This window comes from Pholis gunnellus (assembly GCF_910591455.1).
Source record: "Pholis gunnellus genome assembly, chromosome: 8".
Taxonomy (NCBI): Eukaryota; Metazoa; Chordata; class Actinopteri; order Perciformes; family Pholidae; genus Pholis; species Pholis gunnellus.
In genome coordinates, this window is record NC_136534.1 from 2,916,906 (window position 1) to 3,205,263 (window position 288,358).

General features: G+C 41.2%; 2 protein-coding genes across 2 annotated transcripts; both read left to right on the forward strand.

Annotated features, from left to right (window-relative positions):
* Positions 1–19,720: 19,720 nt before the first annotated feature.
* Positions 19,721–125,460, forward strand: adgrb1a (adhesion G protein-coupled receptor B1a; the record flags this gene model as incomplete). Its single annotated transcript, XM_079164968.1, has 31 exons — positions 19,721–20,456; positions 50,012–50,173; positions 50,885–50,989; positions 52,900–53,067; positions 53,477–53,656; positions 54,308–54,472; positions 55,986–56,150; positions 56,294–56,395; positions 56,503–56,609; positions 56,809–57,003; positions 57,981–58,049; positions 61,320–61,428; positions 65,475–65,618; positions 73,882–73,957; positions 76,953–77,055; positions 77,174–77,217; positions 89,312–89,438; positions 101,081–101,184; positions 102,991–103,093; positions 103,235–103,385; positions 103,475–103,544; positions 103,855–103,921; positions 105,496–105,581; positions 113,107–113,205; positions 117,129–117,300; positions 117,773–117,868; positions 117,969–118,008; positions 119,314–119,975; positions 122,766–122,801; positions 123,037–123,195; positions 125,266–125,460. The coding sequence occupies 31 exons, from the start codon at positions 19,721–19,723 to the stop codon at positions 125,458–125,460; spliced, it is 4,797 nt and encodes a 1,598-aa protein (XP_079021094.1).
* Positions 125,461–190,866: 65,406 nt separating this feature from the next.
* On the forward strand, positions 190,867–192,415 carry LOC306700380 (general transcription factor II-I repeat domain-containing protein 2A-like; the record flags this gene model as incomplete). The annotated part of the gene is made up of 3 exons (XM_079165388.1): positions 190,867–191,316; positions 191,596–191,981; positions 192,070–192,415. The coding sequence occupies 3 exons, from the start codon at positions 190,867–190,869 to the stop codon at positions 192,413–192,415; spliced, it is 1,182 nt and encodes a 393-aa protein (XP_079021514.1).
* Positions 192,416–288,358: the final 95,943 nt, after the last annotated feature.

Below are 288,358 nucleotides of genomic sequence, written 5' to 3' on the forward strand. Positions count from 1 at the left end.
TCTACTTCATTTAGAACAATTCAGTACATTACAGTTTCTACGAGGAACATAGATTTTGGTTTCCATTTAAAATCACGGTATTTTTCTCTCTCGTCAATTGTGAAACACTTCATTTAAACTTGACAGAAACAAAATATAGCTCACCAAACTGTCCTGGTTAGTTCAGTCTTTCCACTTCCAACAATCACCCACTCTAGCATATTGAAATAAAGCCTTAATTCAGCAAGTTAGATGTTTAAACTGCTGTCTCTACCCCGCTGGCTCTCTCTGCCATTGTCGGCCTCAGGATTTTTAATAGCTCGCCTCGCAGCGAAAGTCAGAGCAATCTTATGAATCAGGCTTTGTAGATGTAATATGAGTGAAGATTAGGTAACTGGATTGCCATGTCTCGCCACAAATTTGCTCAGAAACACAATTTGCTGAGGTGAAATAACTGAACGTTTATTAGCATGTTCTCTGTTTCCAAATCAGGGGACAGGAAACGCATCATGCGCGAAAGGAAGAGGGTATTTTAGGAGTGCAGAGGATACATACACGCATCCTTGTAAATTCCCTGAACTTAGTACTGATTCCTCAGTAGAATTCGAGGGATCCTCAACATTGGAACAGTCGGCGGGATTCAATGACTGCATCCTTGAAATTCAGTGGTCAAAGCCTGTATCGTCGGCCTGATTCTGCGTAAATCCAGCATCAAACATGGAGAATTGTGTTGCACTGTAAATATACATGTTTACACACAACGTATGTACATGGTCAGGAGCCAGGAAGTTGCACTGGGACAGTTTTAGTATATAGTTACAGTCATTAAGTTGATGTTAAATTTGGGGTGCAGTAGTAAATGTTAAGGGAAAGGGTGAGGAAAAAAGTCTAGTGTGTGTGTGCACATGGCTACTGAACAAGTGCAGTCACAGAACCTGATTCCCAGCGTGTGACAGGCTTCCTCCATCGTGTACCAGTGAATTACAGTGATTCATCCCCCCAACCCCAAAATAGAGGAGCGTTCGAAAAAAAAAAACAGGAACACAACCTGTGAAATCAGATTTCCGTGCAGGAAACAGTCTGAGTGTCTGCTCGCTCAACACACAGTTTTGTTCTCACAAGCTCTTTCGTCCTGCTATGAGCGTTTCGACGCGTAACGGTATGAATCCCACACTCTCACTCAGTCGGCTGATTCCACTATTAGTTTCTTCTCTAACTCTCACTGGCTTTTCCTTCTGCTTTTCCTGGCAGAGATGCACAGTGAATGGGCCCTTTGAACGGCACACGCTTCTGGAATGACACTGCTAATATTCCAAAGGTTTAAGTTCATTCAAAATTCAGCTATAAGCACTAAAAAGACTTTTAACAATATTCATAGAGATTAAAATGTGTAATATTGACCATTTAAAACAAAGAAGGGTAACCTATTAAACAGAAACCTTATTAATTCATTCACTCATTTGCTCCCCCTGCATATTCATGGTTTGTATTTGTGGCGACTGTTGGAGTTCATTGGGCTGCGATCCCACAAGTTCTGTGGTGCTGAAGTCTAATTCACTACTTTACCTCAACTGCTCCTGTCAACTGACTTTCTAATAAGTGCCAATGGTTGAAAACGATTTATTCCAACAATATCTGAGCAGGGTAACTAGTGTTTGGCTAGAAGAAAAATGTTGCTTCATCCTAAGAAACTATAATTATAGATCTAGGTGATAATTATGGTTTAACACGACTAATGGCCCTCTTATAATTGCGCAGAGTCGCTGGTCTTAATACGTTAATAATAATGATAATAATAATAATAAACTCTGTTTACATAGCACTTTTCTGAACAATGTTACAAAGGTCTTGGGTTCAGGCACTGTGTGGGCGTCTCCCAGCACATCTGCTGTTTTGGTTCATACATGTGCAACAGCAAAAGCATAATGGCTGTGTGAAAGTAAATATAGATCAGACGGAGTGGTGATTGATAAATACACTCTCGTCTCATCTGAAACAGCTGAGCCAATCACAATGAAGTATGAAGACAACAGCATGCAGCCAGATGCAGATGGTGAGGTTGAATTAGTACAATGACAATCAAATCAAAATCAATATTTCAATAAAATTGTCATCAATATGCATTCATTTGATGCTACTTCAGTCATAATTCTCCTGTATTTCCTGTAAATGGTGACATCATATCTCAAAATGTCTCCCCTTAATGCTGACCCTGGTCTCCAGACCAGCAGCAGCCTGATGTTGTTAACATATGATTTAATGAACGTTATCACAGCGAATACAACAATCTCGAAAATTGTCACCATCAAATCGTCCACGATAACAATGATAAATGTATGAGATTTATTTTCGATTATGTTTTTTTGCTTTCATTAGTTTCCTCTATCCACAAAAACAGGATATGAACATCCAGTACAGCGTCGGCTCTGCCGTAGCCTAATGCAACGCGACTGTTGGGAGTGTAGAACAGGGAATAAATGGTTTGGAGTGTCACAACCTCGCAAAATGACTTGTTTCACCGTCAGAAATTGACAAACTTGGTCCGATAACATTTGTAAAGTCCAGAAAAGCTGCACCATTGAATTATTTTATCCTCATTTATGACAGCATAAACTGGAAGTTAGTCAGAAGTCTGCGCATGCTCAAAAATAGCATGCAACAGTGAGATATATAGTAATCAGTAAATACAATACAACTATAACCTGGTGGTTTCTTTAGGGGGCTGGCCTGAGGAGATACTCTTAAAACTGTTGATTACAAAAAAAATGTATTTCATCACATGTCACTATGTGAATGTCAATATAATATTTATGTATTCATTATTAATGAAGCTAGCGTAAATTCATGCAGGACACGGAAGTTATACGCCCCAGCTGTAACCAGCTGACAGCCGGCCGATTGAATCATAGCTTCCGATCGGCCACGCACCAATCACAGCCCACTCTCACTTCACGGAGGTTTATTTAAATATGGCTTCCTTCTCACTGATTCATTCTACATCTACGCTGCTACAGACCACACTGCTGGCGAAGCTTCGCCTCCTCCACCCCAGCCTCCACCTCTTTGTTAGTTCATCTTCTGGCAAATGTTTGAAATGTATTTAAAAAATGTACCTCTGTCCTGTAAACCCAGGGGGGTTATTGCTCGTGCTCCCGGTCTTAGCTCAGTAGCTGCTGGCTAATCCGGGGAGCATTCAAAGAGCGGAGCCATTATCACCAAGTTTAACTGTATTCCATTTGTTGCAATAAATGGTTAAAATCTATAACGAGAGTGTTCCTGACTGAATTATTATTATTAAATGATATCTATAAAGCTATAATAAATAGCTGTGGAGACATCAGAAACTGTTTGACATTTTTGGTTGAGGACTTAAAGGATGACTAATGGTTTACTCAACACACAGTTTCAGCACAACATAATACCTACAAGGAAAGACCGTTTAAAACGAGCAGACTACTGATGATGAAATGAAAATGCATTAGCTCCATAGAGCGGCAGCGTAGAGCTGAGGTGTGCAGGATTACAGACACTGTGCGAGTCTTTATCAGACTGTGAGGTCATGTGTGGATGAAGAGTTGCCACGTCATCCTCTAAAGTCGTTTTCACAAATGGCTGTTCCACTGAGTCATCGCTGCCCTTTGTGTGTGTGTGTGTGTGTGTGTGTGTGTGTCACACCCACGAACAGCATTGCTTTGGACAAATAAATATGTATTGTTTTGCACTCACTCACACATTGTTCATGAATGCATATGTGTGTGTGTGTGTGTGTGTGTGTGTGTGTGTGTATGTGTGTGATTGTGCATATGTCTGCACCGGGAAGCATTTAACAACATGCATTTGGCACAAACAGGTTTGTCTCCCAAACATGGTCAATGTCGGTGTAATGGACAGAATGGTTTTCGTGCTGCTTCTCCACTCAACACCACTTAAAATTCAGCTTACCAGGAATCAGCTCTATTGACGTGACAGAGACACATCACTATGGCAACGTCACAGGTGGCTGTAAAACTGAATGGCTTTACGATGGAATTAGAAACAATAAATAAATAAAGTGAATGTGGCAAAAATATCTTAAATAGAATTGAAAGTATTTCAGCTGAGGCTGAGTTATTTTTTAAGAAATTAGAAATCAAAGTGTCCCATATATCATTTTAGGTGACAGCCGATTGGAGCGTTTCCATCTATTTGATAAACATGACATTCTCCTGATTGAATCATCCATGCAAACAATGAGCAACTGTATCAAAAAATGTATTTAATTTAAACTCAAGTTTGGATTATAAATCAATTATGGTCCAATTTAGCCACTCTGGTGCAGTGTTTTGTTCCTCATTACCACACAGCTCCTTGTATGTTAGAACTTAGGCACAAAGTCAACTCATGGTCATGACGTGCAGATGGTCGACAAATACAACAAAAGAGAGTAAAGTATTTGATCAAGGTGGGGAGCCTTGTCTGAGATTCTCAGGTGGAAGTCAGATTGATTTGACATATTGACATTGTGTTCATCTAACATCCTCCCCTCCTGAATTAAATGTCAGTTTTGTCCTGACCAATCAATAGTGAGTGACAAAATTATTCCACTGATGTCACTTTCAGCTTCAGAAGCGGTTGATCTGTTTCTTTCTCGATCAAAGAAATTTGCTGGTTCTGTCCACCCTCCTAAAAGTTACATCTATATATTAAACTACAGATGTGCAACACATTTTAAAACAGATGTTAGGGCTCAACAATAATGTGCCTGACATGCCCGATTGCCAAGGGAAAGTAAAATGCCACATCGGACAAGTAAAGCTAGCGACCCATGTGTCCAGTCGGGCCGGTGTTAAAAAAGAACTGAACATATTGTTTCTTTTTTCCCGGAGCTGATGATTGAAGTTGCTAAGGAGTGAGCCATCTCGCTCCCTGCTCATCTCTGTTGAGACTTACACACGGGCTGTATAGAATCACTGAAATGCAAATAAAATGGAGTTGTAGGCATCAATTCAGACCTCTGGCCCCAGACTTAGCTCACATTCTGCAAAAAAAAAAAAATCCAGTGGGCAGTATGTTTTCCTGAAGTTAAGTTAAGTTAAGTATTTCCTGTTGCAATATGTAGTTGTAGATGACGAATAATATAGATGATCCTCTGTGGGCAGGAACCCTTTCAGAAGTCAGGTCAATAGTAGAATTAAGTTCACATGGTCCGTCTGCAAGCCTATCTTTAACTTGTAGCAGCCAGTATGATGCCTGTCCTTATCTCATTTTCTCTTTCGTTCTTGAGTCAAATTAAACAAATTTCATCACTTGTGTCGTCTTCCCTGCTCTGTTTACCCTTGAGCCAGACAAAGAATTCTAAGGGGACAGATTAGAGAATTAGAGATTCTTCCATTGGTGAAACTCTCCAAAAGGGATGAACGACATTCTTCTGAAATATATTCCCATATTTAGCGTTGAGATGATGACCGAGATCTGTTCAATCTGGGTGGACTACAGCATATAATTCACATGGTCAAGTGAACCCTGTCAGCTGGAAACACTCATTTCTGCCTGTAGTGTGTATATATATATATATATATATATATATATATATATATATATGTATCCCCATACAGTTGTATAGAACAAACCTCATAGAGATTTCTAATCAAGACTAATAAATCCTCGATGAGAACTGGCACTAGATGTAAATTGTGTGCTGTGGCAGGCAGAACATAATGGATTATGGGAACTGGGAGCCGGCTGGTTAAAAAAAAAAATCCGTGCAGAGCTCTAATACAAATCAATCGTAACAAATTCTTCAAAAAACATCCGGGCCTCCCTTGTGGATGCACATGTTTAGAATTGGACGAGGAACAAAGAAACCATCTCTGTACCGTCTGATGCAAGCACACTAAATGCACGTTTTGTAGACTGTCAGAGGTGTGCGTGAAATGTATTTTTACAGTCGGACGGGAAACAGCTTGAATGACATTTGAAAGCAGCCAGTTGGGTATGTCCTCTTTCAGTTGTAATCCCCTTCCCTTTGTGCAAACACATAGCTTTTCTGATTAACTCATTTTCATCTGAATGGGATCTGACTTGATTTGATTTGCTATCCAGAGCAATTGCCTTTCATATTAATGCGATTACGTCTTAGAACAAAGTGGCCATTATACAGAGACTTATGGCTCTAGTGGGAAAAAAAACAGGACCATCACATTGCCATCAGTAACATCCCTACTGAGAGATATGGGTATTAGGAGGGAAAGATAACACACACACACACGCACACACACATGCATCATGACTCTAATCTTGCTTTGCCTTTTCTTCTGGATGTGGGCTGAGCACCACTGTGACCGCGTCCATGAGACTTAGAAGTTAGAGTTTGTCATCATCAGCTCATTAATGTGTTTGTAAAACCACTTGTGCAGTTTTCTCCATATGTGGCAAGACTGTAATCTGAAATCACACATAATCATAAACCCTCATCTCGGTAAAAGCCAATTAAGGCTGTATTAAACTCTGGATCCACTTAAATGCAGCTGTCGCCTGTTGTGTGTTAAATACTCGTGGGGCAGCAGAAGCTAACTGATTAAATTGATTATTAAAAATAGTTGGCAAGGAATTTAGCCATTGATTAGTTGGGTCTATGTTATGATGCAGGACAGCATGGCAATGTCTCAGTGACCAGCCAATGGATGTCTCTCCTTTGTCTCTGGAGCAGGTGGCAACCTCTGAGAAATGAAGCCAATGTGGCAGTGCCTTAAACCTGCATTCTGTCTAATGTCCATTAGGGGGCGACTCCTCTGGTTGTATAGAAGTCTATTAGAAAATGACTCTACTTCTCTCTTGATTTATTACCTCAGTAAACATTGTAAACATGAGTTTATGGTCTCAATCTTTAGTTTCAAGTCTTCTTCAATACAGCATGATGTTCATTTAGTAAATTATGGTCCATTTAGAGTCAAACAGACCATAAAGCAGGGTATGCTTTAGGGCAGGGTTTACTGTGATTGACAGGTTGCTGCCATTAACAGAGCCCTATACGGCGTCTTCACGTCACTCCACAGCAGTCCTAATATGGTCACTTCCGAAGATGCAGAAGGCCAAAACGCCAAACTCAAGGCTTCAAAACGGCAGTCCACGAACAAATGGATCTTTTACACAGTCTATGCTCTGGAGTGAGCATTTGAAAAGTTTCAGAGGCAGAGACTAACGATAAAGCGTACTGCAATGCAAACTCATGATTACAGGTTCTAATCTGTTAACAAACTTAACAGACCTGCCGTCTGTTTTCTTTTCGTTTAGTGATGGATCAACGGAGCCGGTTATTCTAAAGCTAACGTTGAATAAAACCAATATCCGGCTACACTGATCCATCACAAATTGGAAAAAAAAACAGACGGGTGGTATTTCAGTCAGTAACGTTTTTTTTTATAACTCATCTTTAATCTTGCATTTGTCAGCCAAAACGGACACGAATTGGCCGGAGACAGCAGATTTAAGAAATAAGTTCAGAGAGATGCTGGAGTAATTCAACAATCACAATTGTTAACTTAACATTCCAAATATGTCCCAGCTGCAGTGTATGTGAGTGACATCAGCTGACAGGGAGTAAACATGGACATGCTTTTGCTTAGAAATGCAATTATGTAGAAACGGTCTATGACGTAACATGTTGGATTTTTTGGAATATTTCATGCCATCAGTCAGAGACAGTCTGAAGTGAATCCTCTCAATCTGATCAAATATAATAATGAAAATAGTAACGAGAAACTGTATTTATAGCACACTTTTCATAGCTCAAAATGCTTGGCAAAAATAGAGCAACACATTTGAATGCGGGCAAATATATAAGAAAAATGAAAAAAAATTGTTTTATCCGATTAATAATCAATTAATTGATGTAATTATCAACAGATTAACCCAATTAAATATAGTGGTTGGTTGCAGCCCTAAATAATTGCTCTCTGTGTGTCTGTCTGTTTTCATCTCACTCTGGAGGGCCGAGCAGCGTGCAGCTGGAGCTCTTCTCCTCCAGTCTACACACAGTCTGTACAGTAAACCTAATAATAGACATGTTCAATTACACTCATGGTGCTTTAGTGGCTCGAGTGTTACGGCGCTGTAAACAATGCCGACGTCTGTTTGCTGTCGGCACCCCTCACTGTGGGCTTTGACTGATACACACCAGCAGCAGAGCAGTGTTTCAGCTCCACTAGCGTTAGCATGACAGTGTCAGTCTGTCAGTGTCTCTGTCTGTCCAACACTTCAGTCTGAAGCGAGACGACAGGACGACAGACGACTCTCCAGACTGCCATGAAATCAACTGTGGAGATTCAAGGGTTCTGGATTTCATTCACTGAATGATGTCTTCGGGGATCGGTTTGGTTCGAGTTGCACCTTCATTAGGAAAACACAAGACTCATCTCAATTTATTGGGCATACGCCATGATATTGCTCACAAGGGAATGAATCTTTTCCATTTTGACTCCACCTTCAGGACCAAATGTCTACCTAATGGACAGGTTTTCATAAGATTTGCTGTGCTTATTCTTAGTTCCTGACCCTATGACTCTTTCTCTACCACCATTATTTACAATTGTATGTTTTGAAGCCTGCTTTTTCTCATGTTGGCCTAGACTCGCAGTCCTTTTAACTGCCTTTTAGTGGTACAGTGCCTTATTTCTTGACGTATTATCACCATCAGTGGAATAGCACAAAACTGAGGGATTTCATGTAGCCCATTCCTTTCTACATAGGCCTCCTCCACTTCTTCCAGTTAGCCGATTGACAGTTTTGGATTTAAAATATTATCATGGAATGGAATGGCAGTCTATGGGCAATACTTTGTAGGCAATTGAGTCCGGCAGGGATGATGTTTTTTTTCTTTTGTAAGAGCAACCAGGAAGTTACCATAGTATTGGTTACCTCGACAAAAAGCCAATGTGATTTTGTCATTGGAAGTTGTACAATTGCTCTGTGGTAAACGTTCCAGATAGTTACGTGTTTTGTTCAGCAAGGTAATCTTCACAAAATAACACCACTTTTGTGACTTTTGAACCAAGAATACAATCAGCAGTAGGAAAAAGCTAACGCTAGGCTATCAAGAAAGTAAACATGGACATGACTTGACATAAGTAAAGTAAATATCTTTATAAAGTGCTTTTCACAGACATAAAGGGAAAGGCAACGTTCTTTACAAGGGCGTTATAACACAAAATCAGGGAAGATGAAGTGAACAAGCCAAAGTAAAATACATAGTGATACAAAAACACAATATACAATAAAATGCACAATAGATACATACAATGCAGACCTGTTGCATACAGGTTACCCAAATGCCTGTCTAAACAGGGATGTGTTTAGACAACTTTTAAAAGAATCCACAGAATCAGTGGACCCCGATGTGTGCATTGAATTCTAGTTATATAGTAGTTAACTGAACTAAGGCTAAGCTAGTGTTCTCATTTAGCCACAATTCTAAATTCACAAGTGGGATATTTAGTGATACTTCATAGTCATTTGCAGATTTTAGGACTCATTCCTGCCGGACTCTATAGGGGACTAAACTAAATGTTTATTCATACTCATGTACATTTGAATTAAATACAGAAGGTTTGTTAGAAAAAAATAATAATAATAATTTACAGTTCGGCAAACACACATAAAACAAATATAAATCATGACATCATGTGTAATCAGATAGAGAGGAATGTAAAGAAACAGATGTTAGTTTTGCCCAAACGTGCCACTAAATGAGCACAGCAACTTATCACATAGGTAATCTGAAATAGGAAAATCACAGGAGCCCATTAGTTTAGCAATATGTCTGGCTTTACATGTTCGCTGTAATTTTGTCCACTGAGTCCACGCCCATGTCTTACCATTGATGTAGTGTGGGTGGCAGTAGTTAGAGCCAAAATAGAATTATCATTATATGCAGCCAGTAAGCTGTTCTCTTTTCTGTAGCGCCATCAGGCTTTTCTCCTGTCATATAATACATCAAGTCTAGTAGTAAATCAATGTTCAACTTGGCAGGTATTTCTGTATGAAACCTCTCCCGGTATAACTTCAATTTTGGACAGCCCCCCCAAAAACTGTGAGCTTGATCTCCAACCTGTTGACAATCCCTCCAGCACTGTTTTGCTTTACTCCTGTCATGTTTTGATGAAATGAGGTCATAAATATATCATTGTTAATATCCAGTTGAATGAATTCTTTTCACAGTGGGCTATGTGTTACTTCATGTCCCCCTTCACACACTTCTACCATTGTAGATCAATGACGGATTTCACTCTTTAATGGTGTTAAAATCCCCCTTCCTTTGATAAACATGGCCAGAGTTTTGCAGTTAATATATTCCTCCTCTGCATCTTGTTTCGTCTGGTCGTCTTCTTCTTCTCTTATTTTATGTGTTCCTGTTTGCATGCACCACCCATTGGCTTTATCCTCCTTTGCAGTTGGTAGGAATTTGCATCGCGTCAAGAAAAATGTTGCTCTGTAGTGTCAGCAGTGGTCAAAAATCCCTTCAGGATATGTTTGTCACTTTTACTCAGTCATCATGGGCAATAATAAACTTGGCATCTTTGGAGGCACTTTTAACACTCTGTCTACCGATAAGCTGTATTTTGTGCTGATGTTCAGTACAATTGCTGTAAATGAATTGTTTTCATTTAAAAATCTCTACCGGTGTTCCTCTGAAAGCTGCATTGCTGTAACGGTGGAAAGGCCTGTGAAAGAGCACATTAACCATCACTGGATGGTTGGAGGCCAGTTGAAAGTTGTTTATGGTGGCTTATTGCCTCCTTCAAGACATGTTGCATTGCAGAATTTTGCGCTGTAATGTAAATTCCTCCCACACATTGCTGGTATGACTTCTTTTCTCACACACTATGTAAAGCCTATGGGCTCTGTTTCCACAGAAGAAGCTTTGGCATGAATTAGAATGTGCATTTTGAATTGTGCATGGCTTCAAACCTTTTACAGTCCTTTACTGTTTATTACTGTATTCTGAGTCGGTTCTCATCAATTAAACATTCCCCACTTTCACTTTTCCCATTGAGCTCTGTGGGACGTGTAATGAAACTTGTATCCGTGTGTGTGTGTGTGTATTTTGTCTTTCCTCTGCCTATTAGAGAGGCTTTGACATTTACCGCGGTAAACACATTCATCAGCAGGGACAGATGATTATCTGTTTAATTTTGGAGCCTTGCAAGACATCGCACGTTTTGTTGTTGCAGCCATCAGGGTGCAGCTGTAGAGACCCAGCAGCAGTCTGTGGAGAGGAGACCCTGCTGTGTTTCCTCCAGTTTGTTTCTCCATTAACCCCCCCGCTCAGGTCAGTCCACCATTCCATTCGTGTTCTGGGTGGAAGACAATTGTCATGCAAGAGGAATAACACTTCATAATAACCATCATTAATGATACATTTTCCATTAATTAAAGTTAATAGTTGTTTTACTGTTAACAAATAACAAAATGATAATTAATAATGTTGACTTATTATCATTACTGGTATAATGTTCTTTTTTCATTAGCTTTTCTGAAAAAAATATTCGTAAACAATATAGCCAATAAGAGACGATAACAATTACATTCTGATGACATTAGAAAACTATCTATTAACAGTTTATTGTTGTATACATTATACAATTTGAAATACTATAATTAGTATTTGCTAATAATTACGAAATAATTTGTGAACTTTTAATTAATTCTTTGTAAAAGATCTATAAACATTACACAGATAGATGGACCAGAAACCAATTGACAACGTTTAAACTATCTAAACAGCTTCTTCTTTCAGTCCAATTCTCCTTCAGATCTTTCATTGACCTCATGACGTTTTTCCATCAAAGTCAAGGACACGTGGTTGAATGAGACATAGGACATGATTATTTTTTTACTATTGGACAGCAGCCTATATTTAACACTCTCTCCTCCTAATATGTTAGAGGCTTCTATTAAATGAACGTATTTAGTGTTCTATTGGCCGGGTAGATGTACTGAACCTACATTTTCAATATTGTTTGCTGCATCAGCTAATGTCCTTATTTGGCTTGAAAGGTGGCTGAAATGTTTGTAGGTTTCTCATTTATAGCATACTCATTTTATTTTTTATTATTTTTTTATAACAGTCATTACATTTTTAATACAAACCTTTCCACTCATCTAAAAGTGCATACATTTGTCAAGCTTTCATAGACACATTTTGACCCTTGATAACCTCTTTTTGTGAATATTACACGATTTATAGTCAAAATAAAATATAAATTGCATAAACTATATGATGATGCATTTGTGACTCTAACCAGGGACTATTGTGGCTTACCACATCTGAGCCCACGTTTTCTACATGCCTCTACATTGTTACTATTTAATAGAAGCAAAATACAGAACATACCTTTAAGAAATGCTTTGCTTTCTTTTAAACACCAACGTTACAAACAAATGTAAAAATATCCCATTGGTATTAGATGGACGTACTCATTGAGTTTTTGTGCTACATGTATAGTTTTTTGTTTAGTCGGTTTCCTGTTTTATTTTGAAGGTAACTCCTCATTTATCATGTTTGGTTTTACGACCTGTTGTGAGTTTCCCTGCCATTTTTGATTGTCTGCTCTGCCCTGATCAGTTTCACCTGTTCTGCACTCACCTCACCTCCTGCTCCACCAGTCAGTCACTATGTTTGCCACCTCAGCTCCTTTGTTCTTTGTCGGTTCATCCTTTGTTATCACATGGAGTTTAGTTCATTACCGGTCACCTGCCTGCTCTTTGCACTCTCAGATTGTAAGATCATTCTTCACGTGGTGCCTGCATGTTTCATCATATGCACCGACCGTGTAGCCTCCTCGATCAACACCGCAAACTGCTCTAACTGATGTCTCTGCCAAATGATTTTTGAAAGAATTTTGATGACGCAGAGGGGCAATTTTATGCAATTTGTACTTCAGAGAAGAGGGAATCCGTCAGCGTCTCACAGCCCTGTGGCTTTCTGCCTTATAGTTCAATACAGCAGAGTGTGGCAGCGGGTCCCTGTGTTGCTCTGCTAATCAGCCTGTAATCCCCACGCTGCCGATATAAGAAGTGATGCTCCGTGTGACTCTATCATTTTCTCATCAGTGCGTTCTTTGTCTCCGTCTCTATCTCTCGCTCCCTCTACATCTCTGTCTGAGAGCCTGTTGCTTCTCTGTGATTGGGCCATTGTTCTGACTCGCTCACAGAGCCAGCCTGTTGGCCGTGTTTACATGGATCCATGCTTCTAGGCTGCTGGCTAATGCAACACCTTTGTTCTTTTAATTGCTTGCTGTTCCTGCCACGGGCTAAAAGGAATGAATAATGCCAAAGCTACAGAATACTACAATTTCCACCCAGTGAAGAACTTCCTTACTCAGAATATGAATGTGCACATGCAGCCTGTTATATGCTGCAGCTCCATATACAGATATATGAAAACTACCTGTACATCTTATCAATTAATTATATACACAGGAATGTTTCTCTCAGAGAACTGAATTCAATAAGTGTATTGGTCAGCTTCGGTTGGAGTAACAGCCTGATGACAAAAAAAAAAGAGCATCGAAGATCCCTTAAAGCTGCATTAATTTTTACCACTTGGTGGCAAGCATAATATCACCTTATGCTGTTGTGGCTAACACCTTACCAAGCAATTGCCTAGATATACATACAGCACAGAGCAACATTTGCACTGAATTGGAGTTGTATTTCTGTCCACTTGGTAAATGAGGTGACTGAAGGTCCAAGATACAATCTCCTTTTAGCTCTGTTTGGGTCTCCACCAACCCTTGAAAAACTATCTAACACCAGCAGTAGATGCTAACTTTGTGACGGGCACTTAGTGTACACAGTGGCTTTGTCATAGCTTTTTTCACTGAGAACAGCTGCTGCTGCCAGAAACCAGGTTTGATTGTGAGAGCTTGTGTGCTGGAAAACCTCAAACAATGAACTACAAGAGGCTGAATATGCTCTGTAGAGAGTTTGATGGGATATCTCCGTGGGCTAACCACTTTGCTCATAGTCCTTTCATCCATTGTAATTACAGCGTTCTCTTAGATTGGGCCTGGTGACTGCAACTTTGTAACAGAAAGCCTGTATTACAAACTGGAATGTGGAGTTTTAAAGTAGTGGGTATTTATCAGACAGGAAAGGTCGAAGAGATGCTATCAGTATGGGAAGTGTAGGATCCAGTGGTTTTGGAATGCAACCAATAAGGACTTAAACGTATGGATTCAAATATATGATAATGTATTTAAGAACATGGATGCATGTATGCAATGCTCAGTGCAACACTTGCTGAAGTCTGTGCTCCATGTAGAAAAGCCTGGAATCACCAGTGTATGGTGTGATTTTGTGAGCTGAGATCCTGTAGCCCTCTGTACCTGATAGCCTTTTAAAAACCATAATAACACACATAACAGCTGAGATCCAAAGAGTTGGATTGATTAATTGACTGGGAACATCAAGTTGAATCTTCAGGTCGGATTTCATGCAGCAGACTGCCACTGTGCAGCTCTGACTCGAATCTCTTCTTTCACTGCCGTATCCTATTCTCTGCTGCAGAGTACGAAACAGTGTTAATAGCTGCTCTCCATCTGTTAGCATCTGAAACACGATAGATCAATGATGGATGATAGGGGTCTCTCTGTGTCCGTGTGTGTGTGTGTTACAGGATTGGAGGTGGGGGGCAGTGCTCGATGTTAGTAATGAGGGGAGGCTTGACACGAACAGGAAGCTCCAATAGAGTGCCACGTGTTGGGTGATTAGACTCCCTCTCGGCAGGTTAGGAGGAGGAGGAGGTCGGGGTGTGGCATGTCTGGAGATGAATGAGGCAGCGCTGTCAATAAAGAGCCTCTCTTTATTCTCTGTTAAAGCTCTATTCATTTCATTACTGTTGGACCTGTCTGGTGAAAGAGGCTGAGATAGTTTTCCCTTGACACTTTTTTGGTGCGGGGTGAAGTGAAGAGAGCTGACAGAATGAGCGAAGGTAAAACAGGACAAGGCAGAATGAGACGTGAGGCGGACTGAGATACAATGAAACAGGCTGTACTGTACCTAAAGAGAAGCCCTTTGGTCGTGATATTAGATACAGATTCTTTGCCATAGCTTGGGCCTTTGAGAATTCACACCCCAGACTTAAACTAGGGGTTATTTCAGCCTTATAAAGGAGGTGTTCCCAACATCTTTATTAAATTCCCCCTAGAGAAGACAGCAGAGCTGGATGCACTCTGGAGACAGGTCAGCTCCTATCAGAGGTAGACATGTTCAGCCATATAAATTCAAGAGCAGACATACATCATGGGCTTTATAAATTCAAAGTATTTCTGCAAGTATTCTAAAAAATCGTACATTTAAAGAAGTTTTTTGGAAGGCTGTAAAGATTTTGGGCATCGTGCCTAACCTCCCGGTCTGAAAAGTGACCCAATGAGGAAGTGTCCTTAAACTTGCATTCTTTCTAATGGCCATCAGGGGGCGACTCCTCTGATTGTATAGAAGTCTATTTTAAAATGACTACTTCTCTCCCTATTGACCTATTTGACTCTAAATGGACCATAATTTACTAAATGAACATCATGCTGTATTGACGGGAGTTGACCTAAAAATTATTCAGCATTTGGTTGTACTTAGCTCCATCCTCTTGCATCACTTCTGGTTTAAAAAAACAAGATAGCGACTGCCAAATTGTAGAACTCCAGACTTCAAAACTGTAGTCCACAAACCAATGGGTAATGACACAGTGAGGACGTCCACTTACAGTATGTCCATATACAGTATGTCCATATACAGTCTTTGATTGTGACACGTTTTCTTAGCCCAAATTATACTTTTCCTATGGCCTAGAACAGGGGTCGGCAACCTGCGGCTCCAGAGCCGCAGCGGCTCTTTGGCCCCTCTGTTGCAGCTCCCTGAGTCCTCCGTCCACACGGCGTTTAAGCATCGTTTTCGAGATGATCTCCGTCCAGACTTAAACGCCTGAAAACGAATATCACGTGACTATTCACGTACACTGGGCGTGCAGTGGGTGCCGGTCCTACTGGTTTTCAAACCTACTGGTTTCCTTCCGTGCGTGTGTTGTGTTCGCGTAACAGCAGCAGCTGTTTTCTGCCTCTGTTGCCAGATTCGTCAAACATTCACAAACATATTGCTGGAGATCTAAAAGCCACATCTCATATATATTGCAGGGATTACGATTGTATAAGTGAGCACTACATCACAGCCACGTATGAAGAAATACATTGAAGAAAATATATTTATGGAAAGATCGCATCAACCTGGATTCGAACTCTGTCGAGCAAAATAGTAAAATATTCAAAAACGGCCGCGCTGCGCAATCCGCCACTTGCATCTTACGTCGCTGTCAGCGGCTGTCCCTCAAGTTGCCTAATCATGATCTGCAGAGCCCCGCCCTCGGTAAACTATCAATGGATAAATCCAAAAACAGAAAAGTCACGGAGTACAATAGAGAGTTTAATTCTGCATGGACGTATTCATTTACTTTCACTGCCAACGATGCTGGCTTACCTGAATGATTGATATGTGACGAGAAATTTGCAAACAACAAACAATGTAATGTTGAAAGCTGCTTCCAGAACAAGCACACAGCATTAGCTGAAAGTATCACGCTGGAGATGAGAGAAAAAGAGCGATTCCTCAACTGCTGCAGCAAACTCTCCTCTTCACCAGAGTTTGATATTGTTATAACACGTAAAATAGCAACAAAATGTCAACAAATGTCTTTATTCTTGTTCTATAATTTCATAAATACAACAAACTATAGTTTTTGTATATATATATATATATATATATAATATAACTATATACAACACTTTATAAGCTGTGACATCAAATAGCTTTTGCGTCTCCAGACGAATTTTATTTGGTGGAAAATAGAACAAAATGGCTCTTTGGATAGTAAAGGTTGCCGACCCCTGGCCTAGAGGATCTGTAAAAGGTTACGTGATGTAATCTTCCAATGTCTGTGATGTCAGATTTTTGGGACAGTTCAGACTGAATGCACCGACAATCCGGGGGACACATCTCTAACAGAGAAAAATAACAAAATTAACACCCATAAGCCTACAAAGGCTTTAATTGTTGCCTAACCCGACGCGCCCGAATTCGGGGCTGGTGGAGAAAAGCTTAGCATATACCATCGAAAAAAATGCACTTATCGGGAATGCATATAATGAATGTCACACACATGCCGAAAGTCAAACACTTTTTTCTTTGACTGGGTATATAACATATCGGATTTTACGCTTCACGAGAGACAGTGCGTTTTTGATTCTGACTCGCTAAGAGTGCTGTCAATCTTTTCCTCGTGGTGTTGGCTCAATTCTATTGGCTCTAACGCATCAAAGGAGGGGTCATTCATTGAAATCGACCAATGGGTTCGTGAGATAAGAGCCCTGCGTACACACAGAGGACTGGAATTCGAAAAAATCTCCATGATGCAGAGACACACAGAGAGGGCTCAGAGAGGATTCTGGCTCTCAAAATAAAGCCAAACTGCTGTATTTGGATGTATTGAACACCATTAGCGATAAAACAAGTGAAATATATAGTTATATAGTATATAAAATTAAAATGAAACAGATGTTTCCAAAATGACCATTTTGGTGACCTCGCCTGACCTCTCTGTACTAAAACCTCTCTAATTCTGTTCTGCTTCACTTTATCAAAGTCAAACTTTGCAGAGAGGCTGTTCACATATTGTGCTATGATTTGGGAGAGGTTTTAGACTTGCAGCTCCATCATTCCAAAGAAATAATAACAATACTTTTTTATCAGCCAAACCTGAAACTTTTCAATTTACTCTTAACCAGTAACATATACACTGATATTTACATATCTGAACAAATCTCACAAGTTACCTTTATTATAACATCATAATTATTAAAGTAGAACTTGTAGTTGCAGATACACTCTCTTTAGTATGGGTATGCAATTTTTGAGCAGAGGCCTAAAAATAGGGCTAGGGCTCAAAGGGATTTATAAACGGTTTTGATTTGAGATATTAAAAGTTCTTGAGCTGTTTGAATTCACATCTTGAATGCACTTGTTATCAATAAACAAAAAAAGCTCTTGTTGACAAGGCCAGATGCACAGTTTGATTGAAGTTTGCTTGAGGAAACTTCATTTTCTAGAGGCGATGCAGTGCGGTTTCCCCTAAAGACCTGCTTTGAAAGGATTTTCTGTTACATGGTGTTTCACTGTTTGTGACGAATTATCTTTAAATCCATCCATACCCACAGAAGCATACTGTTTCTGTCAGTTCTCATTGGCGACAATGCACATTCCGGCCATCATGCTCACTCCATCAGGAATCTATATCAAGGAACTAGACAGGGATCCACTGGTGTCTGTTGTCAAAGGTTCTGCCACATTTGCCTTGTTGTCATTTTAATTTGAGTTCAGTTGGAACTAATCTTAGGAGTTGTTTCAGCCTGAAGAACTGGCTTAAAAACTGCTCATATTTTTGGAACAAAGAAGCTAAATGTCTTCAAGAAATTTACGTCATATATCCTTGGGCATTTTTTGTAGCTTTTTGAAATTATATTTCATTTAGTTTTGTCAATAACTGAATAATTGTTGTGTGATATATTGGTTATACGGGGCCACCACTCTGCCACGAGCAATCATATTTGACTATTATAGAGTGCTGTATGGTTGAAGTATTTTGTAGGATTCAGCCTCATGAGTGACCTCTTTCATTTGGAGTTATTGATTGATCAATGCAGCTTTTCATGAAATAAAAACATGGTATTTTGATATCAAAGTAAAGAGTATTTTCAAGTAATCTAACTCATTTGTATCACTTTCCGAAAACTTTAACTATCAATTTAGCTGTGGTGTATAATTACAACCTGTGTTTCATATTATTCTGTACCTTTTCATTTTAAACCTGCACAAACCTTCTGCTGACAGACGTAAGCACCTTTTGTTTTTCTAACAACAACCCACGACAATGTTCCTAAAAGCACTCATTCAAATCAATCAGCGCACTCGGCTGAAAACGGCTGAAAACTATTTTCCACGTCATATCTTTTCAACAAAGACACATTCATAATAACAACTTACTCACGGGGAAATAGCCCTGCATATAATGTAAAAGAAAAAAGAGATGTTTAGTTTTGGCTTTCATAAGCCAAAACTAAAAGGACTGTTGATCATGGCTTTCCTGTCTGGGTCTCATCCCTGATAAAGTGGAGTAATGAATGGCTGCAGGTGTTGCCTTTTGTAATTAATAGTCTTATAATTGGATAAATTAATGAGCTGGCAGATGAAATATGGGATCAGACATGTGAGGAACGCTGTTGTCTCTCAGTAAAAGACCAGTCTGAACTTGTGCAATGAAGAAAGACCCACTGGCACCCTCGCTCCATCGGATTCTGTCCGACTTGACTGCGTTCACTCAGTTTACAGAGCAAAAGATAACAGCCGATAGATTGATTTCTCAATGTGGAGATGAATAGAATCTGTATAATTCCATTCCGCTGTCTGATGCAATATGAAGTCTAATTCTATCTTGTCTCCATTCCACAGGTTCTTGTGAATCTCGGGGTCGACTGATGCAGCCATGGGCCGATCGCTGGATCTTTGAGAGCAACCTTCCTCCCCCACCACGTCCTTATCGTCTTCCCCCTACTCCTCCAGCTCCTCTTCCTTTGACCCACACTGCTGGAAGTTAAGTCCTCCAAAGCAAGAAACTAGCCTTCAACCTATGATACCTTCTCCTTCTCTTCATCTGTGCACCATGTCAAGCATTGTTCCTTGGAATCCTGGCCAATCACGGTGGCCTCTCTCAGTGCTGCTCTTGTATTTTGCCCCTCTGCTGCTGATGGAGGGCTGTTGCCACGCAGCCCCCTCAGGCCCAGAGTCTGACTCCTGCTCTACCTTAGTCCAGAGCCGCTTTTTCGGCTTCTTCCTGTCATCATCGGTGTTCCCCACCATGCCTTGCTCCTGGACCCTGCAGAACCCCGATCCACGGCGCTACACCATCTTCATCAAGATCACAAAACCCACCGAGGACTGCATGCCGTCCCAGCTCCGCACTTTCCAGTATGAGTCCTTCCTCGAGACCACGCGCACCTACCTGGGCATGGAGAGCTTCGATGAGGTGGTGAGGCTGTGTGACACCTCTGCCCCAGTGGCCTTCCTGGAGGCCGGGAAGCAGTTCCTCCAAATGAGGAAGGGACTTCCTCGGGCGGGAAAGGCCATCTCGGATGGCGACGGGGATTTTAAAACTGAGTACCTGGTGGTGGGGAAGCGCAATCCCAGCATGGCGGCCTGTCAGATGCTGTGCCAGTGGCTAGAGGATTGTCTGGCCTCCAGTACGTCCAACAGGCCGTGTGGCATTATGCAGACTCCATGTTTGTGCTGGGAGCCTCCGCCTCAGCTCAGCGAGGGGGATAGCTGTTATCACAATGGAGTTTACCTGGAAAACTGTTTACCCAGCGTGAAAGAGAGTGGAAAAAATGTTGAGATAAATGGTGAGTAGGAAAGCTTTTGCTGACATTTACCTCAAAATAGTATTTGCTAAGGCGATTACATACATAAACTGCACAGTTTCCAAAAGCATTCAAGTGCTGAGATTGACAATTATCTCTGCTTCTCTGTAAAACAATAAGGAAAGACGACAAGCCTTGCTTTAAAAATATAATTTCAGAAGGTCACCCTTGGCATTTAGCATGCTCTCAGCAAGATGACAAAGAAATGGCATCTTTAGTAGCAATCAAGCTGGTGAAAATGTGTATGATTTGTGAAAAGTGAGGATAATTGTGTGACATTGGCTTGAAAGCAAGTGGAGTGATTTGGCTGAAGTAGGGGAGAAAAGGGGGGACGGAGGGAGGCAAATGGAAGGTTTCGGGTTTCATCTGATGGAAGCGAGCTCAGTGACCTTGCGAGGTAGGCACCGTCTTCCATCCCTCCACGGTCCAGGGAGGGACACTCGATCGGCCTCCGGGAAGCCTGTGGAGAAAGAGGAGAATCGAGTGCAGATATTGGATAGCTCTGGGGATAATCAGAGTGGGGGTGGGAGGGTGTAAAGACAGACAAAACAGGAAGGGAGAAGGCGAGATGCAGAAATGCAATGGAAGAAGGGCCTGTGGCTTGAGGTCTAATTGTCTGCTGCTTGATCCTCGGCTCCCCTCCCCTCTCCTCGGCAGACAGGATGTGGCCTGACATCTCTATCCTGGCTTCGTCAGGACTGTGGCCAAAGGGGATTGAACATTTCTCGGCTCCCTTTTCCTCCCCCTAACCTTTCCACCATCTAACTCTCCCTCCTTCCTCTGCCTCTCTCAGTCGCTTCCCTCGATCAGCCTGTGGTCTCATACTCTCAGTCGTCCTCCTCTTCCGAGCCACCATCTCTGCCTCCCCATCTCTCCCTCCCCGGGCTCATAGTGGGCTGATACTGAGCCAGTCGTGGGAAGCCAACCAAGCAGAGGAGATGTTGCGGTGGGTATCTCCTGCCTTATCCTCCTCCAGTCTCCAGAGCGGCTAATATCCCCTCGCCATCCCAGCCTCCTCTCCGTTAGTTATGACGCTTATGTAATCCCACTTACGGTGCTCAACAGCGGGGTGTGGGCTGTTTGTGCCTTAAGGTGCGAGAAAAAAATTAAAGGAATATACCATCACTGTTGGCTTGTGTAGAGATGGAAAGAGAAGGACACGCTATAGATTTTCTTCTCCCTCTGTGTGCCTCAACCCACATGGGCAAAACGTCTCTCAGATGATAATCCTGCTTTCAGAGTGAACAAGCAACCCTGTGATGAGCTCAACTAGAAGAGGCAAGCCGCCAGTGAATATATGGCTGGATAGGTGATGGATGGGTGGATTGAATTGGTGGATGAAGATAAAAAAAAGAGGATGGGGAGACGTAATGTGGAAATAGGTCGGTGGCAGCCGGTCAGTTTTGGCCTGCAGTGCAGTAATGAGAGGAAAAGAGGGGTGATGGTTGTGAGGGATGAGTGGAGGGAAAACAATACAGAGACGAGGTAGACAGAATGGGGGAGTAGATTAAAGGACAGCCAAGAGGGGGAGTTGTGTCGGGTGAACCGGGTTTGATAAGGATAGATAGTTGTTGCATGGGTCAGGCAATGAGCAGCTGGACCCGTTTGGTCTCAGCACCTTCAGTGACCGAGGAGTTCATAGATTACAGTCTGTCTTACACTCCCTCTCTGCAGAGGGACTGAGGGTCCCGCCCAGTAGCAGATGGAGGGGCGAGACCTGCTGTCAGGACTCTAGCTCTGCTCGTGTCCAGCTGTTTGGGGCTAGACGTGGTCTTGTCCTCCTAATAGGCAGTATGGGAGCTTTGCGTTGTGCTCAATCTCATAGTCCTGTGCACCCAAAGCATAAAAGTTAAAGGAAATTAAATTTAAAAAAGGCAAATTTCTTCATCCAAGCAGCTTATCACTTATCAGATGGCATACAAAAAAGTTTTAAATAGGAACTTTTGATCAAAACCACTATGTGCAGAATTTGAAAGCTTTTTGCTGGTGCTCCTCAGAAGTAGCTCGATAATCAGAGTGAATTGGCACTTTGTTTTATGCTGTCTGACATCATTTTAGCCAATTTCCCGGCCCAACAATCCAAGTTATAAGTCTGTATTGGAGTATCCGCTCATCAAAATGTATATTCAGTGCCAATGTTCAGTGGCACTGCAGGAAGTATGGTGCTCTTTATTTGACGAGATGAATGGTTGAAAATGTTGAAGTCGGACGTGGAGGAACGTGTACTACTGAAAAGTCCAGATCCTGTCACAGACTTCCAATAACCATCATATTCATATCAACCATAATATCCTTAATCATACCATGCACATTATTTGACAAAAAAGGGATGCCCAGTTAACACAAGTACAAGAAAACATACTAACATTTGAGTACTTGCCTATACCAAGGACACATTTGAGTAATACATAATACCATTACTGGGTTAACAGTGATTTAGAATTTTCTTTTTTTATATGAATAACAAATTAAATATACAACACAATGCTTTTACTGATATATTAACATTTTATTTTGTATTTTCCTGGTACAAATGGAGCGTAGTTTGCAGTTAGGATATTATTCATTACCTGTTAAAAGACAATAATACTTTTGACCGATAAATGTCATGAGTTTAACAGTTAAAAAGACATTAAAAATGAAAAAAAAGATGAGCAAGACTCAGAGAAGCAGCTTGTCACTTAAAGGAGGACAGCTGGTCCGACTTAAAGGTCAGCCTGCTCTCAGTGAGCCTGGACCATTGTTCTTGCTAGCTTCGGGCTAACCTCCTTCACTTTAAATGAGCAGTGTGTAGGATTAAGTGACACCCCGTGGTGAGGTGGTAAATTGCCTCCAACTGAATACGCCTCCGTTCACCCCTCCCTTTCCGAGCATGGCAGAGAACTGCAGTGGTCTTAAGGTAAAACCTTAAAGTCTCTCTCTAGAGCCAGTGTTTGGTTTGTCCGTTCAGAGGTACTGTAGAAACATGGCTGTGGCAACATTGCAGACTCTGTGAAGAGGACCCGGTCCCTATGTAGATATGAAGGGCCAATACATCCCCCTAAAAACACACTGGTGCTTCAATCACCAGGCAGCAAGCAAGACACAACACTTGGCTTAGGTCTTGGGGAGTTGTAGCATGTATTCACCGGCAAATGAAACTGTTCTCTCACCCTGCACTGCTACGTTCACAGCTATGACGTTACTGCTGACTTCCTACTCATCGTCACACAGACACTCTCTCTTGACTGACCACTCACTAATGTTGCACCGGGCTGCCAATAGACTTAAACTCTGACAGAGAAAGCCAGACTGACACAAAGCTTACAACCGCACGGCTTAACTAATTGATAGTAGCTGCACGTGTCCATGACAATGCATGCAGTGGTGTCGGGTGCAGTTGTATCGGAGTAGTAATTACGAGTACATGAGCACAGTATTGTACCAATACCCAATACAGGTAATCGCTGCATCCTTGAAAATGTCTTTTGTTTTGTAACATATCCAGGGTTTTGTAGAATTGTCCAATGTTGCCGTACTTATCTTGCAATTGTTATGGGATATCCTTTTTTTTCTTCCCAACCAATCAGTAGTGATGTATCCGCCACACTTACGATATCTTCAGTCGACATGGAAGTAAAGTTGGTAAAGTTAGCAACGAGCTTTAATGTTTTCCATGATGATTTTTTTTTGTCAGTTCCTAGGAGGCATGGTGCTGATTAGTCAATCATTTTTTAAACAAAAATGATAAACCAACAATGTACGAAGATGAAATGGCAGTATTACAAATAAATTACACCCCCACAAGGGCAGGCCCTGTGTGCATATGGGGTAAATGGTTAGATTAATGTATTGACATTCAGATTGATGCGCTCAGTGTTAGCCTACTATGAGTAATACAACATCCGATGTTGCCGGGTGACCTCTGGTATGACAGATATGGTACAGCTTGATTAACTGTTCCCGTGTCAATCGGATGATCAATAGGACGCGCTTAACCTACACTGATTCTATGTGACCTTTGATCAAATTTAAAAGGGACACCAAGTGTTTTGTTGCGTTTTTTTATCAATAACACTCCGGTTTCAATTAAGAGTCTCAGTGTCCCTGAATAGCAAGGAGGAAATAAAATCAAATATCCTAGAAAATTAATTTTATTACAAAAGATTTGCAAAGAAAAGCTTCATTGAAATGTCATAAAAAAGAATAAAGAATTCTGGCTTCATATGGTGATTACAGTTGAGCAGGTCTGTGTTTTGTACCTCCATGGCTCACTGTGTGAACACAGGGAGAAATCTTTAACCTTTAAGATGAAGAGGACTGGTGATTTCAGGGCTATTTTTGGAATGTTCTGACATTCAAATGTTGAAAGTTAAAGGTTTTGGGAAAAAAAATATTGGCTGTTGGTAGCTTCAGTCCAGAGATATTGGCTATGGAAATCCATTTCGGTAGATCTCCGATGTGGGCTTGTGCATGTGTGTGGAAGGGTGTGATTGCTGTCATGAAATTTGGTGTGGCACGGAGCGGGAAAGGACTCATTCGTTAGCCGTCAGTGGACAGCAGGGGAGGCAGTGAGTGATTAAAGCATGGATGAGAGAGATGCTGGGAGATGAGAGAGCACATGACTCAATCTGAACAAAAGGGACATGTTTGCGATAGCTTTGAGAAAGCGCTGGAGATGACCAGCAAAGTGAAGTGTAGGTGAAGGGGACAGATACAACTTGCCCACAAAGCCGTGGGACCATCTGGGTGGGTGACCTTGTTTGCACATCATGCACTCTCAAGTTTGGCTTTGCAGTCATTTTCAAGTGTGAAATATTTAATAAAGCTTGGAGAATCACCACGCAAGGACACAGTGTCACAGTCTAAAAGCACTCTGCACACAGACAGAAAGGCTCAGATCGCAGCTTCACGCCAAAAAAACAACAACAACAAAAAGAAAACTCAGGTTTTAAAAAACACACGGTCTGGCCCATTTCAATAGCTCCTCCAAACGTGGTCAAGAAACACAGCTTCCCTCGGCCTGAGTTTATATACAGGTACACTGGTCCAGGTGTCCATCATGTGTTCAAGTCAAACTTGATTGTGAGGCTGAGGATAATTCCTGAAATTCAGCTTGTGCTTAAAATGCACATTGTGGCACTCTCTAGCATTTTGACCATGTGCTTATGCAACATGAAACATTCACCAAATATATATTCGTACTCTGTCAGCATTTTGGTAATACAATCTGATATATGTCACTTTTGTTGTCTTCTTTGGAGAGAAAGTACAAATTCAGTCTTTAAGGCTTTAAGATCCTCTAAATCAGGGGTGCCCACACTATTTATATATATATATATATTTGCTTTCAGTTTTCTCAAATCCTGATTCCTGGTAGAAACTGTAGTGTGGCACTCGTAGCGGTGACAGTGACGCAGCTGTCAACAAGATATGACTAGTTTCTGTGTGTGTGTGTGTGTGTTGTAAAGGTCTCTGTCATGGGGAGATGTGTGTCAGTTCCAGGCGAGAAGCACCGATAACAACTAGTATGTGTGTGTGTTTTGATTGTGTTTTCCCCATTGACACAATCAGTGAGTGCTAGTAACCAACATGTAGAGTGTGACAGTATATGTATATACAGTCAGGGCCATAGGTTTTTGGACTGTGGCACAATTTTACACGACTCCAAGGGATTTGAAATGAAGCAATCGATATGTGGTTGAAGTGTAGATTTTCAGCTTTAATTCAAAGGATAAAACTAAAATATCACATTAACCGTTTAGGAATTACAGCCATTTTTACACTTCCCCTCAGGAAATTAAAATATGGGCGAAACGGTTGTGGTCCTGGTAAACAGCTGATTTTGTGGCAAGCCGACGGGTAGTCCTCGTGTCATGTTTATTTCTACCCACAAAACAGATCTTTGAAATATATAATACAACACTTTCAGCTCTTTGTTCACATTCCAAGACAAACCGATATATGTATGATTACTTTTGCTCACTGTTACATTAACTGTCCAACGAATGAAATCCAAATAATCCAACCACTTATCTTTCCATTGATGAAATGAAATCACACACTATAGGATCCTCCTTACCGGTTTATTATATATGAACATTAAAGGTTTGTTAGGGTGACACTTAACAATGTAAAGGGAAGAAGTAATGATAACGCCTTTCGGCTTTTCTTTATTATACCCACCATTATAAATCCACTATTGTTCAACCTCTAACATGTACAGTTTATACATTGTTTTTGTCATTTTATATTTGGATTTTTATTTAGGGATAACTACATGGTCCAATCCCACATTCCCAAGGTTACTACCTTTATACATAGAAACACAACTTCTTTGTCACATAGTTCGTCCACCAGAGAGCACTGACAAGTTACATTTTTCACAGTCAAATGTCTTAAACATATTTTTAAAACTGCATACTCAGCTGATAGATAGATAGGTAGGTGTGTGTGTGTGTGTGTGTGTAATAAACAGACAGCAAGTGAAATGGGACTTGAAACTTGTTTTCCTTTTGTGCTTCAACTGCACTGCCTCCAGTCAGTTCTGTAAATGTCAAAACAGCGGTGAGATACATCATTTCACAACTTTGATCACAGCCTACTCAGAGCTGCTTGACACACTGCTTGTGATGGAGGGGTAAAGAAATGACAAAAGACCAGACGGTCCAAAAACAGTGACGGCGTATAGAAAGAAGGAGGAAATGCTCATAAACACCCCTGACTTGCACTTTTTCCTCCAGTTTGTTGGCAGCCGGTTGCGGTTTAGGAAGATGAATGTGAGCGCCGAGTCTCTCTGAGAGCCCGGCCGGACCACATTGGTGCTAAACTAAGGGATTTCCAACCCACCTCCATAAGGGAGCGCTGAGGAATCCTAAAGCAGGTTGAATACATTAGCTCCTCTCCACACACATACGCACTGTGCACAGCACCGGTGTACACACACATAGAGAAATATCCCACTAGAAACCTGCACAGACTCACCGGTGCAACCACGCACTGGTCCCTCGTGACCGAGTGTGGGTGGCTGACCGAGGGAGAGAATAAAGCTGATTTTGTGTGTGAGCATGAGGAGGGAGCGAGGCGTGGTGCTCGCCACATGGGGCGCCGTGTGGGCAGGAGTGAACCGCAGAGAGACGGCAGGAATGTGTAGCGGTTGCTCCGACTGCAGGGGGCCACTCAGCCTGTTTGAGAAGTTTTCATATGGAGCTTGTTCCTTCAGAACGGAGGCAGGGAAAACAATTATGAAACGCATGGACCTCTTTGTGGTGACGGGATGTCCAACCTACCAATGATCGGTGTGATTATTAGACATCGGTGGCTGTGATTAAAAGCATCGTAGTTATTTCTACCCAAGTCAAATCAACTGCATCGATGTATTTGAGTCAGAGCTGAACACATCATGGTAGAAGGATTGTGACATGTGCAATATACCGAGTCCAGCACTGCACCATGGGTAAACCTTTAAAAGGATGGAGCTGTGCTGAGCATTTGGCATCATTACTGTTGCTTTACTGCTGTGCTTCCTGTTAAAGGAACTGCTTGATGAGAATATGCTGCAGCTGTAGTTGTTGTACAGAAGAAGGGGGCCGGTTGTAAACATGAAAAGGTACAGCATCCAGCCTGTAGCCACAGATCTGGGGTCAGCCATCAGCAGTAGATACTGATAGGCCCAAAGACAACACCGCCTCTATACATTCTTAAGTCCTCATCAGGCAGTGGGGTGGCTTTTTGTCATCGTTTTCAACGAGCGTGAAGCGCTTCGCTCGCTGCTGCTGCGTTGATGAGCGCCTTGTGTTTTTGCAGGAGCGGCTTGAGTTGAAAAAACTGAAACTCAATAACGCACCCAACGTCATTCTCGTTTTTTTCTTCTCATTATTGGAACTGTTGCTTGATATGACTGTCAAAAAGTCATGACTGTATGACTTTCCCAACCGTAGTTACCATGATCTGATCAGTAAACAGCAGGACGCCAAGTAGTGCAGCACTTGAGATGTTTTTTAGCTTCTCATAGCTCATACAATTTGTTCTACTTTGATTTAAATGTTTCACCGTGTGTCTGTGTTTTTAAAGCCATGCTGCTTTACTGTTGCTCTCCTGCTGCTTGTTGGCTACTGCATACAACAGCTTACGGGGTTGAAGTAGCAATTTCCTGACTCTTGAGCCAATCAACAGCTTGTGAAAGTCACATGTTTAAATGGCTAACTTTATGGCGTTTTTTTCCTTGTCATTTCTCTCATAAGCTTTTTTAGTGTCTTATTATTATTATTATTATTAGGACAAATCTCTGTGTGTTTATTTGTTTATTTGGATCTGATCACAGCTCTGTGGCTCCTGGAATGATCTGCCGCCTTCATCTCTTCTAAGAAGAGACATCCTGAAGACATACGTAGAGTATAACTGTATATTCAGCAATGGGCTGTATTAGAAAGTGATTCATTATGTTTCATGATAATACGGTGATTTAGCTACAGCTATAAGTCTGTTTCAAGCACCACTTGAAAGTAGCACAATAGCTACGGTAACATAACCGCTAACAGACGGGGCTGCTTAGGCTGATAAGACAAGCACATAACTCAGCTCTGTCGCGTGACGTTGATATGCGCCGCAGAATAATGCACATTATTTTTCCTTGTGGTTTAACCACTTCAAATCTCTCCAGAGTATTGAGATATGTTCTCACTGTACTTTATTTGTGTGTTAATAATGCATTTTGAAGCATAAATTGCAACTCTGCTTGGCCCAATAGTAATATCCATCTTTCTGAAAAGAAGTTGTAGACCATTTCACAGTAATGGTAAACATTATGTGTATTTGAATGACATAACCTGACAGGAAGTAAACATTGACCCAAGTTGTTGCCGAGCAGTTCAGTTCAGTTGAAACAGTGGAAGCTAGCTCACTGGCTGTTTCTTTCTTTCAGTATTGATCAAAGGACGAGGGCATCAACATACCTCATGTTGCACTTAAACTTAACAGAATTGAGTATTCTTGAATGTTTTATTTTTATTTATTTTGTTTCAAATTGGACATCTTCAATATTTGTTTTTTTATGTAAGACTATAGCCCAACGTTCTTTGCTTTAACTGTTCTTGAAGTTCTTTAATTAATAAATGGAAAGCAAAGTTATATTTGGCTCCTCCCCTTTTCTTTTGCTGATCCGAAAAATGATCCGGACTGTGACTCAAGAACCGTGAGGTTTGTGATCCGTTGCACCCCTAGTTACAACTGTTAGCCTTGCAGAGATAGTAATGCTGGGTGGTAGGTCAGTCCACCACTTGGTCCTGATTGGATCAGAATTCTCACTCGGATGAGTGGAATGACTTTTTCTCTAGTGCCACCATCAGGTCACAGTGAACCTATCCAGTGAAATATCTCAACATCTTCCCAAATGGATTTCCATGTCATTTTGTACAGACGTGTGGTTTCCATACACTTAATCCTAAGGATGTTGGTGCTTTCTTGACCTTTAGCGCTAACATGACGTTGACATTTGTAGTTATGATCCAAATGCCTTCTCCATTGGATGGATTGTCATTCAATCAGGTGTTGTGATGTTCACCTCAGGATGAATCGTATTAACTTTTCCTCTAGCGCCATCATGAGGTCAAAATTACAATTTGTCAAAAACGTGAACATGGTGAACATTACACTGTTGATGTTTGAAGGTCATTTTTGGGTAGCCTACATGACAGAATATGGTGTGCCTAGTAGGGTTAGGCAAGGGGACAAATATATCGGCTGTCGATGATTGGCGTACATGGCTGGTTGTTTTTGTTTTGAGGGGGACAGTTTTTGTCATTTTGTTAAGCTATTTTAATAGCCTGTCTGTCTCTCTCTCTCTCTCAGTTAATATCAGAGGGTGTGTGGTTGTATTTTTTCCTGTTTAATGAAGGTAGGTGTAAGAACATTTCCTTTTTTTACATTTTGTTCCGTCGCACACACACCTGTGGAAATATATTTGCAGTCACTGGATGTTTGGCTGAAAGAGGCTGGTTGAAAAAAATGTAACATATCATCCAAACCCTAGCGCCTATAAGACATTTAGTGACCGAGTCTGTATATAAAAGCAATCAAGCAAAAGCAGCCCGGGGTTAAGGTTACTGCATCAGCTCAGGAGCTGACACTCCCAGCCACTACAGAAGAGAACAACTTAACATTTGAAAACAGTCGGTCGCTCATGAAGTCTCTGGCCTTTACCAGCTCCACCTGTTCTCTGTCAAAGGACTCACTTGAACTTAAGAGTCAGTGCGAAGAAGTCGAGGAATTGTCCGTCCCCTTCCTCGAGGCTGCCTTGTCAATGGACGGCCTATCTCAGGTCCCTCTCCACGCCGCCTGAGGGTTTATTAAACATTCATGCTTTAATTAAGCAATTTTACCGCCGCTACTTACAGCGGATGATAAAAAGCCCCGCTCCGGGATGAGCACGGCGAACAGACAAATGTGTGTGTGTGTGTGTGTGTGTGTGTGTGTGTGTGTGTGTGTGTGTGTGTGTGTGTGTGTGTGTGTGTGTGTGTGTGTGTGTGTAAAAGTGTCCTACGCAAGAGGCCATTCATTTCCTGTCATAAAGAAAAGTGTGAGGATTAGAGAAAAGACAAGTTAAACTTTTTTTACCTCCCTCATCAGTCATGTGTGACTGTAGGAGAATGGTCGGCGGATGATGTTACGGCACGATAAGGATCCCTGTGTCTTCTGACAGGCAGCCCGTCACCATTCGCCTGCTCGCTGCTACTCTCTCTCTCTTTCTCTATTTTACACTTCATCACACACTTTTTCTTTTCTTTTTTTGAAATCCAGAAGAGCCTAGGAGAATCTAATCCCTTTGCACCTCAGAAAAGTGCTCTATTATGAAAGACTGCGTTGTGTCTCGGAAGGGTGAAGGTGTGTGTGTGTGTGTGTGTGTCAGTGAGACAACAGTGTGTGTTCCTGTTGCCAGTCTACTTGGGTGACTGTCTCACTGTTGTTCTTCAGATTTGATGACTTGGACAATGAAGATGAATTACTTGGAGCACACTGGAATGTATGAGGTTATTGCTGCTGTGCATCAGAGCTGGATGGCAAAAAAACCCACTCTACATATACATGTGTGTGCGTGTATGTGTGTGTGTGTGTGTGTGTGTTGTTGCATCTGCGTGCCTCTGTGTCCTTGTTAAGAGCAGGCGGTAGCTCTGTGGGAAGGCTGTAAAGGCTGCTCTCCTTGGCGGTATCACCTGGAATGACACCCAGAGGTGACACACTGTCAGAACACACACCCACTCAAGACGTAGGACACACACACACACACACACACACACTCAAGACGTAGGACACACACACACACACAATAAGCTGAGCAGATCTTGGCCAAAACCCTGCCAGGTCCAAGAAAATAACTCATTATTGCAGACATGCTCTTGTAACAACACACACAAAATACACAGTCCAACACACACCCATCAGACCCTTCCTCCTGAACTGTCTGTCTAAATTTACTGTACAGGATGCATCTCGATTGTTGGGATAATTGTCCGACCACAGACAGTTGCTTCTATCTAGAACCTCGGCAGACGTTGGTTTGCAGAGTCAAACCTTGTAAACTGGAGCTTCTTGTGAGGGTCACCTCCTAATGTGTGTTCAGACCGAACGGATCGGACCGAAGCGGTGCAGATTTTTACCACCAGCTCCAAACAAGCAAGGTAATGACTGAGCAGACGTTGGCTCCACTTGATTTCCTGCATTCTGGTGAATCTTTCAGCATCAATTCATGGAGGAAATGTCCTTATTCATGTGTAGAAAAACACCAAATGCAGGCGCCAACGATTCAAAGTCTAATGTAATGTAATGCAGTAAGGATCTCAGGAGTTCAGAATCAGAAATACTCTATTGAGCTCTAGGGGGAAATTGTTACGTTATTTCTTTTCCATTTTATAACACACAAATATTTAAATATAGAGAAGTTATAAAATTAAGGTATCAAACACGCATTACTACTTTCCAGTTAAATATTTAACATTTATTGCAACACGAAAAAAAGCAGTAAATAACATCTTACTTGTGTCACCCTCACAGGCAATTCAGTATATATATATATATATATATATATATATATATATATATATATATATATATACATACACAGTATATATATATATATCATATATTAATATTCAGTATAATATAAAACACACACATACATATATATAGATATAAGCTATGATGAGTTTTCACTGTTCATTTACCATCTCAATTAAATGTTGATGCCTCCATGACCAAGTTGTCATGAAACTTATGTAGAAGAAAAGATGTTCACTTTGCTTAATATGTAGCTTGACAGAGTTCTCATGTGTGCCCCGGTGTTCTCATGTTTCCTTACCTCCTCATCCCTCACTCCCTAACTGTCCGTGCTGGATCTGTCCCCGGTGTTTTAAAAAGCTAAATAAGTTATTCGCATGACTGCATCCAGCTAGTCAAACCTGTCTGGTACAGCTAGTAGAGAAGCTTCATGTACTGCTTCCCTTTCCCGCTAGTCTGCTGTCTGATTGTGAGGTCAGGCTGATCTGGGATCAGCTCTTTCACTGTAGTTTCTCCTCAAACTTCTCCTCTCAAACGGGTCTCGGGTCTCGGAGGAGTAGTGCTCGTGCTCGCCTGTAGAGACTTCTCCTGACAAGAACGCGCAATACTGAATCTATTTGAGGACGCTGATTGGCTGTATGTCACTCATTTCTATCTTTAATCAGCGATTGGCTAAACTGCTTCATAGACCCGCCTCGGTGGGGCCAGATGCGTTTGGCCCCACTAGCTGCGCGTTCTGAGACGTGCACACAAGCGGAGATGACGAGCAGACAGGCTGCATACAAAATCCCCTTCAAAATAAAAGCACAGGATTTCTTTTTCTTCTTTTTTGGGGGGGGGAGCTCAAGGTGGGGCCAGGCCCCATGGCCCTCTATTGACCAGCCGCCACTGGTTATAATATATATTGTTATTATATTTTTTCTCTCTTGTGGATCAACTTCTCAAATGTAATGTTATCTTTGCTGAGTCGACACAGATGTGTTTATGCATGACTTACTCTCCCCTACTCTTTAGTGTCAGGTTTATGGGATGTGCATGTGGCACCTGATCAATGATACAATAATTCATTTTGATTTTTTCATAAACCCACTGGACTTCAAAGATCTCAAAAGTCATAGTATTTTGAGAAAAACGTAATAATCTAAGAACGACGTCGCAGTTTGAGAAGAATAAAAGTCGTAAAATGAAGGTTTCATGGTTTCACAGCCACAGGTTTCACCAACAAGCACCTGATCCTGTTATGTGAGAAAATTGAAACCATTTCCAGGATGAGGCAGCAGCTGGAGTCCAGCAGGGACCTGGTTTTGTCCAGACAGCTGAGACCAGAGCTCAGTCCTGATGACGTGAGAGCCAGCTGGAATCTAACAGAGCAGAGGTGTCTGCAAGAGGAAAGTCGAACCAACTGGAAGCTACAGTAGCTGGACCGTCAGGAAACGCTAAAACATGGACATATAACGGCCTATTCTATTATGACTTTTATTCTTGAAATGTCACGTTTTCTCTCTTTATATTGTGATTTAATTATCACAATCTCAGATTTTTTACAGAACCACTAATCCTCCTTTTTGTGAAAACTCTTTCTCAAATGTGTGTTCAACACAAATGTGTGTTCCACACTCCTCATATCTGTCCGAGAGGAACAACGCTTCTTCTTTTTCCTATTTAATAGCAACCATTGCTTTTGAGGTTGCACACTGCCCCCTACTGTACCGGAGGCATTGTTCATTTATGAGTCGTATTCTAGCAGTTCTTGAAAAATAAACGTACTCTGCTACTTTTGCGTTGTTATTTAGGGAGAAAGATGCACATAGTCCAATAATGAAGGGGGTGTGTCCACTGCATCCGACCAAACGCCTCTGTGTACCACAGGAGCTAACAGCGGGTCTGTGGTCAGCTTGTGACTGATTTCAAAATGCACCTGGGCCCCGTTCTTCTTACGTGGATCACCAAGTTATCCAGACTAGAATGTTGATGATTTTACATGGAGGTAAAGAATTAGAAGAGATGTTCACTTTGCCTAATATGTAGCTTGACAGAGTTCTCATGTGTGCCCTGGTGTTCTCATGTCTCCTTACCTCCTCATCCCTCACTCCCTAACTGTCCGTGCTGGATCTGTCCCCGTTGTGTTAAAAAGCGAAATAAGTTATTAGCATGACTGCATCCAGCTAGTCAAACCTGTCTGGTACAGCTAGTAGAGAAGCTTCATGTACTGCTTCCCTTTCCTGCTAGTCTGCTGTCTGATTGTGAGGTCAGGCTGATCTGGGATCAGCTCTTTAACTGCAGTTTCTCTGCCAAAGTTCTCCTCTCAAACGGGTCTTGGTGGAGAAGTGCTCGCGCTCAGAGACTAGTCCTGACGAGGACGCGCAGTTTAGGGCGATACAAATTTTGACACATGCTGATTGGCTAAATTGTATGTCATACATTCATATCTTTAATCAGCAATTGGCTAAACTGCTTCATAGACCCGCCTCCTGTGGGCCATTTCTCCAGCGCTGCTGAGACGTGCAGACAGGCGGAGAGGACGTGCAGGAAAAGCAGATATTTTGAGCAGATATCATATATTACACATATTACTGGGTGCGTGACTACTCAAGCTGCCACTATTTCAAATTAGGAGTGCATGTTTTCCAAGAAGTTTTCATCTAAGTTTCATAAATCAACCCAAAGTACCACGTTAGCTGGATGAGAATTAACAGGGTTAGTTTAGTCTGAAAGTAGCACGATAGCCTGAATTAAGGCCTTTTGAGTTTTTTGTTTAATTTGCACGTCAATGTGTATTTTTTAGAACTGATCCCGAATATTTTGCAGAAAAAAGGCAACATACTTTTTTCGGAACAATATTGATACTTCTTTGCAGCGTGAACAAAAGCATCAACCAATCACGTTGTGCGTTTATTTTTATAGAACAACAACAAGGAGGATCCGCAGTTCGAATCAAAACTTGATTTCTCCTTTCAACCTTGACAAAGAGCGTAGATCCACTCCTACTGTTCTTACCTTTCACAATAAAAGCTTCGTACATAAAATATTTGTAGCTGTGTTGTTTATTCGTCAAGGCCATTAGAGACTCATAATCATTATTTCTACATCAAACCGAACCGTGCCTCAGTCATACCAGTCAAACCTAATAACACATAACAGGAGAACAATGTTAGAAATGTTATCATCTCAACTCTCTGCAATGCAGTGAGTTTATAATCATCTTCCAGGAGCTGCTCCTCTTTCTTCAGTCTTAGTTTGGATTGATTTATTTACTCTCATTTATTTCTCATCAAAGCATCACAACGTGATTAGGTTGTGCCTTTTCACAGTTTCTCATTCATTTGCGTGATAGACTTCGTATCTTATCATTGCTTTCATATCCGCTAAAGATTATACTGCGCAATCTAATCTCAAATGAAAATTACAATTAATTCCAAAGAACACATTCTATTACTGCAGCTCAGACGCCCAGAGGCTCCACTGATGGTAAATCTTTTTCAGTCTGTTTCAGCTAAATCTAATTCTCCCTCCCCTCCAGATTGGAGCTCTTCTCTCAGCGTACTGTGGTAGAAAGATCACTGATGAATTATCTTTGTCGGAGGTGTTAGCGCTGCCGTGTTGTGCTAATGCTTCTGCTTTCAATTTAGGAGATAAAGTTGCTTTTAATGCCGTGATAGTTTGATTGTTGAAGGTTAAAAACTATCCTTGGGCTCTGCGGCTGCTGACATCAGCCAAATTCTGTCTGTTCTCTGTTCAACTCAGTGGAGGAGGTCTAGAAAAGGAAGGGGAGTTATAAGCTGATCACTTGACGCATCTTACTGTAAAAAGTAAAAATTGGTTATAGTTTGAGGAGAGCATAAATTATTCAATAAACATATGTCAGTTGTTAAAGTGGGATTTGGCAGGTGGGGGAACTCTACCAGCCAGTCCACACAGAAGTATGCAACCGTCACTCGCACGTCTCTGTTAACAGATTCATTTCCATTGTACACGCATCCCCCCAGTTAGGGGGGTCACCAAACACATCCCCAATTAATCAAATTACCAAAAACGTATTGTCACACAGACGACCTTGAGCCTTTATCAGACAATGCAAGTAAGGAAATAAACTGCTTTGTCAACATACAGTTAGTTAAAGCATCTTTTTATTGAAATATCATCACACCTAAATACTCATTTTCAACATTTCCCATCAGACAAAATCATATTTTGGTGTTTTGGATTCCCTTCATGGGTTTTCAAAACCCATTGTCACAAGAGTAAGTGCAGACGGTTCTGTTGACTTTCACCATCTGATGCCAAACATCTAGAGATGATTCCGTGCTTGCTCTTCATTTTCTTTTGGGTAACATTTTATTTCAGCCCCTGAAAAAAGATAAAGCTCTATTTGAAGAATGAAAACTGAAATAGAATACAAACACTCAAAGGGCCATCTAGGATGAGCTTAGTCTTCTGAGCTAATACACTGAAATGTATTTATTTTATTTATCTAATATTTCTGTATAATCACTCTTGATGCAGAAATGATATTGTTGCAGACCACCGTTGCCTCTAAAAGAAAACTTAAATGCAGACGCCCTGTTTTCTTTCAGCCTTCAGCGTGCTAAAAGTAGAAATGAATATCCATCCACTGTGGTGGGTCCCTATGTGGCACTAGAGCGTCTAGTACCAGAAGGCAGCGTAGCACTTCATCTGTTTTTAAATGCTCTTTAATAGCATGCAAAGGCCTGGCTGGTCCTGCTGCTGCTAGCAGAATTATACTTAATGACACAATGCAACAAAGAGACAGGAGGGGTTCATCCAGGTGCTTCTACATACAAGCAAAATGTCTCCAGATGCAAAACAGGTCAATCAGCATAAAGAACCAAGTGCGTTCCTGACTCCTCTAATAGCCCGCTCATTTCATACATTTTAAAGGCTTACGCTCTGTGCCATCACAGGTTTCGACTGTGGCACATTCTGGCAGGAGACTTGTGCAGATATTAAAATTCCGTAGCAATGAAAGGAAATGTTGCACATACAGAGGATACAAAGCTTTGCATGCCAGCCTCCATTTACAACTAAATAGATGCACATAAATATAGTTGGAGTGTTCCAAGCTTTTCGTTGCCACTTTGGGGTATAGCAGGCTGCTTTTTTTTGCTATTTTTATTGAACACTGGTGAATTTTTTAAAAAGCCTATTCTCACCTAATGAAGGTGCAAATGTTTCAAAACAGGTTTTAGTTCTTTAACGTTTCGAAATGTCATAGATCAGCTCAGCACTGAACTTGAAACGAAATGTTACTCAAGCAGGAGGTAATAGTGCATTTGTTGAGGACTATTTTCAGCTGCTGATCAATATGTATGGCACCAGGATGATGAGCATTATAGGAATTTATGATAGTTTAACGTCTTATACCATGAGCACTAATGTACTGTACAGCCTCCACGCATTTAGTCTCAGGCTTCCCACCAGCCATTTCCCATTTAAGCCACAAAAGCACTAGTGAGGTCTAGCACTGATGTTGGGTGATCAGGTCTTTCATAAAACACTCTGTGAAAAGGTTAAAGTTCTTAGATGATCATTCAGTGTGTAGCCCCGCCCTAAAGCAGAGTATGCGTTATGGTCTGTTTGACTCTAACTGGACCATCATTTACTAAATGAACATCATGCTGTACTGAAGAAGACTTGAAACTAGAGATTGAGACCATAAACTCATGTTTACAATGTTTACTGAAGTAATAAATCAAGAGAGAAGTAGAGTCATTTTCTCATAGACTTCTATACAACCAGAGGAGTCGCCCCCTAGTGGACATTAGAGAGAATGCAGCTTTAAGGTACTTCCTCATTGGCTTCACTTTTCAGAACCGAAGGTTGCCGTCTGTGTATGAGTCATGTAGAAATAGTATTTCTCCATGTAACAATTGCAATACCTTAATTTGGAGTGTAACCAAAATCAACCTAAAAAAACATGATGATAGAGAACTTGAATCCCAATAGCTGCCTGTGCAAATCACTGCCCAGTAAGTTATTCGTGGTCCTTTTTCTTTAGCAAGATATTTTTTTTGGTCCAAATCATTCTTTCTTTATTTCTCTCATGGCGTTAACACTAGTCATTATTTGTTTGAGTCTCCCACTGTACTACCACTACTGATACTGATAAATCGGTTTCATAATATAATCCTTTTTTTCTTACTCTTTAAAGGACAGTTAAAACTGTTAAAATACAGTTAAATTAATGATGCGCCACAAAGCGGAACCGGCAGCTGCATGTAGACATTTCGGAGGCTCAACTCTGCTCATGATCAAATATCATGATTCTCATCCTGATTAGGGGACATAAATCAGGTTGAAATGGACAATGTACAAGTTTGTGCAGTGAAGACAGTTGAAGGTTAATCCAATTTGGAATACTTGGAACCTAATGGAAAATACAGAAAGGTTTAGGAGTTCACTGCTTTGGAACTTAGAGATCTAGAACCCAAACCATGAAAAACACTCATATGGACAAAGGGGTTATATACCTTTGGCCATATGTATACTGGAATGTGTTCAGCACACATGGAGCTACATAAAACTCATTTTGTCAAGAGGGTATAGTTCATAGATGTGCCCACCAAAGTGGAGGTGGGGGCTGAGAACTTCCATCAACACATCTACGGCTGTATGTCCATCACCCACCGTGACCTGTGAGGCTCTTCCTGCGTAGCCCACCAGGATGAACCCCCAGCGCCCCCCTGCCACCTCCTCATCCATCTCTCATCTCTGTTTCACTCAGTCGCTGCCTCTGTCTCTGAGTCACAATGCAGTCCCATCCCACACTGTGTGGGGAGATGAGGGCTTCTGATGTATGAGAGTGTTCTAAAGCGTGGGAAGGGTAAACCGCATTGCTCAGAGATCTGTGTGTGTGTGTGTGCGTGCGTGCGTGTGTGTGTGTGTGTGAGCTTGCATCTGTTTGTGTGTGTGCGCAAGTGGATGCGAGGCTTACAGGTTAGCGATCCCTGGACGCCTCTGAATATCTTTCACATAGCATGCCGTATGGGTTTTAAATGGAGCAGTTAACTGTGTTTCCCAAAGTAACTTGGAGAAACACTGAAGAGAAAAAAACAATGACGCATTCATCAACTGTGGAGTGAATGAAAAAAAGCTGGAGAGAGTTAAGGACACACCAGAGCACAGCGGGGGCGATTTTCAGTCTTAATAGCCATGTGGGGCGAGGATGAGGGGGTGGGAATCCACTCAAGTCCATGGAGGAAATAGACACGGAGGTTCTAGCAGTTCCCATAGGAACACTGATGGCCAGTGCATCAGGGTTACTGGGCGCAAACAACATCAAGCTGCAGACAAAGTACTTCCCAGCAGCTCTCGGTTCTTAAACTGCTGCGGAAGTCAACATAGACTCAAAAAACGTTGCTGCCTGGCTAACAGAGGCTCCCAAAATAATCGCACTTGGAGGTGGCGGCCGCACGCCAAAGTGGAGTCCACGGAGGCTTTATCAGCAGTCGTCTCCTCCAAAGATGGATGTTGTTGAGAGAGACAAAATAACCAGTAAGACGCCTTATTTCTGTGAGCTGTCAGTCAGACTGGAGAAAAAGAAAGAAAAGCATCTGATCCCCATGGTGAGAGACCTTTTGAGCCTTTTTCTTATCGCTCCCTCTGAAATGGGGCATTCATCTTCGGAATTGAAATGTCTGGTTGGCTGACCTGCACCTGAAACCAAAGAGCGGACCCATGATATGTATTTATAGACAATGGGGTTTTGGGCAGAGCGTTGCAGAGGAAGGTGAGAGGTGTAATGGTTTGTGTCTCCTCGGCTGATCGGGCTAAAGAGGTGACACAGATTTACGCTGATTCAACAATCTCTCGAGTGTATGGAATTAATAGTTTGAATTTTACACCACAAGAATTTGACTGATCAATGGGTTTTAATAAAGCTCCTTCCTTACATATACTTAACATGTTGTATTTGAGTCAGTGTCTGAGTCACATCTCTGTAAAAAATGACCAAACAGCAATCGGACTCAGCCGGACCGTAAACACGTTCAACACCACTGAACTTTGAATTGAATGGCCTCATATAGGGAGGTCACGTTACCTGGAATTGAGTAAATACCAATACAAATACACGATGATTCAGCTTTTATTAATGAATTCCTGATGAACCGCCTCAAGTTTCTCACCAAAACCTAAATTCTACATGATTACATTTGAACCCAACATAACACATTATGATTTACCTTCACCCGATACACATTTTACAATAAATAGAACTTAAAAGCGACATCAAATAAATGAATGCAACCTCCGTACATTAGCTGTTAGCGCCGTTATTTTATCAACACTTATTTGTTGTTTACAATATAGCATTTTATATCTACGTCACGTTTTCATTATTTTGGCATCGACTTTGTACCAAAGCATGGGTTCTTGTGACCGTCGCTTCCTGAATATATTTTGAATATCCGAGGAACACATCGGTAGCCTCTTCAAGCAGATCTTGGCAAATGATGTCATCATGGATGTGGAAATGCCCAGAGCCTGAGGATGGCTGTACCACGTTCATATTACTTTGTCAAGCTTTACATAAAGCATGTAGAAATGCCATAAAAAATACCTCACAGACTCATCAATTTATATAATATAGTCAGCAGAAGTCTACATTCCATCTAATGCATGACATGACGAGCTGAGGGGGTCCATCCGTCACTGAAGCAGCTTGTATATCTGAGTACACGCTCCTGATATTTAGTCTTTGCTTTCCAAGTCATCACGGTGCCATTACTCCTTCTGTGTACCAGGTGCCAAATCATTTAATAAAACCATTGTGTCTCCAAAAGCCATTCGTTCTACAGCTTGATGTTGGGTATTCCATGTCTGAGAAGAGCTTATATGTGTTGATATTCAGTTATTGTTCCTCCCTGAGTTCAGCTCGTCACTTTGTTTTGATATTAATTGAATATGTCTGACCAGGGAAGTGTTTCCTGTGTGGTGGGAGGACACTGTGTAAAACCTACAATAAAAGCTGCCTCATCCTGCCTGAAGGAACTGTTAACTCGCCTAAAAGAATTTCAGCTTTCAATGGAAGGATTCCGTGTCCCATGATGCTCTAGCTGCTGCTTCACCAGCTCTTTCTTACTGATGAGAATACAATACTGGAGGAAACGGGATAAGAACTTGCCATATTTCTATGTTTTGTCATCTTTGATTTGAACAAAGGACACAGCATTTTATTGAAGGTGTAATATTCATAAATCTGGCCATCGTTCCTATTGGTAATAATAACATTGTGCTCAGCTAAAATAAGTCAAACAGGGCAGGGGACGCTGCAACATGAGTATTCTTGCTTTTCAACACGCTTAAGCATAGATACATTTTCACCATTATTAGTATTACAATTAGTATTATTATTTATTATTATTATAATGTACACTTTTGTTACATATAATTATTTTATACTGTAACCGGTAGTATATGGACCCAAATGCAACACACAAGATTCCAGGGAACTTTGGCTTTTTATTTCAAACTTCCAGGAACAGCAGGCAGAGTAAAACAGTGTCAGGATCAGAAGGCTGGTGGGTTTACCGGGAGTCAGGCAAGGCGGGCAGAACAGGGACAGGCAGGGTCGGCAACAGGAGATCAGTCCGGGAAAGAGTGCTGGAGAGTCTGGCATGGAAAAACCGAAGAACAATCTGGCAGTATGTGTCTGGGAGGCAGGAGTCTAAATAGTGGCTTGATTAATGATCAGCGGCAGGTGAGTGAACAGGTGAAGGGAGTCTAGCCTGATAAGGAGGGAGGGAGTGAAAGTAGAGGGTGTGAAGCTGAACTGTGACATATACATTTCTTATTTCCGGAACAAAACCCAATTTCCCCACATTTTCGTCTGAAGGGACGTCACGAGAACAGATTATTTGGTTCCAAGTGAATGCCAACATTTTGATACTTATTTTTCTCTGGCACAGTAGGCACAGTAGGTACAGTAGGCACAGTAGGCACAGTAGGTACAGTAGGTACAGTAGGCACAGTAGGTACAGTAGGCACAGTAGGCACAGTAGGCACAGTAGGCACAGTAGGCACAGTAGGTACAGTAGGTACAGTAGGCACAGTAGGTACAGTAGGCACAGTAGGCACAGTAGGTACAGTAGGCACAGTAGGCACAGTAGGCACAGTAGGTACAGTAGGTACAGTAGGTACAGTAGGCACAGTAGGTACAGTAGGCACAGTAGGCACAGTAGGCACAGTAGGTACAGTAGGCACAGTAGGCACAGTAGGCACAGTAGACACAGTAGGCACAGTAGGCACAGTAGGTACAGTAGGTACAGTAGGTACCAGGGATCAGGGCTTGAGATGAATGCGTCTCGTTGTCCTGGGGACGATAGAAAATGTCACAGATAAAGCAGGTGTAAAAGAAAATAAGTCATCGGAATTAGGAATTATTAAAAAATAAAGCAAAAGCAGTCTGAAAACAGTCATAAAATGTGTCCAAGTGCATGGGATTTATTGTTTTGTTTTTCTTGTTTACCATGGTGTCGACTAAGCCTGAGGTATGGAGGATTGTGGAGTTTCACATCCTTTTGGCCTCTGCATAGAGCAACTATCCATATTTCAGTATTGCTCATGTTAGGTTTGACCTCCACAGGAAGTGGTTTAGTTTGTTTCCCATACCTCTGCAATTATTTTGGTAACTGCAATTTATTAATATCCAAAATATGAAAGCTTCAATAAATAAATATATGTACTGGTTTACAAAAAAAAAGAAACAGAGGTTCCATCCAGAAGCAGAATGGTGGCGTGATGTGTTGGTGACTGCTTGCTGAATGTCAGCAATGGCCCGGCGGGGGAGCTGATTGGGTGCTGGGTGCTCTGTGGAGGGTTCACCCTCAGGTTAAGCTCCGCGCTCCACAGGAGACTGATCCATGCCGTTGTGTTGAGGTGCCCTCTTTTTGTATTTATCTATCTATTTATTTACCTGGAATATAGAGAAGAAACTGCAGGGAGCACATTAGACACAGTTGGCATGCAATAAAAATACAATTAGTATTTTATTAATATGATTTAACAGGTATCATCATTCAACAGGTTTGTGTGTTTTAATACTTATTTGTTATGCATTTCTCAGTCAGTCAGTGGTCTCAATCATTTTCCCCAAGAAATATCCCATTTTAGCTTTCACTGCTGGAAATAAAATAAAATAAATATTCTCTATTGAATGAGGACACTACATTGTGATTGATGTAGAATTCTAACACTCTGTTCACTTTGGCATAAGCCTCATTTCCCCCCCTCTTATCTGTCCTAACATTTCTTCCCTCTTTCTGTCCCTGTCTCCCTTCATCTCACCCCCCCCCCCCCCTCCTTTCAGTGCCTGTTATCTCCACCATGCAGTTGACTGCTTCTGTCCTCTGGGTGTCAGCACTCGCCTTATCCTTCATTCAGCCATACAGCTTTGTGCGGACTAATCACCCCATTTCTGCCTGCATTTCATGTTTTGATGATTATTTTCTTCAGTGCTCTTGTCTCCGTCTTTATTTCATTTCCCTCACCCTCCTCTGCTCCCTTCCCAGCTGCCTGCGCGTTTCCACATTGGTTGTCAACTCCAACATCATATTTCACCCATCCTTTCTTCCCATCACAGCTCTCTCTCACTCACATACACACACACACACACACACACACACACACACACACACGCTAAGGTCTTATATATAGGGTTACTGCAGATGTATTGATTGAGGTGTGTGTGTGTGTGTGTGTGTGTATGTGTTGTGGTGACATGAATGTTTTACACAGTGACATTGTGGGGACCTGCCTTCCTTTTGGGGACAAAATGTGAGTCCTCATAACATAAGTCATTACATTTTAAGGTAAGGATTTGATTTGTAAGGTTTAAGGTTAGATTTAGGTGAAAGTTGAAGTCAGGTTTAGGTTTAAGTTCAGGTTTAGGTTACAGTTGAGGCTAGGGTAAGGGTCAGGGTTAGGTTGGTAGCAGTTCTAGTTAGGGTTAGAGTAAGTCTCCAGGAAATGAATGTCCTCTAAAGTGATGGAAACACAACTGTGTGTGCTTGATTCAGTGTGTGTGTGTGTGTGTGTGTGTGTGTGTGTGTGTGTGTGTGTGTGTAAGAGGTGTTAGTGGCAGCTATTGATGATTTCGAAGCTGCAGAAACTGGAGCTGTAACAGGAGATGCCCATCCACTCTGCCCAGCGCTCCAAGGGAAGGTGACTTTCAGGAAGTTCATTACACACACACACACACACACACACACACACACACACAATATGTAATATACATGCATGCACTCAGTGAACTGCAAAGCCATGCAACGCACACACAGAGTAATTGAAGGGGAAATGTGTGTGTGTGTGTGGGTGTGTGCCTGCGTGCTTTGGAGGAGCTGAAGGTCAAGGTAAAGCAGCTATTTTGGCAGGTGAAGCAGGACGGATGCGTTTAAGGATTATGGAGGTAACTGTGGGTGGACTCTGGGTGCTACCAGCGGTGTTCTGACTAAAGACCCTCTCTGAATTATTGAGAACATAATGTAATGCCCTTGCAGAGAGAGAAATACAACACTACGTTATTCTCCTCCCCCCACCCCCCCCGAGTCTGATTATTGGGCATGAAAGAAAGAAAAAAAGTTCATAGTCCTGTCATTTTGTCTTTTTCTTTTTTTTCCAACAGAGGAATGAATCTTATCTCTAAATGGACCCCGCCCCTCTTTTCCTCTCGCCTTGCAAAAGCCTTCGTTTGACAGGAGTGTCTGTCCTTTGCTCCAAACTGCAGCTAATCTCCATCTATATCCATAAAGCACATTTGTTCACAATGAACCCAGAATGATCCCGGAGAGAAGCTGAAGGTTATTCGGCAGCGTCAGGCTCACTTTAGTCCCAGAAACAATGGAACTGGAGTACAAACAAGATGCACTTGGTTCACAATGGAATGACTGCTCTACGATGGTTGAAGGGGAAAGCAAATTGGAGGCTAAGGGGGTGATTCTATTGGTAATAGCTGTGTACAACATTTACTTGTCCACACTATCACAATTATTGAACTTTTTCAGAGAAAACAAGTAGTGGTCAGCAGGGTCAGAGTACAGTCAAGAACCACAAGATACAGAAGATACAGAAGAATGTAAATGTGTTTAAGGAGGTCCACTCAAAAGTTCATCAAAGGTCCATATCTGAATTATACATATGGTTAGAGGTCTGGAACAATGTGGGCTCAATGCAAAGACATGAATAAAGGTCAATAAGTTGTCCATGAACTATAGATTCAGCAGTCCATCATACAACTTAAGGTTAAGACTGGTATTTTTCTACACATTTTCTTATTGTCAACAAATAACACTTAAAAGACTCACATCACAATGCTTCTTCATACTTCCTGACTTCCCTACCCTTTCTGCAGTACCCAGCTCACAAATAAGGATTTTCATAAAAGAAAACGGCTCAGTAATGTCCTAGAACTGCTGGCAACTGTAATTATTAGAAAATCTTCCCTGAGTCTGGCTTATCAGGCGGTCCTTACCCTCTGATAGATTGGGGCTAGACCAGGCGGCATCCTCATGTTTTTAAGTGTCTTAAAACTTGCATTCTCTCTACTGACCAGCAGGGGTTAGAAAAATAAGTCAGATTGTATAGAAGTCTATGAGAAAATGACTCGTTGACTAGTTTCAAGTCTTCTTCAGTACAGCATGATGTTCATTTAGTAAATGATGGTCCATTTAGAGTCAAACAGACCATAAAGCAGAGGATGCTTTAGGGCGGGGCTACACTGTGATTGGAATAGACATTAAATATTAATGTCTTAATTAACTTCCATTCATTGTTTGTCAAAAATTCAACATGGCGACGGCGAAATCGCTGAACTAAAAACGGCAGTGCACAAACCAATGGGTGACGTAGCGATGACCACTTCCACGTTTTATTTACAGTCTATGGGCTGGACACATTCCGATGAGAAGCTTTGCTAACACCACTGAGGGCAAAAAAAACCTTCTCTCCCATCAGGAAATATGGAAATAAATTCATATTTTTTAAAAGGTTCCGTTGTCTCCTAAAGCAGCTGGTCATTTTCAGCTGTCGACCAATTCACAGTTGGAGCTCGAGTGAAATTTGAGCTGTCACTCTGTATGCAGGACTAACACTACTGTGTCATGGTCATGAAGGAACATGTAAAGCCAGTGTAACAGTGTGAAGATTTTTATATTTTTTGAACAATAATTGAGCTTTGTCAGATAAATAACATATCACAGCCATTGGATACACCAAAACTCCTGGTTTGTTGGGGTCCATTGATGGTTTTGGTCTGTCAATGAGATCTGTTGACACTTAATTAACTGAGACTACACACATTCAAAAAGACACACGTTGAGTCAGGTTTAATGTATCTCTCTGTGCTTTTTCTACTCCCTCCTCTCTTCATTAACTTTAAAAATGACTGTGCGTCACTGAATGACGATGACAACTCGTTGCCATGGTAATGGCATTATGCTTCTGGTGACTGGACTGGCATGAATGTGAACAAAGGCACCTCTCTGTAGTCTTGCAGTCTAAAATGCGAGTCACCTTCTTTAGACATGATTACACGAGAAAATATGTCCCCTCATAACGTAATAAATCACACATTGAACGGCACTTTGGTCCAGATCTTAAGTTTTTTACAATTCAACATATGGAAGTGTTTCACAGAACAGTCAATCACCAAGCACCAGTGATTGAGCGATCCCTGGAGCCTCAGCAGTACTAAATGTGTAACGTTTGTCCTGAAGGAAGCGTTGGTGGTCATTAAAATCTGAATGGTTTATCCCACGGGGGGCATGAATTTGCTCAAGAAATTTTATGGCAATCTGTCTATTGGACTATGAGACGTCAAGGTCAAGGTTACTTTTAATGTCCTCCATAAGGGAAGATGATCTTGGTTTCGAGAAATTGTTGCATGAAACACCAAAAATGTCCATAAAAACACACTTTATAAAAGTTCAATAAAAGCACACACACAAACAAATCAAACTATCAACAAAAAGCTGCCCACTGTACCTAAAATCTACATTAGGTACATCTACATTTCAAATAACTCAGCTTAAAATCTGTTAAAACCAGTTTCCAAATGTAACTGATAGCAGGATAATTCTGTCTGTGCTTACAGAGTGGGACCATGAACCAGAATTATTTCAATTAGAACGGTCAGATAAACTAATGTTCTGAAATTGGTTCCATGGAAACCTGGACATTTTATTTTTTATTCTATCTTTTGTATTTCCTCATCGGGGGAATCATTATATTACTAAATCAGTGTTTATCGATCTAGTAGTTGTGGTATTGGATGGACCGACCAACAGATTTAATGTCCATGAGACCAACAAGCTCAAACTTATGCCAAGTCGAAAGCGATTCTTATCAAGCATTCAGCCCTCGTAAAGACATGATCTGGGAAAAGTCTTAACCCAGGCCTAACATAGCATTGTACTTCTTCTGTCAATATGCTTTAATGTGCTTACGTGCAACAACAAACAGCAACATTTCAAACCATGTCACTGACTCTTCTGACTTAATTGGAGTCAACTTCTAAAATGGAACTTATGTGCAGAGGACAGTTATTAGCAAATACTGTACTTACAGCAGAAATCTTCCCCCACATCGGTCGACCTGGACATAGCCCAGCCTGATGTGCACATGTTGCTCGTGTTGGTGGTTGGGCGTCCAGTAGATAATGTTGTCCATTTCAGTGTGGTCACAGACACATGATCAAAAATCCCATTTCACAGCCAGAAGCAAACACTTGGGCCACGGTCTGCTGACAACAAAAAGATATCGACTGTGATTACTGGTGCCTGCTAATTTCATTTCTCTACAGAAATTAAATAATTCACGGACTGGGACTTTCTGTCCAAAAAGAATCTTTCAGTCCATAAAGTTTGACTCATCACACTGACATGGTGCGATTACACACAGCTGCAGAGGAATGGTGAATGTGTGTGAGTGCTTGCATATCTGACTCTTGACTGAATCAAGTGCCCTCAACCCCAAATTAAAATGACTTGCGAGTAATTCAAAATGTGTGTCTGGATGTCGGCCAACTTCATGTTCTATTCATGCAGATTAATACATATTTGTCGTTGTCCGTGGGGGCTGAAAGGCATCTGTATTTTCTATTAAATATTCATGAGCATGCGGGACGAAGAGAAAGAGAGCGGCTCTCTACCTGCTCCTCCTCATACCAGCACACATCTTAATGGAGCGCAGTAAATCAGAATGGCCAAACAGGGAATTTTACAAAGGCAATGTCATTCTCCACACCTCTGTTTTAAAAGGACCCCCCCACCCCACCCACTTGTGTAGCAGGTAAAGTCTGCTTGATTTTCTGCATTAGTTTGTGTTTTTGTCTTTTCTATTTATATAATACATGTTTTAGTCATTTCTGCATTATTATCATTTTTATTGCAATTGCCAAGTCACAAAAACTGGTTTTAGTGGCACAGTTATTGAAAGCACTAACTCATGCAGCCTCTCTATTGACCAGGTGTGTTGAACTATAAGCACATTGTTTCTAAAACACACTGCAAATAAATTCATACCATTATCTATATTTGACACATCAGTCAAAACTAGAAGCCTGTGTGTGTGGTTTGCTAAACAGTGCCATTGAAATAAGACACTCAATTATCAATCACCTGTACCCAGAATGCACCTGTGAAAACACTTATCACCAATTAGATTACTAATAAATCCGAACTTGAACAATATGAATAGGATTCAGGTTTGCTCTTTGGTGTGAACAACAATGGATGCCAAATTTGGAGAGAGTTGTACGACTGAAATTGCAATATACTTTGTTGACAATACAATGCAGTAGCTATGGTCATATGTATGCGTGTGTATATGTGTGTATGTAAAAATCAGAGGAAATTCTGAAGTATCTTTATGATGCTTTTTTTAAACTGTAATGGGAGTGCAATGGGAGATGGTCCAGGTGAAAATTGAGTCAGTTTGTAGTGAAAAAAAACACACTTCAACCTGCATTCTCTCTAATGTCCATCAGGGGGCGACTCCTCTGATTGTATAGAAGTCTATGAGAAAATGACTCTACTTCTCTCTTGATTTATTACCTCAGTAAACATTGTAAACATGATGTTCATTTCGTAAATGATGGTCCATTTAGAGTCAAACAGACCATAAAGCAGAGGATGCTTTAGGGCGGGGCTACACGGTGATTGACAGACTGGTCGCTACCACAGCGTTGTCCTGTCTGGAAGCTGTCCGCGTTTTCATCTTCGAACTTTAACTCTTTCAGTGTGTTTTCAGTTCATGAAATATGAATAACTTTTGGTGTCCTACACATTTTTCATTCAGTGGTCTGTCGTACTCAGCTCCACCCTCTCGGGTCACTTCTGGTTAAGATGATTCCAGGAAAAAGAAAGACAAATTATATTTCTGATCACACACATGCGTTTCTTTCACCTGACTATGACATTATAAACCTCTGATCAGCGGTTGACAATAACGCACTGCTTTATAAATGACCATATCCCATTTGTGTTTGTGTCTAGGAGGCTGGAGTGTGTGGGGTCAGTGGGCACAGTGCAGCAGCGAGTGTGGAGGCGGGATTCAAACCCGGACCCGGACGTGTCAGTCGCCTCCGGAGGAGTCGTACCTGTGTGAGGGTGTGTTGGAGGAGGGCCGGCCCTGCAACTCGCAGCCCTGCACCACCGGTGAGCTCCTCATTCTCTCTGTGTGTGGGCTGGTATTCACGTCTCCACACAGCCATGTCTGTCAGCGAGTTCCCTTTTACGCTTGTGGTTAAATATGAGCATCAGGTGTGTGCAAAGTGTTGTGTGTGTGTGTGTTTCCAGCTATTTTTTCAATATATATATTTTTTTACATGTTTTTCATCCACTTGTGTATCCATCCTCTATAAGTCAGTGTTTTGACTTAAGGAGTGCATGTTGGAAAGGGGACTTTGATCGATGACAAATAATAATAATGAAAAGGACACAGGAAATTAACTTCTGGGCAGTATTATGTAGAAGTTATTTACCAAGAAGCTGCATTGTTCTCCCACTCAAAGCTTTCTTCATTTGTACATAACTAGCAGTATTTCTCTGTCTGACAAATAACTCAAACAGTAGAGTGTCATTACTGCGGATGTGTTTGTGTTTTTTGTCAGTCATGCCATCAGAGGGCATGATTAACATCAAATAAAACATTATTATACAACAGCTGAACACATAAAACGAGCATTGCTCACATTCACAGCATACTAATACCGACAGCACCACAAAAGTCCCAAGTTTGGCTGATGCTGTTCTGGGTGACCAATCACGTCACGGTTGTGTCCCAAACATGAGCCATTCATGAAGGACCTCTGGTTGCTAACCCCCCCACCCTCCCTCCTCCCCCCGGCCTTGCCTCACCCCTTTTAGGCAACGGTCGCCATCTCTCCCGCAGCCAATCGCTTCGCTCGGTGGACAGCCGCAAGCGTGACGACGTAGACAAGCCCCGCAGCGGACAGCAGAGCCCTCAGACAGGTAAGACAACGGGACGCAGAGGGATCCCATGCATCAGTCAGTGTGGCAGCTTGGGTGACCACCACTACACACACGATGACAACAGCAAACAAGACAGTTGCACTCATTTTTTTTCATGCACACATCTATCAAAATCTCCCAAAGTAGTGCCTCGTCCACAAGGGACAAATTCCAACATGGACCCTGACTGAACATAGTGAAGTTGTATTTTTTATGTGAGGTCATAACAAGCCACTGTGCCCTGTCTGCAAACCACTAAGACAAATGGAGTCCTCCCTCTCTGTTAAAGTGATACTCCACCCAAAATCGTGAGTAGCAAGCAGTCAATCCTCTGTGGGCTGAAAGACGTAGTTCAACACCTTGAGACGTATGCTTATTCGCTACTTTATCTCTGCAACAGTTAGATAGTTTTATATCTCTGCGCTTAAGAAGGAGCTCAAATTCAGAGCCGGCTGTACAAAACACCTTGAGTTAAGATGTTTCTTAAAGTTTGAGTCAAGGTTTTACTGAGCATGAAATAATTCGCTCAAAACATTCTGAAGGCTTCTTCTTCCGGTTTTCTTCAAATATTCAATTAAGTGTCCTTATTTTGGTTTTTATACTTAACGAATCCCTTAGAATTAGTTAAACCGTTGCACAAAAGACCTTTGCAAGTGGACATCCACCGATAACTATACTGGTATCATACGTACAGCTCGGAATTGAAAATAACAACTCATTCAATTTATATCTATGTATTTATTTGTTACATTTAGTTTAACAAAGTTAGAAAAGCAATATTTTAGTCAAACCTGATGTTTCCTGACACATAGCGAGGCTAATTGTGTCTCAGCCCCAGTTTCGTACTTAACGAACAGACAAGACAGCGGTATCAATCCTATCTATTAACGCAGATCTGCATATTACCCAACATGTTGAACTATTACCGTATAAGGTGTCTGTATGAGGTAACTTCTTCCCAGAGACAAGAGGCTGTGATCAGCATGGATCTGTGTCAGTATTTAGCCATATTTAAGATAATATGCAAATGGTTGGACTGAGGAAACGTGGACGATGTTGCGAGAATTGCTATTATGGATATTTTGACATTTGTCCACCACAAGAACGTATCGAATCCATCGTGACTGATAAGCATCGAAGCTGACCACACCCAGTGCTCTTTGGAGAGAAGTCAAGTACCAACCTTTCAAGCCTACAGGATGTGTAGCTTTGATGCAAAGAGAAAGTTTTTGTGTGAAGCATCACTTTAATTTGCGAATCGATTCCCCACCTCCTGTTTAGTTCTCTTTTCCCTGCTTCCCCCGGCGTTGACTGCTCAATTTTCCCTTATGGGTCAAGTGATCCATCAAATCGGCAGTCATGGCCATTGAAGAGATGACTGACATATCCTAAGCCAGTGGCATTCACTTCCCCTGGAAGTGAATGCAAAGGATATGACATCAGAGCCCCACTCAGATGAAGGACAAGCAGACAGAAGCTGGGGTCCGTTTCAGGGGCCGCCTCCTTTTGAAGGACGCAGTGTATGAAGTTTGACAGAACATTAGATGGGCTGAACCAGCAGCTCTGTTCCAAATGAGATGGTCTGCAGGATTTTAAGTGAGCAGTGTGCAATGGTTTGGAATACTGAGGCCCATCAAGGACCACCAGCTATGTGTGTCTCATTTATCAGCCACATTTGGAGGAACCTGTGGAATGGGACAGCGTCATCCACCTGATTGGAAATATTAGAGGAGACGGCCCCTAAAATGTGCCACGGCTAGAATCTACCCTTTATCACACCACGACCCTTCCTCTTTTGGCCACAGAGGCTGCATCCTGCATGATAATTAGTTATGGCCCTCTCCTTTTCCCTTCTCCCTCTTTTTTCTCCCTCCTACCCTCCTGTCCTTTACCCACCCCACCCTCCTCAGTAGACTCAGCTTCAGGTGAGGAGTGGTCAGCGTGGAGTGTGTGTTCTGCCACGTGTGGGGAGGGCTGGCAGAGTCGCACTCGTTTCTGTGTGTCCTCCTCCTACAGCACCCAGTGTAGTGGGCCACTGCGCGAGCAGAGACCTTGCAACAACTCTGCCGTTTGTCCAGGTAAGCCCCACCCCCCGCCCCAGCCCCCTTCCCCTCCACCCCCATTGCCAACTTCCTGCGCTCGCCCAGCCCTCTCCTGGACCCTGCCTCACCCATACAAGACCCACCTGACTCCCCTCCTCAGGCACTTAGCAAACCCGTGAGCCCCCCACGTTGATTTCCACCTTCACTTTTGCCTGCAAAGGACTCCCACTATCATAAGAGAGATTCCACGGTGTTCCTAGGCTCTCCTACAGAGGGAGACTCCTCAACTTCAAAAGCGACAATGGATCGTCATATATGAACCCAGTAAAGCTAAACATCAGAGTTATTTATACCAGTCAGTCCAGTTCAGAGTCTCAGTTAACTTCTCTGGTGATATTTTGGCGTATTAAGGGCGCCCGCTGTCCGTCTTTGAATCATACCCTAGCTGCTCTGATTGCAGTGCACGGAGCTTGGGATGAGTGGTCGCCGTGGAGTTTGTGTTCATCGACCTGTGGCCGAGGTTACAGGTCCCGAACGCGAATCTGCGCCCCCCCACAGTTTGGGGGAGATCCCTGCGAGGGCCCAGAAAAACAGACCAAATTCTGCAACATAGCTGTCTGTCCAGGTAAGGAACACATTCATTACTTACTTTAAAAAACTATGAAAAAAGAATAATACAAATGTATTTAATGTTTCCATGTGGCAGCAAGTGTGCACATGACGTGAATCTCCCCGTGTCCATGAGTGTCTTGCTGTTGTGCAATCCCACATGTATGACTGTGGGAACACGCAGGACCGTATATGCTGACAATCTGACAGCTAATGTAGAATAAACTGTATCCAGCACTTAAGACATAGCCTGCATAGAAGACGTGGATGTAGTTACCGTGACGTGACCCACTGGTTTGGACCACGGTTTTGAAGCCATTAATTCGACATTTTGGCCGTCGCCATCTTGATTTTGGTTCTATCCAGAAGTGACACAAGAGGGTGGAGCTAAATCAACCGAACACTGGTGACCAACGTCTTTGAAAATGTTAAAATTCATGAAGTGAAAACACTGTGAAAAGATTAAAGTTCAAAGTCGAAGACAGATAACACCTGTCCATCACAAGGTTGCCTTCTATACAATCAGACTTTTGTCTTATGTGGACAGCAGTGAGCACCATGTGGATATGGAAAGATTGGTCATAAAATGTCTTTGAATTAGTACATAATGCACCGCGTGTACTGTCTATTGTGTTTGCCTGTTGTTGGTGACCCTGACCATTCTCAGTGGATGGAGTATGGAATGAGTGGTCCAGCTGGAGCTCCTGCTCCACCTCCTGCTCCAATGGGACCACGCAGAGAACCAGGGAGTGTAACGGCCCCTCGTACGGAGGCTCCGAGTGCAGGGGAGAATGGCTGGAGACGGTCGACTGCTTCCTTGGGGAGTGTCCGGGTATGAAAGAGGCAGAGCCGCAGCCAGATCACAAACATTTACTCTGGTCCAAGAATGTATTTCTTGCAGGTTTACATGACCGTATATAAACTAGGTATTTAATCATACAAAAACTGACTTCAATCTTTTAGAATGTATTTCATTGTAACTTACAGCAACAGTAACTTTCTGCTTCTATTGTGTGACATGGCCTGTCACAAAAGCACAACACAAACGATAGATACCGTGTAGGCCTACCTAAAGCGAATGCAAAGAAAACAACCTAAAACACGATATTTCTGAAGGTGGCTATAATGAATGTAGCTATGGAGCATTTGTAACATGTAAGAAGTTCAAATCAAATCAGTTGTTAGAATGCAACAAAACCGGGTCATTTATTCAGCTGCAGGATGACATTTAGTCATATGTCATATGTATGTTCTTAACAAGAAAACAGTTACATAGAGTATTGCAAAACTTATTAACTATAGTTTCAGTATTTCTTTTTTTACAACAATCAAATGTGTCCAAAGCCCAAAGAGTGGAAAGCTGACATTGACTGTGTATATACTATATATATATTCTTTGTTGTTTTCCAACAAACTCCACATTTACTACAAATTACATCGACTGTACAACACTAGTATTTTTCTTATTAGTGTTTCATAGTTACATGAATGTGTGTTCCAGCCTTTCCAGCTTTTCTTATATGCACATTTTTTTGCAGATTAGAGCCATGTGTAGCCTGGAGCACCAACTCCTTAAGCCGAGTTAATTCCCTCCAAACCAGTTGATAGAAACATGCCTTATTTGCATTTCCTTTCATGCAACATTTCTAAAGTTTGCTTAAAATTACTTTTACAATAGAATGGAAACATGAGTGCTGAATTGGATTAAGCAAGTTTCAAGTATGTGCTAGTTAATTTTAATACTGTAGGTTAAGTCTTCCATCTTCTATTTTACATTATTATCTGCAGTTTACCTCCGAGCCACATGGGGAGCCTGAATGTTCGTTATGATCTGATAATTGTAGCTAATTACAACATTGAATATAATCAGGAAGGCTAGCGGACATTCAGGTTATTTAACTGTTGAGAGGAAATAAAACAAATGAGCCAGCTTGTGAATTCCTCCTAAAAAAAGTGTGTAATATGTGTATGTATGTTTGACAGGAAGTTATGATCAATAAAACATGCATAACAGGAAGTTATGATTCATCAAATGTGTATCTCTTGTAAATGGCTGGGTCACCTCTTCAAGATCATTTAAGGTGATGTGGAAATGATCAGGGATGTTCATTCACACACACATTTGCTCTTCTCACAATTTATAGAGGCCTGTTGTGAAGTGGGTTGCCATGGTTTGTCATTTTTAAAAAGTAGGAACACAGAAAACAAGTTTGGGACACACTGGAGTAGAACATGTAGAAACACTGATATGATCTGCATGTATCACTGCTGTGTGCGTGTGTTTCATTGTGCTTGACTTTTAATGAGTCCCGTCTAACACTCTATTACTGTATGCATTCTGTCAGTGGATGGCAAGTGGCAGCCGTGGTCTTTGTGGTCGGGCTGCTCTAAAACCTGTGGAGGGGGGAGCCAGCAGAGAAGCAGGATTTGTTATGGGCCCTTTTTTGGAGGGCAGGCCTGTCCTGGAGAGCAAGAAGAGGTCCGGGGCTGTAATGAAAAGAGATGCCCAGGTGAGTGGATGGGAACATAGTTGGCTTTGTCAGCAGGATTTTCATCAGGGATGGAGTCACTTAGACCTGTTTGACCCCTACCATGACAAATTGTACATGATTATACATTACATGACACTCATTTACTCTCCTTCTGTGAACAGAACCTCATGAAATATGTGGCGAGGACAACTTCTCCAATGTCGTATGGAAGATGACTCCAGCTGGGGATACAGCAGCAGTACGCTGTCCTCCCAACGCCATGGGTGAGCTCACACCTCAGTGCCCGTAAGACGGGAAGGTCCACTGGTAGTTTTAGGAGTTGGATTAGAGACACACTTTGGTGATATGGATCCTATTTGTCCTCACACAGGGCTTATCCTGCGCCGCTGCACCCTGGACGAAGAGGGCGCCGCCTACTGGGAGAATCCCACCTATATGAAGTGCATTTCCAATGACTATCGCAGTATACAAACTTTGGTGAGCATCAAAATGTTTTTCTTTTTACACTCCTGGTATCAAAATAACCATACAAAGACACTAATGATGGCTTTTCAAATGTACCTGTGAGGACACAAAGGTGTGACATTGCAACTGATTTTTATTTCATTTCAGGATATTGTGTCGAAAGCGTTGATCGCATACTGTGAAAACTAACAGAATCCGCTTTCTCCGCTAGACTCGGGAACACTTGTCCAAAGCACAGCGTGGCCTTGTGGGAGATGGTGTTTCGGAGGTGATGACCAAGCTGAAGGTGACATCCAGTGACGGGACCAGCTACAGCGGGGACCTGCTGGCCATCGTGGACGTGCTGAAGAACATGACAGAGATCTTCAGGAGGGCATACTACAGTCCCAGCAGTGCAGACATGAGGGTGAATTGATGTATTGGTTTACTGGTAGTGTGCTGTTGTTTGTAATGCAGTTTGAGGTGGTTAAAGCCTAGAATGGGTTATCGGTGAGTGCGTAAGTCGATGCACCGATCCGATCACGTTCTCATTTAACTTATCAGCTCATTTATAGCTCAATCGCTGTTCGATCCTTACATTCTGCCATCTTGCTTCTTTCTAATCTCTTTTGAGAGACAGTGCCAATCAGGCAATTTAAAATGTAAAATCTATCAAACTAGATCATCAAAAAAAAGTTATTTGGCATCCATTGTTTTTATTAGGCACATGAACACACTTCCCATAGTGCAATTCCATACTGTCTTTGGTTGCCTTGAATGGTAAACACCCACGTCTTAAGCCCCTTAACTGGACACAAAAAAACCAACTCCGGCTAACATCAGACTTTTGTCCCCAGTGGGAAAGTTTAGGATCAGCATGCATTCCCACGGCAGTGATGGAACATGACAACCAGGTGGAAATGCTCATTTCTGCCCCTTTTCTGGCGCAAAGCTGTGTGGCGCTTTGACGTGAAGTGAATATATAATATATTAAATCGTCAGGAATTTGGACATTTATTAAGGTATAAAAAATGCAATTAATATGCTCTCCTCAAAGCCACCAGACACAAAAAGGCATTTTATCTCGCTGATTGTCTCGACGCACTTCGTTCAACCTCAACAGAAACAAAATGAAATAACTCTGACTGAATAAGTCAGAAAAAAGAGGAATAACCACCGTAACTTTTCCACTCTTTACTAACTGTACACGTTTTAAACAATAATGGAGCTCTATGGCAGAGAGGAAGAAGACACACAGACAATAGAGACAGTCATCGTTGGCCGGGGTCTTTTCATGAGATTTGATTTTGATGAGAAGAAATATACAGACTATCATCCTGTAACTACTTCCTCCACTCCTAACAGTGTGACGTCATGTCAAACATCTTCTCTTTGTCTTTCCAGAACTTTGTGCAGTCAGTCAGCAATCTGTTGATGGAAGAGAACAGGGAGAGATGGGAGGAAGCACAACTGGTTAGTACCGCCCTCTCTTTGTACGATAAAACGGGATTTACATAGTCACCTCGTCTGTAATTACATCTCGAGTAGAACAGTAATAATAACAACCCTGGAGCTGCAGAATTGACGAGTTGGACACTGTGACAAAGACACAGGTGGACCAACAGCCCACCTGTACCTCTTCAGGCTGACAGAGGTAGAGGAGGAGGAGAGCTGCTGAAGGACAGAAATATCTATAGCTAATGAGTAACCGAGTCAAAGCACACACCCACTCATCCATCTGCTGCACTCGTCTATGCTTCCATTCAGCCGTCCAGCTGTCCGTGCTTTTCTCGGCATGCGGCGCCAGAACAACGACAAACAAACCAACCTGGGCTCCTCAGAACAAGCGCGACGTCTTCAAATGCAAACAACAGGCTTTGTGTACAAGAAGTAGTTCCTTCACCATGAAAGGATTATATGTAGGATATTATTATTATCAACTTCAACTGTGGCAAGCCAAGAGCTTTTTACTTTCAGGAAGAGCTTCTCTTATTTACAGTCACATGACTAAAACACAAAAGATCATGGTTGACCATTTTTTAGCGTGGCTGTTATATTTCTCTAACGTGTCGCAGCCAGAGGTTTCCATGTTAGTGTCTTCAGTAAAATCATTAATAACTTGCAGTGACTTGAAAGTTGGGACAGGTTCTCCCCAGTGGGCACCATGTCTGCTTTTAATGTTGGATTTGAAAAAAAAAGTGATTTATCAAAAAAGCCAAGCGCTCAGTCTTCAGACCTTTATCGGGGCCAGAAGATGGATTACCAACCAGGTATATCTGCCTTCTGGGACCCAGAACCACAAGGGGGGTCAGAATTACAGTCGGTAAGTTTCAGATTGATTTCTTACTTTTACACAACTAAAGCAGATGTTTAATCTTAAAGGGGAACACCACCTACATGAAGAGTGAAGAGTTATTTCTAGGCACGAGGCAAGTTCAATCAATGTCTGTGAGATCTCTCTCTCTCTCTCGCTCTCTCTCACAGACAATGAATGACTGAATGTGTTTGTTGTCTGTATTACACCCTAATGAGCATTATTCTATTGTAGTGACACGTATACTCAACACACGAGGTGCTCTCAGTGTTGTTATTAACATGGTCTATAGAGCAGTTCTTCACTTTATACTTGGTGACATCACAAGTTTTAGTTTTATCACTCTACATTTTGGATTAGGGAGAGTTGTTAATGTTGACTAACTGTCTTAGACCATAGGAAGAACATGGATGGATTTTGAAAATGAGCGTAGTTCCATAGTTTCAAGGCCATTCTTTTTTTGTAGTTGTTGTAAGGATTACAGATACTTGAACCCAAAAGCACAACTCGGAGACAAGAAATACAAGTTAGCTTTTTACTTGTTTTCAGGCAGGGTCAAAACCAGGAGGTCAGTCCGAACAGGCAAACAAATCCGATAAGGGGCAGGCAAAAAGGCAGACAGGGTCGGAACAGGCAGAACAAGAACAATATAAAGATACGCTGGAGAACTTGGCACTAACACACAAGACAATCTGGCAGGGAACAAGTGCAAGTGAGGGGACCTAAATAGAGAGGGCTAATGAGGGAATGGGCTGCAGGTGAGATGGGTGTGGAGGACCAGGTGAGGGGAATCAGAGGTGAATGGTAGGATCTGAAATGACAGGAGAGTTACTAAAACAAGCAGACAGGATGAAAACAAACTAATATGAAGGGGAATTCGTGACAGTTGTAGTTGTATTGTGCTTATCGTTTTCCATTTCATTAGATAGAATTGTGCCGATACACACACACAGTGTACAGAGTGTGGGAGAAAGTGACTAATCCGCCCAGAACAGGGTCAATCTTGTAAAGTGGAATGTGAAAGCTTATAATCACATGAAACACTACAAATAGAGAATGTAGTAAGAGTTACATTCTCATTTTGTGGTAATATTGAAAATCAATAAAGCATTACGAAAAAAATAAGGCAACTTGAAGCAGACATAATGGGATGGTTTGGCTATCTTAATCAAATTTGAGTTCTGTGCAACTTGATTTTTATAAGTTACTAAATGGAAATAAGTGCAACAGCAGCGGCAGCCTGGACGTCAGGAAAACACGCTCAATAATCTAAAAACACAAGAGATGGAGATCATAAAAAAACGACCTGAAACAACCTTGATTGTGTTTTATGCAGTTGAGCAGGAGTTGATTTCTTTTTTTATTTGTGTTGACCAGATTAGAGAAGTCACAATATCAGACATCAATGACCAGTGAAATTCCACAATTCTCGATCCTTAATCCAATACCTGAGTGAAAACCACAGCAATGAGTCCCATGGACATCAGTACACACTCCTTTATTAGCATTTACAGACTGTTTTATTGAATGTATCATTAATCCCTGTTGATCCGGACTCAAGTCTCTTGCCAAAAACAATTACATTTGAATATCTGACGATGAAGTTGTAATTTATCTTTGACCAATACTCATTTTAATGAATAGAGCTTGAACACATCACAATGTAACTCGATGCAGCCATGGTAAGTCTAGCCGAGCTGTGCTGCCCGCCGGCTGCTAACAGCTAACGCTAACTCTTCCCTTGTTTCAAAACTGATTTGAAATGTTTACATTTGTGTTGTAATATCTTAATGGGCCCTGAGGCCATGTTCAGAACTAAACTCAACACAGATCTTCTTACAGTGTAACTGGTAGAAAACTAGACATTTACTACTGTTTGGCCTGTGACTTCTCATATATTCTGTATATGGCTTACAATTGATAAAGTTTGGCCAGCCCTGCTTTAAAGCAAACAATTCTTGTTTTAACTGAACCTACACTTGAACTTGCTTCACTCTGCGAATGCAGCTCATCAGTTTGAGGTGTCCTCGCTATTGTGGAATAATCCTGTCATGGAGGAGGACAACAGTCTTCACATTATTCAGGTCCACAGCGCTCGTTATGTGTTGCTCACTCCTCTCAGAGTTTCAGAGTGCCTCCCCAGAGTTTTAAAACAGAGACAGAGTTAATTGCATATACTGTCGGCATCCAAATGAAGAGTTGACTGTGATGCACCAAATGTAATATTAATGTTGGTCGTAGCTGTGCAGAACAGGAGAAATGGTTGCACTGAACTGGTATGACAATGTTTGCCACAAATACAGATTGTCTATGAAAAGCCTTAATTTTGTGTGTGGTATATAAATATATATACACACACAGTATTATATTCACCTGGCATCCATAATCCTTTTTGTTCATTCTACTTTCATGTGTCTCTGTTTTCTCAGCTGGGGCCAAACATCAAAGAGCTGTTCCGTCTGTTGGAGGACTTTGTGGATGTCATTGGCCTGAGGATGAAAGACTTTCAAGACATGTATGAAGTCACCGATAACCTAGGTCAGCCTTATCTCCCTCCAGGGGATCTCCACCGCTATCTCTGCTTATCAAAACAAATACTCTTATCACAGCTTTGTATTTCTCTGAAGATTAATCTTCATATCTCCAATAGCGACACAAAGAAGAGAGGACCGGGTAGGGTGACCCGACGGTGACTCTCAGGTTTAGCCAGTGTTGCATCCAGCTAGGGCTCTATGTCCTCATTCATATTATTGGCTCATTTGATCTTGTCACAAATATATCAATATCGGTGTATATTGTAATCAAATTAAATAAATACCAAAGATGTTTGCGGTTCTGTAGAAATACTATCACCATTGCATAGTTTTACCACTAGAGGATTAAAGACGGCATCTTTTGATCAGGTTCTTTGATTGTACTTTCCTCTGGCTTACGTCACAGTATTGCACAGTTTACGTGAGACTTTTTTTTAAATTGACAAAGTCAAAGCAGAAAATGTTAACTTTTACCCTCCATCAGTCAAGCTCCAATAACTCTGAATCCTGCACCCATAATGCAGCTCAGTCAATGAGCAAACACGCAGACACGCAGTCAGTCTCCAAGCTGAGCCATGATGAGGCAGTGTACCGCCCATGACCAGTACACAGAGCTGCCTGTGTGAAAGCAGTGCTCCTTTAACAAAGTACAATACCGACAAAGGGAATCATTAGTGATTGTTTGCTACATAGGCTCACCTTTCTTATCCCAATTTGATATATTTTAATTGTATTTGTGTTGTTTTATTTCCAGATATATTTCTTTCAACTGCCTTGGTATATTTGCTGGTGGAGTCACATTAACTGTAAAATATCTTCCTTTATTTGGTCTTGAATGACAACACGAGGGTAACAAATCTTCAGAAGTTGAAACATAATTTCAGTGTGTTTGACAGCCTCAACTTTAATTCATATTGTGTCTAGAAATACAATAGATGCCCAACTTTACAGAAATACATGAAATGACCATAACTTGCTACCAGTGCACTACGTCATGTTGGCACGGAATGTGTTCAAATTGAGTGCAAGCACCACAGAAAAACTGCTAACGGGAAGTCAATTATTTTCATGATGGACACACAAATTCCCAGGTTCAAAAGTAATATGTTTGAATCAAACTCCACATAGGGAGGTCCGGGTGGATGGATGTGTCAAACACGAGACTTTCACCTTGGAGACCGATGTCTGTGTCCTGTATAATGTCCACATGGAGTCATTTTAACGTCTGTAGGCTACATACGGAGTTATGTAACAAATGCAAATATTTTAACCCTGAACATGATGTTTACTAACCTCAACCTAACAACAGAGTTCTGTTTCCTAAACCTAACGTTAAATTGTTTAACCTGACAACATAGTTTTATTGACTAAATCTATCATAAAATTGTTAACATAGTTTTGTTACTTATCTCTAACGTTAAATTGTTTAACCTATCAAGGTAGTTTTGTTAAATGTTATCTAAATGTTAGGAAGCTAGTCTTTAGTCACTGGAGGCTCTGTGTTGACTGTCTGGACCTGGATTGGTCGGACTGCGTCCTACTTTGGGTCCTCCCTCTGTTAGGGATTTGCCCATCGTCCTTTGTTATGAATTCAACTAATTTAATATTATTGTATTGAGGCATGGCACAATCTCTAAAGCATTCTATTTCTGTGTCCGCACCAAGAGAACAAACCCATGGTAAATGGAAGCACTCTCCAGGGCAGCAGGTCCAGCAAATCCACATTCATAACCTGCTGTCTCCTTCCAATTCCCAGTGACTATAAACGCTCTACTTTCTCTCAAATAGGGGGAAAAAAATGTAGTGTAGTCATCACAGAGACTCTGCTGCTCTCTGTGACCTCCAGATAAAAACGAGGCAGAGCTTGAGTTTAGTCAAGGGAGAGTATGTGGGAATTGGGGCCAGATGAGAGGTCCTGTTTATAGCGGTGCCACCTCGCTGTCTAGAGCCAAATAGCCGCCCACACCAGCAGCGTACCTCCCCCGGGGCGGCTGACCTCCTCTTCCCTCCCACACCTCTAACATGAGCAAGGCTGCACACATCATCTGCCAACATATAGTTAGATCAGATCTGCTTTCTCCAAACTTATCAAAGTAGTCTGTTGTATAGGATGAGGGAATTCATCTGACTCAAACTTCATCACACTAAGTAGGTCTTTTTTATTTTTGTTATTCTATTTTAACTATTTAGCTTTTCTTTAAATTAAACATTTAGATTTTTTAGGAAATGAAATCGATAATAAATAATAAAATAATCTTTTCAGATGTGTTACTTCTCTTTGAAGGTGAACTACTTGGTGGGCATAGAATAGAAAAGAACCTATAACAACGCACACATTGGCAGCGGATCACGTGCATTAAAACACCTGCATCCATCGTCATCTTTGTCAGCTCACATGCATGTTATTTGCACAGACTGTCAACAATCACTGAACACTAAAACAAATGTAACATTTCTTGGTAGCGATATCTGACATTCAAGGCTGGAATACCAACTGGGTGACAGGGCAACGGTCCTGGGGCCCCAGAACTCCATGTTCCCCACATGTTCCCCACATGTTCCCCACATGTTCCCCACATGTTCCCCACAGCTCCAGGCCTAAACTCATTTTCAATTAAATCAGCATAGACCAGCTGACAGGTTTATGCTGATTTAATTGAAAATTAGTTTTGGCGTATGAACTGTTATGCACAATATCTACTGATATGATTAGGGCTTTAAGACGGGTCCTGTTTCATTGTCTGACGTGGAGGCCTCGTCTTCAGGAGGGTAACAATCCCGTTTTAACACCCTCATTATTTCAGTTCTCTGCTTACATTTTGTGCATTCTTTAATGTCTTTTAATTACACTACCACACAGCTGACCTGGGGCCAGGTATAACGCTAGTGTCGAAGAACAGAACCCTGGATAGAGAGCCGCTGGAAAAAGTTGTCTTATAGCGGCCCAGCAGCTAATCTTTACCCTGGGGCCCTTTAGCAGCTTAATCTGGCCATGCTGACATTACAACATTTTTCTCTTTGGAGAATTTTTAAATGAATTATCAAATACGTTATCTTCCATATGAATGTGAAAGCAGGACTTGTGTTTTTTCAGTTCAAAAGGAGGAGCCAGGCAGGTGAATGAACAAAAGACGGCTTTAGTAACAAATAGCCAATCCCAAAAGACAAAAGCAGGCAGGACACAGAAACCAATAGGAATTAAACTAAACTGGTAACATACCGAGGAAGACATGCAGGAAGACTGACAACGGACACAAGCAACCAACGCAAGAAAGAGGGAAAAGACAGAATAATACACAAGAGACCAATTAACTAATGAAACACAAGTATGATAGGAAACATACTACCAAGGTAGGCAGTAAAACAAAACAATGCACATGAGGAGAGGGAACTTTCAAAATAAAACAGGAAACAAAATCCCAGGACCGTGACACAGGACCACTGGTCAGGTCAGGTTGATTTAATCTATACAATCTTTACAGCATATGGCTTATGCCTGAAATAAGATCTATGTAACAAAAGTTTAAGAGATTTTAGGGTTTTGGTCTACGCCAAGTGGGCCTGTAGATTCCCCACTGAATGTTGAAGCTTCCAAAGGAAAATACCATCGTCTTGTAGAGTCGAGGGAACCAGTGCGATGCTAATCATCTCTGCAGCACGCTAACCCCAGGACTGCTATCAGATTCTGATTCAAATGTTGTTAAACTGTGATTGGTGCACACACACTCGTTTCCAGATGATCTCCACCCACTTTAGACCAGAGGAAAACACATCTCTCATGTGAAATCACTAACTAACTTTGGCAGAACATTTTGTGTTCACCTGATGCCCATGAATTATAGTAAGAAGCTGATTGAGGAAAAATGTCTTCAGGGCTTTTGGTAGGTCGGTAAAATATAGAGCAAAGATCCCGTAAGAGACAGACAGACATGCAGTAGTTGCAGTGTAGACAGCAGTAGAATATTGCAAATATGGAGAAAGATAATGTAAATATTGATTAAAGTAGGCGTATTTAGTGAGAGTTTCAGTCGTTCTTTTTCTATGTTACAGTTTTGAGCGTCCACAAGCGTCCGGTGGTGGGTCACGCAGACATCAGCTTCCCCATGAAGGGCTGGAGGGGCATGGTGGACTGGGCCCGCAGCTCTGAGGACAGAGTCACCATCCCCAAGAACATCCTGTCTACTGGCAAGCCAGGTGAGAGCTGTGACACACCTCTGAAACACATCTCACCTATTCATCCCACTGAGACACGACACACAGGAGAGAGACAACATCTCATCCTGTGGACACTCATGTAACATTTGACAAAAACAATGAGTCTCTTGGATTGTTTATAATTGTGTCCTTTGGGAGCAAAACATGTTCCCAGGAATACTGATAACAGCCGGCCTGTCAGCCTTCTGGTTCTGGATTCAAAATGTGTGTGTGTGTGTGTGTGTGTGTGTGTGTGTGTGTATGTGTGTGTGTGAGTGTGAGAGAGAGGGGGCAGTCGAGACAGAAAAAAGCAGAAATAGTGAACAGGAGTTGATTCATAAAACAGTGTTTACTGACATAAATACTGACGAATTCTACAACGCTGTGGTCCTACAGCAGGGACGAACCGAGGAGAACAAGAATGTGTGTCTGAAAATGTTTCAAGTATAAGGATTTACTGCTCACTCCCATTCCGTGTCATTGTAAATTGAATATATAGGATTGTTTTTAATCACACTCTGGAAACCAGTGTGCGTAATTGACACTTGAGAGCTCCTTCAAAACCTCAACAACAGTCTCTGGAAATATCTTTGATGATTTATCACTTGGAATTATCACTAAAAAGCTTACGATATCCAGCCGTATTCATAATTACAACTGAAAGACATTTATTCATAAATATGAATACAGAAATAAACAAATACTGTTGTGGTGTTTCCCCTTATATTCCGCGGTTGTTTATGGTATGGCCTTCTTTTATTGATGGCACTGTTGCAAATGTTCCATATCGTGCAAATGCACTCAGCAGCAAAGCTTTTTGTGCGTGTTTGCGCTGTAATATCTTCAGCAACGGTTTCGCAAGACAGAGCAGGTAGCGGTTCACGCTAGCGCAATTCACGGCGCCCTTATCCATTCTTTGTGAATTTGCCTATCAGTGTTCTCTTTATTAGGTACACCGAGCAGTCTAATGCGATCCAATACAGTGCTTCTGTCATAAAGATGACTTTTATGATGCTTGAAACATTCAGTTTTTATTCACCCTGTTATAAAGGTTAATCAAATTGTATGTTCCAGCACATAGTTAGTGATGCTCTTGCAGTGGACTGCATTAGACTCAGAGGTGTTGTATGTATATATACTGTATGTGTGTAAATGGGAAGGACAACCTCTCAGCATAATGCAGTCCAGTACCGCATCACCTCTGACTATGACCTCAATAATAAACATCATTGAACTGACACATGTCCCCAGACGCTGAGCATTATAAACTTTATAAAGGTAGAACAGCTGACTGATTGTATGTGTGTAAAAAAAAGAATAGAGAATACTGAAAGAACAATAGTACATTTAAATAAATGTATATTGTATTTGCACAGGCCAGATACTTTATCTATAGAGAGGATATAAGCCTGTGTGTCTAAGCATTGGTACACCTTTACAACATTTGTTCTTCCTCATGTTTAGCTCTATGTAGCCACGTAGCTTCCTTTTAATGGCAAGGTTTTGAGATATCAGTCTGTTTTCACCCTTCCAGTACAATGGAGGTACATGCAGTTTAGTTTCTGGAGCGCAAATAACCAACATACCACATTTGAGCCAGATAACATGGACAGCTTTCATTGGACCACTTCCTACCAAAGAAAATTCCCTATGAAATCTGTGGCATGCTGCAGTTTATCCAGGTACGTGCAGTGGCAGCAGGTTAGGCAACGTAGCTTTTCCTGGGAAATCCCTAGACGTTCCACAGGCCAGATGGAATACACAGTGTAATCTCGCCATAGTGCTCCGGGTCTGCCCTAAGGTCTTCTCCCAGGTGGACGTGCCCAGAACAGCTCCGAAGGCAGGAGGGGGGGGCATGACGCATTCTTATCAGATGGCCAGAGAGTCTCTCAGGGTGAGCTGAGCCGCCCTGAAAATGAAACTCATTTCAGCCACTTGTATCCGAAGACGTATTTCGATCACTCTCTCAAGCTTGTGGCCATTGGTGAGGGCAGGAATGTAGATTAACGGCTACATCCAGAGCTTTACCTTCAGGCTCAGCTCCTTCTTCATCACAACACTCTGGTACAAACGCCTGGATTACAGCTGCCTATATGTTACAGTTAGTTCTTAAATGGTATTTATCCCAATTCTTCTTAAATCATACTTCCATTCACATTCACATACATGAGTGGAGTGAAGTCCAAGGAGGATGGTCGTGTAATGCCCTCAGATTCAATGCTGGAAGAAAGAGTTCATGGCATGAAGTTATATTTAAAATATCTTTTATCTAACTTAATTTCTGATCATAACTACAGAACAGGCATTCATTTACAGAATTCCAACCCTTTAAATGCTCATTTCTTTGCAAAAAGCAACTTCCACAAATCAAAATATGTAGCTATTATATTTAGAGATAGAATAGAGTAATGTCCCTCTGTGTGTGTTGTAATCACAACTTCCTTTTTCTTTGTTGTCATAGCTGGGCCAGCTGCAATGGCTTTTGGTGCACGTTAGTGCACGTGAGCATGCCCCACTGGTCAACTCACTCCCACTGCTCTTTACTGTTCTCATTCGGGGGTTGCAGTTCCCAACCTGTCATGGAAGCGTAGCCTCCGATTCCACCTCAGGTTAACACTGTTAGCGCTGTTAGCGCTGTTAGTACCTTTAGCTGCAAGCCGCCGGCTCAGCCATCACCATGTTGAGAGCAGTTGAGATGCAATAGAAATGCTCCCAATCTCATGTATAGCACCTACAGGAATCGGAGGGTCTGTATTTTGGCTCTGCAGTTTAGTATAAAAGCTGATTTTGAACTTCCAAAATAACAAAAAGAAGAAGAAAAGAAAAGAAAAAAGCCAAAAATGTCCCCAGTGAGGCACAAGAATTACAAATTATTACACACTATCGGTGGTAAACACACAAAAACATTGTCATTGACTATAATCTGGATTTTCTCCATCAAGTGCATGAAGATGTGTTAAGAGCTAGTCTCCTGTCTGCATGGCAGGTGTTAGGTACACAGTCTTCAGTAGCAGTAGCTGGGTTATTTGTCAGTCGGGATGTTTTCGACCATTAAAGACAGCCCTGTACCGCTAGCATGCTAATGAGGCCGTCACTCCTAATCAGGAGTCAACAGGAGCCAATCAGGAGCAATTAGAGGCAATTTCCCCCCCAGCTGGAAGATGTGTCTCTACGGTGGCAATGTCACACCAGCAGCCAGCCCTCTTTATGCGTACAGTTTGGACCCGCTTACATGGATTAAAGCAGCTCTCTGATGCCTTGTTCACACTGATTGATTGGTCCCCTTCTCATATCTACAGACATGTTATGAAATACGCATTTTTCTCAAAATAAAACAGAAACAAATGGCACGCTTTGTGGGCTACAAGAGAACAGAGATGATTGTGTTTTCTCTAATGCTTCTGAAATGTTAATGAAACAGTTACCCAGACCAAATACAATTTGCCTCCTCTTTGCAGTGTGCAAACATGCAACCGAACAACAATCACCTTCAATTCAATTTAGTGAAAGAAAGAAAATGAATTAAACGGGTTCAGCTGAAATAGCAGCTTGATATTTATTGAAAGTCCCGGTGAAACGTACGCTGACTGCTGGAACGAAATATTTCAAGGATTTAAATCAAATCCTTTGCTTTTGACTGCGGCAATAAAAAGGAGGTGCTTAGAATGTAGAACCTGGCGGAGCTGCAGAGGAGCAGGGTTCAAGCTGCAGATTGATTGACGGATGGATGTCATGATATTATAGCACTAGCTTACGTGAGTTAACATCATCTTTTGTTTTAGGAAGAAAAGATCATTTTTATATAAAATTAGGAAGAAATATAATTTTCTTTTACATATATTTGTATGTGTGCACAGTATTACGGGAGATGTGATCTAAAAAGGTTAAAAAGGCTTTTTAGATCTCGACTTTAAAGTACAAAAATACAACTGTGACTGTGAAAAAAAAGAAAGTTTTTTCTAGTAGGCCCCTAATGAACGTTTCATTGCAATGAGGCACAAACACCCTCACCTTAACTTAAAGGACCGTACTGATGTGTTTGCAGTGTTTTAGCCCCGTAAACCACACGCAGGACACAACAAACACGTCTCCTGGTGAGGCTTTCATTTCTTATTCTACATTCATCCGTAACAGACCAGTCAAGGAATTACTACATTTTCATTTTTGCTGTTGGTATCCTTATTGTAACCTACACGTTGTGTAGACGTTAGAAAAAACTCAAAACTTCTATTTTCTCTGTTATTTTCCTCCGGTGTCTCTCCACATGGAGTCACACTCACACCGGTGGAGAACTCTCGGTATTAAAGGTGCCCTGTGGAGGTCCTTGCAAATAATCACAAGTTATATTTGCATGCAGTGTTACTCACCAAAATGCATTGTGGGTATCTTTGAGGTCTGACATTTGTGGAGGACGTGTCCTTTCTCGTAAATCAAACATTGCTTAAAGTTAAATCCACGTTTACCAGCGAGCAGTCTTCACAACCTTTGCTGGTGCATTGCAGCATGACTTGGCGTGTTACTGTCACCTGTTGATCAGTAGCCTTCCCGTGCAAGTGCACTAGATAAACAAGACGGGGACCCACTCATAGAAAACACACTGAGGAGAGAAGGCTCCTCATTAAACAGGAAGCAGGACACAGCAAGGAGGCCAACAGACACCTCGTCTCCTCGGATGCCGTTCCCCTGCAATAATAAAGCAAACATGTAATGATACAAGCCAAATGGATTTAGAGACAAAGTGTTTTATCTTCCCCTCCACGTTCTATTTTTGGTTAAAGCCTCCATTAAGAGGCAAGATACCGCAAACGCTGATGATCAAAATAATACCTGACGGGGTGGCAAGAAGCAAGTTAAATTTGCATGATGTTTACCCCGTTCTCTGCACGCGCGTAGCTGTTAGTGCAGTATATAAGGCGGGCACGACTGCACGCTCGCTTTTTAAATGAGTTTTTCTAGTCCACATCCTCTCACTGCTAACTGGTCAAGAGGAGACGCCGCCGCTGCGAACTCAAGCGTGTTGAAGCAGGAATTAGACCGAGCCACGTCATGTGTTTCTGACTTCCCGCTGGTGTCATGAAATGTAGCTTTGCCCGTCGCGTTACACGGGAGATGATGTCATGTGAGTGCACACTCACGCACAACAAATGCAAACAGACAGTCAGCTCATACACTGAACAATCAAATGTATATGGATAGATTGTTGGCGCTGAACCGTCTCTCACAGACACATAACGTATCGAATCGCTAGTTAAAGTCCCTGCAGGCTTGCTCTTGTTGGGCACAGACAATCTGGCTGAGCATATTGGATGAGCCAGCCAAAGAGTGGATGAGCAGGACACATAATACTCCATCCTCCCACACACACACACTCACACACATCTTACCCGGTTCCCCCCTGATGCTCATGGGAGCTCAGCTGTTGCCCTGGAGCTAGGCCTCTGCATGCTGCCTGGCACACTGCTTCCGTGCTCTTGGGCTGCTGATGTTGTGTTGCTGGAGCAGAAGAGCTGGATGTCTTCAGATGGCTCGGCAGATGGAGTTGTGTTTTTTTTCGACTTTGACACTGCAGCCGGAAAGAGAGAGAGGCTTCTCGTCGCCCCGGGACTTTCTGCAGCCTTAATGTAGTCCAGCAATCTGAGTTTTGACAAATGTTTTCTTCTGATGTTGGCATCCCCTGCTTCAAGACTGCAGCAGGGGGAGCTCACCCACACAGAGCTGTAGAGAGTCACAGATCAATATTATCGGATAGATGTCCCACTGTAAGTACGTATGACGTCGGATGACCTGAGGGCAAAATGATGCAGACCCATCACTCTAACTTATTTCAACTTTGCTCCGGCCAGGAGACGAGCTTCTCATTGCTGCTCTGGTGAACGGAAACACGACCACTTTTGTTTACAGGCACCGCCAAAAAATCAACAGGAAATGAACTTTAACTAAATGCAGACCATATGCCATGCAGACCACACTGCAATGCGGATCATGGTCACGTCGCCATGGTGGGCCAATGAAGCGCCACGCTCCGATCAGAGGCTTCATATCCTTTTCACCGTCCTTCGGCAGGGTTGTGGATGTGATGTCGACTCAGTCAGTCCATCTCTTTGTCCAGCACTCCCGTCCACATCAAGATGCTTTCATTCAGTGAAATGTCCGTCTTCTACTCACACCACAAACCAGCGGGTCCAGCAGAGTTTAAAGTCAAACTCAATCGTGTCCTACTTCTCGTACTGTGGCTGACTTTTAGCCATTTGTTGCATTTGCATTCTGTAATTGCCTCTCTACATTATACTATACGTTGTTACTGGTGACTTTATCACAAAGGATTTAAATTGGGCACCTTTGTACAAGGGATTCACAGGACAAGATGCATGCACATACAGAAGACAGCAGTTGTATGTGTATTTGGATCATGAGTTCAGTACTACCATGTGGCATGTTGACTGCCCTCTTCAGTCTTCATTAAAACAAACATGATGCCAGAATCCTCAAGGGCCACCGTTTGTTTGGCTGTGCTGTAAACCGTTACTCAGGTGGATTCTTTCTGTTGTATTTCTGACAGAGTACTTGTTCAAACTGTGTTTGGCGCCCCTAGCAGTTGATGCATGTGTGATTTTAGCCCAGCACTAAACAAAGTGCCCTTTGTTAAGACAGAGAAAAAAGACCAGAGACTCACAAACAGAGGAGGTTTATAGAAGGCAAGCCAAGGTCATTGTGTTTATAGAGCACTATTGAGGCACAAGGCTATTTGAAGTGCTTTACAATGGAATAGAAATACATTCAACATATTAAACTTGATGTTAAAAAAACATTAAAACTGCATTAAAAGTGCAAATAATTATAATTAACAATTAAGACCAAATTAATTTTTGAAAAGCAATAAAGAAGTGTCTGTATAAAAGTGAGTATTAAGTAAATGAATATGGTCCACGTTTACTGTCCAAACACATGCACAGCCCTGTTGGGCTGCACACCTACAGACCTCTCGTACATGGGCACATGATGAAACTAACCACTTGTTTTTTATTACATCTACAATCATTCCTAAAGTTGCTTCAAGCTTAAACATGCATTCATCTTAGTTTTTAGTTGCATATAACTGTGCAATAAATATATATATATTTTTTGCTATAACCATAATGTTTCTCTGACTTTTAACTATACATAGTTGAAAAAATAATGAACAACATGTTGGCACTGAAAGTTACAGATGCAAATTAGCTTAAGCTACAATCTGGTACAGTGCATCGAATGGAGACATTTATGTTTAAACTGTACATGGTCCCTTTTAAATAAATTTGATTAAAAAAAAAAAAAAAAACGTAGAACTGTGTATAATCCAATGTTTAAGATGTAACTTTGTTAAAATGACGGTGTCACTACATGCATCTACCAAATCTATTTTCTCCCGGATTATGGTGACAGTTTTAAACAAGGACATAAACTAAACCAAACAAAACATGCAGACTGTTTCGATGCAGACTTTCCGGGAATACAGAAAGATATTTGTAAAACGGAATGAAAGCACAATTTGGGATACATTTTTGGGAGACCTGGCTACAAGCACACAACAGTGATTCTCAAAGGTTGTCATCAATCAACGAGCAAAAACACTTACAACCAATCCTTACTTCCATTAAGTTCCATTGGCTCATATAATACGATTTAAAAATAGTAGTTGTCATTGTTTGTGAACCTATCCTATCACTGCAATTGTACAGAGCACACAATATGATGTGATGATATAGGATGTCACTGTGACATCATCCCACTTCCTTCAACACAATACCTCAGGAATGCTTTGTGACCTCAGGAAACACGTTGTTGGCAATAACTCAAGCACACAAATGAAATAAAATGTAAATGATGACTTTTTGCACAGACATGGATGTAAACTAAAACTTGACTGTTTGGTTGAGGCATACAACCACAAGGCGTTTATTCTGGGGGGGGGGGGTTTAGGGAGAGGACAGTGTCAGGCTGTGGCGCTGTCTGTCACTATGTGTGTGTGACTATAAAGCAGTGTGAGAGAGTCAGCGTTTATAGCTGACTAGTCATGTAGGCCAGCTCCAGTGTAAAGAGCTCTCGGGGGCTGGAGGAGTGAAGGCAGCATGGCTGACCTGCATTCTCTTCTACAGGCCACCGCACTAACAGAGACCCAACCATTCAGTCTCTCCAAACACTCCTCTAAAACACTGCTGTCTTACTTTGACTTTGACCTCCCTGCTCTGTGTGTGTGTGTGTGTCTGTTTCTTCTCCAACACAGACGCAGACGAGTCCTCGACGTTTGTAACCGGCATCGTCTTGTACAGAAACCTGGGCAGCATCCTGACTCTGCAGAGGTACGACTGCTCTACAACTGCAACTGGAAGATTCTAGAGGCTTTGTTGATTTGTGCCCACGTTCCCCTCTGGTCATGAAAAAATCCATTACAGTCAACGGAACATAGAAAGGTGTATTCAGATATGAAAGTCAGTGAATGAAAATGAATGCAACAGAATGTAGTTAAACGTTTTTTTTATCTAGGGTATTTGGCCATTAGTGGTACAATAAATGTTCCAAGAAAAACTTAAAAGTAATATTGATTAAAAAAAACACAACAACATGCAATATGCAGTTTGTTTGGTTATCGTGGTGAATGACACGATAACTAGCAGACCATGACGGAGATGGAAATATCTCAGTTAGAGAAGCACAGAAATGCACACTCAGGATTCAATTCAATTCAATTTATTTTTGTATAGCCCAAAATCCCAATTACAAGTACATGCACAGATTTACAAGCTGTGCATGTACGGCATCCTCTGTCCTGGAACCCGGACATCGGAACAGGAAAAACAGGATGAATTTGAGTCGCTTTAATGACTTCTACTTTGGTTTATGAACAAATACCTGCGAAACATCCCCATCAACCTCAGCAGTTCTTCTGCATACTGCTGATTAAAATGCTGACTGATTAGACTCAGATGGACATGCTAAACATCATCATGGTAGTATCATTAGCATCATTAGCATGTTCACAGCAGCAGTGTGCCCGAGGACATGCCTCACAGACCGGACAGCATGGCTGCAGACGCGCTGCTTGTTCTGTTCTCGCTACCTTTTATTGAAGAAAAGCATAAATCATAAACACAATAAAAGTCCCCCGTTATTTTGTTATTTAAAAGCTTTAATTTTGAAGCAGCAAAATCACAAAATGTTGGGTTTTCATCAGGCATTGGCATGTTAAGGTCAGGTCTGAACAGGGCCTTTGTCTTCCAGGAATTTCTCCAGTCAAGGATGATACTTGAGACTTAACTGAGAGGCAGCATTCTTAAACCATAGAGTATAAAATCACTTCAACCAATGCAAAGGAGCCACTTTGGTGATCATTGCAATGAAAACACATCCAATTAGTTTAGAGTATTCTAGTCACTTGACTACAGTACTTGACACCAATGGTTACCCAATAATATTGGGCCAATACTGGATTGTGTGCATCGCCTTTAGTAAACCAGCTACACATTGAAATAGTCACTGATACTGTGAAACCATGTTCCTGGTTCTACTAGAAGACTGTGCTGAGTTTTGCGGATTGTTGCAGCAGAGTCGGGAGCATTTTACATCAGTGCTGCAGCTAATGTTCCCAGTGAAATAAAAACAAGGATCATATGCCGATACAGCGGCACACTAGTGGGTAGCCTTGTGCATGTCTTTTTATCTATGAGTGAAGGGATTTCTTGAAAGGAAGTCACTGCTGATGATTAACATACATTTGAACACAGCAGTGTGCGTGTAGCTCTGAGTAATTCTGTGTATGTGTGTGTGCATACTTAATGCATGCTTCTGTGAGCAATATCTATGACCGCGGTTGTTTTGGTAAGGAGCTCCTCATTATGATAATGTGTTAAAGCACTTAATGAACTGGCAACATATGGAAACAAGGACATGAAGCAGACCCTCACCCCACCAGTCCTCCCACTGATTCTTTGGGTTGCTGCTGCTTTCCATATTTCTCAGCTCCACTTCACTTTCTTTTCTTTTCCTTTTCATCCTCAAGAAAAAAAGAGATGAGTTTGAAGCTTGAGACTAGACGACACAAACATTTTAGTTGACTGATTGTGTTTTGGAATGGTGAGAGGGCGATTGTGCGTATAGGATACAGTGAGGATGTGAGGAGCCGGAGAACAGAGCATGGGCTGTTGAACATGTTTGGCCGACTGGAAGCTTTCGGTGTCAGTACCTCCAGTAGCAATTCACTTTTTCCCCGATTGTCTCCTTCCGCATGATTGATAGCACCTAAAAAGCAGAAATTGCAATGCATACTAAACAGGCAGGGAGAATGTAAAAATAGAACACCCACAAAATGTTGAAAGATAAGCTATTGAAAGACAATGTGGACTGCTTCAGATGCTGGAGAAATCCATAAACTCGGCAGGTAGGATTATATGTCTGCTCTGGAGCTGAGCACGGCGATTATGGTGAGCTCATGAGTCAGTAATCTGTTCCATATTTTATTTTCTTATTCAGCAATTGAGGTGATATTGATGCTAATTTATAAGCAGACCGGACACAATGCCATGTTTTTTGCGCCCTCAAATACAATGTTGCCAAAGCGGGGGGCGTGCTCCACAGCGAGACTGACGCAGCTGTTGGTGCTCAATTGTTCACAAGCGGCTATTTTAGGGGCAGTTCACATATTGCGTCTAATAAACTGCGTGGAAAAGGCCAGCCACTCTCATCCTTTCATCCAAGGGGCTTGGAGGGTTTGCACTTCTATCGCGCCTGCCGTTACTAAGCAATTAAAACCTGCTCACTGCGATGACGATGAAGTTGCGGTCGTTTTGCAGTCAGCCTCACTTACTAAACTGACTAAAGTCAAAAACAAAGATAAATGTATTTCCAGGAACTGTAAATTCCTTGATTTGTCCGTGTCAGTTTGACTTTAACACCAGATTACCAGCAGATCAATGTTACGCGTTCAGTGAAACGTCTACTGGAACGATCAGCAGTTTGGAACAGATATTCATTCAAGACAATACATCTTAATGACTTGGGTGATCCTCTGACCTTTTATCGAGCACCATCATCATGTCAACATTTTGATTGATCCAGTTATTTTGTTTATTGTCAAATATCTGCAAAACTGATGTTTCCATCAAACCCATATACTTATATGTTAAGTGCTATTATTAACATGTTAATATACTTATAACTTGTATGTTAACTCACATGTTAAACATTGTACCTGCTAAACATCAGCAAGTTAGCATTATCAATGCGATGCCAATGCTAGCATTTAGCTTAAATAGACACTATGAGAATGTATCCCCTGATGATTTCTGTGTGTCCCTTTAGAAACAGCACAGTCCTGAACTCCAAGGTTTTGTCAGTGACCATCAAGCCCACCCCTGCTTCCCTCTCTGCACCAGTTGTAGTTGAGTTCTCACACCTGTACAACGTGAGTAACTTTCATCTTGAAGCAATTTCAGTTATTTAGCTATTATTATATGATGATGTATAATTGGCGCTCTTTGATGGTGATCATGTGTGATTTGTTTCTGCTCCCCATCCATTAGGGCACCACCAACCAGACCTGCTTATCCTGGGACGAGAGCGACAGGTGAGATCAACCATATTGTTGGTTTGTCATCTGACCATGATTACACCCTAACCTGCTTATGTGTGGACCTGCAATGACATGACCCTTTGTAAGCTGTTTAGTTTGCAATACAGTTGATTGTATGATCTCCATATTAGGGACTCAGTGTCAGGATATTTTAGCCCCTAGTGCACAATTTCAATCTATCTTTTGTGATCAATTAACCTAATTCAGTATTCTACAGTACTCGAATGCTGCCAGTAACTAATAGTTGGTTAAAATGACTAACTGCCATCCATCTGACCAATACTAAGGTCCTAAGCCAGATACTGGAGGAAACAAATTAAGCACATCCCAGAGGATGAACATCAACTCATTTGGTATCCTGATCATCATCCGTTTAGTTTCACTATTAAATCAAAGGTTTCCACAATATTAAAGTCAGATTAACATTAATTAGCTGTCAACATTTATGCTCCCCAGAAGACAAACCTCTTTGACTTCCGTGGCCCCGTGGCCCCATGGCCCCGTGGCCCTGTGGCCTATCTAGCCCAGATTTTGAGGACTTACAAACACATTTGATCCCTGATACAAAAAAAGAGAATAGCAACAAAAGTCAGTATGTATGTTTCCGCCCACATGTTTTCATGTGTATTCTCAATATGCGCATTAAGCAAAAACCTGGGTTGAAAATTCAAAAGAAAGAAAATATCACAGAAACTGTTGGACTATAGTGAAGAGTTAAACATCCACTGAGCTTCCTCTCCACTAAAAAGCCGAAAAATTGCAACAGAAAAAACCATCATATCTGTATGGATATTTCTTACATTAATACATGAAACAAACATAAAATCATATTTCCATCATGCTTTGTTACTTTGTTTTTCATCACAGTTTACTACAGTTTACTGGAGCTCTTTTAACTACATAATATTATTGCGTCCTCTTCTACAATAGTAGTAATGGTACCTGACTGAAGAATTAGGACCTCTAACTCTATTTCTCTGTACGCCAACGTCATTTTTACAAACGCAATAATCTGCAATTTTCTTTGATGATTTTGTGGAAATGTGGTTACATTTGGATGGGAAATGTTCTATTCAACGTTTTACATCATGTGATGTAGTGAACGTATAAACTTGTCAGGTTGTTCTCATCTAGCCTGTGTAGCTATACCTACGAGAATCAAATCAAATCATGTAATGTAATCCACGTAAAGATGAACCAGATCTCCAAAGTCCACACAGGGCGGGCTGGAGGAGCAGGGGAGGGGTCAAACATCAACCCATCTTTCACCCAGGAGACCGCTGTTCGTTCCCTGTGTGAGATGAGAAGTCAACATTGATTTATTTGTACTTGAGTAACGTCACTTCTGTAGTTATTTTAACCCAAACGAAGATCTATTCCTAAACCTAACTATTAGGTTTGTTGCCTAAACCTAACTAAGAATTTCAGGATCTTTTCCTAAACCTAACCAATCTAACTAGGTTGTTTCCTTTGAAGACAGAAGTTTAATTTGAAAAGACTGTATGCATGCTACGGGTGGAAATGAACACGTATTGCATGGTTTTCGTAGGAAAATTAGGAATACCTTTTCATAAGATATCATAGAAAGAATCGTTTTACTAGATATGTGAAACCTTTAAGAACAACTAGCTGAGCTTCAGACACACTTTAAACATTTGCTATCTTTGGTTTTCTTTGGTTGTCAGGGTTAATAAACAGTATCAGTTCAAATGATCTCTCATTAGGTTAACTTCCCCCACAGACAACCAGCCAAACGGCTTGATTCTAGCAAGCCGAGCTGACACTGGGTGGTCCACATTCCATTTCTAATTATTAAATAGAATACTAGCAAACACACATTTAGTCTACAAAACATCCTGGTATACCAAGTGGATGTTTTAGAGCCACCATGTTCCCTCTGGAAGTTTTACTTTGTATCTTGACAAAGCCAGTGCACTGCTCCCCAGTGAACGGTGCTGAGTGTGTTGGACTGCTCCGCAGCTCTTGTCTGGGAGAAAGCTAACCCTGCGCTATCACTGCTCCGACACTGATGCAGCATGTGGAAAATTAAAAGTGTCGCTCACAGCTTTCCTCCCCCTCTCAGCCCACGCACACACATCAACATGTACGACAGAGAGCAGTTCGGAGTCTACTGAGGGAAAGAGAGAGTGTGGCGAGCGTGACACAAAATAAATATTAAACCGTTTTACTGCTTCTGTGGCCACATTCAAAGCGCTGCTCGTTTGCTCCTTGCTCTTAAAGTGCCTTACTTGTTTAAGACAAGAAAATAGTGTGAGCATGTTAGATTGTGAGCGTTGACGAAGGGAAATAGCTATGGCAAAAGAAAGAGGCAAACATTTGGCCGCCTTATTGCAATGCAGGACATTTGCATTTAGATGGGTGCGCACACTTGTGTTGCAGAGACGAAACGCAGAACATTCCTGGCTGCCGTCACAGGATTAAAAGAAGTTTGGTTTGGCACATATAGACCTAGAGCAAGACAAAGAGTGAAACTCACATAGAGGCCATTTGGGGATAAAAAAAGGACAGAGTGAATATTGAGAAATGGAACAGATGTTAATATGGCAGCCTGACAACGAAAACGTATGCATGTAGCTTCAAAGTGACGGCTGAGACAACATGCACCTTTATTTGATTATACTAATTACGTTAGTTATATTTGCTCAAATCTTGAGTTGAGTTTAGCAATTATAGATTTAATGATGATAGATTTAAGTATTATATTATTTTACTTTATATCAATATTAAGGCCCATTCTCAATCACAGTAAAAGTCAGCATGTGCTCTGCAGATTTATAATTTATAATTTAAAATAAACAGTTTATACAATTAAATATGCTCATATGTTAAATTGTAATCTGGTAATGTGATCAAATACCCTTCTGCTGCTGTGAGATTATCTCTTAAACTCCAGTCCTTTCTACTTTGCCTTTTTTTTCAATTGGTGTTAAGCTTACATCAGTGAAACTCATTTCCTGCAGACAATACTCATTAAAGGCTTCACAGGGCCGGAGCTCAGTGGAGACAGTCCCTCCCTTTTCTGGTCGACTTTTATTTTGAAGCAGCTGCAGGAAGTGTTGACATTCATCCAGAGTAGATTAACACGTATGACAAAAGCAGTAGAGCGATTCAGAGCATTGGTGAGTAAGACAGTGTTGTAGGCCACTAGATAGTGTTGTAGAAACATACAGGATACAAAATCAACCATGTGAGCATTACTCCCTTTTTAAATTTCTTTCTGGCATATTATTGAAGTCTTGTCTCATTATTTGAATACTAGCTCTAATCAATTTATGGTATATATCTATTATTATTTGAAAACCGTGTAAAATGAGAATGTTGCCATGAAACGTATGTGTTTTTTGGGGTCGACCTCGGTCCCTTCTGGTATTTTATTTTATTTTATTTGCACACACATAAGATAGTGAAAAAACGTTTGTCAGCTGATAGCGCCGTCCCTACGGACAGCGTCTTCACTAAACCCACCCTCTGGTTACCCCACAAGTAAACACTGTTAGCTCTGTCAGCACTTTAAGTTTGCACAGCTAACTCTGTTAGCATCGTTAGCTGTGAGCCATCGGAAAAAAACTAAGCTAAAATAATCATTTTTAAAAAACACGCACACAAAACGGGCAGAAAAAAACAGCCAGTAGACAACCATCCGAAAATGCAAAGCTATAGTTCTTGATAGCGCGTACTTTCAATATCTGTCCACCACGATACCTGAGGCAGCACTGGCCATTTGCTTTGACAAAAAGGAAGGTGGAGATGATCAACATGTCTAGTATCATATGAATGAATTTGGGAATTTAATTTGAAGAAGTTGCTTAACAGTGATGGTAGAGGAAAAGGCAAGAAATATATCTATACATGAGCACAAATCTGATGAATATGTATTTCATATACTGAGAGAATATTCATTCAAAGTAAGAGAGGCCTTGTTATAGTTCTTTTAAAAAATATTTTTTGCAGCAAAAGAAGTTTCTGAAGATTGGAAGGGCATGCATTTTCCAAAACAATATTACCATAAATCAAATAAATAAATGGAGAAAAATAAAGTGAATAAACAAGGGACGTTTATAAAGCTTTGGAGTCTGCTGACCATCCTCAGTGACTTCGCTGTTTTGTTACAAATGAAATGAATATTTTTTTTCCCCAATTTAATTTTTCATCAACTAATATGCCTAAGATAAGAGAAATGCATTTTCCATGTAGTCACACTCTCATGAAGCACGCCTCCTTCCTCAATGTCATTGAGACAACACAGCAGCAGAGACAATGACAGAAACATAGCAAGGACAAAGAATGTAATCTCCTGGTGTTTGGGTGTGGGGTTGGGGGGTTGGGGGGTTGTGGATGGGAGGCATGTTCAATGCAAAATTAAAATCCACAGCAGCTATGATTAATGAGTTAATATTTGGGAGAGAAATTGGAATCTGTGGAGGCGTCCTTGTCATGTTGATAAGAGCTGTGAGGCAGCCAGGGCCTTCACTTGCTCCACACTTCAATCTTCTGAAATCAATAAGAAGAACATCTGCAGCGTCTTTCTGTCTTTGTCACTCTCACTCTCACGTCCACCGACATTATTACTTTGGTTTATTTATAGGACGTCTTACCTGATGCACTATAAATACATGAATACATACCAATCGTGCATGGTCAGGACCACTCGGTGTCAATTTCTAACACACTCGTTAGCCGAGCGTATTAAACTAACACATTGTGGATTCAAACAAAAACACTTGCTTAGGTTTAGGCATAGACTGTATATAATAAGTCACCCATTGGTTTGTGGACTGCCGTGTTGAAGCCGCTAGCTCAGCATTTTGGCTGTCGCCATCTTGGATTTTTGCAACCAGTGAACGGAAGAGACCATATTTGGAATGCAGAAGAGTGACGTAGAGACACCGTATACGGCTCTGGTAGTGGCCTGTCAATCACAGAAAGCCCGCCCTAAAGCATAATCTGCTCTGTTTGACTCTAAATGGACCATCATTTACTAAATGAGCATCATGCTGTATTGAAGAAGACTTAAAACTAGTGATTTAGAACAAAACACAAAGACAAACAACACGTTGATGGTTTCACACAGGCGAAGAACATTCATTCTGACTGTAATAATCACGTGGATGGCTTTACATTGTAGCTAGTTGAAAGCCCAATGCGTCTCATACAGGCGCTAAAGGGTGCTGTGTGTGTCGGTATCAGGCGCCGAGGGAGGTGACAAAGCGTCTGCCTTGACAGGAAATGAGGAACGAGAGAAACATGTAAATATACTATAAATATACTGTAAGTCCCCTTCCAGACACCGCAGACGTTTACAATTGGATTGCAATCAGGCTAGCCAGACTATATCTGTATTGGGATCAGATTTTAGGAAAGAAATATGTAGAGCCCATACAGCAGCATTGATTTGGGAGGCTACATGATGACCTCTATGATCAAGCACGGCTCTAGACAACATGGGGCCCAGTTTAATAGGACCATTGTGGGTAAAAAAAGAAAGAAGTATTACAGAGCCGGGGGAGGGAGGTAATATTCAGAGAAAAAACTCAAAGATTCAACGGCGCATTAGGGCCATTGTATATATAATAAAGATATATTACATTCACGGTTTTGCACTCTTTGTTTGTTTTTATATTTTTTATTGTATGTTTGAGTTTTATCTATCACATATTTATGACTTTAGAATCTCCCAAATTTGTGAGTTTTACAACATTGACTTATTTCTAGGAATATTACCCCCCTCCCCCAGGTACTTAATCAGTATTATACGCCGTCATACATTGATTTTCATAGTGAGAATCCAATCACAATGCAAGCACAGTCAAACAACAGGAAGGGTTATTAGTCAGTTGTAAATGCAATCACACAATATAGGTTTTGGGGCCAGTCTTCCAAAAATTTGCCAGACCCCATTAAAATGTCCTTAATTTCTAATCAGTGTTGAAATTGTTACAAAAGCCCATTGACTCTTTGTCATATCCTATTCTTTGTTGTTTCAAGCAAGACTTCTTCTCTGTGGCTGAAAACATTGTTGGATCACCTGTAGTACTATTCTAGCTGAGCCAGCATACTGATACAGAAATGGTTGTGTACTAAAGGGGGACATTTTGCAGGACAGCATGCACATGCAATTCCATTAATCCCTCTATCTTGTGGTTGGAGATGAGCTTTTGAATATTTTCACGCCTACATGCCGGCGACAGCCGTGGCCAGAGGCATTATGTTTTGAAGTTGGGCATCAGTCTGTACGTCCATTGGTTCGTCCGGGCCATCCTTGTGAACTTGATATCTCAGGAACACCTTAAAGGGAATTCTTATAAATTTGGGCACAAACATTCACTTGCACTCAAGTTTCAACTGATTAGAAGTTGGTGGTCAAAGGTCACTGTGACTTCACGAAACACATTTTTCACAAAAGTCAAGAATTGCTATGGTAATTATGACAAATTTACACAAAGGTCTTAAGAGGATAAAATGATAAAGTAATGACATTTTGTACAGATATGGATGTAAACTGGAACATGAATATACACAAAACCCCTAAGAAATTACATTATGTGCATTGCTACCCTGTTTTACAACTTCGCCTCGACATCCGCACAATGCTCAGTGCTGCTTGTAGACACGAGCCCTGCAACATAGCATACATTCTGTCAGCGGTGGAAACTTCTAATCCACATTTGGGTGGTTCTATGTAAAACCGAAAACAAACCAAACTTGAGTGACTCCAAACAGTCACCACCGGGCAGATCAAACCAGAGCGAGAGAGAGAGATATTTCTGCATAGGCCAGACATTGTTTACCAGACTGCAGTCACTAACCAGCCTCCCTTCTGATCATGCAAATCAATCTCGCTGTCTCAGTTAATTTACAGAGTCCGTGCTGATGTTGAGGAACTGCCTCAATTCATCAAAGATGTTGGAGCGGACGACTGTGGACTTGAATTTTCATCAATTGCTGTACAATTATAGAGGAGGAGGTGGAGTTCAGTGGGCAGGGGGCATGTTTGTTTACAAGTACTCCTGAATAGTAAGTGGCTGCATTACAGGCGACAGACTGCACACTTCCGTCTGTATTTATATTCAAAGCATGCTTAACCATTCTAACTCTTATGCCAGCCAACTCACCAGCTTTGTGAGAGCACAGGGCATTGATGAATGCCCTGTCATCTGACTGGCTTCAGCCTGTGGACAGTTTTCCAAGTATCTGGTCACAATCCAGCTAAATCCTCTTGTTAAATAAAAGAGTTATGCTCACCTATAGTAGGCCATGACATAACCGTATCGTGTTGTGGAATATTTTGGCTTTCTAAACAATTCAACCTATGACGATCTTGGTTCTCCTCTAGTGTCAGTTTTGGACTCGGGGGCGGCGTGCCAGTGTCCGCCGGTTACATGCATAGTCTCGTTATAAACTTCCAATGTAGGTTTATTTAGTGTTCAGGTTTAGGAAACAATACTACTTGGTTAGCCTTAGGAATCGATCGTGGTTTGTGTAAAACAAGAAATGTTTTTTAAGTAACTGGCGTTAGTTAAGTATGTAACGAAACTATCATAAGATAAGTTGATGTTGACATGGTTTCACACTGAACACGTACAAAGGTCTCCTGGGTGAAAGTCCTGCGTTTCTTTGACCCATCCATTCTCTCCTCACATCCGCCGCAATCCGCCTTTCTCACTCTTTTTACTACATCAGTAGTAAAAGTGACGTGGGTTGGTTTACACCCAAGTGTCGGTATTTGACGAGTTTTAATGAGAACGGGTTGAATAATTTGGTTCTTAAAGAGAAAACGTTTGTTTTCGCTGTACACACGATCTCAGAGATTCTTTTTGACATGTGCTGTTGATAGAAAAAAACACTTTTATTTTGCTCAGGATTATCTTGTGTGTCTGCTTGGATTTAAAAGTCTAACCGTGACCAAGTGGGTAAGACTGTGGTCCATTATATATGTTGACCCCCCCCCCCCCCTACTGTGGAAGCAGCTGCCACATCAAGTATAGCCCAAGTTTGTGCCACACACACATTTTTGCTGCTGGTTGCATCATTTGAAAGCTGTTTAGTGCTTTGCAGGTAATGTACAGGGGGTGAGACTGGATTAAAACTAACTGCTGCAAACCACAAAACCGTAAGAATGATCTTAAAGATGCTTAAATGCTCCATAGATCTGAGGGGAACTGCAGAGTTGATGATCATTTTCTGTGGGTTTGTTACTCCACATCACACATTCTCAATTTATCTCATTTTATAATAGAACATGTATTGTGCTGTAAATTGTTACTTTCTAATTAGGCACTAATAAAAGCTTAGATTCTAACAGTGAGTCAATATATTAATTTACATGTTTACAGTAAAGATGATAAGCAGTAGGCTGTATGTTCATATATGTTTTATGTTGAAAAGGTATATTTATAGGGCTACTCTAACATTCTGGTTTTACACTTCAATAAAGTTGGGGGACTTCCAAGAGAAAGATTTAAAAAAAAAACTGAACAGTTCAAATTCACTTTAAGTCCCTGGTATATGGGTCAAGTTTCAAAAACCCTGGATCCTACAACTCCCATAATTCAACGTGACATGTCCGTATAGTGCATGTTTTCTGTTATAGATGTGTAGTCTCCCAAGCTCAAGCCGAGAAAACCCCGTTGACTTCATCAGTCTTGTTTAGCTGTGTCGTGCTCCCCGTGACTGTTCAACTGATAAGTAAAATCAATGGACTGATTATATAGAGTGCTGCAGGAACGAGTCCTAAAACCAGGAAATGAGTCAGCATTCTTTGCACTTCCGGTCCCCTCGTCTCCAAGTCAATTTTGTGGAGGGAACCAGTGCGAGGCCAACTTGAGCTTTGTCCACAAAAAAAAGTCATCCATGCAGCACTCGAAATGGAACATTTTATTAAATATTAAGACTCATATTCAGGGTGCATACTAACATGGCAATCAATAAAGCTACAGCAATGTTAAAACATTATAAGAATTATAAGATAATCCTTGTACAAACATCAAGCAGGGCTCCTCCTCCTCGTGTCTTTTTACATATAAGCTTCCTATCATTTCCTCTGTGCTGGCAGACTGCTTTTCATCCATGTGGCCTGTTCTTGGCAGAGGACATTCTTCCATGCAGGGCTGCTGGACCAGCACCGTAATTATCCAATTAGACGGTGGGGCAAGACTGTCTGCGGGCCACTGTGAGGCTCACAGAGAGGCCTAATCACGTCAGCCGCACAGAGAAACTGCACTGAGTCCTAATATATTGGATTTCTGTTAGAGGTGATGTGCTAATGTCAGCACTGAGTCACCTCCCGGGGCTAACTCTCTCACACCCACACACCCACACACACACACAGATCCACACGCAACCAAACACAGTCTATGAAGTTGTGAGACCAGTGGATGTGTGAAGGCTGTGGCTGTGATATATCCTCGGTTATCACTCTTTTTTGTTGTCACTGAGGTTGTTGCTGTTGTTGGTGTGGTGCACAGACAGGTGACAAATGAAAGGAAAACGCCTATGGGAAATTGTGTTTTGTATTAGACGTCATTTAACACCAAATGAGGTGAAATATGCCGCTCATATCATCAGTTGAGCCCCACTCACTGGGAGAATCTCTGACTGAGGCTGTTCTGGAGGCTCCTGATGGAACTACATCTTATTAACTTGTACAGAATGTCCTCAAACAGGCTGGTATTGTGTGTGCGATCATGTCGATGGCGATCAAACGTGGGCCTGGAGACTCTTAATGTAGCAGCAACTACCACAGAAGAGGTTTTGGGGTGTTTATATGTCTGGACAGATTTTGTCACAGCGATAGCGCCGTGCAAGAGACTTCTTACAGGTGTGTAGTTGAGATCAACATTAAGTTTTGGAGATGGACGTGAACTGCCCTAAATAAGAGAAAATGATGATCACATACTGTACCAGCAAATGCTGTGTAAGAGATGTATCATCCTCTATGATATGACATAATTATATGATATGATCAAATCAAAGCAGACTTCCCCCAGAACTTTTTTCACAATAGAACATATTCCTATGAAGCCAAAGTTAGAATGAAATGGAATTCCCTGAGTCAGACCCCAACAACTGTGACATAAATGACCAACCCATTGCTTTATCTGTTATTTGATTTGTCTACATGAATGCCTGAATTGAGTCTGTAGATTCCTTTGAGCTTCTTGCGAAACACCATCATGACTACTTACACTCGAAGAGCTTTCTATTTGTCAGTGCCTGACATACTCATTTAGGACTCAGTGGCCGGAGTACAAGTTTGAGTCAGAAACCTTCGCTGCAGCTCAATCAAGTCAATGTAAATTCAAGTTGATCAAGTGGATGTCGATTTGCACAAGGAGAATTTAAATCTGTCGCCTGCTTCCGCCTGTCATTACAATTCACAACACTTGGCTGCTTTTTCATCAATTTGACTTATTTGCTTAATTTCTCTGTGCACTGAAGCAGAGCAGTGTGAGGCCAGTCTGTGTCAGGGGCCCAGTCAAATGGAGTCAAATGGAGTTTTTCTGCCTAATTGCGAGAGGTGTCAAATTACCAAACCCTGCAGCAACAGTGTGTCAAACCGCTGACTTTCAACATTTTTGCTTTATTGGGTGCTGAAAGAAAACTCTTTGTCTCTTTTCCATTTAACCCACTATACAATATAAGAACTGTGATAGGAAATGGTGTCACTTTAATGTGTAATATTGTTCACTAGAAATAATCCAAATGTCCATTTGTAATTTGGAAGCTACAGAAGCTCAGTCCACCAGGAGAACAAAATTATTATTTTGTTCTCCTGGTGGATATTTGGAATGAAAGCAACAAAAATATTAGCTCAGAATGATGACATCAGTAACAGTCATTAAGTCAAAATCCGGTTTGACACTTATTCCTCACCATCCCTAATGTTCCATCATCGCTTTTATTTGTTGTTGGTGTTAAGTAGCTTCCATTCTAAAACTACATTCTCAATTACATTTCAACTAGGGAAACATATTTTCTGACAAATATATTTTTTGACAAAACATAAATACGTTTCTTATCTTTAAGCGTAAGGAGGATGGATGGGTCATACAAACACAGGACTTTCAGCCAGGAAATGGTGAACTATTTCCAGCGACCTGAAGTTTCTAAAACACATTTCCTTCCTTTAATGCATCAAAACATTGTGAGCAAATCAGAAATAAAAAATTATCTTTAATAGACCTTTGTGTTGACTTACATGCGTCCATTCCATTTGAGTGTCTCAGTAAGACATGTCAGTGAACCAGCAAGCATAATACTGTAGGCCTATATTCTGAAACTGGTCATTATTAATGTTATTAATGACACCTGTGTTTTTGTTTTATATGATATGATCAGATATGGTCAGTTGCCAGCAGGTGTAATTGGTTGTTTCCATGGCAACACAGCTGTAATGGGGAACATTTTGTAAGTGTTCAGGTTAACTGCTCTACCTGACAATATAACAGTGATAACCATTGCAGGGACCGTGTTTGTAGCACCCACTCCCAGCATACACTGTAGTGTGCCACTCATTTTTTTGCAAATAGTGTTATTATTATTATTTGCTATATATATATATAGAAAATAATAATAATTGTATATATATATATATATGGGTATAAAAATAAAATGTATTCATAAATATATATAGTAGTAATTATTTTAGTAGCCCACTAGCCAACTTACTAATACTTATCACTACTACTATTTAATAATACCACTAATAATAATAATAAGAACAATACTAATACTAATAATGATACTAGATCGTTGGGGCTGTTGGCAGTGTGTTGGTAGCTCTAATGTATCCGGGCAGAGACCTGCAGCACGCCGCCTCGCAGCCTCCTCATCACCGCCTTCACTTCGCTCTCTGCGCCTTCACCCGCGACCGGCGGAGATGTAAAGTGGATTAAATAGCCGCAAATGCAACGCGGTGGGATTTGAACCGCTCTCTTTCATTCTTTTATTCCGGGACTGTCTCTTTATTCACCGCATCGCTTCTCTCCCTGTGTGTGTACGTGTTGTGTGTGTCCGTCCTTGTGTGTGTGTGTGTGTGCTTGTGCGTGTGTTTTTTTCTCCCGTGCAGCTCCTCTCTGCTGGGATCCTGGTCTGCCAGGGGCTGCAAAGCCGTGCTAGTCGACTCATTCAGAACCAAATGCGTGTGTGACAGACTGTCCACCTTCGCCATTTTAGCACGGCTAAATCCAGAAATGGTAAGTCCGACAACCTCCCTTCACTTCGTAGGCGTTAAAAGGTATCGGAGACGTGTGTTTTTTTTCTTTTTTGGGGTGGGTTTATACTGAATGCATCAGCTGTTTTTTTGGAGGGGATTTTTTTGCTCCAAAGGGCGTCATTGTCATTACATATCAACAGATCCTCCCTCTCTCCCCCTCCTTCCCTTTCTCTGTCTCGACATGCCAAAGCCATGCTGCAAGGTTATTAGGTTATTATTGCCTTGCCAAGGGTGAGGATTGTCTTTTCTTTTGTGTGTGTGTGGTGGTGGTGGTGGTAGGGGGGGGGGGGGGGGGGGGGGGCTTTTTATTCATGTTGCACCTAGAAGGAGATAAACTGCTTGTGTTCCAAGAAGAAATGCATGCAGGAAGGGCAGCGCTGTGCTGTCCTGTGCATTAAGATGGTGGTCATCACTGTCACATGCACTGACATGGCGAGTGGGATTTAACATCATGTTATAGCTGGTGCTGAGCATACCTGCATGCCCCCCCCCCCTCATCTCCACTCTTCCTATTCCATCTGAAACACCAACAATTGTTGTTCACATATTAGCATATTTTAACATATTACACTGTCAACACCGTCTCCATGGTTACCATGCACCCATGGAGAAGGTGCTGCATGACAATCCGGTGATCTGTATTAAAAGGTACATTTCAAAAAGGCTACTGTAGGCTACAGAATGGCTGCAGCTGGACACAGCGTGCCAGCACTGTGTGTGTGTGTGTGTGTGTGTGTGTGTGTGAGAATGGCACATGTCTGTTAAAAAACACAGCAGTGTCCCAGTGACTCAAACCTGCCCCCGTTTCTTTGGGGAAAGGGCAGTGTCTTTGTGGGGAATTTTCATTCAGCGCGATTAGTTATTATTAGACTGGAAATTGCCTCGGAAGCAGTTTGTTCGCCAGTTGCCCTGGTAACAGCATTGGCACCGAGGCTCTCTTAAAGACACAGGGGGCAAGGCCAGGATGAGACCGCTCGGGTTTACCACCTCGAGCCCGAGCATGTTTCATTATTTTTTGTTCGAGATGGTCGCAGGTTTTGCTTGAAGTGTGCGACCAAGAGGGAGGGATGTGAGTGAAGGTGTTGTATTCTTTGCTTGTGGAGGCTGCACCGGTGTGTTCCATTTGTGCTTTGTGCTCTCGGTGCTGAAATGATTGGTTTATCGATGAATTGGTCGACTGAGTTTAAAGGAATAGTTGAGCATTTTTGAAAGTACTGATTAACCTAGCAGACTGGAAACGGGGGGGGGGGGGGGGTAGAGTTGTTTGTTTAATGTGCACACAAACGGAAATGTAAACATGTCGATTTGTGGTTTTGGGTGAAGTCACATGCTGGAACTGAACAGTTTATCCATCTGTCTTTCTGTGCAACATCTCCAGCTATGGCGCGGTCGATTGTAAAAGCCGAGCATAGCATTTTACTACTGGTCCTGATGATACCACACATGGCAACGTCACCGTGACAAGACGACTGAAGCTGCACACTGTGCTCGGCTGTTGTTGGCCAAGAAATAGTTCCACATAGCAGCATCCCCTGAAACCACCAATGTGTAGGCTCTTTAGCCTGACTTGCTGTTTCTCCCTGCCTCCAGTCTTTATGCTAAGCTAGGTTAACCTGGCTTCAGCTTCATGTATACTCTACAGTCATGAGATCAGTATGGTCTTGTCATTAGGCTTTCTTTGAATTGTTACAGCTTATCAACGTACAGCGGTACATCTAATCATTTTGGTGTTTTAACGTTGGGCAGTCATAGTTACTGTAAACAGTGATTTTCAGACACTGCTGCATGTCTAATGTAGGATGTTTGATATCCTTTTCACATTTTGTGGGCTTAAAGCTACTATGAGGAACTTTCATTTTGTGTTGATTTTAACGGTCCTTGTGGACAAAAGTGTTAATGTTTCCAAGCACTTGGTTCCCTTCAGTAAACCACTCATTTTACTGCAGCAGGGTCTGGCATTCTGCCCCCCTCAGTCCTGGTTCGGATTCTTTCATGCCTCCCTTCCCTCCAGCAGGCCCAGCAATACGGCCTGGGTCTCCAACAGCTAGGTGTAGTTGTTGACTCCCAGCGGAGACCAGCGGAGCAGCCAGGCCGGAGGAGGAGTCGCTGCTGCTCCCGGACGCAGAGCTCGCCACATCCCGCTGGAGCTCCAGCTGCAGGTCCAGGGCGGCAGAGAAGCCGGACCTGGGTCTGTCCACTGCGAGCTGGTCGCCGCCAGAGGCCCTGCTGGAGTCTGAGCTGAAGACCTTTATAGTTAATCTGCATGTTTGTTATGTTAAGTTAAAAGTTCCTCATAGTAACTTTAATTATTAGTAAGATTATTTTGAAATGAAACAATAAATCATTGAATAATGAAGACAGACTTTGGTCACAGTCCCCTTGCCCTTCTCCATCCCATGGCTGATGTGCAGTTCAGTTATCCGAGCAGTGCCTTAGTTGAGGCTGAGTGGGAGGCAGGAGGTCACACCTTGACAAGCTGCAACCTGACACACTGGACCGCTTCAGCAGCATCACTGACAGCAGCATGAGCACCAAGCAAATGGGGTGAAGCATATGCGCGTAATGCAAAGACAATAGAACAACATGCAACCCCTGATAAGCACAAATAACAAGTACCAATAAGTTTCATTTTATAATTTAACTCTGGATGATATTTTAGATTCTACCGACATTTCACTGACCAAATAATGAATGAATTATTCAAGAAAGTAAGGCTAATAATTAATTAGTTAAACACTAATTTATTAGGAAAGGGGCCCATGCTAATTTTACCGTATAGAGATGAGATGTAATAATGCGGGAGCTGATCATGTCATTAGATCTTGTGCTTATTCCCAAATAAATAGGCCTTGGCTGCTATTGAGGATTATTTAAATTTTCCATTAATCTGTCTATTATATTTTTCTCAAATGTTTAGTCTTTAAAAATCCATTCATATCAATGATAATTATTTATTAACCTTCCAGTATTACTTGGTCTAAAAATGTGAGAGAATACTCACCAATGCCCAATACGATTTCTAATAGCCCAAGGTGACTTCAAGGTGTATATATATATATATATATATAAGTAGTTAATTATGACATTAAAAAAGCTGGGTACAGTGAATGTTTGACACAAAATGACTTTGACTATAAGTAAATAAAGTAAAATAGGTAAAATTGTTGGTAACACATTTTCTGTTGATCAGATTATGGGTTAACATGCTAACTATTTTAGCTCTAGTCAAACAAAATGGCCCCAAATGGATGAATTGGCATCGACTTTTCAATTGACATTCATGGTCCTAGGAGGATGTGCTTGTGGTGTTCCCTGGCTTTTCATTTAGGGCCACCAGCACATCAATGTCGTCACCTTTCTAAAAATATTTAAACACCTACTAAATGGATTGGCATTATATTTTTGAGCAGATGCAGATGGTTACCAGATGATGAAGCTGACTGACATTAGCGATGTTTGTGGTTTTAAATGAAAACAATTGCATGGATTGCCATGATGGTTGGCTCTTGGGTTATAAATGCAAAATTGCTTTTGCGGCGTGGCTACAGGTCGCTACCATGGCGTTGTCTGTGTATTTTCACTTACAACTTAAACCCTTTCACCATGTGTTTTTAGTTTATAACAGTTCATTTTAACCATTTTGGTCACCTAAAAATGCCTTAGCTCCACCCTTTTGTGTCCAAAAAACCAAGATGGCGACAGCCAAATGCTGAATTCTAGGCTTCAAGCCACAACGGTCCACAAACCAATGGGTGACATCACCGTGACTAAGTCCAATTCTTATGTGCAGTCTATGTGTTGAATATCATAAACATTATGCAAGCAGCATTAGCATTGTCGTTTTGAGCATGTTGCCATACTAGCATTAGCATTTAGCTTAAAGCACTGCTGTGCAGCTGAATAGAACCAATTGCATGGCTGCAGACTCTTAGTCTTGCTCCGATCCAGATACATCAGTGAAATATGAATACGAGCTAATAGTTATCAGTGGATAATGGGGCATCCACAGTTTGCTGTCTTCCCTGCAGCCTGCCTCCACCTGTGCAGACGACAGCCTGTTTCCAGCTCAGTTGCAGCCTGGAGGCTTTACAATGCCCCCGAGGAGAAGGCGACTCTTCTCCTTCCTCGTTGTGCTGTCCCCTTTTCCCCACGTCCCGCTATTTTGCGAGACAGCCTCGGATACCATGCTAATTATTCTAACTGCAACACATAGTAGCTTCTAAATGGCCCAGTCGCTCTGTCTGCAGCCCAGCCTCCTACAGCCCCAGCATGATAAACACCCCAACCTCTTTTTCTCCTCACCGCCCCCCTCGCTCCTCTCTCCGTTCTAGCCCTCTCTAATCTCTACCCCCTCAGTCATTTCACCACACCATTTTTCACCCTCAGTGGCTGCATTATATTTTAGCTCTCTCCCTCTGCTTAGTACTTCATTTACTCTCTCGCTACCACCCCTCGTGTCCATCTTGCTCAGTCCAACTATGCTGCAGGCTTTTAGAGGGGAAAACGGAGGGGGGAAATAATGCACTGCAGTCAAAGGCAAAAGCCCCAAAAACCTGAGCCCAGTTTACTGCCACTGCTAGATCTGTGGGTGTGTGTTGTGGGGGATGAGGATGAATGAACGTGCTTGTGCTTGTATCATTTTGGATGTTGTAAGCCTGGGTAAGCCTTTTTCTTCAGTTTGAATGTGCTGTCAGGATAGATGCAGTGACAAGCCTCCTGGGCTAATTAGCCCACATTCTAAGAGGAACAAGTAAGTAAACAGGCATGCCTGAGGTTTGCAGGGCGACTGGCCAATGGAGTGTCATCATCATGCTCGGATACCAGGATGTATTCATCTTTGGAGGGTACTCATATATATACAATATGGATTCATTTCAAAGTCAAAGCAGATGTTTTATAGAAGAGAAGTATTGGTTGTGGCCTGAATGCTGTATTCAGAGTTGCCGATTTTAGGCCAAGTTTAACATTTTGTGAAATACGTTCGTATGCTTTCTTGCTGAGAGTTAGACGAGAAGACTGATATCCCTCTTATGTCTGTGAAGTAAATATGTAGCTGGAACCAGCAGCCGGTTAATGTAGCTTAGCATAAGAACACAGAACACAGGGAAACAGAATCCACCTAACAGCACCTCTAAAGCTCAATGGTTATAATGCCTCCTTTGTTTAATCAATGCAAAAAAAACAAGTTGTAGTTTTATTGTGGGTTAGATGCAATACTATTTCTTCTTGGAGTCTCTTGGCAACCTCAAGATGACTGTGGAAGCTGCTGTTCCAGTAGTCCCAGCATGTAACTTCCCCTGAAACCACTGATGAAACAAACAAGAACATTTTTTCTAATCTCTATTCTAAGCTTGGCTAACCATGTCCTGACTGTAGCTCCATACTTAATGCTCAGCCATGATGTTGACCTGCTCTGAAGCTGCAGAAGGTGAAAATCGCCCTTTAAGGATAAGTTCACTATGGATCACAATATGTGAAATGTTTGTAGAAACTACTCCAGGTGAGGGTCCATCTCAGCTCTGAAAATGGCTCATTCTGTTTCATTTGTTAGCTTGTTGAATAGATACACATATTCACAACTAGAAAATATTTTAATTATTTAAAGTCTATTAGGCCAATGGTTTATCCTGTGAAGGAAAAAAGTTCTACAGTAAAAAAAAAACGCCCTTCCTTCACAGTCCTTTAGTGCCCAACGTGATGCCTGCAAATTGCTCATTTTGTTCTCTGAAACCCAGATATTCAGTTAACAATGACTTTTAACAGTATTGCAGCACTATTCATACTGTGTGTGAGAAAGTGGATTCAGTGCATATTTGGCATTTATGCTCAAGAAATTACAATCAATCAATTATCAATATAGTTGTCAGAGGCTGCACCTCACAGCAAGAGGGCCCGGGGTTCGATTCCCGAGCTGGAACGCCCTTCTGTGTGGGCTTTGCATTTTCCCCCGTGACAGCGTGGGTACTCTCTGGGTTCTTCCCACTGTCCAAAGACATGCAACTTAGGTTAATTGATGACTCTAAATTGCCCATAGGTGTGAATGTGAGTGTGAATGGTTGCCTGTCTTTAAGTGCCCTGCGATAGTCTGGTGACCTGTCCAGGGTGAACCCTGCCTTCGTCAGCTGGGATCGGCTCCAGTCCCCCCGTGGCTAATATAGTTCTTGGATGACTGGTCACTTAATCGACTAATTATTTCAGCCCTAATATCAGTTAGCCTTCAGAGTTTATCAATAAGCTGTTTGTCTTGGGTGACGATAGAGATTGAGTGTATTTTCTATTTTATTAGCGTCATTCTAAGATTGGATTGACAACTAGCCCCACTTAATAAGACACATGAATCACTTTAGTATTTGGATCAGTAGTTTTATCATCCAGCCTCTCCATTTACGTTTCTATTGTGTGTAATTTATACCAGCACAACTTTTTTAAGCAATCATATTTGTTTACTGCTAATATTGGCAGCAGCTTCATCTGATAGATTGCTGAAGGAAATTACATCCGGTGGACCTCCTCGGTGGTGGTAGTTGGAGCGTCCCTGTGTCTGCTCATGTGGAATAATGCAGTCTGGTCACTTTATTTTGGATTGGGAGTCACTCTCGTTTGGACGCTGCATGAGGCTTCCAGCCGAGCCCTGTCATTGGCTGAGTAGGAAGGTAAAGTTTGTCTGTCTCAGCAGACGCCTTTCCATTCCACTGCACTCGTAATCTTTTTCTCCCCCCCTTTTGCTTTTGGAGAAGGAACTCACTGCAGTGCAGATTAATCAGAGGGATTTAATTAACTTGGCCCCGGCACACACATCAAACCTGGAGACAAGACAGGCTATAAACTCAGCCAATTATCTTCTGCTAGAAGGGGAGTGGGGAGGGGGTGAAACCCCCTCATGTCCTGGTTCCTTCATGTTCACCCACCCTCCACCCCAACCACCAAACACAATGCTTATTTCATTAAACTGCCCCCTCACCTCACCTTGGCTGTTTTCACTTGCCCACAACGCCACACACCAGGATGAGGGGAGGTGTGTGGGGCTGATTTTGGTTTTGGACAGTTGGATGAAGGCACATGGAGTTTTGATGATTACCCCTGTAGCTAGCTTGAGTATTGTTGGCCTCGATTATTTCTTGCTTTCTTTTCAAGTCATTTTTAGCTACTCTATTGGAGCAAAGGATGGCAATGTCAGGTCTACAAATTCCGGACAAGGTCCGGACTGAAATATCTCACTAACTATTTGATGGATTGCCACACAATTGTTTACAGACATTCATGGTCCCCAAAGGATACATATAACTGACTGTGGTGAACCCCTGACATTTCCTCTAGCGCTACCAAGAGGTTGACATTTGTGATTCAGAGTGAAATGTCTTGATTGCTATTGGGTGGATTGTCATGAAATGTGCTACTAATATTCAGGGTTCCCAGAGGATATATTCCTATAACTTTGGTGATCTTCTGACTTTTCCTCTAACCTTTCCTCTAGAGCCATTGTCATTGTTTAGAGGTAATTAGCAAACTGTAGCATGCTAGCACGCTCAACTAAGTTGGGGAAAGTGGTAAACATTGGACCTGCTAAACATCAACATGTCAGTGGATTTGTGGACTGAAGTGAGCAATAAAATATGGTATGTGCCATACAAGTTAGTAACAACGAAGAGAAAGGACATCATTTAAAACCAAGCAGATGGAAGTCATTCCTTTAGAAAGATGGAAAAGACTAATGGTTGAGCTGGTGCAAAGTTTCTTTGAAGAAGAGCAGCATTCACATGAGATGAGAATTGTTTTTGGCAATATTTGGTTGTTTGATATAACAGTAACTTGTAGCTGTAAAAAATGTTGATTTTGGCAGAATATCCTCGAAGTTCTCCAGAGGCTTTTGATCATTTTGTTTTCAATAGTGTGAAGCTAACCAATAACAATATAGTGTTGAAACTCGAGCTCCTCACTTCACATTTAGAAAAACACATTTTATTAAACTAAAGCAGTCAAAGATGATTAGGTTTGATGGTGATCATTAAAGTAAAGAAAAGTAGAAATCTGAGCAGCCATTCGATGTCTAATTACAGTCATTTTTGCTCGGTCTCTAAAAATACATACACGTGTATGTGCGGTTGAATGAAATTGATTGGCCAATGATCATCCAGATGCTAGAAAACCCAGACCAAGTTTTTGGACACATTACAGTTTTTTTTGCAATTGCTAAAACACAATTTCTTCTCTTCTCTTCTCTACACAGAAAATATCTATCTCTTGCAAAAGCAAACACTTTATTTATAACTATATAAACTCCACATGTTAACTGCACACTGAAGTGATAAGTATAAAACACTGTTGTCAAGAGTCTGGCTTTTTATTTGTAGCATGCTGTAAATAAGGACTATGCACACTATACACACCTACAATGTGTTTATATACTCATAACAGTATCAGACACAATTACCATCCTCTAACTCTCTCTCCACAATCGTCACCACCAAAAACCAAACACAATTCTTATTCATTATTCAAAGTATTTTCAAAGGTGCATTCTGGGTACAGGTGATTGATTATTGAGTGTAGTATTTCAATAGCAGTGTTTAGCAAACAACATATAGGCTTTTAGTTTTGAATGATGTTTCTAATGTACACAACCATGTGTATTTATTTGCAAACTGTGCTTTAAAATGTCAAACAGTGTAACACAGACAATGTTAGTATACCTGGTCAATAGACAGACTACATCAGTCAGTGCCTTCAATAACTGTGTCATAAGTACCAGTACGAGTAGCAGTGGGGGGCGGGGCTTAGCAAAGGGTCAATTGAAAAAAACTGTAATATGCTGTGTTTTACTTTTCTTTTATACCAAAGGACAAATTGTGGCAGGATGCAATGCTGTTGTTGGTATCAAAGATCTTTAAGGCAAGGGATGCCACATCATTTTGCCAAGGTTACATCTTTCCATGCTCTGTGTGTACATTGATCGTTGGTTTGCTTCCCTGTGCTCTATATTTTTTTCATACTACAAAGCTTCATTGATTTTTAATTAGTTAGTGTTGGAGTTTTTCTCCTTCTTGCGAAGCTCTTAAAGAGTGTTGGGATAAAGAGATGTATGAATACATTGAACTAGAACTTTGATTGTTGTTTTAAATGTTGTAAGAAAGACAATTCATTTAAAAGTAGGGGAACATTTTTTAATTATTGTGCCTATTTTTAGAGCTCAATATTGGCAAACTCAAATATCACAAGCAGCACAGGCATGAACACACACAGCCTCACACCCTACTGCTGCAGCTGCCATGGCAACTAAGACAATGTCTGCTGTAGCATGCAGGGTATTTAGCTGTCAGTCTTAAGGCTAGTAAAGATTGTCAGTCCTATATCATGTGCATATTTGTTATGTGAAGACACGCATCACTGTGTGTGAGTGTGTGTGCGTGTGTGTGTGTTTTGGAAGGCAGCATGGTTTATTCATGAATCACCTTGAAGTCACCTTGCTCTGCAACCGGGGCTGCTGACTCCTCGCCAGCCTTGGATCGCAGACACCTGCATGTGCATCGTGTGTGTGTGTGTGTGTGTGTGTGTGCGCATTATTCCCCACATAATTGTATTCATGTCAGCGTGGCAAAGCATCTCACTGAAAGCTATAGCAGTGAAATTATTTTTGTTGAGTTCACAGCTTCCCTGAGGCAGTGCCGGGCTTCCTCTGGTGTGTGAAGTCATCCCGCTAACCTTTACAACTCCACTTACCACCATAAACACTCCACTGTACAGCCAGCCAGCTGGGGCCGGCCACTTAAACTCACTGACTCCAATCATCTATCTTTGAGTCTCCAGTCAAATCACAAGTCTTTCAAGTTGAATTATCAAATGGCCATTTTCTATCGTGTCCTCAGAGCCACACGTCATGAAATCCTCGGCTGACATTGCAGTATGCCAGCTGAGTGTTTATCACACCAAGTTGCTTTTACTTGCGGTGTCACTTCTGACCTCGCTGCTGTGATGAAACTTGCATCAGTAGGCCGTGACATCTCTGCTGCAGTGCAACAGGGTGCACCTGTCAGTGATGCTGGCTGGCTGTGGTCAGAGGTGCAACACATTTGAAACTGAGCCATGTCAGAGCAGTGAAACGCTGGGTTTCTATCATAATTTACAGTTATAAGCAGACCCAGCTTTACCCTTCAATGACACAAATTTGAATACATCTCCACCTGGTATGAACGTCGGGATATCTTATGTGGATAGTTGGGGCCTTTGCGTTTACACCTGGCATTAATAAGCATAGTTGCCCTTATTGGATTATGCTGCAAATGCTGCTGTGATTTTTTTTTTCCAGAAATCATTTTAATGCTTTTCATTTTACAATGACATGAATCCAGAAAAAAGGCAAGTAAATTCAGTACATGTCCAGAAGGAAAGGTAAGAAATAAGAAAAAAGAATAAATAAATAAAATAGAAATAAATAAAACAGTAGAAAAAAAGTCGTACATTGTGGCGTGCTTTAGATCTCGACCAAGGGCCATGAGAAATGTGCTAGTTTCCTCCTAGGTAAGAAAGAAATAAGTCAAGACAGTTGAAAATGTATTAATCGAGTCTTTCCATCTCTATTACTGAAATCATGTCACCCAATTATCCCCGGAAAGAAGAAGACAAGGGTGACTTCCACGACAATCATTCCCAGCATCAAGGACTTCAGCAACACAAGGTGGATTGTTAGCAGCGAGTCCAGCGTCTAAATGGAGGGTTCCATTATAGTCTTTTGAGTACCAGCTAACATTTTGGGCCAGTCAGTGAAGGGCTGAACCAGAACGTGTGCATATGTCAAACAGTGGTGAGACAGAAGGATGCAGTCTGAATTTACAATGGTGGAGATGGTGGACAAACTTGACCTGGATCAGCTGGTGTCTACTGGTGACACCAGCTGATAACTATACAGCTATAACTGTATTATATGTCGCTGGGATTTTAAATGAAGTTTTCTTCCTGGAAGTTTAACTGTCTGCAAAAATATTTGCATAAATGTGTGTTTTTCTTGATCTAATTAAGATATTTGGAGCACAGATTGCATGCCAGCACAAAATTGATATGGGGTATTGAACTTGTTGTCTTATTAACCTCGAATCCGTTTCAGCACGGAGAAGTCGATTTTGGGTGCAGCCCCGAAGTGAACAAAGTTACTTTGTTGATTTAAATTGTCCCACCGGTGCCAGGATGACTGGTACATATCAGCAGGAGTTAAGATTCTCTCAAAGATGGGTGAGATTAACAAGTAAACCTGAGCTTTTGAGTTACTTGTCTGAGAATGTTGGCCTCCCGAAACGCATCAGAGTCTGAAGTGGTGGTCGGGAAAATCCAGTCCACTGCATTTGAACCGCCAGTGACCCAGTTAGGAGGTGAGCTCTCAACAAATCGAGTCACCGGGGGAATTTTTCTGCGTTTGTATTCATCTGCTGACAGCTCCTGTCAAAGTCTTTACACATATTCTGCAGGACTCGGCCGAAGTTTCTCTCCCGCTTTGTTTTCAGCTCTGCTTTCGAGCCTTTTCACAACAGTATTTCTATTCATCCTGCAGTTGATAGGCAGCGATCATCTGATGATTCATGATTGCATTAAAGGCTTGGAAACATTCAGTTTTTCTCCTTTTTTATTTTTCAGAACATGGATAAGACACAGCTGCCATCCGTGACGCTGATCGTGGGCTGTGGAGTGTCTTCGCTGACATTGTTGCTGCTCATCATCATCTATGTGTCTGTCTGGAGGTGAGATGAAGCTGGAGATCACCCTTTTAGCATGTGCTTTCAAGAGAGGTTTCAGTTGGAGTTGTTCCGTTGCCAGTATCATTGTTAGCAGTTCATCCTGCCAGATCGGTACTGCACATGTGAAGCATTACACACCTATCTTTTGCCCTGACTATGCTACATTGTGAACAACAAATTAATATTGAAAGCAGCAGTGGGCAGCACAGCCCTACTTGGCTGAATAATGGAGCTAACAGCTAACGCTAAAGGAGGTTGCATTGACTGACATTATGATGCATTCAAGCCCTATTCAGTAAAAATTATACTATAGAATTATAACTTAACGCTATCATATGTTCAATTGTAATCTTGTAAAATGTAGTTTTTGGTGAGTAATCCAGTTGTTTGAAGCAGATGTTTTCACAGCAATATGAACTAGATATTAGAGAGGGAGCTATGACCCGTTTAACTCCGTAACACTAGTTCTCAGCAGCTTATAATACATCATTAAAACTGCTAATGACAAGATTTGTTTTAATCAAAGAACATTTATATTATATTAAGAAATGGTCTTGGAACATCTCTAATTTCAACATGGAAGATACAGATAATGTACCATCCTTTCATCTGTCATCGTATTTACCTTATCTGTGACTCTTCAAATTGAACTTGAGCATTCATGTGTGTGGCATGGGAAGTCAAGTACACAGTATGCTGCTGTTTAAGTAGCAGTTCAAAGCCATGCTTCACAAGAGAGGTTAACAAAGTTAATGACAGTTGCAAATGTTCCTACACTGGTTAATGCATATGGACCAGTAAACACCAATCTACTTGAAAGCACCATAGGGACATGTACAGTAATAGCTTCGCACCATGATTTATGCACGTGACTCCAGCTGCATGCCTACTAAGAGCCTTCTGAAGGTACAAGACAATATAGACTGCAGATATATGTCCTTAATTGGTGGTACTTGTTGTAGTACCAATTTAGTAGATAAAGGTCCAACTCATGTAGCCTGGTTCCAGACCTCAGCATCGCCACTCGTATCTCCTATTTATTCAGCTATTCCAATATCTGTGGTGTAGTTCTCATTGATATTGGTGGCCTATAATGAGGGTAAAAACACCCATTGTTTGCCATGTGTCCTGCACCCTGGCTGCATCTTTGACGCTTGCCATTGTGGGTTAACAGATGTGGCTACTGTAAGACACTTAACCCTAAATTACTCCCGTAGGCTGTGCCTGCGGTGTATGAATGGTTATGAATGATTACATAGTCAGATGGCCCCTTGCATGGTAGCCCCTGCCATCAGTGTATGAATGGGTGTGAATGAACATGTAGTGTTAAAGTGCTTTACAAGTACAACTTATTTACCATTTACCATGCAACTTCACTGTTACTTTGGTTGGTAGCTGTTGACACAGATAACAATATCTGCAATGCAGCGATGTGCGTTGGACATCATCTTCCTCGCTAATTCGCTACAACCATTAAATTACGAAGCAAAAATGGCCACATGGACAAGCATAGATGACATCTATGCAGATGTGCAGGTTGCTGAGATAATTTCCGTATTACTCCGATAGTTGTGATGAATCGTAACCTAACTGCTCCCCTGCAGCATCCTTTTGCACAGCGGAACGGATACATATTGCTGCTGATCTCAAGTGTCGCACTCCTATATGGGGACCCTCCTCTCTTCCTATTGATTGGGACCATCACAATCTTGTCTATTGGTCTGTTGCGTTAGAATCCCCAAAAGTAAGAATGATGTGAAAACCACAATCATTTTTTTTTTCTATCTCTGTCCTGTCGTTTTCCTGCAGATACATTCGGTCTGAGCGCTCAGTCATCCTCATTAACTTCTGCCTCTCCATCATCTCCTCCAATGCCCTTATTCTCATCGGACAGACTCAGACACGGAATAAGGTGAGAACCGATCCAAAGACCAACGTGCCGGTTTATCTATATTAGTATTTAACTGATAGCATACGATCACAGTGTTCGCCTGATTCATTTAGAATCTCACTCGTTATTTGTTTTTCTCCGCTTCTTTTCCTGTCGTTTCAGGTCTTGTGCACCCTGATCGCTGCATTCCTTCATTTCTTCTTCCTGTCCTCGTTCTGCTGGGTTCTGACAGAGGCATGGCAGTCGTACATGGCGGTGACGGGTCGCCTCAGGAACCGCATCATACGCAAGCGTTTCCTCTGTCTCGGCTGGGGTGGGCCCCTCCGTCCGGTGTTCTTCATGTCATTCCTCTGGTCTCTCCCATTCGGCCCGTGTTAATTTGCATTTTTACCTTCCTCCCAGGTCTCCCTGCACTAGTGGTGGCCATCTCAGTGGGATTCACCAAGGCAAAAGGATATGGAACACCAAGCTAGTAAGCATGCATTATTTCCTATACCTCCATAATGTATATACCCCCACCTCTTTAACTATTTATGCAGTTATATTACACATGGAATGGGGGTTTAGGTTTGCAGCATAATTAACCTCTCTCTTTCTCTGTCTCATTCATCTTTTACCATCCTCATTCTTATCATGTTCTCTGCCTTTCACCTCGTGTCTCACGTCCCTCCTCTTTACAACCCTTAATGTTTCCATCCCCCTTCCCTGCCTCACTCCTCCATCATCTCTCCTTCTTTTATCATGTCTCTCCACGTCTGTCTTGTCCTGCTCCTCTCTTGTAGCTGCTGGCTGTCTCTGGAAGGAGGTCTTCTCTATGCATTTGTTGGACCCGCTGCAGCTGTTGTCTTGGTATTTCTTCTTTCCTGTTCAGTCCGTCTTTGCCGGTTTGCTGTTTAAACCTCTGCCCTAATTCAAATTTAGACCAATATGTACGAACAATATGCAACAAGTAACAGTTTTAAGCCATTTAAAAAAAAAAATTAAAATGGGAAAAATAAATACATTAAAGCCAGACAGCAGTGATTGTAAATATAAATCTCAAACAGTAGACAAATGAGATCATTGCAAAGTTAATAACCCATGTCTCCTGCCTCCTCCTTTCCTTTTCAACATCGCCCTTTACTTTTCTGCCCCGTTTCCTTCTGCTCTTGCTCCTTTGCTTCTCTGCCTCCTCCTTCCCTTGTTAACTTCCTTGCCTCCTCCATCCCATGTCAATATCCTCCTTTACCTCCTTTCCCCCCTTTTCTTTACTTACTTTCATCTTTTGCTTATCGACCTCCTCCCCTAGTCAACTTCCCCCTTTACTTCCCTGCCTTCTCCTTTCCTTGTCAACTTCCCCCTTTACTTCCCTGCCTTCACCTTTCCTTTTTACTTCCCCTTTTCTTTTCTGGCTGCTCCTTTCCTCACTTACTACATAATTTCCTCTCCTGACTCATATTATCCTTATTTACCTGCCCTTTTCTTCACACTTAATTATTTATGATTCCTTATTAAGCATTTCTATTGTCAGGTTGCATTTTTGGGCTTTTGCTAAAAACATCTACAACAATAATGTAATAGTGGTTTTGGTAAATGTCCACGGTTTATTATTATTATTATTATTATTATTATATTAATTAAATAATGATTTAATCCTGAAAGCAGTAGAGAAGCTAATGGAGCTACATGATTGAATATCAGCACTGTTAGGTTTCCATTTTCTCCTTTCTTGCAGCTGCTGTTTAAAGTAGAACACGGCAGTGTTACATTAACCATACAAATAATACAGAGACAAATTTATACATAAACTGTCATCTCAACCCTTCTGGTATTCAACCAACATAATCACTGAAGCAACACAGTGTCCTTGTGTCACTAATCAAATCCATTAGCTTCAGTTTCCTTGATTCACTTCCCAGAGCTTCTCCCCCACCTACCAGTGAACAGCTTGTCTGGGGTGTCCTTTTAACACAAGCTGCTTCTCCAATAAAGAGCTACTGCTCCAACTGGCACCAGTAACTGGAGGACGGGCTGTGAATCCTCAAAGCAGAAACATTATAGCAAGCACTGCAGTCCAATACATTCCCTCCCCCAACCTTTGATTTCACACAGCTTATATTTAATGTATGACACTGTCTACATTGAAAAATGTGTTAATATGTTAGCTATCCATCCTTTTAATCATGTTTTCACTCTCATTCTTCATTGGGTGGCTGATAGTCTCTGTCACTAACATTTAAGATGCTACAGTCTAGTATTTACACTGCAAAGCCTAAAGTAAGTACAGATAGTGTGTGTTTGAAATTATATTAACTTGCATGCTGCCATCATCTTGTTGTGACAAACATCTCCATCATCATCATCATTACAGTAGATCTGCATGTTCTGAAGTGATAAAAAGTGTCTTTGTTCTGCTTTAATCATGTGCCTCTTCTCTTCGACAGGTTAACATGGTTATTGGGATTCTCGTTTTTAACAAACTGGTGTCCAAAGACGGCATTACAGATATGAAACTAAAGGAGAGGGCGGGGTATGCCTTATACCACACATCCATTTTACACAGTGACCTATAACCAGCCTGGTAGCTCAGCTAAGGGGTGGGACTAGCACAGTTATTGGCTATTTGCCTGAAACTATCCTCGGCCATCATTTCAGACTTTGGATTGAAGATGGTGCCAAATTTTTAACACCAGGGGAATGACGAGCACAAGAAAAAAAAAATGTATAAATGTGACTAATCAAAAATAAGAGACCAAAAGACAACTTTTTTTCTCATACGGCTAAGACTGCAATCAATGTTTCTGGAGGATAGAATCATGTTCGAAAGCAGAAGAGAGATGTGGGGAAGACTGTCTGGTTATTGGTCCTGCACAGACTGAGCAAGATGATGACTCATCTCATTGCTTTCTTTTAAGTTTCAAATGTGTCACATTTTTCTCAGCTGCTCTTTGTTTGCAGGTGTTGCTATTGATGTAAAGTTCTGTAGATCCATCCGTGTCTTTTTTCTCCTGTTTGGTTATTTCTAGTAGAGGGAAGCAGGGCTTTAAAACAGGCTTTAAAACACACAAAGAAAACACAGTTCATCACAACTTTAGTTTGGTTTTCGGAGCTTTGGCCATTGGTTTTGTTGGTTAGGATAACATTGTACTCAACAAAGTGACCGCTGAGGTTGCTTTTTTACACTGAACCAAAAAGAGCCTGCATAAAGCTACCCCAGTTAAGATTCTGAGTTCTAACAAGATGACTCAGCACTTACTTTGGTAAATACAATGTTATTATCACCAATGGTATTACCAACAGAGCCAATGGACAGTTACAGAAATAAAACTTAATCTTCTTTCTTGCAACCAAGCCAGTTTTTTTTTCACTTTTACCCATTTAATTGTTAAGTTGAGTTGAGATAAGGGGTAGAGTTACGCTGACAAACCACTTTGCTGCTTGAAGGTGTGGGGGCTATTATTAGCCTTTTGTAAAAAGAACACTCCAACATTTTGGAAAAAACACTATATTGCTTATGAAACACGAAGCAAACTTTTCATGTGCCACGATTACATTCAAAGTCGATGTAAGTAAAAGCGAATAAACTGTTGATCCGTGGGCACCCAGAGCCCTACAATAGCATATTATATTTGTACAGACACCAGACAAAACTATAAACTATAATAGATTGTCACTGTACAATGTTAGCATAGCCTAGCACTATCCATCCAAACTGCATTCAGAAAACAAGCCTTTTAAAGCTCTCTGCTTGTCATCTTGCAGACAGACATGACAAACATGACGTCAGAGTCTTTTTTTCAGTATCTTTCTGATCTGTTCACAGCGCTGCAGCACGCAGAAAACAGGTGAGATCAGCCAATGTGGGATTTGCTAGATAGAAATAATATAGTGAAATTCACCATGTGCGTGTCTGGATGATGTTATGAACGCAGACAGGCCGCCGTTTGGTTTTCTGACATATCTTGGACTTCCACAACATGTACAAAGCAGCAATAGTGGTAATCTCAGCCATAGTAGATGAACGTTTTATATCCATGGAGGTAAGCCCCCCCTCCTCTCTTGGCAGCAACAAGCATATTTTCCAAAATGTTTCCAAAGTGCTCCTTTAAATGTTATATATAAGAAATCTGGCAACAAAAACGTTTCTTTGCACATTGTAAAACTATTTTTTTGTAAACACGAATAGGTAAGGAATACATTAATTTTTTTAGCATGAACACTGTCACCAATTGGCGATTTGAGTCTAAAAATGCTATTGGGCTGTTGGTTTCAGTTTCCAAAAAGCCATTGGTCAAACCACAGAGCACACATGCGCCCTGCTCCACTTTACCCCGCAGGCTGTTCTGTCTCCATTGGCATTGTTGGTGCATTCAAATGTTTTTTTTTCTTCTTTCTCTCTCTGAAAATGTTTGCTTTCTTCAATGATCTCTCTGTTCAACTGTACTTGTTTTTGCTGTCTGATATGTCATGTTTGAGTTTGCACAGAATCCCCTCTCTCTCACTCAGGGCTCTCCAATCAGGAACACATCAGTCTCAGAAGCCCCCTTCTATGTCATCAGTGATTGGGTAAAAAATACCTGCCCACCCCCCCACCCCCTCTATTAAAAGTATGGCTACCAGCCCTGCCCATCACCAAATCTGCTGAATCCTCTAGCAAGCACCTCTGATTGGCTAACTATTACTTCCTGCCTATTTACCTCACTTTTCCACTATTGACCTTGCATTTGATGCTACTTCCTGTTAGCTGGATAGAACATAACTCATCACTGCCTCAGATTCAGACCATTTCTGGAATGCTTTTAGATAAGCTGTGACTGTTTCAACAATAACACTTGCTAGGTTTAATGCAGTAATATTAATATTTTCAACTGACTTAAATGGCGTGGGCAAGTGTGTGTGCAAGGTTAGTATGGCCATGACGTGATTGCATTTCTTGAGTGTGTGCTCTGCGTCTGATGAAGTAACTTGTAGAAGGGTAGATTGTCTGACAGTAAGGACTGGTCAAGTTTGAGCCTTTCTTCGGTCTCAATGTCACCTTAAACTTCGTCTCGCGATACAAGATAATTGGAGATCGCCGCCTACCGATCATTTGGGGATTTCTAAAAGCATGTAGTCGCGAAAACGGCCGCTTGCAAACGTAAGCTTGCAAAAGTAAGCTCACAAACGTAAGCTCACAAATGTAAGGCTGACTTTGCAATTCATTTTTGCCAGCAATATATATTGCAATATGAAAAAATACATGCCTACATTTTGTACAATTTTGAGTGAAATGTGAACTTTGAGAGCCAAGTTAAGAGGTTAGATCTATGAAGAACGTTGTGTTCTGGTTAATAATTGAATCATAAACACACTGGTTGCGTAGATATAAGTGACGACAGCAAAAGCTCACACCCACAAAGCATGGTAAACAAGACAGGCTCCGTGTTTCAAGAGGTGTCGAGCGGGCTTCTGACATCGCCGCAGATGCCTCGCACTGAGGACAGTCTGCCCCAGTTGACAGTCGTACCTTGAGTGTATCAAGCAGCAAAAAAGTTATAGCATGAGGTGTTTGAGTTAATTTGCCAACATTGGACGCCCTGTGATCTTACTATCGTGCATGCGAAATAAGCCACTTCTTCGATACATAGGGCACTGAATCACAATGCAAGTTAAAAACTATTAACAGTTAAAAAACTGTGATGGGTGTCGCCGGATAGGCTTACTAATATATTGTCGTATAGCCAGTACAGTCTAGCCCGGGGGACTCCTCGTAGTTGGACTTGCCTTAAGACCTTCTCAGGAAGACTTCCAGGAGACATAGAACTTAACCGGATAATATATTGACCTCCTTTCAATATACTGTATTTGATCTCCTCAACTTATGTCTAATGGTGAACCCCCCTTTATGAATTGGCACATTTGGGGAATTGCTTACTGGTTGGGTCCCCTAAGGACAAACAAAGGGGAATCGAAAAGCCTTTGTGATTCGACTTAAATAGGAAATATCTCACCTGGAATTAGGAAATGGGGTCACACCTGTGGGGGGATATGATGAGTGCATGGTGGCTTGACTTGCTCCAATGGGGTCCAGTCAGAATCAGCTAGAAATAACATGGGGCCACCTCCAGGTAGGTTCTTCCCATGTGGTCAGGCGCTATCCCCAGAAAAATGTGGGGTTCCTTTGCATTGCCATTGTGGTAATATATCAGTGTATATGTTGAGTACCCCAACGAAAAGGAAGGCGTTAGATTCCAATAATGTTAGACATATTAAAAAAGAAGGTATCAAAATCGATGCAGCAGAGCAATAGATACTGTCTTTTTCATTCCTCCCGTTCTTCTTCCTTGTCAAAACCGGGCACCTACCTGAGAGGTAGAGGGGTGTGTTTTGCTAGTAGTGGCTAATGTAGATTTCTTTCATTTTCAAACTTGCTGCATTTAAGCCAGTTTATCAGACTCCACACAGCTCCTTCGAGAGACAATGAAAGCTTTCCATGACATATTTCCCAAATGCACTAGTACTCCCCCTTCAATGTGTTCTCATTCCTACTTCTTTTGGGAAGAAGCTGGGGCAGCCTTCTGCGTAGTATCTTGTTGCTGATGGTTCGGGCTTGGTTAACGTTGATGGTCGGCTCAGTTGGTGAGCACAGTTGTGATGAACTATATTTTTGACTTTCTCCATCCGTATTCCTTTCTATCCTTGCGGAACTGCAACAACCGAATTCCCCTTTGGGGATCGATAAAGTCTTAAATGATCTTTTACATCAAGTCCATCTTTAGCAAATAGTGGCTGCTTTGATCAAATGACATCTCAAAACAAAACACACATTTTTTTAACAACTAATTTATCAATTAATTTGTACTTTCATCAACTTTGTACTTCAAATCATTTAATTTAGTGAGACCACCACTCACAGTGACCTTGGATCTTATCTTTTCCTCCACATACTATTCATGGTAAGCGATTACGGTCTTTTCAATGCGCCATGGGGAGATTTGAGAATGCAAATAGTAATGTTAAGGCAGCTCAGGCTTGTTGGTTAGTGGTTAAGCCATCTGAACGTGATTGGACTGGTTTGAAATGAAGCTATATCATTTGTAGTTTTTTCTGTCGGAGACAAAAGAAGGAAATGAAGAGGCTCTAATGCTTTGTTGTTGTTTCTTCTTTTGGTAACCTCCCACCACCTTTCACCCACTTGCCTCTCCTGCGGGTGGTTCTCAAGGTTCAAATGCAAAACATGTTTAAAGAAGCTAATTAATTTGTGCAGTATCCAATTAAGCGCGCAGCAGCATCTGCACCAGGCAGGTCTGCTCACACCTCAGAGACGAGTCTCCTTCCCCCCGAAAGTTAGAAGCTAATTCTCAAAGAAAATTAAAACAGACAGCAGAGGCACAATTCCAACCAGTTCTGGAGTTTGTTTTGGCCTTAATAACGAATGCTTAAATGGTTTCAATCATCAAGTCTGTATTTACAGATTGTAATAGAACATTAAGCTTTCAGATGAAAATGTTCCTTTGTATTTTTAACAAGTTCTTCCAATCCCTAATTTTCCATTTGATGCAAAGTCTACCCAAAGAAGGGTTATGTTTGACTCGAGGACTCGATCGCACCAGATCCATTTTGTGTTTTTCTATATTGGATATTTATATATTTGCCTCAATGCTTCTGTACCCACCTTACCAACCACCCAACTGTTGCCTCTCAATCCGTAAGTCCTCGGAAATGGTGTTGTATTTCAAAAAGTCTTGATTGCTTTTTAATATCACTGCCTACGGCGTACATTTAGCGGCTGTATTGCCCTTTTACTTTAAATTGAATTTCTTCCATTATGTGATTTTTAATCCAGGTGTCCAGGGGCTACAAAAATCGATTCCCTCGGCTCTTCAGCTTTAATTGTTGTTGTTTAGCAGGAGGCCATATGGTAACAGATTAGTTTGTTATTACTTGTCAATATCTCCAGTGTTGTAGTCTGTCTTTTTAAAGAACTACACTGGAGATACACAGAGTTCTAAATGGAATTCTGGTGGTTTCAGGAGCTTTTTTAGCTTTGGGTGTTGGAGGGAAAATGAAGTCATGTTCTCGGTGATCATACCTGGAAGTGATCTATTATTGGCTGTATACTGTTGGGAATAGGTATATAAAGTTAATACGAGGTCCTTCAGTAAGCTCATTTAAAGCAAAATGCACTCAAACAACAGCTTTCTGTGATCATCATTGGATCCATTTTTTTTAATTGACAGGGGCAGACAACTTGGCATCACACTCAGATATGTCTAGTACTGTAGCTATGATTGAATCTGTCGAATCATAAGGGCTTTGGAATTGCCTTCGCAATCTAGAAATCCAATAGTGAACATTAAGTTTTGGTGTCAATGTGTGAACAACAATGTCTTCAGAGTGACATTTAGGGGACTAGAGAGTGAATTAGGTAAAGACATGAGAATGATGCATGGTGACAAAAGAAATCTGGAAACACAGTTGTCTCCTGTATAATTCCGTGATGCTAGAGGTTTATGGTATGGACATTGTTGTTTTTTTATTTTTACATAGTTTTAGAGAAATCATGTGTTTGGTAAGACAAATGGCTGGAAACATTATTTTGCCCATGAGTGTCTGGCACTTATGCAAAATAGAAAATGCTAATCAGATACTTTGTCGTCGCAATTGGAAACAAAACATTGCACCATAGTTACCGAATTCAAAATGTACCCAAAAGCCAAAGGGCTATTATAAGAATATTAGGAGGAGCTTTCTATGAAGTGTAATCTTTCTCAGTGTTGGCAGCACTTGCAGTGATAGCTTGTTTTTTTTTGGTTTAAACTAACGCCTCTTCAGGTTTGTAGCTGAATTCTCTCTTAAAAGATAAAATAAACTACAGTTGATTACATATGTTTTATTTCTGTTGCTCTGACCATTGGTTCTTTCTGTTATTTTAACATTATTATGTTAACATTTACTCAGCAAAGTAATTGCTGAGATCTGGTGGTGACATTGTTCAGAACAGGTCAGATGGGACCAGCAACAAGAGTTAGTTCAGCTTATTTGGAGGAGAAAATAAAGAACTGTAAACTCTTTAGCTTCAATCTGACCATCTGAACACTCATGTCTCTTGCTCTGGTAAAACTATTTTCAGCGATATTCTCAGATCTCAACAATTACTTTCGTGAGTAATTTGACGTTTGACATTGAATCAAAGAGCCAGATCTTTTTTATAATAAATTGTATGCTGATGATTCAGTGCTGCAACTGTCAGTCACTTAAAGTTGTCTATATAGTAAACGTAAAATGAACATGACTTTATCTTCCAGGACCCTACCATCAGCTCCACTGGAGTGGGAATTGCTAGTTGAGGAAACACAGAGAATTTATTAGTAACCAAATTGCTTGTCAGAAATGAACACCTGTTATATACTGAATATATTGATGTTATGTAACTCTTTCATTACAACCTTTGGAAGGATGTTTCCTTTATGAACAGCAACTGAAAAGACTGACGGAGCCCGTAGCTTGTGCACGTGTGTTTGAAATGTGTCTGTGTGCGTAAAACCTTTTGCTTTAACTCTTAGCATTGCCCGTAAAAAGCAGTTAGCACAAATTGAGATGTCCATGGGTGAGGCACATCCGGCACATCATCATAATCAGAGCAGCAGAGGTGGAATTCCTCACCCAGCGTGCGGAATGCTCGAAATCAGGCGTGGAGATTAAGCCTTTCAGCAGATCAATGGTTGAGCAGGTTAAACGCAGAGAACGCAGAGAGGACTCTCGGTTCCTTCAGGCCAATCAAAGCAGTCATCAGAGAATCAGACATCATGTGTCTTGGCCCCACCTCCCCTATCGCCAGATTCACACACAGGTAATCCCCCCAAAATATACAACCAAAACAACAAACACACAGCACCGGTTGGACTGTAGCCCTGAGAGAGAGATTGTGCGAGGAAACACTGTGACTCACTGAATGCGTGACTGTTTGTGCGTGCCCGGCGTGGGTACGCACATCCGTGCGAGTCTGTGTGTGTGTGTAGGGTGCATTTGTATCTGTTTGTGTTATGTTACAGCGTGTTAATTTGACTTTGCAGTCAGATGACAGTGCCACTGTACAATATGACGCTCAAATGTGCCAAGTGCGGAGTTATCTCTTCGGCTGACGTTTCCACCACAGCTACCAGTAACGCCATGTTAGTCCCGCTAATTATTTTTCCTTAACTCACTCCTTGCCTCTGTTCTCTCCTCTACTGTACACCTCCCTTCTCCTACCTCACTTCCTCTTGTCATTTTTTCTTCTCCCTGACGCCCTGGCAGGCAGGGTCTCACTCAGAATGAAAGGCTCCTGAAGATTTTGGGCCAGTGTGTTCACTGTATATATGTATCTGATAATTATAATTATGTGATGGACAATTGAATAAGAGTGTGTGTGTGTGTTTGATCATCAAAGTCACAAAGCTGATTGGAACAAATGTTGTGGAGGCCATGGTCATGTTTGCATAGAGGCAATACATTTTATTTGTGTGTGTGTGTGTGTGTGTGTGTGTGTGTGTGTGTGTGTGTGTGTTACTGTGATCTATGAGTGCCTAGATGGATCATTTACATTACTATCAACCCAGGCCTTTTTGTGCTAATAGAATTATTGATGGTGGATCTGCCTATTTCTTTGTGTTTGTTTGTTGCAGGTAGTGCTGCTCTCTGCTACAATCCACAAAAACAGCCTCTGAATAGCTCCTCTATGTTTTAAACAGCTGTGACTGAACAATACTCACATTTCACGTCATAGTTTGTAATCTGACATTGCTCACACACTTCACACGTATTGTTTTTTCTGGCTGGTGGCTGTGACGACAAGATAGCAAGATAGGAAAGAGTTTAACGTGTTAACAGTGCAGCACATCTTTCACTCTAGAGTTGGTCAGTATATACATATACATATATATTTATTCTCACTTTTACTCAAAATCAATAAATGGTAGCTTTTAACCATTCTAATTATGTTTTTTTTCTGTCCCAATATTGGTTCTATGACCTTTGTTGTTGCCCGCTCATAACTTATTGCTTAATACTGATGCAAAAAACTGGATTTAGCGTTGGCACAGGTTGCTGATGTTGGCTACTTATTCATCTGTCAGAACATGACATTATGCCATATGACCGTCAACACCTAAATCCACCTCCAATCTAAACACAACAAGTGTTGTCATCACCTTTTTTGTTGGAACTTAATGTTTCCTGTCCAGTGGATTGTATCAGAGAACAGATCTCCCTGCAAATAGAGATGTTTGTTGGGCTACAGTCAAATCATTTTGGTCATAAACGATGAATATGGAAATTAATGTGCCGACCGAAAATAACTTGGATTATCCTTTAGGGAGGATTTTTTTTACGGCAGTACTGATACGTTGTACCTATTTTCAGCATTTTTAACACTAACCGATTTTATACCAAAACTTTGGCTGAGTATGTCCTTCAGAGTATTACTGTGGGCAGCGTGGCAAAGCCTCTGGAACAGGATTTACATAACAAGACAAAATAATGACCAACATCAGCATTTGTCTAGCCTATCTAATACCAGAGGTGGAAAGTAACTAAGTACGTTAACTAAGTAAGTTAATTAAGTTGTATACATATGGTTTTCCATTTGTTGTTTGTTCTTTTACTTAACTATATTTTGGAGGGACATATTTAAGTTTTTACATAAATACATTTGTCCAAATCCAATTTGACTTTCCAGAATATCTTATTAATTGCAAATGAGGATGAGTTATAGGAAATGTAATACATTGATAGACAATCTGAGAAATAGACTACAGCTGTATCCAAAATCATGTACTGCTCCCTCCTCACTATCCAGGGAGTTCCATGTCGAGGGTGATTTAGTGAGCTCATCTACAAAGTGAAAAAACAATGTTGGGCACTACTCGGGTTGTTTCACTGCGTATGTCATCGATGTCGTACAGTTACAACGTGCCAGATCAACGTCGACTGGTGAACCATCCATGATAAATACAGACATCAATTTTTTTTGATAAATACATAATGAGCTCTTTTGTTAAGTGGCCTTTTATCGAGATGATCTGAGTGAATTTAAGTTCCTCTGATAAACAGTGATGCAGCCTATATGTGTAGGGCTTTTATTGTGAAAGGAAAGAACAAAAGCAGTAAAGCAGTATATGCTGCCATTGTCACTGTGGGGTCAATAAGCATATTCATAAATACAAAGTACTTTGTGGCTGTTTGTGTTGTGCTGACACACATTAAATATATTATTTTTGCGCTACAGCTCATGATATGTCTTAGTCGCGTTGCTCTCTCGTCTCATCCGTCTGCCTTCCTTCCTTCAGTGCAATGCATGATGGTTTATAGGTATATCATTGTCCACTATTTTGCCCCGATGCATTGTGGGATACTTTTATAGGATATGATAATTCTCACGATACATCCAGACAGCACAAACAATAGGGAACTTACTACACAGTGCACTATATAGCACTGTGTAGCTGTGTAGTCAGTGATTTTGGACACGGCCGATTTCATTCTCATGACAATTACTGAAAAACTTTGAAAGTCTGAGTGGTTGGCTTCAATGGCTTTTTATATTTTATATTTTATATATAGTATTATATTTTGATGAAATACATTTTTCTGTCTCATCGGCAGCAACATTGTTAAAGTCTCCATTAGTGCCTGATTTGTAGTGATTGTATCATCATTGATTAGTAATGTCATGAAGGGAACATGTGCTCACCTGTCTCACATATTAGTCAGAGTCACTATTTGGATATTTTCATGAATAGTTTAGGTCAGAATGGACATTTGAATGTGACATGAATGCAGCATAAGAGCCGTGTGCCCTTTCAGTTCATTTATTCATTTTAAAGAGTAATTGTGCTCTTAGAGCAGCTATAACAATGACATTATTTACTTTTATACCCATTGATTACTTTGAGTCACTTCAGCTTTTCAGTTTTCTTGTTCGGTGCTAATCTGTTGTCAATGAAACTCAACGCGTCCTTCACACATAAACTTTAGAAAGCATTCTAGCAGCTGAAGGGCCACAACCTTCTCTTCTCCGGGCTTTTAATGTGAAACTGCTGCATGAGGTGTTATTGACAACAGCTAAACACTGATCGGAAAAAAAGAATCCTAGAAGTAAATGGAAAAAGTGATTGAGAAGAGTATTTGTGTTCCATAGAGCAAGTCAGAGCAGCAGATTGGTTGGTATGACGTGGCTCTTGTAATTAATGCTGTGGTAATGTATAATATGCTACATTTAAAGCAAACTTGTGAATGCATCACTTTTGCTTATGATAATAGTATTATTCCATTGTTGCATGTACTGTAGAATGTTACTTGAGGAAAGTACTTTTATTCCACTTCTGGAATATTATCCAACTTAAAATAAATGTGAGCACCCATTGAATAGGTTAGGTCAGGTGATCTGAGTGAGTCCGTTCCTGACGTGCACATTAGAACACATAGAATGACTCAGAGAAAGAAAAAACAAGAACAGCAAAGTGGGAGCAAAACTACGGACTCTTCCTCTTCTGTCTCTCTGTCCTCCTCTGCTCTGCCTCTGTTTGTCTTTGCATTCTGTTTCAGCCTCATCACACTTGTTTTTCCCCACTGCTCACCATCCCTCCTCCTTCTCTCTCCTGTGGCACTAGATCCTCTATGGTTTGACTGAACCATCTTAAACATACATGCATGTAATATATGTGAACTATGAACATATATATCTGCAGATAATGGATGTATGTTTTTGTTTGTGATAGCACAATTATTTGTTGTGACGTTATGTATTTATGCATGGTTAGAGCTGAAGGCTGCTACCAACATGGGCAGTTATCAGGTTATCAAGCAGATTGGTTTAAGATTATAGTAAGATTCTCTGCTGTGCTATTTTTTTAAGTTACAAAAGAACAGACATCCAGTTTATCTCCTGGAATTGTTGTGTATCAAAAGCCTGCTTTAGATGTTAAAAAATGTAACCGTCTTAGCTAATGACAAATATGAAATATCTGTTAGAAACATTGTATGCTTGACTTCTTTGTTATGTTGACCGAGGTTTACACACGCTGTCCTTGACTGCGGTTCCCCTCCCGTCCTGCAGGGCGTCACTGTGGAGCTCCTGTGTGGTTCTGCCCCTACTGGCTCTCACCTGGATGTCAGCCGTCCTCGCCATCACAGACCGGCGCTCTGCGCTCTTCCAGATCCTCTTTGCTGTCTTTGATTCGCTGGAAGGCTTCGTCATTGTCATGGTGCACTGCATCCTGCGCAGAGAGGTACCTCCCATCACCGCAGACTTTATTTATGTCGGCTACCGGTTCTTGGTTTTGTTTGAAGCTGTAAATCTCCCACCTCCCACTGAGATTCTTTGTACAGTGATGGAGAACTCCGTATATGAATGGTTATGTTGCTATGCAAGTTTCTTTGGCCAATCACTCAATCAACACTTTGTAGGGGGGGTGCAGTGGCCATGACATTCCAAAGGGGTGAGCCATTTGGATTTGAATGAACCCCCATGAACTTCAGCTTGTCGTTTCACCATCAGGACATCCCGACTACTTACAAGTGTAGACTAGCAAAATATGTTGTTCGCTTGATTTAATAGGTCTGTTTTTGTTATATCGTGAACATTACAGCTTTTTGGAGTCGCTTCAAGAGCTGTCCTCTCATTCACAGTAGTGTGTGTTGTGAATGGATGCATCACACCAGTGCCAAGATCATGATCTGTACACTCATGATCTGCTTCAGGTTCAGGAGGCGGTGAAGTGCCGGGTGGTGGACCGCCAGGAGGACACCAATGGAGATTCAGGAGGATCTTTCCAGAATGGCCACGCCCAGCTCATGGTATGAATATGCATATGCTATTTTTACCTCTCAGGATTTATTATTCAATATTGGCAGGGTGTGTACACTGACTGCAATATTTATTGTTTTCTGTCCTCAGACTGACTTTGAGAAAGACGTGGATATGGCCTGCAGATCAGGTAAGCTGCAGGTGGAGCGCGCTTGATTCCGTGCGTGCGAGTGTGCGAGTCTTTGGGGGCCGCTGCTCGAAAGCTACAGATGTCTGTCTGTGCCTCCTCTTTGTATTTTGACTGCTTATAATTCCTACACGTAGTCGGAACAGATGTGAGGCGTGTTCCCCCTCAGTTCTGCACTTATGTCTTACAATCAACATCACAGCAGCCTCCCTTTCGCCAAGGAGCCGATTTGACAAGAAATACAGCACATTACTGCTGCATAAGGTAGTTTACACCGGGCTGATGGGAGTGGGGCGAACGTGTGCAGAGCAGTTATATGCAGATAAATAGGGCTGTCGGAGTCTCTCCTACACTGCCGCTGTATAATTAAGTCCCGTCCCGACAGTGCCGCATCAGATACCGGCTCTGCTCTGATATCCGCTGGGAGTGGAAATCTGATTATCTCTCGAGACAGGATATCAAGGAAAGCATCTGGAGCAGAAAAGCTATTGAGACGCAGGCACGCCTGATCGAGAAAAGACAGAAGAGAACAGAGAGCGATAATTGTTTGTTGTTCTTTTTATATGTCAAGTAGCAAGAGATTGTGAGACATTCAGTGTTGCAGATAGAGCATTCGGCCAGCCTGGACATGGTATGGGATACGCATGCTGCCATAAGCCAGCAGTTGTTATAGTGAAATGAGGTTGGGTCACAGGGTCAAGACGAGCCGGATTCAGCCATGTTCTCCCTGTAGAGATGATTTAACAAACATTGTTTTTTTCTTGCTGTCTCATTTTTCCGAACACTCAGCAGGTTTTGACTGAGATGTGTTTGAAAGTTGACACTTTTGATTATTTTGGTCACAGTTGTAAAATCGACTTGTCAGCGCTCTCTGACAGAGTGACAGTGGCAATGGTGACTCTGGCACAGATTTATGTTGCCTCAAAACATTTGAACTACTAAAGCAGAATCCAGTACGTCTTTTCTTTCCATCCTCTTCAGGCGTCGGAATAGCTTAACTGCTGGAGGACCCCAGATCCCAGGGGCCCCAAAAGTCCCAGTTAACTGTGAAGATTTGCAGTAAATAACAGTATTAGCTAAGAGAATTTCTACATCCGTCATTACCTTGAGACGCTGTCTGGCTGAGAACACCTGCATCAAAATCTAGTTTTACACTGAGTCTTTTATTAAATCCATTTGTATTTAATGTGATTACTTGAAGACAACATGAGGCATGTGATATTAATGGATAACGGGCACAGGGGCCCCCAGGGACCCCAAGCGGGTAAATCCAGCCATGTTCCAACTGTGTCTTTCTTTTGCCTGCAGGCACTACGAAGCGTTCCTCTCTCCAGGGGGAGGAGAAGGCCTCCTCTGCTACCCTTACCCTTCAGAAGGGTTCAAACTTCAACACCATGCCGGCCAGCATGGCGAAGGTTCACCTCCAGAACGTGGCAGACTACACCAGCCACACTCTGACTCTGCGCAGGGAGAAGGGCCCCGCCAAGGGAATCAGCACGGAGCTGCCGGGCGCCAAATCCATCTATATCTGTGATGGCGAGCTCTTCAAGCAGCTAGACGGAGAGCTGCCTCGAGGAAACGGCGAGGGCAGCAGCTCCGAGGGCACCGGCAAAGGCCCGGGCTACGTCATCCTGCCGACCAACAACACAGGCACCCTGAAGCTGTCCAAGGGCAAAGAGGAGCAGACGGCCAAGTATAACATCGGCATTGAGCAGCTGCCTCAGACCAGGCTCATTCACCTGGCTAACCCTGCCAACGGGGAGCCAATGCCTGGCTTCGGGCTGAAGAGCCTGCCTGCCGACCAGATCAGTGTGTCGTGCTCTGACAGAGACTCACCTGCACACAATCTGCAGAACATGCCCAGAGACTCCCAGGTAGCCAACAACATGTGTGACGGGGGAGATTCCGGAAACTCCGGTGTGATGTCCAAGAGTGAGACCGTCTCCACGCTGTCCATGAGCTCACTGGAGGTAAGACCACCAAACTGATCAGCATATTCTTTTTTATCAGCCTCACACTTCATACTTAAAAAAAGACATGCATGTCAACGTTGTGTTATTACTGCTCACCAGACATTCTCAACAACCAGGCCTTTATTTTGAAACTGGTTTATATCAGAGATAATTCTTTCATTTGTAATTTCCCCTGTTTTATAAGAGTATTTCATTATTTTTAGAAAGAAGCCTCATTGTTCTCTGATCTGCTTGTTTTAATCTGCTTTTTGCTTTTTATGCAAACTCTCCTCTTGTTTACTTGTTGTCTTGATAAATTCACGATACTATTAAAAATAGCACCATTCCTATGACAACAACAGAATCACATCCTGATCCTTCTGCTGATCTCAGTTTCTCTTTTTCTAGTACTTCTAAACTTCTGTCAAGAAAACGTAACACTTCCTGCACAGATGTTGCGCCGCTTTCAGACGACACAGTATCAGCCCCATAATAGCTAAAACCTGATAGACGTGAAAAACGTGCCTCTACCATCACTTCAACAACTCGACTGTGAAATTAGCGGTCAAAAAAGTAAAAGACGAGTTTTCAGGGTCACCCCTTCTAACGTGTGGAATGACAAATTCCACGACCTGTTCTGTCGATCAATAGAAACTCTTCTGCTTTAAAATGGCAAAGCGACAGAGGAATGATGTTGTTGGTGCTGCGAGGTGGAACTGTGAAACAGAGGAAAAGTCACAGTTGTCCTTTCTTTCTTGTTTTAAGTTATGTAAGCCAGTATGATACACACCGCTTCAGATGCCATTGTTCGTTTACATTCTTGTTTCTAGAATCCGATCGCTAGCACTGCCTTCTCGATGACATCATGTAGGTCATGAAAGGCAACAAGCTATGATTGGTTGGGGACAAATGTGTACAACATGTTCTCACTCCCAACTTGTCAAATATGGCAGCTTGGTCAGTGTCCCTCAGCTTCAAACTAGCACACTCTAGGTGCCCTTCTAGTGTCGGTTTTGGACGTGTCAGAGACGGTGTGTAAGCTTACACTCCTTACATGCATAGTGTCTTTTTAAAATAAACTTCTGTTTTCACAGGAATACATAGAGTTTACGCTCGTTACATGTATACAGTCTGTTTGCATAAAAAACTTCCAGCATAGGTTTGCTTAGTTTTTACAGTTATTTACACAGCAAAACTACTTGGTTAGGTTTAGAAAAAGATTATAATTTGGGTTAAAATAAGTACTTCTAAGTAAGGTGCAAAAGGTATGTGACCAAACTAAGGTCAAATTAGTCAACAGTGACACAAACACACAGGACACAAACAGCAGTCTCCTTAGTGAGAGTCCTTTGTTTGTTTGACCCGCCCGTCCACCAAGACCTCCTTGTTACACAGACGTTGTGCTTGTGACTCTATAATTGCCTCCTAATCTTACACTGTGACCATATTAACAGACATGAATGTTGTGTAGTCTCAACCTGGCATTACACAATACATTAAAGGGCACAATCCTGTTCTTTCCTGGAAGGCTTTTAATGTGAAACATTTGCAGGAAGTGGTTGATTTCATTGACAGAATCGAAAAAGCATCAAGTAAAAGTGAGTGCAATAAATTAGTGAATAAAAACAGTGTTCATTTTGAAGGGTTGCTATACTGATTGAAGTAGTACTGTGGACTGGATTATCATTGTACATGAGATCCATTGTAGTTAGTAATTCCAGCCCTCTCTATGTTTACAACTTTAAAGCCATTAAAACATTTGAATACTGGCCTTTGTTTGAGAAATGGTGGCAGTATCATTATGGTGAACATTCCTTTCTTCTCATCTCATGTCCTCTTTATTATCACTCTCTCAACATCAGGACATTTGAACTGCTCTGCTTCTTTTGTTATCCATAAATCAATGTGAATGATCCCATATATCATGCCTGCTTATTCTTTGGTTCACCATCTAATATTTAGCATACTGTATACTGCATACATGTACTGCAGCCATTCATATAGAAACACTATAGTTACCATTGACATTTTTTTTCTCTAGAATCCTCTATTTGCCATGTAATGTGCCACAGGCTGTGTTTGACCAACACAGCTTTAACCCACTCTCTGTGTTGGAGGAAATGATTAACACGGATGATCGGCTAGGGAGCCACATGTTAATAAACTGGATATTAATTCACGAGAAACAAATAAAAGGAGCATTCAATTAATTAGGTATCCACAGGGCAGCACTGTGCTACATGTCTTGCATGCTTAGGTCATTCCCTCTCTGATGCTAAAAATAAGATAACAAGCCCTCTTATTTCATTCATTACAAACACTGCATAACAAGTACCCCAGCCGTTTTTTTCTGGCCCCAAGTACGGAACGCATCTTTAAAAAGGTTAGTTTTCACTCAGCTCCTAGTGCAAGATGAGACGACACAGTGGCATCTGCCTGCTGGTGTCTTTTTCACTTCGGGGCCAAAACACACTTCCATGATGCCGTGCGAGGCGGCAGCTGCCACGGCAACCAAGCAGCCTGAAGGTCAGCTTTTCCTTCACCCACTCCGTGATGGAGGGCTTAAAGGTCATTTGGTCGCAATCTGTTAACTGCAAACTTGTGCCAACAGGGTCAGAATGACCAGCAGCAAACCTTGTTTCCTCCCTCGTGACACTGCTCTCCTCTGCGTCCCAGAAACACCCGTTGTTGACTGGCCGACGTGGAGACACACAAAGAAACAGTTCAAAAACACTCGAGCATTTGCGTGCTCACAAGGCAAACGATATCAAGACACATCTTTAATCTCTCTGTCTCATCTCCCCCCAGAGACGAAAATCACGCTATGCAGAGCTTGACTTTGAGGTAATTTTAGTGTCTTTGATTCCTACAGAGCTTATTTTAGATTTAGACCAAAAAGCTGATGTCTCTTAGCTATTCAGACCTCTAGATGCTTGCATACATTCATCAGATTTATTTAAAGCTTGGGTGTGACTGTAGTGTTGGGATTCGAGACATCACATGTGAAAGGGGGTGAAGTAGGATTGATGGTAGCCTGTGCTGTTTACCTTGTACGTTAACGTGCAATGTCCCTGTGTAGAAGATTATGCACACCCGGAAACGCCACCAGGACATGTTTCAGGACCTGAACAGGAAGATTCACAGTGCAGACAAGGATAGAGAATCTCCACCTGTTGATGCCAAAGCTGCCAAAAGATGGAGTGTGTCCTCTGCCAGCAGCGACAAGACCAACATGAGTGTAAAGAGTTTAACTTTATTCTGTTTTGCCCCCCACCCCTTCCTCTCCTATATCTAATGCTGTTTTCCTTCCATCATTAGCACAAACCGCCACACTCGAGTGGAGTTTCCTGTTTAATTATTAGTGCAGCCATTTTAAAGATTGCATTATTCATCTGCTTACAATGTTAGTGCCAGGACAAATTAGCTGTGGGGACATCAAGGGGCGTAGTTGTGGGTGAGCATACAAACTACAACTACAAATGTTGCCAAGTACAAATGAAATAAACAGATATCTGTTTAATGAATACAGATTCTTTAGGCAACGGGATTTTGGTATCGGAAGTGTCTGGTTGCCGTTTGTAGTCAGTTAATAGTCCGATTAGAATGGACCAATAACATTTGAGCAGGCTTTTGTCGTATGCAGATAAACAGTACGTGTTGAGAGCAGAAGAGGCAGAACACATTGGCCGAATACCCTTCTGGGTCGAACAATAATTTAGCTTTTAAAAATTAAATCTTGTATAAACTGGCTACTTGTGAGACAACGTAAACGTCACCTCGCAATTATTATTAGTAGTAGTAGTCTCAAGTTGCTAATCGGAACACAAACAATGACCGGTGCTCTGAATAGGAAGCTTTGGCCTGGATATCCGCTGCTACACCACATCTAGAAACCTAGAATCAGTCAACAGACTGATAGCCGATGGGTTCTAAGATTGCTCCAAATGTGACAAATACTTGAGAGCTCTTCCAAATCATACCTTATCATAGCTTGTTCCATAACAAGGCCTCTCAAAAGACATAATCTAGCTCGGTGTTGGGCTGGCAGCGTAGGCTCTGGATAAGTACAGGATGAAGTTCTGATACCCGACACAAGGGCTAACTTGTTTAGGTTTCATTATTTTCAAAAGTAATATCTTAAGAAATGTCTATTCTTTTGACTATCTGCCAATTCTGCATCTATGTGTCATGTGTTTCAAGTAGATATGCAATATTAATTCATTTAGATTTACATTTAGTTACGCAACAAAACCGCTGAGTTAGGCTTCGTAAAGGATCGTGGCACATGGCATTAGTGAAGTCCAGAAGTTAAACAACAATACTAATATTGAATGAGTCCACTTTGACTTGGTTTCACATGGGACACAGACAGCAGTCTCCTGTGTCAAAGTCCAGGGTTTGTTTGATGCTTACGTCCTCATTACCCACCCTCCCTACGCAGACTTTCTAGCTCCATATACCACGTTAGGTGCTCTGAACGTCTGATAATGACATGGATGGGTTTACATTGGAGTTAGTTGAAAGCCTGGTGCGTCTCATACAGACGCTAAAGGGTGCCTTGTTGAGTCTGTATCAGACACTGAGGACCACTGACCAAGTGGTAGTACTTGGCGAATTGGGAATGAGAACCAGTTTAAATATTACCATACCCAATGAACTCAAGGAGTTTCTTTTTCTCCTATTAACTAGGAGAAACTAGGTTGGGATTGGATTGGCTGGAAACTTGTCCCTTAACAAAGTCACCAACAGCAGGTACAAGAGGGGGTTCCATGTTGGCTTTGTAGCTGCGGTCGTTCCATGGCAGCAGAAGATTTTTATTTCTTGTTGCTACAAATGCTCCATTTGTTTCACAGCTTTGGAGGCAGGTCTTCTCTGACATAGCGCCATGTCCAACTTCACAGATCAAGTGCAGCAATTTGACACAGATAGTGTCTGGACCCAATCAAATATGTGTGATAGCTCTGCAGAATCACACAACATTAGCTTCTACCCAAAGACAAAAAAGCCCAAACATTTTGATGTCAAGTGTAAGAGGCAGAGAGATTAACTTCTTCAAGATGTGATTTGAGAATGTGCCTCAGCTATGATCATATTTGCATCCCATTCCTTATTACTATATATAGCTTGCTTTTTATGCATATACCCAATAAGAAGTGTTGGAAATTACTAAGGAAGACAGATAAAAAAAATTCAGAGCAAGGTAAAGTAGGTCCATCAAAAGAACTTACAATATACTAATGTACTAAAATACGTGGCTGTATCATCCCTGAGAAAACAAGCCTTTTTCCCTCTGTCCTCTTCCCATCAGGACAAGCAGCAGACCCCCAGTAAGAGGGCGTGGGAGGGTATCAGGAAGACCCACTCCCCCCCTTCCTGGGTCAGGAAGGACCTGGAGACAGTGACAGCGTCCCCTCTGGAGCTGCAGACGGTGGAATGGGAGAAGACCAGTGCCACCATTCCTCTGGTGGGCCAGGAGATCATGGACCTTCAGACGGAGGTGTGACCAAGATCCTGACATCACACCCACAACAACTTCCTTCGTTTTCCAATCCTCTCAGACGAACATGCTGACACACCACACACACTGCCCTGCTCTGGATATCTATTCAAGCCCACTGCGACAACGTGAAAAGAGAAGGAGGGAAATTAACTCAACCAATTCTAGAGAGAACGGGAAAATAGCGTGTCTTTCTATGTTGTTTCATTTGATGTTTGGACGGTGTTTCTGTCTGCCAAATACTGGTCATCTTCTGGTATGTGGTGGCAGACACCACATTGGCTCACATGGTAGACAGATTGCCATGGTAGCAGATTCAGCGACTATATGTGCATCATATAGCCATGTAATAAGCCGCAAAGCATAGGTGATCATGCAATGTTTACCCCTGTATTAAATGAATACAATGTAATAATCATGATTATGTCTCTTTTTTTCCACTGTTGAGAGTATCGTTGTGTCACTTTTCCGCTCTCTCTTTTTCATGATGGACGCTGTTTTATACGGCTCGAGATGCCTCTGGACTTATTTTTTTTCTCCAACATCAATCTCGAAAGAGAAAAGGAAGGAATGGGGCAGACTACCAAGCATACACCCATGTGGCCCTCGATGCAGTACCCCCCTCCCCTACAACTCACACTAATTCTTTTGGCTCAACCGCTTTATCCCCCGAGATCCTGAAGGGGCCAGGTCGGTCCTGCAGTGACAAGTGAAGGGAACGGAGGGGGTACAAAAAATATAATCGAGACGTTTCCCTGAGCCAAAATGGCAAGTTGCCTTCTCATCGACGGACACGTCAACAGACGCCAGAGTCCGGGCCAGTGGGCTTTGCGCATTTATCGGCTCTCAATCTCAATGCCGCCCACAGAGGGACATGTGCACAGCGTCAGTGCATCCAGAAGGAGGCCACGTTCAACAAACACATGCTGTTTGAGTCCGTTTCTCCATGTACAAGCAGAATTGGTACGGTAAATGCAAAGTATGATGGCGTTTCAAAGATGAGAAGGAAAAACAAACGTGTGTGTTTGTGTGTGTTGATTAATGGAAGACGAGTAAATGAATAAATATATAAATATATATGGTATAATGATTAAAGGTGATGATAGAGACAAGGCCGAGTTCATCAGAGGACGGTGGTTGCACACAGAGAAAGCACAAGGCTCATTTGAGTCCTGATGTACAGCATTGTAATTATTTCAACAGAGTTCTACAGAATGGATTTTAGCCTATAAATATCTTTCTTACTGTGCTTGGGGATAGTTGTTATCATAATTATAAATATGACCATGATTATTCTGATACCGATCCTCCCATTTCCTCCTTGTCCTTTCAGGGTACTGGACTATACGAGTGTTCTGTATCGCAATGTAACAGTGTGTGTTTTGATATTAACGCCAGTCACTCCCTCAAATCTGTATTTGTTGAAACCCTGACCTCCGACCTATGACCCACTGATCTGCGCCCCACCCCGCCACACAAAAAACACTCCTCCCACTTCCCCTCACTCCCCTTTTTAATTTACTTGGGTCGCCTCTTTGTTAATGTACAGTTTTCAGAGCACAAAATGAATGTGTCTTATTTCTAATAAAAGCATATCTATATAATAAAAGAACAGGAGTCCTCTTGTTTACTCACATTTAATGACAGAGAACATACGATTCATCATGATACATGCAGCGTTATGTAATCACAGCAGCTCACTCAGTTATTTAAGTTACACAGCAGGACGTACCAGAAGTTGCCCCAAAGAAAGCTTAAATTAGCCTCAATAAGCTACCAGTCTAATGCCGTGTTCACACCAAACGCGGCGCGTCAGTGTTGATGGAGCTGCTACAATCTTAGCATAGAATTGCACCAATCGATCCGAGCTCCATTGAGAAAAGAAGTATTTTAAAACGTATTTGCTTGTCTTGCAGAGAGAACTAACAAAACATAAATTCAAACTTTTTACAAATCGGCATCATTACGTAGTTATTTCGGCATCCCTTTGTGTCCGTTTATTGCAGTAACATCACAACAAAATCAGTTTATGTTGTGTTCATACAGCTGTAGTAAACAGCCGACGTGTGGCTTGCTAGACACAGTGAATACAGTTCGATGAAATCCACGGAGCTCCTCCAGACTATGTTATGAACCCAGACAAGACGGCGTTTAGTTTCCCGGGATATCTGGGACTTCCACCACAAGTACTAAGCAGAAATAGTGGTTATTTCTACCATGTTTGATGGCGGAAATAAATGGCAAACGGCTTCCAGGGCGATGAGCCACGCCCCCTCTCCGGCGCATCTAGCACGAATGGCGCGAATGACCACAAATGGTCCCCCGCGAGTAAACATGGCGCGAATGACGCGATTGACATGTGAACGCACCATAACACATTCTCAATCCCAACTCGTCAAATATCGCATTGGTCCGTGCCCGTAAGTTTCAAACTATGATTCACTGATCTTTTCAAAGTAAACTTACATCTTCACAAGAAGTAAGTTTAGGCAATAAAATCACTTGATTACTATAGGTCGACGTCAACTGGACTAACAACTCACATGTCGAAGAAGTGCCTAACGACTCACGTGACTAATGAGTAACAAACGACTCAGGTGACCAGCGAGTGACTGACGACTCACATGACTAAGAAGTTACTAATGACTCACATGACTAAGAAGTTCCTAACGACTCAGGTGACCAGTGAGTGACTGACGACTCACATGACTAAGAAGTTACTAATGACTCACATGACTAAGAAGTTCCTAACGACTCACGTGACTAAGAAGTTACTAATGACTCACGTGACTAAGAAGTTCCTAACGACTCACGTGACTAAGAAGTTCCTAACGACTCACGTGACTAAGAAGTTACTAATGACTCACGTGACTAAGAAGTTCCTAACGACTCACGTGACGAAAAAGTTCCTCATGACTCACATGACTAAGAAGTTCCTAACGACTCAGGTGACCAGCGAGTGACTGATGACTCACATGACTAAGAAGTTACTAATGACTCACGTGACTAAGAAGTTCCTAACGACTCAGGTGACCAGCGAGTGACTGATGACTCACATGACTAAGAAGTTACTAATGACTCACGTGACTAGCGAGTGACTGACAACTCACATGACTAAGAAGTTACTAATGACTCACGTGACTAAGAAGTTCCTAACAACTCAGGTGACCAGCGAGTGACTGACAACTCACATGACTAAGAAGTTCCTAATGACTCACATGACTAAGAAGTTACTAATGACTCACGTGACTAGCGAGTGACAAGCGACTCACATGACTAACAAGTGCCTCTCTGTGCAGACTTACTCACGCTTTACACTACATCAGTTGCTCTGGGCATCTAGTAATGAAGTGGATGGGTTTACATTGGAGTTAGTTGAAAGCCTGGTGCGTCTCATACAGTGCGTCTGTATCAAAAGGTGAGACCAAGCGTCAGTGACGTGTTGTGGAGTGAGAACAAGTTGTTTTCTGCCTGCTTCTAGTCCTTATTCTAAGCTCAGCTAATCGTCTCTTGGCTCCAGCTCCAAAAGCTGGTCCAATGAAAAGACCACTGCATTACTAAAATGGCCAAATTAGAAGGCTATTCTACAAATAATTTGCAATGAGTCAAAAGCTGGTCGATAAATAACAAATTATCACTTTACATCAGTAATTTTGTTACCTTCGTAGTCATAAATTGTACGACTAACAAATTACATTGGGATGCACAATTACCCCCTCTCCCTCTCTCTCTCTCTCTCTATGATAAGAAATGGGTGTCTGTAAGTGTGTCCATAATTACTTACATCCCTCAACTGAAAACCAATCTGGACAACAAGATGGTGGGAGACGGCTAATACAGATTTAAGCAGCTATAACTTGTCAGGCCAATGCATGCCAGATTTAAATAATACATCACCGACAAAGTTTGCTGCATGCTTTACATCAGCAAAACTATATAAGCATTAATTGAGCAAATTACCTCGGGCACATTATCTACGTAGAATCATCCTTGTTTTAGTTGTTGCTGCTTAGATTGTTTTTGTAAGACGAGTAGAACACGGCCAATGCAAACTGTGACTACACATTCAGTTCTCCACAGAGATGTATTCTCATGATAAATAACTCACTCAGACATTCAGTCCTTTAATTTAAGGAGGTTTAAGGAGTTTAAGGAGTTCTTAAGAGTAAATTAGACTAGACATATATATACTGTAATAACTACAATGTGTCAATGCATCTTAAGAAGAAATGTTTTATCATGTTGCTATGATGCGAGTTAAACTATCTGACGATTTAGTTACAGTCTAACACTGAGTTATTTTCCAGATGTGGTGATGTCAATGGTTACTTTAACACAGAGGTTCTCAAACTTTTTCTGTCACGCCCCACTTTGGCCCCAATTTTTATTGAAATAACATTTTGAAACTCCTCCATCTGTGCTTTTTCAAATAATAGAATAAAGAAAATTGCAATCACTTTCAGGTAAAGCAGATTGCTCCATCAGACAAAAACAAATACAATGTGCAATTCCTTTGTTAGAACAATGCAAATAAAGTTCTATCTATGCAAAAAAGAACTCATATTTGGCAAAAAAATAGATTATTGTGGCTACAATTAACCTGTTTTGCACTGAATATCTTTTCAAGATAATAACAATAACGTGCAACCTGTGAAAAACAAAACAAAATGAGTGCAGATATGTGTGAGCCTTCAAGTTTTATCAGTAATGGCTGCGATGAGCTGCTTTCCACTACAAATCTTTTTAAAACGGGGTTGCAGACTTGATACGGCCACTCTTAATTCATGCTCAATGTTGAGCTCAGATCTGTATTTTGTTTTGAGAGAGGCAACAGCAGAAAAGCTGATCTCACAGAGGTAGGATGTGGTGAAGGGAAGCAGAATGCCCTCAGCCCTCTGTCTGATGAGTGGAGGCTCCCTCTTCACACAAGCCAGAACTCACTCAGTGTTTGAGCTGTAAACCTCAGCCTCCGGGTAGAGTCGGATGTCATCTCGATAATGTCTCTTCATTTTGCACACTAAGCTACACGTGTGAGTCGCAAAGGATCTTGGCTGTCACGCATGCGCAAGCATAACCTGTTAACAGCGTAACGTAAACATTTACACGAAAGTACAGGCATTTCGCCATGTATTTATTAATGACTTAGTTTTATGTCCCGTGTACTTTGTATTTTTGTAATATGTGAAGTTCTCAATAAAGTTCTTGAAATAAAAAAAATTAGCATTTCCCCCTGCGCCCCACCTATAATACCACTGCGCCCCACTAGAGGGGTGCGCCCCACAGTTTGAGAAATACTGCTTTAACACAACAATATGAATGTGGATACATTAAAGGTAACCGGTGGAGTTTTGTGTGTCCTTTGTGTGTTTGCTATTAGAGCACTAAATACAGACTGTGTCCCTGTGCCATACTTTGTACAACATTATTGCCAGACAAGGGTAGGTAACATTGGAAGAACCAGCAAAAGTATGCCAGATATTTATAAATGGTCCAACTGAAAAACCCAGCCCAGTGTTGACAACTATTTTCCAATGACATGAAATCCCTGACCTTCAAGTTTTCAGAAGTGCCTTAAACCTGCATTCTCTCTAATGTCCACTAGGGGGCGACTCCTCTGGTTGTATAAAAGTCTATGAGAAGATGACTCTACTTCTCTCTTGATTTATTACTTCAGTAAACATTGTAAACATGAGTTTATGGTCTCAATCTCTAGTTTCAAGTCTTCTTCAATACAGCATGATGTTCATTTAGTAAATTATGGTCCATTTAGAGTCAAACAGACCATAAAGCAGAGTATGCTTTAGTGCGGGGCTACTGTGATTGACAGGTCACAGTAAGTGACTAGTAAGGTTACTACCACGGCATTGTCCGGTCTAGTGTGTTTTCAGTTAACGAAAGTCTTAACGGATCCATTTCTTAGATACAGTCTGTACAATGTACAATGTGTTTACTCTTACAGTGTTAGGTCATGTTTTGGCATACATCAGAAACGAACACATTTCTATGGCAATCACTGTCATCAGGCTGGAACCAACCATAATCATTAAAACTCTCCTCACCCGAGAGGGGGGGGGGGGGGGGGGGGCTACGGAGAAAGTTTAGCGTACAGCGTGTCGTACAATGCACTTCTCAGAAACGAATATAATGAATGTTACACACATTTTATATATCCAGTAAAGAAGAGGTTCTGGGCAACATAATCATTGAAGCCATTTTACACACTCCAAACACAATTCTACACAAACTAATATAATTAACTAGAAGATGTACCACAATATCACGTATTTTTCGCCATTACTCGGCGAGCTACGCACTCCGCTCCGACCTGCCAACACAAAGCATGAGAATTCGACACAGAATCCAGAGATATCTCCAAAATGTCTCTCCGTGAAACCATTACAGAGATACAGTCAACAAGCACCACAACAACAAACCGCTTCACTGCAAAAAATCATAAATGCTTCTCACCGTGAGCTGATTTTCATGAAGAGAACAGATAAATTCCCGGTTATTCCAATTCAAATATGTGTTCGACGTATATCCTGTTTGTGTCTGAACTGTTTCCTGAAGAAAGGGGGTCAACCAAGCTTAGGGGACCAGGGGGGTAGGGATTTCACTTTCGGCGAATGGAATTTTAGGCTCCGGGAGGGACGGCGCGGTTTTGATTCTGACTGGCTAACGATTCTGTCAATCAATGCCACGGTACTCCCACTCAATTGTTGAGACTCTGACACGTCGAAGGAGGTGTCATTGACTGAAATCGACCAATGATAGGCTGAGATAGGTCCCCATACACACACAGCAACTGGAATACAGACGAGAAAATCCCATGGATGACAGACAAAAACAGAGAGGATTCTGGCTCTCAAAATGATGCCAAACTGCTGTATTTGGATCTATTGAACACTATTCATAATAAAAACAAGTGAAATATATAGTTATATAGTATAGGAAATTACAATTGGACAGCTGGTTCCAAAATTACATTTTGCTTGACCTCGACTGACCTCTCTGTACTAAAACCTCTCTAACTTTGTTCTGATTCACTTTATCAAAGTCAACATTTGCTAAGAGACTGTTCACATATTGTGCTATGCTTTGGGAGTGTTTTTAGGCTTGGAGCTGCATCATTCCAAAGAAATAATAACAATAAAAGTGCAGGCAAACCTGAAACTTTTCAATTTGAGCTGTGTGCCATCTTCATTTACTCTTACCCAGTAACATATACACTGATATTTACACATCTAAACAAATCTCACAAGTGTTACCTTTATTATAACATCAAAATTATTCAAATAGACCTTGTAGTTAGAGAAATACACTCTTTTTAGTATGGGTATGCAATTTTCGAGCAGAGGCCTGAAAATAGGGCTAGGGCCCAACAGGTTTTAAGATAGGGATTGAAATATATTTTTTTCTTAATGTGCTTGTCTGTGCAATGTATATTAACTTTGGTGATGTTTTCTGATTGCGATTGTCTCTTTTTCTTACTGTCATTGTGGTAACTGGCAATCTGGGCTGAAGAGAAAGGGGAGGGCCTAGAAGTTGCTTCCTCTTTTTTTGTGTGACACTGTTGGCTTATTGTTGACATTCAAATGTTTGCTATGTTCCGGTTAGAATCAGGTTTCAGTGGGAATTTTCATTTCTGGTTTAACTAACCCCCATGAAGTTATTCAGTCCAATTATCTAACCCCCATGCAGTGGTTTAGTTCAATTAGGTTAGGGCCAGGATATGAAGCCACTTTGCTGACAACAACTTGCTGTTGTACTGTGTTGTTTCAATTATTTCAGGTTATTTGCTCTTTTTCAGGAATTTTTGTTCCTCTCTGTGTCATTGTGATTTTTTTTTCGTAAAGCCATAGACGTTTCTTCAATACAACATTTATTTTTCTACCCACCTCCAGTGCGAGACAGCCACACTAAAGTCCCTCATTCATGTAAAATAACTACCAGTAATGTATTACAACACAGGCATATAACGCATAAAGACAACTTTGGACACTGTTTTTAAAAAAGACTGAAAGAAATAAGAAGCGTTCATGCAGCCTTTAAAAAAATGAAAGGTAAAACTATTAAATGAAAGTAGCTGTTGAAGACCAAAAATGTTTAAACTTTTTAATTGGGACACATTGTCGTCATCTTCTCACGATATTCACGTCTGACTCTGCTGGGAAATGAAGGCAGTTTGACCTTTGTAGATTTCATAGCACTTTGTTTGGAACGGTGACGCCTGTCATGACAGCTGTATCAAACACCCACATGTTCTCTTCCAACTAATGAACTTCTGACTCATAGTGTAATAACTGTATGAACTGCGACGACTTAACTTGATTTTCCTCAGTTCAGAGGCTCATTTTCGGCCTCGGTGCCCTTCAGTATTGTGGTGATGTAGTGTGAGGAAAAAGTGGCCTGTAACATCGTTAGTATCCATCCAGACACATTAACCTCATGTCGTTAATTAGACCATCAACAGGCATTAGCCTCCACTTGTGCCTTGTCCTACACAGGCCTGACAATGACCATTAATGGACTGGCACTCTGTTGACATTTCCTGACACTCGTCGCTGATCTCTTCAGTTAGCTGCCGTGTTTCCGCGGCTGCTAGGGGAGGAAGAGCAGGATGCTGATGACCAGCAGCAGTTATGATTATATAAATAAAGGTCCGTGCCAACAGCAGTCCACCATCCTAATAACACAATGGCTGCTACCATCCAAATGCCAACTATCTTCTCAGAAGAGGCACAATGTACTCTGTGACTTTACCAACCTCTACAACACAGTTCCTCTTTCCTGGCTTCCTCCATCATTGAGTGTACAGAACAAAAGATGTTCTTCTAAGCTCTTCATTATATCTGTAAAATGCTGTGAATTAGTGAGTCATTTGGATGAATCATAGTGTACATATTTTGAGTATTATTTAGGGACATTTCTGGTATCTAAATACATTAGATTTGACAAAATGTTCAAGAGCAATTGCATGTAATTAGAATGGAAAAAGGCACAACCTAGTCGCCAGAAAGGCATTCAATTTCTGCAAACACTCAACACATTGATTGTCAACATTTCTGAATCAAAAATACGTTTCATAAATACATTTCATATCAGACTTGTATCATAATATCAGAAATGCATGATGCTACGTGGTTAATGTTGTGAAACGATTAATTAGGTTTAGGCAACAAAAACCAACAAAGCTGCGTGTGCTGCTATGATAATTAAAAAAAGTGAATGTTGGGGTGAAGTGCAACAGAAAAGTCTTTTGAAAAAGCACAGACCTGGTGGTGAATGGTGAATTATTACACTTGTTAATGGTTATGATCAGGTTAGGGACAGATTGTGGACCGGTTTAATACAGACAACGTGATTATCAACATTTCACCAAAATCAAGAAATGTTCTGCTTTTTCTACTTGTCATTTCTGACTCGGCCGCTCCGCACCTGTCCACCAGGTGCCTTTTGTTGTACGCCCCCTGTCCTGCACACCTGTGGCTCATCACTAATCAGCTCTCAGCTGCTGCCAACCTGCCCAGCTGCTCCTCATCTCCAACTTTGCAACTTTGACCTGCCAGTAACGTGCTGTCCTGTTCTGAAGACTTGCTTCAAATGATCTTCTGAGTTGTTTGCCTTTACAATAGGTCCACATTTATGGGCTGCCATAGGTTATTTGAGACTTTTGAGCCCTTTGTATTGGCTTTAACTGAACTGTGAAAGCATTTCTTTCCCACGTGTATTGTATCCACCGTCAGTAACATTGGAACACAGTGTGAAGGAAACGCTTTATGATCAGTGTGGATAGGATTTATGATTGCAGCAACTAGTCACTGTTTCAATGTATGGGCATGACACTCCTTTGAAAAATAAAATAAATAGTTTTCTGTTTTATCTTCAGTTGCACATGCCAGATGTCTATTAAATGAAAATTACAATTACAAAGCTGCAGTGGTATAGGCACATTGTAATTCAAGTAATTGTGTATATAAAAAATGTAATTTGTCAAATTAGTTAGGCCTCAGCTGGAGGGGATCTTCAAAGGAGATTTTGCAACAAGCACAGCAATGAGTCTCTTACTAGCATCTGTGTTTATTCCTTGAAAATAGGACCAAAATACTGCTTTCCATCCAAAGCATCATTTTGTGTCCTCCATCAAACTGCAATCACACCGACGGGCAGCTGTCACACTGAGCCGGACGGACAGTTTTAGGGACAAACTGTTGATTAAGAAGTGGTTACTGAGGTGTCTAACCTTACTAGTTTCAAGGGGAACATTATTAAAATTCAGGGCTCTGACCACATCTCTTAAGACATGAGTCACCTCTGAGTCATCTTGGTTGTTTGGTCCTCACAATCAGAAGCACCATCCCTCACAATTTGCAATTTAACAAATCAGTAAATAGTTAGGGGGAATAAAATGTAACTTACTCTGACCAGTTGATTCTTTCCAGGAGTTCACAATTCAGTAAATCTGAAATGCCATTAGCATTAGCCCTGCTAGGTTTCAAGGGCCATGGATACATATTATTGCTTGCATTATACTGTACACTACATGGCCAAAAGTATGTGGACAGCTTATAAACCTACTTTTGTGTACTTTTTGCCTGGTTTGGTCAAGGCTCCTGAGTTCTAACAAATGGAAATCATAATGCTACAACACAGATTGATATTTGACAACATTCTGTGTTTGTCCCTTCCTCGTTTAAATCAAGCGGCAACTTTTGGTGCTGCGAAATGAAGCCAACACAGAAATGCCCAAAACTGCAGCCTCAAATGGCTACTTGAAGCTGGCTCAAAAAGCGAGGCAACCCGCATAGACCTCCATGTTAAAATGTCCAACTTTACAGCAGATATAAACATGTTTACGGCCTGGTACAAAAAAGGTATTGTCTCTATTGCTAATATCCTCGGTCATGACCTTGTGGGAGGTGAAACTCGTCCCTTTGATTTCTATTAAGACTTAAAGTTTTGCATTATTAAGGTCCCTGCCAAGATGTTCAGCTATCAAATATAGGTGGAATGTACAGGTGTCCATTTTGTCCAAGTGGGCAAACTTTATCTTAACTGATATAGCTGCATGCCCTTGAACCAGACTTTGAAAGATAAGATAAAGACCCTCGTTCTTTATTTCTGTGAATGCATATTGTGTACTCTAGTTTTGATTATGGAGGCATTAAAGTCTCTAAATGTGGCCTGAAAAATGTGTGGATGCATCCAAACTACCACTGGGACACACACACAATCATGTGGCCTTGCAGACATTTTCACATTAAGCTAGCTAATTAGACCAGACACCAAACAGAAATATCAAGTGCAAAGGTGAATGTGTCAACAAATAATGCTAAAGCTGCTCTGCTGTTTTGGCTCGAGAAAGATGCTTTTAGCTTTTAGAGCTGGAATGTGTTGTGACACCACTTGCTCACAGCATGTCCTCCTTTGAATGGTTTAAAACGGAGATTTAATGCATGTCAGAAACAACCATGGACCTTACATAGGAAGTGAACATAGTCACCATGACTTCACCTTCACATTGATTTGTTGCCCCCCGTTTTGAAGTCTTGACTTCACTTCTTGGAAGTGGCCATCTTGGTTTTTGAAACTAGGAGTGACATGAGAGTGTGAAGTTAAGTACAACAGAAAGCTGGATAAGACATTTTTATGTGACCAAAATCTGAAAAAAGTTTTTAAGACAAAAGAATGGACAAAAAGCATACCCTGCTTTATGATCTATTTTACACTAAATAAACACGCTGAAGATGTGAAACTAGCGATTGAGACCCTAAACATAACATTTATACAATGTAATTAATCAAGTAAGAGGAAGAGTCATTTTCTCTTATACTTCAATACCAGACTTTTGCTACCAGAAGGGTTGCCCCCTAGAAAGAATGCAAGTGTAAGGCACTTCCACATTGGCTTCACTTTTCAGATCCAGAGGTTGCTGCCTGTAAAAAAAAAACAATTCTGCGATTCTAATATATATTGTGTTTAAACTGATAACATAGTTTACCGACTTTACCCATGGTGGCTAAACTAAACCAGCAAACACAGTAAGGTTAATCTTAAAAACAAACACGGTTACCGTTACAAACTTTGACCTATTACTGCCCAGACAAAAGCCTCTTACTTGAAGTTGCTTGAAGTTCAGAGGAGTTTTATACAGACAAAGACGGGGGACTGTAACGCACTCTGCCGACGGGGTAACAGCAAGTTGGACCTCCATGTGGCAGTGGTGAAAACAGCAAATGTCGACTTGAATGGGAAGAAAGTGTGGCATGGCTTCAGGATCCTGTGTTTATTTACGTCATGGCCGTGTCACAGGGACTCCCAGGAGTTTCGTCCAGTAAGGCAGCCGTGTTGTGATTCAAAGGAAACTTCACACTTTGCAAAGTTTTGTTTAGGCATTTATTTTTTACATGCAGGCCTCGGTTTACCCCATGCAGTGAGATTCAAATACCAGTACCACCACTTTTTGCATTCATTTTGGTGTCATATTTCATTATAATCTAAATTTCAAGCAGCATGTTAAAATTATTATTCGCCAATCTTGTTTTACCCAGTCAAGCAGAATCTCTAAGATCTGGTTCTGGAAATCAAAATTCATGCATTAATCTTCTGTAACTTATTTTACTGTTATGCGATAGTGTAGGAAGCGGACCCAAACCCACACTCACAGCAGGTTGAATCCAGCCAGGGATTTTATTTCTCATATGCAGAATTATTACAGTTTAACACGCTAAACAGAGGCACAGTGTCCAGTAGGCCAAAGTCTCTCCTCCGGAGTCAGAAGGGAAACTCTACCGAACTCTCACCGGGAAAAGGTCCAGACAGGATCAGTTGAGGCCGTGGACATGGCAGGCAACCGGCAGCAGAAGACCTCCAACGGGCAGGACAGCATGACTGTGTGGAAACCCGAGGACCTACACAGGATTGCCAGGACGTTGGCAGGTGTACTCTGAGGTACTATGCTGGACGGCCTCTTCGCACAGGTGATTCTCGAGGATCTACTCTGAGCGGCAGGAGTGCTGAAGACAGCCAGAGAGTCAGGACAGGATCTTCACTGAAACAATATTCAGACTTACGTGACTAGGAACCGGACTGGTAAACGGACAGACTGACGACGCATTGGAGGAAAACCGGGGTATTTAAGCCAATTGGAGATGATCACCGGAATGCACCGCAGCTGAGCCAACGGAGAGGGGCGTGGTAATGGGCGGAACTCGGGGGTGGAAACTGCAGGCTGACACAAAAAACAAAACACAAGCACATGGCACTCAATAACAAACTAGACAGGGGGAAAACAGAGGAGCACACACTAGGAGCAAACAGGAATCCTAACATTTACTCAAGCAGAAGCAAACACAACTTTTCCAGAATTCAACAAAAAAATTCAAAATGTCGCTGCCAGACTCCTCACTAATTCTAACAAAAGAGTAGAAACTGTCAACCTGTGCGTTCTTAGAATCAATTTCAAAATGATCACTATTACAGCCTGGATGCCACTGGCCCCTGAGTATATCAATGAATGTTTAATCTCATATGAGCCCAAGTGTAGCTTGAGAACCTCCGGTGGGTCCAAGATCTAGATTGAAAACCAGGGGCCACAAAGCCTTTTGTATCAGGGCCCCGTCGCTCTGGAATGGCATGCCACAGCTTTGTCTTTTTTTTAAATCTCTTTAATAGTTATTTAAAAAATGTTTCCGATAACTGTCAAATGCAATTTTACTTAATTAATCCCTTGTTGTGTATGTTTAATAATCAGTTATATTGTTTAATTATCTCACCGTATAACTGATTACAGTGTGTTCTAATCTTATTTCATGGGATATTGTAAAGCACTTTGTAATTTGTTTTAAAAGGTGCTATACAAATAAAATGTATTATTGTTATTTGTATTGTTCTACACATGTAGCTGCAACTTGAAGTGTATTTCTATGCCACAGGTCTAGCTTGTTTCCAGCGTGTGACTACATTGACTGTAAACTAACACTGATAAAGGACTGAAGCTGCTGCTGCTGTGGATGTACTGCTTTCACTACACTGCAATCCTCCCTATTGCCAGACGATTGGACAAGTTTGTTTAATGACAAGGTTTTTTAAATTCTTTCCTTTTACAATATCTTTGCATGGCATTAACGGATTGTTTCAGGTTAATTGTGACAGGATGTGACCTCCAGTGTCCTGCTACACAGCCATCCACCACCTTTACTTTCAGCCTCACTACGTAAAGGGCACATAAAGTTCAGCCTTGGTACTGAATGTTGGTATAGCATGCAAATCTTGAGATGCGGAATTATCATACGTATGAGATTCTTAAGACACAGAGTTTACGACACAAAGTATTTTGAGTGTATTCATTATGAGCTTTTGTAGTATTTTGGCCATTTTCGTATGGGCTTCTGTTACCAGAATGTCTCTAAATGTCTCTCTGGCCTTTATCTTACCAGCAATAATTTCCCTCTAAGTGAGACCCCTCTAAAAATAGCTCATCACTTTACAAAGTTTTCAGGTAAATGGACCTTCTTTAGTTACCTTACAGCAAAATAAAAAGAGTACAATTGGTTGGCTGCTTAGTTTACAGTTGGAGTGAAATCGTGCTGCTGGGATTTCAGTAGAGGCATCGCAACTCATCACAAGGAATTGTAGAATTAAAAAATTGTTGCAAAGCCCTCCTCTAGATAACCCGCTGATACATTTCTGGAGCTCACAGTGGCCTGTAATTTTACAGAGATGTTTTTTCCCCCAAAACACATCCAGAACCACTTTTCTGCCATTTAGCAGTGATCCCGATGGAGCCAGTTATCCCAGAGCCCATGTTGTTATTTATTCGTCTGACTCATTTCTGTCACTACTAATTTGCCAAATCTAAAAGCAGGCTTGCTGCAGCTGGACGGGGACAGGCAGTGAAAACAATGACTGGAGGCAACATATTGCATGTTGAAGGAAGAATTAAATGAGCATAAGCCCCCTGGCTTCATGTCCTAGGTCATCTGTTAATTTTTCATGGGTGCCTCACTAATTCATGAGGACATCTGCTTTTGCATCTTCCATTTTATGAGTCCCATGTTGGCCAGTTATAACAGACTCCAGCTGCAAACTGATTAGACGTGACTTCTGATGGAAACTGGACCGGGGGAAAACTTTGCACAAACATAACATGAACACACAGACACATACTGGCATACGTTGGCCTGTGTAACTAAAACTAAACTAAAAGTGTAAACCCCCTACTATTGCTCAATAAAGGAAATGGCCTTAATTAGAGCCTCACATCACTTGTTTATGCAACTTATCCTTTGGGAGGCACCATGTGATACCTTTGGCAAAAAAGAGTAAAAATCTAATCTCAACGCACGTGAAATTGTAATAATGTATTAATTTCTATCGTTAAAAAGTTAAGCCACACTAACAGCCACTTGGATAGCAGTCAGTTGATTGTTCCACCATTTTGGTCCAGACTGTAATATTGGAAATATGGGATGGATTTCCATGAGGTTTTGTACAAAGATTCCTCTCACTTCCTCTAGTGCCACCAACGGGTCATCATTTTCACTTATTCTGTAAAATATTTCCGCACCTACTTGATGGATTGCCATAGAATTTGGCAGAAGTATTTATGGTTACCAGAAGATGACTCCTTATGACTTTGGTTAATCAGATCTGGATCAGAAACTGTTTATTGCCAAGTACGTTACACATACAAGAAATTTGGCTCTGTGATTTGGTGCGTAACAGTAAAACTGCAATAGTATGACATCATTTATTTATTTATGAACCTAACTGCAGATGAGAAGAAATCCAGACTTGCCAACATGAGGTTGATATTTGTGGTTTTCAGTGAAATATGTGATGAATTGTAGTCACTTTAGTGGTCCTCTGACTTTTCATCGAGCACAATCTTCAGATCAGCATTTCCTTTTGTCCAATACCTTGTTTACCAATACCACCATGTAATAGACAGAAGGCAGTATACCTAAACCCAGGCAACCAAATCTGTGTAAGATGCCATAGATGCTACAAATGTCTTTATTTTCTACCATGACAGTCTAAATGAATTTTCCACATTTGGCATTAAAGAATCAAATTTGTAGACCATGAAAAAAAGAATCCAAATACGAGCTATCTGCAGTTTCAGTCCCATACTGGTTCGAACCCTAACTCACACACTTGTACACCGACACCCTTATCCATGTCCAGGCTGACGGAGTGGCTGGCTTATTATAGCAGGAGGAGATAAGGCCCGTCAGACAGGCTGGATGCAGGCCTGTCCTATAATAGCCACAAGCTTATCTCTGCAACAACGGTTCCAATGACAGGGAACAGCTCGAACCAGGAGCAGACCTTCTCCCTTTGTCACCCTTTTATTTCTTCAACACCAGACATTTTCATCCCCAAACACACCATGAGGAGGAAACTGCATATTCTTCCCGATAATGCAGAGCAGTTTTGCAGTATTAGTGTTAGTTGTTGTTCTCCTTATTGTTTTACTAGTGTTAATAAGAGGGATGCTTAATAATGCAATGTAGAGACACTGGCTGTGTTCTCTCCACACGATGAGACTAATTACTGTAAATCTAATCTGCAGGAGAGGCCTGTATCCAATTACATGGAAATAAAGGCTCAGTGTGTTTCTGCCATGCTATTAGTCTGATTGTGCATGAACGGACATATATGCTCTCATCTCTCGCTCGGTTTCTCTCCGTATAGCTCTGCGTGTGCATTGGTCCCCAGGCATAATCCTATCCAGGACCTACATGGACCTACATGTGTGTTCATCAAACAGAATCAATAAGATACAGCTGGAAATAGCAGCTTCTGTCTATGCCGGTAGGATTCCGCTGAAGAACCTCTACCATCGTATAGATTCAAACTGAGGAAATAATGAAGCGGGGAAAACAACAAATATTTGTTGTAGACGGAGAGGGTTGCCCCGGGTGAAGCTGTACATCAGTCCACGAGCGGTTATTAAAGCGCATCAGCATCTGGATCATGTATGTATCTGTAACGTGATCCAGGTCATTCGTGTGGTAAGAACACATGGAATACTGCCAGTGATCTCATGAAAGCAGTGTGTGTTTCCAACAATGAACCGTTCTATTGGCATGTCTATATGTGGAGGTACTCTGGTCAAACTGCACAGAGGGACTCACAGGAAGTACTCACAAAGCTAGATAAAATCACGATGTGCCTCGCTACACATGCCTCGTAGGCAGATTCAGTGCAATGGTGATGCATGGGTACGCTCTGCGTGTACTATATGTACTTTATATACTGTAGCTGATCTAGGCTAGGGCAGCTACAGAGATACACAGTCAGTTCAGGCTGATTGTATTTTATCCTGAACGTTTCAAATGCTGCTGAAGACTTTTTAAATGATGACAACATTAACCCTAATCCCACCAAATATATCTGACATACAAGAACTGCTGACTGGAGTTCCTGGGGACCCCAATAATAAACTTCTGTAAGTAACAACCATCATGGCAAAAACGTATTTATTTTCAAAACATTTTCAGTTATATCACTAATATCATCTGAAGAATAAACAAACTGATTATTATATTATTATTTTAGAAAAAACAGTTCATTTGCGTCTTGTGTAAACGGGAAACAGACAGAGCAGGTAATCTGTGTCTGTCTGCTCCAAAATGATGATTCTATAAGAGACATGAATTCAGCCAGAGAACAGTGCTATTAAGTCATTAGAAACAAATTGACTGACAAAGCCATGCAATACACACAACAGATTCTCAGTACCAGCTTGTCAAATAGCGGCGCTTGGTCAGTGGCCCTACACTTCTATCAGTTACTACTACTACGTTACATGCATGTCTTTTCAAAATAAACTTTCTACGTCATTTACTTAAGTTTTTTATGTTCATGTCAGTCTAACAAAACTACTCGGTTAAGTTTAGTAAAAAAACATCCATCCACATTTTTTTGTTTGGCTGTTCACATTATTGAAATGTGGCCAGTATCAGACTCCATTGTGGACCAGTCACGTGCTCAGAAGAACAATAACAAAGACAGCACATGCTGGCCAGTGAAGTCAGTGCTCGCTTTTTAAGTTGAGGCCCTAATGCTGCTGCACAGATCAATACAATACTCATATACCACTTCACACACAAAGCATCGAGAGGATTATGAACACATGCTGAGCTCATGTTGGACCTGTTTATTCCAGACAGCTGTCACAGGTTGATAACATTGTCCTCACCGCTAGCACAAGACAGGAGTCTGCAGCTGTACATCCATACATATCCCTGCTAATGAATAAAAAGAGTGTGGATACATTTGGGCTCCACAGCTGAGGACTTTGTGCTAATAAAAGATGGTTGCTAGATGTTGTGGGCAAAGTGACTTGTCTATAAAAATTGTTTATGATGCAACTTGCAATCTAACATCACAGTTGTTTTTTTCTGAGATGAGGAAGAGCAGAATTTATAGTGGAGAAGGCTAAATATCACACTTTCATACCACAGCCTGCTAGTCTCAGAGACAAGGGCCACATTTATAAACCACCACATGGTATTTTTCACATTTATGTAGTTACAAAAAATACATTTTCATAGATGTATGATATAAATTACTTGAATTAATTGCTTTTGACCTTTGGTGATCGTGAAAACGGAAATTTAAGATTCACATTTTGAAGTCTGTGTAAATAATGTCAACTGATTGTCTTGTGAGGAATTTAAGTTTTAGAGCATTCCTAGTGCTGGATATTATATGTTACAGTGTGTTTACTTGTAAGAGTTTAGACCAAGAAGTAATTTCATCATCAGAGGTCATTTCATACTGTAAGAGGAAGGTGTGAGGAGTGTACTGGAAGCGGGGGTTTGGCGAATCAAACAAAGGAACTGGCCCCAAGAATGTAAGGAGGTGTCTGCCAGCGGGGGTTGGAACGAAGCTGGCTGACCTAGGTGAGAAGAACAGAACAATGGGTCATCGGCCCAGGAGGGGCTTATTGGATGAGCCAATCGTGGGAGCTGATCGATGGGCTCAGGGATGTAACTTTGGGGGGACCAAGCTGTGAATCCCAGGAGAGAGTCAGACTTCCTTGGGGCCATCCAGTGAACACACCAGTTTGCTGGGTGGCCTGAACGGGGTCTCACATTTATGGAATATTATGTTTGTTTTATCATTCATGGTGTACTTCAGTTTGCAGTTGTTTTGGCTTCTGTTAGTTATTAAATATCTTGTGATTTTGATCTGGACCTGCCGATTCCTGTCCTCCATCGGAATGGGAGCAAGGGGGGGGGGGCTTCTTCTCCTCTGGGCTGCTTTTCAACATGCGGCCTTCCACAGTTCTGAGAGGTTCTGAACCTAACAGTCACAATGTCATATTGGTTGAGCTTAATTAAAAACAAAATATATGCGATACTCTAGTGTTCAGTTTTTTTTTCAAATATTGTACTGAATTAAACAGAAATCATTGCAAGATAAAAAGTAACAAAAGAATTGGACCGTAAAAACATTGAAACAAATGTTATCCTCAATACAATGTGTTTTGATGGTACACCAATACAAAAAAAAGGTTATGATTTTTAAATAAATCACAAATCTGTCTCCAATCAATCAATGTCCATTCCACACATATATTTCCACAGTATGAGTCAACTGATCAAACGTGAGCTTTTTAGATGCCTCCTGCGACAGACTCTTCTGCATGAATTAGATCTTGTGACACGAGAGCATAAAGTTGCCTGATCCAGAAATGTATAGCGCTCCTGGTTCTGGTGGATACCTCAGACCTCCGACTCTTCAGCAAATTTTACTTTTAAGTTAGCAGACATCAGCTTATCAGCCTCTGATCATCCATCCGATCCCAACTGACATTTGGCGAGAGGCGGGGTTGATAGTCGACAGTCTATCACAGGGCGGACACTTAAAGACAGACAACCATTCACACTCACATTACAACACATTCACACCCATTCTCACAACTCGTCAAATACTGAGGCTTGGTCAGTGGCCTTAAGCTTCAAACTGTGACCCTAGGTTCCCATCTAGCATCAGTTTTGGACATGTCAGTACGCTCATTACATGCATAGCCTCTTTTCAAAATAAACTTGAAAAAAAGCTTGTAGTTGACGGTAACTAGACTAACGACTCACGTGACTAGCAAGTGACTCACATACTCACAAGACAAATGACACACGTGACAGAAGAAGTCAATGGACACGAACAGCGGTCTCTTGGGTGAGTCCTCCCACCCACCTGGAGCACTAATGGCACATTACTTTCAGTGACACCGTTGAAGGAAGCATGGGATCGGAGTAATTTATGGTGAGCAGACCTTTGAGAAGATAACTGCCTACAGCCGACCACCCAGCCAGACCTGCCAGACCAAACGCCACTGAAAGAGGATTCCAGAGGGAAGAGAGCTGAGACTGAAGCTAAGCTTTCACAGCTAGGACCTAAAGCTATTCCACCAGCCTGGCTAATGACCGGTCTTAGGAAAATGTTGTTTGAGCTCTGTGACTGTTGAGCCCATCTCTTTACAGAGATCTGTCTCCATCACGAGGCTCCAGTGGGACGAGCGGAAGCGGACTATAAACATAATCTATTGTGATGGACAAGTTTCTCTGATGTCAATGTTTGATGGGAATATGTCGGCCATATTGCCTACACAATTGATTAGTCGCTGCTGTTTGGCGTTCTCCTAAATCAAATTTAAAAAATGCACAGGAATATTTTGTTGTTTATGTTTTTCTCGTTTAGAAAACTGGCCACAGCTGCATTTCATTGTGCAGCCCTGTGTTGCATAATAATAGAATTTTTATTTTAGTTTCATCATACAGTGAAGATATTTTTTTGAATTGTTTTAAACAGATGGACACAGGAGCTTTTGAGGATTCTGTTAATACTTTCAGAAGAACAGTAAGATTGTTAAACAACTTGTTTTCTTTTATCATTTATTGTTTTATATGCTTTATCTTTCAGAAAAACTGCGTTAACACTATTAACAACTCTAATTATGGCATGCAAGCAAGGAATAGGATTTATACAGAATATAATATTGTCATATGGTTATGAATTTAACCACTACAACTTCACTAATTGTATTGTTTTTGTCACGGGTGATTCTTTCCTCATTGAAGTTACATGATGTACTAACCATAGCCTATAGAGCAGTGTAAAGCACTAAAAACACAACACCAGTGGCAGACAGCTGTAAGAAGAATTGTGTTTTTTGTTGTTGTTTTTTTCCCTCCAGCATTCAAGTGTTTATGACATTAGCCTCCGCCAAACCTGCCACTGATCCGACAAACAAACCCTGATTTACAGCCTGTCACTCCAGAACTCTGACTGAGAAATGTTGCCAGCAGGGGCTGGACGCAAACCTTTCCTCGTTGATCTGTGTCTGCCCACAGTCAATGATTAATGTTCCTGTCAGGAACCAACAAACAAACACACACACACACACACACACTCAGCTTTTCCTTAAAATGTTAAAATAGCTGGCCACCCCTGGGAGCCAAGCTGAACTTTTCTTTCAATAAAAATAAAGAAAATGGTATGCTAATAGCAGAACAGAATGTGCTTTCATCCACACTTAAATCCATTTTTTTATTTTTGAGTCTGGACTCCTCGTCTCAAAGTATGGCCCAAGAGTCTCACTATGCGGCAGCTGAAAGCAGGAGTTGTACAGCACAGGCCTGCTCCACAGCCGGCTCTCATGGATAACTTCTAATGGGTATTATTGCTTGTATAATTGGAAAACTCATTAAAAATAAATCAACAATAGTGCTTAGCTCTACAGTCATAATAGCTTAGCCATCAGTTGCTTGTTCATTTGAGACGCGATGGCTGTAGAGAAATAGAAAAGTTTACCCGGCATAAAAACAGCATGTCACAATCATGAAAAATGAGCATTCCTCTTTAGAAGGGCATGTTGAGGAAATTACAATAAACTGCTGGCATTCAGACCACACTAGATTATTAGTCCCGAGAAGCACTCCAAGCCATGAATACTTTTCTTACCCTCCAGAAATGGGTTTCCAAGTAATTTGATCAAAGATTCATTTCAATTTCATATAAACTCACTTTTGGGTCGTACATTTTTTTTTGAGGCCATAGAGTTAACGTATAAGTGGCGCACTTTAAAAGCAAGAGGTAAACCCTTTCACTAATTACCTGTCCACTGCTCCAATGTGAGGCATGTTGCCGTCGATACAGATGTGCGTCTTCACCGCAAAGGAGGGTTTAGCCTTGGAGAATGAGCTGTGCCAGAAAAGCTTTCATAGTAATAATGCTGATTAGAAGTCACAGAAATGATATGAGTCCCCGGGCTTCTGTGCTGGCTGAGCGAAGATGACTCTTGTTCCCCATAATGAGATCCAAATGACCCGTGGCTATTCCCAACGCTCTGTGCTCCTCCCAGGCTGAGGTCTCAAACTGATGAATACAAGTGCTCCCATATGGCCCAGCTTACATAGTTGATCATGTTTTAAAAAACAAAGATACATTATTTTATCACCTTCTATTCGTGATTACAATGACTGACTTATTAGCTACTTACCCAACAATTTGGAAAATGCACTTGCTGTATGTGTGTATATATATATATATGTATATGTTTATATATGTATGTATATGTATATGTATATATACACATAGTAGTGGAATGCCACCAGCATGAAAAATAAAAGAAGCCGGTAAACAGCTGGCCTCTGATGAGCGACTCCTGAGCCTGGTTTGGTCCCAGCTATAAAGGCTGCCTCTTGTTTGGATAACATGGCTGCTTATTTGTTTAGTTTGGTGTATGTTCTTTGAATGTATATTTATTACTTTTACCACTTGTCTTGTAAGGGAGTTTTGTTGCAGCCTTTGAGTCGGGTTGTAACATGTGGGCGCTCGTCCTAACTTGATTGACCAGGTTTAGATTTGTGTGGTGAAGTTGGCTCTGCTGGTTGTAATTGGCTTGATGTGCAGAGACTGATTTCAGGATCAGTAGTAGCCTAGTAGCCAGGTGCACCTCGTTTGGTGACGAGTTGTGCGCTCTGGTAGTTTGGAAGACATGGACGAGTGTGGTGAGTAGGCTGTTTTCCTGTGTTTGGTCATTGTGAGCAGCTGTAGTGATCAGTGTTCCTGAGGAGTGTGTTTGTGTCACTGAGCTGTGTTATGCTGGTGATTTTTGTGGAACAGAGTTTGGGTGGTTCTGTCCCTGTTAGGTTGAAGAGCAGATTCCCTTTGGAGTTCGTTGGGGGGTTTCTATAGTGTGGTGATGAAAGTGGTTAGAGCAGTTGTGTCGGGGGGTACGTCCGAGGCTGCAGGTGGGTGGCCAGTTCATGACTGCTTTACCAGGCCTGCAGGTTTTAGTGCGTAAGTACCCACCACAAGTAGCACTGAAGACTAGGGGGAGTTTACTTAGTCTCTGGTTAAGCAGTCAGAGGAACAGAGCTGCAGTGATGTTGGCTGTGTATGGGCTGCTCTTGTAGTTCAATTCTGTACGGATCAGTTTGTGCTTTGTGTTCGGACAGTCAAAGTTTGTTTCCTCTGTTCTGGCTTCTATGGAGGAGATATTGGAGTGCTGCTTGTTTGTCAGATTTAAGTTGGATGCTGTTGGTCTGAGGCTTGAAGCGTTTGCTGTTCCTGGCTTTACTGAGGGAAACAATAGTTTCTGGTGTTAACCGTTTTCTGCATGTTGTGTATTCCGTTTTTTGTGATCATGATCGAGGTTCATCTCGAGGTTTCTGGGTAATTGTGGACTCAGTAATCAGAACATTGCACAGCCTGTTGGGTGTCTGGGTATTGGACCCAGTTACCTTGCAGGTGTTTTAACGTGAGAACCTGAAGACTGCTGCTGCAGTGCAGTGACGTGCGGTGAGGTTTGTGGCTGGTGAGGCACTGACTCTTTCAGAGTCAGATTTACAAATATATTTAATATAGAGTAGCTTAAATGACCATTCAATTGGCAGCTTGCACATTGACTGGTTGTTTTTCATATTTCATATCAGCATTCTTTACACACACATAGGTAAGGTATATATTTGATTCCACTGGAAGCATCTGCTCCGCGATCTGCGACCTGCCCCTCCGACCTGACCCACCGAGAGCGTTTCAGAAGTGGAGCGCTAGCGGGCGCCACCCGTGAAAATTGCGAGATCCCGCGACTAAAAATGGTTAAAATGTTTGAAATCATACAGAAATTACATTTATAGCACAGATCAGTAGATAAATATAATTTATTTTATCATTATTTTGTTTTTTATTTTTCATGAGGCTCTGCCTCCCCTGACCGCACGTCCCTGCTGCAGTGTGCAGTAGGTAATAATGGTTTATATGGTAAGCAAGTCGGTTTTAATCCTTACAATTCCTGAGACCGCATCAAAAAATGATGATCCAGTCAATATGAGTCAGATCACAGGGATCTGTGCCTATATTTTCATGTGAGGGGCAAGGTGTGAAGATGAAGAGCATGAGTCAGCCTTAATCATTTACCAACTACTCTGAGGTGAAATGTACCAAAGCATGACCTTGTGCTCTTGCTTTGGTACATTTCACCTGGTAGTAGCCAAGGAGGTTGGGTACGCCAAACCTACCTCGTGACCTGTTCCTTTGTAGCAAGGATCTGCCAATTCTCACATGCCTTCCAACCCAAATAAATCCGTATATAAAGCTGAATTTAGGTAAAACAGATGGGGAGACACTGGAAAATATACAAGTATGTGGGTAAAATGTTCATTTATAGATTGTAACTTAAAGAAAGCTGTAGCTGGCTATACCTCTGTAGATCCGATTTGATTGTTGCCGCGAGCGGTGAAAGGTTTTGTTCCTGTAGCAAGCGGATGGTTGTGGTGATAGCAATGCCCAAGTATTTAAATCGTGAGATAGATAGTCTGAAATATATTGATAGCAATGCAAAGTCAGCCAATTGGTTTAAAGGAAGAAATGTTTTTTGGGGGGGATATTTAATTTATAACCCGAGAGCATGCCAAAAGATTCCAGGAGTAGAAAAATATGGATACTAGACAAATGATCACGCAGAAATAAAGCAGGTCGTTGGCACAACTTTATCTTCTGTACCCAATCTCTCGGTGCCCTTAAACTCACTTGTTGCCTTTTTAAAGCAGTTGACAGTGGCTCAATAGTGATCGCGAACAAATATGCAACACGGGGTTGCACAATGAAATAAAGTTTTAGCCCCTTCACACACAAAACAAATACACAAATGTTTGGAAGAATTAAATGAAATAAAATAAATCAATATCTATAGTTACTTACAGTATGTACAGAATCTTGATACAGTTAGAGAAATTTTGTAGGAAGGAAAGTAGTACAAAAAGGTCTGTGGTATGGTAATGTGCAATACCAGCATAATAGAAAGTTCTATCTGTTACTTTTGATGGAATGTGGAGGATGAGTGTCGGATACTCCACCATATAGACAGATAAATTAATAACATGCGACTGAGAAACATGACGAATAGTAGCTTCAAAAAGCATTAATCTGAGTTCACACTGGGCAGGGACTGAAACATCAGTGTGGATCCATATCTGTCCATATGGAACTCTCCTCCTCACTCAGCCTTTATTGCTTCTACAGATGCTCAGTGTAATATGGAACACTGCTTTTCATCTCCCAGTTTCATCCATCTCATTTATGAAAAAGTATAATTTCCTGTCTGTATGCCAGCCTGTTGTCTGATCTTCACCAGATTTGCCTGTGTGGTGGTCGTTGTATCAGGCGGGTGAACTTGTATTCATGATGCAGTAATAAGTGTTTTGACACAATGTCTATTCTATTCTCTATACATCCATTTTCCCATTCAGGATCCAAAGTGGGCTGAAGCCAATCGCAGCATGCGCTGAAAGAAGGGCAAAGAAATCAGGTCCTGGTCTGTCAAAAGGTTAACAGCACATTCCCACTCAGTACCGCAGAGTCCTCCGTGCTTGTGAGCTGTGGAAGGACGCTTGAAGAAAGACCGGCCAACATGGGGAACGCATACAAACAGACAGGACCACAGCCACGACCCCAGTCGTTTAACTGTCTCCTGAAAAATCGAATATTTTTTATGATACAATTAGAAACGAATAGTACATACTATTGAAATCTGTTACTGCCAGCCTGATCTCCTAAAGATTACGTACCCATACAACAAGACTGAGTTTGAAGAGAAGTGTATTTTCTCCTGAATTACGTTTTTATTTGACTTATAACAAATACATTTCTAATCATAGTCCGAAAGTCCACATAGGGATGAGTTTGGGGTGGATTAAGGGGGTCAAACAAACACTGAACTTTCCCCCAGTGTTGCGATGTTTGTGTCCTGTGTGAAAACCAAGTAGTTAATTTATGTCCATATATTCAATAACATTACAAACATGGTAGTTTGATGTGTTTTGATTTTGTTATTTACAACGTGAACCTCGTGTTTAAAACTGTGACCACAATCCGTCACAGTTTAGTCGTGTGGGAACTACATTTTGTAGGAGAGAGGGCTGCTGCTGCACATGCATCTGAGATTGTAAATTGAATGGTTTATAAAGCATGACTGAGCATGTAGATGTGTCCGCTATTATAATGCAGTATAGATTATTTATTTGTTGACCAAATGATAGTTCATCAGAGTGTGCCAATCTTGTATACTCTCCTTCCTTCAATCTGGCCTACGCTGCCTCACGATTATCCTTTGCTATCCCAGAAGCATGGCATAGTTTGAACCTGAAGTTACTCTTAGTCAAGCATAGAGCCACTTTTCTCTCAAAAGCTTCAGCGGTCCACGTACAGTATGGGAAAATACCATTTCTGACGGACTGAACCCTGGAGATTCCTGGATCACCTCCCTGCTAGCAAAGATTGGCATGTGAAGCCCCTCATCACTGTCTTTCTCAAACTCCTGGCAATAAGTGCATGACATTGTTTTTAATGTCTAACATATATTGTAAACCAGCTTAGTAATAGTGTTTGAAGTCAATTCAAACCATTGCCTTTTTAGTTTAGAGGGTATGATTAAAATATTTTTCATATTCATGCTTATTATTATTATTATCTACCCAAGATCTGTCTTACAGCTTTTGGCCAGCCAAACATGGAAAAAGAACTTAGTAAGAGCCTTTACAGTAACAGGGGTTGTGATCCTGCTCATAGGAAACACCTCTGAGAATTTAGTGGATGCATACGTTCACAGTTAACCAAGACCCATTCAAATGGATCACACACCACTGGGATTGGATACAGAGGAGCAGGAGGAATGGTCTGATTTGGTTTACCAGCTAACTGACATGTATGGCAAGACTTTCAAAAGTGTGCCACATCCCTCTTTAACCCACATCAAAAGAAATGCTGCAAAATGTGGCTATACGTTTTCTTGACACCCAAATGAGCGACATGAGGACTTTCAGGACTTTAAGATTTCTGTTCCATATGGACATGGACTTACAATATGGATCACAACACTCCAGTCATCTGCAGCAGAGGCACTCAAAGACTTCCATTTAATCATGAGTAACCGTCCCTCACAAATTAACCCGTTGACATTAATGTTCTCTACAACAGCTTCAAACAAAGGCGACAAAGAAGCATCATTTATTGGCTCAGCAACTAACTGTCTACGAGATAGGGACATATGTTTACTCCTGGGGAAAGTTTTTGTACTTCTGTCAAGAATGGTTGGTTGAGCTAATTGAGTCGAATATAATGTTGCTTGCTTATGTTCCATCTCAGACACCCTTGTTGAAGCACGATATTAATGTGGCTGACTCTCAGCCTATTATACACCATCTGTATTCAGTATATCCAGAAAAGCGTCGCCATCTTAAGAAGCAGGTGGAGTTACATGGTACAGCATAATTGTGACGGTTCCCTCTGGGTTACGTGTTTGTGTCCCTTTAAGGCAGCAGGTACCAGAGTTGGTGATCACCCTGAGTGGAGGCACCTGGGCCCGGTGCGCTCCCACTATGAGGCTCCGCCTTCCTGGCAACCTGGGCGCTCTCCTATCACCCCGTGGAGCGATGAGGACGGCTCGTCCACCACGACCACCATTTGTAGTTAGACGTCTTGTTTATGTCTAAATAAACTCTTTGCTTTTTGGTCAACAGTCTGCGTGTCCCTGATTTAGGTCATGGCTGTCAGAGCCAGGTCGTGACAATGATATTGCTGAGCCCAGTTGTTTGCTTGCTGATAAAGCTAATGGTGATGATTACTTGTGTACAGATATTTGATAAGTGAACGGGGTAACGAAACCTGACTATTATCCTTTTCCGCGGATGGAGGGTTGCATGGATCTTGTTGGTGGAGTTGCATTTTTTTAAGAAGTTAGACTTGAAAGGATACTATCATGTGCTGTTGACTGAGAGGGCGAAGGAGAGTTCTGCATTCGTCACGCGTGAAGACTTTCTGAAACACGGTCATTGCCTCAAAGAGTTTCTCTGGGGGTCATAACATAGTACCACCGTTTTAATATGGACAACCTAATGTTCCACTTTGTGTCATGATTTCATCTTGACTAGCCCAGGACTCTTCAGAATATTTTAATATGTTGTGACTTTAATGTCTGGTAAATCACTTTATTTTGGTGAGTAAAAAGCTGAAACACTGCTACTTTAGACTTTATTGATGTAAAGAAGGACATTTTGTTTAGAGACACCAAGTCAACTTTAAAAGGTCAGCCATCAAATATACAAAGCAGACAGAAAAATGAATCATATACTTGAATGATGTTGCCACCGTGTGCTTTCTATTTCTCTCGTTCTAGAAGTAAAAGTGTCTCTGCAGGTTCTGGATGTTTTTTTCCCACAAAATAGAATTCCTAGAGCTGAGGAAAATGAATCACCATGAAACACCTTGTCTTTATTGATTGCTTTTATTTACTCAAGACACGAAATATGACCGATGCCATATTCTGATACTGGGTAATATGGTCTAAACTGAGGCGTAACGCATTAGAATCACACGATATTTAATGTCTATTAACTCCTGCAGAGTGCCATAATATAATCTTAATCCTAATTGCAGGCAACTGGCTATAGATGTTACACGTGATTGCTGCTTGGACCATCATTAGTCTTAATGCAGAAGTGTGTGTGTGTGTGTGTGTGTGTGTGTGTGTGTGTGTGTGTGTGTGTGTGTGTGTGTGTGTGTGTGTGTGTGTGTGTGTGTGTGTGTGTGTATTGTGTACACAGCAACATAGGTTTTGAGCGGTAAATGAATAGTTGTTGCGTTCATATTATAAATGTAGCTGCTAACATGCTTATTATGAATTTTGCTTGGGGGCACTGCCATGGCAAGATATACAGTACCTTACTGTGGCACTAGTTGACTGCTTTTTTATGAATACCTTTTTATTAATGTCAAAGTTACAGTCACACACACACCTTGCTTTACATACAGTCCATCACATTCTCACTGGGAGCTTATTAAACCACAGCCTTCTGGTCTCTGAGCAGTTCTTACGGTGCATGAAGGAGTTGTGTGCGATCACTACAACGCCTGATTTGCTGTGAATGCAGCCTGAGGGTACATGTTACTGTGTAAAGTAACTATGACACAATGTATGTACTCAGAACATGAAAGAAACCTTGTTTGGGGAACTATAATATGTTATACAGTGATGTTATTACAGTAATATAATAGTTTTAGCAGAATTGTAGTAATATAAAGCGTAACTAGTAGAATTTCCAAAATATTATTACATATACTATGCAAAGTAAGGTGTTACACCCTGAAATTAAGTGTTTGTTGTTTTCATTCATCCAAATTGCTTCCACAGTGTGCAACGCGAAAAGAAAAAAAAGTTGTAACGCTGCATGTGAATGCATGAATGGACAAATATAGTAGACAATAAATTCAAAAAAACAAAGGGGCGATGCGGGGTAATGATATGTTGTCAAGATATTGTTGTCTGGGAAACAAAAACCCACGCACAATATTGGGATGAAGCCCTGCCAGCACTTTTCTGCCAGAGAAACACTCTATATGGGTACAAACCCTTAGCTTAGGTGGAATATTATCGCTCACCACCGGGTTTGTCATGAACTGCATTAAACTTGAGCTTCTTGCTTTGATTTCCCGCTTTATAATGCATAGTTCTGGGGTTACTTTGGTGACAGTAACACAAAAGTAGTGTAATCTGTAACACACTACTCCACACAGACAGTAATGCTGTCCAGGAACTCTTGACTATCAAATTAAAGTAATAATATATTACATGTTTATAGTGACACTAGAAATGATCCATTCATCTTGTGTTTGACGAGATGAATGTTTTTTTATTTTCCTGGGGTGATGGGGGCAAAAATGTCACAAGAGATACCTGCTGATGCCACATTCCACTGCAAAATGTGACAACAATAATGATTATTGACACGATTTGTTCTGTTCCTTTGATGAGAACACTGTAGTGTTATACAGTTGGTGGCCCATAGAAATGCTGGAGATTCTGACAATCCTAGAAAAAATTTAAACTTTTAAAATTGGATTACTATTTTTTTAAATCTTGATTAGAGCAAAAACACCAGACCCCAATGCTTTATTATTAGTGGAAAAACACATCACACTTTCCAGACATTGAACCAATTATAACTTAGAACTAACACACCATTGCCTCTGATATCAGCGTGCTGCAGATAACTGTACTGTATTGATTGTGAATTCCCTCCCCTAACCTGCAATCAAACCCGTGTGTGTGTGTGTGTGTGGGGAGAGATCAATGACAACCGTGGCAGAACCCTCCCCCGGGGACTCTGTAGAGGTCAGTACTGATGTGGGTGGTTGGTAGAGGAGACAGTATTGCAGTTTCCCCCACAGGCTGTTTGTGTGTGTGTGTAGCAGTAACTGGCTGATGGGATTCAGTCAGTCAGTGACAGGATAGCCGTGTAGCCACTGAGAAGCTTCTCAGTTGTCATTCCCCATGGCTGTGAAACTGCAGTTTGTTGCTGGGTGACGGTGATGGGATGATGAACATCCATTAGATGCAGTGTCGGGTGTATATCTGCAATGTCGCTGTAGTGTGCAGTTGTATAAATCTCCTCTCACATCCTCCTCACCAAATCCTCAGCTTTTTTAAGCTGCATAATCCTTTTTTATGCGACAAAACGTGTCCGGCCATTCTGGTCCGACTACAGTCTGAGGCTACATTTTTATCATGACACTACATAAAAGTGTAAGAGAGAGCAAACACCATACTGATGAGTCTGCTCTTCTTCAGGCCTTACTATTAGTAAGGCTTAAAATATAAATCCTGAATAGTGCCAGAGAAAAGGTCATGGGGTCATTAAAGTGAAAATGGCTCATCCCCTTGGGAACATGAATGTGCTCATCAAATTTCGGTGCAGTTTGCGTGCATGCTTACGATATCTTGCTTGCAAGACCTTTTGGCCTGAGGAAGGCTAATGGAAGGTCGAACCTGCAACGGCTTTATAAAAATCCCAGTTATAATTTGTATTTTTATGTGTATATAAATGGAAATTTTGGCCTAACGTCCATGCTACATTGAACGCGTAATGTATGCGGACCATTCGGAGCAGGTGCTGCAACAACGCTTTTCCACTACGGTCAATTAAAAAGGCTACAAAAGGCGTCAGAGCAGCACATAAGTGGTGCGTAGGAGCCAAGGAGATCCACTCCACATGAAATAATAGGCCAATCTTCTATTTATGTTTTTCATGCGAGGTGTGCGAGGCCCTTTTACACAGAAATGGGTCATAAAGTGGCCATATTTTATTTTTATTTAACTACTGATATACAGGAACCGACTGCCAATGAGAGTATTGGCAGTTTTCAGAGTTCCTGGCGGCATTTATTTTGCAAGTACCAGCTGCTGGTTGTTTGTAACTTTATCCCTTACATAGCCTACTGAAGTCTGCAGATGTTAACGTACCCATATTATGCTCAACAAACTCAGTGAAAAAGTTGTAGTTTCAAAGTGCTCTGCTTGGTCCAAAATCTGAAGGAACAATCCCACACATTTCCAAAAGCAAAGCGCAACATCTTGTTGTTAGAATGTTGCTTCTGACTCAGACTGTTCATGTTTCTAACCTTTAAACTTTTTGAATTATTAAGCTTCTTGCAATTTCTTTTTGAATGGGATCTCTATGGAGAACATTTTCAAATCCTCTTAAACTTCTTAAACTTTTATTAAAGCCTTCTTTTTCCACATACTTTCAGCTACAGACAGCTCAGAGTGCGTGATGTCAGGAGGTTCAGATTCTTGTGAAAGAAATATTTGTCTTTTGCCACTGACCAGTTTTCACTCTTCATGCATTGTTTTTTGGTAAAAAAGTAGCTGATTGTGTGCTGGTCTAGAAATATGACTGTGGGATCCAACAGATTTACACATTTGGCACAACAGCCACTAATTTAGAGGAAGTTGAACTATCTGCTCCGTAGAGACCATCTTCCACAGAACACGGTACCCCATTTCTAGATCACCACGAAAGCCACATTTTTTACACAACAGACACAATTTTCACATGATCTGTTCTTCAACTCATCCTTCCTCTCCAGTTCTAATATCGGAGCAATAGGAGCTACGGTTATGGGGGTTTTGAGGATTTATTCAGTTTTATCTCAATGTAAAGGCTGCAGGCATACAGGTGTTTTTGATTGAGCTAATTAGTGAAGTTGATAAACACACAGACACAAGCACACACTCAGAAACACATGACTTGGAGATATTCAGATCGTTAGACCTCCTGTTTGTCTATCTGTCTGTCTCACTCACTCCATCTAAATGTCTGTCTGCCTGTCTCTCTCCCACTCACTCCATCTAGCTGTCTGTCTGCCTGTCTCTCTCCCACAGAGTGAATTCTAGCTGGAATGCTTGTGTCATTTAATAACCTCTGTTTATGTGTCAAACATAATGATTCGGTCTCCTCTCCCCCACCCAGCCCCACCCTTTCAAAATAAAAGCCCCACAGAGTGTATTCTAACTGGAATGCTTGTGATGAAGCCTGTTATTTAATAACTGTGTATGTGTGTCAAACTGTCACAATTAGGCTTTGCCTCTGTGTTCTGTGTGTCTTTGTGTAGCTCCACACCCTCCTCACTCTACCTGTCAGTCACTCCCTCAGTCTAATTCCCTTCACCTGCCTCTGATCAAGCACTTCCCCCTCATCAGCACAACTCCCCTCACCTGTTCAAACATAATGTTTTCGGTGGACTGCGCTCAACCTGGCAACATGCTGTCTGACACTCCCACCCCGGAACCACAAAATGGCACGGCGCGTGTTCTGGGAGGCTATGGTACGGCGCGTGTTCTGGGAGGCTATGGTACGGCGCGTGTTCTGGGAGGCTATGGTACGGCGCGTGGTCTGGGAGGCTATGGTACGGCGCGTGGTCTGGGAGGCTACGTTAAACTAGCTTAGCAGGAAAACAACAGCAGGGCACACGCTGGAAACTCTCCCTGCAGCGTTTAGGTAGCTGTTCCCTACTGATTCAAACAGGGCTAAAGAAATCGCCACACAGTCCGTAAATGAACACTCCCCTGAGCGCCGTCTCACACCACCCGGACTCTGCGGCGAGAATGCGGAAATTCACAGAGTGTTCCGCTACACTCGCCTCGCCCTGTCGTAGGCGGAGAAGGCGCTGAGCTGCATCCTCAGCGTCCACCGGGTGATCGAAAACCCTCCTCAGATCCTCCACAAAGTCCACATACGACATGGAATTAGACTGGTCTATACTCAACGTATTAGTGGCCCAGTCCAAAGCCCTTCCCCGCAGTAATCCGACCACGTAGGAAACCTTGGATCTGTCTGAGGCAAAAGTCTGAAGCTGACGGTCAAATACCTGTCGGCATTGAAACAGGAAGCCCTGGCACCTCCCCAGAGTTCCGTCATAGGGATCCGGAGATGGTCGGCGTTTCCCGACCCGGCGGGATGAGGACTGGAGAGGGGAGGGGAGTGCAGGCGCTGGAGCCGGCGGAGACAGAGCTGTCCGAACCAGTCCCTGCACGATGAGGCCAATCTGAGAGACCTCAGCTGCCATGGATCTCTGTGATTCACGCATGTCCATGAGCATCTACTGGTGTGCCTCAAGCAGAGCGCTATATCCGGTCAGCGTAGCTGCTCCTGTGGTTGCTGGATCCAGACTGGTCAGTCTGTTCTGTCACAGCAGTTCAAGATGAGGACCCAATAGCAAGACCACATGAGACAGAGTCTGGTAACGGTGCGGTTCAGTTCCAGTCAGAGGTCCTCCTGTGAACGTGTTCGTTGAGTTGTAGATCCACTCGGGTCTCAGCAAAAGTTTTCAAAAGCACCATAGCTTGTAAGTGTCCTGTTGTGCTATGGTGTCGTGTTGCTGCCTTGGTTAGCCACCTCAGGTTAATGTAGCATAGCTCCAAACACCAAAACGCTCAGTCACAAATGAAACGCATTCCCATCCACAAAATGTGCAACGCTTCTTCGACGCTGTTATGTTAGGAATACCGTTCGTACAAATCCTTTTCCATGCTGGGTCAGGGCTGCTGGCTGTGGGGTTGGCCGACCCTTTCCTACCATGTCCATTTTCTCCTGAAATGTCCTCCAGAAATTTGTTGCCAGTAACTCCGCCACTAAATCCGTTTCTCCTCCTCCTTCAGCCATTGAGTGTTCAAAAAACAAAGCTAGGTAAAAAAAAAAGAATCTACACCAAGCAAAACTCCAAAAATGTCATGTCAATGTCATAACTTCTTACATATCTTCAAACTTGAACTCTTACTCAGTGGCGGCTGGTGGAAAATGTTCTAGGTAGGGCCATCCAATCAATTTCAGCAAACATCCCAGAATGATTTAATGTAAAAAAAATTAAGGTATCAAACACGCATTACTACTTTGCAGTTAAATATTCAACATTTATTCCGACACAAAAAAAAGCAATAAATAACACTTTGATAAACACGTCAGGATATCTTATTATAGTCACCCTCACAGGGAATTCAGTATGAAATATATATATACAGTATAATATATATCATAATAATATTCAGTATACTATAAAACAGACGCTTATAGATATAAGCTATGATGAGTTTTCACTGTTCATTTACCATCTCAATTAAATGTTGATGCCTCCATGACCAAGTTGTCATGAAACTTATGTAGAAGAAAAGATGTTCACTTTGCTTAATATGTAGCTTGACAGAGTTCTCATGTGTGCCCCGGTGTTCTCATGTTTCCTTACCTCCTCATCCCTCACTCCCTAACTGTCCGTGCTGGATCTGTCCCCGGTGTTTTAAAAAGCTAAATAAGTTATTCGCATGACTGCATCCAGCTAGTCAAACCTGTCTGGTACAGCTAGTAGAGAAGCTTCATGTACTGCTTCCCTTTCCCGCTAGTCTGCTGTCTGATTGTGAGGTCAGGCTGATCTGGGATCAGCTCTTTCACTGTAGTTTCTCCTCAAACTTCTCCTCTCAAACGGGTCTTGGAGGAGTAGTGCTCGCGCTGGCCTGTAGAGACTTCTCCTGACGAGAACACGCAACTAGTGGGTTCCAAAACGATTTGGCCCCACTCTGAATCTATTTGATGGCTGATTAGCCATTAGCTGATTGGCTAAATTGTATGTCACTCATTTATATCTTTAATCAGCGATTTGCTAAACTGCTTCATAGACCCGCCTCGGTGGGGCCCAAATGCGTTTGGCCCCACTAGGTGGGCGTTCTCAGACGTGCACACAAGCGGAGATGACGAGCAGACCGGCTGCATACAAACATTTTTTCCAGGAAATGCATTTTCTTGTTTTGTCTGTGACCCTACAACGTATTTTCTCTGCATGTGTATCCAGTAAAAAAAATACATTCCCCAGCACATCAGCTCTGCGAACAGTCCGTATTCGTCATGTTATTAATGAAGCCTGGCCGTTATGGTGGCATTAGAACAGTGGTTCCCAACCCTTAGGCCTCAAACTGGCACAGGACCATAGAGCATTCCCTACTCATATTTGATTTTGCAAAAATAAAACTTGAATATCAGTAATGCAACTAATGCTATTATAGTCCAAATAGAGTAGAAGTCATGATGTCGGTTGGTACTTCCCCTACCTGCTGTAACTCAATGAAGCGTGACAAATCAGCTCCACTACAGCAGGGGCTATAAGAAATTTAAACTTTCATGATTTAAAACCAAAGTTAAACAATGGGTATTGTGAGCAACTACAAGTGCGGCAGCGCGTGTACTTAAGTCATTGTGACTTTGTCTTCCATACAAAGAAAGTCATATTAAATGTGGTGTCTTGCTACAGATTTTAACTTCTTGTTCAAATCCCTCAAGAGAAGTTTGAAGACCATTCAAAAGTCTCTATTAAGTAATCCTTCAAGGACCATTCCAAATTCAGGTCTTCCCAATTATTTCTTTAGAAAACCAAACCAAACGTGCATCGTTGTACTAAAAGTGTATTCTATACAATAAAAGCTACAATTGCAGGTCGGCCCCAGATGTGCACCATATCAAACATAATAGTGTAATACATTTTCTGTTGTTTCTACTGTTTCTGACAGTTCATGGGACATTGTTGTCCATGCAGTGTTTTTGTCCAGGACAGTATCCAGTGAGTAACAGACAGGCTGCTTATGCATGTTGTTCCAATCGTCTGTACTAAACCTGCTTAGATGCTCAGCTGTGCAGCAGATCTCATCATGGGGATTAACCCAGGTATAAAGTAAGCTAAAATACAAACTAAATCTGCATTTTCATATAATTTGTAGTCATAGTTATTGTCCCAATGTGGTAAATCAAATGTTATCAGTATGAAATTTAGTGATCTTTTACACTCACAGGATGAACCCAGAGGTTTAAAATGTCTGCTTTGGTAGCGAAATAATTCATTTTACTGTGCAACAGACAGTTTGCTGAGCACATTCATGTTAGCCAAGGGGAGAAACCCGTTGCCTTTTCCTAAAGCACCTCCCTCAAGAAAAGGTCCTTGAATATTTAGCCAAAATTGTCACTTTCACAGAGAACACTGCAACTTTGACTGCCACTGTGGTTTCACACCCTTGGTTGTGGTTGTGTGTACCAGAAAATACTTCTTGCGTTTGTTTGCACATAAGGAAAGGAGAATGGTCTCTGTGTGGATAACGGTAGAATTGAAGAAATGGAATAAATCACCACGTGAAGAAAACTGAAAATTGTTTACATTTGACTGTTGCAGAGGTCTCTCTCTTTCTCTCTCTCTCTGTCTGTCTCTCCCTCTCTTTCCCCTTCACACATGCACAAACAGTCAGCCCTGGGTTGAGATGCTAATGGTGCACCACGAGCCATTGACCTCTCAGTGCCATTCAGAGAGCAACCACTCACCGTGAACTGCTGAATAATACATTGACAGTATGTGAAGTACAAAGCGGAGCATCTCTGCTTGGTAGAGCGACTACGATGAATCACACATGCGTGACAGTTTGTTGCATCTTTAAAAGTCAAACCTCCGATTGTCTGTTTGCATTGCTCAAGTCCTCTCCACAGAAACACCCTAGACTGAAAATGCAAGCAGCCGCAGATTTGCAAGTGTTTACTTGTGCCTGGTGAGTGGTTTGGATCAGGAGCAGTACAATGGGTCTATGCTGAGGCCTAGATATGAAATGGCCACTGATCATAGAGTTGCTGTAACAAACAATCTTTTTGGAGGGAAATGTGATGATGCAAGGAAACAATTTGTGTTCTCAAGGAACACAGACAAGAAGAGCACCTGTCTCCACCTTTTTCTTTGATTTATTTTTGTATTGTGAAGCACATAACTTGGGGAGAAGATGCTGATTCCAACCCAGATTGCACATTTAATGCATAGCAAAATAACTTTCTGTCTCGCCTAGGATTGGTCGACTAAAGTATAGCAGGTGGAAATAATCTCTAATAGAATGGAGAGAGGTCTTCAGGAATGTGTTTCAATTGGACAAGTTATAATTGTTCTTTCATGTCAGCTAGTATTGATCATGTTTCATGTTGTCAGGAGACAAAGACCAGCATTTGTGTGTTATGGGACTAAGAAACAGCTGATCAGTGTTCGCTACTTCAGAATTTATTCGCAAAGGCGTTTCCATATTACATTTAGTGTATCAACTCTCTTTCGACAAGGCATAAACCACTTTTGAGGAATTTTCATCAAATTCAACCATTTTTATACAGCTTTTCTAATGCCGTACTTCAAAATTAACATACAATGTGAATGGAAACAAAGCTATTGACATCAGGAGAGCAGAGACTCTCCACATCTTTGGTCGCGGACTAAAAACTCATCTGTTCAGACTGCTTCTTTGCCCATAAAAAAAACTCTTTCTTTTTCTGTTATTGTCTCTAAATGTAGCACTTAAAGTACATCAGCATATTTGATGAAGTTGATGTACTTCCATGAGTACTGCACTTTTGGTCTTGTACCAACATGGTTGAATGCACTTATTGTTTGCATGACGGTGTCAGCTAAATCAATGTAATGTAGTGGAAAGTATCTCTAGATCCCCTCCAAACTCACTTTTGGAGTTTCACTGTGTTGAGTTAAAGCTGACCAACTATGTAATGTCTTTCAACAGAACATTTCAACTGGAAGTCAGCATAGTTGATTCAAGGTGACAACAGTAAAAATAACATTGAATGCGTTTTCAGTGTCATAATCATGTCTGTGTCTGGTCATGTATTCCTTGTCCTGTTGAACGACTCTTTGCATTTTAACACATTGATTTAATTTCTCAAAATTCCATGCAGACATAAGAATCACAAAGACTGTGTTGGTTGAATCTTGTCCCACTGTGTGATTTCCACTGGCAGAAAGCAGGGTCTTCTAAATCTAAAAATCCTCCTTGTCAGTTGAGTGTGTGTGTTTGTATAAAACCAATGAATCATTGATATCTTGAAGTGCAAGGCCATGTAATGCTTTGCAAATTACAGGCAGGACTTTATAATTAATACATGCATTTATGGAGAGCTCCGACTCAATTCAAGCAAGCATGTTCAACGTGGAAACTTTATTTTGTACGGCGCGCTATCTGGTTTGCAAAAGCAGCTTTGAAAAGCCCTTTTTTAAATCCTGTAAAATATTTGAACGTAAAGGCAAGATACAAACTCATTAGCATTGTGTGTATTGGTAGTGGAACAGCATTAACCCTGGTGGCCCTCCTCTGCGTCTCAGGAGACAAGAAGTCCAGTCCTCCCCTATCTCTACCCCCCTTGAATACCAGCTAGCATTAGCATAGCAAAGGGAGACAGCATATGTCTCATTTTCTCTAGGGCTCTTCACTGGACGTCGCTTCCACTGATGCGTCACTGCAAGGTTCATCAGTTCCATCACTTCTCTTCACTTCCATTGTTCTTAACAATCCCACCTCCTCTGTGCTTTCTATACAATCTCCTCATTCCAGCCTTAGTTCTCTCTGTCACCTGTGGCCTCCCCCTCCTCCTTTTCCTCCTCACCGTCTCAGCTGGATCCTTAATTTCTTTTTCTTTTCTTCTTTTGTAACCTCCAGTTGCGTTATGTCATCATAGAGGAAAAAAAAACATACAAACATAAGATAAGATAATCCTTTATTAGTTCCGCAGCGGGGTAATTCACAGGATCACAGCAGCAAAGTGGACAGTGCACACAAGATACAGAGTAAAAAAAAACAAGTAATATAAATAAGTAATAAACAGTATCAACGAGGTAAAAATAAAAAATATTATATATACAGACAGTATTTTTGTATTGCACAGTGTAATTATTGCACAGTTTATTAGTGTTCTTTTGGTGTTGTGTGGTCTACTGGGAGCACAGCTGGTTGTGCAGCCTGACAGCAGCAGGAAGGAAGGACCTGCGGTCAATTGATATACTGCGTTTTTCTGGTATTTATCACTTAATATTAATAATAATAATATGTACTAATAAAAACATTTCACATGTCAAAAATGTGCTTCTCCTGATATATATAACATTTCTATGACGATACAGACTAATTCTGCTGTAAATACTAGATAATAGATGATTAAATATCATCCGCCAAACACTCAAGTTGCAGTTTACATCCATGTTTGTCCAAAATGTCATCACTTCATCATTTATCTCTTATAAATGTGTGTGAAATTGTCATAATTAGCTAATTAATTCTTAAATTAAGGCCAAAAAAGTGTTTTGGGAGGTCACAGTGACCTTTGACCACCAACAATCTGTTCAACATTGAGTCCAGGTTGTCATTTGTGCCAAATTTGAAGAAATTCCCTCAAGGTGTTCTTGAGATATCGTGTTCCCAAGAATTGGACACACAACTAAAACATAATGCCTCTGGCCACTGTCGCGGGCGCAGCGGCATGAAGAGGGAAACATCTCTCCTACATTTTATTCATTTAAAAAAATATAACTCAGGAAACCCTATTTTAAACAAAAAAAGGCCCAAAAAAGGCACATGAAAAGGTATATATATAAGTCAATAAGAAGAGACTAATTCAATCATTGAAAGAAGACAGAAATTATGTAACAGAGTTGCTTGATTTAATGATGAAAACAGGCCATACCTTGTATGGAAACATCCTTATCATTATCAGAAAATGATCACAATATTTTTCATTATTACTTGTCATTACCAAATGTAATAAGAAGTACTTATTTGTCTGTCAGTGGTCTTTTAACAATGCTCACATGAATGTAATATATTGTACTGTACTGGGATAACATGAAAAAACTGTTAAGGTATGTTTGAAAATATACTGCAAATCTTTTTTCTTCATCAGAAGAATCCATATAGTTGTTCAATGTATTAGTTCAATTTAACCCCACCTGTCCCTTCTCTTTACAGTGTCTGCAGCCTGGTTTCAGAAGGCTTTTACTGCTAACTGGTATAGAATCCAAGACATATTTAACAATCACACTTTCTGGAACATTTAAAGAACAATATGTTTCTATTGACATGAGAGTATATATGTCCATTTGAATAACTTTAATCAATTGTTGCTTGCTCATTATTGTCTGTCGCAAAAGGTGCATTACTGTCAAAGTCTGACATGGTGTGGCACACTAGACCATGATGAACTGTGGGATACACTTTGCATTGTACATCACTTTGTAGCAGTATTAAGATAAGTGTGTCATATGTAGATTACAACTACTGTTAGAATTTTTCAGAAGTGGGACACACTTACCCACAACCTGGCGGCACACAAGGGCCCCAAAATCTTGCTGAAAACTGCACTTGTCAACATTAGTGTTATAATAATATTTGTATAAGAACATGGCATTAATTGACTGTGTAATGCAGTGGCGGGACGTGCATTTTATACCTCGGCCTTCAGTGCTGTCCTACTACAGTTGAACCACCTCCTAATAACTTAATTATGATGCTACAGGTTAGGGGTGTAACAATACACATATTCGTATTGAACCGTTCGGTACGAAGCTCACGTTTCAGTACGTATTACGAATCAAGCAATACGTTTGAATAATACTAGTGCATTTGGAAAATGCAGAAGCTTAAATTGTGGGAATTATAATGTTCTTTCGGTAGAGCCACTGCGCTCAACCTGGCAACCCACCCAACGTAACAGACAACATGCTGTCTGACACGCCCACCACGGCAGAACAACATTGTACTCTGGTGATGCACATGTGTTCTGGGATGCGCGCTAAGCTAAACTAGCTTAGCAGTAAAACCAACAGCAGCACACACGCTACAGCTCCTCGCAGCGGAGAAACAGGGCTAAAGCAATCGCCACACAATCCCCATTTCTCCAGACCATAATTCTTGCTTTGTAAAAGAAAACAGATACATGAATACGTGCGTGACGGGATGCTTTGTCATTAACGGACAATGCATATAGTCAAAATCAATGTAATTAAACAAACTCACAAGAACCAGTCACATATATTTATATGACAATAAAGCAAGACAAATCAATCCAGCAACACTGCAGCGCTAAAACAGTATTCCACCGCACACTAAAGAGCACGAGCCATTCAAATATTATTCACATCAGAGGGAACAATATTAACCATATCACAAAAACACCACCATAGACAAATGAACACAGTAGTAACGCTACTGCAGATGTGAAAACACAAAAGCACTTCACTTACCAAAGCTGCTGTTCACTTAAAGACAAAGTCCATCCTCCTTTCTTTGATTACAGAGTTCAATGACGCGGTTGTACAGAACATCGGTGCGGTTCAGTTCCAGCCAGAGGTCCTCCTGCGAACGTGTTCGTTGAGTTGTAGACCAAAAACAAAGCTGAAAGTGAATATTGGACTTAGATTAATCATTTATTAAGCAACCTCATAAGTGATATGTTGTGTTAAATGTGAATTAGCTTGTTGTGTTTCCCCGAACGTAAGAAAATAAATCTATTATTGGCTTCACAGCTAAGTAATGTTTCAGCAGTGAAGTTGTCCGATTTTATATTCATATGTAGATGCAAAAAAGAAGCGGCAACACCACTATATTTAGGGGGCAGTTTAATGCCAGTCAGTCGTCTCAGTGATTAATTGAACAGCTTTGTTCAATGCTACATGGTAATTTGAGAGCATAATTTGACATAGACTGTCACAACAGCTTGCCAGACTCTGCTTAATGAGAACATCACTATTTTTAACTGGATAGTGGGAGGACGTTCGCTGGAACAATATGAGCTATTCACTTCAATTGAAAAAAACTATTATATTCACTGCTCTACCTTTCATTCCAGTGCTCCTTATATTTCTTTGTGATCTTAGATCATGAACAAACTTTCAGATATTAGCATTGCTCAAAAAGAGAATATTAAGGATCAATCTAATTTAGCACAAAACCTATAATTAAACTTTTAACATATCTCTAATGTGTGTTGTCAGTTGGAGGGGTGTCGAAGTGTTGTTTCCCTCCAGCGATACTTCAATTTGGATGTCACAGTGCCAAGGGTTGCAAGCCTTTTATGCCCTGGCCCTGCAATTAAATCCTGCTGGATGGATAAAAAGAGTCCATTACACCACTCAGTGCACTTTTACTTTGGAGAACACACTCACACAGAAAAGGGGTTATGCAGCGTTATATCACACAGCAGGGGAACAAACTCCGCATTACACCATGAACATCTTCTGTGAGTTTCATGTAAATCCAGTGTTGTCGTGGTGCACCGTTTATTGAATAGTTATTTTGTTGTTTGTGATGTAGAAAAATCCAAATAGAAAATTGATATAAAGTAAAATTTTAAATAGTCTGATCACAACAATTGTCTGACAGTTATCTCAAAGGCCATTGCTTTGAAGGTCCATTGCTCTTACGACCAAAGAACAGAAGCACGTAACTAATAATCATGCAGAGTGACATTATCGGACCTACTGAACTTTATATTTTTCCTACAAAGGGCGAAGTCATGACCGTCCCTATCGGCCTCTGATTGGCTTACCCTGATATTCTGAGTAATAAGAGGCAGAGTGGTGTGTCATGGCCTTACCTCGTGAAGGTTGTCAGTCTACATAATGATTTATGTTTGTTGCAAAGAGTGTATTTTTAAACAATGGGCTTTAGGAATAAATGGGCCTTTGTTTGTGGGATAAAGGGCGGACGTACAAATAGATTTTTCTGTCCAATGGGACATTTTTCGGACTATTAGGCTTTTGGAATGAGTTGTTGGATCAATGGGCAGTCTTGGAGTTAAAGGCATTCAACAGTTTGGAGTTGAAGTTTTCAATGGGTTTTCGAGATTGGTTATGGAAGGGGACTTATGAAAATAATGGCAAACCGGGTTACGGCCACAAGAACATATGGTAAAACTGTATATGATCAGAAATATATGAATTACATATTTGCAAATTACTTATTTCGAAACCATAAGATCAAAACAGATCAAGTGTGTACACGCATTCATGAATGACGTACATGCATGAGAGGTGGTATAACTGATAAAAGAGACAAAAGATTTAAGTGGACATATTTCAAAATACAGTTTAATTGTATTTCCCTCTAATAAAGCTACTTACTTTCTTGATGGCAGGAATATAGAAGAACATTAAACATTCACATTAACTGCTCCATAGGTACTTGGAAAGCCGAGGTGGTCAACTTGTTTTTATTTTTTTATGTAAAAGTGATTAATTTATGAACTTGTGCAACATTTAAATCTCTGTTTTGTGGGTTTATGAGGTCAAGAAGCAGTACTACAGGTTTGCATCTCCCTGACCTTGTTTTGTATCATTATGCAGAGACCGGATGAAATATGGCAAAGAGAGGACACAATATTTGTATTGATGCTTCCCCAAAGTTACATTTTTCCTGTCCTAATATATAAATATTTTGTTCAATTCTTCAAACTCTGAAAGGATAGCTTTAGAAGTTGCTCTTCTTCCACTCAATACCCACACATCATGTGAGTGTGCCCTGCACTCTTACAGTCTTTCCATTAATACTGTGGAGTGGCTGCAAAGCTTTACTGACAAAGAGGACTGCAATACATGACAATTATGAGTTGAGATAGCTGTCACTTCCACAATTCTGATCTGCCCACAGCAGCCACACAATGCAGCCAATTGATGGAGGCTTACGGCTCACTACAGCAGGGCTGTTGATGATTGCATGGCATCTCACCCGGGCCTGAGGATGAACATGTATGAAATGGCAAGGTTGTCCTGAGATATCAAGAGTCTTCGCCTACCAATCAGGAACCTCAGGAAGTCCTAAATCCTCAGCCTGCTTGTAAAATAATGTGACTTTCCTTCTGATCTGTAAGTACACAACATAGTTGTTTGTGGAAAAGATAATGAAAAATAATTGTTCATGATTTGCCATCCACAAGAGGAGAACTTGTTTAAGTCAAATCAATCAAGGGGTTGTTTTAAACATTGTATTGGCCCATCAATCCTGATCATAGGGCTCTCTCCCTTTGCAACACCTAGTTTTGGATTATGACTATCTCAGAATCAGATTTAATGGCCAAGTATGTGTACGTGCTCAAGGAATCTGACTCTGGTTTCTCAATGTATTTACACACAGGAAGACAAACAGACATGAAGCCAAAGGTGAAGAAAGATAAGCAAAGATACACTACCACGTAGACTACATCGAAGGCTACAACTACTTTCACTTAGAGGAAGGAAATCTCAATCCAACGTCCTCTCCCGTGTGCTCCCTCTGTGGTGGAATGACATACCTTACTCAATTACGCCAGCAGAATCCATCCTCCTCACAATTGGCTTGAAGAGCTACCTCTTCTGAGAGGAATTACTCATATGTTCTTTATCTCCCTCTTTCTCCCTCCTTCTTTATCTATCACAGAAAGTGCCTAGCAAATGAATAAAGTACATGTAAACTTCAATGTTTGCTAAAGTGTTTTTTTTATTTGCAGTATGTTTCTTTATGCCGCAAATATATTGTGAAATTGGTAAATACATTTCTCTTGAACCCTAGGCCTTTTTTTAGGCCTCTTCTCGAAAATTATAACCCATACTATAGAGACTACAGTTCTGTAACTACAAGGTCTATTTTAAAAATGTTGATGGTTCAATAACACTAGGAATTGTGAGATTTGATGAGATGAGTAAATATTGTGTATATGTTACTGGTTAATAGTAGCTGAAGACAGAACACAGCAAACAGGGACAATTCCCAGGTTCGTCTGAAGAAAAAGCACTGTAATTTATTAAATGAGGCCCTGGAAAGCCTAAAAACATTCCCAATTCATAGCAAAAACGGTGCAGGTGCCTCACAAAAAGACTTGGTGTAAATAAAGTGAAGCAAACGCACGTTATAGAAGATTATGTACGAAAAAACACGCCAAATTCTCATTTTCGAACCAGGATTTGCAGCTGTTCCATTGTACTTTTATATACTATATAACTATATATTTCACTATATTTCACTTTGTTTATGACTCATATTGTACAATCTATCATAACAGAACTGTTTGGCATCATTTTGAGCCATTGTGACCTCTCTGGGGGTCATCATATCTCTCCTCCATGCATTTTCCTCGCCTCTGTCTGTGTGTATGGAGCGCTTGCTAAGCCTATGGTGGGCAGATCTGAGCCTGTGACCACTCGTTCGAACCGGGTGGTTATTTCGAACACACCCGTATGTTCCCTGAAGTGATTGACAGAATTTTCAGCCACTAAAAAGCCAAAACCGTGCTGCGCCCCCCCCCCCCCCCCCCCCCAAGCCCCAAGCCCCAAGCCCATGTATGATTCGCCGGCCGGCATATTGACCACCATTTTGTTTCAGATGAACGGAAAATCGCCATTTTAGGTTTCAGACGCTCACAGTGAGTTTGCGAACACATTTGTCATAAGGATTTTGTTCGGATTTTACCGTTTTCACCCTGAAAACCTCCTTCAAGGTATGGTGCAGTTGTAATCTTGGCAGTGTTGGGTTGTGCTTTGTGGTGGCTTCTTGGAGGTAACTTTTGAATGCTTTGACAGAGAGAAATTTGGATGTTATCACTAGAATCTGTGTTGAATTCTCATGCTTCCTGATGCGTGATATGACCGGAGGGATGCAATGGCTGCATTTCGGAAGCATTTTCCGAGTTGTTAGATCGCCGGTGGTGGCGTCAAATACATGATACACGCGGATCTTCTTAGTTAGTTAGTAGAATAGTTTATAATGGTGTTTTCAGTGTGTAAAATGGTTTACATGATTAAGTTAAGGAGACTTTTTTCGAAAAAAAGAAAAAAAAAGTAATTCATTTTTTAAATTTCTTTATGAACTTTGATTTCTACGACGCTCTCTTTGATTAAAAATCTCGCTCTGAACCCCACATGGGGCTTGCTCGGGTCCAAGAGGTTTGCTTTTGTTTTATTCATTTGCAAACTTGTACTGGATATTACATTATGTATTTTGTCTTCAGTTGCAGTGTGTGGGGCTCTCTCACAAACATATAAATAGGTGTAAATAAAGAGCTTGGGGCAGACAGGAGGGTAAATCTGCTCCTCTGTGTGTTTCACTTGGTATTTGTGGGGTGCAGATCACATTTACAAAGGATTATTTGCTGCAAAAAACCATCTGACTTTTAGCCCAAAGTCAATTTGTCTCAGGCCTCAGAGAAAAGCTCAGAGGTATGCAATTAAAAGTTTTATCAAGACTGTCACAGCACGTAATGGTGCAGGCTGAACTGAGATCCAGTGGGTTGACTCCATCAATAGAGAGGTGCAGGTCTGGGATTTTGTTGGCTTCAATTTGTTGCCCTGTTTACTGTAATGCAACACAACTCATCACTATTCACTGCAACCTTGAATGTGACTTTACCAACGCCTCTAAACAGTGAGGTAAAAAAGAGAAAAACAAAAGACACAGAGGCTGTCCGTTTGAATGCCTCGAGATCATAAGAACAGACAGAAATCAGTATGATCAGAAACACTATTTGCTGCTAGTTTATCAGAAAAGTTACATGATTTGCTTTCCATGGTAGGGGTTGGTACAAGTCAGGCATTTAGGATCTCACACGTCTTTCTGAGAGGATTTCCAAACATGAAAGCAGCAGGAGGACGCTGTAAAATTGTTCTTGCAAGGCAGAGCAAACATCGCTACACAAACTGACAGCACGTGCAAATGGGGAACGGAGCTCAGTGGGATTGTAACTTGTGTTAAACTGTGTGGAAAATGTAAAACACATTTCGTGCTAGCAGTAAGAAACACATTGACTACAGCATAAACTGTGTGTTCAATTCCAATGCACAATAACTCATGTACTAGAACTCGGACTGTGAATGACCAGACCAGCTTTTGTCTGAGTCTCTGCCGAGTGACAGATCATCCTGTCATGAGGGTTGATTCATAAGTGAGTGTCATCCTAAGATAAATGCAACATGAAATAAATTAAAGGGGCCTTGGCTGGAGAAAAACGAAATACAATAAAAGCAGCCGGCAAGCAAATACATACTTTGAATAAACATATAGTTGGAATGATTATTAAAAGATAAACTTATTTATTCATATCATATCATTTATATATATGTATGTATATATATATACATATATATATAGACTCATATTTAGGGAGCAGTACTTCATTCAATATGTATTTTTCGTATTTATTTTCAACATGTTTTATCATTTATTTGTTTAATTGTCAATTGATTCATTCAATAATTGATGATTTACTTCAGTATATTCCATTCCATTATCCAGACTGCTTACCCTGTTCAGGGTCGCGGGTCGCTGGAGCCGATCCCAGCTGACATTGGGCGAAGGCAGAGTACACCCTGGACAGGTCGCCAGTTTATCGCAGGACATTCACGCTCAAATTCACACCTACGGGCAATTTTGAGTATTCAAATAACCTAAGCTATATGTCTTTGGACTGTGGGAGGAAGCCGGAGAACCCGGAGGGAATCCACGCTGCCACGGGGAGAACGTGCAAACTCCACACAGAAGGACTACCCGGGATCGGGGATCGAACCCGGGCCCCTCTTGCTGTGAGGTGACAGTGCTAGCCACTATACTTCAGTATATATTTCATTAATATCATCATCATGACCCATTTAATCTTTCATACAATTGCTCATCAATGTAGACCATCAGGTTTCGTGTACACAAGCAACATCTAATTCTATTTCTTTTTAAAAGTCTCATTGCAGTCTGCAGTCGTCAGCATCAGTCGATAGAATTCCCGTTGTGTAACGGGCTAATGGAACTCATTTGTTACAGTTGTTTTCATATGAAGAACATGTTCTGTCTTTGTATTCCCCTCATTTGGACAAGCAGCGTATAGCATCACTCACTTGAATCGACCCTCCATCTGAAAGGTTCAGATCACAAACCAGTCCATCTGCTCAGATCAACGAAAGGTTCTGACCTTCAAATTGGTATTTCACTGACTTTCATGCCTCTCTCCTCCAAAATAATCACCTTGCATTCCACACAACTATGGGGTCAGATCAGTCTCAATAATTGCAAATGCACACAGAAAGACTCACAAATGCACACAGAACGATTCACAAATACATTCCAATGCACAAATAAATAAATTATGATTTATATAAATGTAAAAAAAAAATCACAAATATATTTCTGCATTTGTCTGTATTTGTGTGTGGATTTTTCTATTTGTTTGTGGATTTGTATGTATTTCTTTGTGGATCGCACTGCATTTATTTGTGGATTGCTCCACATTTCTTTGTGGGTATTATGAGACTCCCCTGACGTGGCTGGATTCGCAAATGCGTTTTTTTCAACATAGACCTGTCTGTAGCCAATCAGATGTCAGCCTCATTTTCAACCAACACATAAGCGCAGCTCCCCCCTCCCCTCCCCACGAGGCTGCCAGCGTTGTTGAATCAGGAAACAAATACTGTAGCCGTCTGTGTTCACCCAGAGCTCTACAATCCCTCATATCAGTAGAGACCGGACCAAACTATGTGTATACATGTGTGTGTGTAAACCATATGGTACAAACAATGAAAAAGACGCTGCCGTATTTACGTCTAGATGACGTTATGTTGAGTGTTGGTGGAGCTGCTACAATGTTAGCATAGCCTAGCACCGATCGATCCGAGCTCCATTGAGAAAACAAGTACAAATGGGCATCATTACGTTAATTCGGAGTCCCTTTTTGTCAGTTTATTGCCATTAAATCACAGCCGAATCAGTTTATTTTGTGTTCATACAGCTGTAGTAAACAGCCGACATGTGGCTCACTAGACACAGTGAATACAGTTCGATGAAATCCATGGAGCTCCTCCGGACAATGTTATGAACCCAGACATGACGGTGTTTAGTTTCCCGTGATATCTGGGACTTCCAAAACACGTACTAGGCAGAAATAGAGGTTATTTTTTCCATGGTTGATGGCGGACAGTTGAACGGCTTTCAGGGCGATAAGTCGCGCCCCCTCTCCGGCGCGTCCAGCGCAATTCACGCGAATAGTCCCCGGCGAGACTGGCGGCGTGAATGACGCGATTAACGCGGCCGTTTGGTGTGAACCCAGCATTACGCTGGCAGCCTCGTGGGGGGGGAGGTCATGTGATTGGTTGAAAATGAGGCTGACATCTGATTGGCTACAGATAGGTCCATGTTGAAAAAAACGCATTTGCGAATCCATCCACGTCAGGGCAGTCTCAAAAACCCACACACAAATGTGTAGCAATCCACAAATAAATGCAGTACGATCCACAAACAAATAGAAAAATCCACACACAAATACAGACAAATGCAGAAATTTACATTTATATAAATCGTAATTTATTTATGTGTGCATTGGAATGTATTTGTGAGTCAAATGTATTTGTTTAAATCCTTCTGTGTGCATTTGTAAATCGAATATATTTGTGAATTGTTCTGTGCGCATTTGTGAATCTTTCTGTTTGCGTTTGTGAGTCTTTCTGTGTGCATTTGCAATTATTGAGACTGATCTGACCCCAAACACAACCAAGGTAGCTATCCAACCAGTATCACAGCTGCTGTTGCACTTGATTTCCTGTGTTATTTACGAAATGGCTTCAGAGAGGATTCTGTAATTGCAGTGTGATAAGCTGCGCAAACTGTGAACGCGATTGCTATTTTTCGCTTAACTGCCATGCAAAAACAAAATCGGACCGATATGATCTAGTTTTTATGAAAGTACTTACCTGCTTCCCTTTCTGTACTCGTCAGGTGTGTTCCCCGAGGCTGTCAGTGTTGTGACAGGCTGTAAAATGAAGTAATAACTCTGGTCCGTCTATGTGGCTACAACTCCGTGGGCCTCGGAGGAAAGATAAAATCACAGCCACGGCAGCACAAAGACAGAGGGATCAGCGAGTTACACCGTATCAATATATGGGCCATCATCTCGCCTCTGGACAGATTCTCTATAATTGCTTTAGGATGTTAGTAACAATGAGCTTGGAACAGTCACAATGCTGTATGCATTTCATAAATCAGACAACAGCAGGGACAAGATGCTCTCTGCAAACCTGTCTCTTTAAAATAATCTCCACACAACTAAACGGCATTCTCAAGTACGTTTCGTGGAAACACATTTTCTCCTGGATTAAGGTCACAGTTTTAAAAATGTGTTTTACGACGTGGATTGAAACAAAACGTCTTGATTATGTTTAGGCACAGACACCGGTCCCCTGGGGGAAAATCCTGTTTGTTTGTTTGCAGACATTGATTAAAAACATATTTGTGAGGCCTTAAAAACAAATCAGGGAGAAATTATGTATACCTCGAAACGTAATTGACAATGAATCTTCGTCGTCTGGGAAAGAATTTTTATCTGAAGAGAACTAATGTTACTGTTACTGACAGCTGAGGTCAGCTGGGATGATGAGGATGATGCAGTAACATAATTGAAATGAGTCTAAACTACTCCCATCCCTGAGAGATACACACCCCAGGTGTTTTCTGATTCAACTTTCCAATCCTCACAAAGTGTGTTCAGATAGCGGAGCAAATGTTAGAGGGTGTGTAATTGTTTAGTCAAATGAAAGATGGGAGTTGATGTGAACTTGAACCTGGCGAAACAAAATGAGATGAAGACGTGGAGCGGTGGGAGACGCCTATGATCTGTGAGGTTGAGGCTGGCGGAGCGTTTGAGCTCAGTAGCTCGGAGCTGCAATGAACTATGGGAATCATGTGTCCCCACTAAGTATGGTATAGGTACAGTGCACCTGGCAAAGCCAGAGAGCACCAGTTCATATAAGGAGGGCAATTTCAAAAGCTTCACTAACTGAGCTGATGGAGAGATTCTTCTTAATGGCTCAGGCAAGTCCCATCCTCCCTTGCAGTAGAGGTGGAAGTCACAAATCACTGGTGGTGTGTGAGCAGACATAAATGTCCTGTTAAGCGGGAGAAATGATGAGAAGTGTTTGTTGTTGTCAGTGGGGTCTCTTGACAAAATGAGGAGAAAACTAGCAGTTCCTGAGTAAAGGCATCTCCCATGTTGAAGATGGTCCACTACTGCCCTCTACTGGCCTGGTCAGAGTACAACAAGTTAATTTAGCATTGAAATAAGATAAATAACACAACAAACAAAAACATTCTATGTGGGTCACAAAGATATGTCCGTATGAGTTATGAGTGTAGTCACAGTATAAAATGGGTTTGATTTGTACGGTGCTAGCTAGCTGTAGCTAATGTCTTTACAACTTGTACATTTGCTGTTTGGGCCGACTGCGGAAACATTCCAGAGGTCAAATTTGTGAAATGACTTGCTTTGGGTTCAGTCTGAACACAACTTCAGAAAATATGTATTCTATATACACAGCCTACAACAATAATATAGATCAATTTGTTATAATATGCTGCACTGCAACTGAGAGCAAATGCCATATGATTTTTAGTTATGATTTAGTAATGCTTCAGCTCGGATTTTATAGTAAATTTACATGTTCATGAACGTGTACTAACACAACAAAAAAAGAAATTATATTATATGCTAATAAAAGATTAATCAATTGTCCAAATTGTGTGATTACTTCGATACAACTACCACTATTGTCAAAGTGCAATATGGCCGACACTGTATTTGCTTCTAGTCATGTTCAGACTTTTTTTTGGTTTATATGATCATCACACATTGTGTAAACTACTCCCAGTAATAATGTTTTGTGTTCTTGATCAGGTAATTATTACAGTCTGTGATTAAGATGTTCTCAAAATAGTTACCTAATTACTGCCAAAGAAAACTGGCTGCAAGTTATGTACCAGATCCCTCAGTTCCAATTAAGAGAGGTATTAATGCTACAATCTACATTTTCATATACGGCATTTTGACATGTCACAAGTATGAATAATAAAATGAAATAGGTTTGAATTCCAATTAGTTGTTTAGGTTTTGAGGTGCATGCTGGATCACCATCAAACTGTCATGGTTGGAACGAGGACTGTGAGCCAGGCGTTGTCATGCAACATCAGTGTTGGACCTCACAAATACTGGCTGAAAGGGAGCAAATCCCCGCAGCCAGGTTCAACATCTGAAATAATCGATTACACTGGTGGCAGATTTGGTTCAGAAGTTGGCACTATAAACTATAAAATCTGCCAGTAAACAGAGTAGAAGAAGTAGAGGTTGCTAACCAGGAACAAAATAAGTCACCATGGCCATCTAACCATTTACAAGAGAAAATGGGGAGAGGTCTTCAGGAATTTTGAATTGCTCTTTCATGTCAGCTACTATTAGTCATGTTTAATGCTGTCAGAAGACAAAGACAAGCATTCACACGTTATGGGAATATCTAGGTAGACGCAGACAGCTTAGTAGTCACATTGTGATTGCCGATGCCATTACTGCTGTTGTTATTGTTATTCTACTATATCCACTTCTGCTGTTTTTATTAGTAGTCGTAATCTTTCCGTCATTATTCTGCATACTACTCTCATTATAGGAATCATTTATGTCATATGCATTGAATGTGTTGTAACTCTGTTATGATGTTCATTCTGTACACATGACATTTATCACACTTCTGTCCATCCTGATAGAGGGATCCCTCCTCCGTTGCTCTCTGAGGTTTCATCCTTTTTTTTTCGCATGTGTACAGATTGTAAAGCTCTATGAGGCAAATTTGTGATTTTGGGCTACAAAATAAATTGAATTGAATTAAAACAGCTGATTGGTCATGTGAATTAAATGTTCGCTACCTCAGAATTTATTCGGCAAAGGTGTTTCCATTATCCATTTAGCACATCAACTCTAATTCGACAAAGGCCATAACCACCTCAGACGGGCGTAAAAACTTTTTCAAATGCGATATTTTAAAATACACATATACTATAGGAACATGGCTCATGCTGGAGGCGTGTTTCTAAAAATGTAATGGTACATGCTTATTTTTCACTGCAGTTCCAGAGAGCCCTAATAGTTTGGTCGGAACTACGACATACTTTTCCTTATGTTGTTCTTCTCTGTTCAGTCATGGTGGTACATACTGATTGTAATGACTGCAGCAAATCAAAAGTAATACCTATGGTCCCTTTCTTCTATCTTGTAATGTATTTTTCCACAAAGGCTGGGCCGCTCTGGCCTGCCCTTCTTTGCTCCTCAGTGGAATACATTTCAGGTCTTAATTGTGGCACTAAAATTCATATTGAATTATCTGGAGTGAAATACGGCTGTAAATAGGCCTGTGATTTTCCTTGAGGGAATGACACGGTGCTCGGTTTCCATGGTGCTGATGTCATTTTAATCACTGCTGCCTGCTCACAGAGCTGCCCGTTACGAGCACCAGGCAGCTCTGAAATGTCTTTCTCTGGGATGGTCCAGACATCAGCAGGACCACAGCAGTTTGCTTTTATTGTTCCTGGGTGGGTGGCTGCATGTGGGTGGGTGAGGTGAGGAACTTCTGTTCTTGTTTCAGATAGTTGCGGGTATGCATTTGAGACACAAGGATTACAGAATAATTACGATGGTTTTGCATGCCTTAACCCATTTACCACACTGCTAGACATTTGATGATTTTCAGCCCTCTGTGGCTGTCGATATCACTGAGGGTTTACACAGTTTGGTCATTTGCCATTACCACAACTGGACAGCTAACGTGAGCTATTTATAGCTGTTTGTGACGTACTATATGCAGGATGCACACAATGTGCAGGGGTTGCCGATGACTGAATGAAATAATATTAAAAAGAAGAGCAACATCGGAAATCAGCAATATCATTAGCAAGCTAAGCTAACTAGCTTCCACTTTCCAAGTGGAATACAAATTTAACCACACAATATGGATCTCCTTAAATTCCGAATAAAACGGACTGGGATACAATTTATAATAGTTGATTGCTAACACTAACATGAAAAATGCCTTGCATTGCCTTGCAGTAAAGTACTTCAGCTTGGTCAGTGCCCCTCGGCCTGTGATGCCAAGGCCTAAACCTAACCAAGTAGTTTTGGTGCATAAATACACTTCAGAACTAAGTAAAACTACATCAGAAGTTGATTTTGAAAACTGACAAACCCTGGAACATCCAAAACTGTCTCTAGAGGGGAATGTCGAGCCTCATAGTTTGAAACGTAGGGCCACTGACCAAGCGTCACTATTGGACGAACTGAAAGTGAGAATGTGTTGGCTTGGAAGCATTTTAGTCAACTGTTGCAATGTGAAATGCACACTCAGATGAGTGACTGCTGTCTTGGAAACCATTATCTAGCTCTAATTTTATGTCCACGTTTAAGGACCTGCTTTTATCCAGATAACCTATCCAGATCCAGATCACGTGTTAAAACCAGCTGGAAATGGAGCGTTACATTCATTGCTCCATAATGTTGCATGGGATGCTGGTGCAGTGGCAATATCTCACTGTAAAACTCTTTCTCTTGTGTCCTATTTCTTAAATCTTCATCATCATAGCAAGATATTTTACTTGCGAGTGTGTGCAGTAATGGCGGATATATCAGCATCCAATGCCCTGCAGAGGGATAAGGGGTTTGGTCCGGTCGACGGAGGTCAGCTGGAGGTCAATGATCCTCTACCTCAGTGGTCGCCAAACTACGGCCCGCGGGCCGGATGCGGCCCGCCTCCACATTTGGTCCGGCCCCCTGAACAATACCAGAGACGCATTATGATTTTTTTTCAGTCTGCACAATTAATCGAATTTTAATCGCGATCACGATTTTGGCTGCCACGATTAAATGAGCATGATCGTCTGCGATATTAACGTTTAAAATACGTGCTCTGCTACATATCAAATCAAACGCTTCCTGAATCAGCCAACCACCAGGGGGCGAACGAGATGAGAGCTGTCATGCGCGCACCCTGTAGAAGTAGAAGAGTAGAAGAAGTAGAAGAGCAGAGAGACCGGAGCTTGAAGGACGAGTACTTGTGCTTAATTTATTTACACGCCGGCATGTCATGTCTGTCACTACATGGTCGCGCGTTTTCAATTCCCCTGCTCTCTGTATCGCGCACGGCGGTGTTCCGCCCCGATCCGCGCGCACGATGCAACAGTCGCTCACCTGCGAGTAGCACCCGATATGTTCAGTGATGTGGCCCTCACAGGAAAAAGTTTGGGGACCCCTGCTCTACCTGATGACAAGCTTTACTGTATGTGAGTGCAGTCTGCTGTTAATATGGTTTTTATGTCTTTATTCATGAGTGGGCTGTGTTTCTCCAAAGTCAGTTCATTATTACTCATCTACTGCACCAGAGGGACAGATGTTCTGCCGTGCTTTATCCTAACCTTGTCTTTTCTGACATTAAAAACAGTTTGGGGAAAGTGGTTGTACTTTTGTGTAAAACTGTTTGTCACGTCAATGTCAGAGCAAAGTGTAATAACTATAGGGGGGAGCATCAGTCGTGCTGGTTTATGGTCAGTGGTGGCCGGCTGGTGCATTGAGGTCTGTTTTACAGGTTGCTATACTGTTTTAGAAGAAGTTGTGCTCCAGCAAAGAGAGAAAGAAACTATTGATATCGGGGCTGTGTATCGGTACTTGATACCCGATCATCGCTATTGCTCTTCCTGTGGTTGGCCCACGACCGCAGGAGCTACAACCCATGCAACGGGATTGCCTGCCTGCACACGGCTCTGAACATGGTGATGCCTGAGCCATCGGCTAGCAGCTAACGGCGCTAACAACGCCGATACTGCTGACAGAGCTTGGGGGAGCTGGAAGGTGGGAATTATGCTCACCCAACCAAAGGTCGATCCTGGCACCATATTGGAGGACAACATTTTCAGCAGTAACCGCAGTATGAGAGCCCTGTGTAGTGCAGTTCAGTTCAAGTGCCCTAATGAATATTTACCGATATGCTTTCATGAACAGGAGGGAATTAATCCAGCAAGGAAACTAGAGACCATCTTGCGATGGAATTACACCAGCCGGTCAGGCCAGTACTCAAAGCCAGTACTCTACTGAAATTACAACAATAAAACAATACCGGTGTTGCTGTCGTGGCTGGTAAAAACTGTTGTAAAACCATTGTTTTAAGACAAACTTGAGAACAAATGCCAACCTATCTTTTGACACTGTTGTGCCTGAGGAAATTCCCTGATTTCAGTTTTGTTGCGGGTACATCCCCACCGCTTGTGACTTATCAAGTATCAGGATGATGTCCGACTGATAAGGCAGGCAGCTGGGATTGGTGGGTTGGAGGCCATAACTCAACATTCGTCCCTTGGTGCCCTTTTGGCTCCTGCAGAGGATCAGGCAGGGTGGGAGATTGCACTCTGAGGCTCTGTCTGAGGCAAACTGTCAGAGGGATCGCTCACCTTTTCTATCAATTTACAGACCTTTTGTGCGCAGCCAGCTCGGCTCTCATTACCACAGGCCTCGGTTCACACGCAATATTTTAAATTCAATTAGCTCAGATGCGCAGCAAAATATCGAAGGGCATTTGGCTCGAGCAAAGCCTCAAGGAAACTAGAAAAGGTCATGCCTCCGACTTCCTCTCTGAGAGGTGCAGACGTAGATTGGAGAAAAAATGTCACATTCAATGGGATAGAATGACATTTCATTCTCTGCACTACTCCACCGCAGTGGCCAAACTTGATTTCCCTTCTGAAAAAACGCTGCCTGGAGCAACCTACTCGTTCAATGTAATACTTAGAACAGTGGGCTTTTAATATCACAAGTACACTGTTCAAAGTTTAGCACTTCATTAATACTCAAACTCCAGCTATAGCCATTCTTCACTGCAACAATAAAGGCTGCCATGCTCCTGCTACAGTAAAACCCCAACCAGGTGGTGTCGCTCTGTTAAAACTAGTACTACAGTGTAGGGAACATACCCAGCTGTGCCGTTGAAATCGGAGCACATCATTTTTTCTGAAAGAAAATGTACCCTTTTTACAAGACATTCAACATTATGTATTATGCATGCAAATCAAACTGGTTCCGTGTACAGGGGCCTTATTGAGGATGACCTTGGTGGACGACAGGTGTTGCAGGGGGAATAATACGCCTCCTGTCACCTGCAGGTGACATAAAATTCCCAATTAAAGTTTAAGATGACTGGATTCATGTGAACTAAACAAAACGTGCATGGCATCAGTGATGAGGTTGACTTTTCTGTTTTTATGTAAGTCACTTAGGGTAATAAAATGTACTGTGTTACAGTAAAGTTCAGAAAAACTGAATGCTTCGTAATTAACGGACATTTGCATTTAGTCCAAATCTATATAATTAACACAATGACAACAACAAACTCACAAGAACCAGTCACATATATTCATTTGACAACAGAGCAACCAATCAGCCCAGCAGACCTGCAGCGGAACACGCATTCTGCTACACACTCAAGGGCCATTCAGATATTAGATGTAAAAAAACAAACGCAGATTTACTAAATGCTGTTCACTTAAAGACAAACTCCATCCTCCTTTCTTTGTTGACAAAGAGTTTAATCCCACGGTTAAATCCCAACTCACGAATCTGTTTCTCCACCTTCAGCCATTGAGTGTTAAAAAAACAAAGCTAAGTAAAAAAAAAAAGAATCTGCAGCAAGCAAAATGCTAAAAATGTAATAATTTCTTCCATATCTTTCAATTTGAACTAAGTTTTGTTTCACAATAGTCATGTGCTCGCCCACTGACCAATTACAGCACACACTGCACCTCACTGCAGAGCTGCTCCTGAAAACTGAGCTGCACGTAATGATGACGTGTCAACAATATCGTCCACAATCAACAATATCGTCCCCATTCACTTAAACTGCAAAGGGATTCACTTGTGAGTCTGCAGGCCTCTGGCCACTCTTCTTACCTAGAGACACAGAGGTGAAATCTGATTGGATAAAAGCTCTACTTAAAACAAGCTGCACTGGAAGCAGAGCAACAGGAAGAGCTGTGCAATGAGAAAATAAGATGATGGGAAAAATATTTTTAGAAATGATAATACATGTAGTGTATTTAAGAAAAATTATTAAATTATAAAATAGCTATAACTTTGTGATTTTGTTTAGGCCAGCAGAGAAGGCCTTACAGGCCCTGACGTCCCACCACTGCATAATAGTGATCTGCAGCTTTGAAATACTGAGCTTCAGTGGACGTACCAACTGGCTAACAGCTAACATCGGTTTCCAAGTTTTCCTCAACGCTGCTCAGATCACTGTCGATGTCTGCTGAGTGCGAATATGTAGTTCAACCTTTATACAAGAGCTTTATTTACATGGAGCTTTATTTATCTATAATGGACTGTTGTTTATTGTCATACACTTCATCAATAATATATTGCCAGTTTGGAAAGAAGCTTTCCTTTGAAATGAATTGTTAAAACTACAACTATGATAAATCGCTAAATCAAGCAACAAGAGATTAATCACCAACTACAATTAATCAATTATTCCAGTGACAAGAGATTATTCACCAACTACGAATAATTGATTAGTCAAGCATCAAGAGATTTATCATCAACTATGATTAATCAATTAGTAAAGCGCCAACTATTTTAAAGCAGAAAATGCTAAACATTCACCAGGTCCTGCATTCTGTTTGTTTTTTCTTCTCTGTCATACGCCATTGTAAGATGAATATCTTTGAGTTTTGACCTGTTGGAAAGCCACTACTAGCAATTTGAAGATTTTACTTTGGGTTCTGAAAAATTCTGATCTGCTTTTATTTTTTTTATTTTTATATTTTGTACATTGATAAGAGATGAATGGATTACTTAACAAATAAACAGCAGAGTAATCAATAATAGAGTGAGAGACTGAACTTAACTAAAACTAAAGCTGTGTACTATAATACCAAAACAATGAGCTGAAGGAGGTAAAACACTTTGCAGGGGATAATTGTGGGTTCATCCCCTTTCACATTGCATTTGATCCATTGTTTATAGGCAATTATTGATTAGAGAAGCTTTAGACATTGATTGTCAAAGGGTACACTATTTTAATGAAGACAATATGTCACTTATATTAGCATTGTGTTCATAGCACCTTTTAAAAAGGAAGTCCTCTTACCTTCAGGCCATTTCTTCTTATAATCTTCAGGGGTTTTTTCTGGTTATGAATGAACCGTTTTATGATTTTCAAATGACCATGTCTTTTTTTTCTGATGATTATTAAATAATTATACGATGAGGAGAAAGTGATGTTGCGATCTCTGAATAATTACTGGATATATGATTATTTACTGAGAAGACAAACTTTAAATCTGAGGACAAACAAACATCTATTATTTAATTAAACCTGAAAAAATAAGTCATAATGAATTGTCGTCTGCCTTTGTCCACTTGCCTTCTACACATCTATGTTTGAGCAAAGGATTGGTTAATATCAGCTTTTCCTAGCAGCCCCTTCAGCAAGCATAGCCCCTTTGCCTGACTAATTACCACAGTTTAAAACGTTGGGAAGAATATCTGCTTGAGTCAAGGAGAGTCAGATGTAGCCAAATGAATTGTGACTGTGGCTAAGTAGAGAGCAGGGTTCGATCCCGGCTCTGCTAGTCGCATGTCGATGTGTCCTTGGGCAAGACACGGAACTCCAAAATTGCTCCCGTAGCTGTGCCTACAGTGTGATAGGCTCTGAATTGTAAGTCGCTTTGGATAAAAGCATCTGCTAAATGATTGTAATGTAATGCCGATGAAGAGCTATTTGGAAAACCTTTCATCTCCTCTTAAAATGTGCCCACACAGCACTTATTCCTAATCCTCACTTTGACAATGTTGCTGCATGGAGGAACATTGTCCCTAAAAACAGAAAACAAGACATTCATCATGATGACTTCACAAGTAAAACTACAGAATATTGGCTTCATTGCACATTACTATAAACCAGTGGTGGGCCGTGCATTTTATACCTGGGCCTTCTGTGCTGTCCTGCTACAGTTGAACCATGTCCTAATAACCTCATTATGACGCCACAGTTACGGTTATTTGTTTCTGGGGGTGTAACGATACACAAATTCGTATTAAACCGTGCGGTACGAGGCTTACAAACCGAACAATACGTTTGAATAATACTAGTGCATTTGGAAAATGCAGAAGCTTAAATTGTGGGAAATATAATGTTTTCTGCACTCACGTAGGAGACAATGGGCTGTGTGACCTCTGAAGAATAGTAGCATGTATTATGTTGAGGGTCAATTTGACCCCCAGGATAAACACAATTTCAAAAATGTAGAAGGATTATATTTTTAAAACAGAATATCAACATCAGTAAGGAACACATAACAGTTATTTATATACAAAAAAACTATAAAAAAGTACATTTGTGCATTGTGTCAGGGATTGTTCTATGCTACTCATAGTGCTAATCTGTGCTATTAATGCGAATATGTATGTGTGAGATAGTAAAAAACGAAGTTACACAGTCACTCAAGTGAGTTTGACAGAATACGAACTGACAGAATATGAACAGCATATTATTTTTCCTTCAGGCCACCAGAAGGTACATTCCAGCCTTTTGTCTGCACTACTGTACACCTGATGTGCAGAGAGTGCATGCATGTTCCTTGCAGACGTACTCAGTTTTCCGCTGTTCCAGTCCTTGTTTATTTCCCTCCATATTACAAAGGTATGAAGGCAAATCACTGTCAAAATCCGAGAGCGCAAATGAGATCCACGCGCACACGTATTTTACTTTGACGAGCGCTTTTATATCACTCCGCGAGCAGGATTTACTCTCGCGCGAGCAAAAGTCGCTCGAGAAGCTTAAACCTGTTCGCTCGCGAGTCTTTTTTCTGCTCGCTCGCGAGTCGTTTTTCTTTTTGACAGTAAGTGGGCGGACCCAGTCTCCATTGTATCTCTTCATCTGATTGGTTACAATGCTCGTCTTTGGATAAACCGGTTATCACTGACACAGACGTCAGGGGAAGATTTTCAGATTGCACTACAGGTTAGGGGCAAATAATGTACATTTTACTGATAATAACATACTTGACTAAGGTTTTGGATGCAGGTATTTTACTCGTAGTGGATTATTGTTTCATCAGTATGGTATTAGTACGTTTACTGCAGTGAGGATCTGAATACTTTTTCATCCACTAACTACTTGTCAGTGATTTAACAGTTAATATACAAACAGTGGTCCCTAATTATGGCTCCAGATCTTTGAGCAGGTCCAAATTGTTGCTCATATTATATACAACTACATTATATCTCTTCTGTAAACACAACAGTATGATTACATATGATCGCATCATGTTTTAATCAATTAAGATCAAAGAGTGTCTTTGAGCGGTTTGTCACAGTTTGACTATCAAACACACATTGTCTATAATAGAATGATGGAGTGAATTCAAAGCAAATGTAGTGGAGTAGAGTTTAGTGGCGGATTGATAACCACCTCTAACAGACCTGGCGTCTGTGTCAGTCATATCCGGTTTATCCAAAGACGAGCATTGTGACCAATTAGATGTAGAGATACAATGGCGACTGGGTCCGCCCACTTACTGTCAAAAAGAAAAACTACTCGCGAGCGAGCAGAAAAAAGACTCGCGAGCGGGCAGAATAAAGTTTTGCGAGCGAACAGGTTTAAGCTTCTCGAGCAACTTTTGCTCGCGCGAGCAGGAGACAGACTTTTGCGCGCGGAGTGATATAAAAGCGCTCGTCAAAGTAAAATACGCGCGCGCATGGATCTCATTTGCGCTCTCGGATTTTGACAATGATTTGCCTTCATACAAAGGCTTTGTAGGCACTCACATCAATGATGTTGAAGAAAATTACAAGGGGCCAACGAGCAGTCATGCGTCGGAAGCTGTATGTGGCTGTGACGTTGTCCAGGTTATCAACCCCTCCCTTTGTCTCGTTGTAGTCCAAGACCATTTGTGGTTTTTTGTCTTCTCTGGTGCTCAGGACAGCATCTTTGTGCATGGTGCTCATCAGCAGGACATTTTTCCCTTTCTTGGGGCAATAGGAGACGACAGTGGCTCTGTCAGTGAAGGCAAACATTGAAGATGTTACCTTCCTGTTCTTCATCACAAGCAGCTCAGTGGGAAACTCCGGCTTGTTTTTTCTCACTGTCCCCAACATGGTAACCTTCCTTTTCAGCAGTTCTTCCACCAGGGCGTACGATGTAAAAAAATGATCACATGTAATGTTATGACCATTCAGTCCTTCAGCTATGTCAAGTACCACCCTCATGCCCTGATTTTTTTCAGGTGCTTCCCCAGGGGATTTACCAGTGTACACCTGCATATTCCAGGCATAGCTGGACTGTGCATCACATGCTGCCCATATTTTGATACCGTATTCGGCCGGTTTGCTCGGAATGTATTGTCTGAAGGGACAGCGTCCACGAAATGCAACCAGACATTCATCCACAGTCACGTGGGGGCCTGGATTATAAAGAAAGGGTAATCGCTGAACCCACTTATCCCATACATCCCGTATTGCTGCGAGTTTGTCACGCTCTCGTCGGCCGTGCCTTCGAAGCGTATGACACGGGAGAAAACATGGAAGGTGTTTAGAGACATGGTGGCTGGAAATATTGCCCTTCCAGTGTCAGCAGCATAAAGGCTTGCTTCGCCTTTCGACTTGTACACTCCTGCCAAAATGAGCAACCCAATGTAAGCCTGCAAGTGGGTCACATCCAAGTCTTTCCAACTGTCCGCATACACGCGTCTCCTCTCTAAATTTGTCATCTCAAGTATATGCTTTTCGATTGATGGTGTTATGAAGAGCTCAAATGCTGATTTTATGTCTTGGACATGGCTGACATATCTGGTGGGGCCTGGAACCATTTTGATGACATTAGCAGCACTAAGTCTACCCTGTTGTTCAAGTGGGGAGACAGACCATAATATCTTTCCATTTTTGGAAGGTAGTGTGTTTGCTGGTGGTTGAGAGACAACAGGAGGGTCAACACTGAGGGTCTCATCCTCATCAGAGGAGGATGCCTCAAAATCAGGGTCCTCCTCAACATCATCCTCTGTCTCAAGACACATTCTCCTCTATGTCACTTTCATGGTCAAAGAGATGAGACAACACCTCATTGACAGAAAATCTTTCCTCAGAAGTCATTTTCAGTTGAGAGAGAGCACAGAGCACCAAGAGAAAATGTTTAGAAGGCTGCTGTGCAAGCTTTTATAGCACTCACAGGCGGTCAGTCTCACAGTAGCCCCTCTCGCAGCATTCCCAGCTGCAGTCTGACCCCCCACCCCCCACCGATCCAAATGTGTTACTTTGTAGATTATTTGATAATATTGCAGGTGCTTGTGCTTGTAGGTGCAGATCTTGTGTCTGTGACAAGGCACCCTCTGACCTGTGGATGACCTTATATGTTGTATACAGCTCAAACAGCCTGGGGTCAAATTGACCCCAAAGAACACCGATGCGTACAACATGTGTACAGGACATTGAAAACATATTATCATGTTAATTTTATGTTTACCCAGTTGTCCCCATTAAATTAGGAAAAGTAATTAAATATGAAGCAAAAAAAATGATGTCAATCATTTTTATGGAGACGTTAAACATTGAATGGGGTCAAATTGACCCCAAAAGTGACAGGAGGGTTAAATCTCCAGCAATATGTTTGTGAATGTGTGACGAATCTGGCAACAGAGGCAGAAAACAGCTGCTGCTGTTACGTGAACACAACACACACACGGAAGGGAAACCAGTTGGTTTAAAAACCAGTAGGACGTAACACTGGCACCCACTGCATGCCCAGTGTACGTGAATAGTCACGTGATATTCGTTTTCAGGCGTTTTAGTCTGGATCACAATGCTGAAACGCCGTGTGGACGCAGATTGTTTTTGTTTGTTAAAACTCGTATTAAACGTATTAGTGTGGATGTAGCCTCAGGGAGCCGCAGCAGATGGGCCGAAGAGCCGCATGCGGCTCCGGAGCCGCGGGTTGCCGACCCCTGGGTTAGGTGATAATGAGTGGGACTGAACATGATAAATGTATATGTGGGAGCAAAAAGTATTATATAGTAAATATAATTTTTATTTTTACTGTGGTGAATATCGAAAAAAAAATTGTTCGTGACTGTTGAATGACAACTAGCACACCGGGACGTCTGATCCCCGTATGTTAAACATTAGCATGCTTGCAAGCTGATGTTTGGCCTCACAGAGTGGCTAGCTGCTGATGACTTTGGTATTTTTAGAAAAGAGCATATAAAGCACTGTGTTTTTCAGTGTCCCTGTTATCAGCGCTAGCGATTGGTCAACATTCCGTACAGCCAGTGAGGTAATGAGTACTGCTCTTCAGCCGTCACCCTGTGAACCTACCTGAAAGCTATGGGCTTCTTTCAGGTTGCACCTCAGGTCTTTTCCAAAATATATTTTGAACTAAGTCTCTGACAAATTAATGTGTCTAGACCAGACCTGGGCATCTTACGGCCCGCGGGCCACATCCGGCCCTTTGTGCGTCCCTGTCCGGCCCGCGTGAGGCCAATCATAAATTACAAAATAAATTTAAAAAATATCTATGTCGAGTGTGCAATACAACGGTGCTGCTTTTGTTTTGAAAAGCGTTATTTATGGACGTATGTCCGTGCGTAACCTGTGAGTGAAGGTGCACAGCGACAAGTGATGCCCGGTTACCCCCGAGATGTCCGCTCACGCTAAAAAAAGAAAAGTTGATGACGAATGCTGTGTTTTCAACAAGACATGGACTGCCAAGTATTTCTTTACAGAAATTAAAGGTAAAGCCGTGTGCTTAATTTGTGGTACACAGGTTGCTGTGTTTAAAGATTATAATTTGAATCGCCACTACACGACGAAGCACGAGGATAAATACCGGAATCTGTCTGATGAAGAGCACGCAAGGGAGGCTGATGCGTTGATGGTAAAACTGCAAACCCAACAAGGACTTTTTACCAAACTTCACACCCCCAGAGATGCAGCCGTCAGGACAAGTTTCGTCATTTCTCACAAAATCGCTAGAAAAAATAAGGCGTTTTCTGACGGAGAGTTTATTAAGGAGTGCTTATTGGACTCTGTTGCCCTGATATGCCCGGAGAAGAAGGGCGCATTTGACAACGTGTCACTCTCCCGCCGCACTGTAACGAGGCGGGTTGAGGCCATCGCTGGAAACTTGGAGCTTCAGCTGAAGAACAGAGCGGCCGACTTTGACTGTTTTTCTCTGGCTTTGGATGAGAGCTGCGATGTACGTGACACCGCCCAGCTGCTCATCTTCTTACGTGGGATAACTGCAGACTTTCAAATCACGGAGGAGCTGGCAGCCATGCAGTCAATTAAAGGGACAACCACAGGTAAAGACTTGTTCACAGAGGTAAATGCGTGTTTGGACATGTTGGGACTGAAATGGGACAAGCTGGCAGGTGTGACAACAGATGGTTGTCCAAATCTGACGGGGAAAAATGTTGGACTTTTAAAGAGGATGCAGGATAAAGTGACAGAAATTAACCCTGTGCAGAAATTGACATTTTTGCATTGTATTATACATCAGGAAGTGTTAAAAATTAACCATGTTGTTGATGCTGTAACTAAAACAGTTAACTTTATCAGAGCGAGAGCGTTAAATCATAGACAATTTGTTGCACTTTTGGAGGAAAATGAGAGTGAACATGGTGACATAAGCTACCACAGCAACGTCAGGTGGCTCAGCCTGGGCAAAGTACTGAAAAGTGTCTGGGACCTGAGAGACCAGATTCAGAATTTCTGTGGGAAGAAAGGACATGACATCCCAGAACTTTCAGATGAAGACTGGGTGGCAGACCTCGGATTCGCTGTGGATGTGACTGCACTCATGAACGAACTGAACGTCAAACTGCAGTGCAAGGGCCTTTTTGTGCATGAGATGTACAGTGCAGTGACGGCTTTCATGAGAAAGTTGCAGCTTCTCTCAAGCCAAGTGAAGGACAACATTCTGACCCACTTGCCAACACTAAAGGAAGCCACAAGATCAGCTGATCACCTCCACAAGTACTCAAGCAAGTTAGAAGCACTGCATGGAGAGTTTTCGAGGCGATTTCAAAACTCTTGAGAGTGAAATGCACATGGTTTCTTCTCCCTTCAACTGCAGTGTGGACAATGCACCAAGCGATGTTCAGATGGAGCTCATTGACCTGCAGTCTGACCTACTTCTGGCAGAGCACTTCAGGTCAGTCTCACTGCTGGACTTTTACTCCTCCCTCAAAGAGGAGAACTTTCCACACCTGAGGAGGCATGCTCAGAGGATTCTGGTCCTCTTTGGATCCACCTATGTATGTGAACAGACATTTTCAGTGATGAAGTTCAACAAATCCAAACACAGATCCTCTATCACTGATGAGCACCTCTCAGCTGTCCTTCGCATAGCCACCTCAGACATTCAGCCAGATTTCAATGCCCTTGTTCAAGCCCAGAACAGACTGGATTATTCGCACTGAAGAGGTAAAATGAGGTGGAAAACATAACAAGTTATTGTTTGTTGTATTGCAGTATTTCTATAAACTTGTTAAGTTGTTTGTTGTTTTTCCTTGTTTGTGGAACAAAGTTAAAGTGTGAACAAGTTAAAAATAAATTGCAGTGATTCAATGATTGTTTTTGTTTTCTTATTTCAATTTCACATAGCCTAATATAAATATTTAAGGATTAAGAGTTTAAATAAAACCATCAAAAGCAATCTGCTTTTGTATAAAGTCAAGTTAGGTTAAATGAAATTATTATTATTTATCTTACGGTATATCAAAAATAATATTGAGCAAAATTTAATTGAAATATTGTCGATGTGGCCCTCCAGCAGTGCTCGGGTTGCTGATGTGGCCCCTGGTAAAAATTAATTGCCCACCCCTGGTCTAGACACTACAATATCGCAGTTTACCTTCCAAACACCCTTGCTTTGACCTATCTGACTCTCTGCTGCTGTTATTCTTCACACTTTCAAAGAGGGCTCACAGAAATATGGTTTCCTAATTTCATCCGTATATCCTAACAGAACATATTTAAAGCTGCTCATGTAAGGAAAAAAAACATATGGTGAGCCAACACTGTGTTCATTATATTTCTGCTCATGCAATGTGACAGCACTATATTTTGCGCTGCCCTTTAAAGCACTGAAAAGAACTGAATTCTTTTATGCCCATGAATACAATTAGTTTAATTAGTTCACCCACATTTAAGATTGCAGAAGATCTCACTGTGGAAATCCCATTACAACTCTTGAATGTGCCACTCTCTTAAATTCCATTTGGATGAGTCACACTGATCATTATGTGATAAAGAGGCCACTGGGTGCAAAGAATAATTCATAGACATCGGCGACACAAAAATTACGTTTTTCAGATAGGTGGATTCAAGTACCGCTTTGACTCATTTCACGGAAACTAATCAAGTTCAAACTCAGTCTTTCGCCGACAATTGAGTTGTCACAAATACAGTTGATAAGAAATCTGTTGACAGTGTTCAACGTCTGACAATTGAAGCGATGATGGGATGTTCGTCTTCACCATTTATTATGAGAATCACTGGCTAAATCAAAGCGTCTGGAAGATAAGTTATAGCAGCCTTCCAGTTCTCTTTCCTATCAGACAGAAAGTTCTCAAAACAAAATAAAGTTGCTGCAAGAACAGAGTCACGGGGGCCATGCCTTCTGAGTTAAAGCAAATTCTCGTTTTGTGTTTCTTGGATCCATTAATTCACGTCACTCGAGCTAGATACGCCAGAGAGTAGTAGTGACAACATTTTTTTATTGCTGCTTTTTCTCCACATGTTCTACACTCAGCTCTAGCAAGTCACACATCAGCTGAATTAATCTGGTTCGCTACAGTGGTATGAAACCCAGAGTATACTGATTTTGCTGGGATTTACTGGCAATAAGTTAAAAAGGATGCCCAAATAACTGCACAATGATGCAGGTTTGTAAAAAGTCTGACATGCTTTGTCACTCCGCAAGACAACACGTTTTTAAAATGCTTGTTTTCTGAGTTCCAATCCATCAGTTCTAGGCTAAACTTACATTGTAGCTGCTTCATCAACACTGCTGTATGACGTTATCCAGGCATTAATACGGCAGCAATATTACTGTTTATATTAGGGGTGCAACGGATCACAAACCTCACGGTTTGGATCGTACTGCGAAGAAAGTCATTTTTCGGATTAGCAAATAAAGCTAAATATTAGCAAATATAAATAAAAGTGTATTTATATAATAAATATTTGATATAGTGCATGTTTTTTTTACATTAGTAATTCATATTGCGCATAATTTTACATTGTTGTTGGTAATAAATTAATTTAAGCACCAAAAAATCTGAAGAGCCATTTGGGAGCCGAAAGAGCCGGAATTCCCATCACTACTTGGGACCACTATGGAGAACTGTTTCCCACGTGTGTGTGTGCTGCTGTTTCTTCTGTGCTCTGCCTGCTGTCCATTACCCAGCTTCCCCTCACCCTCCCCTCTGAATATTCCTTGGATTCGTGAGTACTGACAAACTTGCACATGCTTTTTGTTTATTGCTTGTGTGAACAAGTGAAGCGGTCATCACAGTTTTAGGCCTCCACGCTCACAAGCCACGACTCAGGCCTGCAACGAGGGTTTTTGTTTATTTGGAGTGTGTGTGAGAGACTGTGGGTGCACAGTATGTTGATGTCCGCATGTAATAAATGCCAAACTGTTTTTCTCATGCCTTTGAGGTATATTTGGTCTGTCAAAGTTCATCACATTCATGTTTTGGTAAGAACTGGTAAAAAGGGGTAAAATACACTTAAAACACAAGATAAAAGGACTTAATAAGAGGCATAGACCTTTTATTTTACTTTCTTAATTCTATTGGAGGCACCGCCAGTTATTTTAGTTATCATAAGAAGGAAACGAGAGTTGTACGAATAATTATATTCATGTCTAAGAACAGATAATCACGCCATTACGTTTAAATCTGTACCCAGGGCCCCGCCCACAGTACTACTACACCTAGCAGATTCACATAATACTATATAGCTACATGACACTACACAGACCATGCGCCGGCCTGAGCTGAGCTTGTGCCTCGCGGTGGCTTCACTACGGCAAGTATAAACTAAGCTTTACTCACTGCTTCCATTCACATGATGAGTATGTATGAAGTACTCTATCGGTATCAATATGACTTTAAGGGTACTGGTATAGGTACTAGCATCGTATTTTGGCCCTACCCTTTATTCAGTAAGAAGGAAGTATCAAACATGAATAGAGGGTTCTGTTTGACAGAAATTATATTCACTTGTTCAGCCTATCTAGGCTTATCTAACTATATAAAACATATTTGAAAAAGAAAACTTTATTATCTGTAGAATCCCCCCCAAAAATGTATTTTGAAGTCCTTAAATGACCCTGGTGTAGCATCACGCCTCTACATCCCGTCTGAAAAACAACCAGCAGAAATAATTAGATCTAGATGCAGAAAGCAGCTCACAGGGACCGGGACATTTCCCCGCTGGCAATCACAACTCATTTTAAAATACATTCAGCGAAAGCACAATATGAACTGTGGACTCCAAAACTAAGATGAGAAATGTGTTGAGGTGCAAGTTTGAAATAAATAATCAATTAAATACAAGAGAATATTATTACTGTTGTTTTTCCTTGAAAATGTCATAGTGACTGTCGAGGAAACCTGCAAAGGTGGAAAACTGGTGCTGAAATAGCTCTTAAAGGTTAGGTTATATTAAGCATAGGGCATTTTACAAAGGTTAAACATTGCATTATGAGCTGACATGATTCCCACAATGAAAGTGCATTGATGGTAAAATGGCCACAAAAACCTGAAATAACTTTTGAAGTTTGATATTGGGATGTCTTGGTACTCCGGGGTTACCTCCTCGTGTGGACGCTCGTAAATGCATAAGTTTGGAAACGATGACGTAGACTCCCATGTTCACTACTTGATTGATTCTTAGCAGTCATGACGTGTCCTTCCCTGATTCTTGATTAACAACAACAGCCTTGATTACCGATCGACTACCAGGTTAATTCAACATGGACAACTGATTACCTTGTTGTCTTTACTAGCAGCTGTTGTCCAGTTAAATTCTGCATTTTTGTGGAGGAAGCAGCCGTTATTGGAGCAATTAGCGAGCGGCTACGGAGCGGACTCCTGAAGTCATGGTGTGCGGCTTTGAGGAGGACTTGCCTTTCCTTATTAATGCTTATTTTGTTCTGCACAACTATTGGAAAGTCCACACAAAATGTATAGGAATGCAGTAAATTCTCTCCAGTACAAAAGACACTTCAGCCACCAGCAGAGCTATGAGTTTGAGAACAGACAATCAACAAAACCGAGGAAACGAGTGAGAGACGTGTGTTGATCACATTTATTGACCCATGATTTAGTAAACTTTTATGTGAAAGTGTTCATTTTAAAATAAATTTGATGTGTGAGAGAGAGCGAGACCTGCAGCGTTGTAACTAATTCAGACAAATTTCGTGGAAAGTTTTAAAGTTATATTACCATACATTAGCTTAGCAGCCAGCGATGGCTTCCCTCTCTACCTCTCTTGCTCGATGTGTCACATGTTAAGCCGTTCCTCTGCTTCCCTTAAGGATAATGGTACATGTAATAAGTGTATTGTATTTGTCTTGTTAGGTTGGAGGTGAGGCTTAGTGAGTTAGAAGCACGGCTCCGCACCATGGAAGCTCAGTTGTTAGCTACTATAGTAAACCAGAGGCCATAGTTACACGTGAACCCGGGGCCAGGGCGGGCAACATCGAGTCCTATAAAAACTGCTGGCTAAGGATAAGCATAAATACAGTAAGATGGTTATTCACGTCGGCGGTAATGACACTCTACTACGCCACTCGGAGGTCACGAAAGTTAATGTAGAGTCGATGTGTACATACACAACCACAACCTCAGACTCATGTTTGGAGTCATGTTTGACAGTGGAATCGGTGTGTACATACGCAAAAACCATGTCGGACTCCGTAGTTTTCTCTGGCTCCCTCCTGAACCTAACCAATGATGAAATGTACAGCCGCATGTCATCGTTCCACGTTGGCTATCGTGGTGGTGTCCAGCAAACATAGTGGGCTTTGTAGACAACTGGGAGACTTTCTGGGTAAAGCCTGGTCTGCTTAGGAGTGACGGCATTCATCCCACTTTGGATGGAGCAGATCTCATTTCTGCAAATCTGACCCAGTTTCTTTGTGGACCTAATCCATGACAACCCAGAGTTCAGACCAGGAAGCAGAGTTGCAGTCTTACACACTTCTCTTCGCTTCCATTAGAGCAGTTACCCACCCACAACCATATAGAGACTGTGTCTGCCCCACGGCCACTTAAATGGATTAAATCAAAAGTAAACAGTCGAGGAGTTAAACAAAATAACCTAATCCAAGTTAACACCAACGCAACAGTGCAACAAAATAGGATAATTAAATTAAATGTGGATTTTTAAATATCAGATCTGTCATCTAAAGCTGTATTAGTCAATGATTTAATACGGAGATCATTTTGAAACTAAAATGTACTCGTGTGGATGTACCTCAGTTTTCATGAAACTGTAATTTGCCTTTCAAAGACTTCTCATCCATGTTGGCCCTCAAGTTGATTATGTTCTTGACCTTGGACATAGCAGGTCAATGAAGTTGAAAGAAAATGAAAGTTTTTGATTAGAAAACAATGTTATTGTGTAGCTAAAAAACTCCATTAAAAGGTCCCTTCCATGCTTTTTCCTGGAACACCACATAAGATACGACTAGCAGAAAGTATACCAATTTCAGTCTCAAGTCAAGGTGTAAATCCTGGTCAGCTTCATGGAGTATTTGTCATCCACTTGAATGCTGGTCATTTCTGTATTCAAGCTCTTTTCTTTCATATTGCTCTTTTTGATGATTTCACAGCTAACTGAATAAAACCACAACTAATTATTTGGCCAAATGTGTGGCTGTTTTCATGTAAAGCAATTACACAAATGTAAATGTGTCTTTTACTTCACCTAAATCCAACCCCAGTTTGAGAAAGACGAGGGTTCATGCCAGTCATCGGGAAAACAAATCGTTGATTAGACAAGGTTTGACTCGTTTTTGTGAGAGAGAAAAGAAGGTTAGGCCGGCCTAAGCTTTTGTCCTCTCCCCTTTCTGGTTCATCTTTGATGGCGAGGAGTAAAAACAGTGGCTTTTAAGCTACCATCAGGGGACTGAGGAAAATCCATGCTAGATCAGCTTGTCAGAGGTAACCTATTGGGATTTCAGTAGAGTAAAGTCCCCCCACCCCGCAGGAGAAGAAAAGACAAACAGTGACACACTCAGAAGGCTTTCATGATGATGGAAAGCACAGTGTCTCGTCCATTGGCAAAAATGATGAGGAAAGCTGCGGTTGCACACCAGGTGGCTGACATGAAAGGAAGGAGGTGAGAGCAAACGCAAGCCGGCATATCCAAGTCAGGGGTGGAAAGGAATTATACATAGCATTTTATTTAACAAGACATGTTTCCCCTCATAAATACAATGAAAGGCACTGGCAGTTCAAGGCTGAAATGAGTTTTCAGAGGTCTCTCTGTAATGAAATTTATATAATGCTGTTATGCACCGTGTGCTGATTTTATTTCCTTGTGGGGAGGAAGACAACTTTTTTTATTGTTTGTTACATTGATTCAGGTGTGTCTGCATACTTAATCAGACTGTTAAGAAATCTCGCAGCATTTTGCAGAAACTTGACTTTTGGACCATAATTATCTCATTTGCATTCATTTACGGCCTATGAAAGTAGACGGATTGAATCCATTGCAATTTGCTTCTCTCGGCTCATCTTGTGCAGGAAGGGCAGCAGACCTTCACCCAATCACAATTTAAATGAGCTTCTTCAACAAAATGCCATAACAATTTTGGAAGCATAAAAAAAGGTTTTTATTTGCTGGAGGATTTGTCAAGTACAATCAAAAAGTAATTTACCCCGTATTTGCTGAATATATATATATATATATATATATATATATATATATATATATATATATATATATATATATATATATATATATATATATATATATATATATATATATATATATATATATATATATATATATATATATATATATATATATATATATATGTTTTTTGTTTAATTTACTTGAATAGCAAAAACATGCGCTTCTCTGTAATTTTAATACTCGAGGATGGAATTACTTGTAGAAGTCAAGTTGTAATTCACATTGATTTTCATTCAACTAGCGTTCCCATGGTTCAGCTTTTTACCGCCGTTATTGTGCACATCATAATCTACAGTATTGTATTTGTGCTATTTTAATCCCTGTACCAAGGACTAAGGCTCGGAGCAGCCAGGGATTAGAGACATTTCCAGGTTTCTGAGCAAGCTGCTGTAAGGGAGCAGAGAGCCCACAGACTGCTGCATCAGCTCTCCTGTTAGCACTTGTGTTAATAGAAAAAGATAACAATTGCCCAGCAACTATTGCTCGTGCAGCGGAACATGTACATGTTAGAGATGACATATGCGATGGTAGCTCATTTCTACCGAAGCCTCTCTGAATGATTTATTTACCCTTTATGTGAGTCACTCTTGTGTGTCCAGCTTGACCTTTTTGTTGCAAAGGATTTGGGGTTGCCAGGATACCTTTTCTACTTCCTCTTCTAGAAAAAGAGACATGAAATCAGAAGTCATCATTTTCTCATTCCCATAAAAGAGGGCTGCAGGTGTACATTTCATCTTTCAAGTATTTAATTCACTCAAGAGCATACAAAACCATGTAGTTATTTCATATATACAATTTATTTATAGAATTACCAGAAAACATGCTATATTGCTCTATATATCGTTATTGAGATATTAAATGACCTATCTCAGTACATACGTTTTTAAAGCAAAGTGGCCCTGTCACGGGGCATGGTGGAGGACTCAAGCGCAGACCAGGCAGAGTAGTGTGAAAAGGGTATATTTAATGAATAAAACAATCCAATAGCAGACCATACAGGAATCGGCAGGGGATCCACAGAACAGACAAGAGACGAGGGAGGAAATTCCAGCAGGACAGGGAAGACAGACGGGAAAACCGGGAACAGGACAAGCCGAACGGGCGGGTAGACAATACAAGGATCTGGCAAGGAGTGACTGATGGGCAGGAGCTTATGTAGGGGGAAGAACAGGTGAGAGGAGTTGTGCTGATGAGGGGGAAGTGCTTGATTAGTGATCAGAGGCAGGTGAAGGGAATAGGCTGAGGGAGTGACTGACAGGTAGAGTGAGGAGGGTAGAGAAACAAAGAACACAGAGGCAAAGCCTAATCGTGACAGGCCCAGCCCTACACAGGTGCCTGTTTAGAAATCAGCATGTGGCGGTTTGTCAGATCTCTCTGGGACACGCTCGGTAAATGAGGCCAGGTTAATCTCACAAATACGGATACATGGCTCAGTTTGTTCAAATACATCACTGCCAACCATATAGACTGTGTCTGCCCAACGGCCACTTCAATTAATGAATTTAATGATAAAATTATAACTATAAGAGAGAAAATGAATAATCTCCTGCCCTCAACCAGTACCGATCTATCCTCAAATAGAGTAACCTTAGAAACAACTGTAAACCCTGCTATATATTTAGATGTCTTTACTCCCATTGACTTCAACAATTTCTACGTCTAAACCTTCTATCTGTCTCTTAGACCCTTTACTGACTAGGCTACTTAAATAAGTTTTACCGTTAGTTAGCACGTCTTTACTAGATATGATCAATCTGTCTTTACTAACAGGCCATGTACCACAGTCCTTCAAAGTAGCTGTAATTAAACCTCTTCTTAAGAAGCCCACTCTTGATCCAGAGGTGTTGGCTAACTATAGACCGAAGCAGTTGCAAATCAGTTGTGACTTTCTGCGTACCAATAATTTATTTGAGGATTTTCATTCAGGATTTAGAAAGCATCATAGCACAGAGACAGCACTGGTGAAAATTACTAATGACCTTCTAATTGCATCAGACAAAGGACTTGTCTCTGTTCTTGTCTTGTTAGACCATAGTGCTGCGTTCGACACCATTGACCATTTCATCCTGTTACAGAGACTATAACATTTGATTGACATTAAAAGAACCGCACTAAGGTGGTTTAACTCCTATTAATCAGATCGATCTCAGTTTGTATAATGTAAACGATGAAACCTCGATGAAAATCAACGTTAGTCATGGAGTTCCACAAGATTCTGTGCTTGGACCAATTTATTCACCTTATATATGCTTCCTTTAGGCTATATTATCAGAAAACACTCAAACTTTCATTGTTATGCAGATGATACTCACTTATATCTATGAATCAAACCAGATGAAACCAACCAGCTCACTAAACTTCAAGCATGTCTTAAGGACATAAAAACCTGGATGACCTGAAACTTCCTGATGTTAAACTCAGATTAAGTTATTCTACTAGGCCCAGAACACCTCCGACATCAATTATCTAATGCAGGGGTCTTCAACGTGTTTCAGGCCAAGGACCCCCAAACTGATATAGGTGGAGCAGGGACCCCCGACTATATATATCGTATAAATTGTGTTTTATAGTAAACTTGGCCTAGTGCCATGTATAAACATACCTTGTTATTATGCATTCAATACTAAGCTATTCAAATAAATGGTATCTTTATTTTAAATAATATTGCAGAGTGCGTCCTTGTGTCTGGGATCCTAGTCAGCTGGGGACTGAATAGGCTTTCGGTTAATCACGGGAACCTGACAGAGCCAGCATGTAACATGCGGCCTCGTGATTGGCACAGCAACGATAGGGGCGGGTCCTCCCCTTTGTGTACAGGAGGCTTGGAGGGACAGGTCCAGGCTAGTTTTGCGTTGTGAGTGAACCGGTGACCAGCTTGAGAATGCTCCTGTGTCTGACTGAAATATAACATCTTCTGCCTCCATTTATCCATTCGCTACAATATATTGGATTCATGTTGATGTGTATTTAAAGACATTTAAATTTGTGGAAAAAAAAAAAAAAATAGTCTAATCAACCAACAATTTCATGACCCCCCTGCAGTACCTCCGTGGACCAGCTAGGGGTCGCAGACCCCCTGTTCAAGACCTACACAAACTAAAGTTTATTTATGTCAAAATACAGTAATTTATAAGTTATTTCGCCATTATTCACTTTCCTAAAGTCTCCAAAACTCTCATAAACCACACTTTGCATTTTACGCACAGACGCAGGCAGCAGACTCGCTTTAACGCAGTGACTTCCTTGTAGCGGCTGTAAATCTTCACACTGAAGCTGTATATCGTCATTTTTGAAATTTCATTGGCTATACGAAGCATCAGTCATCAGAACGATCGGTTGCAATTTGCCATCGGTGTGTTAACAGGATAAATGGTGATAGCACTGGACATTAATAAATGCTGTCATTTATACTAAACAATATTGCAAGACTGATGATAGGGTTGAGTATTTCCCATATGTATTACCTGCTGCCTTTTAATCATCAGACGGTGACTGTAAAAATAATATAAAGTTGACCTAAGGGTGTCCAAAGTAGAAAAGGTTTGCTCTCATGATATGATCACAATCTGCCCATATTATTGATTTGTTTAGTTAAAAAACTAAATGAATGAAAGTTCAGAGGGTCACCAAAATCATTAGAAGTAATGAAATGGGAACATTAATAATCATTGCAAATTGTATGGTATTCTGGCCACTAGTTTGTGTGACTTCCTAATCAGTACCAACGTGTAAATTGCACTAACAGGTCATTATCATCCACAAGCCCTTAGACCAGGGGTCTTCAATTAAAATACCGAAAGGTCCAGATTGAGAAAATCTCCTCGTGCAAAGGTCCGGAACATTACAATAATATCTAACTTGCGCTATTTAGTGCAATATATATATATATATTCAAGAAGCCTAGTAGTAGTAACAACGTATCTGTGTAGTCAACAACTGTGAAATCAAATAAAGAAAGTACACATCAATTACATTTTAAAATATAATATATAATTACGTTTTAAAATTTAACTGGATGGATTATAAATAATACATAGAAATACATAAATAAATGTTCCCTCATTTCAAGTAAAATAAGGGATCCATCTAAAAATAAAATACACAAATGAATTTTTGTGTGGCTGGAGTGAACTCTTTTCTTCTCTTTTGTTAAATTATTTCACATCATAACTGTCTCAGTGAACTTTATAATAAACAATCTCTACACATTTCAACATCTTGACCTCAGTTCAGACTGGAGTGTTTGGTCTAAAGATGTGTGTTTGGTCTCGTAGTGGCGTTTCACATCGGCGCATTTAATAATGTCCACGGTATCTGAACATACGAGTCGTTTAGTAGCGCCAGCAGGAAGAATGAACAAAGAGTTTGTCCATTCTTTATTAAAAGCTCTGTTCTCGTGGTCCACTTCTCTTTTTAGAGCACCGTGTAAAATTCTCTGACTTACTTTTCCCACTGCTCTCTCTCCGTCTCCCGTGTCTGTGTGTAAATCTCACTCGGCTCACGATGCGTTTCAGAATACAGATATTCGATTGGCTGAGTAGCGTCACGTGAGATGATTTACAACGTATGTGATTGGTCGGTGTGTTTACTGGACTGCTGAACGAGTGCCGCAAAGGCCGTAAAAGCTGTGCAGGTTAAAATAGAAGCGCTCCGCCAAAATGTATAATTCTCAATTATCCATCAGTTACACGTCCGGGTCCGGATAGGACAGCGTCTGGGTCCGGTTCCGGACCGCGGTTTGCCTATTGGCGACCCCTGCCTTAGACCCAGTGTGAGCATTCAATCTGCTCTTCTCAATATACATTATCATGACCACGCCTCATGTTGGGTTTCTCCACTTGCAGTTTGATAGTGGTGATCCTAATTGATTTTGAATTATCCCTGGTCCTCGTTCCTATCACCTTCAGTCACTTCACCCTCAGCTGAAGATCAACTCGTCCACTAATTGCCTCATACTTTCAATTCCCCCTAATGAAAATGGCTATTGTGGACAATGGGAGCAAATTACATTACATTTGAGCAATGGCTCTTTAGCCCCCGCCTCCTGCCAGCTCTCCTTCAACCACTTCCCACCCTCCAGAAAGCCTCTGATGGAACATCTGCGAAGATGGATTTTGGGTGAGCATTTTACTAATTAAACCACACAATATTTAATTAAGAGCCGGTGCAGTCTAATTGTAGATTTTTCCTTTCCTCCTTCCCTCTTTGCTCTCTTTCTGTCTTTCATTCCTGATAAGGTAGGGGTTGAGAGGATTCCATGCCAGAAAAGGCTCATCTGTTGAAATGAGGGAATTTATTTTAAATGAATGTTGACCTAATGTCTCCACAGCTCGGTGCTGATACAGAGGGCTGCAATTTTTTCTTTCTTCCTCTGATCTCTAAGTCACCAATGCTTGGTGAAAACTCTTAATCTCATAAATTGGGCATATCAGGAACTGCTTTGGCTTTGAAAAAACAAACACTGGGCAGAATTTGTCTAGTGTGAATCAAGCAATCGAATAAATGTTGTTTTAAATCGTAATGGGCAGCGGTGACAACAGTGCTCTCTGCTCTCAAGTCTCAGACTCTGGCCAAGATCAGAGTCTGAGTCTGAGACTATTTTTTTCTTTTTATAAAAAGAAAAAAATAACTTGGAACAATATAAGAATTTCTGAAATTGGAGTGAAATTCAAACATTATTTGTATTTCTGTAACGCCACAGCACAAGGCCAGTATACTACAAGCTACCAGAGAAGCCATTAATCAGATCAGTAACGGAACACTGGTTTCCTGAGGCCATCCGACTATTTGTTAATGAGTCCATGCAGCTATCGATGGTAATTACATGATGTTGCTGAGAGATATTGATCTTGGCCAGAGTCTGAGACTTGAGAGCAGAGAGCACTGTTGTCACCGCTGCCCATTACGATTTAAAACAACATTTATGGTGTGGCTGAAAAAGTTAAATTTGGTGGAATATTGAATAAACCAGTCAGGTTTATTTCCCCAGGGGCATGAATGTGCTCAGAGAAGGTCATGACTATCTGATCAATAGACTATGAGGTATCTATCGTGCTAACGTACCATGTTGTGCCTCAGAGGGTGCAAAATGTCAAGGGGTCACCAACATCTCGCAAACATTAAGATTCACAAAAAAATGTAATAGAAAAGCGGCTACTATTTATATTTTTATTTTAGAAAGATGATGGTGCTGCAAACAAAAAACATATGTGTTGATAACGTTTGAACAAACGATACCTCTGGGGTGACATGCAAGCTCTCAGTAAATGTAATGGTGTCTGTCCATTTCATTTTGATATTATCTCAGGAGTCTCTGGTTGTCCTTCAATAGTTCATCTGATCGACTTCTCACTTGCCGGTTATAATTGGCCAAGCAATCGGCCAAGTGGGCTCTGCACTTGTTTCCAGATGCGCCAGATCGGAGCTCAGCTGTGTGAGCTGCCTGATCAGATGAAGATCTGATTTATTTTGTGGTCAAAGAAGCAGCTCTAAAACGGTGGATAAAGGCATTTTGTTTCTCATAAATTCTTCACAATAAAAGTTCCACGCTATTTGTGCTTTTCCTTCCTGCCGTTTTAGTAGAATTGTTTGTATTAATATAACAAATATCTGCAAATCCGCAATCGACAAAGAGCAGCTTTACATTCAGTTGGCGTCCTGTTTCTGTTCAGCAGACGTATTTAAAGCAGAGACATCTACTAAATTGTGCAACATGGAGAAATAAATAATTCAGCTAATTAGCATTTTATATTAGACCCTGCCTGTCTAGTAAAAGCCAACATATTTAAAACTTTGTACCTTGAGTTTATACTCAGATTTTCTGTTGCAAATTTTAAGCCCAACATGTTTCTTTTCTTCACCGACGGTAGAAAGATCTTCCAGCGTCACAAAAAAACATGATATACTTATTGTGACAGTATGGATAAGCCTCTTTACAGTGTGACAGTGTATCATATTCACTCTCCGTTGAGCTCTGTTTTGGTCTATATCTGTTTCTTTAGCTGCTCAATGCTCCACTATGTTCACCAGCTAGTTTGATGTTGGCTGCTGAGCAGGTATTGTGTAGTGTACAGCAGGCCTTTGAGCTTTTTCTCTGAAAACAGCTGCTGCTGGAAACAAAGTTCATGAGAGCGGAGATTTGGGGCACAAAAACCAAAACAAATGGCTAAAACAGCTGAAAGGCTGAGGGGACTGCAGCGTTGGGTGGTAATGATCTGTGAGTTAGTCAGTACAAGCAACCCTGCACATTACACATGAATACACACATCCATTTTTATATAACAATAGTGATTAATGCAGCTTTAAAAAAATATCATCTGTCGAGCTACTGCTTAAAGCCAGGAAAATAAATCACTATGTCCAACGTGAGTTGTGTGATTTTGATTTCAGGGTTTTTTAATCAAATGCAAGGACATTAAACAAACTCCCAACGCTGAAGTTTGGTGACCATCTGTCCCTAGAACTCTCTATCTCAATGCGGCTCTGTGTTGGTAGATTAAACCAACACAGCTTCAGCGAGTCTTCAAGTAAAAGACGCACAAATCACAGCTCCCACGCAGACATCCTCCTGTGCAGAGAGGAAGTAGCTGCACCAGCAGCACACGGAGATATGAAGTTAATTAAACTGCCAATCCCCATGAGGACCTTGACAGCCAAGGAAGACCTGTGGCTGGATTAGAACCGAGGAGCGGGGGAAGCGGTGAAGCAATCTGCAGTGTTTCATTAATTCTATTCACAAACCAAAAATATATAGAAGATGTTGTGTTTTTTCAGGTCTCTGCAGGTAAATGCGAATCACAGGTTGTGTCTTTATGTAGCAGCATCAGTTAAATGAGAGAGGTGTTTTTTACAGTGTGAAGAAGATGGAATACTGGAATTTCCCTTTGACCCTTGACCTTATGGTAGAGTTGGCCAGTGGGATGGAAAAATCAATGCTGTTATGAGAAAATGATGAGTTGAAAAAAAAAGGAAAGGAAATAACATCAGTCCATCAAAATGTCATTTTAGAAACAATGAAACTTGTGACTGCTTTCACTGCACATATTGACACATGCGGGCGGTCATACATAATAATCATTTAATAATCATGAATTTAAAGAATTATTTATTTATTTTAACTATTTATCAATTAAAATTACTACTTTAATTTGATTGTTGTTTTTTTATTACGATACAATTCAGGGTTGTTGTTTCTTTTATTTTATTTTTGCTCCTCTTTCCACCTACTCTCTTGCCGCCACCTTTTTTAGATACATTTTTCTTCGTGTGTGTGTGTATATCACAGTGGCGGGCCGTGCATTTTATACCTGGGCCTTCACTGCTGTCCTGCAGCTGAAACACAGCTACGGTTATTATTTGTTTTGTGTAAAAATGAAGCCAACACCTATAAATACACTAACTGTAGAGAATACGCCGAGAGTGCGTCTCCTCTCTGCTCTGACTGCAGCTGGGACTGCTGCGAAACTGACCGTCTGTGAGTGCTTTGGGGCGGCTCACGGCAGCACCCGCTGCTCGTTCACGACAGTGTAGAACGTACGTGCTTTCACGTCAGAGTCAAAACACCAGAAAAGTCTCCAACAACCACAAAACAAGTCGCTAGATGTGTCACTAGTAGCTTTTGACAAAAAAAGTCACCATGAGGGTTTGGAAAGTCACCAGATTTAGCGAGAAAGTCGCCAAGTTGCCAACACTGGCACCAGCTAAATATGTCCCCAGAGCAACATTGGACGTAACAATGGTTCCTATCACATATTAAACCAAACAAAAATCCATCTTCATAAAAACAAGTTGTACAAATAATAATATATAAACAAGCATCTTAAAGCTACTGCAGATGTACAAACAACTTACCAGAGCTGCTGTTCACTATTTAAAGACAAAGTCCATCCTCCTTTCTTTGTTAATAAAGAGTTTAATCTCAAGAAGTCCTTCTCGATTCATGGACGCCAGTGAAGACAGTCGAGCCTCCCCAGTTGTATTTCTTGAATAGGTTTTAATGCGTTTGAGGACTTAAAATGTCCGCTCCACAGAGGCAGCAGATATTAGGATTGTCACCGCCCAACATGTCACGCTAGCCCACTGACCAATCATGTATGGTTGCTAGAAGGCTCTGACATGTCAAAGAATACGCCCAATATGTCAAACTAAAGATCTGATTGGTTGACGACTATGACAATCAACAATATTGTCCCCATTCACTTAAACTGCACATGGATTCACTGGTGAGACTGTAGGCCTCGGCCTCTCTTCTTACCTAGAGACGCAGAGGTGAAATCTGATTGGCTAAAGGCTCTACTTAAAACAAGTTGTGCTGGAAGCAGAGCAACTGAGGAAGACAGGAGATGTGCAATGAGAAAATAAGATAATGGGAAATGTAGTGTATTTATGAAAAATTATTAAATTATAAAATAGCTATAACTTTGTGATTCTGTTTAGGCCAGCAGAGAAGGCTTAGCTGGCCCTGACGGCACACCACTGGTATATCAGGCTTCCAGCCTGCAGCGCTGCTTCCAGCACAGCATGCTTTAAGAAGAGCTTTTATCCAATCAGATTCAGCATCTATTTTTCTATGTAAGGAGAGAGGCCCGATGCCTACTCGAGAGCCTTTGCAGTTTAAGTAAATGGGGACGATATTGTTGATTGTCATAGTCTTCAACCAATCAGATCTTTAGCCTACCTGAAGACACGTGCGGTGCCGCAGCCTCAGCTGTTTTTTGCTATTGTTTCGGGTTCAGAGGTCACACAGTCCGTTGTCTCCTACGTGAGCACAGTCCAACGAAAACATTATATTTCCCACAATTTAAGCTTCTGCATTTTCCAAATGCACTAGTATTATTCAAACGTATTGTTCGTTTTGTAAGCCTTGTACCGAACGGTTTAATACGAATATGTGGATTATTACACCCCTAGAAACAAATAACCATAGCTGTGGTGTCATAATGAGCTTATTAGGAGGTGGTTCAACTGTAGTAGGACAGCGCTGAAGGCCCAGGTATAAAATGCACAGCACGCCACTGATATTATATTCATAGGGATATTTGTCTCCTGGGGAAATGTTCTCTGGCGGCTCGTGGAGTAGCAGTGTTGTTCCAAAGGCTTCCTCTCAGCGGAGCGCTCGCAACCAGACGAGGACAAAAACATCCCAGAGCACCAGGCAACAGGGAATAACCATTTGTACCCCCAAATGTGATCTGCTTATTGCTGAAATAAAATCAAGTGAGATCGCTCTCTATTACTCAACATAAACGAATGATTTCTGGCTTCAGTCTGTCACCACTCAGTGTTTGCTATCTCTAATGCTGCGTTCACACCAAACGCGATGAACGCAGCAAGATTACATACAAAGTCTATGCACAGACGCGATGAACGCGAATTTGCGATGGCGCAGCGCGATTGACGTGAATACGCGTCAAACGCCGAATCGCCCCAAACGCAGAAGTTGAAATATTTGAACTTCTGCAAAAAAATCGCGTGACGCTGTTGAGGCTGAAGCTACTGGAGGAATCGCAAGGCCGCTGCTGTGTTTACTTCTTTCTGCGCAGGCGCATCAAAAAGCAACTTGATCCGGTCCAAATTCAAAACAGTATTTAATTAAACGATAACAACTGTAAACTGATGATGACAATTACAATCTAAAATACACTATCGATAGTATGCATCTCGAGAGCAGAGACCACGTGCAACTCCACTCACAGGTCCGACCTTGTCGGGTACTGAAAAGCGAAGTGCCATGGCCTCCCGCACGCCCTCGCAAACATTCCTTTTATGTTCTTTGATGGTCGGAAAGTGTCCGAAATCTGTCGTAAAACACAAAGGCCGTCTTCTGGGGTCAGTGATTGGCTTCCAATCGCTCTGACCCCTCCTTCATCGATCCGCTGCTCATCTCAGTGGCTGGGCTCCTTGTGACATCACCTCTGACATCACCTCTGACCTGGGGCCGCATGGTCCTACCCAGGAGTCCTCTCTGTTGTTTTACAGCAGTCTGCTTCTCATCAGTTGTTTCCGAAAAGCCTCGCCTTGAATTCCTTAACTTTCCCTGATGGCTATTCTTCACAGTGTTTAAATCCTCCAGTGATTCTGCATTCATGAATTCAATACATTCAATGTGTCAATATACTGTAACCTATAACATCCTTCATGTAAACATATTACAAACATATAATTCATTCTTCAGTAAATATTTTGTGACTAACATATTTTACATTTTATTATTGTGACACTTCTATTCACCACTAAGGGTGCTATAAATTCTACTAAATAATGCTTTTAATTCTTAAATTCTCCACAACGCTCCAGCGCAATAGCCTATCAGCGTTGAATTGCTCCCCATGTCATCAGTGAAGTCCTGCCGTTGTTGAATCAGGAAATAAATACTGTAGCCGCCTATGTTCATCCAGAGCTCTACGATCCCTCATATCAGTAGAGACCGGACCAAACTATGTGTATACATGTGTGTATGTGTGTGTGTGTGTAAACCATATGGTACAAACAATGAAAAAGACGCTGCCGTATTTACGTCTATTGCCGTTAAATCACAGCCAAATCAGTTCATTTTGTGTTCATACAGCTGTGGTAAACAGCCGACGTGTGGCTTGCCAGACTCGATGAAATCCACGGAGCTCCTCTGGACAATGTTATGAACCCAGACATGACGGCGTTTAGTTCCCCGTGATATCTGGGACTTCCACAACACGTACTAAGCAGAAATAGAGGTTATTTTTCCATGGTTGATGGCGGACAGTTGAACAGCTTTCAGGCCGATAAGCCGCGCCCCCTCTCCGGCGCGTCCAGCGCAATTCATGCGAAGGAACACAAATAGTCCCCGGCGAGACCGGCGGCGTCGCGTTTGGTGTGAACGCAGCATTAGATGATAAAAACAGCATTCCGCTCTGAGTTTCTGTGCCTTTTATCAAGAAAAGAGATGTGAATAAAGCTACCCCCATGACCATGAACATATAGACTGATGATAGGAATGTCTTTGGAGAACGTAATCAAACAGGATTAACTGGGGGCCTCCTTTGATTTGTATTGGTAATTGCAGAAGTAATCAATTTCTTTGACTTCATGTGAATGTGCTATGTCCAGACTCTGTAAAGTAAAAATAAAAAATCCACTACAAAGTCACCCCCTCAATATAAACGGATATCATAGACAGCTAATATGCCTAACCACATTTGTTGTGTAGGAACTATAATACCTCCATAATTACAGTTTCAGCAATGCTGGAAGCATGGCTCTAGGGATGGAAATGTACGTTGGTCGGACAACTACTTTGGTCCAGACTGAAATATCTATATTCTACAGACATTCATGGTTCCCAAAGGATGAAGCACACTGACTTGAGTGATCCAAATGCAATTAATTGGTTTTGTGTACATGGACAAGGAATGTCATTTATTTCTGTGTCGCTAAGGATGAAAATAATGGCAATTGAAATTCATTAAGGAATCCTTTTTCGTGGTGGACTGACTAAAAAGTACCACGGTAAAGACCACGGTAGGGGAGGTTGATTGTGTCCTACAAACACCGGACTTTAATCTACAAGACCAGTGTGCAAAACCGCATGTACCAAAGTGTTTTTGTGGTTTTGTTTCCTAAACCTAACTGTACATAGTGATATTAAGCGCAACCATGATGTTTTTCCTCAACCAAAGTGGTTATGTTGCCTAAACCTAAATATAGTTTTATAATGTAATGTGGTCTCGAAAAAAAAGTTGTTCTGAATATTTTGTGACTATTTGTTACTGATTAACTGTTGGATAGATTGAAATTGAAATTTGATTGATAGATTGCTACAGATTTCCAAGTCCCCTAGAGCAGCGGTCCCCAACCACCGGGCCACGGACGTGGGTCATTTGGTACCGGGCCGCACAGAAAGAATAAATACATTATTTCCGTTTTATTGATTATCAGAGTCTGAAAGAAGTTTTATTGAGAAAAATTACCGGATTCTCTCCCAATTTCATCCGCCTGTGCTTCTTGACACATGCCAAGACGCTTGTCTCGGTCACGTGATACGTTACCTCAAAAATTAGGCCCACCCGTGAAAATATTGTCTTACATGAAACCGGTCCGAGGCGCAAAAAAGGTTGGGGACCGCTGCCCTAGAGGACACTTTTAACAACACTGGTGATCAACAGACTTTTCTTCTAGCGCCACCATGATGTTGACATTTTTGGTTTCTGTTGGAATATCTTTAAGGCATCGCAGTGAAATTTGGTACATACATTCATGGTTCATTAACTTTTCATCTGGCGCCATCACAACACATTCTCACTGCCAAATTGTCAAATACATCAGCTTGTTCAGCGGCTGTATATTTCACACAATGAAGCTCTATGCACCCCTCTAGCATCAGTTTTGGACATGTCACTTTCCGCTTGTTACATGCGTGTTTTCAAAATCAACTTCTGTGGTCACAGGAAACAACTTGGGTAGGTTTAGGCAACACACTTGGTTTGGGTTAACATAAGATTGTGGTGTGAGTTGAAATAAGTACATTTCGTACACAGTTAAGTCACATAACATAATGTATCATCAATGTAATTTACGTTAGCCTACGTAACTTAAAATAACTCAACGTTGACTTCTGGTTTGACACTAGCTGAGGTCTCCCGTTTGAAGGCCCTGTGTTTTTTGACCCATCCATCCACTACGACATCATCCCGTCACCTGACTTCCTAACTAACTACAACCATGCAGAGTGTCATAGTTTGAAGGGTAGGGCCACAGAGCAAGCTGCCATATTCAACAACCTGTGAGTGAGAATGGACTGGCCATAGTCGGGTCAAAATTTGAATGTTTACAATACCAAATACTTGCAAAACTGATGACATTACCATAAATCTTTATACTTTGTGTTAAGTGCTAATTAACACATGTTAGCATATTAACACACTGAACTAAAATTGTTCTATTATAGTCAATAGAGACTGGGAGGAAAATTCACAAAAGGATGGTATGATATTTGCGGCCGCTAAACCTGCAAAAATATAACAAAAATAAATAAAATCGTACCCTTGACTACAAATGAGAGGCTAATTGTAAAATCAGTGCAATTCACAAAGATCAATGCTAATAGTCACATGCAGTAACAGTGAAAATATTAGCATCTTCAGAGAGTTGGAGGTAACTGAAGCATACTTATAAGAGGTGTCTGCTCAAACTCATTTATTTTGACATGCAGTGACTGGATGCAATGCAACATCGTGGATATTACTCAGACTCACTCAAAGCAGAAGGGCCATAGAAGAGGGATAAGAGAGAGATAAAAGAGATAAACTAAAAAATCTGCTAAAATACATATTTAATATTTTATTGTTTGTATTGTGAGGAATTTAAGTTTTAGAGCATTCCTAGTGCTGGATATTATATGTTACAGTGTGTTTACTTGTAAGAGTTTAGACCAAGAAGTAATTTCATCATCAGAGGTCATTTCATACTGTAAGAGGAAGGTGTGAGGAGTGTACTGGAAGCGGGGGTTTGGCGAATCAAACAAAGGAACTGGCCCCAAGAATGTAAGGAGGTGTCTGCCAGCGGGGGTTGGAACGAAGCTGGCTGACCTAGGTGAGAAGAACAGAACAATGGGTCATCGGCCCAGGAGGGGCTTATTGGATGAGCCAATCGTGGGAGCTGATCGATGGGCTCAGGGATGTAACTTTGGGGGGACCAAGCTGTGAATCCCAGGAGAGAGTCAGACTTCCTTGGGGCCATCCAGTGAACACACCAGTTTGCTGGGTGGCCTGAACGGGGTCTCACATTTATGGAATATTATGTTTGTTTTATCATTCATGGTGTACTTCAGTTTGCAGTTGTTTTGGCTTCTGTTAGTTATTAAATATCTTGTGATTTTGATCTGGACCTGCCGATTCCTGTCCTCCATCAGAATGGGAGCAGGGGGGGGGGCTTCTTCTTCTCTGGGCTGCTTTTCAACATGCGGCCTTCCACAGTTCTGAGAGGTTCTGAACCTAACAGTATGTAACTATGTTTCTATATCAATGTCTGAATATCCAATGATACTGATTATTAGCTTACCTTAAAGATATTGATGCTTAGTTAGAATTGGCTTAATGATGTACAAACCTTTCTGATTGGCTGCACCTGTGTCAAATAATCCATAGCTACCCTGCTTGCAGTTGCCTGCCAGCTGACACCAGCCTTGGTACTGAGCTGTACTTACATGCCCTGATGAAGATGGTGAGTTGAAATGTGTGAGTTTTGCAAATTTGTATTGGTCTCCTTGAGCCATTTTTTTTTTATCGTGAAGTAGCACTCCCTCTGTAGATGCAGTGACAGTTGTGTCATGAAAAATAAATGGATAAAAATCCCCAACGTGCAAGTTTTTTAAATACATGAAATTTAAATGAAGTTACGCTGCAGTGTTTCGTGTGTAAATGCGCACAGCGTCTGTTAAGATGGAGACGTTTCTGCTGTGGCGGGGATCGCTGCATGTATTTTGTATGTTTTATAAACATCCTCCTCTCCAACCTCGAGGGGATGGGCGTCTCAGGCTCTGCGCTCTCCCTGTTTGCATCCTACCTGACAGGTCGATCCTACCAGGTGACATGGAGGGGGGCCGTGTCGGAACCATGCATGCTGACTATGGGGGTTCCACAAGGTTCAGTTCTGGGCCCCCTTCTCTACTCCCTCCACACAACATCTCTGGGTTGTTATTCGCTCGCATGACTTCTCTTACCATTGTTATGTCGATGACACCCAGATGGTCTTGTCACCCCCCCCCCCCCCCCGGTGACACTCAAGTGGAGGCACGCATTGCTGCGTGTTTGGCTGACATCTCGAAGTGGATGGCGACACACCACCTGAAGCTCAACCTGGACAAAACCGAGCTACTGTTCCTCCCGGGGAAGCGTTGCCTGCACCGAGACCTGTCCATCACCATTGACGATACCGTGGTGACGCCAACTCAGACTGCGAGAAATCTGGGTGTGACCCTGGACGACCAACCTTCGTCCTCAGCAAACGATGGCGTCGGCCATCAGACCTCTGGAGCTTGTCCAGGAAGCTGCAGCTCGTCTGGTGTTCGATCGCCCCAAGTTCTCCCTCACAACTTCCTTTCTCCGTTCTCTACACTGGCTACCGGTAAGAGCTCACATCCAGTTTAAGACTCTGGTGCTAGCCTACAGGGCAGTGAAAGGAACAGCTCCTTCCTATCTCCAGGCCACGATCAAGCCCTACACCCCCCGCCCGACCACTTCGCTCTGCTGCCTCGGGGCGATTGGTTGCCCTGTTGCTCAGAGGTCCCTGCGGCCGATCGATTATGACTTCTGGTGACTAGTAATTCTCTTGAATACCTTTGTTGAATACACTTATTGTAAGTCGCTTTGGATAAAAGCGTCTGCTAAATGACTGTAATGTAATGTAATGTAATAACAAATGGCTCTCTTTAGAACCATAATTTGGTTTGCCTGTTCTGGGCTACTGTAGAAACATGGCGGCCTGCTCCGTGAAGAGGACCCGCTACATAGATATAATACATGTATCATACACAAATTAGCATTATATTTCATTTCTGCCTCTAAATGCTAAACACTGGACTTTTTAAACAGTGTTCCATATTCATCAACTTTAATAGCTTTGATAATATTAATCCTGCTTGTTGTGGCTTTAAAAAAAAAAAGATCTCTATAGATATATATACTGTATATATGGGCATTTTTTCACCTTTCTTTGACAGAGAATAGTGTTTACAGTGTGTAAATTTAACCCACCCACAGACTTAATTTATTGTGTGCAAATGTGCCATACAAACCTGAGATTGACAGGAAATTAAAAAATTCATGGCTGGATTATGACCACTATCCTGAATCTAATGTAATCTCATAATTATATATCTAACCCGGTCTCACCAAATGTCATTTGAATGACACATTTGGCATGCAATAACAATGCCATTCTTGCTTTTTGCGTTTCATTTAAAAAAAACAACTGAAAGCAAGTGATTTCATATAAAAAGTGAGAGACTACTTCTGATGGATAGGTCCAACAAACACAGGACTTTAAACCAGGAGACCCTTATTCCAGACCGATGTTCCTGTCCCAAAGAGTTGTTGAGTTATTTTGAAGTTGCTTGTTTTCCGTACGTATGTTACTTTGTTTTCCTTATACTTAATTTATTTATTCATTTCAAGCCCAACCATGATGTTTTTCCTACCCAAGTGGTTTAGTTGCCTAAACCTTTCAGCAGTTGTTTCACCGTAAAGGCATTGGCGTAAAATGACACGCAAAAGGCCTAAAATGCGTTCACATGACACGCGTAATGTCCTTAAAATGTTGTGCTATTTATACCTTCACCTTTCCATGAGATCAGGTAGATAAATAGAGAGATAGAGCACTGATACATAGAGCTGTCCTTGGTTCTTGGAGGTCGTGTGAACCAATATCATCAAATCGGTCATCAATCTGATCTGTATTCAGAAGAATAAGGCAGAATTCTGCAAATTACTTTTTTGTAGTTCAATGATTTTTTTTCTTTTCTCTGACACTGTCTACAAAGTTTCTAGTTTTCAGATGAAGACAGTAACAAAAACATACAGTTTGTTCACAATAGGAAATGTAGGATCCAGTGCTGATGGAGCCTGACACATATCAGGGATAAGTCAGGACATCTTTCCTTTACTTGCTTCGATACTGTTATGTTATATACTGTTATATACTGTTATATACTGTTATGCAACACAAATATGGGTTTATGTGATATACATTTTGCTCCAATACAAAAACATGTTTCCAAGACTGTCAAATCTGTATATAATTCGTAGTCATGCTCTAGCTTGCATTAGGTTTAATTTATTCAGCTGTACAGAACCAGCAAGACATATTGATTTTTATATCAGTGAATCGCTGCACTGGAGTTGTGATTGCTAAACTGTTTCAAACTGTGGGCCCTGGCCTGTTCTTTTACAGAACATAACCTGGAGCATATTTCCATGACCATACATTGCTGATATTTATCTGTAAACTGCACATTAAAGTGTGTTTTCCTGAACCAAACGACAGCAGTATGCTAATCATCTCCCACTGCTATAACCTTCTCCCCTCCTTCCATTGTCTGACTCTCTCTGTCTGTCCTCCAAGTCTTTATGAAGAGGTGAAGCACACAGCCGCTCCCTCCTCAACTTTCTACATATTCGACTCCTCCTCCCACATAATAGGATTTAGGGCCAGAGGAGGACATAGTATTTGTACAGAGGTAAGGATTTAGTGTGAGGACAATGTGCAGTATGCAGTCTTCCTCAGACCTAAGCAAGCCTAATTTGGCTTCATGCTGGTGTTGTCCAACAGACTAAAACAACATGGATACTCCATGATACAGAATATGCTTCATATGCAATTGTTTTGTGTAAACAAAACAAAGTATTTTTTTCCAAATCAGTAAGGATGAAAATAATAGTCCAGTGATATTCTCCACTTCTCTTCTCAGCAATGAATCTACTAACAGATATTGTGTCTATCCCAAGTCTGACCGGCCTTATACCTCTGTGCCACAAAGAGCTCCATCATTGTCCAAAACTGCTTCAGCCTGATCTCATAGAGAAATGTAAATGACCACGACCTGTGAACATCATATTATGTGGTGGTGGCCGTAAAACGGAAACAATGCCAAAGGAAAGTCTATCAGGGTCCTCTTGTCAAGGTGGTCAAGCGCAGGACTTTCACCCAGGAGACCAGTGTTTGTGTCTCATGTCAGAAGTGAAAGTAAACAATGAGTCATCTTAAATTACTCAGGGCCATCACCACGTAATGTGCTTGTGAGAGGTCGTGGTAATTTCACGTGTTTCTGTAAACTTTGAGTAAGTGAATCTATTCAAGATAGAGAGTCTATAACCACACTAGCAGATCTGTAATGATGTTTACCAGGTTTGCTAATGTTTACCATGTTTACCATCCTGCTATTCATGCTATCGTATTCTAGCACAAAACCGCCGCAATACTGAGGCTGATGGGAATGTCATTAGTTTGCAGGTATTTGATTATAAACAAAAGTATTAGATACATTTAAATTCTGACCTAAAAATGGCTCTAGAAGACAAGTGAAAGGATCTCAGAAATGATCATAACGCATCCTTAAGGGAACGTGAATGTCTGAACCAAGTTCGGTGTCAGCTTTGAAAAAGAAAAGACCCCTGTGCTTTAGAAGAATTCATGATTATTGCATCAGTAGAAAAGATGCATAACATTTAAATTCATAATATACAGAAGCTTTAATGGCCCGTTCACTAAACGTATAGCCCAATGAGAGGGTGTGATCCAATCATCAGGCAGCGCACTTCTTGTTAGTCATTCTGTCTGAATGGAAGTAGGCTCACTGGCATGTGCAGAGTGGGGATGTAATGATGACACAACAAACTTGAAAGCAATGCTGTGTGTGTGTGTGTGTGTGTGTGTGTGTGTGTCGGTGTATGCATGCTATCTAACTCCATATTGGCAATATCAAAATGTATGAGTCAGGCTTTGGTGTGAGTGGGAACACCTTCATAATGAACATAAAGCTGCTGAAAACGATGCAGTAAAGCTGGTAAAAGACTAAAAAAAACAAGAAATGTCCAAGGTAGGAGACAGTAAGTGGACCTCGAATTAAGGTTGTATTTATTTATTCACTTATTGTGGAAATTATCAATATATACCACACACCAGTTGATATGTTAATTATGTCCATACTTCAGCAGGTAAAGCCACTATATCACGGCCAGACACTAACAAAAAGGACTCACTGGAAACTTTCCAAACATCTAAATAATAAAATAAAGATCAATATCATGCTTTCATGTCATTCTATCATCTCTGCAAAATAATCCACTGAAAAGTGTGCCATCTTACCGAGGAGACATAGTTATGAGCTGTGATGTAAGTGACATATGGACACTGGCGGCCATCCAGCTGAGTCCTTCAGCTCTTTCGCGCCTCACTGACTTTCGTCAATAATACAAACACAACCCCCCCCCCCCCCCCCCAATTGAATTCTGCCAATGATTTCATCTGCCTGAGGCAGACTCGGAAATTTTGATTTCAGTGTAAATACGCAACAGCTTTATGAACGCAAAGCTGCTGATCATTGTGGAGTGAAAGTGAAGTGAAGTGAAGTGTCGGGTGATGGCGAGGTGCGACAACTGAGGACAAGCACTCCAACCAACCGCAGCCAGATGTCTTAGCTCGATGTCCAGGTGGCTTGGCTTTAGGTGTAAATGCCCTTACACAGCAACCCTTTGTTTCACACATTCACAGAGGGAACTGTGCATGATCAGCACTACCAATGTCTTCAACCACTGAGCAACTGGCTGCTGAGTAGAGCGTTAGAATAAGTGAGCAAACCAGTGGGGCATCCTCACATACATTAATAATAAATTAAAATGTCAAACAGAGCAAGGAGAAGCTCTGAAAACAACACACAGAAAGACTTCATTCTCTGCTCAGGTAGACATTACTCCTCTATATCTATACATGGAAGATAGTTGTTTGCTGCTATATTAATACCCTGAATCCTGTATATTGCACATTTCAACCGATGGCAAACTCCAACTTATCTTTCATAACCATATATCCCATCAAGGTCACTCAAGTCAGCTGGTCAGCTCTTTATTGTCTGTGAATGACGAGGCTTGTTCGAGATGAGCTGCGCCTCGCCGGGGGCGTGGAAAAACAACTGCGGTCAAGTCGAACAGTTTATAGCTGCCTTCAAAGAATAAACAGGAAGTTAAACAGTTACATCCTGTTAGATCCGATCTGTAGGCTTCTTGTAGTTTGCAGACCTCGTTCTGAAATATATATATATAATAATAATACAATAATACATAATAAGCTGCCTGATGCCACTACATGTGGTCACAACCTCAGGAAAATGAGTAGCATTACATATTAAAAATGGTCTTTCTTGAGGGACATTAAAGTAATTGCTAAATCAAATTTTAATAGAATTTAAAAAAAAGTTAATTTACAGTGGGAAAGAAAACACGCTGCCCACTTTGCTGCCTCAAGAAGCACATTGGGAATAGAACCGTGGCTATTATCAGTGAAACAGAGGTTTGAGAGAGATCTCGCCAAATGATTAGATTTCAGGGGGAGCCTCTGTTCGATAGGCCTTGATATAAGACACTAATGATTTTAGTATAAATAGGTGCTAAACTTTGTGAAAAGGTGCCTCTGCTCTTCACTTGTTCATTATCTCACATATTGACATTCCAGTATTTGCTACGCTGTGAGACATAAATGAGTCGTCTCTGCGGGGGAGCGGAAATAAAAACATGTTGTTAGGGGCGGCTTTATTGTTGCACGGGGATCCTTCCCGTACACAGTCCCTTCAGTGTTTGCAGGGTGAAGCTGAAATACAGGGGGTTAGGGAGCATAGTCTCTCGACCTCCTCCCAAATGGAAAAAATCTCTCTCCTTCAATGAGCCTTGTGTCTGTCTCTTTGCCCACAATCCTCTAAATCTCTGCAGTGCCACGGCTGCTTGGAAACTGCCAGCTGGAGAGGCTGTGACTTTCACAATCCTTCTCATTGTGTTAGTGTGTGTGTGGGTGTGCCTGCATTTGTGCATGCATGCATGAATCTGTGTGTTTAACTGTGTGAGCGTGGGTTGCTCTACTGTACGTGTATGTATGTGTGTTGAGCTGCAGGAGGCGGTTGGGATGTTGCATATCTGTATGACAACCTGCTCATGCAGCTCCAGAAGCACATGACTGCCACCAGTTGTCAGTGAGCTGCTACTACAGAGAAGGAGATCACTGTGTCAGGGTTCCCACTCTTTTTCCAAGTGAAGAAAGAGCTGGTGTGACAGACAGGGATCCCACCATACACTAATATATTCCTCTCTGTGAAAGAGTAAAAGGATGTGGAGTCTATGGCAATAACTTCTCGATGAAATCAACTCGTAGAAACGATGACATACTTATATAATGATGAAAACAACCACAGTTACCCCGCAGTGACTTATATTTACAGTTGAAAGTAATAACTGACATATTTCAGAGTTTTGGTCCCTTAAGTTGTAATGTTATCCAGCCTGCATATCATATAACAGCCCTTTCAGGTGGTAATGTTTTCAGTTTTGGGGAGCTCTGAAAGAAACCCTCCTAGTTTATTCTCACTTTAAGAATAATAGGCGAATAAGGAAATCATTTTCCAAGACATTTGACTTTTTCTCTAATTTTCCATGTTTTTCTCAGGCGAGTGAAGCCAATGTTTAAAGTGTCTTAAAACTTGCATTCTCTCTACTGACCATCGGGGGCGACTCCTCCAGTTGCAAAAAAGAAGTCGATTGTATGGAGGTCTATGAGAAAATGACTTTATTACCTCAGTAAACCGCTACCAGAGCCGTATACGGCGTCTCTACATCACTCCTCCACATTCCAAATATGTTAACTTCTGTTGCGAAAAGACTTCAAAACGGCAGTCCTCAAACCAATGGGTGACGTCACGATGACTACGTCCACTTCTTATGTACAGTCTATGGTTTTCCATGACTGGAAAATTGTTCCACTGCTTTCCAGGTTTTCCAGGACGCATTGGGAGGTGAGCTCTTTTCATCCTGCAGACATCACACAGGGCTTTTTTTCTCAGCACTGAGAGTTCCACAGGGACTCCGTGCTGGTAGTAATCAGATGACTCAGAGTTCAAATCTAATCTTCAGTTTATTTCACTCTGGGGTTAAATAACCATGAGGTTATGTCAAGGTTTTTGATTGAAGCAAGGTATTAATTTGTGCTGGCACAGGATTTCTTCTAATTCAGCCTCGGTCAAAGGTGACTCAAGATTAAAGCATGTTATGAACCATAAAGTGCAAAAAATGAATACAGGAACCTTGTAACATTGTTTATTTCTTTAATGTGCCCTGCATTTAAATACGGTACAATAATACTTTTACGACTAATGTATGTTTACATCATGCAGAGGTTACCCAGTTCATTTCGATTTTTTACTTGTAAATACCATTTCCGTCGACATTCGAAGTTCAAGCTCTTAGTCGTGGAAAATGTAATAATACTGTATTGTATGTAAGCAAAGCATCGACAAAGCTGCACCCAAATTATCATAATGTCGTTTTAGATGCATTTAAGGACCAGTTCCCCCAAATCAAATGAATTTGCTGAGGCCCCCTCTTTGCATCTAACTCAGTAGAGGTAGAGGTGAGAGTCTACAGCCATGCTAGCAGCTCTGTGAGACTGTACTGAGGCACACTGGTGCTCTGAGCTAATGCTCAAAATGACAATGCTAAAGGCTGATGCCAACGTTACATGTTTTTCTCCTGAACGGTTCGAAACAAGACGTTCGGTTCAGTCTGTGTCTTCAGTTTGGTACACCCTGTGACACAAACTGTCAAAATAGTCTATTTGTGTCTGCTACTCACACCAGTAGTCAGCAGTAATATGCTAGTTGGCTTCGCCCGGTTAATCCAGGTCAGTGGACAACGATTCTTGTGTTGCCGTGCGTACCCACATTGTTCAACAGAAGTCAGGTATATCTGTCGATAAACTTCACACATTTGATTTTGACGTCATCACCCGAGTGTGTCGATTAGCGGAACGAGACAAAAACAGACTTGAGGGCGAGTCCTCAGCCTCCCACTGCAGAGATTCAGACCGTGTTAAATAACTAAAGCTGCAGAGTGTTTATTGCTGCGTATTTGTGACCGCGCTCCATCTTAGACAATACAGAATTAAAGCACATGGTCAAAATGCTGGAGACCGCTACAATGTGCATTTTAGTCTGTTGACTGCCCTGTTTAAACAGGAATGAACTATATTTATTTTTGTATTTGATTTTCTCATTGACAATATACCAACATTTGAGTGCCTTAACTGTCACAGTTAGAATTATGGCCAACAAACTACTTGCATGTCTAGATGTTTAAAGTAAATTAAAAAGATTATTCATAAATATTTTGGTTTTCCCTGCTGTGCCGAACTGTGACCCCCAAACAGAGGTACATACCAAACCATGAACTCTGTGTACTTTCCTGTTCTAATAAGCACAAATCACAGCTGAGGCTGACGTCAGTAGTTGTGCAGTTATTTGGACATAAACCAAAGAACTGCCATTTGGACCCGACGATGATGCTAGGAGAGAGGTCAGAGGACAAAAAAGGTTCATCCTCTGGGGACCATAAATGTCTGCACAAAATGTTGTGCCAGTCTATCCAACAGTTGTCGAGATATTTCTGAGCGATGCGGTGCTAGCATAGCTAAAAACTCAACAGCAATGCCAATTTTCCCCCGTCCTACCTCACCGACCTGCTCCACCACCAAACTCCATCCCGTCGGCTCCGCTCCTCTGACGCCTCCTGTCTCTTCCACTCAGGACCAAGCACCGGACATGGACAGAGCCTTCTCCATAGCTGCCCTCTCCCTCTGGATCTCTCTCCCCAAACACATCCGAGACTGCACTGACCCACGTTCAAATCACAAATCAAAACCCACCTTTCAGAACTGCTTTTTATGTGTGACTAATGTTGTGTGTTCTATGCTTTTAGTATATAGCTTTTTATGATGAGTTTAATGTTTGTAAAGTGTCTTTGAGCATCTTGAAAAGCGCTCTATAAATAAAATGTATTATTAATTTAAAAATAAATTAAATAAATTAAAACAGTGGCAACAAATACAAAACATTCTCATTTGTTCAATGTGACAAATTGACATAAAATATACCTATTTAGCTTTCAACACTTGCTGCAAACTTGATGTAGAAGTGAAGTGTATTGAGAGTACTGTGTTTGTGTGTGTGTGTGTGTGTGTGTGTGAGTGTTGCATGCAGCAGACAGTGTCAGCATAATGTGAGCTCACGATGACACCACTTCGCTGTGTGTGTGTGTGTGTGTGTGTGTGTGTGTGTGTGTGTGTGTGTGTGTGTGTGTGTGTGTGTGTGTGTGTGTGTGTGTGTGTGTGTGTGTGTGTGCTTGTGATGCACCTGTCTGTCTGCTCAAAGTTCTGACTGACTGATCTGGGCTCCCTGGAGCACACATGCTGCTTTGATCAGATGTATTAGAGCTGACGATTCAACCCCAGACAGCCTGTTTGTTTCTCTGAGCTGAGGACGGAACAAAGAGCATTTATCAGAGAACATGAACACAGAGGCAGAGAGAGAAGAAGATGAGAAGTCGAAATGCTGAAAGTTAAACCTTTACACTCCCACAGTGATGAGGAGACAGCTGTACTGTAGTTTTTTGCTACAGTGTCTGATCTTTTAAAAAAAAACTCAAGCAAAGCATTTACACAACTTCAATTTACTTGCAATTCTTAGTTTGAGGAATATACCGAGGCTCGTGATGCCATTACACACTGTGGGCTTCCTACATTAAAAGAGGAGAATGGGAGAGCTTGTAAGCTCCATTAGAGAGTGGCAATGGGACAATGTGTTTACTACTTCTCCACTTCTGCCATTGTCAGTTTGTGCTGGAAGAACCTATTTGTCTTTATGTCATAAAACAATGTAGGTATTTTCGCACCTAAGAGACTCACAATACAAAAGGCAGTGAGAGCTGCATTCTTACAACCCCCTCAAAGAGATAATGTTCTATTTGCATAAAGGATTCTATACATTTTTTTATCAATGGATACCATGAAAACACCTTAACCAACAAACTGTTAGCCCATCTTAATTCCCTACTCTGTCTGTGTCAATGAGCCTAGAGTCCACTGGTTTCTGCTAAACATATACATGTTTAAAAACGGGTCATAAATAAAACGTTTTTTAGAAAAGGGGATCAGTAATTTCCTTAAACAGCCGGTGACTGTGTTTTGAATCAGGAGGAAATAGTGCATTTGTTGAGGACTATTTTCTGCAGCGGATTGATTTACATTCATATTGGAAGCAGCAGAAGTGAGGACGCAGTCGTTGTCACGTCACCCATTGGTTTGTGGACTACGGTTTTAAAGCATCAAGTTTGACATTTTAGGTGTCGCCATCTTGACTTTTTGCAACCACTCAATGGAAGGGACCATATTTGGACCGCGGAGGAGTAACGCCCTGGTAGAGAAGTTGTATACGGTTCTGGTTGCGACCTGTCAATTACAAGGTAGCCCCGCCCTAAAGCACACCCTGCTTCATGGGCTATTTGACTCTAAATGGGACCATAATTTACATCATGCAGTATTGAAAAATAAAGACTTTTCAGAACCGGAGGCTCAGTGATGTGTTGTAAAAACAATGACATTTTCTATTTCCATCTATGTGGCATTTGTTGGTCCATTACCCACACTAAGTTGCCTTATGTTACAGATCAAACCCAGCTTTATATTGAAACAGCTCTCCAGAGCCTATCTCTCTGTAATATTATGTTGGATGTCGGTGTAGTCAAGCACGTTATACAGGAGCTTAACTTATATATTCCTCCTGTCATTCTTGTCATTACTGTTTGAGTATGAAAAAGTGGTTTGTTGCATTTGTCAGTGTTTATTATCTTACTCTTACAATCCTTATTTGACATTTGACGAGTTTGTAATACTTATTTTTACATAAGTAGTGGTCCCCAAATATTTTTGTAGGAAACATAATTCATCTTGGATTGCATTTTGTTTATCACCATTGTAAGAAAATGCTCATCTTTCTCTGTAAACATTTTTATCCCTATAAAATCAGCTTCATATAGTTATCTTTAGGCAACACAAACCACTTGGTTGGGGTGAGAGAGCAACTGTGCATCCTGGAAGCTTGCTGGTTAAGATGCATACCACATAATTCATGCAAGCGGGAATGTATTTTCAGCAGGGGTGGCTGCCCTGAATATGTGCATGCACACAGTTTCTGCCAAACCATTAGTGGTGGGCAGTCAGGGCCAGCAAGGCCTTCTCTGCTGGCCTAGACACTGACAGAATTCTAAAGTTATAGCTATTTTATTATTTTTCATAAATATACTGTATGGATTCTAAATATTTTTCGCCTTAGCTGATAATCTCATTGCATAGCTACTGTCTTCCTCAGTTGCCCTGCTTCCAGCGCAGCTTGTTTTAATTAGAGCTTTTATCCAATCAGATTTCGCCCCTATGCTGTTTCTAAGTAAAAGAAATCTGCCCGGAGGCCTTCAGACTTACGAGTGAATCGCTTTGTAGTTTAAGTAAATGGGGACAATATTGTTGATTATCATAGTCTTCAACCAATCAGATCTTTAGTTTGACATTTTGGGCGTATTCTTTGACATGTCAGAGCCTTCTAGGTGGCCTACAAGTACGTCAGCATTAATGTGCAGCTTGATTGGTCAGTGGGCTAGTGTGACTGTTGTGAAACTAGCTAACTAGATATCTAAGAAGTTTTTACGTGACATTACATTTTTTGCGTTTCAGCATGTTTGGCGGTGACAATCCTAATATCTGCTGCCTCCGTCGAGTAGGGTTGGGTACCGAAACCCGGTGCCAATATGGCACCGGTACCTATATGACCGGTACCTACCGGACCGAAACGCAACGCAGATTTCGGTGCTTCCTTTCGGTGCCTGAGCCGATTGAAATACTTTTTTTAACACTACTCTGATGACTCCGTCCTGGCAGCAGGTAACGATAGCTACCGTTTGTATAGCTACAGCAGCTAGCTAGCCATCAACCTTTTAACAGAGAAAATGCCGAAAGGTAAACGGTCAAAAGTGTCTAGATGTTTAAAGTAAATTAAAAAGATTATTCATAAATATTTTGGTTTTCCCTGCTGTGCCGAACTGTGACCCCCAAACAGAGGTACATACCAAACCATGAACTCTGTGTACTTTCCTGTTCTAATAAGCACAAATCACAGCTGAGGCTGACGTCAGTAGTTGTGCAGTTATTTGGACATAAACCAAAGAACTGCCATTTGGACCCGACGATGATGCTAGGAGAGAGGTCAGAGGACAAAAAAGGTTCATCCTCTGGGGACCATAAATGTCTGCACAAAATGTTGTGCCAGTCTATCCAACAGTTGTCGAGATATTTCTGAGCGATGCGGTGCTAGCATAGCTAAAAACATCTTTGGTAAGTGAAGTGCTTTTGTGTTTTTACATCTGCAGTAGCGTTACGACTGTGTTCATTTGTTTATGGTGTTGTTTTTATGATACGGTTGATGTTGTTCCCTCTGATGTGAATAATATTTGAATGGTGCCCTTGAGTGTGTCGGAATACGTGTTTTACCACCGCAGTTATTTGGGTTTTATCTTATTCTACCTGCTTTGTTGTCATATAAATATATGTGACTGGTTCTTGTGAGTTTGTTCTTGTCATTGTGTTAATTACATTGATGCATTGTCTGTTAATGACGAAGCATCCCGTCATGCTGCGTCATAGTGACAGACCTGCATCCTTTATAGTTTAACGCATATTCATGTGTCTGCACTCTGCAGTTAGTGTATTTGTAGCCCTCATAGGTGTTGAGCTTCATGTAACATTTCTTTTCACTTGTCAAATGTTGCAGTGTTATGTGAATATGCGTTTTTTTACACAAAACAAATAATAACCGTAGCTGTGGCCTCATAATGAGGTTATTGGGAGGAGGTTCAACTGTAGTAGGACAGCGCTGAAGGCCCAGGTATGAAATGCACGGCCTGCCACTGTAGTACAAACTGACAGTCGACTTTCAAAAAAACTGGATGGTGCAGTACCTTCCACCATATTGGACTCCTCAGCTCTACATCACCTCAAAGGTCAACTCTTTCAAGACGCCTTGCTTTGGGTCCAAAGCGAAAAATTGCAGGTCAAAGTATACCAACGTAAAACTCCACAGATTTAATTTGCCTCCCCGAGTGAATCTACCAATCACAGCAATTCCATTGAATTGAAGCACCAGAGAGGACAATAAAGCATTTGTTCATCAATGTTGTATATGTATGATGTCTGACACTTGCATTTTATCAATAAAAATAACTCTTAACATTTCTTAACCAGTATTAAAGTTTATTGAATTGTTTTCTGTCATTCTGATGCAAACCATGACATTGTTGCAGCTGCCTTCAAACACAGTTGTGTTCAGCACTATACACATCTCCTTTGCCCAATTTGCCGTCTGTTTACACCTACTTATTGTAACCCTATGTACCAAAAAAGAGCTCTTCGTCCATCAGCCCTTATCTTATCACTGGCCCATTGTGTAACTGTTGCCCCTGGCTGTGGTTCAAAACGTCCTCGACTTCAATTCAGACGGAGTGCGCTCAGTGTATTTCAGAGTTTTAATGCCTTCCCAGGGTCAGGGCACTTGTCTGCTCCTTTGTCTCTTCATCTTCAACCAGCAGTGGGTGGTATGACTCACACTAAAACATTCACTGTCATCAGTGCTAGCTTTTTCTGTCCCTCTATTACAAATACAAAATTCACACAGACTTGTACCTTTGGCACGCAAGGCTTCCAGCATCCTCTATTCAAATGCAAATAGATTATTTGTCAGAGGAATTTTCGACAGAGTGTCACACTGCAATTACTTACAGAGAAGCTCGTTAACCGTGAGGCTCAGTACACCACGGGACACAGAGTGCACATCCTTCCACAGGAGTTGGTTTTGCATAGTAGATCTTTGCTCGCTCTTCACTTACAGCATTTTGTATTTCATATTGTAAAGGTTCTGTTACGTTGTGACATTACTGCAGGCTACCAACTATTACAACAATACGTCTTCAGCTATGAAGCCTATTTTGTCTAGAATTTCCACAAAGACCTGTGGAACTGAAGGATTGATTGTTAATGTTGAAAATAGCTACTATTTTCTGCTTGAGATAAAATCCTAGCCCCAACAAACCTGATACAATTCAGATTGCATGCACCTCAAGAATATTTTAAGGACTACAGGTATATGTTCGGCAACCACTAGCATCCAAAGCAAAACTTTCTGCACTTCAAGAAGATATAATCAATATTTCTGGGAAAATAATAGGCGGGGAATCTAACATCAGCACAGTCCAAACGCAACACAATTATAACACGTGTACTGTAAGGTTGTTGTATTTACTGTCAATAACATTTCTTTTAGTTCATCAGAAAACATCCAACATATTACAAAACAGCCAAGTGTATTTAGTTTCCAGAGTTAACCCCAGTTCCGCAGTTAAAGCTACAAGGAATAAATATTCATGTATGATTTTGGAGTGTTTCGCTGTTATTTCCTCAGAGCTCTAACTGGACTTGTGGTGGTCATCATGAAGCTCTGGTAGCGCTCAACAGAAAAGGCAAACAGGTGACAACCTCTGGTTCTGTAAAGTGAGGACATGCTTTAAACTACCATTCTCTCTAGTGGCCATTAGGGGGCGACTCCTCTGATTGTATAGAAGTCTATGAGAAAATGACTACTTCTCTCTTGATTTATTACCTCAGTAAACATTGTAAACATGAGTTTATGGTCTCAATCTCTAGTTTCAAGTCTTCTTCAATACAGCATGATGTTCATTTAGTAAATGATGGTCCATTTAGACTCAAATAGATCATAAAGCAGGGGATGCTTTAGGGCGGGGCTACCTCCTGATTGACAGGTCGCTACCACAGGTTGTCCGGTCTGGGAGTTGTCCGTGTTTTTGTCTTACAACTTTGACCTTTTGACCGTGTGTTTTCACTTCCTGAAAGTTAATTGTAATATATTGGTGACCTGAGAACGTCTTGTTTGGAGTTTGGTTGTACTTAGCTCCCCCTGCTTTTGTCACTTATGTTTGAAAAAAAAAACAATTCTTCACTCTGCTCGGCCACACTCACTCCACACACTGAATAAACGTTGTGTTACTTCCTTTATACAAGTAGCCAATCATTGATGACAGGCAGCGATCATACCATCAGGTTAAAGCTCCACAGTTCTGAGTGACTGTATCTGCCTCTTGTCGTTTTTCGCTTTGATTTAAACATTTCATTTTGCAGTTTTAACACTTGCCTGGCCCTCGGGGGCCAATCAGCTGGCCAGGCCAATAGGAATGGAGATGTATGATGTTAAAGGTAGGTGAAAAGCCCACAGAGAAATATCACCAACTATTCAGTTCACATCAGCTCTTGGGGGCACCGTGTCTTTCAGCTTGTTGTTTTGGTTTTACAGCCCACAAATGTACTGTTTGGTTCCCTCTCATTAGCCTCATTTCCAGCAGCAGCAGGTGGTGGTCCCTCTAAATGCTCAACCGTACACTAACTGCCCAGCCCCAACCAACAGAGGGACACGGTCAGAAAATATCTGTTGCCTTTATCAGCTAAAGAGACCGAAGTTGGTGGAAACCCGAACAGGAGAGTAAATATTGGAACTGACATATTATATATATGAAAATGTTGAACACTATTTAGACTGCATCCCAAATGCATAACATGTAAAACATGTTTTTGTTAATTGAATTGTTTTAATCCACATATTCACACACAAACTTCCCTCAGATGGAGAGATTTTCACAGAGATTGTGGGTCATACACTGTCATGTACCACAGACCTCTCAGACTGAAAAACATCAGCTGCAGGTAGGAAAATAAGACGAACTGATCCAATGACTTCAAATAAATGGAGGTACGGCAGCACTCTATAACCTCACCCTCTACAGTGTGGAGGCACATCGGCGAGCCGAGAATGTGTAATACCATGCAACAATGTTGTGATGAATGGTGATGAAAAGAAAAGGTCCCCATCTCAACGCTTTTATTTGCAGATTTGGAAAACGGCAGCCAGTGGCCACGGGCAGAGGGGAAGGGTCAGAGAGGATGGCAGGAGGAGGGAGTGTGCAACTGGAGGTGCACTTGAGTCAAAGGGGAGTGGCAGAGTTGAGAGAGGAAAAGGAGGCGAGGGAGATGAAAAAGGGAGGGAGAGAAAAAATCAATAAAGTCATTAAACATGCATTGCGCACTGAAATGACTTCTTAAGTCCCATCAGGTAAGTGAGTGGGAGATGAAATGCAGTCGGGAACCTGGACGCCGACTTCTATGTGTCCTTCAACAGCACTGACTCAATCACTGAGCTAACCTGCTCACAGCAGAGCAGAGCACACTGCAGGGACTCACGCCTCCTCTCATTTCTTCCACAACTGTCTTCTCTCATTTGCAGCCTTTTAACTTGAATCATAAATTGATGTCGCTCCATTCATCAGGTTTTGAAAATCTTCTTTTTCATGGAATGGTGTCGTTCTAGTACTTTGGTTTTTGCTAGCCTTACCACAGACCTGTGGATTGCTGCCCACATTTCTTTCTGTGATGACGCAAACATGCACGCTAGTATTCCATTATCATTCCAAATGTGACAATATTCCGAATTTGATACAGATACATGTAAACAGCATATTCCTTGTGGGTCTTCCAAATTCAGCCTTATTTCGAATAAAGCATTTTCCAATTAAGACATTAAGACACAAATACTGATGTTATTCTAGTTTTAGGAGCATTCTTTGGACATGTATTCAGCGCATTCGGAATATGCGTCTGAATTTGAGATTTGACAGCAGTTTGCGACACACGGCCTCTTGCCTGTTCACGGTATTGGTGTCTGTTGCCGTGTATAGACTTGAAAAGAATAGCTTGAAGAACACAGTTTTCCAAAACTTGCAGAACGGTCACATCAAGGGAACACCACAGGAGCAACATGTCTCCGCTTTAAAAAGAAGGAACATTTCAGTTATCTAGTTAGCGTAGCGGTAGGACGTGAGTCGTGGGGGAGTATGTACAGCTGCATGTTAGTGGGAATATTTGTGGAGTATTCATTTCATTAGCCATGTAAACGGCTTATTAGGAATATTTTCTTTTTCTGAATAAGGGAAAAAAGTGGAATATCGTGGAAACGTAGTCTGTTTGCCAGGCAGGATTGAGACGGAGATGTTATGTTAATGTATTAGTGCAAAATAGCAAGAGAGATTGCGACCTAGATCAAATTTACAGAAGTCAATTCATACATTTTTCAGTTTTGTTTGTTTCACAGTTAACTGCTCCTTGCTAACGCTAATCACATCAAACATTCTTTGACAGATAATTCACTACAAATCACAGAAAATAAATGTCTTTTCCGTTCAATTATCACTTATTTAAGTTTGATTTATTTTTGTCTCTAATCTAAGGAGGTCAGAGGCATTGTATTTTAGATTCAGAAATGACTTTGAATTGACTGTAGGGATGTTATTGTTGGTGTTTCTGCCTGATTCAACAGGCTGTTTTATTTTAGTTTAGTTTGAACCAAAGTCTACACTACCTGTTTTCTTCTGTTTACGTAATCCCCTGTTTTCTGTCATCCCTTGCTCGTTGTGCCATTCTCCCTCCCTTCCTCTCCATCACGTTCCAGCCTCTCCACAGCTCTTTTCTCGGGTTAGTGTATTGCTTTGAGTGTCCAGAGGGCTGTGTGTTTGCTCGAGGGCCAAAGTCATCATTTCTGTTGGAACTGGGTCCCTGCCTCTGAGGTCGAGGGGCTAGTGGCGGCGATGGGCTCGTAGAAGCCGCTTCACACAAGAATACTGAATACAGCTGAATACTGACAGGAATGGGCCGTTCGAGGGTTCACGCTCCAAATGAGGTCGCAGCGCCTGAGCCGTTCAGCTGGCATTCAGACAGCCCCAGCTCTCATTCGTATTCAGCCCTCAGCTTTCAGTACAGGCTGCCATTGTTGACCAGCCTAATAGCTTTCTCACAGAGCCTAGGATACATCTTTGATGAGTCAATAAAAACACTTTGCATTGCCAAATAAGCCACGCCGAAATCCCATCGGGGAAGTGGTGTATCGCATTGTATCTTTTCTGCATTATGCTGCATATTCACCTTTCTCTCTGCGTTATCTCCAGTACCCTCTGACATTCCACGGTCTGAATAGCATACTGTGAATAATATAGAGAGGAGGTACACGCTGACAACAACTGTTTAATCTCCATGAAATGGCTCCAATAAGATAAGGTTCATGGTCTCCTTCATTCAAATAGGCTATGTTACAGGGAATGAACAACGCACCGGTAGGTTTGCAGGTAGTAGAGCTAGGACTATAAAATGTGTCCTGAGGTTGGTCAGAGGGAAGATATTGAGGTGTGTAAAATCAAAAGATGTTCCCTCCCTGGGAACATAAATGTGCTCTGCAGATTTTCTAATTAGATAGTGAGATCACATGTGAAAAGTTGTCATTTTGACCGTAAGATGACACTGGAGGAAAGCTCATTGAGAACCCAAAGTAGATACATTTTTAATGAAAAAAGTCAAAAAGGTATTTGAAATGAATAGCCTGTTTATCCAGCTTTTTCACCACATGACACGTGTGTATATAAATTAACAAAAGAGAATGTCAGTGTTCCAGAAGAACATTGTTGATGTGACATTTTATGCATTAGTACTGTAAAAACTACAAATAAAGTTCATTTTCATCGATTTAGTCACTCTTATTGTCTTCCTGTGATTTCTAAGTGGTTATGGTCGTGGCATGGTTTGGTACAACCACTTGGTCCAGACTGAGATACTTCAACTCTTTCAACTTCCATTAAAAGTTATTTATTTATGGTTCCCTGGTGATTCTTTTTATGTTCCTTTGACTTTTCATTTGGCTCCACTATCAGGTCAAAATTCCAAATGGCAAATTGTCCAATACTTAAAAAATGAATGAGATGGCATAGCTCAAAGCACGGCCTCACACTGTCACTAGCATTTGCATCGATATTAAGTTTAATATCCAATATTTTGTCTTTTGGATTGAAATGTTAAAGAAAATGTATTGAAAGCTTTCCATTCGTTTCATTGCTTGGTCTCTGAACTTTTATTTCCTAGACCTTAAATGACAGTTTTACTGTTGCTTTTCTGCAGAAATTAGGCAAAGCAATAGTGAGCAAAACACCAGAGGGCAAGAGAGGTAAGTCTTATTCACAGAACAGAGGTAAATAAAGGTCGCGTCTAGTTAGACCTATGAAAGGTCTGTGTGTGTGGGGGAGACATTTGATGTATTTACTACTTGTGTCTTTCAAGGAACAGCTTCGCCTTCCCACCAACGCAATTCTGTTTCGGGAGCAATCAATGAGCTGCTGAGGCAGGAGACCGAGGAAGAGGAAATAACAGGAAGAAATGTCTTTTGCTACAACAACCAAACCAGTATGTACATATACAAAGGACGCAGGCAGAAACAAAGCACATCCCATCTGTGGCTCAGTAGTTCCATGCATCCACCGTCTCCAGTCAAGAAAACAAGCTTTCTTTTCAACTGCAACTGGAGAAAAGAAAAATAGGACACTTGTGTGATTTGATGGGAGAGTTGGGTTGGGGAACCTAGGTGGAAGAGAGCCATATTAAGATGAATAGCTTCAATGGGACTGAAGCCAATGTTACTCTTTTAACATTGGCTTCAAGTGGGTCAATGAATCAGGAAGGGGAGGCAAGCATGGAGCGTAGTGACACATTGACAATGGTCTGAGAGTTAGAGTTCAAGAGGCAGGAAGGCCTGATTAACTGGTAGGTTGGTCTGAAATGACACAGAATAGACAATGAGGTCAGTTTATAAAGAAGAAGGCGGAGGGAGGAAGAAGAGGCTGAGGATGTAAAAAACACAGAATTACATCAGAATAAACACCCAACATAATATCAGAATCGGAAATAGTTTATTGATCCCCAAGAGGAACATCTTGAATTACTTATTTGTAAGCATGAAAAAATCTAAGAAAACATTGAAAATATGATGCTGCAATATAAAAAACAATATATCCAGAGGATACAAATAAATACCAAGAAATATGTGCAAATATGTGAATCAAACACACACAACATACAAACAGCGTAAACACAGGAATACAACATGCTTAGAAGGCTATCAGTGTGTTAAATATAAATACAAGAAAATAACAATTCAATGAGCATATATGCTGACATACTGTTTATATGCAGCATTAATGGCAGAGTATTGCACAGTTGAATTATTGTACAAGTTATTGTAAGTTTAATCATTGTAGTACATAAGAGTAGTCAGAAATGATAAGTCCAAGGGCCAGTCTATTGATTCGGAGTGTCCGCCAGTTGAAAGGTTTGATGGCCAGAGACAGGAATATGTTCCTGTGGCGCTCTGTGGAGCACCTTGGTGGAATGAGCTGTGCACTGAATGTATAAAATCAAACTTCAGAGTGGGAAATCAACCACATTAGTCTCCCTGTTTTGTTATCAAAGTAGTCAAATGAGTTCGTAAAGCAGCCTGAGTGACAGGGTCCAACAATCTGACAAAGTACATATTCTGTTTAAATAGAGCTAAATCATCAAATGCACTGCAATATAATGGCCAATTGAGGAAGCTCAGAGAAGCTAAATAGATTTTGTCCAAACCCAGCAGCGCAAGCATATTTTCTTCTGCTCTCACCAGAAGCAAGTAAGGCTTTTTACTGCCGTCTTTATCGCGGATTTTACGCTTACAAAATGACCAGCTCAGCAAGGACAGAGATGGGAGACAGGGACAAAAGGAAAGTGTGTGTGTGTGTGGGGGGGGGGGGGGGGGGGGGGGGGATATGTGAATGGTGCTGTAGCCTGACTGGTTGAACCATAAAGATGTGAAGATAAGTGGAGGTGAAGAAGCAGTTGGATTGTATACTCCAGTACTGCTGACTGTATTCTTAAAACAAAGTATGAAGAAATAATCCTATATTACCCCTAATATTATACACACATAAATGTATATAGAAAATAGTGTGACCCTCAATGGGAACAAAAGGAGTAAGACAAAAAATGTATTATTATATCTAAATGATTTAGAAATAGAAAACAGGTTTGAATATGTGATCATTAGCCAATGTGCCAAATACTGAAATAGGTAAATACTACATTCATACATGAACACCCTATTTTTTTATATGATTTATATGTAACAAAGGCCGGACACACCAGAAGGCAGAACAGTAAAATTCATCTGTGCATCCTTGAAATAAGTGGAGCTGGAAGGCTAAACAGCATTCAGAGCAGTCAGATCTCTCTACGGTTCACACTCACAACCTGGCGGAATCCCTCATGCGTGTGTCTGGTCTCCAAACTACGTTTCATCAGGAACACAATGTGAAAGTTCTAACGGTAAATGACACATTACCATGCGTGCAGTGATGTTGGTTGATCTCGTCATTGGCACGTGTTCACAGAATAGCCTGGCACCATGGACATAAGTTTCCACATTGCCTTACTATCTATCTGTTTTCATCGAGGTGCTACGGCAAAAAGATTTGAACGAACGAAACACATTTTCCCCTCAACCAGCGTCTTGTGCTCTCACCCAGATATTTAGCATGCTAGATATCTGGGATGTGTCTATGATGCATTGGGGAGCCTCTCGGCTTGAGTCTTGGAACAGTTCACACGTAGATTTGCATCTGATCCAGGGCTTTTGTTGGGAGCTCCAAAAACCATTGGCACTGGGAAAATCAGAGTTACAGTCTTGTAGTGTGAAGTAGGCATCACTGAATAAAGGTCGTTCAGCGGCTACTGTTTGTGGCTAGTTCCCGTTGCAGATATTTAAATAGCTGTATGAGCTTTGCTCCTCATTCAGAAGATGGTTACAGATACTGCAAACTATCTATGACAGTCCTAAATTTAGGCCACTTCAAGTCTCTTAGTTCTCTCAAAGGTAACCATGGAGTTTTTTTGAATTTAAACAAAACTTGAACCCTACACACAAGCACTAACAGAATTTACCTCACCTCCAGAAACGAATAGCAACTCCAAAATCTCCAATCTCCAAAACCCTGGACTACACTTAATGCCAATTAATATGTCCAAATGGTAAATATTTAAAAATTCAAAGTGCCAGTCAGTCAGTAATATCCACAATACTTCCAGTGTTCTCACTTGAAGTATTGTGGATATTACATAATGGATATCAAAATAGGGGGTGTAACAGCAAGCATTTTTGTTCCACCATCTATTGGTGTTGTCTGATTTTGGCAGATGAACCACCGGGAGAGTTTTCTGAGCACCACCTCAGGGAAGACAACGTTCATCAGTAGAGAAGACACTTCTAAAAGCCGAGAGGACTTACTAGAGATTACGCTCTTTATTTCACATTCTGTATCATGCTGCTGGTGTCAAAGTGTGTTTTTATGAGCCAGGGTCATCGGCTGAGGAAATGCAATACAAGCAGAAGTTCAGGCTTCTCGGGCCAGGCAGCAGCAGCACAGCTATGGCTTAAAAACAGAGCCACTGGACCCCGGCATTGGCTGTGCCCCCTTCACATGTCAAGTGACAACACCGCACACAGTTTCCCTGAGCACTTATTCTGTGTGGGGCAACATATGACTTAAAAAAAGAAAATGTCTCCAAAGAGAAAAAAAGAGAAGAAATACTACTCTGTGTTTTATTTCAAAAACGTTGCAGGGAAATATGCTTATTGGCTTACAGAGAGTGCCAGGAGGCAATTAGCTTAGCTTAGCATAAAGACCGGAAGCTGGTTGAAACAGCCATGTTGTAGCCGCTTTGTTTGATTTCTACACAGACAGAAAGCATTTGCTTTTGAGGGTTCTGGGCTGTGACTATTTCTTGGTGAACAACAACCAGGAAGTGTTACTTCTTGTTCCCACAGTGAGGTTGCCACATTTGATATATTGGTGCCAAAACAGAGACCAGATAACCAAACCTGTGTTCACCAGACATATGTGGCTACCGTTGCACAGAAAGGCTACTGTTAGAGTGACTGGGAAGGACTGTATAATTTGACTGGTTCGTTACAAGCTGTGGCCATCAGGGGGCATCTATCAGAATGCACTCCAGACAAGATGTTCTTTCGAGAGGTTTATTGACAGTAGTCAAACAATTAATTGTGTGTGGTTCTGAAACCGATATACATGAAATAATAATTAGTAAAACCACTATACACCATTGGTTTCAAATTAGGACATACAGGGACAGAATACAGACAAGGATAAACATATCCGGGACCCCTACAGTCGCCACTTAGCAAACAACGAACGAGAGGCTAAATATCAGCCAAGATTGCCGTGCCAATGACACAATACATCCCTTATGATGAACACTTACTGGTTGTTTGCACGCACATAGTCTTGAAAGTGAACTCCGAACAGCCACATAAACACTAATCTATTTACAGACACGGCGGTCATTTCGCGCCGCCACTCTCGTCAAAGCCTTTTCACCAACTTAATACCGGTGATATTAGTCCGCGAGTAGCTGACTGCCGTCCTCTTCCGCAAGGGGCGTAGTGCAGTTCCTGCTCGGCTGCTTCTCCGAAACCCGTCTATAGAGGTCGTCCTTCGTCACAGCTACTTTTCAAACTGTTGTTTGTTGAGAAAAAGATGTACGTTCTTCCCTCCTATACATAAAAAAGGTTTTATTTCTGGATTGAAGAAAAGAGAAACATTTTGTGAATAAGAGAGCTTTGATTGTGTTGGTGGGCATTTCTTTTAACTTTGGAGGGAACCAATAGGCTAGCTGTTTCTTGTCTGTTAGCTACGATAAGCAAATGACCTCCTAGCTCAAGCTCCGTACATTAAGTTGAACTTAATCGGGCATTTTCTGTTAAATCCCTCTTCTCCATGTGTAAAGATCAGGAACTAATTAATTAGTAATACTTCCGATTCAATCAAACTCTCACACAAACAGCTAAAGCCAATATAAGATTTGTTCCATATAATAGACTTCTGTTTCACATGCACGGTTACCCTTCCTTATATAAGCTACCCTACCTTTTTACATATACTATTAGTTCCTCTTATTTTAATGACCATGCAAGAGTATAATGTGTGTTTATTACCCCAATTCCACTAAAATTAGGGCAGAAATGCAGTTTTTGTCTTTTTTATATCTGCTACTTATTCAGTCTCTGTTTCATACTCTCATACCAGAGTTGATTGTTGGAACAGCGCAAAAATCAACAAAGAAAGTTTTGATGAGTTATATTTTCTTTCTGTCAAATGAAGTGTGTTTTAAAATAATCAGCGGGGTAAAATGATGGTTTGTGTCCAGAGTAGCTTTAAAGGAGCTCATATAAAGTCGGTTTCTTTTCATAAGTAACTTTTTTTTAAAGAGTTAATTTTGACCAAAACAGAGTTGATGATTGTTGGCACAGTGTAAAGACTAACTGGTTTTGATGGTTTTGGTGACTTTTATTTGGTCTCTTCGATTGCCCACCCAGGTTTCATGTTGTCGTCCCTGCGAACCGGAACCAGGATGGAGGATGTTAGAGGATGTTAGTGGGGGTTTTAGTCCAGTGAGAAAGGGATTCAAGAATATAGTTCCATGTGTTGGAGAGAAGTGGTCTATTATCCTGGTCACAACCCTGTTTGCAGGAGTTTTCAGCTGAGCTGCCAGTACAACTTCAGATGCAGATTTTAAAATTCATGAAATTCCTTAACTGTCATCATACATTTTTCCTTCATTTTTTTATTCCCTGGCTGGCTACTTTCCCTGTATCTCTGGGGGACGTGAGGGTTTCATCAAACTGCGTGCTGAGTTTGTCTATCACCTGTCCTGTCAGAAATGATACTGCAGGTGATACCGCACACATCACACACCACTGGCTTAGATGGGAGTGGTGCATTTACTGCGTCCAAACTTTGAAAAGTTACACTGATGAAAGAGCTACGGACTATTTAAAGGGCACCATTTGAACGCCGTACATGGTGTAACAGATAAAACTGAAGATGAAACCTGGAAGAATAGTGTGGTTTTTTTGCCTCCGTATTCTGTCCTTTTAAAAAAATAAAAATCCCACTAATTGGCCCGCTAGAGGTGTTGTAAGTAAAGGTCAAACTTTTAACACAGTTGTTGTTTAATTCATTTTATCGTCTTCAAAAGGCTGGGGTGTAAAGTTGTGCCTACGTGCCAATAAAAAAAAAAAACACTCAAGTTCCACTAAAAAAAAAATTATAAATACCATTTAAGCTATTTAGGACAGATCACATTGGCTGTGTGTGAAATCCCTCACACACTCATTGACTATTAGGGGTGGGAATCACCAGAGATCCCGCGATACGATATTATCATGATACTGCGATATGCTGAGTATTGCGATAACATATATTGCGATTTATTACTTTTTTCGACCGCAATGATGTCCCCAAAGGAAAACTGTGTCAACCAAGCAGCTGATGAACATCAGTGTTGAAAAAAAAGAATAGTTGTCTTTTTCTGTATCTTGCATTATTATTCTTATTCTTAATACTTTGAATCCTTCCCCTAGAATTTATCCTTGCACGTACCTGCAAGCTCTTTTGTATTAAACAGATACATTTGACATATATTTTTAAAATAGTCTATTCTGTATTTCTGTTTCTTGTTTATGCACCAAAACACCAAAGCAAAATATGTGTATGTGTACACCAACCTGACCATATTGACCAATGACCACCATTGGCGTGACTTCTCCATTCACTCTCCCTTCCCCTGGCTCCCTGATTTCTGCCAAGCTATTTCACCTGTTCCAAATCACACACCTGCAACACAGCAACTCATCAGCCCCACAGTATTTCAACCCCGGGTCTTCACAATTCCAGTTCCAGATCATTGTTTCAGCTACTGTTGGTCAACTGCTTTCCTGCCTGCTCCCTCACATGCCTGCTTGCCCTTTACAACTTCACCCTCATCCAGCCGGGTCTCCACTCCACCACTAAAGTGCTGGAGTGTGTTTGTCTCCACCTAACTGCACCATGACAGTGTTGGCATGCCATTGCTTACATTTAATTCATAACACAGCTGAGCCAAAATACAACTAGTGTGAACAGTGTACAGCTTAGACTGAAATTATAGAGCCAAGCAGTGCTAAATTTGACAAACTGAGTGTGGGGCTTGGAATAAACCCTTTTGAGGAAACAAACCGTTTTGAGAAAAACATCAGAATTAACATGGCCTTCCATCCGGTGCCACTCTCCAGCCAAATGTAGCATTTCCTGCCTCACTGGTGCTGAGGATCAGCAAAGAAGTGATTGAGAGCTTCTCTATTGCCTCTCAACATGTTGACAGCTGAGCCGGCGGCTAGCAGCTAATTGCGCCTTTTCAAAAATACGTTTTAAAACAAAAAGGTTGTGGGTGAAGTTTTGGAGTAATTAATGTAAGTTTGAAAAACCAAGAGCAGCCCTTGAAGCAATAATTGTTTTTACCACGTTATCTTGAGATCACAAGTTGATTATCAAGTTATCTTGGGTTGATAATGTTTTTGTTTTATTTTGATAATGTAATAATTGGCCTGTTATCTCAGACAGCCATGGACGAGTCAGACATGATGCGGAGGCCGCAAGACTTGGTTCAACACCTGCTATGAGCTAAGTAAAGGAAAGTGACCAAGAGAGCGAAACGTGTGTAAGTCTCCACTTCTATGTACCCACAACTGACGGTGCCTCTTTCTCTTTCATAGCGGCTGCAGCGGTTCGAGTGAGGAGGGGCAGCAGGACCGTGGTGAGGATGAGGCCAAAGGATCAGAGACCAGAGAAGTCAAACTGGACAACAGTCACGGACCCCCCCCGCTGTTGCTACCCTCTGGAAAATAAGTGGAATATGCCGTTTACATCACCCCTATTTAATTTGGAATACTTGTCATATTCTGAAATACAGTACAATATTAGCGAGCATATACAGTGTAAATAAATTATAACCAATTTCCCACTGTCCCACTCACTCACTGACTTGCAGTCTTTTACCTCTAATCAGTCCAGTACAGTGGCGGGCCGTGCATTTTATACCTGGGCCTTCACTGCTGAAATACCACCTTATAACCTCATGATGGCGCCACAGCTAGGGTTATTATTCGTTTCTACAGCTGTAACTATACACATATTCGTATTAAACTGTTCGGTACGAGGCTTACAAACCGAACAATACGTTTGAATAATACAAGTACATTTGGAAAATGCAGAATCTTAAATTGTAGGAAATATAATGTTTACTGTGCTCACTAGGTCTGTGTGACCTCTGAACCGGAACAAAATAAACCATAACAAAAAACAGCTGGGGCTCCGCAAGTGTTCTGGGAGGCTAGGCTAACTAGCTTCACGGGAAAACAACAGCAGCAACACGCATTCTGCTCCACACTCAAGGGCCATTCAGATATTAGATGTAAAAAAACAAACGCAGTTAACTTACCAAATATTGATCACATCCTCGTTTCTTTGTTGATAAAGAGTTTAATCCCACAGTTAAATCCCAACTCACGAATCCGTTTCTCCTCCTTTAGCCATTGAGTGTTAAAAAAGCAAAGCTAGGTAAAAAAAATAAAAATCTACATCAAGCAAAATGAAAAAAATGTCAATTTCATTCATATCTTTCAATTTGAACTCTTACTACTCCGACTAAGCCTCTGCTGTAAGTTTCGTTTCACAATAGTCACGTGCTCGTCCACTGACCAATCACAGCACACGCTGCACCTCACTGCAGAGCTGCTCCTGAAAACTGGGCTGCACGTTAATGATGACGTACTTGTAGGCCAGCTAGAAGGCTCTGGCACGTCAAAGAATACGCCCAACATGTCAGACTAAAGATCTGATTGGTTGAAGACTATGACAATCAACAATATCATCTCCATTCACTTAAACTGCAAAGGATTCACTTGTGAGTCTGCAGGCCTGGGGCCTCTCTTCTTACCTAGAGACACAGAGGTGAAATCTGATTGGACTTAAAACAAGCTGCACTGGAAGCAGAGCAACAGAGGAAGAGCTGTGCAATGAGGAAATAAGATAATGGGAAAAATATTTTTATAAATTATGATACATGTAGTGTATTTAAGAAAAATTATTAAATTATAAAATAGCTATAACTTTGATTCTGTTTAGGCCAGCAGAGAAGGCTTTGCAGGCCCTGACAGCCCACCACTGGTCCAGTATATATACTGGTTCAGTTTGTATCCATTTCAGTTTTCAAACATTGTTACCTGCCTGTCTGATACGAGGTTGCAAGATTATTTTATTGTTAGTGGATTGCATTGTAGAAAACACAAAAAAAAGATATATATATTTAAATTGCTGGATTGTTAATTTATTCACCTGGCCCTTGTCTGGTTACGTTTTCTGACTAATCTCTTGGTTTTCCTCCCATTTTGTTTCTGGCAAAAAGTGTTCAGGACTTCCATTCTATCACACTGGTACCGCACAGTTGATCAGCACTTGATATTGTGAATGCCCAGAGTGTCTCCTGTGTTTTGATTAATTAGCTCACAATGGAAAAGCATGGACAGACACAGAGGAATGTGTTGCCATGTGCTACCTCCTGAAAACCTCCTAACAGTGTGGGAGAAACCACAGAAGCCGACTAGAGCGAGAAGACAGAGGAAAGTATGGAACACAAAAAGAGACGAGTCTGGGGAGAGAATCCCAAAAGCCTGCGATCTGCTGCCTCATTGGCAACTTAATGGTCTGTGTCATAAATGGTGTCACCACCTCATCTCCACTCCTCCCCCCAAACATTCATCTCCACACACCCTCCACCACGTCGCCCCGTCCTCATCTGTCTCCACACAATTTCCTCCTCCACGTCTGCCTCGCTCTTTATCCTGAGCCTGGCAGATAATATGTTCAGTCCCATAGCAGGAGATCCTATCTCCTTCTGCTCAGCACCTGCACGCATTAGCCAAGATTTACATTTTTTGTTTGGGAAGGAAACTGGAAGTCTGTCTTCTAGCCACTCAAATCACCAATTTATAAGATGTCTAAGAATAATGAAAAGTGCCTTGTGCATTAACACACACAAAAACGGCAATGTGAGGTTTTTAAATGGCAGGTTCTTTAAACAAAACACATAACAAAATAAATATATGGTTTCCTGTCAAAACATTTAGAGAGGAAAAAAACTCAACACCGAGAAGTGGACAAGTTAACTTTCATTAGGATATACACACTCGTCCAACTCTATTGCCAAACACTTCTAAGACTGCACCAATCCGTCCATGTCCATATCACAAATCAAAATTCCCCTTTTTAGAAGCACTTTCAATGTGTGATTCAATGTTGTCTTTTTATATGTCGTGTTTTTTTTATGATTATGTCAGGTGTCTTTGAGTTTCATGAGAAGCACTCCATAAATAAAATGTGTTAAATAAAATATCTAATTTCATTTCATAGCTGTAACAAATGAGTCACACCTGCAGATCCCTGCCTTCTGTGGGCGGAAGCATGAATCAACCATCAACCTGCAGCCAGACAGGGAGACAACCGTCATGTTATATGACCTGAAGATATTTTGATGGAGGGTAAGATGTAGTGTGTTAAGAGTTGACTAATTTTCAAAGCCGATACCAATTTATATATTCTAGATTTTAGTAGCCGACTCGGAATTGGGTGTTAACATTTCTCTAAATTGGAGGGCATTCAAAAATGTGTCCCAGTGCAGGGCCTGATGCCATACAGTTTTATAGCTGCAGCTTTTTGGGTCGTCCAGGTTTCATAAATTAAAAGCGCTGTTCTTTTTCAGCATAGTGAACATGAACCCTTCAGGAACATGCTCGTCATAGATTTGTATCCATTTATTGCAACAAATAGAAATACAGTTATACTTGGCACTGTGGCTCTTAAAATGCTCCCTGGATTTAGCCAAGCAGCTACTAAGCCAAAACAGGGAATACCATGCATAAACCCCCCGGATATACAGCAATGAGCCCAAAGTAAGACTTTGAATACCATTTCAACAATTTGCTATGCAAGATGAACTTTGAACTAAAAAGAGTGGAGGCTGGGGTGGAGGAGGCAAAGCTTTGCCAGCACCACAGTCTGTAACAGCATTGGTATAGAAAGGATCAGCGAGGAGGGAGTCATATTTAAATAGACGCCTTGAGGTGAGAGTGGGCTGTGATTGGTGTGTGACCGATTAGAAACGATGATTCAATCGGCTGGCTGTCAGCTGGTTACAGCTGGGGGAGTATGACTTCTGTGTCCTGCATTAACTAACGCTATGCTTTATTTGATGGACAGTAAAGTGTTGAAAATATACGCAACTTGAGGTATAACTGAACAGGGATTGGACCCAAATGCAGATTATCGGGGGGAAAGCAGGATTATTTCCATGTGTTAATGAATATGTGTGCATCTCTCTGTCTGTCTCATCTTGCCTAATATCTTCTGTGCTCATTTATGGCTGTATGCTCAATGACCTCGCGGTTGCGGTGATTCACACTGGAAATAGTTGAGGGTGATCTGTATAGCTGTAGTAGGAAAAGCGGTGTGAGTAAATAACAGAGCCATGTGACTTGTAGTGGATAAACAAAAATAGGGTACCGGTTCAGACACAGATTGCCTCATAGCTACCCTGTTTCACAAAAAAAAACGTTTCTCTAACCAGCATATCTAACTCGGACGTGCTAACCACACCCCTGTTGATTAGGAATACACTGTTGATGATGGCAGACAGAGCAGAGTCAAGCAGTTCAATATACGAAAATGCACTCACCCTAATTCTAACATTGTTCGAATAAATTAACCGTAGAAATTACAATACATATTGCACACACAAATTTATGCCATTTACCGTTTTGACGGTGCTGCTGTTTGAAGGAACAGAGACAACAGAAGAGTCCGAAATGAAGGAAGCTGTCAATTTGTCTGTGTTGCACCAACCAATTCTATGTAATCCTGTTCTGCTGGAGTACTGATCCACAAAAGAGAATGGTGTGCAGTTAGTGAGACAATCTATGGACAAATACATTCTTCTGAAATATCTCTGTTAACTTGTTGTCTGTTGAGCAACATCTATTTTGTGAGGAATTTTACTCTTCCATTTTCTATACAGAAGTATATGACCATGAGAATGTGACTAAGCAGGCTCGTCCTTCAATCAGAGGACCGGTGGTTCGATCCCCGGCTTTGCTAGTTGCACATCGATGTGTCCTTGAGCAAGACATTTAACCTCAAAATTGCTCCCGTATTTGTGCCTACGGTGTATGAATGAGATTATTCTGATCAGTGTGTGAATGGGTGAATGATGACAAGTAGTATGAAAGCGCTGTGAGTGGTCGGAAACAAGAGAAGCGCTATACAAGTACAGTCCATTCACTAGTTATAGATGGAGTGGGAGTAATCAACGGATGACTGACTTGCTTGAGTTGAGGCACTGCAGGGATGAAGGATCGAGTTGCCATGGGTGACAGACGTCAAACATGACACCCGCAGGGACAGGAAGTTTGCCTGTGAATTCAAGCCAATCAGTGGATTATTACCCATCATGTGGGCGTGAGAGAATAGACTAAATGAAACACTATACTCTACAATAATTCACTGGATTCCCTTTTGAAAGAAGAGAAGGTAAATACAAGCTGTAACGCGAGGACTTCACAGCAATGGCACAACATGAAAATATGGTGTTCTGTGCATGGTAAATGAGACAAATCAGAGGAAAAGATTAGATGGAGACATTGCTAGAACAGGTGGTAGTTACACTTTGAAAATGTATGGGAGGATATAAGCATTTGTACCCTTCAACTCCTGACAGGAAGTTGTCTACTAAAGGTAACATTTTCTGAAGAAAGAAAACTGATATAATCATGGACTAAACTTGAGCCTCAACTCTGAGGACATCTGAGTGTTGTCAACAGGATAAAGCTCTGCAAACACATTATTTAGTTAGCAACTACTGTTAATGAAGTCAAATTGAACATTAATTAGAATTACTATAGAGTGGGAAGATATTTCTGGCGTTGAAGTTGCATTGTGGGTCATGTAGGCATTTTGACAAGGAAGAAGAATGTGTGGAATCAAAAATCAAATATCTTTGGTTCTGCTGTGTCAATTTGTTTGAACCATTTTTTCCTTTCCTTCTTGGGCCTGACAATGTTTCAGGAGTGTGATGCTAAATCAGAGGAGTATTCTTTGAAGCAACATTACACTTTACTTTTCCCCATAGATATTTATTCTGCCAGTCCGTCCATGAGTCAAACTCTTTCTTATTAGAATCCTGCACTAAACATTTAGAGGTTAGGCAAGGTTAAGGCAAGGGAAGCGTACACACAAAGGCAATTACAATGCAACACATAACACAGTGAAAGCATTAAAACAAGAAATACAATATGGAGACATACACAATTGAAAGAAAAGAAAGCCATCAAAAAGAAATGAAAAAGCACAAAGAAATAAAGTGCAAGCTAGATTAGAGTGTTACAGTGAAGGTTCTGTCAAAGTGGAGACGTATTAAACCTGGATGTAAAGACAGTCAAAGTCGGGTCTAGTCCAGCTCTGTGGAGCAAAGCAATCAAATTACAATAATCAACAAATAAGGGAACATTGCTGTGATTCTCAAAGTCTGATTCAGGCCTTGGACTAAATTCAACTTCTGTAATTTCAAACAATCCTTATTTGTATGTTTGTTTATAATCTTCACAATGTTCATTTCCACATCGAATAATTGGTTTTCATGGTGTTTTTATAAAACAGTATATCAGAGAAACCTCTGCGCTTCATCAGATATCTCGATCAATACAGTAAAGTGAGCCATCAGATAAAGTCCGCACTGAGCTACATGAAACGGACCTGAATCCCCTTCATCGGCGGTTTCATTTTCACTGGGTGGAAGAAAAGAAAGGGGTGTGGCCACAGTCATGCAGAAAAAAAAGAAAAAGACAAATGTCTGAGAATGACGAGGAAACCTAACACTGCATCAAGAGATATCGATCAGTAATGACTAATCAATACAGACATGCAATGCTGAACCCTCGTTCAGAGTCAGATCCGCTCATGGATTTTACCCAAGCCTGACTTTTGTTCGGGTTGATAAGGCTGTCACAATGCTACCACTCACTCACTCTGGCTATGCTTCATACATCATCAATACGACATTGTGCAACAACAATAAGACCCGGATCAATACTCCAAGTCAAATGTAACTGCAAATGCATTTATAGTGAGGACCTTGAGGTCCCCCGGAGACAACGGGGGTCGTTGGAGGGGCTGTTCGAAACAAATGGACTCGTACAAAGATCCAGCAAACGCTCGATAGAACTATAGCGCCACACAATACTGAGCTGCTGTGCGCTTTCACAGGTGTTAATGGTTGAGATAATGGTAATTCGCATGAATATGCAGTGCAGGCAAAACATGAGCGGTGACATTGTCAATCATCTTGTGTACAGTTTTCTAATTTCATAACATCTTCACTTGTTCACGGCTGAGCTGATGACTGATGACTGTGCTCTGAGGGCTATCGCAGAGCTTCGGAGATGGTGTATTGATCACACAAATAAAGCCACATCTGTGGCATGGGATGTCCATATGCTCAGAACGCAACACACAAGGAGAAGAAAAACAAAATGTGGGTTTTATATGCATGCATCTTTCAGGGATTTACACAACCATAAAATATCTATTTAAGGTTTATTAGCATCAGAGAGGCTGTGCGTACAGCATGCGAGAGCGAGGGAGACAACAAAGAGAGGGGTGGAGAGAGAGAGAGGATATAACGGCACACATTATCCTGCTTCTGTTGCTGTTCACTGAGCATGTTTTACAACCGCCGCCTCGATTGCATTTTAATAGACCTGATCTCACACCGAGTGACCGAGGGAAAGTGTTTGGACCGTTTTTATCAGCTCTCATTTCCTATAAATGTTTTCCCACGAACAAGCGAGAGAGGTGAATACAATGTTATCACAGTAAAACACATTTTTCTGTATGACAGAAAAAAAAACTGCAGTCAAATCGCTTATACCAGGTCAAATTGATGTTATTGATTTGAGGCAAAATTATCAATATGTGTGTGTGTGTGATGATAATGGTGCTGTAGGACTCAATATGGATCACAGATGTACTGAATGTGTGGTTGAGATAAAGGTTGTCTTTGGCTGGAGGATAATGTCAGGTTCTAAGAGCAGTCATTTTTCCCTTTTACTGCTACAGTAATGTGACTTCACTCTTTCTGGTCCTGTTTGTAGCCATTGTTGTATCAGACGGGCTAACAACTGCCTCTGATACTGACTTGCTTTGACATTAGGTCTGAGAGTTATCAATTTCAACAAACATTCCAGTATGTTTTAATGCAAAAAAATTAAAGTATCAAACACGCATTACTACTTTGGAGTTAAATATTTAATATTTATTCCAACACGAAAAAAAGCAGTAAATAACACTTTGATAAACACGTCAGGACATCTTATTTTTGTCACCCTCACAGGGAATTCATTATAGTGTGTGTGTGTGTGTGTGTGTGTGTGTGTGTGTGTGTGTGTGTGTGTGTGTGTGTGTGTGTGTGTGTGTGTGTGTGTGTGTGTGTGTGTGTGTGTGTGTGTGTGTGTGTGTGTGTGTGTGTGTGTAGAGAGACAGAGAGAGCATGCGTGCGTGTAACTGGTTGCCATGGTGAGGACGCACCGGTCGGAGAAGCAGACTGATTAAGAAACGTTACAGTAAACAGTGATTTTGAACAAAACTCCTGCCTCCTTTTAACAAAAAGCACGAGTCTGAGTGCCAAAATATGGATACCGTGAGAAAGATAAGACTCTGCTGAACACGCTGATGTGTTTTTTATGTTTGTAGTGTAAAAAATGTCGTTTAACTGGCGATGTAGAAATGGGGTACCGTGTTCTGTGGAAGATGTTTTTGAAGCAAAATTTAACATTGATCTCTTTGGAGCAGAAAGTTGGTTTTCCTCTCAATTAAGTGATTTTGTGCCAAATGTGTAAATGTTCTGGATTCCACAATCACTTTTCTACGACAAGGACAAGATTAGCTACTTTAGAATCTAAAAAATATATATGAAGAGTGAAAATTGTGGAGTCAGTGGCAAAAGACAAATATTTTTTTCACAAGATTCTGAAGCTGCTCTTCACTCTAGCAGTGACATCACACACTCTAAGCTGCGCAATACACACCCATTATAAAGGCAGAAACAGACCCAAATTTTCCTGAAACTTAATCTGTGACTTCATGAAAACTGTGCTAGCTATCAAAATGTCCATTTGGCTCAATAACGTCCAGCATTTTGTCTACGTTTTAAACTTTCAATCATTTTTCTACGTTAAAGTATGGCTTGTCAATATGGGTCCAAAGTTAAGTGGTTTTTTTGCTCTCTTCACGCCGAAACCCCATTCAAGTTAATGGGGCAATTTTGCTCAGTTTTTCGGGATTTTCGGGCCTTTGAAGTTTTATGTACTTTGAATTGCCTTGTTGCTGAAATATATCTAAATAAACATGCCTTGTCTTTTTGTAATTTTATAAAAATGTGTCACTCAAAATATTTTATATCTTCACTGTGTCACTTTAAAATGTACAACGTTACAAGCAGTTTATCTCTTGCTGAATTTTCTGAATAGTTTTTTTGGCCAACAGATACATTGTATATTCTTTTTGAGGATTCTACAAGCTGGAGGTAGTTTGCTAGGCTATAATCCGTGTACTTGGCCTTAAATAAAAATTTTCAAAAAGCAATTGGTTGTTCAATAATTAAAATAATAATAATAATAAAAATGATTAAATTAGACTAAATTGTAATGGTTCCCTCTGTTTTTAACAACTAGAAATACATGTGAGAATAAACCAAAACCAAACTTAAAACCTACGACATCTACTCACTAAACTAAATAACAACATTAATGTGGAAAAGCACAAAATCACAAAACGGCCTGACCAATGACACATCTACAGAGGCGCTGGCAATGCTACTCAATAGGTTTAATCCAGCACTGTAATTGTACTCTATTGTTTACTTTGACCCTGTTCATTAATGGCTGGGCTGCAGCAACACCTTGACAGTGAAGCATTAATCCAGCGTGAGAGAGGCTTTCTATCTTGTTTTTCTGAGGTTTAACTCCAATGTACTGTAGATGAGTGAATCACTCAACTGACAGAGTATCCTTACTGCAACCTCTACATTCATTGCTCCAGTAAAACCCACTCTCATAAAACAATGCCTTTGGTCACAAATGGAGGGTTATATAGAGCCTCAGAAGTCATCTCTGGTGTCGGTTGGTTCATCACTGTTGCTGCAGTGACGTTTACGTCTCCCAGCAGCACACCGCCATTTGCTACGCCCTCAGGTCATTTCAGTTTGTGTTCAGTCTAACATTTCTCCATGTGTTATGTAAATGTGACCACCACCTCTCAACTGTCAAAGTCTAACTGTGGGCACAGCAATGTTTATGAGCCTTACACAGATGCAGGTTTTCTGACAGTGATGAAGCCAGTTGTTCAGAAGTCCCATTTTAAGTTGTTTTGACCCTTCGCTAAGTCCCGCCTGTCAAACCTGGCCAATCGTACCCAAGCTTCCACGTCAACCAGGGTTCAATAACTATCTGGCTCCATAGATTCTCATGCAATAGTTTCAGATGTTCTAAATGTTCAGGCGGATTGGAGCTTGTCATGGTTAAACGTTGTGTAATGGTTAAACGTTGTGTAATGGTTAAACGTTGTGTAATGGTTAAACGTTGTGTAACAGTAATACTCGTTAACCGGAGATATACGTTTCTAAAATGTTACGTTTCTACGTAAAACATGTGGTGCTAACATTAGCAGAGTAAGTTAGCACATCATTAACTAGTATATGCTACACTAGCTACTAGAGGTATACTGAAAGTATGTTGCTTTTGCTTTTTAATGATTGTAACAGAGAATAAAGACCTACCCAGCTTTACAGGGACAGTGTTGTTCCTTAACTCCATTGTCTTCTGTCTCGTTCTCCAGTTATGTGGTGGTTCACTTTTATACTGTGATCTGTAGCTTTAGCTTCTATCTTTATCTCTTTAACCTGTTTTCACAAGTGAATCAGTTTTACATTATGGATATATCCTTCAAACACATATTGTAGTCACTTCTGTCTTTTTTTCTTTTTTCTTCAAGGAGTGCAAGTACAGTTAGTGACAGTGTGGGCTTCATGTTAGCTCTGACAGCTGGACTGAGTAGCAGCGGGTGGCGGGACTTAGTCAAGGGTCAATTGGCATCACCTGTGTGTAATCAATCAATTTAGTCTGGAACACATTAAAGGTTCAGTTCACCCAAATTTAATTTGATTTCTCACTTACCCTATGTGGAATCTAGCCATGCAGATAACAGTGGCCTGATGCCAAAATTACATTTGAGGAGCTGATAAATGTATCTGTCTTTCCAAACTCATTGGATCTAAATTTCATATAATAAACAGTTTTATGAGATCACACATTGGTCCATAACATTGTTTCTCCAAAACCAATGTTGAGATTTTCATGAAATTTGATGGGGATAATCATAGTCCCCAGATGATGAAGTTGTTTGTGACCAACTGATCATTCTTTTAGTCCACCGCCAGGCTGATATTTTCATTGGTATATGAGATATCATAATCTAGTGCAGATTGCCATGGAATTACTGAATATTTGATTTGCCTCATTGCAGATCCTCTTGCGCCATGCACCTTCTGGGTCAGTACACATGCGGGATGTACGACACACATCAAAACACCCGCAGCCATTGGTTTCTACATAAACCCACGCACAGTGATAACATAATGCACATCATCACAAGCTGACACGTCACCTCATCATAGCCTGATCTCACACAAATATGTGAAATGAGCATGACCTGTTAGCATTACGTAGTGATTGAACAAGTAGAGCACATACCATGGACACTACATGTTTCCCATTGTGGAATGTTTGTCACTATGTTGTGTATTTATCACATGACTTTGTTGATTACTCAAGCCAATGAGGCACTCGTAGGTGGCGCTCGAAAAATAGCATTAAACTCTGTTAGAGTTTGGTCAAAGTGTTTTTTTCTGAGGTCAGCATTATATCTTTTCTTACTCTTTACAATTGGAGCTTCTAGGCTTGTCATGATAACTAATTTTGTTGGAAGATACATTATCCCACATATAATTGCAATAAACAATATTATTGTCATTTTATGCCACTGATATAATTATGAAACACATTTTATAATGCAAGTACACCTTTTCAACTATTAATTGTTACGATATGATCTGGTTGCTGAGAGTTAAAAGGTGTTGGGTAAAATGCTGCGCTCATCACTGTTTTTTACCCAGCTGTCCAATCATAATGGAGGAGGGGCGGGACAAATACCCTGAAGGTAGCCCACTCCTTGAACTCCATCCAACTTCAGCTCCAAACGATTGTACATGCCGAGATGTTTCCTGTTAGTAGCTGTGTATAAGTCGGATAATGTACAGTTAGCAGGTCACTATTGCAAAAAAGAACCATTCAGGGTGGTTCAGTCGTGCATCATTTTGCAAAGATGACCCACTTTCTGTACATTATCCCTTACACTCTCTCTCTGTCGTGATTTTGGACAGAGCCCATACGTTTGTTCTGTCCAAAAACTAAACATTGTGTTTACACCTAGAAAATGCCCAGCACAATAACCTTTTTTTTTTTCCAGATCCATCACATTGTTGCATACGATGCTGGGGGCTTACCAACACACATTTATTTTTCACACACACACATCCCCTTGTATGACCGCCAGTGTGCCATCAGTTACTTTTTTCTCTTTTTTTGTTGCAAGCACAACATTCAGGCTGCACAAATCAGCAGAAATACACGTTTTCTTAACATTGTCAAACCTTTCTCCCTGAGTGGTCTATTTTCTGTTTGAGCTCTGCTAAGGTGAGGATTCCGGCATCTCATTTATAAGCCAGTGACTCCCCACAGGGAAGGCCCACACTCTCAGGTGAGATGGGATTCTGTGAATAGTATTTAATCGAGGCAAATCTGTCAGGAAAAGCAGCTCAAGCACAGCACCACAGGGACCGCGCATTTCCCACACAGTATCACAGCTTCACCGTGTGTTACATTCAATACTGGGTACATTCAAATAGTAGTCTACACATCTACCTTCTCCCATCTACCTCCTTCTACTCATTTTCAGGTTTTGCAAATAAATAGTTTTTATATGATTTAATAAAATAGACAGACAAGTGATACAGCGCTATTAAAGAGGTCAGATGTTTGATTGGCATTGTGCTCTGGCTCTCGCAGCTGCACATCAACTGGAGACCATGCAGTATGTTAATCTCAAATCAAATGTGCTGACATGCTCAGACGACCTTTGAATGTCAGTATCTGACATTTTACAGGCCCACTAACAAACTAGAGAGCCTTCCCACAACAACTCATCAACAATTTCCTCCACTTTTCTCAATTGGTTTTCTATAGCTTTAAATGCCCCCACTGGCAGCTTGCTGCACAACAGATCGAGTCTCCAACTACTACAACCACAGGGGAGCAATCTGGATGCAGATGGCTCTGGATTTACATTTGGGTACCTGCAGCTGATATCAGTCCTCATAACCGCAAATTAGATTGATATTGTTTTGGAGCCAGTGCCCAATAAAGAGTCAATAACAGAGTTGGACAGGTAGCATCCAGGCCTAATGGGGATTTATGCCGAGGACCCAATTTGCAGCAGATGGATGGGCTCTGCTGGACTGTGAATCGAGCCCCCCATAGGCCGGCCCGGCTCCTGCTTGGCTGAAGCCCAATGATGCAGCACTATGGTGACCAATGAGGCAGGGCGACACTGACTAGATGGGTTGTGGCCCCACGATGAGGACTTTTAGCACTCGTTGCATAAAGCTAATTTGACGAGATGTTTTCTGGTTTTACCTCGTCTGGATGTGACTGAACCATAAAGACAAGACATGACATGTCATTGATCAAACGCTGAGAACTTCCAATTCTAACTCAACGGAAACCAAGTAAGTTAGACTAGCCTGAAGCAATAAAAGCAATAAGTAAAATAAAACCCAGCTGTGCCTTGGCAAATGCACAATACTCTGAAAACAGCTCTCTCTATAAACAGGGCTCTGCCATAATCTCTTTGAAGGGGTCGGGGTGATTGTACTCAGCCCTGCGATACTTCAGCCACATATTTCACTTCAATTTGACACAGACTCCAATGAACTGCTTGACCTATTTCTGAAACCCCGAGGTGCAAGACAGTGGAAGAAATGGACGGGGATGGAGAGGTTAACAATGTTGCTGCTACAGTCAAACTAGGCCGAACTGACGAGGGCGAGGGAACCGCGGGAAATAAGACGGAGTGATGCATATTAAGTAAATTATCTTCGAGCTGAGAGCAACGGCATCTGTGATCCAGTCAACAGCCGCCCCGTTCATTTGGATTTCCGTCTCCAATGAATCCAATATACATTTCCATCAGTCTTTGAAGTCCAAGCCTTGTCTGCTCTCATCGGCGTGAGCTGATAATGGGGGCATAGTTGGAGTTGATTTACGGCGGTGCCGGGCAGATTGCTGTGACAGTATGCCAGAGGTTGTGCCCTGTAATACAGAGGGCTGTAATGAGTGGCCTGTTTGCAGTACGTAGGGGGTCCAGCCCTGGTCCTGGCTCATAGGTAATGAATTGATATGCAAAATGGGTACGGTCTACGCCTTGGGGCACGAAGACACAATGTGTGGTCGGACGGAAATTAATTTAACAAGATCTAATGCGACTTGGATGCCTCGCTTGCACCGCTGTCTCATCTTCGTATCTCTATTTTAGTCTCTCCCTTTTTTGTTCTGTCTTAATTTCTTTATCGCCTTTAAGGCCTAGAGTTTAACAGAGACAGGTTTTAGGTGCATTATATGTACCTTGAATCCATCTGTGTGTTTTGGTCTGCAACTGACAAGACACAGAAGCAATGTAGAAAAAATTGCTGCCAACTATTACAGTCCTCTGAAAACAGGCGCTAGGTATTAATGTAGATCAGGGGTGGCCAACCCGCGGCTCCCGAGCCGCATGCGGCTCTTTGCCCGGTTTCATGCGGCTCTTACGTTCATATCGAAGTTTGTATTTGTGTTTTTTTAAAGCCCCGCTAGTCACAGATGAAGATGCGGCTGAGTTGGAGATGATCGATCTTTGTGAGGAGGACCAACTCAAACCTGCTTTAAGGGAAGGGACCATTGAGTTCTGAAAAATACCCCAATATAAACCCCCAAAAAAATACCCCAATGTCAAACGGGCTGCGCTTAAGATACTGTCAATGTATGGGTCAACATACGTCTGCGAGTCTGTGTTTTCTACCCTGAAACACGTGAAATCAAAGCATCGATCTGTTCTGACTGACACCCATGTGAAAGAATTGCTTCGAGTGGCAACAACGGAATACAAGCCAGATTTGAAGAGGATTGTTCAAGGCAAGGAATGCCAGAAGTCCCACTAAGTAACATGCATAGTAAAAGAAAAACACTATTGTAAATTATTATATTTTTGTTTGTGGACTTGGTTGAATTGAGAGTTTGTCTGTGTGAGACAGTGCACACAATGTTCATTGTTGAAAATGACTGGCCTGTGGTCTTAGGAGTCCATTTCTGTCATTATCATATTGGTGTGTGACATTTACAATAAATCTGGCTGAGCAAAGGTATGTGTGTGTGTGAGGAAGGGATAGGGTGATGTTCATGTGTGCCCATGTGTATGATGTGGCTCTTTGGGGTAACACAGTAAAAAATGTGGCTCTTGGTCTCTGACTGGTTGGCCACCCCTGATGTAGATGGTCATTGGTATTCTGTTGGTAATGCTGGAGCTTCATTAGGCTGAGGTGTGCTGTTAAGCAGCATGTGGGATACCTAATTATACCTCTTACATATGGACAATCAAGAACACGCTCACCTTGAGCTGCTGTTTTTTTGCTGAATGGAAAACTGATATCAGGCCTTATGCGTTATGAACAGTCTCACACACAGTTGTAGGGGCTGAACATTGTGGTGCTAAAACCAAACATTTTACAGATATATCGCAACAGGCATGTGATGGACTCTCATGACACAAGAAACCTTTTTACCTTTTTTTATGGGTAGAAGTGTGTACCTAATAAGGCTAAATTAAGAGAAGGCTGTCTTCACCAGAAATATTACAATAGTTAGAATAACCCAAGTTAATGTTTTAAAGGCATTGTTTCTGTCTAGCTCTCTCTCCTGCAAAATGCGTTGATAAATGCGTTTGTCCAATATGTTTTGTTACATAATTACTGCAAGGATTACCACAGCCTCAGACCAGCGTCTCTTTAAACATGACTAATGTTTTACAGTAATTTTACTGAGGATTTTATCCAATCCAATTTATTCTTTTTAAATCCTTATTATCACATTTTAAATCACAAGGAGTGTGACATAGGGTGACTAAGGGGCAGCTTTCCTCACTAAATTACTGACAACAGAAAACCTTCATCTTTGTCCCTTCTCCCCTTTCAAACCCCAGCACATACCCCACCCTTCAACCCCAACTGGCCATCTGTCTATATAGCGGGTAATGCATTCGTAACATGCAACAAAATGTAGCTGTCGTCCTCACCCTCATCACACAAACACACACAGACGTGCAAGTGCACACATGGCAGTAAAATATTAGCATTATTGAGGTGTGCGTGTGTGTGTGTTTGAGCGAGGCTGCATGCAAGGCAAGTTGGAAGTGTTTTGACAGAGGTGTGGAGGTTGAAGAGTTTTTTTTCTTCTGTTTGCCCGTGAATGGTGGCAGGTGTTTGAGAGGTAAAAAGTCCCTCTAATGAGCAGAGCAGCCCTCCTCTGGCAGGGTTGGGATGGGTCTGGTTGTTGGGGGGGGCGGCAGTAAAGGTCACCTTCTAAGAATGTTGTCAGGCCTGCCACAGAGAGCGGGGAACCAGCGAGAAAAAAAAGCAGAGGCTGGTGCGAACTACTGAAAGACGATACCAATATTTAATTATTTTCCCGTAGCTGCCAATGGATGAGACTTCATGACAATATACTGTATAGCAGGTAGGAAAAAAACTAATTTGAATGGAATCTGATCCAAATGTCGAATGAAGTAAACTGTCCGTAATTCTGTAAACCAGGGTCTTCAACGTTTTTCAGGCCAAGGACCCCCAAACTGATAGAGAGATGGAGCAGGGACCCCCGACTATATATATTGTATACAATTGTGATTTATATTAACCATATATAAACATACCTCTTTATTGTGCATTCAGTACTAAGCTATTCAAATAATACACAGGTTCATATATTCATGTTTTTGTTTTAAACATGTGAAGGTACAGTGAGTAGGGGGGCCGTGCCACTGACATTTAGAAACATACCTTATCAACTGATACCAATGCCAATATCAACATTGTCTGTCAATTGCATGATAATCATGCATACAAGCTATTCAAATTGACGTTTTTATTTTAAACATAAATGTGGAAACGAAAAATGAGTCTATTAGTGCCACTGCCATGCATACACATACCTGTTATCTTGCATACAATACTGAACTATTACAATAATGGACACATTCATGTTTGGAAAAAAAATAATAACAATACAAAAAAATAATAATAATAAAATAATTGTCTAATCAACCAACAATTTCGCGGACCCGCTGCAGTACCTCCGTGGACCCCCTAGGGGTCGCGGACCACCTGTTGAAGACCTCTGCTGTAAACGATTATTTTGCAGTATTGTGAGTGGTGGTTTAGTGGGTTCTAAGAGACAATTGAATAAAATCCTCCTGCACCACACTGAAGAGATTCTTTGAGTTGAGCTCTGCCTCCTTTTGTCTGGATTTCCACTCCGGAGCATCATTTTGAGTTACCCATTTGCTGCCCAGGTTCCAGGTTAGCGACAGTATATTAGTATGCTGATAAGATCCAGCATCAGTTTTATTGGTTTCATAAACCAGTTTTATTAGTGTAATCTTGCTCCTCCTGAAAACACTTTTCACTTTCAACTTATACTTTAGTAACTTGTATTTAACTAGTTGTCTCATGTAAACTTTTTATTTCACTAATGATGCAATTTACTCCTGATTTCATGGTTAATTATGATAAGTGCTCATTTTGGCAATTGATTCTTTGGTGAAGTGTACTAGCCTTATCTTTTTAGTTTTGAGTGGTTTACTGTTTGACTTAAAGTGATGAAGTCTCTTTTTCAGCAGTATTCCTTTCCAGGAGTTTGGGCCATGCTTCAAATTTAAATATAGTAATTCAAATTACTTTTAAGCAATGTTCACCTTTTGAACCAGATGATGTTTTGGAGTTCATAGTGAAGACTTTGGAGCGAACTCCACAACAAGCTGAAAATCCCTCAAGTATGACATGACATAGCATGGCATATTAACAGGTTTTGGTAATTTTGCTGACATTGGGGACGTCATCTCCACTTACTGGTCTTTTGAGAAATACACTTGAAAACAACATATTCCTGATAGATATGATTGCAACACTGCTAATTAAATCGCTAAAACTGCCAGCCAATGGTATTTAACAAATAATACCACACAATTTACACAATATATTTCATATTTACCAAGTAACACTCCACTTGATACATATCAGTATATGCTCTAAATGAGTGCAATTAATTTATTTTGAGCCATGATTTCAGGCCACAGAGATCAAGAGTTTCCAATAGCTCATTGTTAACACTGTTGTTTTTGCACAATCTCCCAGCTGTTGCGTGGGCAGCCTCACATAGTTTACAGTCTTGTAGGTCAGGTGGAAAAGTCTTAACTGCATATAGATCTGAGGCATGAACGTGCTTGTCTGACGATTTGTTAGTCCTGTAATGAGCTGGTGTCTTGTCCAGGGGGGGTTTCGCCCATGGCGGGACAGGCTATAGCTGCCTCCACCTCATAACACTAAAGCATGTATGGAAAACAAGAGTAGACTTTAAATTCAGTCTAGTGATCGAAACGTGTACTTTCCTGTACTGTAGGGCTCTATGCATTATTGTCCTGTGGTATGAACTCTGTGAAACAGCGAATGAGTCAGCACTGACACTCGAGGTAATCCTGCCACTGGCATCATGCTGTGATTGTGATACGAAGCGTCAGTGTGACTGTGAAGGCAGCAGACACAAACAGGTACAGCTCTACCCTGTCAGGTATGATTGCAGGCGGCGAGGTTCTACCGCCACGTTGTGTCAAGTATGAATTGTGTTTGGGTCCTGTCAGGAGTCTGAGTCACAATTTCCCAGCATGTCTCACTCAAAGGAAAACACGTTGGTTTAGAATCCCTGGAAGGCTTCCACCTAACAATATGGAAGAACTTTTAGATGATTTAGCTTTTTGTACAGCCTCAGGAAATTAACGAAAAGTCAAAAACTTGCTTTTAGGGTGACAAAGTCAAGGGGGTATTCAAATCCAAAGGGTTTATCCTGTGGGGAGTAAGAATGTGTTCAGACATAACAGACCATGTATGCAAAGTTAACATTTTAGAGTGTCCATGTTGATGACACATAGAGCCCCGTCTCCAATATTTACTGTTGTAATTCCTGTCAAGCTGTCTATTCTTGCACGGCACATACACACTTCACAATGATAATTATAGCAGAATACCTCTCAGAATTCTTAGGAATATTAGAACTGAAATCGAATTGAGCTCCACGCACACCGCCTCAGGAGATTGAGAAACCTATAGATTGACAGTTAGCTATGGTTTCTTTGACTGGAACAATCTTTTTTTGAGGTTTAGTGAACAGTCAATTGGAAAGGGTTTATCCTCTTGGCAGCATGAATGTTTTTGATAAATTCCATGGCAATCTCCAGAAAAAAAAGAAGATATTTCTTGTATGCAAGTGGACATTTTGATTTGTGACACAGGAAAAGTCACAGTATCACCAAAAGTATTAGGAATCATCCTCTGGGGAGCATGATAACACATTTCATCAAATACCATGGCAAACTGGCAAGTAGTTGGCTTGTAAGCAATAAATCAATGACCCAACCAAAATCTGCATTCTTAGCTTGTGGATGAAAAATACAAAACAGCACCAAAATATACTGAGCTGTACATTCCCGCTGAAATATACTGGAGGTGACAGTAGCCTGGAGATTAAAGAAACAGGCTTGTGAAACTTGCCGGCCTGAATCCCTGGCCTGTACTGGTAGACTTGTCAGGGCCAATTCACAATCTTTACTACACATGTTCACTTTTAATTTCAAACTAAACACAAGCTGGCAGGTCGGATCTGTAGGGAGCAGGCTAGCTGCTGAGCAGCTCCCAGTATGAAGGCCAATGTTAAAGTTATGACAGGCCCCAGCACAAGGTTTTATGAGCCTTCCCCAACCCGAGCTTGGGAACACAAGCGTGTCTGCATCTTACAGACAAAATTCTGGTAATATGGTACCAGGAACAACATCCAATTCATATTGAAAGAAACATAGAGCTCCAGCTGTGATTGTTTGCTTTAGTCCAATGGTTTATTCATGCGTCAGTAACAGAGCAACAGCACAAACACTCATTCCACACTTTGATCCAAAGAGATGCAGTAAAGATCAGGACAGAGTCTTTAATGTTACTCTAAAACTCTGAAGTAGAAGCATCCAGGATCAGCTTGCACACAGTAGATGGCCCTGAATGGGGCTTGATTTAATGTAAGTCACCTCCTCAAAATAATGTAGTTGGCTTATGGTGTGCTTCACAGCCTTGGAAATAACACATGGCTACTACTGTAGGTAGACTAGCAGGCATGCCATATTGTTCACAATTTTTTTTATTTTTAACCCTTTCCTTGCATTTTCACTCATGTTTTAGAAAAACAGGACACTTGCATCCAGACTCTTTGTATATCAAGTATCCCTCCGACTGTTGGATCTCTTTCACGTTTCCTCTTTTCTTTACTGTTGGACTACTTGTTTATGAACAAACTTTTTAAAGGCCAGTGAAACATATGGGAGCACTAGAAATAAAGTTGTACAGAAGCCTTGATTTTGCTACATTTCTTTCAATCTGCATTAACTGATTGTCTGACCACTTTGGGGCAACCGAAACTAGCTTTGAACACACTAACACAGGGGTGGCCAACCAGTCAGAGACCAAGAGCCACATTTTTTACTGTGTTACCGCAAAGAGCCACATCATACACATGGGCACACATGAACATCACCCTATCCCTTCCTCACACACACACATACCTTTGCTCAGCCAGATTTATTGTAAATGTCACACACCAATATGATAATGACAGAAATTGACTCCTAAGACCACAGGCCAGTCATTTTCAACAATGAACATTGTGTGCACTGTCTCACACAGACAAACTCTCAGTTCAACCAAGTCCACAAACAAAAATATAATAATTTACAATAGTGTTTTTATTTTACTATGCATGTTACTTAGTGGGACTTCTGGCATTCCTTGCCTTGAACAATCCTCTTCAAATCTGGCTTGTATTCTGTTGTTGCCACTCGAAGCAATTCTTTCACATGGGTGTCAGTCAGAACAGATCGATGCTTTGACTTCACGTGTTTCAGGGTAGAAAACACAGACTCACAGACGTATGTTGACCCAAACATTGACAGTATCTTAAGCGCAGCCCGTTTGACATTGGGGTATTTTTTCATTGGCACACTTTTCCAGAACTCAATGGTCCCGTCCCTTAAAGCAGGTTTGAGTTGGTCCTCCTCACAAAGATCGATCATCTCCAACTCAGCCGCATCCTCATCTGTGACTATCGGGGCTTTCAAACAGTCCGTCTCAGCATTAAATGGGTCGACGAGGAACGTAATCTGTGGCCGCACATGCGCGTTTGACGAAAATACCGTATTTAACTCAAGCGAAGCGAACACGAACATTAAAAAAACACAAATACAAACTTCGATATGAACGTAAGAGCCGCATGAAACCGGGCAAAGAGCCGCATGCGGCTCGGGAGCCGCGGGTTGGCCACCCCTGCACTAACATATCACCTTGTAAAATTAGCCTAAAACGCCTATCCAAGCAATACCCAAAGTAAATTGAAAGCTGTTCTTGAACCATTTGGAGTACATGCATGGTTTTGGTCTCTTTTGAAAGATAACACACTGAAGTTTTTTCCATAACAGTCAAAATCACTGTAAGTGCTACTAGCATTGAGTAGTAGAAGTTTGAACACACTGAAGTAGAAGGTTTTTAATTCTGCCTGTATATTTTTTTGCAAACAGATGCCTGCAGATGACTATAGCTGGACTTATTAGCTGGAAAACACAATGGGACCACAGCATGAAGCCTTACCTAGTCCAAGATCAAATTTGATAACAATACCACGGAAAATTAATATTTTACACGTTTTTCTAAGGGTATGTCTAGGTGCTTTCCAAAAAAGGACATTTGGAGACCCATGGTAACATACCTAGGCTGTGTAGAAATGTGTATTCATAATTCAAACTAAAGCTTATTTATGTTGATATACAGTATGTTATTTCACCATTATTCACTTTCCTAAAGTCTCCAAAACGCTCAAAAACCACACTTTGTATTTAAAGTACGGACGTAGGTACCTGACTCGCGGTTACGCAGTGACTTCCACGTTCTGCCTCTAAATCTTCACACTGAAGCTGTATATCATCAATTTAAAAATGTCATTGGCTATACGAAGCGTCCGTCATCAGAACTATCTGTTGCAATTTGCTTGAGCTTTACACGAAAGAAGAGGGGCAGGCACTGTCCTTCAACGTGGACTCTCGTTGGCTATTGTAGGCTGTGGACACGACATGAAGCTCCTATTGGGTCAATAGGAGTCAATCGAAAGGTCAGAGTGCAGCCGCCATTTTGAGACGCAGAGCGTCAATGTTTACATACAAACTGGAGTTACGTTCGAAAATACATAGAGCGTTAGGCATATCTGCCGGCTAATTTAAAATGATGCAACAGTCCATGGGTATTTATGAACGTAATAATGTGTTTTGGACTAAATATGTGTTTTGGACTAAAAATGTTTCAACATTTTTGTTGGAATATTATCAAGGGGTGGATTTGTATGAAGCTTCATCGGTGAGTTGCCTCGATTTTGTAGCTGTTTGTTTGTTGGTTGGTGGTCTGACAGAGGCTGCTGTTGTGATTGTATCTTGAAATGTTTTGCATAAATCGAATCACAAGATTATTAGCTTTCCAAAGACATGTCGCATCAGTATCTACCTATAAATAGCAGTTGTGTACATGACACAGATGTACAGTTAACACGAGCCGTCAGAGTGTTGAGAGGTTAAGTGAACTTATTAGCAAATAGTTGTGTCCATATTGCATGTTCTTTTCTGAGCGCCAGCGTCTCTTTTCAATGAGGAGAGAGTGTAAAAGCGCTGCACCCAGTGTCTTTTTTTCTGAGCTTCAAGTTGAAAATCTCTGGTGACACCACTGTAGAAAATGGAGGAGTAGCTTGTTTCGACCGCGTCTGTCTATCCTGAGCTTTATATGTCGGACAGACACTTTGATAAAAAAGAGCGAAAAGCCCTTTTGTGGGGGCAGATCTACCAGGCAGACAGAGTATTTCAAGTGAGTGTTGTGCTTTTGTCGGCGTAATCGTTGTCTCCGACGAATCGTCCCTCTTGCTAAAACAATGCGGCTTTCACATTGAATAGTGACAAGCTCATCCATACAAAGGGGCGATGCTTGTATATTATACAACAATGTTTACCTTTTTGTTCACAACAAGGGTCTCAGTCTAAACTCGTCAAATACTGACAGTTGAAATAGACTATATGGACACAGGCCATCCAGTAGTTAGAGAGCAGCATGATCTTTGATCTGGAGCAGTGTTTGTGCCCATGTGATGAATGCAAGTCCAATATTCTATCTCTTTAACTTTGTTTTTGGTCTCCACCAAGTACTGAAGGAAATATGTCTCTTTAGCTGCTAAATGCTCCACTATGTTCACCATCTAGTCTCCAACTGTGTCTGTCAGCCGGTTGCTGCTGAGCAGGTAGAGTACATTGACTTTTTGAGCTTTTACTCTGAATGCAACATCTTGCTGCGACCAAAACAGCCCGATGAGAGCAGTGAGTGAACCAAAACAGTAAAGTTATGGACATCTGAACAATGAGCTGAAACTAATTATAAAGCTCTGTAAAGATGAGAGGAGCTGCAGATTCAGCTGATTGTTCTCTGTAGGTTCATCACTTCAAGCGACCACTTTCTCATTGGTGCACTGTTTTGTCAGTCATTAGATACATTGTTAATATAAAAATATAGTTCATAGTTTCTTCAACTTGTAACACGTCACAGGTGATCATTATAATGATGTGCCTGAGGACATAGGCCTGCCTGTCTATACTCCTGCTGTTGTATGTTTAAAAGGCAAAAGTGTGTTGCTGACGAAAAGTTCTGGAGCTCTATTGCAGTTGACTTTCAACTCAAAAATAAAAAGGTCAAAAGATTTTCAGAACACCTGTTCCACATTCCAATCACAACGTATGCTGAAAAATGAAAGACAGAGGACTAAGTACTCACTCATCATCCCCTCATTTTAATCAAGCGTCAGATGTTTTTTGAATGAGTGAAATATGTTTTCATCCCAGGTATTCACTTTGAATCCAAAGTAATCCAGCAACGGTGTCACACTGTAGATTGTTCTGTTTAAAATCCATCCCTCGTATACACTGGTGATGTGCCTCAAGGGCATTAATGAAGTGCAGACTATGAGGGCAGCCGGCCCATCTGGGACGGAGCACAATCAAACATATGGTAACTTCTTACATTCCAAATTAAAGCAAAAAAATCATTGAACCTGATTGGCTGGGATGTGAAGCGGAGTAGAGTGGATTAGAATATCAACAGAGACAAATGTATGTGCATTCATAAACATCAACACACACACATTTGTAATTGAGTATCCCAAAGCAAACACACACATGCAAATGAGGAAACCAGACGTAACACACACGCTAATTAATAGAAAACAAACAGTTACTCAGGCGGTCTGCAGGGACTGGATTATACTGTGTCTCTCCTTGCTGAACAAATTGCTCTCTAAATTCAATCAAACACACCAAGCTCTTCTGTGAGTCTATGGGAGGCTGTAATCAGCGTGGTGGAGACTGGAGATGAAAAAAAGGGAAAAAACATAAAACAAACACAACAAACAAAAAAGGAAAAAAAAGAAGTCAGTGCCCTGAAACTATCCAGAGAATCGTTTGTCTGGCACAGAGAGTCAGCAGTCTACAGGAACAATGTCTTGATTAAGTGCAATTGATATTTGCCTACAGAGCGCTTTGGGCTTCAAGTTTCCACGAAGAACAGCAAGCAGCATGGGAGCAGTTCTGTGGAAGCAGCAAGTCATCAGTTACAAGAACTCAAAGCACTAACCGCTAACTCAACCTCTTTACCCAGTTAAGCCAATCTCATTTGCTTTTTGGAGTGATACAGCAGTGAGAATTGGGAAATCTGTTTGGCTAGGTTTACTGGAAACATTGCCACTGAAAAGCTCAAGCGAGTCCTGTCTGATATTGGAAGGGTTTTCAATGTGCTTTTTTTCTGACTCCCAATTTGTAGGGTTGTAGAAATGTACTGTAGATCATCTATTGTTTTGTCAATAGAAAGATCGGTTCCACTTGCTTTGTGGACTTGGAGAAGGCTTTCGATCGGGTCCCTCGGGGGTTCTTGTGGGGGGTGCTGCGGGAGTATGGGGTGCCCGACCCGTTACAACGGGCGATCCGGTCTCTGTACGACTGCAGTAGGAGCTGTGTCCGCATTCTCGGCAATAAGTCAGGCACGTTCCCGGTGCGTGTTGGCCTCCGCCAGGGCTGCCCTTTGTCACCGGCCCTGTTCGTGACTTTCACGGACAGGATATCTAGGCGCAGCCTAGATTAAACTCAAGTTTTATATTTGATTTGTTTGTTGATTGTAGGTCTGAACAACAATAGGACCACAAACAACTTTCTTCATTTATAAAAATAATTGTATTTTCTTGAGCTGTTATGTCCCCCAATAACTTTTATTTTGGATACAATTAAAGCCAGAGAGAGCTGCAAAGACAAACGTTTTACATCATTTATCATCATTTCCATTCAGTCACATGAGGCCGGAAGAGTGTCGGGTTTGATGAGTTATGTCATTTCAATTGAGCCTAATACATTTATTCCAGTGTTCAAGAGAAACCATAATCATACTCTGGGTTATTTATTAATAATGACTTCACAATCAGAATTTTAATAAATACGGACACAAATAATTAATAAATAAGACAAACGCATCGGTCTGGGGCTTATAAGCAGAACACAGTATAGTAAATACTCAATGCAGTTTGTTAAACAGGTAACAGGCTACAGAGAGAAAAAATCACTACTCTGGCAGTGATGATAACTGTGTCTTTACTTTTGGAATGCTGTTATGCATTCCAACTATTGTTATCCTGTTTTTCTTTATTCCACTATTTCTTCCGTACGTATTTTGGCACTTATCTCCTTCAACATTGTTTAAGCTACAGAAACTTTTCAAATATCAAAATGTTCAGCTTTTTCAGCTTATGTCTGCTATGTCTCTTCATATTTCTAATCTTTAAACTTTTTGAATTATTAAGCTTTTTGCAACTTTCTTTTTGAATGGGTTTCTATGGAGAATATTTTCAAATACTTCAAATAATTCTTCAACTTTCAAATCCTTCAACTTCCTCATACTTTCAGCTACAGACACCATTTCAACTTTAAAATACTGAGAAAATCTTAAGCTATGTTATAATCTTTTTGATATCTTTTATACTTTTTGAACTGTCCCATTTGAACTTTTATGAGTTTTTCAGTCCTTTTCTGCCTTTATAATGGGTGTGTATTGCGCAGCTTAGAGTGCGTGATGTCACCGCTAGAGTGAAGAGCAGCTTCAGATTCTTGTGAAAAAAATATTTGTCTTTTGCCTTTGACTCCACAATTTTCACTCTTCATATATATTTTTTTGATCTTGAAGTAGCTAATCGTGTCGTTGTCGTACACAAGTGACTGTGGAATCCCACAGATTTACACATTTGCAGAAAATCAATTAATTGAGAGGAAAAACCCACTTTCTGCTCCATAGAGATCAATGTTAAATCTGACCACTCATTTCTCAAAGAAAGCAGACGGTACCAGTTTTGTATATTGAGCTGGAGCTCACATTTTTAACACCACAAACATAAAAAACACATCAGCGTGTTCGGCAGAGTCTTATCTTTCTCACGGTATCCATATTTTATTGATTAGTCTCATGGTTTTGGTATAAAGGGCATATGTTCGACAGGTAGTTTTGTTGAAAATCACTGTTCACTCTAATCTCTCACACAGGTGCTGCAATCACCAGGCAATCACCCAAGCACACAGGTGTTTCTATGAGCTCATTAGTGATGTTTATAAACATACAGAGGCACTGAGACACACACATGACTTGGAGATATGCATGATGCTGCTCAGACCATGACACAAGTGGGCGAGATGAGGAAAGACCTGGCAGAGCAGGACAATAGTTACTTTAGCTGTAAATGTTAAAACATAGGACAATCTCAAAATGAGAAGGATTGCCAGAGAGATCAGAGTGTCTGTCTGTCTCTCTCAGTCTGTCACTCTCTCCCTCCGACTGTCTGTGTCTCACTCTCTCTCTGTCTGTCTCTCTACAGACACGACATGGAGGGATTGTTAGACCTCCTGTCTGTCTGCCTGTCTGTCTCTCTCTCCCACTCACTCAGTCCATCTAACTGTCTGTCTGCCTGCCTGTCTGTCTCTCTCTCCCACTCACTCAGTCCATCTGTCTGTCTCTCTCTCCCACTCACTCAGTCCATTTAACTGTCTGTCTGCCTGCCTGTCTGTCTCTCTCTCCCACTCAGTTCAGTCCATCTAACTGTCTGTCTGCCTGCCTGTCTCTCTCACACTCACTCAGTCCATCTAACTGTCTGTCTGGCTGTCTGTCTCTCACACTCACTCAGTCATCTAACTGTCTGTCTGCCTGTCTGTCTCTCTCTCCCACTCACTCAGTCCATTTAACTGTCTGTCTGCCTGCCTGTCTGTCTCTCTCTCCCACTCAGTTCAGTCCATCTAACTGTCTGTCTGCCTGCCTGTCTCTCTCACACTCACTCAGTCCATCTAACTGTCTGTCTGGCTGTCTGTCTCTCACACTCACTCAGTCATCTAACTGTCTGTCTGCCTGTCTGTCTCTCTCTCACATTCACTCAGTCCATCTAACTGTCTGCCTGTCTGTTCTCCATGAACAGGCTGCTGGCACACAGGTGTTCGTGATTAAGGTAATCAGCAATGTTGATAAACACAGACTCACAGACACACGTGCACATACACTTCTCTCTCTCCATCTCTCTGTGTGCATCTCTCTCATTCAGTCATTCAGGTCTTGGATACTTTTAGAGGACCCCCCCACACACACTTATTCTAATGCTAATAATACTTCTACTACTTATAATACTTCTACTACAACTACAACTTCAACTACTACTACAACAAATATCGCTATTGCTGACATTTTTTAAGCCACAGAAACCATTCAAATATTAAAATGTTCAGCTCTTTCAGGAGAGGAGTGATATGACTTTTCATATTTGTAAGCTTTAAACTTTGAATTATTCAGCTTTTTGCAATCTTTTTTTAATTGGATATCTATGGAGAAAATCTTCAAATCCTCTTAAACTTCTTCAACTTTCAAAGCCTTCTTCTTTCTCATACTTTCAGCTACAGACACCATAGTTAAACATTTCAACTAGAAGGGTTTTCAGCAGTGCAGTTTAAATGCTTTCAGGCTACAACATTTTTCAGACAGGTAGTCTCCCATTTCTGTATTTTCAGCAATTTGTAATCTTTAAACTTTTTGAATTATTAAGCTTTTTGCAATTCTTTTTTTGAATTGGATATCTATTTTCAGCAATGTTTTTGCAATTCATTTCAGCTTTCAACTACTACTACAACAAATATCACTACTGCTGACATTTTTTAAACCACAGAAACCGTTCAAATATCAAAATGTTCAGCTCTTTCAGGAGAGGGGTGATGCTGACTTTTCATATTTGCAATCTTTAAACTTTTTGAATTATTAAGCTTTTTGCAATTTTTTTTAAAATTGGATATCTATTTTCAGCAATGCTTTTGCAATTCATTTCAGCGTTCAGCATTCCAACACATTTTCAGCAGGAAATGCATTTTCTAGTAGATTTTTGTAACACATTATTCCATTTCACAAACGTAGAAATTACAATCTGTTCTGACATGTTGTTCTCACTTTGTGCTGAATAAAAACTAGACTTTTCTATATTTTGTATATATATTATATATTTTAAAGTTATATATCAACAGTGCATGACTTGGAAGATTAATGTAGAAAAATGTGTGATATGAAGTTAAACCTCCAACTGTTTAGTTCAGCTTTAGAATCAATAATTATTTCTCACTTTGTACTGAATCAAAACAAGACGTTTTATATTATGAATGATCACTGTCGGTGAAGTATGAGGACTGGCTTGGTTTGTTGCTACAACTGAAGGTTTTACTTTGAATGATAATAATTGATATTTCTAAGTTTGCAGAAGTTGTGATCTTTATCTATGTTAAACCTTTAGCATTCCTCATTTAAACTAATAATAACAGAAAGCTGCTGGCAAACTGCAAAACAAATAATAAAAATGAGAAAAGTGTCTGATGAGAAAATTGTGTTAAAAATCCCACAAATCCACTGAGATCTCAAATATGAACGAATCTGTTTGTTCTGCTCCGACACAATGTTGACTCTGTGTCGTGTATTGGGCTTTGCAGTCAGCTAAACTCTTCATCATACTCTTCCTCCAAGGAACAGATCAGCGTGTTGTACATGGACAGGTTTAATATGAAGAAGTGTGAAACTACAAAACAAACATACAATCACATATTAGTTTTGATCAAACTTAAATACTGTGTATAACAATGCTGGAAACGTACATTGCTGTGCCATCTACATATCTTCATCAGTTACATGTTGCACATGTCATCAAACTATTTTGTAATTAGAGCTAACTAACAAAATAAACCCTCAGAAATACCTAAAGCTATAAAAGTAAATCATACTCACTGGCATTGCCACTCAGAGGGTCAGAAAATGCAGGATGAATGTGGATACTATTGCACAATCACTTGAATACAACGGAGTCATGTTGTCAACAAACCAGGAAAAGGAATCCGTTACTTCCTGTCACATGTGCCACGCATAGTAGGTGAACACGGCAGTATCTACTCCTAACACTAGGCGGCAGTATTTGAACAGTGTGAGCGAAAACACGTAATACCATAACGTAACACTAGGTGGTAGTAATTTCTTCTAATAAAATACAAGTCATTACACTCCCCGCCTGGCATCAGTGGTGATGCCAACCAATCATCCAGTCTTCTGGGGACAGAAGGAGTATACACTCTGTGATAGGTCTGAAGAAGGTTTTGATTACTTTGTTTCTGACTACTTTGATCTCTACTTTTCGGACAAGTCCATCTTCACTTGGTAGAGCCTTCACAATAACACCGATCGGCCATTCATTCCTTTTTGCTTGATTGTCCTTCATCAGAACAACATCTCCCTCCTTAAGGTTTGGCCGGTTGTGAAACCATTTCTGGCGGCTTTGAAGTGTGCTCAGGTACTCTTTCCGCCATCGAGCCCAAAAGATGTCAGCCAAGACCTGAACTCTCTTCCACTGGTGTTGGAACATATCACTCTTGGTGAAATCTCCAGGAGGAACTTCAGGGACCCCTTTTTTCTGAGTGAGAAGAGTAGAAGGGGTAAAAATAAAAGGTGCTTCTGGGTCGCAAGAGACAGGCACGAGTGGTCTTGCATTTAGGATAGCTGAAACCTCTGCCATCAGAGTTGTAAGGACTTCGTTGGTCAACTTTGGATTTCCAGCTTGCAGGAGCATGGAATCTAGGATACGTCGAGCTATCCCAATCATTCGCTCCCACACCCCACCCATGTCGGATGAATGGGGTGGGTTGAAAACCCACTGACATCGCTGGCTGAGCAGGTAGTCCTCAACACTAGCCTCTCCTGGGTGCGGATGGTCCAACTTCAGCTCCTTGGATGCACCGACAAAGTTTGTTCCACAGTCCGACTTCAGTTGTTTTGCAGGTCCTCTAATAGCAAAGAATCTGCGGAGAGCGTTGATGAAACTGGAGGAATTCATACTCTCTATCACCTCAATGTGAACTGCTCTCGTTGACAGGCAAGTGAACAGAACAGCCCATCTCTTACTGTAGGCTTGTCCACCTCTGGTGCGACGTGCAGCTACCTCCCAGGGACCAAAAACATCCAGCCCAACATATGAGAATGGGGGATCCATCTGCAAGCGCTGTGAGGGTAGGTCTGCCATCTTTTGCTGCTCCATCCGACCCCGTAATTTCCTGCACAATACACATTTGTGTATAACGCTAGTGATACTTCTCTTGCCTCCTACAATCCATAAACCACTTGATCTCACAGCTCCCTCAGTTATGTGCCTTCCTTGATGCTTCACTGATGCATGGTGGTGACAAATGAGCAACAAGGCCACATGATGTTTGCCCGGAATAAGCAGTGGATTTGCCTCGTGACTCTGCAGCTTAGCCTTTGAGAGGCGTCCTCCCACTCGAAGCAAGCCATCAGAATCTACGATTGGATTCAGTTTTCGAAGAGAACTATTGGATGGTAAGTCTTGTTTTGCATGCAGACACTTGATTTCCTTTGCATACTTTTCATGTTGCACACATCTGATGACAACATGCTCCGCTTTGACTAGACCCTCCTCGGTGAGCGCCTTCTTACATAAGTGCCATCCAGTGCAGCTGCTGTCATCCTTAAGGTGCGTTCACACCAAACGCGATGTTCATCGCGTCCATCGCGCCGCCGGCATCGCCGGGGACTATTTCTGTTCATTCGCGTGCATCGCGTCCATCGCTCTGGACGCGCCGAAAAGGGGGCGTGGCTTATCAGCCTGAAAGCTGTTCAACTGTCCACCATCAACCATAGAAAAATAGCCTCTATTTATGCTCAGTACGTGTTGTGGAAGTCCCAGATATCACGGGGAACTAAACGCCGTCATGTCTGGTTCATAACATAGTCCGGAGGAGCTCCGTGGATTTCATCGAGCTCACTGTGTCTAGCGAGCCACACGTCGGCTGTTTACTACAGCTGTATGAACACACTATAAACTGACTTGGCTGTGATTTAACGGCAATAAACCGACAAAAAGGGACTCCGAAATAACTACGTAATGATGCCGATTTGTACTTGTTTTATCAATGAAGCTCGGATCGATCGGTGCTAGGCTATGCTAACATTATAGCAGCTCCATCAACACTCACGATAACGTCATATAGACGTAAATACGGCAGCGTCTATTCATTGTTTGTACCATATGGTTTACACACACACATGTCTACACATAGTTTGGTCCGGTCTCTACTGATATGAGGTATCGTAGAGCTCTGTGTGAACATGGCGGCTACAGCATTTATTTTCTGATTTAGCAACGGCAGGACTTCACTGATGACGGGGAGAGCAACTCAACGCTGATTGGCTATCGCGCTGGAGCGTCACGCGATTTTTTCGCAGAAGTTCAAATATTTCAACTTCTGCGTTTGGGGCGTTTCAGCGTTTCAGCGTTTTGACGCGTCAAACGCGCCGCGCTATCGCGCCATCGCGCCATCACGTCTGTACATAGACTTTGTATGTAATCGCGCCGCGTTCATCGCGTTCATCGCGTTTGGTGTGAACGCACCTTTAGACTTTGCATAGCTGTGAGCAATGTGACGAAGGTGAGCTACCACTTTCACTAGAGAATCCCATTTGGAAAAGTGCTGAAAGCGTTGTGTTCCTAAAGTTCCTTTTGACACTGTGGTAGTGAGCGTGGTCACTTTAGGGCGTATTTCAACGTCCGACTCTGGGTTGATGAGCTTGAATTGGGCCCTTTCTTCATCTGTAAAGTTCTCATTTTTCAGCAGGAATGCTGGACCAGACAGCCAATTAGTTTTAAGCAGGTTACATGCAGCCACTGATCGTGAGCCATGGTCGGCTGGATTGTGCTCGGTGGGAACATGCTTCCACTGCTCTGGCTGAGAAGACTGTTTTATTCTTTGCACGCGATTGTTGACATATACGTAGAATTGTCTGTTTTTATTATGAATGTATCCGAGCACAACCTTGCTGTCAGTGTAGAAGGTAACTCTGTCGATATGCATGTCAAGTTCTCGCACAATGATCTCAGACATCTCTACAGCAAGTACTGCAGCACAGAGTTCAAGTCGGGGAACAGTAGGCTCTAGTGCAGGAGCTAGCTTGGTGTTACGTTCCCCTTTTGGCATCTAGGTGATGCGGGGAGTAATGATGTTAATTTTCCGGGGAAAGAGAGACTGAGCAACTGATGAGCGTTTAACAAAGGAAGGTTTATTAAAGAAAACAGTTAACTGCTTAAACGGCAGTAAATGAAAACAACTTCCTTGCAACAAGAAAGCGACCCTAGACCACTATACGGCCAACAACAGCCCACACGGCTGTATCAGGGGTGATCGGGTGATCCACTGATCCACTGCCACACACGTCCACACAGCTTCACTGCCGTGGTTTTGACCCAAGGGGTTGTCCTTCAGGAGCCCCTCTCCTTTTATACACTGCTGATCGTGATTGAACGCAGCTGCGTCCAATCAGTTGCTGCAGCTGGCATCCGGGACAGAAGGTGGCACCCGAGAGGACACTGAGGGTAAGCAGATGGAGAGCACAAACACAAGACACGTAACACTTGGCCTTACCTAAAACAAACCCAACTTCACTTTGACCAGTCTCGTGGGTGACCTTCAGGTAAGCTACAGCAGCTATAGCTTTTACAGAAGCATCTGCGAACACACAGAGCTCGCTGTACTTGGCTTGTGAAATGGAGAATGATACATATGTGCGAGGCATAAACTGCTCTTTAAGATCTTGCAGAGAATCTTGCCATCTTCTCCATTCATCGTACATGTTCTGAGGCAAGGGGCTGTCCCATTCAAGGGCACTGCTGCTGAGTTCTGAGAAGAAGTCTTCCCTTGATTGTCACAGGGGCCAGGAAACCTAACGGGTCAAACAGGCTGTTGATTGCTGAAAGCACTCCACGGCGTGTAAAAGGCTTCTGATTCTGTGGAACTTGGAATGTGAAGGTGTCAGAACTGACATTCCAGCTGACTCCCAAGCTACGCTGAACTGGAATCTCATCTTCCGACAGATCCAAGTCTTTAATGTCCTTAGCCCGGTCTTCAACGGGGAAAGCATTCATCACCTCCAGTCTGTTGGATGCGATTTTGTGAAGACGAATGTTGGATTGAGCAAGCATTTTTTGAGCTCTTTGCAAAACCTCAACAGCTTCGGTTTCAGTTGGAAAAGACTTCAGAGCATCGTCGACATAGAAGTCCCTTTCAATGAACTGCACTGCATCACGACCATACTGCCCTTCTGTTTCCCTTGCTGCCTTTCTCAGTCCGAAGGTTGCTACAGCTGGAGAAGGTCGGTTACCGAAGACATGTACTCTCATGCGGTAGTCCACTACATCCTTGCTGAGGTCATTGTCTTTGTACCAGAGGAATCGCAACATGTCTCTGTCTTCCTCTTTGACGACAAAACAGTAAAACATTTGTTGTATGTCTGCTGTGATGGCCACTGGTTCCTTTCGGATACGGAGGAGGACCCCTAAGAGGCTGTTATTAAGGTCCGGTCCTGCAAGTAACACATCGTTCAGCGACACTCCTTCGAACTGTGCACTTGAGTCAAATACCACACGTATCTGTCCAGGTTTCTGTGGGTGGTAGACTCCGAACATCGGAAGGTACCATCTTTCTTTTCCTTCTTTTATTGGTGGTGCCAGCTCTGCCTGGTTATTATGCAACATCTTCTGCATAAACTCAAGAAATTGAGCTCTCATGTCTCCTTTCTTATCCAGCATGCGCCGAAGAGACTGAAGCCGTTTGTGGGCGTAGTCTCTGTTGTTTGGAAGAAGACGCCTGGGTACACGAAACGGCAATGGGGCAACCCAGCTATTTGCGTGGTCTTTGATGAAGCCTTCCTCTATCTTCTGCAAGAACATCACGTCTTCAACTGATGGTGCTAACTGGTTGTCCTTGTCAGTCTGGCAAAAGACAGTTTCTCCTAGTTTTTCCAAAATTGACTCTGAAGCAAGAACTGAGACATTCAGCTGTGAGGGAATACCTCTTGGAATGTTCTTGAAGCCGAGTTTCTCCTTCACATTGATGTGACTCAAACATGGGGGACAGAGGCTGGGGCGTCCGCTGTTTAAGATGTGTGTTTTCATGACACTAACTTCTGCTGGCTTGTGAGTGTTGCCAAGACACACGTCACCTACAATGACGCAGCCCAGGTCCAGTTTCTGTGCGTATGGGTCATTGTGTTTTCCATTTAACTGCTTCCTCACCTTGTGAACTCTCAGTAGGTCACGCCCGATGAGCAGGAGGATTTCTGCATCTGGATCCAAGGGTGGTATGTGTTCAACTATAGGCCTCAGATGTTGGTGATGCCAAGCCACTTCAGGAGTAGGTATTTCCTCTCGGTTGTTGGGAATAGCGCTGCACTCGGTGAGGGTGGGAAGAGAGAGACTAATTGTCTTATCAATGGCTTCCACAGTGAAGCCGTATGCTCTTCTGCCTGATGTTTCCACAACCCCAGCACAGGTCTTCAGAGTTCAGGTGTGTTATTGACATTGAACATGTCGAAAAACTCAGCTTTTGCGAGAGAAACATTGCTTTGTTCATCCAAGATTGCATACACCCTTTTGATGTTCTGTCGCTGGTCCTGAGGGAAAACTTGAACAAGGCAAATCTTAGAACAGGATTTTCCTGAGAAGCTACTTCCACAGACTTCTGTGCACATGGTTGTTGCATCTGGCTTGTCTTTGTCTTCCTCCTCCCCACCATACTGTCTAGGGGAGCCGAAGGTGTTGACTGACTGTGATGGTGGACCTGGATGAAGAGCGGATAAGTGCCTGTCACTTCCGCATTCAAGGCACTTGATGGCGACCTCACAGTTTTTCGCCTGGTGAGTAGAAGATGCAAGACAGCGGTAGCAGATGTAATTTTCCTTAATAAACTTCTTTCTGTCCTCCAGAAGCATGTTTCTGAAACCCTTACATTTTTTCAGTGGATGCGGCTTGTGATGCATGGGGCACATCTTGTTCAAATCTTCCACTGACTTTTCGGTCTTTGATTTTGCCTCTGCAGAGACATCGGTCTTGTGTACAGTGACTGATTGCTTTGTATTGGAAAAGCGTGAGAGACCTTCTTTCTTTGGGATGGAGTAGTGAGAAGCAGTAATGAAGCTTGGATCATTCCTTGCTTTAGCTTCCTTCCTTACAAACTCAGAAAAGAACCAGAATGGTGGAAATGCCACTTTATGTTCTTCTTTAAATTTTGACCCAACCATTGTCCACTTGTCTTGCAGGGGAAAGGGAAGCTTTTCTACAATTGGACCTATTCCTCTGGAAGTATCTAGGTAACTTAAACCTGGTAAGTACCCATCAAACTTTGCAGTCTCCACTTCTGGCTGCAACATGAGCTGGAAGGCTGCAACATGAACTTTAGGTGGAGGCCGAAGGCAGAGATTTAGGATACAGTTGACTGCCAGCAACCTGCAGGTGGAGGCGGCAAATGCAGGTCGCTGGCAGAGGCTCATTATTTTGTTTTAGCACTCTGGTTCTTTCGAAGTGTCCACAAAATAATGCGGAGGATGAACACCTACCCCGTATGAGACGTCCACATGCACCCGTCCGTCTTTGTCTACCGTCTCTGTTGACGTGGGATGGTCCAGTCTCTCCCAGAGCTTCTGCTTGATGAGACGTCCCAGTTTTATGCTGTTTTTTTTCAGACGGCCGTTCTTGAACCTGTGAGGAGAGTCATAATGAGGTTAAAAAGTTGATACATGGAATAAATTGAGTGAAAAACTAAAGTGATAAGAAAATGTGATAATCATCAGATAGATTTTTGACACAACACACCTCAGCATATCGTCCACAACTTGGTGGTAGAGTTGTTGGTAGTCTTCCTCAGAGTGGTTGTGGATCAGAGGGCCTTCGTGGTGCAGTGGAGTCGAGGAGGGCCGGAGACCGTGGGCCACGCTGGAGGCAACCGGCAGGTCTGCAGGCAGGATGGTGGCCCGAGGCTTTGGGAGAAAACACAAAGAGACAGGAGAGTCTGCAGAACGGGCCACGGAGCTCCTTCTCCTCTTCTGGGGAGGGTCTCCAGTAGCAGCAGAGCGCCGGCGCTTGCGGGTCAAAGTCTGCACCTGGTGAGCAACACATTAGAGGATGTCAAACTAAAACCTGTATAATACTCTCTGGAGTATTTACATTGTGACTTATTTAATAATAATAACAATAATACATTTTATTTATTGAGCGCTTTTCATGATTGTCAAAGACACTTTACATTAAAATCATCATAAAAAAGAAAGCTATACACTAACATTTTAAAACACATAATATTGGTCACACATTATTGAATATGAGGATCTAAATGTGTTACCTGGTCATCCCTGCAGCATGGACACTGTGTGCGAGTGGAGACTCTCCTTCCTCTCTGGTTGTCCTGGAGGTGGACGGGAACATCACACTGCAACGACACACACTCATGTTATAATGAGGCTTCACTAGTACAGTCAAAGAAACATCTGGCAATAGATAAAGTGAATAAAAACGTTTTTTGTCACAAACATAATGAGCCTATCAGTCCATTCAACCCTTGAAAGAGTTCATGGAGGCCAGATTAAGTTAGCAGGAGGCCCCAGGGCTACAATGAGCTGCTCCCCCTATTGACCCCTGATCCTCACACTCTTACACAGTGTGGATTTCTGTGCTTTATTTCAGCTGGTTTCAGATTTGCTAGTAGCCTGATTAACATGATTACAGGAATATTTAGCATGTTCTCATAAAACTGAAAGAGTGAAGGAGTTAAAACCTCCTCAAAGACAGAACCTCAAGGTCTGATAACAAAGCAGGACCCTCCTTATATATATCTAGTATTTCCATACTGTAGGAAAATATAATTATAATATATTACAAATATAAAAGTTCAAGTACTTTATAGTTGAGAGCCTACTTTTAATAGGCTATATTTAAACATCCAATATAAATGTGTTCGCTTGGAGCTGGTTGATATGAATTTGTGATAAGAATTATTTGATAAAAGACATATAATAATATGATAAAACATTATAGTAAGTCAGGCAGTGATTTGAATGTATTTATAATGACTAGATGAACTGAGTCGGTACAGTACTGTCGTCTACCTGATCCATTAACCAGTGTGTATCATTACAGTAAAAAACAGCATCTTCTACAATGTTTAATGATGATATGAATCATATTTATGATGATATGAATTAGTTTTATTAGTTTTTTGTTTCAGTGAGGGAGTGTTCATGGCAGAGCCGATCGAAGTTTAGCTAGCTTAAAACTTATCTTTTAAGCTAGCTAAACGTTATCTTAGCTAACGTTTTAAACGTCTCGACACTAAAACACATAAAAACCACCCAAAGTGTTTAAATCTCACGTTTTCCATAGTGGAAGTCAGTTGTGTTTCTTCCTTCAGTCTTCCTAGAGTCTGTAGTTGTTCTCGGGATGTACCAAATCGTCTGTAGAAGTGAAACTTTGCAACAAATCGTCGAGAAAGTTGAGAAAACACTGTTTCTTGACCATCTGAGGCGTTGTTTATGTTCAAATGATCATCGTATATGAATGATGCACTGAGATGTAATCTAGCAACGATGGAATCATTGACGTCCATTTTGTTTTCACAGTCACGTCTATATATAATTAATTGTTTAATATTTACATATTATGTATGCATATTTAAATACTATATTCGTTTTTATGACAGTATTTTATTATTGTGTTATTGTGTCCTGTTTCTTTATTCTTCCTTATATTATATTTCTTTCGTACGTTTTTTCAAAGGCTTCTGCTCCTTCATATTTTAAGCTACAGAAACCGTTCAAATATCAAAATGTTCAGCTCGTTAAGGACACGTGTGCTATGTCTCTTCATATCTTCATACATTCAACCTCTTGAGCCCGAGAGCCCCCTTTAAAGGGGGATTAGAGTGTACACATGTAGTACAAATCCCTTTTGAGAACAAATGAAATGATATTTTAAAATATTTCAAAAACGTACATGATGAAGAGATTCTGATCAAATGGACCATGTAAGTTATTTTAATCACTCAAAAAAATATATATACACAAAGTACTTCAAAGTACTACAAGTACTACCACAATTTCACCTATTTCTCACAAGGAGAAGGTGAGCAATGTTCCCATTTATCGGTCCCAGCCGCGATCTACGGCACTTTTCAGACAAAGAGAATATTCACGTAGAGCAGCAGAACACACTATGTCGAACTGTAGCTTCAGAATATTTCTACTTTTCACCGTTAAAAAGTTACAATTATTCTACCTCGGGTCAACACACAGCCTAACAGCATAAATATTGAAACGCTTCGTACCTTTTAGATGTTTTTATGGAAGAAAATCGGCCCGAAAAAGATTGAATCCATTTCCTGCATTCGCAGCTTCTCTCTCTCTCTTTACTCGGTGAAAACAGCTGAGTCTCTGACGACCAACTATGACGAATGAATAATAATTTTAGTTTTGGCCAATGGGTTTGACCCATGGGGGCGGATCACAGTTTTCGATTATTTTATTGGCTTAAAATTCGGTCAAACAACTCAAAGAACAAATGACTACAATGCCCAGAGTCTCCCGGATTCAGAACTGTGGGAATTGCGCAAATCGGCCAATCACAGGCTGTGTTAGGTTCATATACATCCCATAAAACTGAAATTCTGACGAAAATTAGCCATATTTTACAGGTTTTTATATAGCACAGGCGTGCTATATGATGCCAAACTGCTGTATTAGATAGATTTAACACTATTAGTGATAAAAGAAGTGAAACAAATAGTTATATAGTATTTAAAAGTACAATACAAGAGCTATATTGGCTACTTCCAAAATCAGAATTGACTCAGCTGACCTGTACACCGGCATTGATTTCTCAGGCATACTTCACTCTATCAAAGCCAATTGTTTTTTTTAAATGACTAATGACATGATGTGGTATGATTTGAGAGAGTTTAAGCCAAGGACAGCATCATTTCAAATCAATAAAAGTGATTTTTCTTTCAGGTGAACCTGACATTTTTTTATTTGAGCTGTGTGTTATACTCATTCAGCATTAATTAGTAACATATACACTGATATGTACATATATAAAAAAAACTATCACAAGTGTTAGTGTTATAATTCCATTGAAATTATTCAAATAGACCTTGTAGTTAGTGAGATAAGCCCCTTAGAGTATGGGTATGACATTTTCGAGCAGAGGTCTCAAAATAGGCCTAGGGTTTAAATTATTTTAAGCTTTTTGCAATTTTTTGTTTGAATTGGATATCTATTTTCAGCAATGTTTTTGCAATTCATTTCAGCTTTCAGCATTCCAACGCATTTTCAGCAGGAAATGCATTTTCTAGTTGGTATTAGTACTGTGATCATGTGTGCAGACTCAAACTCTCTCAAAGGTCTCGACAGCAGTTAGAGACTGACAGCTGATCCAGCTGTGATCAATTGATCCACCGTCTTTAGAAACAGACGTCGCTTCACCAGACGCTACAGAGGAAAGGACGTCTCATTTCTCTTAAAACATATTCCCTCGTTTCCTCTCTCCTCACATGGTGCAAGTGAGGGAAACGTGGATGCAATGGAGAGACTTGGGATGCACCCCATGACGATGTGTCCTTTGGCAAGACACTTAACCCCAATTATTCCAGTAAGCTGTGCCTACGGTGTGTGAATGTGTGTGAATGTTAATTAGTTGTGTGATGGGCAGGTGGCACCTTGCATGGTAGCCCCTGCTATAAGTGTATGAATGGGTGTGAATGGGTTTTGAGTGGTTGTAGGACTAGAAAAGCGCTGTACAAGTACAGTTCATTTACCATTTACAATAGTCATCCGTATCGTAACGCTACCTTGTTAGTGTTTTAGCTCATTGTGCAATGAGTGACAATGAGTGACAATGAGTGAGTGCTTTTCTTCAAGCCAACACTGATGAGAAGCCATTAAAGTGCTATTGCTGATATGGATCATTACTGAACTCAAATATCACCATCCCCATCTCCACGACAACTGCACAAAACACCATGTGTTATGATCAAAAGCACCAGAAAACAATAGTGAGTGAACATTCAGATAGGAAATTGTGTGTGTTACATGAAAACTCTACTGTATCTTTAAAATGCATACAGCAATTTTTAAATGCAATAAAGAATATGATGAAAAAACACAACCAAACCCATCTTCTCCACTTCTGTCACCCCATCAACACTGAGCCAGCAACCCTCCCGTACTACACATCCGGTATATCCATTGAATCCATAAATGTGCATGTAAATCATTACTATTCCATTCATTATATATCATAATAGACCAGGCAAAACAGTCACCAAGGGGCCTGTGATTCGATGATGGGTGATCTCACATATCATGTGATGTTCTACTGCTGTTGTATCTAGGATCAGATCTAGGATCTGCACAAGTACCGTCTGCTGATCAGGATGTTTTAGCTCTTCTTCAATCATTAACTAAATGATTGGAGGAACAAGAAAAAAGAGTGAAAAAATAATTATGCCTGCACAATTAAGCAGCAGATCCCACAGCTTTTGTCTGTCTGTCCCTTATGATATTCAATCATGGATTAAAATTGTTCTGCCACTCACATATTGATTTAATTCTCTCATCTGCTGTGTTAATTAACAAGGAATGACAGCTGAAGTCAGACGTTTCCAATGTGAGCATGCCCCCTTAAGTATAATTATAACACTGCACTACACTCGCATATTAAACAAACAGCAATCCACAGTAAAACAATGGATATTACGACAGCGTATGACTGCCATTGTAGGTAGGAAAAAAGATAATTACGGAGCCGGGGGAGGGAGGTAATATTCCCAGAAAAACACTGAGTTTCTTAGAATAATGTAGTCAATTAACAGGAAAAGAAACTTGGATATTCTCTGAGATTAAAGTGGCAAATTTATGAAAACTGTTTCCAGATTAAAAAGTAATATATTTAGGAAGAGAAACACCTTTTTCAGGCTAATAGTAATATCTTTTAACACAATATTATGGCACACTTTTACTGTTTTTATAAAGAAACAATATAAATATATTTATCTAAAATGGACCTAATACACATCTCAGGACAGGGATCCTGTACAAACCAAAAGCTTCCGGGACAGAAGTCGGAGTACTAAACAGCAGAGACCTTGAAGATGTGTCACTACAACAATAATTCAAATATGGAGCTGGAAAAGGAGCATAATAGGTCCCTGTGTCATTGTGTAATAATGTTGTCATGCAATATGTTCTATGACTGTAATCATTTCAATGTTTTTTAATGTATTAATTATAAAATAAATGAATACAGCACACTCCCGTCTCCACACTAATCATCACAATCAATTATAAGAATATTTGCATTTATAAAGCTGCTCAAGAACTACAAGTCTTTGCTGTATTGTTTGCTCACCCCTCATAATCTCTGTACCTTTTTACCTTTTCTCTTTCAACCCCCCACCTCCTGTAATCATCTGACGCCGCTCAGGTACCAGGGGACACACTCCAGATGGCGCTGACAAGAATCAGCACTTTCTATTGGCTTAGATTAATTGGGGAGACTTTGGCGAAGGCCATCTCTTCCTTCGACAGGCGTTTTGCTGGATCTTTGTGCTGCTGCTGACATATGCCAGCCCGCACCACACTGCATGATGGGAAAACTAATGGTCCTGTCGTCTTATATGGGGCAGCTGGCAGGAGACATAATAAGGGGACGCAGGAAGACTGTACTCACATGAAGCAGTAAGGGTTTTTAAGGGCGATGCAGTAAACTCTCTGGAATGAAGATACTTATTACTGGCTATAAAGAATAGAGGCACATTTTGGTACCATATAATGGTCTCGTCCTGCTGTGCAAATGTAAATGATACAGTACATATGTTAAATTCACCTCTAGAACATTTTGAAAGAAGGTTGTCATCATTTTAAAACGTTGCAGTGCTGTGTGGTGTGGCTGGGATAGTCACACTTGCCAACCCTCACAATTTTCCCTCGAGACTCATTCATCTCTCTCTCCTGGTTCCGTCCTAGGTCACAATTCTTTCGTAATTCTCACAATTTCTCACAAGTTTTACTCCTTTTTTCTTATTTGCGTTATCACAACCTGTTTCTGGCACTGTGCAGCACGTATCAGCCCTACACCGGGACAACAATACAGCTACATCAAATATTGTTTCCTGGCGGAAGAGAACTGCTCGCTTCACATCACGGTTTGACACGCACATCAACAGCATGCAGCACCCAAAATTGGGATTTGCTTGATGCAGCGAAAAGCCGTGATGATGCGTCACAAGCCATTAGAAATAAAGGGGTTCAGAACGCAGGGGTGCATTGAATCTGAAAGGGCCTTCAACTGATAAATGTTAGTTTATGCCAGAGATTCCCACAAGGAGCAGCAAATGATTCTTTATTCTTTCCTGAGGATTAAAAGTAAGAAGTGAAATGATATAAAATAAATGTACTGTTGCAGTGTACTTACTTAAAATCATCAGAATAAAGGAAACAAAGTCTCTGAAACGCAAATGTTTCTGGAGTACGACCAATTTATGAGGTCTCAAGGTTAGCAAGTATGAATACGAGTATGAGTCTGTGCCAATAAAGCACTATATTTATATGTAAACACAGTCCGTGATTTCAGTGGCATCAGCGCTACAGAAATGACTTAACATGAGGACCAGCATTGGCTAATAAATCTTTGGCCATGAAGCTGTGCTCTTTCTTTTCAGCCACCTCATGCATCTGTCTAATTGCTCTTCTTACTACGTACTGTGTACAGAAGAATTCAATTAACAAACGTTGCAGCCACAACTGGCACCGACCCTCGCAAACACACACACACACACACAGAGATAATACAGGCCACTCAGTAATGAAGGTTTGGTCAATCACTTTGCAAGATCATGATATACGTTCCCATTTTAAAATGTGACGCTGAGCGTGATCAGATTGTGTTAATGCGTTACAGCTTTAGTAATTGGTATTAGACAATTGTTTCGAGTGGATGTTGTGTTCTGGACCCCTGAGTAAGCGAGCCTGTGCATTTCAATTATTGGCAAATAGCAATGTATAAATACTTAAAGAGGCTATAATGGATATCTTTTGATTTAGTTTACAATGCATCAAATGACAGTGAGAAAACACTTGAAGTGATGAACGTAGAGAGAACGATCAGCGGAATCTGCAGCTGCTCTCATCTTTACAGAGCTTTATATTTACTTTCAGCTCATTGTTCAGATGTAGAGAAACTTTACTGTTTTAATTCACTCTCAGCTCTCATAGTGCTGTTTCCGGCAGCAACTGACAGCTGCTTTCAGAGAAAAAGCTGTGAAAGCCACTGTAATCTACCCGCTCAGCAGCAAACTGCAGACAGACACAGTTGGAGACTAGATGGTGAAAATAGGAGCATTTAGCAGCTAAAGTGACAGATATTTACCTCAGGAGTTGGTGGAGACTAACATGCCATTGCAGTATAAATACAGGTGCAATTAATAACGTTACTAATTACAGCCCTGTTGCATTCACGTGGTCTAGAGCCCTGGTATTATGCATGCTGGCTCACTGGATTGTCTGTGACACACTGAATACAAAGGGGCCATAATTAATTCAATCAATTACAATGTGTTTACCCTGCTTTGAAATGTAAAAATGGTTGCTTTGAAAAAAGCCTATATTCATCAGGCGGACACAAACACAACTCAAAACAAATGTTTTTTTGTTGCCCCATAACTGCTGGTTGTGTAAATAGGTGTGTTACTGTTCTTCTAAATCTTGTATTAGTGCAAAATGACTACTTGAAAGATCTGCAGGATACAAAGTTACCATTGTTAACAGTAGTTAGGTCAAAGAGCAAGAGATGTAACAAACGTGGATATTGGAACACGTTCTAATCCCAACACGTCACAGGCAGTGTTGCTCCACTACGATCGCAGTAAACACGTGGTTAACATCGTGCATTCAAACAAAAACACTTTTACTGGCTTAAAATTCTGTCAAACAACTCAAAGATCGTATCATACACTCCTCACACTCTTCCGGGTTCAAATCTTATGTCACATGGGCAAATCGGCCAATCACAGGCTTTGGTAAGGTTCAATTACATTCCGTAAAACTGAAATTCAGACGAAAATGAGACATATTTTACAGGTTATTATAGGGCCCAGGCTCTCAAAATGATGCCAAACTGCTGTATTAGATAGATTGAATACTATTAGTGATAAAAGAAGTGAAATATATAGTTATATAGTATATAAAAGTAAAATAAAACTGCTATATGTGCTGCTTCCAAAATCAGAATTGATGTTGGCTGACCTCAGCTGACCTTGATTTCTCAGGCATACTTCACTTTATCAAAGCCAATTTTTTTAAAGGACTGCTGACATGTTGTGATATGATTTGGGAGAGTTTAGGCCAGCTTCTGCATCATTTCAAATCAATAAAAGTGCTTTTTAGGCAAAAGAAAAAAGGCGAACCTGAACATTTTCAATTTGAGCGGTGTGTAACATTCGTCCAGCATTTACCAGTAACATATACAATGATATGTACACATCTTAACAAAGCTCACATTTATTTGTGTTATTATGCCATTTAAATTAATAAAATAGACCTTGTAGTTAGCGAGATAAGCCTCTTTGAGTAAGGGTATGACATTTTCGAGCAGAGGGCTAAAAATAGGCCTAGGGTTCAAGAGGTAAGATTGCATATTACTGCATACTACAAACTCAATCAGTATGTACTGCATACTGCCACCTACATTAATGTTTACATATGATTTTACCAGCAGATGTTTACACTGAAATATGCTCAAGCGACGCCCCAGGCCGGTTCCGAGGCACCCCGTAGCCACTCTCACTCACTCACTTTTGGATAAACTAACCATATTTTGGGAATATAAATGGTTACCTTATCGCATGAAAAACATTAAAACGTAATAAAGCAGTGATGTATAAACAGCTTTTAGCCTGGATTTTATATATTAGATTAAGTAATAAGGCACCCCACCCTTCCCGGACCAGCCTGGACCACTTTCAGTCTATAGGCCTTCAAAACGTCCCTCTGCATCCGTCTACCTCCAGGGACTGTAACGCAGCAGTTAATTGTATGTACTCTTAATTTAGACAAAGTACTGCTTCTAAATCATGACATCCACAGGCTTAGTATGGAATCAATAAAATTGCATCATATCCATTAGAGGACTATAGTGTATGTACACACAGGAGATCAACCACACTAATTGGATCCCATTTTTAATAAAAGGATCACGTCAGCCAATACACTGAGTTAATACCGGTGCATTCACATATACCCATGGCGACAGTATTACTCTTCTCAGAACTGATGCCTCATGATAAAATGACCACAGTATTTCAAAGCACTAATGCTGCTCTTTTGCCCTTGGGATGCTGCTGTGCTCATATTACCCCTCATTTGCAGGTTCTGATGCATTCATTTGTTCCTTTCTCAAATACCTAATTGACTGGGAATCTATGCCACGGGACTACCAAATGTGCCATAATGAAAGCATGCAACGCAAAAGAAAATTGGGACATATTTTTTTTAATTCTGACCAACAACAGTAATTTTATTAAAGATGAAATATATCATACTTTTACTGCCTCCAAGTGCTTGATTCCCTTAATGACAGTGGAAGGTTTGTTGATAACAACCAGTGATATAGTGATTCAATTACAAGCTGCTGAAGATTTGAGGTTTAAAACCCTCTTGTGGGTTTACGGCTCGTCCCCGTCTTCTTTGTTATGCTCGAGCCAGTATATCCAACTTTGATCAAAGAGGAAGAAGTCCGTGCTTAGATGGAGCGGCTGCCTGTGATAGGCCGATAGACCTGTCAATAAACCATGCCGTGAGCCTGAAAATCTTCATTGTGGAATACAGATGCTCCAAAATGACCATTTCATGAGGTAAAATGAAAGATAAGGCTACTGTTATTCTGTATTTTTCTTAATGTCAACAGATGCCTGAAATGTACTCCTCCTGATATAATAGACACTCTGTAGTTTAATCTATGGTGAGTTGTTAAAAGAGAGAGATTTCAGGATCTTATGAATCATCATCATTTGGTGTCATTCTGTGGAGTCACACATAATGCATCTATAAAATCTATGTATTTCGTCCCCAAACCCATTTGTTCCTACTGGGGATACAAATTTTCAGAAACAACCAATGGGCTAAAATTAAAGAAAAAATATATACGTACAAATATAAATACAATTACAATTTTTAATCGCGATTAATCGCAAAGTTCCAATAATTAATTCAAAAGTAGTGTATTGCGCACTTTTATTTTAAAAGTGCAATAACATTTGGTTTACAAACACTTTAAACAAATAAGGTTCTTTTTAACAGCAGTATTCCCTTTACACAGTAGCAGTTAAAATACAGTTATGATTCTGATAATAGATATTCAGCCGGTGTTCATAACTTTATCTTCATGTGTGTAAGAGATGCAATTTGAAATATACACCTTGAAAACTGCAAACTACTTCTTTTTTTTACGTTTGTTAAATTATCAGTAGCGGTAACTAAATGATATGCTTATTATACATATTCCAGAAAAAAAAACAAAAAAAAATGTTGGTCAGACACATATGCAAGGCTGATTATCGTAATAAGTGTGGTATTTGTAAAAATGTACGTTGGTTCATAGAGGGTGATAAGAAGCTGTACATGGAGGGACTTAGGACCCAGGGTAATGTAGGTGAGGGAAGGGGCGACTGTGGCTGAGTGGAGAGCAGGGCTGTCTTTCAATCAGAGGGTTGGTGGCTCAAACCCTGGCTCTATGATAGCATCTAGAAAAATGTAAGTCGCTTTGGATAAAAGTGTCAGCTAAATGACTGTGAAGGAACGGAACCTAAGTTATCCTAAGAGTTGCAGTTTGTGCTTATATG